Raw genomic sequence first — 288358 nt, forward strand, 5'->3', positions numbered from 1 at the left:
TGTCTGCTTAAGGGGATTTGCCGCCCTTGCAGAGGGTCCACGACTTGCAACAGCTCCGCTAAATCGGACGAAATGCCGCGTGCAGCTGTCCAGTCGACGCACTAATAAAAAGCTAAGAAAACGCCATTAAACAAGCGAATGTATACCGGGCTGCCTGCGTTATATCGGGGGTGGCTATCTTCCTTCTAGTTTGTCTCTCTCACATTCGGCTTTTATAGAGGACTAGAAGCTTCGCTCAAAGGACGCCTGTTAATCGACGCGCTCTGTCTAAGCCAATCAAGATTCTCTGGCTGCTTTTTCTTTTCCGGCGATGAAAGCGCAAACGTCCTAGCGAAGTATTTTTGCTACCACACCCTCTACGCACCCCGCACCTTATGCTTGTGATACAACCCGAATCCGCATTGTCTTCCTTTACCTTAACGGACTTACAAGCTTACTTTGATACGGTACTTCTTTCTTTCTTGCCTTTAGTTCAAAAACCTCGTCACTTCAACCCGGCCGAGAGTGTGCCAGGCGTTCAGAAATTGACGCAAAAGCTGTCTAACGCTGGGAAGAACGCAAGCTAAATAGTTAATGTTCGACGTCACCAGGGTGCACGATGTCGACGCAAATTTCAATTGACACTGAGGACAAATAGAAGATGGCCTACACTGATTAGACGTACACCGCATTCTAATCACGAAGAGACCACTCTCGCCGAAAACGGAGCCTTTAGAACCTAGAAAAGACCGAAAGTTGCAATAGTGGTGCCGCCATTACCAGCAGATTTCACAAGTAAAAAGCGTGCGTCAACACAGACTAAATACGCGGATCCCGGAGGCTACGTTACGCCTCCATTCACTTCAAAAACCCATCCTTTTAGGAAAGGACGTCACGAGATTGAATCGACCGGACGGAATACTCTTAAATCTAATTTTCCCAGCCATTAATGCGTCTTTTGCTGCTGAGCAAACGTCAGCATGCCGAGAAGGAGCCAGATGATCTTTTTTTTTTTTTGCTGAGAACAATGAATGGGATGGAGATGTCCTCAGTATCCCTTTAAGAGTTAAGAGATTCTAAGTCTCTCTGAGATTATTTGAGAAGTCAATTCAGAAAAAAAAGAGACGAAAATGTGTGCCTTTTCTGTGCTTGTACGTATCCCCTTCCGTACTAAGCAACACCACGTGGCTTATACAGAAGTTAGAATGGGATGCCTAAATTCGCGTTATTATGGTGCTCACTCTCGAGCGCACTGAGCAGTAATGTCGCCTGCTACGGAAAGGTGTCGAGGTCATCAAAACAAAGCCGACCTGAGGCAACCATATCGCCTCCTCGCACATCCCGGGAAAACAGAACCAGTCTTCGGCGAGCGATAAAGTTGGCGATAAGGCGCACTGTCTTCCCGAAGCGTCTGGAGGCACCGAGAGATAAAACTTCCCAAGATGAGAGGAACGAGGGGGTAAAGCGCCGTCCATCGCGCACTGCCGACAGTATATACTGGCCACATTTAGTTCTGCTTCGTGCATTCTGGACGGACTGCAACTCCTCTGCCTTTAGACGTCGACGATATCTAGTTCTTCCGTTATCACTGGCAGACGTATCAAATGCCACTTGGGCGTCTGTCGCCTGCGTTGGAAACGCTCAACTTCCGCATCGACACGCGAGTCCTCGACATTTGTGTACAGAGCTGGCAGGTGCTCAAAGTACTACAACATGTTTTTCAAAGTGTTGCCTTAGGTTGCTGCTCGAAATTCTTCGCAAACACAGGCCGCAAGGCTATAGAGATAATGAGCCTGGGATTGCGCCATTCGCAACACGCGGCATGAAATATTTGCAGACCAACATAACGAAACCGTCGCTCTGTGTCGCTGCACGTCTCCGTTTCCCAGGTCTGTGCGCGAGGCCACTGCGTGTTGGCGCTTTTCCTCCGACACCTGCCTCTCGACGGAAAGCAAAACTAAACGGCAGTGCCCTAGAACATGTCGGGCTATCGCAGTCGTATGGTGCGAGGACAGGAGAACCAAGGGGTGAGAAAGATATAGCACAACCGAACGCTAACTCTAAACCAAGGTTTTACTCAGAAAATTACCATTTGAATATGGCAAATAACATCGAAGCAAGGGGTAAAAAGCAAACTACTGCAGAAATAAATGGCCAGAAATAGCAGTGAAAAAGTAGCCGGAATGAGTAAATACGGATAAAAATAAGGTCTTGTGAGCGCTTTCTGCCGAGGCTAAGAAAAATCCATTTGGTTCGCTATCGTGCAAAAGAACCGTAATAGTGCTGGACTATCTCGTCGCTGACAGCGCAGGTTAAAACCATTAAAGGTTTTCTCTCGCTGACCTCTGCGCCATTCGGAAATCGTAACATGTAAACGGCGTCACCCCGGCATGAACGCTCGCTTGCCCCTATATCTTACTATACCTGCAAGTGCTTCTCAAATCTCGGAGACTGCGGCTCAGCGACTTAGTTAAACTCATTTGTTGACCAAATAGCCGGCACGAAGCGGCTGTTCTATACTGTGCCTCGCACTTTGTTGGAGGTGGAGTAGACGCTAAGCTCACGCTAGTAAATCATGGGCTCAGCTATCGAAACTTCTCGCGCGTAAGAGCGACTCGAGACTGACTCGCGTCGGCAGTCGCGATAGCTCAGAGAGCATCACCAGAAGTGCCGACCGTCCACATGCCGTTCTAACTAGCGAACAGCTTTGAAACTTCGGCCTGGTTTGCCAGCGCCAGCTGTGAGGCGCCCACTGCAGTACCAGTGAACCAATGCGAAAAAACCGTGCGCCCAAAAAAGTTACGAATCGAGGTTTGGAAGATGTGTAGAACACTTTTTTTGTCAGGCTTGAAAGAGAACGCTGACAATGAAGGCCATGATTATTGAAAGTAAAAGTGATTGAAAGCAAAAAGTAACTGCGAAAATATACGCGAACGCTTATAAAACGTACCGGATAGGTGCCTGTGTACGTATTTCGAAATGTCAATGAATCCCCTGTGGAGTGATTAAGGTTATTTCCTGTTATATTGTTAGGTTCGCCAATAGGTTACAGCTATTGCCGACTACAGTTAAATGGGGCCGCCTCAGCTTTGGAGCTGTGTTGTGCACCTAACATTAAATTTCGTTCAATCGCTCGGTCAGACCATAAGTTATACAATGCTATTTAATCACTGCATTGCGTCCATCGTGCCTCTGCAGAAAAACGCGAGTCTGTGCCTTCCCGTGAAAAGTACACTTTATTAGACTTCATTCAGGAGCAAGTCCTGGCCAAGTTAAACGTCGACAATTGTTGTCTTATTTCTTGCATTTTATTTTACGTTCTCTCAGAGGAAAGTGCCATTTTTCAAGCTTCGCCGTAGTGTCGTGCGGTGGTTGTGCGTAATGGCCTCTAAAATAGTGGCTCTACGTCGATGTCATGCATGCAGATATGTTCGTGACAACATTTAAAATGCACTATTTCGAATCATCCGTTAGCCCTTATTTTCGGCACATTGCATTTCAGGCTGAAAATTCATTTGATCGATAAAAACTTGACGGCTCAGTGGGAAGAATCTAGACGCTGAAGCTAATTCGCATATAAAGCACGTTGAAATTCACTGTTTTTTGCTCGAACACTTCATCCTACCAACCGCAACCCGGCACATGACCGCTGTGATTTATCACTGACGGTTCTTCCTTTGTATAGCCTATCTCCAAATCACATTTCCAATCTGCTGAACCCCTCTGCTTTGTAAAAAAACGGAAGCGAGCGATGATGAATCTTTTACTGTTGTATTTCTTCAGCAGATGAAAAGCCAGCTGCGTTCCTTGCAACGACATCTACGTGGCTTTGGAATGTGACACTGTAGCGGTTTTTCATCAGTCGCAAGTAACAAGTCTGAAATGTTATCATTCGATTAACTGAACGTAATGCGGTAATCTTCATTACATGTTCTTTCTCGTCATGCGTGCAAGAATTATTTCCTTTTACCTTTCAACATGGATGACTGTTTCCGGATTATGTGCATTTGACAAGTGATAAACCATTAGCCTGGGCCGCGCTCGTTCGATGATCATGACTATGGTTCACCAATCTTTTTGGTCAATGCTTCAGGTTTCTAATATTAAGCGATAAAAGATGGATGATCTTGATGCGGCAATACTGGCGGCTTTACCGATTAGGCCTCTAACCGCTTGCTCAGTATTTCAGTTCATTAAAAGCGTCTTACACCTTTATCCAGTTAGGTGTGTCCGCCGTTTGCACTACAGTTAACGTCAAGGTTTTAGGAATTTTTTGTGATGCATTTCGCAATAACACGAACTTTATGGTAGGCAAGTTTGTTCACTTTGAGCCTAAAACTAAGGTTATAAACAGTTATGGACTTAACTTGGAGTTTTATCATTTAAAGCGTCTACAGTGGAGAAATTGCGCTAAGACGTTAGCAGGTGCAGCCAGGATGGAAATTTTAGAGCATTTTCTCACACCTAGGCAGCACTTGTAAGGACAGCACACATCCTTGGACAACATTCATTTGAGACGGAGGAGAGCAAATGACGAGACACGAAAACATGAGACGTCTATCGAACAATGGCGCAAATTTTTCTCACGTACATACCCAACAATACTGGACAAAAGAATTTTTAAACGGGAAAAAGTTCATGAGCTGAATTTTTCATATAATATAAGATTTTACTATAACAATCAATATATCCGCAGATCTCCCGTGAGCAGGGATGCATTTTTTTTGCTATTCACGTTTTTGCTCTCATCCAAAGCGTTCCCAATTGCGTTTCTAAGGCAGTCTTAACTGCTCGATGCCAGCGATGGGAAAACGTTAAAAGAGAAATTTTGCCAAATCTCAAAAGAATGGCCGATTACTTCCAATATTCCCATAACAGTACCTTGCAGAATTCGAATATTCAAAATTTTTGTCCAAGAACGCTGGACGTGTTCTGCTTTCAGGAAAGATGGCGGGATGGCTTTTTGGAAGAATGCAAATCACGCAAAATTCAACTAAAAATACAAAACATCGAACGCAAATAAGAAACGCATTCGAAGCAAATATCAAAGACTAACATAGAAAACAATTAGTACAAAAACTTTATGTCCAGGAAGGGTCACATCGTAGCACAAACAGAAATAAAATGCAAAAATACAATGCATAACGAACGCCCTCATTACAGATAACATGTTGGTTTGTGGTTTGTGGGGTTTAACGCCCCAAAGCGACTGAGGCTATGACGGACGTCGTATTGCAGGGCTCCGGAAATTTCGGCCGCCTGAGGTTCTTTAACCTGCACTGACATCGCATGAGACCGCAGCGGTGGCCGAGTGGTTGAGCATCCGCCTCGTATGCGGTAGTTGCGGGGTTCGATCCCCAGTGCCGCCGGGTACCCACCGGTGATACAATAGGGACAAGCTTTCCCCTGGTCTGGTGCTCGGCTTATTTAGGGTGAAATGCTTGGGAAATGGGTCTCTGACCCCACCTTGAGAAAAAGAAAAATACCTTGTGACATGGCGCTCTTTGGCCATAGCTGCCCTTGCGCCATAAAAATCCATAATCATCATCACATCGCACGGTACACGGGCCTCTAGAATTTCGCCACCATTGAGATTCCACCACCGCGGCCCGGATCGAACCCGCGTCTTTTGGGTCAGCCGTCGAGCGCCATAACCTCTGCGCCACCGCGGTGGCCACAGATGACATTTAACATCTCAATAGTTACAATAATTTATAAAATAAAACTATAATTAAAGTTATCGGTGCCAATTATGCTAGACAGCGATTTGGGCACGTTATTCCAATCTTTCCTTGTTTGTGGAAGGAGTAGATATGAATGAATAGCTGTCTGTGATGCAGTGAAGAACGTATGCTTTTTTGCGGTGGTTAAGGCAAAATTAAACATTTAGGAGAGAGTGTGTGTGTTTTGAAGGGGGGGGGGGGTGGTTGAGCCTCAAGAGAACGTATATATCAGTTCTGATAAAATATTTAGGGAAAAATACACAGCCGAGATAATTTTCTGCTGGTGGACAACAGCCAGAGGTGTAGGAACGCTTTCATGCTATAGTAGCACTGGCAGTCCTTGGTAATTGTTTAGGATGAATCCCGATGAGCGATTTGTTATTGCTGAGGGGGACTGTATGATGGTTATATGCCCGGGTTCCCGAAGTGATTATGCCTATTCAGCTTTTGGATGATTGTAAGTTGTGTACAAAAATATTTTTTAGCGATGATGAGGTCAGGGAAAAATTCCGGCGAATGTATCCCAGTATGCGACTTGCCTTAGCGGTTATGTGATCAATGTTTGTCTTCCAAATTATATTACTGGCAATGTCAACCTCCAGGTATCGATATGATGTTACAGATTCTAATAAAATGTTATTAAGCAAATCGGTAGGACTTAACATGTTAGTGCGGGATATCCTCGTCGACTTACGCTTGATAATGCTTAATTCCATGCGCCACGTAGGACGCCACTCATTAATATTATTAAGATCCGCCTGAATACACATAATATCTTAGCGATTACTTACTTTACGGTATAATACCGCACTCATTAGCAAACAGACAAATTCCTAAAGAAACTTGAGTGAGCAAGTCATTATTATAAAGTAGGAATAATAAAGGACCCAGGACTCAGCCCTGCGGGACACCGGAGTCAACTGGAACTGCAGGAGAGTTAGCGTCATTAGTGGTTACAAACTGCAAACGTGATGTCAACAAGACATAGATCCAGTCAGTTAGGGCAGGGTCTTTGTCAAACGGTTCAGAAAAATCTAGGCATATACAAGCAGTTAAAGAACCTAAGTTTAAATTCACATGCAAATCATTAGTGAAGGAGGTGAGCTGAGAGTCACACGAGAAATGTTTACGGAATACATGTTTCATTATTGTGAAGAAATTGTTCAGGAAAATTAACTAGACGGGTGTACACTACATGTCTCATAATTCTGCATGGTACTGATGTGAAGCAAACGGGCCTGTAGTTATTTGGATGGTGTGTTGGTCCGGTTTTGAGCATGAGGATTGCTTTTCCAGTTTTCCCATCGCATGGTATGGTGCCAGAGTTATGATTGGGAAAAAATGCATTGTAATATGATCGAACAGTATTTCTCACTATTTTGCGAGAATATATTATTGAGTTCGTCTACCCCACATGATGCTTTAGGATTAGATTTCTATATCAAGGATTTGATGCCGTTTGTATCGAATACGATCTGGTGCATGATATATAGTTAGTGGGACTTATTGCAGGCGTCTGATCAGAATTCTTAGGTGATTAAAATATTTGAGGGAATGTATCATTAAGCATAGTAGCACCAAAATTACAACAATGACAAATGTGTCCCCAGCACATGTTATTACGGGTATGATATGTTATTACTGATATTACGGGTTTATTGGTATTCCCTTATATTGTGCCCTAATATCGCTTTGAGCTAATCTTTAATAATATTGGAAGCTTATATTTGAGTAATGAAGAATTGGCTGACCTTAAAGCGCTACGATATGAATTCGCAGCATTTTTAGATGCTTGCCTATGTGTGAATTTTGAAGAATGTTTGCTGTTCGCAATAAATAGTTTTTTTTTTTCAAGTTTGGTAATTTTTTGAGATATGTGTTGTACAATGATGCTTTATTTTTAGTTTACACGGTTCGAATAGAAACGTGTTTGGTGATAACTCAGCGATTTTATTTTTAAAAATTGGCCAGTTAGTCTCTGCACAGCGTTCTAGCTTAAGTGGTAAGAGTGTATCAGGAAATGAGCAGGGTTCGTTGTTGATAACTTTGTAGTTAGCTTTCTTTCCATTCTCGGAACTATTTTCACCGTCAATATATTTTTGGTCGTGTTATTGGGAACGTAAAATCTAAAATATCCTAATAATCTAATATATCTGATAATATAACCCGCCCTGTGCGTCACCGTAGACGAGTTATAGGCTGATGACGCTATAGATTGAGGTCGACGAGCCATGAGGTGTATTATGGTGCACGCTGGGAGACTAGCAATCTGTGATAAGCCGAAGTCCGAGCAGGTGGAAATAAACCGATCGGCCCATGAGAAATTAGAAAAGTGGTTGACATGTGACCAAACAATGTTTGAAAAATTAAAGTCGCCGAGTATTAATATTTCAGCTCCATGGAAGCGCGTGGTAATCTTATTTAAACAATCATATAAGCATTCGCATCATCGCATATAAGTCGCATCATATAAGTCATAAGTCCACATCATAGACCTCTTCCTGTTTACAAACAACGTGATGTCAGTGGGCGTGGCCTGATTGAGAAAAATGTCCATTTTCATAGCCTCACTTGTCTCTTTGTCGCATTTTCTCTCCCGATGAGAGCAAACTCTATGCATGCTACATCTGCGGCACTCCGCGCTTTCAGAAGTCGTATTTTTTGCCTACACACGTGCGCTGACATCCCACGTGCTCTGATAACGCCGGTCGGCAGAGGTGTCACCTTTTTTAATTTTTCAGCTTGTCGCTGGCAGTATTTTCACTTTTCTAACCATTTTGCTTTTCCTGAACAGCTTTTGACGAACCCCTCGCTATACGTAAGGTATGAAAGGCACTAAGAAACAGTAATGAAATAAAAAAAGCAAATGAGCGTCAAAATTTTTCCGCAAGAAGCCGGCACAAGTTGAAGACTCAGCGGAAGACATGCACCCTTGGAAAGTTAAGCAACAATATGCATATGCTGGTAGTACGCAACCAACATAAGCACCGCTGTGGTTCCTAAGAAATGTAGCATTTTTCTTTCGGTATGGGCACTCCGTATGTGATGGTGAAATACTTTTTCACGAAAAAATGACAAAAACTTTCATTATTCAAATTAATAAAATTAACAAACTTTATTTTGTAGGGTATTATGAATCCCGCTTTAAAGAATTCAGTGCGCGGGAACCTCTGAATGCCTGCCGTTCATATCGGACTGCACATAGGACCCTCAATGACACAGGCGAATGCACAGTTTCTGCCTCCGGCTGTGGCACTGTACTGCTTTTTTTTTCATTCTCACTGAAGTCATGAGCTTGTTCCAAAATTAACTTGTGTGTTGTGTTCCAAATGAGCTCGTGTTCCAAGATTAGCTTGGCGACTGTAGCCTGCACTGAATACCTGTTTCGTTGCGTTCCATTATTTATGCTTCGCGATCAACGCCGGGCTACTTGCCTTATTAAGTCGCAAAAGTCAAACTGGTATAACAAATCTGAACAGCTTGATACACGAGCGAGTAAGAACGTTCTACCACGTCTTCACACCAACACAGATTCTGCTGCTTCCACTCGAGCTCACCCAATGCCGAGTATGCGTCGCAACATTTAAGATATTCAAGGCTAAGATTTCCTACCGCCTTCTAGTTCAATCCCGTAGTTGTACACAGCATTCAAGCATAACACATGTGCTCGTGCTTTTTCTCTTGAATGAAACAAAATTTATTAGTTTAAAATACGGCAGGCATAACCGAGAAACTGTGCGCAGTACGGGCGACTAACCCGATACTGAAGCCTTTTGCACGCGGAAGCATCCTACCACTTTTGGGGATCTAAACCGCAATTGCACTCGTGAGGTCGAAATTTGTGCGCGATAAAAGCAACAATTTCTTTTTGGCTGTTGTGCCAGAATGTGGAAAATCCCTCAGTTTTATCGATGGTTGAACGTGGAACCGTACCAGGGCACCACCGAAAAGAGCATAAGGTGCTGTGTCCGCAGCTATTGGCTCACCGCTAAATTCTCTTTTCTACTGTTTACCTGACGTTAAAATGTTTCAACGTGTTGTTAGTTTTTGCCTAAAGTAGATATTTCGCGTTGCCAGTTTTTTTCGCGCTTCAGCAACCGAATTCCTGGTCAGAGTCGAATCGTTTACCGCAACGTTAGGCGTCGGTATCTAAAGAAACGACTAACTTCTGACGAGCAGAGATTGTAAGGACAGCCCATGGTGCTTTGTGTTTCCACGCGGTTTAATTTATGAACTATCCAGAAAGACCGGGTCATGGCACCCTTTATAAAGACTGACGTAAGCTCATTAAAGGGACACTGACGACAAAGTGAATTGGGCCTGCAGCGATAGATTACCCCGTTTTAATGAAAAATACGCCACTTACAGTGAAAACGCAGCTTTCATGAGCTAGGGAAGGTCAATAAATGAAATGCAGCTGCTTCCACCACCGAATATTTTGCAAAGAATTTCGCTGGATTCAGAGGTTTTTTATTTCGAAGCAATACTACTTTAGGTCGCACTTCAGCCCGTTCCGTGGCTAGGCGGTGGTAGGCACCATTGACCTTTAGCGTGACCTCGCTGCGTGACGTCACACCACGTGACCTAGAGTGACGTCACACCAGCTGTGTAAAAACGGGGCCCCATCTCACGCCGTCGCGAGGCGAGGCGGTAGCCACCAACGGCGGCCTAACTCCCGCTCCTCTCACCAGGGGCGCTACGGTCGGTGTGACGTCACACCAGCTGTGTAAAAACGGGGCCCCATCTCACGCCGTCGCGAGGCGAGGCGGTAGCCACCAACGGCGGCCTAACTCCCGCTTCTCTCACCAGGGGCGCTACGGTCAGAGTGACGTCACACCAGCTGTATAAAACAGCTCCGCTCCTCTCGCCAAGGCAGTCATACAGCCACATGTTACGATGGTGCCTACGAACAAGGCAGCTCGGCAGAATGCAAAGAGGAAGCATCAGCGAGCTACGGAGACGGAAGAAGAACGACTTTCTAAGCGGCGTGCCCAGTATGCAGCTCGGCGACAACGTGCAACCTCCTCTGTGGAAACAGCAGAAGCAAAGGAAGAAATTATGCCCGACAGTGAGTCTCCTTCTACTAGTTCAGAACGCGACTAAACGGCAGAGGCGTGTCCAAGAAACCCCGGAACAGCGGCTCGAGAAGGAACGTGCGTTTCGAGAAAAGGAAAACGAAAAGCGAAGAAAACAGCGTGCAGAAGAAACACCCCAGCAGAGACAAGAGCGTTCGAAGAAAAGACAGGAGAAATCTCTCACCAAGGCTGGCCCTGCTTCGCAATCACCAGGCTTAACCAAGCTAAGCCACGGCAGTTTTTTTTTATTTCTCGCGAATCACCTAGGTTAAGGTATACCGCCACGCGATTCCAAACGGTGATCAAAGAGCACTTTCAATCACGAGTCACGAGTTTGAATCAATTAAGGGGCGTAAAAAGATTTGGAATCCAATTTTGTCGGCCATAAATGCCTCTTTTGTTCCCGGAAAAACATCAACATAGCCAGAAAGAGCAGCAAAATCATTTTTTACTGAGAACAAAAGCAGTATAAAATTGTCCTTGGTGTCTCTTTAAAAGCATCTCTACAATAAAGTATATCTCTACAATAGGTGACATTATCCGTTTTATAACACTACCCCAAGAAGAAGCAGAGAGTTGGCGAGTTCGATCTCAGGGCGGCTACATTTCTACGCATGGCTAAATCTGAAATCGCCACAGTAGAAAGATTTCAGCGCACGGTAGAAATCCCGAACTGCCGAAATTAATCCGGAGCCCTCTTAGGCGGCGTACATTACGGAGCGTGATTTTGCTCTGTCACTTAAAATATTCATAAAATGCCGACACCGCTATTCATGTATTTCGATGGCTCAACTTCTGATTCGCTTGCAAGACTGAGGGCTCTAGAGGAAAAAAATGTTCGAGAACGAAGAAGGAAAAGAAAAGAAACAAGAGGTGGTGTACACCTTGTACCGAACACGCTACGGCATTGGGTGCACTGTAACTACAGGGAAATTCCGTGGGTGAATTGTTGGACGCAGCCTGAGCGTTTGAGCCATTCGAGATGACTGCCTTCGTCTCGCCCTGAATGCTAACGAGGGAAAAGAGGTTCCCACGACAACGGCAACTATAAGGCAACTTTCGCGTGCTCCCTTGAACCCGCTCAGTGTTTTCTCCGCTTTCTGAAGCCCACTTTCTTTTTATCGGTTTGCATGAAACCACCGCCCATTTCTCAGTGAAAATTACCAAGGCCCTGGGAAAGATGCTTCTCAATCGGCCCAGCTAGGCTTCCTTCCCTTCAGTGTTTCAAACTTCAAAACAAGCGGTTGTTAGCTAATCCATATTATGAAATGACCACTCCGAGCTCTTCGTAACGCATGCATTGCTATATCCTTTTCTATATTTGCACTGCAAAGTCTGTTCTATCAGTGTCGTAACGAGCACATTTTTCGCGACTGCCGCAGTCAGCACCGGTGCACGAGTCCCTGTCGGCCAACACGCACGTCACGCCGCACAGCCCCTGTAGGCGGCGCGACAATATCGTCGTCATTAGGGTGCCTTGATGTCCGCTCGCCTCCGCTTTTGTACCTTTTGTACCACTTCGCGCCGCCGTTTCCCCCTCGCAGCAGCATGTTGGGCGCCACGTGCCGGTCACGTACTGCGCGCAATTCGTGTGGCATGGTTTCTATGCGGTTACGTGGCGTGAAACAATGCGACTGAACATGGAAACAGGCAGTGCATAGTTATTTCTATCGTGGCAATATTATTCAGGCATTTTTGAGAGTGTATTGTGGACGGTGCAGCCACTCAGACTATGCGGCAATCGAAATGTTCTGGCGGACCGCTGTGTTCCCCAGTCGCTGGCTGCTCTGAAAAAGGACAGCGGTTATTTGGTCCTCCTTCGTAGTCGTAATTTAGAGTGTCAGTGTCGCCGCATTCCGTAGAATTAAGCTGCATTTGTTGTTCGAACGTAAAGACTGTTAACAAGGCACCAAGTTTCTCGGGTATGCCAGCAGCGCGGAGAATGACCTGCACAATATACCTGTTTTTGCGTAGTTAACAGCCGCTTCTCCAAGATTCTCTGGGATCCATTTGTCTTATTACTGCACCGTGTGCAGGGGATTCCACGCAGTAATAATGGCACATTTCTCTTCCAAACGGTTGGTCGCCACATGTCTCTGGGGTGGACAGCTGAGGACACGTCTGAAACGAAATGGCCATATTTCCTCAGCGGCTTCCCTTGGGTTGTTTCATAACAGTCACGCAGACAGCTGAGTTTCCATGTGACCGGTGCTGACTACGCGTAGAAAATAATAAACTGAACAAAATCCAGCGGCGAGAGGTTCACGTACTCGCTTGCCAGCGAGAGCGCCTAAATAATACGGCTGCCTCACTGGGAAACGTCCTCGCTGTCAAGTTCTTAAGAAAGCACTCAGCAAATTGTGATGTGGCCTGGCAGGTTTTAACCCTCGACTTCCCTTGGCGCGATCAGCTGCGGGACCATTACAGCTTTCCCGGCGTAAGTCGTTGGATTACGTGCTTCTCGTCTGGTGGACGAAACACCCGACTTTTGACCGCGTGGTGCTGAAGGTATACGATGTGTACCGAGGCGGCTGTAATCGGCTGTTCTCCAGAAGGACTGTCACGCCCGGCGCGCAGATAGCACATAACCAACTGTGCACAAAATATGTGGTAGATGTCTTGGAACGTCTCAATGGTTATGAATATCTTGGGCTACAAAAGGCACGCTCAGCATGCTGTTTGATACTTGTCGAGAAGACATCGTACCCAATATATCTCGCAGTTGTCTATAGAAGAATTTGCGCATCTTCAGCGACGCAAGACATCTACAAGTAGGTTTAAGCAAGTTGCTATCAAAGCATCCTGCTGCAGAAGTCTAGAGAATCTCGCAGACGACTTGGACTACATGGCTGCATGTGCAGCTGCAGTGCCATCTTTACACTTAAAAAGGAGGAAGCCAGAGCACCTCGTTGCATTGAAAACATAACAGAAAGAGTTCACTTGCCACATAGCGCTAAACAGACACGAATGCAGGGAGACAAACAGGGCCGTGTCTGTTTAGCGCTATGTGGCAAGTGAACCGTCACCACTTACCCAAGCTTCCATTCTGGCAAACAGAAAAAGGTTCAGTTCTCTTTTTACGAAGACGTACTACATACATGCACGAGAGCCTAGGAGAGTAATATTTAATTTCCTTGGACTTGGCATTTTTATTCCTGTCCCCCTGAACGACAATCCGTCTACTGCACAGCTATAAGCCATCTTTCCAAATTAGACAAGCCATCATATCGACGTCTCAACTGAACCTTGAGACAAGTATTGAATGTTTATAACAAGTCTTGACAAGGTATGCAAGACATCTTGCAGACTGATTGCAAGACATTTCTGGACATCTTCAAATATATTGTCGCCATCTTCTAGCTCAGCTAAGGCTGCCACTTTTCTGAGCTATAAGATGTTTAGCAACACTTCCAGATCTATCAAAGACAAATTCTGGATGTCTACAACTGCCTTCGACATGCATGATAATCAGACGTCCCAGCTACTCATCTTGGGCGGTCCCCGAAAGTGCTGCCTGACCGCCCACTGATCACTATGCGTTGGAGTCACAAAACTCTAAAATGATCTAAAATACCTAAACCTACGCAATACTTGCAAAATAGCAATATTTTGATCAGAACAAAGGCATATTTCGCAGAGAGCAACCACCTCGTGTGCTAGAGGACAGGAAATTGAAACCCGGTGCCGCGCAATTCTCTGCCAGATTAAAAATAAAATCGGCGTGTCGATGAAATTGCGTAACCCGGCATGAGGTGCGACCTGATCTCGGTGCGAGAACGGACATCGCACTCCCTCGCCACAACAGGATTTGGCCACCCTGGTGAAGTACCTTGTACATAACCTCCTATATGAATACAACAATTAACCCTCGTCCCGCAGTCCCCAGCGGCTGCAGAGCAACTGACCAAGCCGGTGGTCAGATCTGTGACGCAGCGGAGGGTGCTGAGAATCTATGGCTCGGGACAGGCCGCCATTGGAAACTGAACCTGGCAGCGTTTAACGCCAGAACTTTATCTGGTGAGGCTAGTTTAGCAGTGCTGTTCGAGGAACTAGAAGGTATTAAAAGGGATGTCATAGGGCTTAGTGAGGTTAAAAGGACAGATGAGGCATATGCAGTCCTAAAGGGCGGGCACGTTCTATGCTATCGTGGAACAGCGGACAGACAAGAACTAGGTGCGGGACTCCTCACCAATCGGGACATAGCTGGCAACATTGAGAAATTCCACAGTATTAACGAGAGGGTGGCCGTTATCGCAATTAAGCTGAATAAAAGGCACAAACTGAAGGAGGTACAGGCCTCCGCGCCTACATCCAGCCATGATGACCAGATCGTGGGAAGCTTCTAAGAAGATGTGGAATCGATATTACGCAAAGTAAAAAAAAAGTACACTGCACTGATGAGTGACTTCAATGCCAAGGTAGGCCAGTAGCAGCCTGGAGGCCAGGCAGTGCGCGACTATGGCTTAGGCTTTAGAAACAGCAGGGAGGGGAGTTATTAGTAGAGTTGGCAGAGAGAAATAACTTACGGTTCATGAATACTTTCTTCCACAAACGGGACAACAAGAAGTGGATGTGGAAAAAGCCCCAAAGGAGATCTGATTATATATGAGACAGATACTGCGCCATTTCCTTTCCACCAAAAACCAATTATTATTATTATTATTATTATTATTATTATTATTATTATTATTATTATTATTATTATTATTATTATTATTATTATTATTATTATTATTATTATTATTATTATTATTATTATTATTATTATTATTATTATTATTATTATCTGATTAAGGAACGCCAAAGCATGAAAGCTTCTAACCCCACAGACAGAATATAACTGGCAGAGCTATCAAAGCTAATCAATAAGCGCAAGGTAACCGACATAAGGGAGTTTAATGTGGAAGGAATCGAACATGCCTTCTACAACACGGAGGTAGCCTAAAAGCGGTGAATGGGAAACAATGCATAGGCAAAACTCAGATGTATGCGTTAAGAGACCGAGAGGGCAATGTCATTAACAATACTGATAAGATAATGTAGCCGAAGAATTCTGCACCAATTTATACAATAGCGAATGCAATCAGGAAGTTAATGAGAGAGCCAGTAGCGCACAGCAATGGGACATCCCGCCAGTAACGAGAGAAAATCTCAATAAAGCCTTAGGGGCCATGTAAAGGGGGGAAGTAGCTGATGAGGATTAGGTAACAGCAGATCTGTTGAAGGACAGTGGGGAGATGGTGCTAGAAAAACCATCCACCCTGCATACGCAATGCCTTGTGACCTCGAGCGCACCAGAAGCTTAAAATAACGCTAACAACATCTTAATCCATAAGAAAGGGGACATCAAGGACTTCAAAATTACAGACCGATCACCTTACTCTCCATTGCCTCAAAGTATTTACTAAGGTAATTGCTAATAGAGCCAGGACAACCTTCGACTTCAGTCAACCAAATGATCAGGCCGGCTTTCGGAAAGGCTACTCGACCAATAGACCAATTTTCACACTATCAATCAATAAATCAGGTGATAGAGAAATGCGAGAATGTAATCAACCTTTCTACATGTACAGTTTTCACAGATTACGAGAAAGCATTTGGTTCAGTAAAAACTACAGCAGTCATGCAGGCGTTACTGAATTAGGGTTTAGAGGAGCGTTAGGTAATACAGGAAAATATCTATAGGAGCAGCACAGCTACCGTAGTCCTCCATAAGGTCAGCAATCAAATTTCATTGCGGAAGGGTGTCAGGCAGGGAGACATCATCTCGACAGGGCTATTCGCCGCCTGTTTACAAGAGGTATGGAGAGGCTTGGATTGGGACAGTGGGAGGCAATAGTTAATGAAGAATACCTTAGTAATCTGCAATTCGCTGTTGACATTAGCTTGCTAAGTCACTCAGGGGATGACCTGCAAAGCATGATCAATGACTTAGACAGGCAGAGCAGAACGGTGGGTCTAAAAATTAGCATGCAGAAAACGAAAGTACTGGTCAACAGTCTCGGAAGGGAACAGCAGTTTCGATTGGTAGCGGCAGGCTGTTTACGCAGTTGTCCCAGAGATACACTGCCGTGATTGTGGCGCTGCCTGCATATGCGAAACAGGGAATTTCGAGAGAAATGACAAGCGACATCAGTATGACGTCTACAAAGGTATTCCCGACCCATATGCATTAGCGGATCGAGCACCACAAAAATACCGTGCCTCCCATCGAGTGGCATGCAGCTCATGTAAGTAACCAAAAAAAAAATCAAAGCGCTTGCTTACGCAATCTATACGCATTCAATCAACAGCACACGCGAGAAACCGGATATGAGGCAGGCAATCATCCATAGATATACATGCATTCCTTACGATACATCATGCCCATATGAAGCACAAGTGCTTACATTTTTGTTTCATTGTAATTTGTCAACAAGGCATCCTTAAGGGGGGCGGAACTTCGATGACTTCCTTTTGTGTTTTTTTTTCCCGCGAGTGTTTTTTTTTTGCCAGTCGCTAGAAATAAATGGATGCGCAGAGTGCACAATTGGTGCGCACACTCGACGTTCCTCAGAGGAACCCCCAAACTGGTATAATCTTTACTGCCTTATAATACTTCGAGAGAGTGCGCAGCTGTTCAGTTGGTATTGCGTCATAAAACGAGGTAAACGCGTAAAGACGGGCAGAAGAATAGGGTTGTTTTTCGGTGACGGAATCTCTTTTTGAGCTAACGATCCACGGGAGAATATGAAGGAAGAAGGAACCGGGAACAAATTCTCAACGTAGGTGTTATACGTCTCATTTTAGAGCGAAAGCTCTACTTTAAGACCAAAGCTGCAAAAGCCATTTCATCGCTGAAGCCTGGCGTAAATAAATAAACAAATAAAAAATATTGCCGTGACCAGGTTTCTAACCCGCGGCGGCGCGAACAGATAAACTTCGCTGGCCAGTGCACGAGAGCAATATGTGCAAACGCCGCAGCCGATCACGCCTCGTGTTAAACTGTTGTTAAATCTTCAAGTATTACGAGGCCATTCTCGTTAACCAGAAACATGCGTAATATGCATAATCGGACGTTGTCCACTCGTTAAGAACTGAAGCGCGACGCTGAGCTTTAAAGCTTTAAGTTGATGCCATCCCGCATAGGCCTATGAGGTAGTGGACACGCGAATTATGTTGCAACCAGTACAACCAGCTTAGCATGCCAACCGTCTATTTACAGGGCTGCATGTAAGCAAGGCAGTGCGTCCGGATCTATGCACTGCTTTGACGAACGGATAACGAATAACGGAAGGCATGCCTATCACAGTGTTTCGAGATAAGACGTGTCTAGTGCTGCATTCCTTACTACTTGTGCACGCTTCCACGCGTGATACATTCAAAGATACGCCTTGCAAAGGGCAATTCATGCGTAGCGTACGGACCTGTAGAGACGCTGAAAGCACATTCTTTATTCCCCATTTTACCACGTACTCTCAGAGCCATGCTATCACGCGCCACTTGTGCTGTGACTGACTGAATGAATACTTGATTCAGCCCATATTTGTTGTCTCTCGAGTCTCTCTCGGAGCAAGCGTGTGTGCGCGCGATCTCCGGTTATGCCCGGCATATGCATATTTGTGGAAACTGTGGCCCTTTCTACAACGTGCAAATGCGTGCGCGCTTGTGACTCTGTTCAATGCTTAGCGTGCACAAGTTCAACCCATATTTAGACCCGAGTTGCACGCTTTCACGGTGCGTTTGTGCACGTTTTCGAAAACACCAAAGTTATTTCCGAAAACAATACTCCTATGAAAGCTCACTTGGCTCAACTAACTCATGGCATCCTTCACTTTACGGACAATAACCCTCAAATCGACGCCATCTGTTTCTATTTCTCCAGGACATTCGACCGTGTTCCGCTCTCGCTCCTGCTCACAAAACTCTCTTCCCTAGGCACTCAGATAATCTAATAACCTGGATCGCTCAGTTTCTTAATGAGAGCATGTAATGCACCTCAGTCAATGGTCACTGCTCATCCCCGCTACTATTCGCCATTTACATCAACAATCTTCCAGTTAACATAAACGCCAAGCTAAGACTATTTGTGGACGACTGTGTCATCTTACCAAACGACCGCAGAGGTGGCCTAGTGGTTTGAGCATCCGCCTCGCATGCGGGAGGTGCGGGGTTCGATCCCCAGTGCCGCCGGGTACCCACCGGTCATGCGATGGGTACAAGCTTTCCCCTGCCCTGGTGCTCGGCTTCTTTAGGGTGAAATGCTTGAGAAAGTGGTCTTTGGCCACACCTTGTGCAATGACAACTATCTTGTCTCATGGCGCTCTTTGGCCACAGCTGCACTTGCGCCATAAAAATTCATCATCATCATGACTTACCAAACATTCGTACATATCAAACTTGAATTAGCATCAACCACCTGACCGCCGAACTCGACACCATCAAAAATCACGCAGCCCGATTTATCACGTAAGTATACTGAAAAGAGGTCTGCATCACAGCGCATAAACGTTCTGTCTCCCCGCCATGCTCGAGTCACGCCGCATCATATCCCGTCTTTTCCTGCTGCACAGTTTCTTTTCTACCATCCAACTTTAAGACACCCACTGCTAAAACCAGCGATCAGAACGCAAAGATCAGAACTCTTCAACGCCACCCCATAGCCAGTATCAAGGCCCGTACTCTATAGTTAGGAACAGTTCTTGTTTCCGCGATGCAATAACCCTCTTGAACGCCCTACCAAACGACATAGTTGTGTGCAACGATCGCAAACAATTTCGCGCAAAAATCGCCAGTTTTTGCAAGAACATGTAAACATTTCGTTGCATTATGCCACAAGTCATTCATTGACTTTCAACCATTTCAACTATCTCCACACATACTCATACACAGGCTGTATACAAATTTATCGCGTGTCTATTCGTTTTCTGTTTGTTTGCAGCCTAAGAACTGACTGGAACCCTGCAGCTCGATCTGGGGGGAGGCAAGGGGAAGCTGCTTTACTCGCTTTTGTTTCTATCTTGTGTGCGTGTTTCTTTTTTCAAACTGCAATGATTCGCAAACAGACTGGTAACAAGATAGGCATGAAAGCCGTCACGATCCTGTCAGTGAGGCGCCGTCGCATGGCGTTCAGGAAAGGCCGGTGGCTGTCTCCACTACACTTCTAGGTCGAGACGGCGGCTGTTGCCTCTAGTTCGTGGACGGACAACATTGAGAGGGAACATGGTCGACGTCTACGCGCGTGCTTGAAGCGCCGTCCTGCTACTCGCGTTTCGTCGCGTCGCTCCGGCGCCGAACTGAAAACCAATCCTCCAGACATAGTCAACAAGGGCAATAGGGACACCGCCGCCTTGACTCGGAAAACAAAGGTTCACCGCCACGGCGGACCGGCGGGGTTCAGCTCCGCCTGGAGGGAGAGAGAGAAGTGTTTATTGGTAGTGATATATAAATCCTCAATGGGTAGGCCCCCTTTCCAGGGCTCCACTTGAGATTGCCAGCCGCTCTGCTCTGTCCGCTAGGTAGGCCTGGGCGGCAGCGTCTTCCCTGGCTAGCATCTCCTCCCGTGTCGGTTTGGGTGCGGGGTCTGGAAATATTGTTTGTTGGTCGCACGTCCACGTTATACGTGGTAGTGTGGGTCTACCGCCGCACCATGGACATGTTGTTTGAAACTGAATGGGTGCATCTTGTCCAGTATGTGCAGGTTGGGGTACGGGTTTGTATGTTACTTATCCATGTGGTTGAAGCGGTGATGTCCAGGCTTCTGCCTGGGAGGAGGGTGGGTTCTCCTCTCCCCTCTAGTCGCCGCGGTGGCTGAGTGGTTACGGCGCTCGGCTGCTGGCCCGAAAGACGCGGGTTAGAACCCGGCCGCAGCGGTCGAATTTCGATGCAGGCGAAATTCTAGAGGCCCGTGTACTGGGCGATGTCTGTGCACGTTAAAGAACCCCAGGTGGTCGAAATTTCCGGAGCCCTTCACTGCGGTGTCCCTCATAGCCTAAGTCGCTTTGGGACGTTAAACCCCCATAAACCATAAACCATCCTCTCCCCTCTGTACTTACTTCTTTACTTGTTGTTTCAGAGTAAGTCATGTCAAGGGGGGTCAGGTCTTCCTCACGCAGGGCGTAGGCCTCCTGGAAGGAGAGTGCTCGGCTGGCCCCGTCCGCGTGCAGGTTGCCCGTGGTCCCTTCATGTACGGGTGTCAATATTATTGTCGATCGTGGGCTACTGGATGTGCGCACTGTGTAGTGCTTTCGACCGTCTTTTATGATTTCCGTCGCTTGTTGGCAGATGTCCTCGGTGAAGTAGCTTCTACATGCTGTTTAGAATTGGCATACATTTTAGTGTGGGTTTAGGTTTGTTGGCTCTGATCGTCAAGGCGATTGCGACTTCCTCTCCCTCTTGGGTCGTGCTTTTGGTGATTGTAAGTGAGTCCCTGATTTTGCCGTTTCTGTCAACCCAGCTTTGCTGTGGATGTTCTGAGTTTATCTGTGGTTGCATCTGTGAATCTTGCCAAATTGTCGAATCTAGACTTTCTCTCATAGTATTGAGCTCTGACTGGTATTCTTCCCTTGTTTATGGGGAGATCCATGCATTTAAGTATGGGAACCACGTCGTATAGGTCCCTATAGCTGTCATTTAATACTTCCTCGTCGTTGTCTTCATTTTGTGGATCGTTTTTTAAACCAGCGTGCTCAGTAATTTTCGTCTGGTTTTAGTTCACCCCAATTTTTTCTCTTGTGAGTTGAGGACTGCTGCTCTGATCTCCTGGAAGGTGCTAGTTACTCTAAGGACAATGAGACTCTTGGTTGACGTGTTCTTCGACAGTGTGAGTGCAGTTTTGTAGACAGGGCCTTAATGAGGGTGTCTATTCTCACCTGCTCTGCCTTGTTGACTTGGTGGTAGGGCAGTGCGTGTGCAATTTTGTTGATAATGAGACTCTCCACAAGTCTGAGGGTTCCTTTTTCCTTCATCTCCGCCCTTCGTTTCGTGATTCGACCAATCATCCTCTCAACTTGTTTTGCTGAGTTCTTTATGAGGCTGATGGTATGTCCGCATATTTGATTGGATTGTATCCACATTCCTAGGACTGTGACTATTGACTTTTCCAGAATTGTGTTAGGGTCAATTTTGACTGCCAGCTTTCCCGTACTTTCCCTTTACTTTCGTCTGCTAATCCTAATGATCTCCGACCTGTCTGCTGCGTATTGCATGCCACACTGCTGTTCATGCTCGTTAATAGTATCTATTGTCTTTAGTAGGTGATGTTATTTTTGGGCCAGTGATCCCCGAGTACACCGATCTCATCTGCGTACATCGCTGCTCGGATTTTTCGTCCAGCTTGCACAAGTCCCTTGTAAGACTGAGGAGGAAGGTCCAAGCGGCGAGCGCCGCAGCTTGGTTCCACCAGTAAAAAATTGTCCGCCGCGGCACTGTGGCGGTGGCATACACTCTTTTGTCCACCAGGACGACTCACAGGTCTGCATGCGGGAGGCTCCGGATGTGAGCAGGTGCGGCACTGAGTTTTACTTTAGGGTCCCCCCGTCCCGAGGACCTAGGGAACTGCTCTTATGACCCCTGTGTAAGCTCGCTGAACATTCATCCTTTACAGCAGACATCTATAATACATTCTCGTAAGTTCATGAGCTTTCTCCATGCGAGCCGAACATCTAAACAAGCACGAAGCCTTCTCACGGAAAATGTCTAACCCAAAGTTGAGGAGGGTCCAGCGCAGAACCGTTTTTTTTTTACCTGGGCTTTGTGGCATACGCCACCTACCTTAATTTAAGTACACGCACTCATACTTTATATTCAACAGGATAGATAAGCGGGCGAGTTGGTGATACATAATGCAAAAAAACAGCGCTTGTTCCTGTGTATTCTTCGTCTAGTCCCTGTTTGTTCGCGCTGTTTTTTTGCATTATACTTTATATGTCGTAAGCAAGTCGTATCCAATTCGAGCTGGTTATGACATGTCTAGGCGGGCACCGAGGCCCGCAGTTCCGGCTCCCACCGTTCCCCGTCCGAGAAGGATAAGTCTCCCACTTTTGACACGTATGTACAGGCACGAGTTAACAGGATTAGCACACGTGACGTGCCCCCTCAGTGCCAGACAACGCTCGGAGCTGCGGTTAATAACACGCCGATAGCCATAGAGTTTCTTACTATTATCTAAGGAAAGCTGGCGGCTCTGCATTGAAATCCATCAAGGAGTGGCGCAGGAATGCCGGGAAGGCGAGGTTTCTTATTTGGTTTGGCTATTGTTGGGCATGCAACGTGAACTTAGCCGTAAAAATAAGACTCTTCTCGAGGCAAACCTCGAATAAATGCTGTGAAATCTGACATACCCTCCAAACACTGGCGTGAAGTTTATTAAAGTGAAAAACGCACTATTGAAATTTCATCTGCGCGCAGAGGACAGTGTCGCGGCGCAGCTGCCGCGGTTGAATCCACGTTTGCGGCCCAACACGAGCCAAGCCAAATTATAAACCTCCTCTTCCCGGCATTCCCGCGGTGGATGACGTGCGCTTTAGGAAATTCGCATAGGTGGTGGCGCCAGCTTTCCCTCGCGGGGGTGCCTTCCAATACTCCCAGTCGTCTACTCAGATGTCTAGTCGGACAGCCGCCATCTTGGGACGCGTTCCATTTCGCATGTAGCCGTACAAGGAGACTGCTTCGTCGATGTCTACATCGATACATGCCGACTTCCGACCTAGAGATGGCGGAACTGATGCACGTGGATCGCGTGAGCCGTGCTTTTCACGGACGTCGGAGTATAGCCGTAGTACGGACAGGCCCCGTATTTAAAATGCGATGATTTTATAAGACACGTTGTTGGGCTAGTTGGCGCGCCAGCTGCCCAGCTTCACGATAGCAAGGACCGGCAAGAAATTGTCCGCAAAGTGGTTGGTCGTGCCCAGTTCCTCGTCGCTGCAAAATTTCACCAATAAAATGCTTCCTGCGCTCGCACCAACTATTTCCGACTGCCATAGATTATCAAGAGGATGTAATGAACATTCGAAATTCCCTCGGTGATCTTTAGTGTTCAGCGCCACGCGGCCCGTGGTGGCAGCCGGCAGCCGTGTGAACAGTAAAGCTTTTGTTCAGATTTCCTGCTTGTACGTGCTCGACGGCTGCTAACCGAACCCTTCAATGTCGTATCTGGTTACTTATCCGTCGCCGTGGCCGCACTGTTTCCTGCATACCTCTGAACCCTCGTGAAATGAGCATCATGGTTTTTGGAGTTTCCAATAAATTTTCTTCCGGTCCACTGCAGTCGCTTATGCGGAGGTGGCTGAGGTGCACGCTCTAAGCACGACGGCTAGCCGTAAACGCATTTAGGAAGTCACTGCGCAACAGCCGGCACAAACTGAGCGCAACCCCTCTCGCCTGCCCCCCCCCCCCCCCCCCCCGGTACCCTCCTCCTCCACTTTCCACCTTACGCTTCCGCCGTTCTCTTTTCCATCGCTACCCCCTCCTCATCTCCACCTTTGCCATGCTCTCCGCTTTGCTATGCACGGTTTTGACGATTGTAAACAAACAAGGGTGCTGATGATTATAGCAACCCCAAAGCTCTTCCGGTATAATGGCGCGGCGTTTGAAAAGGCTTGCGCCGGTGCATACGACGCGTGTCGCGTAGCAATTGAAAAAGCGCTGATATATACTTCACCTGTCGCGCTGGTTTTCATAAGGCAGCGTGGCAAGCGAATCATTCCGGGCAGTTTTTGCTAAGGCGCCGGGGAAGGGGACGTGCCAGCGTTCGGTGCTTGTCTTTCCCTGGGGTTATTGTTTGCTCGAAAAACACGCCCGTCCAAACTCTTCAAACGGGGAGTGTTCTAAGGCTAAATCGCAGTGTTGCCAAAAACGTTCGACAAAACCGTGTATAGTACTGCAGGTTCGCCGCGCTCTAAGCTTTCCTATAGCCCTGCCGGCTACGCCGATAACGACGACGACGCGGAAGCCAGGAGCGGGCGCCTAAGATTAGAGCTGCACTCTAAAACAGCGCGACTCGGCAAAGTAGCTGGCACGTAAGCGGCCGCCGACAACAGCGGCGGCATCTGCCGAGGCGACCGCAGCGGAGGCACGCCGTGACGTCACGAGGCACGAAAGCGCGCTCGCGCGCGTATACGCGCCGCGGGAGAACCCAGCTACTCCACGTGGCCTCTCCTGATCGTCGTGACGTGTCTCTCAACGACAGCTCGCCCGGTGCACGCGCACGCGACATTACACGACCGGCCACCTCTTCCCCCTTGTTCTCTACGCATCGCCCTCCTTTCTCTCGCTCGCTATCAGCTTTTGCTCTCGCGTAATGCTGTTTTCTTTTTCCGTCGTTGGCTGTGCAGCGCCCCCTCCGCGTGTACGATAGCGTGGTTGCTGCGGGTACAACCGCGCGCGACCCAACGCGCAGTCGCGAGAAGACAACGCTCCCGACGCGTCGCAGAGCTGCGCACGAGCCCTGCCAACCCTGCCACTGTGACGCTCGTCGGTAGTCCGTCGCTCTGAGCTGCAAGAGAAAAATGTGAGTACTTTTAAGACTGCATGTACTGCTAGTATACTTAATTCATCCTCGCAGGGGCCCGAAAGGCATTAACAATAAATAAAAGAAATAGTGTAATTTGTTGAGGCAGGAGATTAAGTTTAAGAAATGAGCTCGCTTACTTATGCCCACGGAGTATGTACTGCCTCTATGAAAAGAAATACAGCGGAGCCCCTAGGCGCCGCGCTGTTCGCATTTCTTTTGATTACTCGAGCTGTCGACAGAAGAGAGGGAGGGAAAAAACTAATTGTAAACTTGAATGCTAAAGCTACCTCTGTGCTGTGAATCGCGCCGTAGTGAAATACTCCGGATAATAACTGGTCGCATGGGGCCGTTTAACGTTCCTCTAATCTCAGCACACTGATGCATTGCATTTCGCCTCCGTCTAAATGCGACCGGCATCTCCTCGCGCGACTTCACGCTCAGTAGCAAAACCGCGGCAATAGTTAAATCTTACCTGTGAAATCCTTGGAAAATTTGGACAGCGAAGTATTAATAGATATTTTTGTATCTCTGTACACTGCCACGGAGCACCCAATTTGTCGTTTTTGACCTCGAATTATTATTTGTGTGCGTGCGTGCGTGCGTGTGCGTGCGTGTGCGTGCGCGCGCGTGTGTGTGTGTGTGTGTGTGTGTGTGTGTGTGTGTGTGTGTGTGTGTGTGTGTGTGTGTGTGTGTGTGTGTGTGTGTGTGTGTGTGTGTGTGTGTGTGTGTGTGTGTGTGTGTGTGTGTGTGTGTGTGTGTGTGTGTGTGTTATGATTCCCTTAACGCATCCTTGGCAGGGCCGTCACAGACAGCTTCACAACTCGTTCATTTTATTAATTAATTGGTTTTTGGGGAAAGGAAATGGCGCAGTATCTGTCTCATATATCGTTGGACACCTGAACCGCGCCGTAAGGGAAGGGATAAAGGAGGGAGTGAAAGAAGAAAGGAAGAATAGGTACCGTAGTGGAGGGCTCCGGAATAATTTCGACCACCTGGGGATCTTTAACGTGCACTGACATCGCACAGCACACGGGCGTCTTAGCGTTTTTCCTCCATCGTTCATTTCTCCCTTTTAAAAATTTCAGGATACAGCGTCGTAAACCTTCCTTTCTTTCCCTCTTGCTTCCGAATGAGCGAGGCGGCGTGGACTGTGAGTGCTCCTCAGCCCACGGGGCGCACAGCTGCGAATAAAAATTGAGCAGATTTCTCAAATCTTCGCGGATGGGGCTAAGCGGGCAGGAGGCGGTAGAGTTCACTAGACGCCATGCCTTTTTGTCCGCGGACGAGGCGTGGAGGGACGCTATGCTGCAGCATCGAATCGCCGCGCAGACGCGGCTATTGGATGTTGCTGAGTCACTTGACGCTCAGTCACGTGACAGAAACGGCGGTTCCGCCTGCCGTCTCTCTCTCTCTCATCTCTTGCGGGTTACCCTGCGCCTCTGAACGCGAAGTGCCACCATTGGGCGGGCTTCCCTCGCGCCCGAGAATGGGGGAGAGTGCATTCGTGACGCCATCTTCAGAGATGATTATGCAAGAGACGCGCATATCGACTCGTGATTGGCCGATGATGTCGGGCGTTACCCGTGCCGAGGCTGCGCTGCATCGTTCCATTGCGCCAGCAGGTGCCGAATAGAAAGGACAGGTCTTTGAGGTAAGGAAGCTGCGCCCCCACAATGGGAGCCTTGGACGGTTTGGCCCTTCAGGTGCCTTCAGTTGAATATCGATCAGCGACTATCTTCATTTAAACTACGGCTCTTCGGACATTTGTTTTAATGAAGCACCGCAGCACAGGAAAATAAGAATAGAGGCGTAAATGCTATATTACTTTATTTTACTCATGTGCGGCTATATTCTTCTCGCCCTTAACAGACCTGCTATGGCTGACACCGGAGCGGGACAAGACCAGAAGAGTGACGACAAAGCTGGGGCCCGGAAGACCACGGAAGTCGCCAAAAAAAGTGAGTATCTGCGGTATACTTTATTTTTATGCTTACGAGCACCATCGTTGCCACATGTGAATGGCTGATACTGGGATACAGACCACAACTTTGAGGGTTAGTGGGGTGACGGGCAAATTTAGTGTAACTTTCAGCGCGCACGCTTCGGGAACTCGCACTATGGCGACATAGTGCTGCCGTAAAAATGGAAATTGTCATTAGGAATTGATGTCGGTGAAGCTAATACGCGCTCGAAATTTCTGTCAGCGCGCACCAATTTTCAGCCAAAATTATTTTTTTTTCATTACTAAATGTCTCTCGTCAGGCCTTCCATTTTTTTTAGGCGAAAGTTTTCCACAATGTTACTGGTGCACTAAAATATTGAAAGTAGAGGAAAGGAAGAACCATGATCAGCACCCTGACAGTCAAGATGGTCGGAATACGTTGTTTATAATTTATAATGCGTTTTATAGCAAACGAGCACCATCGTTTTTGAGGCGTGTTTATTGTAATTCCGGAAGCACCGCTGTTAAGGCTACACACGTAGACTTAGTGAAGCATATTCGGCCTAAGTGAAGCGAGCGCGCCGTAATACGTGTGTCACTCTGAAAATGACACTAAATTTTGAAGCGGGCAGTTTGACGAGAGCATAATTCTTGATTCAGAGTGGTCATCTTCTTGAATTTCGTAGAATATTGAATCAGAGCTAGCAAACTTCTCCGACATAGCCATCTCTGTCCAATGAAAATACAGGTAGCTCTCAAAATGTTTCTCGCACATTTTCCAACGTAGCAGTGACGCGGTGTGCGACAATCTCTCTATGTATGCCGCGTCATGCACTACGCTTCAACGTTTTCTTCTTTGTGACACGCTCGAGGAACCTGCAGACTCCCTCTTCTTTTCCTTAATATTTTTTTTTATAACTGGCTCCAGTGTACCCTCACTTGAACATGACAACACGTCTTTGAGATTCGTAAACTAAGCCCTGGAGGTTCATAAATGAAGCAAGAATTCGTAATGGTTCCTGCTGTAAAAACTACGGTGGCGAAAAAAAATTAGTAAGAAATTAAATGTTGAAAGTACATATTTCCGAATAACTGTGGCTGTGTGCTGCTTGCTCATGAGGCATCATATAAACTGATATTATTTGCCGCTGCCTACTCGAAATTTGGGCAGTTAATCCGAGAGCGTTCACATTTCTGAACCGAGCGGAACCATGCCTCACAGTGCAACAGCGACGAAACGCATTTACTGCTCTCGCTGTTCCCAGACCTGTATTAATAACAGCGCTTTGGGCAGTAGAGTGGAGATTCTCCCGTATTGGTAGTCCATAAAATCAGCAGCGTAGACTTTATAAAGGCCAGAAGAACTTACTGAGTACGGGAAGCGTAGAGGAAATCTCAATAACGTCAATCAGGTCCGCGTGGCAACGCGGTGTTCCCGATTATGAGCGCGCCAGAGTTAATAATAATAATAATTGGTTTTTTGGGGAAAGGAAATGGCACAGTACCTGTCTCATATATCGTTGGACACCTGAACCGCGCCGTAAGGGAAGGGATAAGGGAGGGAGTGAAAGAGGAAAGGAAGAAGGAGGTGCCGTACTGGAGGGCTCCGGAATAATTTCGACCACCTGGGGATCTTTAACGTTCACTGACATCGCACAGCACACGGGCGCCTTAGCGTTTTTACTCCATAAAAACGCGCTCCAGAGTTGGAAATTAAGGTCCGGCGACAGTGTCCAACCATTTGATGGCGCATGAAACGTGCGCTAAGTGCCAGGCCACAATTCAGTGTCTTCCTCGAACCTCCCGACCGATTGCTGGGGCGGCAACGGGTCGTCTCTCTCTTCGTTAGGCTGCCAAAAACATTGTACTACAATTTTCTCGTCCACGGGTCTCGTTCTCGTGTGTTTCTCGTTTCCTTTTATCCGCAGCAGTTATCAAAGAGCCATCACTGGGGCAAGGCAAAGATTGGTCGCACATTGCGCAGTTGTTCGACCGGTTACCGGCACGGCCGAAATCAATCGCTCGCGTTCCTTCACTTAACGCCGTCAGGCTGGGCGGCATTGAGGTGCATGGCGCCACTAGGAGCGTGGAAGGTGAGTCGGCTCTCTCGGAGGTCGCCAAGGCGAAGGCCATTCGACTTTCGCTACCGCCCGGCGAGAGAGAAAGACGCGTGGCCGCGCTGTCCCAGGAGACCTCGCTCAACTGGAGAGACCTTATTCCTAAGCACCGCACGTGCAGTCACAATGACGCGCTGCCCGCCCGGAGGAAAAAAACGTCCGTCGGCGATTGTGTCTGCCTGACCGCAGCGCATGCTCATTTGCCGGCCCGCCGTGAAGGCACTCGTTCACGTGCGAACCTACAAGACTGCGCTGAAGTTTGGGCGATGCTCGCTTTTCTCTCTTCTCCTAATACGGTTTATTCCGGTCGGTCGGGCAGCGTGCTGAATGCCTCGAAATGGCCTGCTGGAAGTGTGACTTCCCTCGGGTCAGATTACACAGGCGATATACCGGGCGTCCCAGCTAACTTGAGCCAAGGGTTCAAAAATCGATTATTAGAGGCAGGCGAGTGAAACCAGTTGCATATTGGTGGCAGCCATCTTGCGCACCACAGGCACATTTTTGTTTCGCAGTTAACAATTTAATCAAGCTTAAATATATAAATTAATAAATATTGACTTTAGACAACGAATTGCATTAGAAGAGTTGTCGAGCACCTTCAGAAACCCCCATTCCACCATTTACCACAAGTAAATCCTCACGTGCGTCTTTTTTTCCCAGCTCCAAAGAAAGCCCGCGAAATACAGGATAAACCACGTGACTAACGCACTTGCGCGCCACGATCGTGCTGCTCTCAAGCGTGGTTTGAGCAAACGAAATCGCCTGCAGCCTTGACTCGACGGCCCCGCAGCAGCGGCAGGCCGATATGTTGGCGGTGGTTTCTTGTCTGCGTCAGCCAGTGGCACACAGGACGGTGCGAGCTGCCGCCGCCAACTTACCGGCCTGCCGCTGCTGCGGGGCCGTCGAATCAAGGCTGCAGGCGATTTCGTTTGCTCAAACCACGCTTGAGAGCAGCACGATCGTGGCGCGCAAGTGCGTCAGTCACGTGGTTAATCCTGTATTTCGCGGGCTCTCTTTGGAGCTGGGAAAAAAAGACGCACGTGAGGATTTACTTGTGGTAAATGGTGGAATGGGGGTTTCTGAAGGTGCTCGACAACTCTTCTAATGCAATTCGTTGTCTAAAGTCAATATTTATTAATTTAGGTAATTAAACTTGATTAAATTATTAACTGCGAAACAAAAATGTGCCTGTGGTGCGAAAGATGGCTGTCACCAATATGCAACTGGTTTCACTCGCCTGCCTCTAATAATCGATTTTTTAACTTTTGGCTCAAGTTAGCTGGGACACCCAGTATAAATGAGTTTGTCTTTGGACACTCTTGCCGGCCCAGTTGCGTCTGACTTCCTGTTTCATCAAAAGTGTCACATGTCTGGGCGAGCAACAGTGCTGCCGCTGACGGATGACGCAGTTGGGTCGGATAAATCGAGATTGCCAGTGCATTCGCGAAGCTGTTGCCTGAAGCTCGCAGTAAAGTCGAAACTTCTCGATAAAAGTGGATGCTCGTTAACAAATCTGGGGTAGAGAATGAAAAAAAAAAGTGTTTCCCAAGAGAAACAAAGAGAAACACAGGTGAGGAGAGCGTTGTAATGGTATGGTAGCGAGTGATAAAAATTTAGCGTAATTAGTGCGACTCTTTTTTGTCTGTCTCGCAAAATCGCTACCATGGGACTTTCATAGAAACTACCACCTTTTCATCTGTAAAAAATTGTAAGGGAGAAGGATCGCATTTTGGCACAGGCGGTCGTTGTTCGTGTTCGGGAGCCCCGTAATGAGAGCCTCTTCAAGATAATGTTCAAAGAATATAGCTACCAAAAAAAGAAGAGGAAAATGAAGCACACGACAGCTTACCGCACGCCCTTCATTTCACCCGCACAAAAACCTTCAAGACAATGGGACATGCGTTGATCATTTTGTTTAGTTTAGATCACACGAAAGGGCAAAATTTAAACTCATAAACTACGCCCGCACACAAAGATAGGCCAACGGGCTTAAATCAAGTAGAAAGGAAGACACAGCATTACAACAAAGCAAGTCAGGTAAGCGAATGCGAGGGTGATGAATACATTCCAGGAAGGATCTATGTATACAAATAGATAAAATAACAGCGGAATATCAGAATTACACAACGCAAATTCAGAAACAAATAGGGCGCTTCTCGCTAATATTCACACATAAAAGGATAACACTAATGAAAACGCAAATAAAATAATGTATAGGGAAACTCAGAAGATATCTGCAGAACTTAGTCACAAAAGAAATTCTATAACTTACGGGCAGCTAACGGTATCATTTGTTAGTGCGTTTCATTTTCTGGCTGCTTATGGCAAAAGAATAATGTCACAATGAAATTTATATTCTGTTAAATGTTTATTGTGTTTTCGTGCATGTTTCTTGTTGATGAAGGGGACAAACACTGGTTTACGTCAACATTTAGTGCTCCACTCAAAACGAGAAAAAGAAACTTCAGACGTCAAGAGATGGGCTCGGCTACTCACAGTGGGAACACAAGCTTTGTTAAGAAGATCGCTAGGAGGGTCGTGCGTTCGATTTTTATTATACAAAAAATCGGACTACCCTTCTCTGGGTGATCTCTAGTTTGTTGTTGTTTCGGGTTAGATAGCCAACAGATAATATTGTACTAATCTGTGCAAGAGACAGTTTTAGTTTCACGTACGTAGAAGCTTCACGTGCGTAAACGTAACAACACGTGTGCTACGCGCATTTCACCAGAGACGCTTTTAGTTTCACGTACACGACGCAGACTGAATTAACGTATGGAACTAACCTGGGATTGTTCCGGTACGCTTTTCTGCGCCATCTATCGCCAAATATAGGGTCACCGCTTTAGCGTGCTGTCCTCAAATGGGTTTCATTCCCTCACATCGCGAAGTCTAAATGGTCGCTTTTGGAAAAGCGAAGGCGCGGAGCAGCAGAAATCATGTTTTGCACGGGGCGGCTGCTGCCTCGATTTTGGCGCACTCTCGCTAGTTCGAGATCTCGCGAGACCATTGCTATGACGACGACGAACGCAACACCGTCATGCTTAAGATCTGAAAAATCTCCCTTCTATCTGAAAAACAAAAGCTATTTATCGCTGAAGGCGAGTACAACAGTTTATAACACGATATCGCGTCGAGGGATTAGCGGAGAAGCTGTTATCGCTGTGAAGCGGGCGGGCAGGGCGCCGCCATGTTGTCAACGCTACGTACGCAAGCAACGCAAAGACCGCAACGTAAAAATCCGAATTTCACGTACGTCCGTGAGACTCACGCAGACCCTTTGCGTTCTGCGCATGCGCACTGGTCACCCATAAGAGCTCTGCGTACGTGGAGATTTTACGTACGTGAAGCTAAAACTGTCTAATGAACCAGATATGCGTAAGCCAGTAACTTAATATCACGCGTGATGCAGAGGGATTACTCGTTTGAGGGAGAAAAGAGAGTTACTCAGAAAAGTTACGAACATGAATGTTGGCCGCGCTCACTCACTCAGTGTTATTTTCTTCCCTGCGCAGTGGCCAGGAATCAAACGTTATGTAACGCGTGGTAATCAGGCGTCTGTGCCTGTCTAATTACAACTCCCGCTTCGTGCCTGTAGCTTTCACTTCAACAGGGCGCCAAACGAGCTTTGACGATCAGAGTAATGTAGAACATCCGAGTTCTTTCCATGACGCAAGGGCGAAGTGTGAGCATGTAAAACAGGACAGGTGGGTAGGTAACAACCTTATTGGTTCATGAAGGAACCAAGTGAGGAGGGGGGGGGGGAGAGGAAGCAGGACGATGGGCACTCGGGCTGCTGGCCGGGCACTGTTGTGCTTCGGCGATTCCTCGTGCCCAGCCCACTGTCCGAAGCTGTACCTCCGGCAGCGAGCTGCTCAGAGCAGCCTCCCATCGCTCATGATGTCCTGACCCTTGTCACGGGGGCTTGGGTTTCTTTCGGCAGTTCAGAAAGATGTGATAACCTGGCTCTGATGCTAGGGCACAAGTGGCGGTGAGGAGAGGTTTCACCGATGGTTACAATGGAGAGAAGGAAAGGGGTCGTGACTGTGGACGTTTGAAGCCTGCGCCAGAAAGCCTGGTCGCTTTTTGAAAGAGATTTGTGCGGTGGAGGGTAGATTAGGCCGGAATTTCTATAAAACGGGGTGAGGCCAAGATAGTTCAGAAGCCGATCCCTGACACTGCGAGACGAAGGCAGGTCGCTCTGAGCCCGGTTGAGGAGTGCTCGGGCTTGGGTGTGAGCGGCCGTGTTGCCTGGGTGTTCGCTGTGGGCACAGACCCAGAGGAGGGTGATGAGGCGATGTGGTGGGTGGAATGATTCTAGGATTTTTGCAGCCGGGGAGTGGATTTTACGATTGGCATAGTTACTAATTGCTGTTTTGGAATCAGAAAAGATATAGTCAGCGGAGGAGTGTGCCATAACTAAGACAGTTGCTGCCTCTTCCGCTTCCGGGGAATCTTGCAAATTTGGAATGGACGCACTAAATATTGGGTTTTGGAATCCGTCTACTGCGGCTAATGCGTGAGCTGGTCTGTGCGAATATTCGGCCGCGTCTACATAGACTGCCGGAGCACGAGGAGGATAGTTCTTGTGCAAAGGCTTCACTCTAGCTTTCCGTCTCTCTCTCGATCATGCTCCGTGTGGGTATTTTTTGGAAGAGGCGGAATGTTCAGATTATTACTGACAGCAGTGGGAGGATTTTGTGTAGCCGTGGTATGGCCGGGGAGGTTCGTTCCAAGTCGGCGCAGGAGAATTTGGCCGGTTTCGGTATGTGAGAGCCTGCGGTATTGACCTATGCGGTGCTCTTCTAGCAGCTCTCCCAGGGTGTTGTGCACCCCCAGTGGAAGGAGTTTCTCAGTGGGTGTTGATTTAAGGAGAAGGAGAGCAGTTTTGTAGGCTGTGCGGATGAGTCTATTGACGTGAACCTCGTGGTCAGTTAGTAATGCCGACGTACACGCGTTTTATTATGTGTTTCGCAAGGAAAAATAAAACAGCTCCCTAAGACCCTCTGGCTGACTGACTCGATTTTGTGCTCAGGAATGCATCAATGGTGTTCCTTCATAGGTGGTCAATCACCTTTGATGAGCGAGGCGGATCCTCTAACGTTCAGCGCCAAACTTAACATACGTGACCTTTCATCCCTACCCAACATTCGCGTCAGCAGCCTCTCGGATCGTTTGGTAGGGTGCGATCAAACCGGCGAAAGATTTTTAAACAATTTTTAAACAGGGTTTTTCTTTGTTTAATCGGTCTCCTTCAAAGTTTTTCACTTCCCCCTTCCTTCCTCCTCTTCAAGAAAATAAAGGAAGACGGAATGTTCATTATTTAAGAACTGCGCTGTCTTTCAGTTTCACACCCTCGCATGAAAGCATGCACCAATCAATATCGCATTAATATTGACTGTCCGTAATCAGCGACGTTAATTAACTTCTTTTTTTAAATTTTGATGCAATGAATAGCTTTTGTGCTAGGCAGTACTTTGTTAGCCCACCCAACCGAGGCCGCAGATCATTCGGCGGTCACGTGCACAGTTGCATTTTTGAGAGGGACGATCGGAACCTTGGCGTTTCGCTTGAAACATGCCCAATGCGGACGCTGTGCTCTTAACACGGACAAGTTTCGCTGGCCGCAGTATTACGCCGTTGCGCGTCTTGGTAACTGTGGGCTGTTCGAGAACTGAGGCAGACGCTCATTAAAATTGCCGCCCCGTCCGAAGTCACTTCCGTACTTTTCAGAAACTCACGCGCTTCAACCTTTGGGCGCGCAGGCTCTTCGTGCAGTGTTTCTAGGAAAGAAAGATATGATTGTTACGAACTTTCCAAGCAGCCTGAGCGTTTTGAAAGGGCTAGAAGTTCCCGATATCTATCGCTTATAACCGGCTAAATGGAAAGGGCACAATAAAAACAAATGAGGGTGCGAAAGCAAATCGCTCCATTGCTGTAGCGTTAGCGTGAGGCAGCTTCACGTCACTTCCGCTTTCGGAACTCAAGAGCAACGCCCTCCGTCTCCGAATCGGCGCCGTTCCCGGTGAGCAGATACTGTGCACGACTTATTAGTGCGGAAGCAGTACTCCGATGGGTAAACCCCGAGCGAGATATTGCGATGTTTGTATGCTTGTGGCGTTTGTGGGTTTGTGCCAAAAGAAATAAATAAATTAAATAAATATCTGAGACTATGATTCGAACCCGTGGCGGTGCGAACAGATTAGCTTCGCTGGCCACTGCGCGAGAGCACTAGGATTTTGTCGCAGCCAAGCACGTCTCGAGTTGAGCTGCAACGCACTCTCGCGCTGTGCATTGCACGCTGCCTTCTTCGTCAACTAATACTATACTATCAAAGTAATTAATATTCGCGCTTTGAGCTATGTGGCGATAGTGACATAGAGATGTGCGCTGCATTCATTGGCGTGGACAACGTTGTGGCAGAAACACGGCACTGGAGCAATACGCGTTGGTGTTGACAACATTGCTGCGGAAAAAGCAGCCTGAATATTGGCCGCCGGCGTACAGTACATTGGGTAAATTAGCACTGACGATTAAAAGTTCAAGACGGCCATAACTGGCTTCCTGGGCAGTGGACAACTCAACTGCGCTTTCAGGTACGTACAGTCGGGAACAGAAGTCTGGAGACCACATGTTCCTCAAACGAAGCCAATAGCTCTGCTATTAGCCGCCGGCTGGAGACCACACTTGTGGAGGTGAATGTCAAAATTTTGTTATTTCATCTCCACAAGTGCGGTCTCCAGCCGCTGGCTAATAATAGAACTATCGGCTTCGTTTCAGGAACACATGGTCTCCAGACTTTTGTCCCCAACTGTACTTGGTGGTTGAGTCCACCTGCAAAAAAACTGTGCTTTCGCACAATATTTCATACTTCGCAATGCTAAACCTCCAGCCGCTTTCTTTTCGCGAGCTTAATACTTCGCGAATTAAGGTCAAATCGCAATATCAGAGTATTTCGCGAGCGCTAAATTTCGCGAAGCAGAGGTGGTAGAAACCTTAGCTCTCCTTTTGCCCAAATTATTCGCGGCGCCAATTTATCGCGAAGCCCATGTAATTCCTTAAAAACGCAAAATTTAGGAATCCGCTGAAATTAAGTTTTTTTTTACATGTATATAGGCTATCGATACACGGCCTCTGTTACCGCTGGGAACAGCAAGTTGTATGGCCTCAAACGATAAGCATGGAGATGAACAAAAATTATTATTATACTTTGCTGGCCCAGGTGAAATTGCTCTTGACTGCCAATTTCCACCTGCCCCGCCACCCCATTGCAGCTGCCATTTCGCGTGTGTGTTCGTGGTCAAATTTGTGCACCGAGTAAAGAACGACGCTGCCTCTGTCCACGGAATGCATCATGCGAGTGGCGCCGGTCGCGTCGCGCTCAAAGCGCAATATATTCGTCAGTCGCGCCCGTAGAACAACATCCGCGACAGGGAGCCCCCGAACAGCGCCGCAAGAGCGATTTCTTGTGTGTGTGTGTGTGTGTGTGTTTTTTTTTGCATAGTCGGCGCCACCGCTGAGGCCAGCAAAGGATCCTTCGATGATATTTTGCATTGTTTTTCTTGGCATAGTTGGCTGCGTATGGCTCGCTGGCTGGGCGGTACTGAAACAAGACGCCCGCCCAACTGCACAGCTTGAAGTGACTGTGCCACAAAAAGGAGCCGCGGCCAGTGACTTGCCGGAGGAGTGACTAAAACATATATGGTTCACGCAAAGAGAGGAGGTGTCGCCAGCAGCTTCGATGCATAGAGTTTAGGGTGGCTGTTCGCAAACTCAGTTCTCCCTTCTGTACATCTGGACCGTGTGAGCCATGCTATTAACCGACGCATAAGGCTTTCCTCATTTTTAGAAGGAACGATTTCATTCCTCTCGTTCATCCATCGTGCCACCGCCATTTCGGAAAAAAAGTACAGGCGGCTGAAACGCCAACTGCACAGATACGCAGCCATGGCGGAAAGGAAGGAGGAATCTTTACTGACAGCTCCCAAATATAAACCAAGTGCTATGAATTTGACTTAACACTGGGATCCCTTTTCCGTCGTTCACGCGCTCGCGAGAGTTCAGCTTTGCCGCGAAGAAAAGCAATGGGAAAGCCGACATTCTTTCTTCTTGAGCGTGTTATTTCGCTGCCTGTATCCGCCAACGGTTATCTGTATCCTGCGGCGCCCTTTGTTTGTGCTCCACGCGCTGAGAGCTAGGATTGCGTCCGTTCAGCGTCACCTTCCTTGTACGGGATCCTTTATTTTTCATGCAAGCAGTCCCGTCCTGACGCCAACTCAGCGCGGCTAAGGGCACTGGAGCTCTCTCAAATTTTGCTAGCGTCATCGCGGAATTCGGTGCGGAAGTCGCCTTTGTGGTCGTCGCACTATAGACTATACGCACTGATGAACCACTCCTCCTGAGAACAAGTACGGCGCTCGCGCTGCGTGCCACAATAGCTTGAAAGTAAGAGGGACTTCTCGCATGCTGTACCTGGCCGATTTCATTCTGGAAGATTTGCTGCGGCGCTTCTGCGTGTTGAAGAAAAATTTTTAAAGGAAAGCAAAATGTACGCAGTGCGTCTTTTCACAGCGCACGAAATGGGCTCGTCACGAATGTCAGCTATCGGGTTTGCCAGCTGTACATGCGTTGAAAGCAGTATAGGCGCCAAGTGATACTGACACAGAATTTCGAATGAAATAAAACGATATGGGCGTAAGCAGACGCCTTCCAGCACGCTGAGTGGGACGTAATTTAACATGGTTTTCAGTGTCACCCGAGGAGCCGCTCTGCATTCCCACAAACATCGAATGACGTCAGGGTGCACTTGCTCCAATTATTGTGACGTCACCGAACCCAGCGGTTGTTCGAACAAGAACAGCTAGTGCTTGCCAGTGACGCCGACGTCGTATGAAATGTGGTAGTCCAGGTTGGCCGGTTGACCGTGACGTCAATGCGCACATCAGCACTGACGCTGACCGAGACCGAAACTGGCTGTACAAAATCGTTTGTAATTAATTATTAACGCTGAGCGCTGCCGTTTTGAGCTAATTTTTTGTTATTACTATAGCTCGATACAACCCAAGATGGAAGCGGCATATGCCGCGCAAAGGAGCCCCTCCAGCTAATGGCGTCGGCCGATTCTCCCCCTTGATCGACCCCCTTGGAGCTGCTAGAGTGACGGTTCAGGGGGTGGAGATGAATGGGGAATATCGGATTAATCGCGGCGTCATGAAAATAGGTTGACGCCATTGGTTGGAGGCCCTACTTTGAGGAGCATCTGCGACCTCGCTCTTGAGTTGTATACTATAATATAGGCCCGTAGGCCTTTTTCGAAGCAAAAAAGAAAAAAAAACGGACACCCAAAAACTTTGCGTCTGTACCCCTTTAAGGCAGCGTACCGAATCGCGCTTTTTGTTTTGCTTGCAAAAGGAGGCGTACAGGCAAGTGCCAATGGTAGGCAGTGCCTAAAACGTATCTTACGTTTCTATTTTAAGACATGAGCAAGCACTTGAATCGACATTGAGAACATATCGCGAGCGGCATCAACATGACGCATGAAAGAGGTTCACTCTGCAGATACAGAGCCATCCCGACCTACGTCGCCGGCGCACGTGTACCCGGCTTGATGGGCAAAGCATTCGGCTGCCGTTAGCGTGGTGCAGCGGGAGCGTGCCGCGCGCAAGCCCCTCTGATGGTACGAGGAAATGCGGCGGGCAGTCTCGCCAGGGTATGCATGCGAAGCACGTTTTTCAATCCGCGCGACCAACTGTGCATCGCCGTGTTTCCCCAGCCGTAACGCATTACTGAGACCCTGACTCGCAGAAAGCGAAAGTGCTGTCCAGAAGTCGTGCGTCATTAAGCCACCAAAGGCGCATTGGGGAATAAACACATCGTGTTCCAGGGTTATGACAGCGTACGCGATGCTAGCGCCGAAAAAAAAAATGTGATCCGTGAATTTGACACCTCTGCTCGTTTGAACTCAAAACTTAGTTCGTAATAAGAAAATGAAGCTATGCACTTCGTTTTTAATGTGCATTGCACGTTGACTAACTTTTGTAGGGCTTTTCTAGCACTTATTTGCTGTTTCCTTGGGCCTACAGTGTGATGCTGCCTTTACGAGTAGCCGACAGTGAAAGATTGTGCGAACTGCACGTTGTTGGGCGATGCGACTGATGACAGCGGTTTTCAATAACGCCGTTTTTACCCAGCCTGAACCCTTTACGAGCACTACTTATTACTCCCTTATATTGATTTGGCCAAACGTACCCCCCCCCCCCCTCCCCCCCTAGCGTTTGCTAACTTCATTAGTGAAAGATGTATGTCAAAAAAAAATTGTGCTTGTTCCACTTCAACGCCGGTTTCGTTCGTATAGCTTGCGTTCGCAGGCGTATACAGACGATGGCCGTGGTGGGAAATGAGCGAGGTAGGATGAAAACCGCATATTTCAGCTGTTGCGGCTTTGTGTGCATGCGACTAAAACGTGTCGCAAGTCCGTTATTGTGAAAGGCATAACTGCTAATTGCGTGTCTAGTTATGAAAAGTTATTGAAGCTATTCATGGAGATCATGAGCTGCGTGTCTGCAGCCTTCAACGCAGTCACGACCAGGTGGTGAGGGCGCGCGAGCGCTGTTCTCCGGAGCAAAGAACGCGAAGTTTTAAAGGTGTTACTTGGTTCCACAGTGTGTGTTTGCGTCCTGTAGAGCGCAGACACATATACACAAAAGCGGCATGGGCACGAGCGCTGTGCCCCTTAGCAAATCAGCTGAGCTGAGATTTCCCTATAAAGGAAAACCCCGTTAACTCGGATTTCACGGGACCGGAGATAAATATCCGAATTAACCGAACGTGCAACAATCGGGGAGCGGGGAGACCGAAAAGAAACCGAACCAAAGTGTCCCATATCAACACGCATTTATTTCTTGAAAAAAAAAAAATTCTGTAATCGTTCATTGCTTCGCGCGAGAAATCTGCGTGACAACAACATTATTTCGCTGTTCAGCCAAATAGTGCAGTGCGCGCGCACTTCCTTATGAAACAATACACACATACGTCATCTATGAGACTCAGAGAACTAACCCCCCCCCCCCCCCCCCGCCCCCCGCGCGTCCCTCATAACGCACACGCACGCACCGAGGAAAAAATTCACACCTTCCGTGCACGTACGCGACGTTTTGCAAGACGATTACAGGATTCGCGATGTTGACAGGATTGTCGGCGACGCTAACGCAGCGAAAAGAAAGTGGCGTTGGGCAGCACAGAACAAAAAAGCCTCCCGTCGTACCTTCTCGACTGATGATCATAGCGATGAGGACGTCGCCTTTACATTGCGTTTGGACAACAGCATTTGGAGCAAGCGGCTTTCGGGCTCCGGTTACACATGCCGCCGACGCTGAGGTTTAGGGCACTTCACGCCCCATATAGCGATGTGTGGTTGCGTTTCTCTTGAAGCGTCTTACATTAAAGTACTCCGCGGGGGAAAGAAAAAAAAGTGTTCTTGAACACGGGTGTAAGTGACATTTTCCTTCAGTGAATTTATCTGCAACCTAACCACGCACATCCTGCCACATGAAAAAACAGAATCGACCTTGTCTCTCCTTCCCTGAAATCGATGAAGGCTAACGCTTGAGAGACAGCGAACGGCTGCCTGGCACTAAGAACTCATGAAAGCCTAGCCACTTTTGCAACCAACGTGTTATGCAACCGAATTCCGCACACTGTCTCCTTGCATGCCATAAGCCTCGTCCATTCGGCCTCCTTTCAACCACTTCAATCAGCGATTGGCCCTCAAGATGCCACCGAAGAAGTACACGCGACGGAGCGTCCAAATGAACCTTTCCTCGACGCGGTTTTCCTGGCAGTTATTTTTCGGCGGCAAAAGAAGCGAGAAAGGAAAGAAACATGAGGAATCGCTTATCAGCGCGATGCCCCGCAGAGAGTTTCGCAAACTGCGAATTCTTGCAACAGACGCCATTAAGCTTTCCCCGATATCACTGAAGCGTTACAACGAGCGCTCTTTGCGAGGAAAAAACACACACACACACACGCATGTGGCTGATTTATTTATGCCTATTGATCACAGCGCGTGTGAATAACCCTCGAGGACGCGAGGACCCAGCGTTTGCTTTTAATTTTGGCCCCTCATCTCCGACGCGCTCTCATTTCTGGTCACTTTCTGAAGCCGCATGCAAACAGGCTGGCAAAAACACATTTGACGCGTACATATATTATGTTTTCCCTGCTAAACACCTGTGTGGTCAGTAACACGTTATACTGCAGACGTTGTTTCCAATGCACAAAATGTAAGGGCGGCTACGGGCCACCAACCGGCGTTCTGCAGCGCCAGAAATATTCGTTGCCGGCCAAGTGACTCGATGCGCTTCCCTGTTTTGTGGATCTGGCGGTCCCTTTTCGCGTCTCAGCTTCACATGCAAGCAACTCAGCGTATTCTGCGATTCATACTTGGCAGCGCGAAAAAAAAAAACGAGGACAAAAGCGAACGAGGAGACACAACACAAGCGCAGTGTTGTGTCTCCTCGTTCGCTTTTGTCCTCGTTTTTTTGCGGTACCAAGTATGAATCCACACCAACTAGCCCAACTTTCTGTTCGGATTCTGCGACCCGCTGAGTCCCGTAGGACCATCTCAAGCCAGGCACTCAACATGAACGCAGAAGACTGCCTTTGAGATGAACGCCTCGGCTTTTCGGGTAAGCGCCGGCGTGGCTCCGGAAAATCTTTTTTCCGTCCTCTTGTTTTGCGTTCCTTAGCTCTTTAAAAGGCCTGAAGTAAGCTAAACTGTTTGCGTAATCACTTCTTGAAGAAATTAGTCAAAAGGAGCGTGACCGAGGCCCTAAAAGTTGTGTAAAGTCACTTTGTGGCAACGTGAGGACTATAGCTGAAATTGCATGAATGATATCATCAGGGAGGATGGAACATTTTCCTTCTGAAATTTTGATAATTTTCCTCTTACTTGAATCTTGACTTAAGGGGCTATTCCTTATTTCGCCTTTTTTTTTTACTTGGATCTGTTATTTAGAAAAATTCCTCTTTAAGCGCTGAACAAAAGTTGATTAAATTGTCCTCGAGACACGTGGCTGCTAGCACATGTAGCGCGTAAGTCAGTGTATTAACCACATGATGTAAACAGCGTGCTATAGTATACGCGCAGTCTTTCCTGCGCGATTTCTCCGCTGATCACGTCGTTGTTCAGAATCGGTGCGGCCGCGCTGCTGCGTAGCGCTCTGACCGCCCTGGAGACGCCGCTGCCGGTCGAAACAGGATTTGCGCCGCGGCAACAGAAATCGCGAGAGATTTCGCTCGTATGCGAAACAGGCTCTAGGAAAAGCCACGGACTGAGGAAGATCGAGAATAGATCTCTGTGCGGCGATAAGTTGCGATGGTCGTAGCCAACTTTCCTCAGCGAAGGTGTATATACACGTGCAGCTCTCCCGCTATACGCTCAAACACTGCTGTCTTCTGGTCTACGCCTCTCGCAATATGCTTCTACTAAAAGGAGGGTAGCTTAGCCATTCGTGCCTGCGTTGCAGATGGTGCCGGGTAAGCATTTCTGGGGTAGTGATGCGGAAGTGAACTATACCTTTAACCGTTTTCTCCTTGAAGACAATGAAAGTACTCCGCGCTTTGAGGTGATGCGCTGGTCGCATACGAATATGCGTCAACGCCCAGACGATTCGCATAAACCTGCTCCCTTGGCCGTTCGTTCCTTGGGCTGAAGTGGAGCTCTGTCAGAAGCAAACAAGGCAGTGTCACGTTGACGCCGCGGAGATAAGGTTCTGTCCTTGCTTCTCTATAAGCATTCTGCGCGCCAGACAAGCAGTTGACGAGCGCATGCACACGACCTCACTGCGTTGTAACATGAGCGAATAGTTGCGTGCACTCGGCGGGAACATCGCGACCCGGCGCACCCTTTAGCGCGTCCCGTAAGATAGCAAGCGGCTTTCCCAGGAAGGAATCCGACCACAGCCCGAGCCGAAGAATGGTCGGTGCCTGGCGCGCTTTTCAATTCTCTCGAAGCGAACCTTGAAGCCTCCTTTCGGCGCGTGCTGCGCTAATCCGCGGCGCGTCTGATTCGCCGACTCATTAACTTCCTGTTTTTCTTCCGCCTTTGACAGCACGCGCGCTTCCGCTTGGCATATTTGGGCGCGGGTTTTCGTTGCTGCCGATTTCTAGCGGTCGCCGAGAGCTTCTCCCAGCCGCAAAGCGGAGCTTTCGTGTTTTTTCCGCCTTCCAGTCTTTCTCTTTTTCTTTTCCCCTCTTCTGTTTCGCTTCCTATCTTCCTCCTCGCATCCAGTTCAAGGTCGGTTACGAGGAAAGAGAGAGAAATAAGAGCGCGCCCTTCCCACAGCCTCACCAACCTCCATGGGTGCTGGGCACCGGCAAGGTCGGCCCCCTTCGCTTGCGGTGCGCATTGTCTTAACAGCAGTCCAGTTCCGCTGGGAAATGACGGTCCTTCCCGTTGATGCTCGCTCTTTAGGCCGCCGCCGGACCTCCGACGACGGAGCGAACGCGCGGCGGAAACTTTTTTTTTTCGTTTTGCGACGAGTCTCGCTGTGCCACGAGTGCGATTGCAGGCGGCCAGCGTAGGAAAAGTGAAGGCGTAAAGTCAGCGAGAGGAGTGACGTCGGAACTAGGTTGCACGATCATTAGCATCATCATCGTGTTAGGCTTGTTTGTGCGCTAACGGAGCCGGATACTATGTCAGCGAAGGGTTTTCCTTATAGTATCCAGTGCACGAGATATTACTGCCTGAACGCAGGCGAAGACCTACACGCGCATGTCGTTAAGCTCCCTTGTATTCCTTAGCTAACTGACACTCGGGGCCTGCGTTCCGAACCGCAGGGTCTTCTATTTTCGTGCCACGAGTAACTTGGCGCGACAGCAGCATGCTTCCTTGAAGGGTATATATATATATATATATATATATATATATATATATATATATATATATATATATATATATATATATATATATATATATATATATATATATATATATATATATATATATATATATATATATATATATATATATATATATATACACGCCTTGTCGTAAATAATTCAAAGAATGACCCTTCAAGGGCTTCTCGATTTCAAATTAAAATACTTATTGTCCCCTATTCGATCTTGTTTTTACGTACTCTTGCAGTACCTTCCCGGACCTTCTTTGTGCGTAGGGGTGTGAACTCCAAGGTAGAAGAAGCGACGTGCTTCTTTGAACAACCAGTTAGCATTCTAATTTTATTAAGCACGCAGCACGACAAAGGAGGGGATACAAAGGGAGACGTCGAAACAAACGCGGCGCTTTTGCGCCTTGTTTACGTTGACGCCTGCCTTTGTGTCCCGTGTTTTCGCGCTGTCTGCTTCGCGAAATGAAATCAGCGAAACGGGAGAAAGACATTACCCCGCCTATTGAGGAAAAAAAAAAGCGCCAGTAGCTGCGGACGCCGGCCGTAGAAGAAGAACGATCGAACGAAGCGCGCACTGAGGAAAAACTGTACTTCCATAGATTGATGGTTTCGGAGCAGAGATGAGAGGTGGCTTGTTATTCTCCAGTGCACTGGCCAACAAATGCGCTAGTGGGCACAGTCACGCCCCTTGAGCCTAATATGCGGGAGCTCACGGTACTGTGCGCGAGGCGCCGCCGCAACGCAGGCGTCTCGTGAAGAAAAGTGGGCTCGTGGGCATGTCTTTTGTGCGCGAAACCTGTGGCTAGCCACCTAGTTTTAACAACTGCTTGCTCTACACCCCATGTTTAACGCAATGGCTCGTCGCACAACTAACGTGGCGCGGCTGCGCATTGTATTAGACAGTCCTGTTTGACAGGTCGGGTTTCACTTTGTACTGTTTCGTCGCTCTCAGAAATTACCGCCACGTAGCTGATGATGACTATAGTTTTTGCTTGCACCAAGCTATGAAGCACAAGAAAGTAGCGCAGTACAGTACAGTAGGGCATGCAGTTTTAGGTGCCTGGACAACAACGACAGGAGTTCGAATTTGGCGCCGGAGGCATTCATTGCAGGACATCACCAGCGGACGGTTGCATTTGCACTGAACCTCCTGCGCATGTCAAAAGCCCAGTTGTGGTTTTGTGCGGTAAAAAGTTGGAGCGCTTTAGAGAAGAAATTTTTGTTCGCTTTAAAAACTGATATGAGATCTTCTTGTCCGTGACTACGAACTCGACATTAGCCTTAATCCCTAGACTATGTTATTTAAAAGTTAACTGGCAATTTTACTTAACTGACACCTGAATAGTTTGGTTTTCGATATCACTGACGTCCACTGCGGCTGGCAATTTGTTTCTGAAGATATTTCCTTTCTCTTTCGACCGCCCCATTTTTAGGATTTTTTTAGTGTTCGCTTGAGAGACATTACCGGAACAACAATGGCGAGCTTGCTCGTTTTCTTCCTGTTTTTTTCGTCAAGAATGCCGGAATTACAAGACGTACTGGCTCCAGAACTTTCAATCTTGCGGTGCTTATAACAGATGCAGTTGATGCAAATCACCGATTTTTCTTTGAGCCGAAATAAACCATGCACAAAAAATTTGCATTTTCGCTGCCCCACGGTAAGTATATCAGGGGGAAAAAAAATGTTGCACAAACCACTACGCTGGTTGCCTATGAAGTTCGAGAGCATACGTCATGATACTCACGACGCCACTCACCCTGAATAAAACTACGCGATTTTTTTTAGTAAATTTTATTCATTCATCCTCGATGCCTGTGTAAACCGAAGTTGGAGGCTTATTTTGAAATGCTTAACTCGACCCCCTAGTGAAGACGTGGTCGTGTCCTGTCTTGTTGTTGACATCGGCCCTGGCAGTATGAACGGTTGTTCTGGCGCAAGGCGACGTCCAACACTTCTTTTCAAGCCTCGCCTCGAGGTTTCGGGGGCAGGCGCTGTTGCTTCGAGTCGTCCTGCTTCGCTGCGTTTCGGCAGCTGTACTACTTTCGAGGAGCTCCTTTTCCGTGAGTGGTGGTCGCTTGCGAGGCCCCATCCCGTTTGACACGTCGAGTACCTCAAGACCGGTACGTCCATTTAATTAATACCATTTAATTTCTCCCTACGTGCATACGTTTCGATACCTGAGCTGGCATTTTAAAGCGAAAGCTTTACTAGGCTATGTCGACAAGGTAATCGCCGAACAAATGGTTGTAATCGAAAGAACGTGATGTGAGGATGCTGCGCAAAAAAAAAATTGTCGCTAGAGTGATTAGTTAATTAATTAGAACAAGAAATGTGGGCGGAGCCATGGCAACGTGTGTGAGCAGAGCCAACGCGTGGCGCCAAATTTGAAATCTCAAAATGGGCAATTGGTGGAACTTTATTGAATAAGACAATTAATTGTGGTAATTGGGAAATCCGATGAATTTACATCAGTGCTTATGCGAGATGGAACAATTCAAGCAAAGAGAGGCGACGAGTGAAGAAAAGAGGGGCAATGACAAACGAGGAGGCGTCGATGTTTTCGCATTCCTCCAATGCGGGTCACCGCAGTGACCTGAAACGTTTTCTGAATACGGTTCCTGTGGAATGTTCCAGTAATGGAGGGTATGGAGTTCTATACATGGAGCTTCATTCTGTAATGGTGCCGGTTTTTCGCTCCAGCGCAGGAGAAGAAAGAACCCCCACCGAGGCCAGTAGCACAATGGTAGACAGTCTGCAGAGGAGGAAAAAAATAGCGCGATCGATACATGCTTGGCGGCTGTTCTTTCGTGCTGCTGAAAGTCTTTGTGTATTACTTCTGGGCTACCTAAAGCCAGCCTGGGTAAACAACTGCGCGTACTCTATCGAGCTCTTCTCTGCGGCGCCCCTAACAATCCTATTATTTAAATGGCGTAAATGCTGTACATGTTCCGCTAATTGAGGATGTGTGTGTTGCGTCGCGTACAGCATCCCCGGCTACCATTGCGTGGATGTGAGGACACTTAGTGCTGATCTCAAAACATATCCATGGTTAAGTAGAACGTGTTGTCGGGCTAGCTGGTTCAATACTTCAGACATGGTAGTTGCGCGAAACACACACACGCACACGCACGCACGCACACACACGCGCACGCGCGCGCACACACACACACACACACACACACACACACACACACACACACACACACACACACACACACACACACACACACACACACACACACACACACACACACACACACACACACACACACACACACACACACACACACACACACACACACACACACACACACACACACACACACACTGCGGGCTGCACTTGCAGGAGTTTTCTTTCGTTGTGCGTCCTCCGTTGGACGCCTCCTCGCTACGCGCCTCTTCGCGGTTCGGGCGGGGTGATTCTCACCTTCATGTCGTGTGTGCGCCTTATTCTCGTATCCTTTAAATTGCGTAACCCTCGTCGATGCCTTTTCTTTTCTCGCACTAGGCGCGGCACGTGTTCTTTACTTGCCTCGCACGTGCCTGCACTCAACCAAAGCCACAGGCGTTCCCCGTGTGCCCGGATCTCCGTGCGATAGCCGTCGCGGGGGTGGTCCCGACGGGCGCCGCAGACACGACCGAGCGATGCCGCATGGTCATGATGAGCGGTGACCGCTCACGCGAGTCATCGCGTGGGGAAAGCAGTGATGACGGGAGTTTGTCGAGGGCTGGCTGCGCGTGTTTAATGGCTTTCGAGCTGCACTTTTCTTCCTGTGTGCCGCTATCCCTGCAGTCCGTGGCTATGCTAGTCCAGCATTTACTGACGCACTGACAGTTTGCGCAAGTCTTCGTTGCTGCGTCACCGCACTGGTACGCAGTGGATCGGCTCGAAGGACCGGTGTTAAGACGGTGCGCCTAGTCCCAGAGAGTAGAAACGGGTAATTTCAATTCTTACGAAGGTGACCAGCTTGCTTGAATAACAGTGCCAACCACGTGCCCCGTTCGGAAGACGTTATCGAACGTTCGAGCCGCGGTTCTGCCACCGGGACGCGCTCATGAAACGCGGAGAACATGGCGCCAACAATCTGCATGGAGCGGCTAGCTGCTGGTCATGCATGGCAAAATTACTTTCGGAAAGTACTTTAATTACATTACTAATTACTTTCCCAGAAATCTATCAAAAGCAGCTAAAGTACTTTACAAATACTGACCTCGAAAAGTAATTTGTTACAATTACTTCCCGAAAGTGATGGAAAATACTTTTACAATACTTTTTAGTTTCGACGCATAAAAAGTTGCGCATTGTTGATAGTTCCTACAAGATTATCGGATTTCTTTGTTTCCGCCGCCACCGAGCGTCATAGTGGGCGTCAGAAATTTTGCCACTCTTTGAAGAAAGGATAGTCTTACTACATTGAACTGCCGCTTTGGTGACGTAGATGAGGTCAGCTTAATCGCAAATATTAATTGCTCGCATCAATCTGCAATCAGCTACAAGTCCATCGTTCAATGCGTAATATGATCCCACCTTTTTGATTTTGAAGAATTTGTCGTACACGCGAACAGCGGCAGTGCGTCGACTGCTTGTTGACGCTCAGCTCATTGTCCCGGCATTGAATACACAGCGTTGCACGCAGTGCTGGGAGATGCGTAGCAGTCTATACTGCATACTCTCCACCAAGGCGGTGCCGGTGCCCGCACGCACATCGCCTCTCGTCCGCGTGCGCCGCCTCGCGGTAGGGCTGGCTATTGCTGACCGCACGTTTTTCTTGTTTTGTAGGCGCCCATCCCCGCAAATGCGAGGCATGGTCGATACAAGGGGGAACACTGGCTCTTTACTCGGGGTAGCTACTCCGTCAGTAACTAATTTCACTTGACGTGAAATTACTGTTCCAAAGTAATTCATGACATTATTAAATTACCGGCCCCCGAAAAGTAATGAATTACATTGCAAATTATCGAGAAAATTAATTTAATTACTGCCATGCGTGCTGCTGGCGAATGTGCGCGTGCTAGTGAGCGACCGGCGCTATGGCGAGGCGGCGGTGACTAAGGGCGATGACGGGTGGCCTGTAGGCCAGTTCTCCTCTCCTGTCCAAAGTTCGCACTTCAGAGAAAGATTCACATGGAGGTCCCTCTCTCCACGTTGGGGCTCCCGTTATCTCTGCAAGTGTTATTATCGTTCGGTGCGAGCGCCAAAGGATTTGCATTGGACTCAATTTGTGGGATTCTCCATGGCTACATAACTGCAACTGGTAAGCTGGTTTGCCAAATCTATTAAAATTCTTCGAGCTCTTCTTTTTTCACCAAAATGCCTGTCTGTTATTTTACTTTAAATATTCTTCTGTCGTTTTTTACTGATACATTTTTCAAAGTTCACGCTTGGTGTTAAAATTTTGTAGTAATATCCTATGGAAATTTCCCTGTTTATGCAACTACACCTTGGCCCATCCCCATGTGGGTATGTGCCATGTTTTAAGAAGAAGGAGGAAGAAGAAGAAGAAGGTGGCTACGCAGAGCAGCTGCACGCGCTGTTCGCCCGTTCGGGGCATTTCTTCTTCTTTCCCGCGGTCCACGTTACCGGGCGCTGGCAACCACGCGGGGGCGTGTGCCACGCCACGAACGCGTTTGGCTCTCGGGTGAGCGGCGGTGGAACGATCGCAGACCGATCGCGAGTCGTGTGACAGCCGCAGTCGCGCCACACGTCGGAAGGGCCTCGGAAGATTCCCGCCTCGCCCAGCCGCCGCGGTCCCACCGGCAACCTGAGTCGTCGTCCTCCGCGCGGGCCGCTTCCCAGACGTCACCGACGCGCCACAGTAAGGTGATATTTCCCGCCTGGCGGTCTTTGGGCGCCCGCTGTCCTACCCCCGCACGGGCTAGGTGCGCTGTGCTGGCTTCTTTTTGCGCCGATCACGCGCTGCCGCCGGTGGGAAAGCGGCTTGGGTTCCCGGCGGACCCTGGCTTTCATCTTTCCCGCGGCGCCTACTGTTGCGGCGCCGTGGTGCCGACGGTGACGCGTGTAAACGCGAGATGTGCGTCGCAGCCGATTGGTTGAGCTTAGTCGGGCGATCGTGGCTTTCCCGACGTAGCCGGTGTGATAGGAAATGGCACGTGCCCACCCGCTTGCCTCTGCTCTCTCTCAGCGTGTCGTATTAGTGCGCCCAACAAAATTTGTAAACGATGCATCCGCTTGACCCTTCTTTGCGACGCACTGTAGAAGTGTGCGCGATAACGGCTGGTTCGGGGCCCCGCAGGCAGAGACCGTTCATTGTTCGCTCCACGTGGACTGAGGCCGCTGCGCGAGTCGTGGCTGTTCGACACGGGGCTTCTCAAAAGAGAGCGAGCTTGCGCGTGGCGCGCGTTTCATTTGATTTCATCTTTATTCAGCATGAGGTGATGTTGGGTGCACAGGCAAAAAGCCAGAAAGGAAAGGCTTCACTAGGCCAGTGCACCCATTCTTTTGCAGCAGGGGTGGAAAATATTACGTTACACAACATGCATACATCGATAAAAATACCGAGAGAGGGCAATGGAAGATTACACAGCATATATCAGCCACTCGTAGACGCCATGTTTGCATTATCAGAAAAAAGCAAAGCATAAAACGCTTACTGTCGTATCTGCAACAAAAAAAGGTACAGAACAAGCATGACTAGTCAATAAAATAAGTACAAGTGGAAAACACATACGTTATCTAAGTAAAGATATCGCGCAACTTTTTCAGGGACAGTCTCGTAACATCTGTCATTTTGTAGTAGCTGATTTATGGTAGTTGGCAAGGTGAACTTTAGCATCTGTTTGCCACAAATGGTACGGCATTTGGCAACTTTCCAGAATTCAGGATGACGTGTGGGGTATGAAGCTGTGTTTCTATTTAATTCGACTAATTCAGCCAGGGTTCGGATGTTGTTTATGACATTTGACCTGCAACATTTGCATAACCTAAAGCCATACATGGAGTCCACACGAGTAACGTTTAGTTTTTTGAATAAGTCAGCTGGGAGATATTGGTATGGCACTTATAAATTCTAATGGCACGTTTTTGCAAGACTACCAACTTGTGCGTGTTTTCTGTAGTTGTAGTGGCCCACACTAGGATGCCATAGTTAATCAAAGATATCAAGAGCGATTTAAAAAGGAGGACATTAACGGATGTGGTAAAAGTCGGCCAGTAGCGATGTATAAGGCCGATGGTGCTAGATAATTTACCGGACAAATGTTCAATGTGCCCATCCCATGACGTGTTTCCAGTGAAGTAAACTTTATAGTTTTATAACAAGGTCGGGAGAGCGGGCGGCGTCGTGTGAAAAGCGTTGCGCCAGCCGGACAACAGGTGGCGCTTGGTAACGTCGTCCGTTGCAGCACCTGACGAGATACTGAGACAAATGGCAAAACGCACTGCTTGAAGCGGGGACCACACGCACGCGTCTCCTTTTTCGTAGCCGAGTGCTGTGCGCACTGTGGGAGTAGAGTATACCTGATCATACTGCACCGGCGTTCACGTCGTCTGATTTTAATTCGCGGCGTACAGAGCGGAGCAAATTGTTTCTGCGCGCCAATGTTTTGCGGCATACACGTTCAGAACCTAAGCAGAGGCAGTGCACTCTGTGTCGTGGACGCGCTACAAACTCATTCACCCCAAGACTGGCTGGGAAATCTTGCCGAATGCACGTATTCGTTGCACTAATTCACCGCAATTCACTTCTGCTCGCTCGTCGCGCGCACAGCGGACGATAGCGCCGCTCTCCTCGTTCGCTGCGTGCGTTGCGAGCGAGGACGGTCGAAGTGCGTGGTCATGCTTGCTGCCGAATGCTCACCGCGTCGCTTCTACCATGCGCGTTGTGAAAACAGTAGCATGAGGTTAAACGCTCACGGGCGCGCTCCTGACGCCCTGCTCTCTCTCTCTCTCTCACACACACACGCACGCACGCGCACACACACACAAACAAAGTGGTTGACGTACAGTCCCGACCATATGCAGTTGAACCTCGTTATAGCGAAGTTGAAGGGGCCATTACTTCTTTGTAGCCGTACCTTCGTTATAGCCCGTGTTGACCGAGCTTCCAAGGGAAACCGTCATTCCGTCGTTATAAACCTTTTCGTTATAACGGGGTTCGACTGCAGTACTAATACGAAGCATGCTTCGGCAAGAAACCTACTCTCATAACTAGCATAGTGGATGGTACTTAGGGCAATGCCGCCGGTGCGCTCTCGCGTATATACAAGCCACCTTCATATTCCTTTACTCGTAGGGAACGATTTAAACGCCGCAGCATGCCCCGTATTCTGGTCGCCACAGTACGTGTCCTAAATGGGCGGAAAAACAACGAACTCCGGTTGAGGCGGCAAGGCCCAAATTGACGCGTGTGATTGTCACTGGGCACCGAACCCTGGCAGAGCTTTCTGATAGGTCGCAAACGCGTATTACGCTTCACCGTTACGACGAAGCAAACTGTAAACATTACAGGTTTTATCGCGGAGCCGCAGTGCAATAAAATTTCGCCGGAATGATCGCTGGCGTTTAAAGGAACATCAGCCACTCTCGATGTCACGATGAATGCGACGCTTGCAGCCTCTTGCGTGAGCGCTCAGACGCGGTCAAAGAGCTCGCCGGAGGCGCGCCCTCGGTGGGTACGTATGTAGTACATACACATGGGCCAGTGCGTGTTAACCGTGCGCTTTAACCCAGCCGCTGCCGCTCCCGCGCCATCTCCCCTCCGCCCCGTAATGCTCAACCCTGCTATTTCCGACCGGCGGCCCATGCGCGCGAGCACGCTGCTCATGCAGATAGCGGCGAGCCAACTTGGCACCGCCGCCTCTCGCGCCCCTTCCGCATCTTCTCCCGCAGACGCTTCGCGAACGGGATTGCACGAGGGCCTGCCGCACTGTTTGCGCCGGCAAGGCTTGGCAGCGACAGCGCTTCTGCGAAGGCAGCACGCTGGATCGGCGGCGGTACATTGGTATCTGGCACATGCTAACCGTGCAGGTTACACGGCATCTTACTTCCCGCCTGCCCTGCGTTGGAGCGCTCACGGCCGCCTGCACAACGAGGTTCCAGGCGGCCGTGGGGAGCTCATCGCGCCGCACCGCGAAGTCTCCCGCCAGGTGCACTAGGCTGCAGCAGCGTATAGAGTTCGCCGCGACAACGCTCACACCCGACCTCTCTCGCGCGCGCTACACGCCGCCGATGCGGTCGCCGCAGTGGCTCCCCGTCGTTCGTGTTTGCGAGACACCTTGGAAACGACACGTTCGCTCACGTTCCTCGCAAGCACGATGACACGGTCACTGTTCTTGAGGAGAAACGTGTGCAAGGGAAGAGAGGGGGGAACAAGAAAAGTGTGAGAAAACGGACTTCTTCAATGCCAAAGACATTGCTCCTTGGCTGTCGTGACTTAAGACGGCCGCTCCTCTTCCTTGCGTTTCGCCAAAGCGCGCTCGTCGTCGTTTCATCGAACTCGAATGTAGGTCATCCGGGCACCGCACTCGCCGTGCTTGAGCCGGAAACCTCGTCGGGCGAGCAAAGACTGCGCGGATCCTCGTCCAGCCACGTTGGCCAAGGACCGCGTGGCGGCGCTATCGTCGCGGCGGCGGCGGCCTGCTGGAGCGCCGAGTGGCCGAGTCTGCGCTACCTCTGCTGCAGCCCAGGCAGAGGGGCTGGCGAGCAGCCAGGTCAGGCCGAATTGAAGACATTTTGTAATTCAGGGCGGCATTTAGATCACGGCTGTGGGAGTTCATTGTGTGCGCAGTAGAGTGGTACCATTGAGTCATCGCTCGTTGCTCGCAGCCTGCGAAAGGTCGCTCCCTGAGGCGTTATATCGGACCCCACGGTTACCTGTCTCGTTCGGTCCCGGGGAGCCTGCCGACTGCGAAGAATGTTCCCGTGTATAGAGATCTCTTCTGCTGGCAGCATGCGTTGACTGTGGCTGATGAGGCAACGGTTCGAGCGCATGCTCAAACCAGTTGAGTAACACGAGCTTTTGGGCTAGTTGCTCGCTTTCTTGTTGCAGCGAAGAAACACGTTCGCAGCGAAGGAACACGTTCGCATAGAGAAAAAACACAGAACACACGGACACGCTCGTTTTTTTCGGCTCCGGTGAAGCTTTCCAAAATGTGCCCTCGTATTTCCGAAAGGGGACAAGAAGAAGGGCATGTGGAAAAAAAAAAGCACACCATGCCCTACGTGCAGTGTGCTTCAGGAGTTGTCTACGAACTACCACTTACGTGCGGAAAAGTATATGCCAATCAAACTGGCCCATGTATCAACGACCGACTGGGGGCAGCACCAAAGAAATATAGTGAACTAAGAAAATCTGCACTTGGTTGCGCATTGCGGGTCATGCAGTAAATGTGCGCCGCATTTCGACAGTTTTAGAATCCTAGGCAAGAGCAAGGATCGAACTGCACGAGAGCTCCTCGATCGAAATTCGATACCGCCGCAGCCGGTATCGAACCCGCGTCTTTCGGGTCAGCAAAGGCTCGCCATAACCATTGAGGCACCGCACTCGTTTTAGAAATCGCCGAGCTGTGTTGCTATACAGTCAGTGGACGCACGGGTTAACCATGTACTCTCGAGGCGCGTTCTGATACCATTGGTCTCGGAAAGTTTATCTTCGTTTTATCGGCGCCTAAACTGCTGTTATAACTGACGTAATTGGAAATATTAGGTCCAAGTTTTAGCTAAGCGTGTTTTGCCTCGCCTTGCTAGCCCCTTTTTCTTCCATCGTCGCAGCGCTCTAACACCATGGTGGCAGCTTTTCCGCCGAAAATCGATACTGCAGTCACCTCGTGCAGAATGCGACTTCTCGTATAGGCCACGAGATGGGTACAACTTGAAACAGGCGGAACCATAGCGTGGAGAAGCCGCCCTCCGACTCGCTGTGGCCGGTAGATCAGTCCACCACTCTATACTTTTTACCGTACTGTATTGCTCTCACGGCTTTGTAGGCGCCGTGTGTTGCAACCGGAAACACCCGTTCTTCGACCTTGGTCGCGGTAGGTGAGAATGTTGGCTATAGTTGGCTGTGCCAGTGAGAGCGCGTCGTGTTCCAAGCTCTTGAGAGACTCGCCTTTCACGGTGTTTTTACTGATCTTGGTGGGCGGAAAACTTACTGCAAGGCTATATGCCGTACGAAGCATTATGCTTGCCGACGAGCGGGCTAGTCTTTTCCTCGGGATCTGCTGCCTGCATATGGCGCAGCGCCTTGGCCGCCTGCCCCGGCGACAGCACAGCGGAAGGGAGAGGGAGAGAGATGCGGCCGCTGCCTGGCAGAGCGCGGCTCTCTGTTGGGTCATCAGTGCCGGTGTATACATTGTATAAGCAGCAGCTAGTTGCGTCAGCCCTTCGACGCAGCGCCGCGGACGCTGTCTAAAATGGCGCCGCGCCAACCCGACGCATTTCCAGTGCGCGGCTGCTGGCCGCGTGAGCACCCCCAAGCCCGGCCATCTGCTCCGGCGCGTTTAATTTCCTTGTAAGCAAAGCAGAGCGCTTGGTTTCGGTTTCGCTTCAAACCGAACGACGCTTAGGAATTCGACACAGTGGCTAGCGCATACAGAGTGCTATAGCAATGCTAAACCGCCGGCCATTTTTTTCTTCTTTGCCCTCTGTACTCGAGCACTGCACGGCGCTGTAGATTCATGTAAGCGCTGCCTGGATGGTGCCTTCCACTGGCACGTCTCTGCACACGCTGTTTTCGGCGTTCTTTTTGTGTTGAAAGATGCGCGCGGAATTATTTTTTTTAAATGTAGGGATATGAAGAGTCTGTCTGACACACACTTGCGGGCCGAATTTTTTTTCTTGGGACTCAGCCAGAGTTCGAGCCGTCTGTATACTATTGGCGAAGAGCACATAAAAAAAATCCCAGGCTTTTTGCTGTCCCCTAGGGAGAAGTGACAATGTGAGTTGTCACATCCGAGAATGCGCTTGTCATTCCCAAGCCAACCTGGACCCCATCTATCTAAATGTGACGCATTATCAATAACGGTCACCGACCAGCCTGTGTACGTCTCCCGTGACCAAGCTGAGTATAGCACTGCCTTTGGGCAGCTGGAGAATGTCCAACTTTTCAGTTACGGCACATTGGGATGGCGGCTTCGTTTAGGCCGGACCGCGTACGGCTATTCGTTGTGAATCACCTCTTTCCGCCAATCTTTTCCTGGGTTCGTATTGAGAGGTTGCCTAGGGAGCGTACGGAGTCGTACGTTCAGGATAGTAGATGACCGACTTTTCAGACTGGAAAAGCGGCCAGTCTGAAAAAACAAATTTCGTCGAAAAAATCACTTATTGCCAACATGCCGGGGAAAGAGGTCAGTAGTTTTGTGCACATTCTGGAGCTCCTGATGACTAATTCTCGCCGCGCGCCGACGACAGCTTTCATGAGCTCTGCGTGCGATGGCTGTACTGCTTTCGGCATGTCGCCGGCGAACGCACTGATTGGGACAAATTGTGGACGCGAAAGCGAACCCTCCGCTGCGGCAACTGCGCCGAGCGCGCGCATTACGAATGGCCCGGAATGAGAAGGCGAAAATGGTGAAACGACAAGAACCGACAAACGGCCGAAGTAAGCGCTCCCTCGTCGTTGGCCTTCGAAATCAGGCCTAGCTACTAGAACCGAAATCGGCATCGTAACAAATTCCAGGCTCCGTGGTGGCTTGCGTAAGCGACAGACGCCTTGCCTGTCATCAAAACGCCGTTCGTTTTACGAAACGGTTTTACGAAAGAAGAGTCAGTTTTGCGGTACGCTTTGCTGCGGCTATACGCCCATCTCGCTTTGAAATGCACCGCCATTTTCTTCCGAGCTCGCCGTCTTCGTGAAGCCGTAGACGCCTCCCGCGCGCTTCGCTGCTACCTCTTCCCGCATTCGGGGCGAAAAAGTGGGGTATGACAAATTCCGCGATCTGTGCCGACTGTTTCAAGTCTGCTCGACGGACGGCGTCTCAGAAGCCACGCGTGCGTAATGTGCCGACGGGCGGATAGTATCAGCCCCGTCATTTAAGAGGCTCCCTTTGAGCTTGAATTTTGTCTTGTTTGATCGAGTCTTCGATCTCCTTTGCAGTTTAAATTAACAAGGTTTCATTCATTGTACACATTATATGGCGCCTTGGGTATTAGCAGCGAGTGCGAACGAGGTTCGAAAAATCGAGCAGTCAGTTGAGGCGCGTCCGAAATTTCAGGCGCTCTTATACATTTGCTCCATATGGGCCGTGTCTCGGTGCCGCGAAAAAATTCGAATAATCTGGGATGTCCGAATTTTTGGTCGGCGACGTACGCGGTTACCTTGCGCACCGTTAATTCACTACTGTCGCATGACATGGGGAGCGAGCCCATTCAGGCGGCGGCTTATCGGTCCAGATACTTGCGTACCGGAGAAACGAACGCAGTATCACGTGATTTACAAACACGTGATATGACGCGTGTGTGTCGGTTGCTGTGGGCATTTGACATTCTGTAGGGAGCCAAACCATTCGAGAATGCGGTTAGTGATACGCCTTCGGCTGCCTGTCGCCGGCCGGAAACATGGCGGCCTGTCTGGCGACGTTACACCCATGGTTACACCTACCGGCGGCCGCCGCCTTTGAGGAGAGGGGACGGCATCTGTCGCCGTGATCGCGTTTCTCGTCACGCGATGGGACTCGGAAGGCTGCTGCGCTGTGGCCGCCTGTTCTCGGTGTGGCCATGGCAACAGCTACGCAGCTCTCACGTTCGCCCCTGTGCTTCGACGTAGAGGTCGAAGAAATGTGCGCGTCCGACGCGAGCCCAGTCGCGCAGACGAACCGTAGGCGGCCTCCGAAAGCGACAGGAAAAACACGCGTAGATATTTATTCCTCGATGCAGAGCCGCTTATAGCTGAACTAGACACGCAGCGTCGTTATCTTGTTCAAATATATTCTGTTTGCCTTCAGATGAAAAAAAATAAATGCTTCTCTTCTATTCGTTATCACTACTGCAGCCAGCACGAAATACGAACTATGCAACTTAGTTAATAGATGAACTAACAGAGAAAGAAACTTTGCAAACAGGTATACTTTGACTTGTGGGCAGTGAGTCAAGAGCGTTGGTTTATCGGCAGATACAGGACAAGACCAACTTATATGAAGTGAGCAATTTTCCGAAACCATGCCAGGTTCTTGGGGCGGCTGTCCGGAACTTTATTTATTCGTCCGCACCGCTCCCTCCCATTCTAACTCATTACACGCTAGCAGTGCGCTGTGGACGGCTATAAACTTTGTGTGTGAACAGAAAAGCTGAGGAGACAGTAAAAAACACGCCATTACCTTTTTTCTATGCATCAACCAATTGAGGGTCATTGAGCTCATTAGTTGACTGGCCTGTAATTTAGTTGATAATTTAAAAATCCTACCACTCTAGTCACAAACATATTACAAGAGAGAAAGCGGGGTGCTAAGTTGGTGCAACTGGAGGGAGAGGGGGTGGGGGAATGTCGCTTTCAAGCTTGCAGCACTGCGGTTATCTTGGTGTCGGGGCGAAGGGAGCAGGTGTACATGCTCTGGCTGTCTTTTCTTGGACTATTTATTTAAGACTGGGGTGCAGTACTGTTTTAGACTCCTCTATATATAGCAGGAATATCGGGAAAGCTATATAAAACACACCCTCTTCCAGCTAAAGCAAGTGGCAGTGAGTACCCGGCTCGTGCTATTGTTACTGGACGACTACCCGAACGAGCGTGTGACTGCGACCGCTAAGCAGCGACCGCCCTCCCTATTTTTTTTTTAACTGCGCACTCGTAACACAGTCCTAAGTACCATGAATGTACCTGACTAGTAGTGCGATACGCCTATAGTGACGTATACAAAGCTAAAACTAGCGGCACGGAGTTGCAATGTTAAAAGAAATGCAAAATGTGCGATTCGTAACGTTGACATTATTATATTTTCACTTTCACTTCTCCGTATGGTTGCATATGAAGCGTAGACGTGCTACGGACTACAAAACTCAGCCTGCTCTGGTGGTCATGTTTAAGAATTAAAACTTCATCCCTTTCGACATTCTTTTGTTTACGATTGAAGGCGACGTTAATGACTTTATTTGCGCTACCATGCCTGGCGGTTTCAATAGAGCAAACAACCTAATAAGGAGAGGGGCACTCAGCGCATGCATGTTAGCCTTGCACAGTTTTCGAACGCAGGGCTATAGCTTCTTGGAGCGCGCTCTGCGCGAGGGCGTGATCTGTATATTCGGGCTCACGGTTGTATACCGTCAGCGCTGTAGCTTACTTAGGAGAACGGTAGGAATTGTTTCTTGGATTCATCAGTCAGCTGAGTGTGTTATCACGGTAAGCTTTATCTATTCTTCGATGCCCCCATCATCGATTGGCATTGATTGCATAATTCGCGGCTGGGCTCACTGGCCTGTGTCTGGGGTGGATATTTCGGTTAGGCGTAACAAGGTGCGCTGCTGTCAGCACTGCCGCACAAATTCACAAATTAGAAGAGCTTGAACCTCCCATTGTTTACGCTCGGGAGTCAATAAACGTGTTCCTCTGGGCTGTTGCGAACAGATTCAGAACGCTCCAGCTACCGCTCTCGAGACCCCGTGCTTAAGCTGCGTGAACGCAGCCGGGGAGCAGGGCGACGCACAAAATGAGCGCCTCTTGGGAAGAGCTGTTCAGTTTTAATCTGGTGGTGCCTCAAGTCCGGACACCTATAGCTGCCGCCGGCATGCAGAAAAAAAAATTAGGCAGTGGCTTAGCTCTGGTTGAGCCTGGATATACAAGCGAGAAGCTTCAGTTATGCTTGGTTTGACGTCATGGTTATGCTTCGTAGCTTAGCTGGTATTGTATATTGTTTATCTATAGTTGTAGACTTGGTTACTCAATGACATATGTTTACGAGTTATACACAGAAGCGACAATATTAAACTTCTTTATTTATTATTGTTGGACACATTGTCTTGAGTTTCTCTACAGCCATAAAGACGGCCCGGTGATCCGAGTAGTAGCAATCGGCTGTCTCTATGGTTTCGCTGTTGTGCAGCCAACTCCCAAGCGAGTACTTATGGATCGGACGAATTTAGTTTCTCAGCTTTTCTGCGTAGTCTAGCAGCAGCCGCACTCTCCTTCCCTTCCATGTCGAGTGCGCACGCCTATTCTCTGGCAAGCTCATTATATAGCCTCCTTGCGCATGCACATGACGCACATGTGCAGTAGCGCGCGGCTGCGCCGAAAGGTCAGGCGACGGAGTCGGCGACGGCTGCGGCAGCGGCGAGGAGCGACCACCTGCGCGGCGCGTGACGTCACTCGTTTTCGCGCATGCGCATCACTCACCAGCCGCCGTCTGCGCTGTGCGTGACGTCACTCGTGCTCAGACATACGCCGGCTCGCGCGAAGCGCGGTGTTGACTAGCGTAGTGAAGCTTTTCGCTTCGAAACGCACCCCTTCTGCTAGCGATGCCGCCAATGCTACACCCACGAACGAATGCCACCTTCGCTTGCCGTCGGAGCTGGGTGGTCTTCGCAAATTCCCTAGAGCTTCGAAGCTAGGCTAGGAGCAGAGCATTCTCGCGCAATGAAGGGTTTCCACGCGCGGGCCCACGCCCCTCAGTTCGCGCCAGCGCAACGGAGGCTTTCCCCAAAACACTCCTTGGAAAATACGCCGCTCTCCCGGCGTGCGCGCTGCAAAGAAGTCGGCGGGAGTGAGTGAATGTTGCCATTCGGGCGAGCGGTGGAGCGGCCGCAAACAACCTCCGAGCGACGTGCGACGCGGTGTTTACTGAACCTGCAGTCGAGCCCTTGGATGTGGTCCAAGTGGGTCGCCGGCTCAACCCCCTCTACGAACTCTCCCACAAGGGGGCTTCCCTCGCGCGCGCTGCCGCTGACGTCTTGCCGCGGCGACGTAAGACTGGCTGCTGCCGCGCGCTAGGGCCAGGCCGAGATCAGGCGCCACACGCGGCGTCGTGCGGTCGACGCATTTCGCTGGCACATGACGTTCCACTCTGTAAGCCGCCTTGACGACTTCTTGTGCGCCGCTGCGGCTTACAGCATCCCGCTTGACGCAAAGCGTTGCTGGCCATTCGAGCTAATCCAGCGCGCGTCGGGCGCTGATTGGACGGCTGCGTGCTGCTACTGAGTGCAATTAATGGTGCACACGCACTGAGCGCTTGCCGGGTGCGGCGCCGAACGTGATTAGAGGGCCAGCGCCGAGCTCAGCTCCTTCTCGCAAGCTTACTTCACACGCATTGCAAATGGCTTCTAGAACAAATATGACAAAAAGCAGCGATATTTTTTTTTTATCGAGAAACTACCACTAATTTTTTTTTCAGAAGTTTAGAGTTGGGATATGACGTATGCGCTTTTTTTTTTAATTTTTCTGCCTTGCTATGACAGTGAATTTTTTTTTTCATCTATGCGCGTCGAAAGTGGGCGTATACGTGCTTTCGTCATTTGACGTGGCCCGCAGAATGTTCAGCAGGAGGAGGAACAAACTTTTGTTTGCCATCAGGCACGTGGGCCCCCTCGACTGCGCCAGGTGGCTTGCATTCCATTCTTCTTGGTGACCTCCAGGGCCCAACCCACTAGTCAGTGTCACACCTTCGGGTCAGGGCTGAGCAACGCAGTCACCCACTGACTTTGATTTGAGACTTGGAAGCTCAGAGGGGGTTGGTCCTCTCTCTGGGCACTCGAGTAGGATGTGATTGAGGTTTGTTCTAGAGTGACTGCAGATATTTCGGCGGGAATTGTATGCCGCCGGATACATCAGCGAGTGGATATAAAGCTTTGGGAATGTACCCGTTTGAAGATGTCGCCAGTCAACCTGCTCTGCTCTGGTGATTGATTTGTGCGGGGGTGGGTATTTGAGCCTATCGTTTTGATAGTGGAGGGTGACTTCATTGTAGGTCACCAGGCGCTCCCTCCTGAACCGGAAGGTACAGTCGCTGAATGTTTCGTTTCACATCTCGTCGCTTTCCTCAGAATCGATCGGTAACCGCATGGGGCGATGTTTCCTCGCTACGCGACTCTATGGCGACGGCTCTCGCCTATCGCTGCCGCTGTTATACACCCGCACGAAGCGACGAGACTTTGTGTTTCTGGGTTGCCGCCACCTCAGCGTTGTCACCTCGTGTTACCAGGGGTACAGCGCAATGGCGCCAAACTGCATTCTGTGGCGCTGAGACTTTTAAGAAGTGAGACATAGGCCACAACGCCCTTTCTTCGCTCACAAATTCGCTAGATCGGAAGTTATGTGCCAGCACAGCCTTATACTATTGGCTATAGTATCGCGAGTTGCTTCTGGGCGATGAGCGAAATTTTCTGCAAACCCAGAACCTGAGAAATGCGATCAGCGGTGGCGGTTTGGCAGCTGCCATCCCGGCGCACGGAGGCTGGTAGGTTGAACCCAAATTTGGAAATGGTTGTTCGAGTTTGGACCCGCCGCGGTGGCTCAGTGGTTAGGGCGCTCGGCTACTGATCCGGAGTTCCCGGGTTCGAACCCGACCGCGGCGGCTGCGTTTTTATGGAGGCAAAACGATAAGGCGCCCGTGTGTTGTGCGATGTCAGTGCACGTTAAACATCCCCAGGTGGTCGAAATTATTCCGGAGCCCTCCACTACGGCACCTCTTCATTTCTTGTGTTTCACTTCCTCCTTTATCCCTTCCCTTTCGGCGCGGTTCAGGTGTCCTCCGATATATGAGACAGATACTGTGTCATTTCCTTTCCCCCCAAACCAATTAATTATTATGCGAACCCGACCGCGGCGGCTGCGTTTTTATGGAGGCAAAACGCTAAGGCGCCCGTGTGTTGTGCGATCTCAGTGCACGTTAAACATCCCCATGTGGTCGAAAATATTCCGGAGCCCTCCACTACGGCACCTCTTTCTTCCTTTCTCCTTTCACTCCCTCTTTATCCCTTCCCTTACGGCGCGGTTCAGGTGTCCGCCGATATATGAGACAGATTCTGTGCCATTTCCTTTCCCCCAAAGCCAATTATTATTATTATGTTCGAGTTTGTAACGTCTAGCGCTTCAGAAAAGACATATATGACGAATCAGAACACTCGCCTGGGACCGAGATGAAGGCCGAAGCAGAACACATGTGCACATGGGGCCAAGTCGTGCGTATACCCAATAGACGAAACTATATACACTACCTGCAGCTTTGTCAACACGCAGGATATTCTACAATGTCAGGGTTGTTCGGACTGACGTTTAGAGCGATTCCCTCTTCATGCTGAAGACAAGCTTGAAGATGAAGCCGGACACAGCGTAAAACGTGCCCTAAAATGCGCAGTGCGAAAAGGACCACTAGCCGCATACTTGGAAGCTTCTTGTCTATTTTAAACGTTAGCAGTGAAGCCGCAGCAGCAGGATATGGGACGGTGACGGAGACTCGTCACGTCATTTGCACCACAAGTTCCATCACGCAAAGCACAGTCGTTGTCCATAAAAACGCAGTCGACAGCGATTCGGCAATTTATTCAATCACTGCTCGGCACTTTTAACGAAGGCTGTACAAGAACTTGTAGCGATCCGCAGTTACGAATTAGGAAGCAAATGACTATGGCGAGGTATGACATAGGCGAAACAAAATGCGTTCATATACTCAGTTACCTGTACCTAATTGCCGCTTCGCTGAGTCACGAATGTGGTTTCAATGGCAGCTGGGAGCGAAGAACTGCTGGCGCGTATGCATTAGCTATAGGACAGGCATGGACAAAGCAATAGCCAAGAGACGTAGCGTGAATTCCAATGTCAAAACTAATACACTATTTGATCAGTAACAATTAATAGAGAACTAATTTAATTAGAAATGTATCAAATAGAAAATCTGATAGCTGTTAGAACTTCTGACGCTGGGAAGTAGCATTTTCAAGCCTGTCGCCGAGAGAGATGTATCCATTTGAAGCACGCGTGCACAGCGTCCTTTGGGAACATGGAGAAATCACACGGACATGCACACTTACCGTGTATGAATAGGACGCCTTCACTGGGCTTTAATAGCCCCTCTGAACGGAGTAGCCGTACTTACTCGTGGTCACCTGTTGATCAGCAGATTCAGCACAGCTACATAAATAGATATTACTAGATATTCGTTATGTGTCGTGTAAAACTGAGCATGTTCGCCTGTGACGTTCTGGTGACTGAAAACCGCAATAACTGCTGACACCAGATAAGTTGGTGCTGTTTTTGCTTCAAACTGTACATGTTGCTCCCTCTCAGACTAACCCAAATCAGACTAATAGGGGACTTGTAAGCAAATATAGAAATGCTTTAGACCGACACATGCTGTATTTATTTATTTATAATACCTTCATGCTACAAATGTACAGTGCAGAGGGGAGGGGAAAAGCAAAAGCAAATAATACAAAATAGTCAAATTGCAAAATATAGAACTGCACAAAAGGCGTTTAAAGCAAGGTCAAAGGGAAACGCTCGGAAATTAAGGTATACACGAAGCAGTTCTCCAGGACGTGTCTTAGTTATATTAGAATTTTCGCTTGGGAATAATAAGTAGGATTGAGAGTAGCGTCACTTCACTTCTTGCCTTGCTTTTGTCTCTACTACAGCAGTTGTGCTTCGAAAAGTCGAAAGAGCCGCGTCTAATTATTCCTTCCATCCCAAATACGCGCTCGCGCCTCGCCGCAAAGAAGTCACATTTCTCATTTAAAACTTGTATCTCAGACAGAGCCGCGCTAATTTCGCGCCTTCCCCGGCGGTGCGTCTGGTCATAGTAACGACGTTCCGCAATTTAGCGCCACACGGGGCGCTGTTGAGATCGAGCACGACGCTTATCAGACATGACACGGGACAACAGGAAAGCTGATCGGCAGCGTAGAAGATACTGCGGCGGTTCATGCCAGCAATTTTATCATCTTCACGAATGGTAGCTTACAGCAGCTGTTTTGATCTGGGAAGAATCTCGACGTGAGGAATTTCCGCGCATATAGGCCGCATTGGAGGAACTCGGCCATACAAGCTCGCGAGCAGGGTACGCTCAACCACGCCGCGGCCTCGCGCGTGCTTACGCAAGCGCCGTCTGCACTCATCGCCTGATGTGCGTTAGCCAATGGGAAGCCGTATCGAGACGCCTGTCCCAAAACCTCGTGACGTCACGTTGGTCGCGCTGCCACGTTCGATGTAAGGAAAAGGTCGATAAAGGCGTTGGGAAAGCCCGGTCTAGGCGCCTCTTTTCAGCTTGCTGTCCCATCGATTTTGGAGCGCGGCATGCCGGGATTCCCTTTGGAGGCGCCGTACCCTCGTATTGCCCGGTTCCAGACTCGTGCGCAGTACGGATAGGCACTGTGGGAAAGCCGGCTTTTTGGTTTCGTCCACGAGCGATATTGGCCGGCTATTTCTGTAAATAGGTCGTCAAAGCCGCGAAGATATACACCGGACTTCTCGGGCCATCCAGAGTCGAGTCGCAGGGGAACCAACGCATGAACGATAGTGTCTGAAAGGTCTTCAGAGCTCTCTTCCCAGGTGGGCACAGTTCGATTCATTCACGGCCGGCACGGCAGCACCTGCAAATGCATAGCATAAATCTCAAAAGGATGCTGCTTAGTTGATAATATCGCTTATACTGCTCTAGACAAAAGTTCTCCCCATGTTGCACATATTCCCGCGGACTGGAGCTACAATGCCAGAAAGGTCACACCATGTCCAGTGCTTAATTACGCAGCGTACAAGCAGGTGTAATGTTTGCACATTGGCGTGATTGTGGTGCTGAAAGCAACTCTGCTATTTTACATCGAGGGAAAAAGTGTCGTGCGATAAACAGTCACGCTATACGTTTACGGCGATAACGTTATTTGGTCACGTGAGAGATCAATAACAGGGAGCAGTAATGAAGACACTATTGATATCGCGGTGCGGTGCACTGCGTCACTTCCTTGACAAGATGGTGCGCTCATGTGTGGGACCCTTTTTATTTTTATCTTCAAAAAATGGGGGATAGGAATGATACCATTTTTTAGTTGCCCAAGTACGATTTTTATCAAGCTATTTCTCCCCATAAAGTTTTGTCCCTGACCGCTCGTTTCCTCTTTTTTTTTTTTCAGTACGTAAGACGCCATACATTCACAAGCAAGCTTTAAATTTCTTTAGTTCTTGCGAATCGTTCCTACGGTATCGTTCGCATTCGCAGTATTTGTTCCCATGCCACATCTACGTGTTCCTGCACTTGTATGCTCAATGAAAAGACGCTCCCAACGTCGCATCGAACATTTGGATATTTCGAATGCCAGGTGTGGTGTTCCCTCTTAACCAGCGGACTGAATCTGGCGGAAGCCTTCCAAATATCAGGGGAAAGAAGGGACGCTGGAGAATGGCCAGTGCTTTTATCTAAATGCGTCAACGCGTCTTTATTGAAGAATGTTCAGATATTCCTTTTTATTGCTCCGTTCACTGTTTAGCCGGAGCACAAGCGCATGGAACGACGAAAGCGCTATTGCGTAGGTAGCGCTGTGGTAGGCTTCGTCTTGTAATTAAATTTGTGCCATTGTATGGCATGGAATGTCGTATGGGGTTTAACGTCCCAAAGCGACTACGGCTATGAGGGACGTCGTATTGAAGGGCTCCGGAAATTTCGACCACCTGGGGTTCTTTAACGTGCACTGGCATCGCACAGGCCTCTAGAATTTCGCCTCCATCGAAATTCGACCGCCGCGGCCGGGATCGAACCCGCGTTTTTCGTGGCCAGCAGCCGAGCGCCATAACCACTCAGCCACCGGGGCGGCTGTATGCCATTGTAACGTAATATGTATACTTTAAATGGGTGGCATAGTCGAGCCATTATTTTTTTAAGTTAAACAATATCAAAGGCAGTTCGATAGCATTACTGGAAAAGTGCGTGCTGCCGTTGGCAGCAAAAAAAAAAAAAGCTCTGTCTGCGGGAAAAAATAAGGTTTTTGAAGAAAGGAAATGGGGTATTAACTATCTCACTTATCTCGGTTCAGGAAGATTTCCATCCAAAGTGCCAAGCAGTCTGTGACGTACAGACCATGAATGATCAAAAAAAAAAATTGCGTAACCGCTGTTCCCAGTCATGTTTAATTTTTTAGCGACGCCACACGGTATCAATTTCAAACAAGCTACGCGTACAGTCACCCACAGACCTGCCTAGAGCGCTCAAACGATGCACTTTGCTGTGCGTTAACGACAACTGCCTCTGCTTTGCGGGCAGCGTTAAAAACAGTCAATGGGAATGTGCATGCGTGGTAAGACCTTGTTTCGAGCCATAGGCTACTCTTAAATGACGCAAGCATACTCCCCGGTGCGCCATCTGAGTGCTCTATACTGGACGATTGTACATGCGTGGGCACTCGACAGAAGTACAGCTGCCCCTGCGGGACTTAAACCCCGGTCGACTTACATCCTCATCGCCCGGCTCGTATGTGCTTTAGTGGAGTGTGCTCTGTCTGTTGTTGCCAGGAAGAAAGAAAAGGAAAGTTGCACAGGCCTGCCCACTGGCTCAAGCCGAGCCACAATCGCTACCACGGGCAGATAGAAGGAGAGTTGAAATATGGGATAGAAAGACAGGATAGAAAAGGCGCGCGGTATAATGACCCAGGCCGATCCCGGAGGCAGTGCAATACCGGGCCAACCGGTGGTGGAAGTGAAGCAACATTCAAGCACTCCTCCACATTTCCAAAAATAAGTCCAATTGGGACCCGTATCAGATATTCTACGGGGTCTCCAATATCCTTGGAGTGTGCTCGTAGCAGTCAGCGTTTTTATAGTGGATGCATAGATTTTCACCGGTATATTTTTTTCTCTTTTGCGGTAACTAGACACTTCCCAACACGTTCGTGCCCAGAGGTGGGCAAATGCCCCCATTTTCACTTTTCCTCCCTCACCCTCACTTTTGAATCCACGGCCCTCCCTCGCCCTCACATCATCGACCCTTCCTCACCCTCACCGTCAGTAACAGTCGTTCTATAACTCGAGTTATTTTTGTAGTCGGCAACTTCTGGCTATATTACTGATTAATAAACATATAAGACAAGCCCTAAAGGCACTATTGGACGAGAGGCTAGACGCCTATATTGTTGCGTGTGTGCGTGTACGTGTGTTGTTTGAGCTAAAATGTGTGACAAAACCGAAGTAGTTACAAGTTGAACCCCAAGGTATCACTCTGCGTTTACTTTTGGCACGCACTGAATGCAAATATCAGCCCTGCATGCACTTATAACATTTCGTTATCTAAATGCACCGCTAAAATGAGTCAAAGCATTGTTGTGTGTGTGTGTACAAAAACCAGTGTACGCCAAGAAAATTGGAAAACGATGGAATAGCGTTTACCACGACAATTACAATAAGTGCTAAACACATAATAGACTCAGAACAAAGAAATTTTGTGGGTCACTTAATTACCAGAAACCGATAACACTTGACATCACTGGGTCTTCTGAATTTGACTGCTTCTAACCTCCCGCCATTTCGTGCCGTTTGCTGCATGCTCGTGTGGCAACGCTTTCACGCGCACGGATAAAAGATCACAAAGACCACGCTTTCAAACTACACCGTGAGAGACTGGCAGTTTAACACGCGTGAACGCGGGTACGTGATGCAGACGACGACGTTATAAGCACCGCTCGAGAGCTCGTTCAGGCAGGATGATAAGATTTGATTTCTTCCAACTGATTGTTCATGAAAGTGTATGAAGCGGCCGACTTCAAACCGGAGTGGCACTCCCTGTTGATGTGCTTAGCCATACCTTGTTCTCTCTTTTATAGCGTTAAGTTCTACTTCTCGCGTTTCGGGTCTGAGCGTTGTGCGCTATAACGCAAACCGCAACCCAGTGGTTGCCATAGTAGCCGAGGTGGTTACATAACGGAATAAAATAATAACAGGCGGCAGCGTGATTCCCGAACACCACAACTAAACAAGGGTGTGCAAATAGTACTTTATCCAGACCGAATCGAATATGAGTAGTGTAGCGCTGCTACCGAATCGAATACGGATAGTTTGGCTGAAAACCGAATCTAATACGAATCGAATAATGAGGGAACCGAATCGAACACAAATATTTTGAAGAATGTGAAGAATATTCGCTACTGGTGCGAATGTTCAATGGGCAATCGTGAAGAACCGCGAAGCGCTGCCTTCGCAGTTACAGCTTTTCTTTTAAAAGAAGCAACATTGTTCTCAATGTGTGGGTTCGCAACACAAAGTACGTGTATTAACTTTGTCACTGACATGTTATGCGCATAGAAAAAGTACATTTTGCTTTTTAAACGAAAGATAATAAACTAGCGCCACATCGTAGCGCATGAGATGGGCGAGGGCTTACGTATGAGGCATGGCCTCCGAGATCAGGCATAAAGGCTGGACTTGCTGAACCTGCCTGGGCCCTGCTGCGTCGTCTAATCTCTGGGGCCACATGTATGAGGATTACGAACACCACCACGCGAACTGACCACACCGTGGAGCTGAACCCTCCATCCCGAGCATACCGATGGGGGCAGCATGGTAATGCGGCGTATATGGTCCCTGTTTTTCGTTCGAATAATCGAATGCGAGGATATTTGATTCGGTATTCGAAATTTCCGAATATTCGCACACCCCTACAACTGAAAACTATGTCGATCGGTATATATATAGCCAGTGCGTCTTTTCCTTCGTCCTCCGTGCCACGTTCGTTGCACTGTGAGCGATATGAATATGCGTCTATTCGAGCCACTTGATCTCGACATTCGTGTAAAATTTGTGGGCCAACCGTTTGCCGCAGACTGTTCCGGGTGGTGCCATACGATTCAGCGTTTTCTACAGCATAAACTGACTAGTTAAGTTAGAGCCTAGCTTGTGGCAGGGATTCGAACCGGCAACCTAGGTACCCCCCATTCCGCATATTTAGGAATCTTCATATGACCATTGCGGCTCAACCGTTTGTCGCAGAGTTTTTGGGGTGGTGGCATACGATTTGGCGTTTCGTGCAGCATTAATTTGCTAGTTAAGTTAGGGTCTACTGGCAGCAGGGATTCGAACCGAGGGCCTATGCTAGGTGTCCTAACGCACGATATTCGATCGCTGTCTCAGCATCGGCTCATTTATTTGCGATGTGTTTCGTGTACTTTCCTAAAACCTTTGTAAATAATTGATTGTAAATAGGACATATTTTCAATGTAATAAATACCATGTTTTTAAAAAAGCTGTGGCGATGGCGTTGTGGTCAGAAGCATGCAGCGGCCAGCGGAACTGATTATTTAGCGCCGCCGATGGTTCGGATCCCGCTCCCTCAGCTATTAATTTTTTTTTAATTTCTTTAGTGTCTTCACCTATTGCGACGCCGGCCTTCCGCTGCAGTGAAACTCTTATGCTGCTGCTTAAAATAAAACATTATTCAGGCCACTTGAAAATCAAACGGGTCGCTAAAATGCAGAATTTGCGCTGATTAATGGTAATCGCTAACTCTCCGAGTCTGGAGTAAACGATTCCTGTAGTTGCCAATGTAGCGCCCTAGCCCTTCAACTTCTTCGAAAAGCCGTTCTCTGTCTGTCAGAAGCCTGCTTCCACCAAGTGGGCCACCTTGGTCACGTGACGTTGTGACGTCACCACAAGCTGCCCACCGTGGCAGTTCAATTAACGATTTGTCGCGAGAGATTCCTCAGGGTCAACATGGGTCTCACAAGCCCCACCAATGGCAGCACCTGCCATCACGGGGCAGTGGCGCGTAGCACCTCTGCTCAGGAGCGGAATTAGGTCTGCCAGAGATCTGTGAATGCACAGAATGACCAATCTACCGCAGTACATGTCTAAAATGATGCAATATCACGCAAACTTACGTAATATGATATATATACAAAAGTAAGCCGGTTCACGCCAAGCAAAAGAATGTAAAGTCAAGATAAACCATGAAAAACCAGACCTGATTGTGCGAGCGCACGATAATTCGTGGTTAACCCCCAGCTAAAGGGCCCGGGATTTTTTTTTTTTTTTTGCTTGCACGTCTACGCATTACCCAAACGCTGAGTGTCAGTTCCCTACCATGCCTGCAAGAAATATGGTTCATAAAATCAGGAACGCGATTACGTGGTCGCACGTGCGTCTCACCACGGACAGAAATAAACGAAGAGGTGTTCCTTTTAGTTGGAGAGCAGTACAACTTTTTCTTTATTAGCACATCGTACAATGCAAGGCGGAGCAAAGCAATGATTCAGATCAAGGTGGTTAAGCTGCTGCTTTATTTCGATTGGAAGAATATCTATTATGGTTGACTTTGCCCACCACATTGCGGTACCGCTTTCCTATACCGCAGTTCCATCGAAAATATAAATAAGATACGACTGTACTGCCCACTGCTTGAATGAAAAAATTCCACACCCACGCCGCCAACTGCCTTTGATTTGACAGTGGAATTTCGTAGGAGAGTTTTTTTCCGCTGCGACTAATTCCTTGAAACTTGAAACCTCACTAGACTGAAATCAGACTTCGTTCCGAAAAACAAGGCTTATAACTTGGGAATTCAATAGCCTTACTAGGTATAATTTTTGCAGCATGTTTTACTCCACGCTCTAACAATCTGACAGGCTCGGGGCAGATAATGAAAATGTTTACTGCGGTACCATGGTTCCCATTGGACCGGCAGCCACCCACACGGCCTGGTCAGTGCCCCCTTGTTAGAGCATTATGAAGTGTGTTTCACAAAGTATTTACACAGTTTCTAAAAAAAAAAAAGCTTTTTGAGTTAGAAGAGCGTTTTTTTTCGGCATAGTATTCGCAGCGCTGTAGTACATCGCGGCGACGGAGGACTTGCGGCTCCCCGCCTTTCGTGTTCCCCTCGTGTACCTCTAGACTGCAAAAATTATGTCTTCGCCAGGAACCTTGACCCTAAAACATGGTGTTTTAAAACGGGCATTCATGACAAGCTGCACAAAAAAAAAAAAAATAGCCCGGAGTACGGTGCCGGCCGCCACCCTCGCCCTCAGACAATGTATTTTGCCCTCCCTCACCTTCACCTCATCATTTCTTACCTCCCTCGCCCTCCTCTCGCCATGTTTTCACTCCCTAGCCCTCACCTCACCATGTCTTCCCTCCCTCGCCCTCACCTCACCATGTTTTTCCTCCCTCACCCTCGTCCTCACGAATTTCCATGCGCCCATCCTCCCTCACCCTCACCTCACTGAGTGAAATCCTCATGAGGTGAGGGTGAGGACGCCCTCATGAGGGCTCGCCCTCGCGAGGATGGATGCCCATCTTTGTTCGTACCTCTTTTCGCCGCACAACACAAATAGTTTTATGTTTGTTTGTGCTGCTTCTGCTATCATTTTGCCACCTGGTGTCGCTCGTCGCAACGATGGAACAATGATTTCGGTTTTGCTGCCTAGGTGGCGCTAGACGTATATTCTGTCGTTCTGCGTATTTAGTGTATTGTCCTCTGCGTGTGGTGGTGGTGGTGGTTGTCGCGGGTTACGGTAGTGTTTGTCCGCGCGGTGTTAACGTCCGTCTGTAGTTAGTGTTATGTTATTTGTTCCGCGTAAGTTAACATTTCTACCGCTAATAATCTCCGAGGAAAGCAGCGGCTTATGGTAGCAACTTTTGCAACGCTGTGCTGACTTCGCCGTTCGCTGCCGGCATGGTCGTCCATTCAAACCCTCTGAAAAACCTCGGTGCGTATCACCTTTGTGCTCTCTCTCGTCGGCCGAATGCGCGCCAGCGTTTCGACGGCGTACGTCTTTGTTTGACAGCTCGGTTGTGTTGAGCGCCTTATTACATACAAAAGTGTTCATTCCGTTAATATTTCTACTGTAGTAGTTTCTTACGACTTTTTTAAAAGTTGTATGGAGTGTTCTTGTAACGTTGCGCACTTGCAGCTTGTTCAAAATCATAACTGAAAAGGAAAAATGAATCAAAGGGTTCCGTGCAGTCGGTAGCGCTTTCACGAGTTCACGAGACTTTCTGATGTTAACGGTCCCGTGTCCTTGACGGAGCGCTGCGCCGCCGAGCGCCGCTATAAGTTTAGCTGGCTATTTGAAAGTGGTATGCTTCTGAGCCTCGTTTGAGGTGTGGGCAGGTGTGTGTCGCGCAGAGCGCACAGTCGCTGCGGCAAGTTCGCCGCCGTAGAGGTCAACGACTCTGCATTGTGGCACCACCGTACCGAAACGCTCTAGCGTGCCCTTCTTGTTCTTTAACGCATCACGAGCTTTGCCTGCATTTCTAGGCTCGCTTCTCTAACGGGGCTCGTGCGCACAGCGCAGAGACCGGTCCGCGTTGTGCTCACCTGCAAGACGCATTTTCCTCAATTCAACAAGGATCGACGCCATGCGCGGCTTGTGCCTGCAAAAATGAATTCTAGTTTGCGAGAAAAAAAAATATGCAAAATGACAGAAGGGGGCGACAGGGATGTCAGGGGCGCGCAGCGCGACTGAGCTGGTCACCTCGTTGGATCTTATCGCGGGCACGGCTCTTCGCGTAAAGTCGGCTTCTTTCATCGTATGCTGCACGCCCGGTCCACTGCTGTTCCTCTTTCACGCGTGTTGTACTCTTTCTGTACGGCCTACGAAAAAAAAAAAAAACGGGGGAGGGGGATTTTCAGCTGTTAAAGCCACTGACCGGCTGCAAAGGGCCTGTGAATCGGGTCTCTATCGGTACCGAGGAGGTTGCTGAAAAGTTGGTTTAGCGCACCTATTCCGGTCCCATGCCTTTTTGGTATCTAGATTCCGTTCTTTACGTTTGGGAATTTTTTCACGCTTGTTTTGTAATGTGTAATTTTGCGTGTAGTGCACCGCTTATTTCGTGCATTGAGCATCTGGTGCCTTGAGCAGCGGTTCTGATGCGGTTTCCAGAGAATCAAGACGTGAAATACACAAGCCAGTGATTCGAACCTGCTTAATGAGGAGCGCTTCGGCAATGCGGCAAAATTAACGCGAAAAAAAAAAAAAGCTAGTGGCGTTCGTCTGGCCACGTCACCTTTTTGCGCGACAGCGGTGGAGTGATGTGGATGCGGGTCGTGAACGTGCGTCAGAATATTCGTTGAACTTTACTTGCGCGTGCTCTGTGGCTTTACAATGCAAGTAAAAAAAAATCAGAACGCGTTAATGTGAACGAATAATAGCGTCTCGCCCAGTTTACACAGTGTAGCCATTTTCGCTTGAGCTGCCAGCTGGCACATCGAACGAGCGAGTGTGCGTGTCGCATTGCTTTGTTTTTGCTTGTTCTTTGTGACCTTTCGCAGTGCGGCGCAGCAGACGCTGCGATTTGACATTTCAGCAGGCCGATCTGGCCTCAGAGACTCGTTTGCCTGCAACCCACCCCTGTTCGAAGTTGTAACGTGAGGGCGGCCCAGTTTTTGTCTACAATGTCGCTCTTTTAACTTGTAGGCGGAGATTTGCTGTGCTCGATAACTGAATTTTTTTTCTCATTACTGCGACGTGGTCGTACTAACGCCGCCCGATGGTGGCGGCATGGCTTAACCTATTTTAACACCATGGGTGGCGGTGTGTAGTTGGAGCAATACAAATTAACTTTTTTTTTTTGGCGTTTCGGTGGCCGCTGAAGAAGCATCGAGCCGTTGTCTGGTTACACAGTTTCGACGCGGCTGCGGCCTTCTCGCCGCAATCTTGTTTCCGTTTCCAGCACCTGAACAGTCCGCCAGTATTCATTCCTTAAGGTGGACTGTGGCTGTCAACGTTATCTAAAAACTTTGGCTAGTGGCTGGATTGGTAGAAGAGTGGTTTCGGTTAGTATAATCCCATATGATAATCCAATGGAAGGTACTAGCCGCCGCGGTGGCTGAGTGGTTATGGTGCTCGGCTGCTGTCCCGAAAGACGAGGGTTCGATCCCGGCCGCGGTGGTCGAATTTCGATGGAGGTGAAATTCTAGCGGCCGGTGTGCTGTGCGTTGTCAGTGCACGTTAAAAAACCCCAGGTAGTTGAAATTATTCCGGAGCCCCTCACTACGGCGTCCCTCATAGCCTGAGTTGTAAACCAAACCAATGGAAGCTACTCTAACATTCTAGTTCTCAGGTTGCGCGGCGCTGATGACGTCACGACCCTCTCGACCAGAGGTGGGCATTTGACCTCAAAAATCTGGACCTCACCTCAACCTCAAAAAGAATTTGCCGACCTCACTCAACCTCAACCTCATCAGTTGAGGTTGAGGTCTCCTTAGACGCCCTCACCTCACTTTTCCTGAGGCCACTGCTGACCTCACTCAGCCTCAAATTGTGAGGTTGAGGTCGGCTGCTCGAGCTCAGAAGGCTGCTCGACCTCAGAAAACAAACGAGAAACAAAACAAATCGATTAAGAAGTTTTTCAGTTAAATACAATTCTGAGAATCCTGTGGGACAGGAAAGCCAATATGATTTTGCTCTTATTTAATAAGGTGTGTACAGACACTGTTGATGTGCACGCAATAGGAGAAGCTTATAATCTGGGATGCACCCTCAGAGAGTATATGGTCTGTGGGCAGGGGTGCCCCGTAAGCGGTTACCACCAGTACGCCGGTGAGTAATTTATGTGTGTCAATATTTGGCAACCTGCTTCGTGTGTACTTGTTCGTATTGGAAGCCTCTCGCTCATTCACGCACGAACCGGCAATTGACAAACACAGCCCTTCTACACCATCAACCAGAAATTGGGAGGGGGGGGGGGGGGAGGTATTCACGATACCCATTTCATACTTACCGAATATATTGAAACTGGTCGTCGATGTACTTTCCAATGCGTCGGTTATGCAGACGCATATCAGTATATTTCGATTTTCTGGCTCTATCTGGCATAGCGAGAATGCTCTTTTCAGTCCTCTGTATGTTGCCTTCGAAAACATTTAACAAGCAGCGACTCTAGTACACCAACAGACACGTTATATTTATGTCTGCGTAGAAGCGAGCAGCTTCTTTTATTAATGGGAAAGCATTAGGTGGCTCACTTTCAAGGTCATATCCGCAGAAAAGTGTCCGCAAGAAACGGCGCCAAGCAACGTCACGAGTCACGCGACGAAGATGATGACGTCACATAATTAATTCTTGCTAATTTATATAACTAGGTAAAGCTAAGGCTAATTAGTATCATTATTGATGTCATATGAGTGTGACATCATTACCAGGTCACGTGACAGCGATGTAATGTGCCATCAAACCTAGTCACGTGACGACGCTGTAATATGACATCACACATATTCACGTGACAACGATGTAATTTCTCGTCATACCAGGCCTCCTTCCACCCCCATTTCAAGATCCATATGGATCCCACATTACTACACATGCGCGCATGACGCATTACAAAGAGTGCCCACAACCCGGTCCACATTAATGACATTCGGATTGTCCAGCAGGTAAACGCGCCAGTTCTCATGTATATCATGCAACTACACATGCTTTTGATTCTCGAGATTATGGCGATGATTATGATGCTAACAGTGGCTCGTCATGAGCCCGGGGAAGTTTGATATACCGCTACCAAATTAAAAGTTGCCGGAATATTGATTAAATATTGTGCATTACCCTGCAACCGAAGAAAATTATTGTGCGGGAAAATAGGAATACCTGCAGCTAATAATTAATGAAGATGATGTTGATGTTCCTGTGAGGGCAAGACCCTCCCCCGTTTCCGCCACTTCCCTCCAGGTGGCGATGGTAATCGTGTCGAAATCCTGGGAATTCTCCGATGACTCGGTGAACCCGCGGCATTTTGAAAGAAAGGGCTAGATTACGCCTTCGAACACTGTGCCAACTATTAAAATCACACGGGTCAAAATAACTGGCCTAGAGTAAGCAGTGTGAACCGCTCTCTCTGTCAAGAGCACCATGGCTGTCCGCTCGAATTTCCCCGTAGCGATATCTAAAGCAGCTGAGGCTATGAGGGACGCTGTAGTGGAGGGCTCCGGATAATTTCGACCACCTGGGGTTCTTTAACGTGCACTGACATCGCACAGCACACGGGCCTCTAGCATTTCCATTCAATCGAAATGCAAGCGCTGCGGCCGGGATCGAGATAAGCTTTCACACAGAAACGACAGCGCAGACGAAAAAAAAAAGAGGAAGAGGAAATTTTCCGGCGCCAAAAAGAGTGAAGAAGTTAAGAGAGTTAACAGCGAGTTGAAAAATGGAAATTACATTTTTTTTTATTTTGCTGTCGAAGGCAGCGACGAGAAGAGCAAGGGCTGGGGAAGGGGTTCTGACCATCCCGCTGTTCCTCAGGCCTCGCCCACCACCTCCTTTTCTGCTCCATCGATTCTTCTGTGCTCCGCCTGTGGTGCGGCTGCCGCATCGAGCCTTGCTTTTTTGTCTTCCGCACCCATTTGAAAGGTGCGGACGTCCAGCATTCTTTTCAAAGCAACTCTGCGCCCATTCTTAACCGGGTGTTCTATAGCTAGCCATGGAAAGAATTCTCTAAAATGGGGTGTTTGAAATAGAAAATCTTTTCAGAAACACACTGTCAGCCACGGCGGACCTCAGTTAAGAATAGCACCAATTAACTAATTAACGGAATGTACTGGTAAGCTTGTTGATTAAGTCTGGTAGTTAATGTCAATGGCGTGTTTGTAGCCGTGGACAAGACGATGCCATATCTCTTTTTGAAGCGAAGAAGCTGTTCTCTAAAGCCCTGCAGCGCCAAGAAATGGTGCTTTTTTTTTCGCACAAAACCGAAACTTAGCGCACGATGCATGCAGGAAGCGCAGTGCAAATGCAACTTCAGCTGCTGACGAGTTCCAGTGCCTACGGCGCGAAATTCGCACTGCCTGCCTTATTGCACCACGGCATGCACCTTCTGCTTCGGCCCTGAAGTAGAAGAGAGTGCTTGACGTGGTACCGTAACGCTGGCAGTTCGAATTTGGCGCCACGAGAGGAGACTGTGTTCCTGGAAAGTATTTCTCTCTCAAGCGCCCTATTTTTTAAAGGAATTTTTTAAAGTGCTCGCTGGAACATCCGGAATAATCAAGAAAAATGAAATTTGCTTTTGAGGAAAGGAAATGACGCAGTAACTGTCTCGCATTTCTCGGTGGACACCAGAACCGCGCCGTAAGAGGAGGGATAAAGGAGGGAGTGAAAGAAGAAATGGGTGCCGTAGTGGAGGTCTCCGGAATAACTTCGACCACCTGGGGATCTTTAACGTGCACTGACATAGCACAACGTACGGGCACCTTTTGCGTTTCGCCTCCATCGAAACGCGGCAGCCACAGTCGGGTTCGAACCCGGGTAGCCACCGAGGCGGACGGGCGACATAATCAAGGTTGTTCGATTTGGCCAATATCCGAAGCATCCTGCCTTTGTGCACTTAAATTTCCCCGAACATTGGGTTCGACTTGACATTTCTCGGGAAGCTTATGTTCGAGAGTGTTGTTTAAAGTGCAGCGGTTGTCAGTGTAACAAATCGTTTTGGAAAGCTTGCAGCAAAGACCCACGTGGCATTGCCTGCGCTGTGTTTACCCGATTTTCGTGTTCGACTTTCGTCGGAAACGGACATTGTTCGACGCCTGCAGTGATCCGGATAGATTTCAGTAATGTCTTCATTTGTCCATCCAAACTTGCGGGGCCACTTTCATCGCTGGCTTTAAGACAAGATTCATCTTTAAGCAGCGCGAAACACAGGACGTTGAGGAAGAAACACGAGACGACACGAGCGCATCTAACAACTGAACTTTTATTTTAGAAGGGTTAGTTATATAGGCACCTAAAGCAAGAACCGCAGAAACACAAAAACCCAAATCAAAAATCGCGATAGTCCGTAAAACCGTACGTGCGCGCAGCGGGAGGTTAATGGCCTCATTTTATCAAAGCACATCAGCAATCTTAACACATGACATGCACCAGCTATCACCCTGTCGCCACACATTCCCCGAGAGCGTGAATCTCTCTTTCCACAAGATTGATAGAAGGCGAACGATACTGCCCCTTTTACTGATCTTCGAAGATCAGTAAAAGGGGCAGTATCGTCGAACCTTGCTGTGCACTGCCGGAGATGTAAAGATTGTTTCCCCCATTTGGACAGGACAAATATCTTGTTTATTCACCAAGATCGGACCTGCAGGGAGTTAGTTGAAGCATTTCTGATAAAGCAGGAGTCTGAAACTTGTGTCGCTTCGCCTTCTATCAATCTCGTGGAAAAAGAGATTCACGCTCTCGGGGAATGTGTGGCGACAGGGTGATAGCTGGTGCATGTCATGTGTTAAGATTGCTGGTGTGCTTTGTTAAAATGAGGCGATTAACCTCCCGCTGCGTGCACGTACAGCTTTAAGGGCTATCGCGATTTTTTATTTGGGTTTTTGTGTGTTTTTGCGGTTCTTGCTTTTGGTGCCTATATAACTAACCCTTCTAAAATAAAAGTTAAGTTCTTAGATGCGCTCGTGTCGTCCCGTGTTTCTTCCTCTACGTCCTTTGTTTCGCGCTGCTTAAAGGTGATTCCATTCCAACTCGCCCAGTTTTCTGATCTCGTTTTCTCTTTAAGACAGGCCCTTATAAAGCTGGCTTCACGATTCGAGCCTCGTACTTCGTGAAGTCATCCGCCCCAGAAAGCCAGCCTCATTCGCAGCCAGCTGGGCGGCACTTTCCTTGCTCGTTCAGGATCCGCTGGCGCTTGGCTGCCGATCAATCGCTGGCCGGTGACGCTACAGCAAACGTACGGTTCGCACAGGGGGAACCGCCTACTGATCCGATGTTGATAGTGCATTCCAACTTCCGACAGGTGTTCAAATGAAAGGCCCCAGGACGCATGCACACATGCTGCAAAGCAGTTGGGCGTGTTCACAAGTGGTCACTTTGGAGATAAGTGAAAGTGGCAGGAAGGAGGACGCATTTTTCTGGGCCTTTCGTGAGGACTCCGCGTTATTTTTTGTTTTCTTTAAATCGATGGGGGAATGTATATTTTGCTTACGTGCCGCAAATGTAAAAAGAAAAGGCATTTTCCCTTAAGTATTAGCTTCAACTAACGCCATGCTTAGTTATGGAATGAAATGAATGCGGAAACACTTGAACTTGCTATTCCTGCTATTCTGAAGTCACCTCTGAGTCACCGAGAGGTAACTTCAGGTGCGGCAAACGAAACTCGGAATTCAAAGTCACGAACGCACCGGGTTTCAATCGTGTGGTGTGCGGGCAGTGCGATCTGCACAACAGCGCCGCGCTGCTCCTCTAGCGGTGGAATCTGCCTTTCTGCACAAGATGTGGCGCCCCCTGGAGAGTGGAAAAAATTTGTCAGGCACTGGTTGAAAAGAAACGCGCATGGGAGACGCAGGCGCGGTCTGGTTCCAGAGGCTCCAACTGTGCCTGGAAGTGAGAACTGTGTGCTTGAAAGCTGCTGCCATCTGTCGTGTGCGCCTGAGCTAACATGAACTGCGCGTGCGCAGTAGTAGCTGACGGATTGTTTACAACCAGTGTAGCTGCAGATGTAAAGGCGTGCGTGCGCAGAACGGCCGTGTGAATAGGGCGGATTCTGAGGCGTTGATCGGTCACGATGATCTGAGGAAAAGGAAATTGCTTTTAGTATAGCTTTGTTCGTAGTAGTGGCGAGAGTAACATCAATGAACTTGACAGGTCACCGTGGTCCCTCTACCCTCCAATTTCCGCCGACAGCATGTTATGTGAACACATCCACACGCAAAGTATTCTGGGCTAGATATAAATATGCAGCAAAACAGTGCAGCATTAACGCTCTTGGGTTGTGTCAGTAAGCTTTTGACTGATATCAAAGCAACACTAGGGATTAAAAATGAAGTTACAAAATACCCCCCTCCCCGATAAATTCGTGCTAGAACACGTGCTAAGAGATGGTCTATTAGATAGGAAAAGCTTACTGGCTCGGTGTCGGATTTTTGTGTAAAAGAAATAAGCGTGGCTATCAGGTTAGAGCTTTTCCGAGCCAACTGTATATAGTGCGTCGCTTGGTGTTCTACTTAGCGTGTGTGTGATACCCGAGCTTCAGGAAGTAGAAGTGCGCTTTTTCCACTGGATCGCGTGTTTTTAAGCTGTCACGCGACTTTCGCAAGTGGGGAGTCGCTGCTTGAAACTTTAGAACTCCCGCTGGGCGGTCTGTGCCTTTCCCGTTGATAGGAGGAGTACAGTGAGTTCGCGGAGTGTTTTTAGCGAACACTAGGGCGATAAGGCCGGCGCCGGGAGCAGCGTAATACTAGAAGCCCTGCAGAAAGCACTGGAGGCGATAAGGGGAGGTCAGCGGTGAGATGTAAACACAACGCCAGGGCACAGACTCTAATGACCTTTCTTGAGCTGCCGCCGCGGTGGCTGAGTGGTTACGGCGCTCGGCTGCCTGCCCGAAAGACGCGGGCTCGATCCCGGCCGCGGCGGTCGAATTTCGATGGAGGCGAAATTCTAGAGGCCTGTGTACTGCGCTATGTCAGTGCACGTTAAAGAACCCCAGGTGGTCGTAATTTCCGGATACTTCCACTACGGCGTCCCTCACAGCCTGAGTCGCTTTGGGACGTTAAACCCCCCATAAACCAAACCTTTCTTGAGCTGATCTACTGATCCGGAGTTCCCGGGTTCGAACCCGATCGCGGCGGCTGCGTTTTTATGGAGGCAAAACGCTAAGGCGGCCGTGTGTTGTGCGATGTCAGTGCACGTTAAAGATCCCCAGGTGGTCGAAATTATTCCGGAGCCCTCCACTACGGCACCTATTTCTCTTTCTTCTTTCACTCCCTCCTTCATCCCTTCCCTTACGGCGCGGTTCAGGTGTCCAACGATATATGATACAGATACTGCGCCATTTCCTTTCCCCCCCAAAACCAATTATTATTATTATTCTTGAGCTGATCTGTGGTGTATAGTTTCCACGGCGTCTATTCGTATAGTTATAACACTGAACTCGTAGGTGAATAATAATAATAATAATTGTTTTTTGGGGAGGAAAGGAAGGTGAAGTGCGTTGGCATTTTTGGGAGCCGACATTATCGGCTGTACGCGGAGCACGTGTTGATGCATTTCAATAGTCCGTTCACTGACCGCTTGTGTGTCGTGAGTCAGGCCTCCCATGCGACGAATCTGGCTGGCTCACAGTGACGCCTGTGCCATCTCGATTGCCTGTGGCAACCGTGTGTTTTCCAAAGCAGTGCTTGCTTTCAAAATTTTTCTCGACCGCTTTGTTGGCTCTTGTGTTTATGAAGGCTGTTTATTTGTGGGCCGCTGTGGATCGCAGTGTGATCGGCGGGCCTTTGAAGTACGTGCTGCCGGAGTAGTTGGTGCTGCATGATGTCAAGTCGCCAGCGCCAAAAATAGACGGGAGGACACGTGAGACACGCATTGAATGCCTCATGTGTCTTCTTCTCTGTGCCTCGTCTTGTTCTCGCGCTGACTGCTTCACACCACGCATGCAGTGGTCGTGTTATTTTCGGTGTCGGTACCCGATATTTACTGGTGGCAGAGCGATTCTCTCGTAAACAAACCCAGTGTGCTTGCGCTCACTAGGCCACATCGGTCCAGGTGAGCGTGCTCGCAAAATTACGAAATCGAACTGCGAAACCTGACTGTTCTCGGCTGCTTGCATTCTTAATGGAGGTTAGCGTGGCACCAGCGGAGAAGCCTGCTTTCCTGAAGCGTTGTCGAAGTGGAGACAATTATTCTTACACCTGTATACCCGAACCGAGGTGGCCTCCACACGCCTACCTGTTCTATCGACGTCCGATATTGGTTCCGTAGAACTATCTGTTTCCCTCGTTGTTGTTTTCTCGCTGTCGTTTGCACTCGGCACCGCAGCGGTGGCCAAGTGGTTGAGCATCCGCCTCGCATGCGGGAGGTGCGGGGTTCGATCCCCAGTGCCGCCGGGTACCCACCGGTGATACAATGGGTGCAAGCTTTCCCCTGGTCTGGTGCTCGGCTTCTTTAGGGTGAAATGCTTGGGAAATGGGTCTTCGACCCCACCTTGAGAATTTGAAAAATACGTTGTGCCATGGCGCTCTTTGGCCATAGATGCCCTTGCGCCATAAAAATCCATCATCATCATCATCATCATCATGTCGTTTGCACTCGCTCAAAGTAGTTCAGTGCCAGGGTCGCCGCGGACGACACGGATGAAACAGTATAGAGAGACGTAGAGGAGGGAAGAAATGCAGTCCGGTTAGCGCCCTTTTGAACACTTACGCGTTCAGTGATTGCAGACGGCTCTCTTCACTGTTTGCCTACTGTGTAGTGTGTACTCTAGTGGCTCTCGAGATAGCGGCTGCTTTTGATTGGGGAGCGCGTCTTCTCGATGTCGTCTCCCCGGAATACTTGGATCTAGTCCAAGACTGAATCTGAGCGTCGTCGGGCTGTTTCCCCGCTTGTAGTGCACTGCACGCGGCACCTCTATCTCGAAACTACAGATGGGTTCCGCAGTAGCATGTGCGGAAGGCAAATCTACTTTGTTTTGGCTCGTGACATGGATACTTGGGTGGGATCGCGGCGCGGTGAGAATTGTGAACGACGACTTCCACAACAAATCCGTTCACTTCGCATGTACTCCATCCAACTCGAAAGCTCGTTGCCGAGTGGCCTTCGCACGACCGTGCGCGGAGCGTCTGCACTTTCTTCGTGCTCTCGCTTTAAAGGGGCTGTGAAGGGGGCTCTAATAAAGTTGCGGCATGCCTGGATTATTGAAGCACGCCGCTTTACGAATAGTGTCCAGCAAGGATTTTTTTTTTTTAAATGCGCTTTGTGGAAGCTGAGTTATCCGTAGTTAAAATTTGAATTTCAGCGTCTTCGCGCCTTTCCCTCTCCTCTCGTCACTTTTTGCACGCTGGAAGGTAGGCGCTCCTTCGCCGACCCCCTCCCTCCTTTGGGAGCGGAGCTTCCGGACCCGCCGGAGCTAAGCGGCTTATTGGCCGCCGCCACGGTAGCTGCCTGTCGTCTGAAAGAATCTTACCAATGGCCACCTCTCACCTTGTCTACGCAGATGCGGGGGACAGAGGATGGTGCGAGCATGAAAAAGTCGCCGGGAAGGGCTCGCTAACTTTGACGCGTGATTGTGGGTCGTCTGCTGCGTGTAGAAGAGTATTATTTGGCTCTGGTTTTCATGGAAACACAGTGCAGTGATTGAGTGAGTTAATGTGCTCTCCTCGGAAGGCATTTCAGAGCCCCTTTAAGGGAACCTAAAGCTGACCAAGACGTGTCATGGGATTATTGTAGACAGAACCAGCCATGATTTGGCCGGCTGAACGAGGAGTTCTTATGCAAGTTCGGCACAGGAGGTCGCATAAAACGAGAATGGGCGACTTTCTGCGGTGAATTTGTGGTGTATATCTCACCGAGAATTGGCGTACGTAAGCTAGCTGTTGTCAAATTCAACTTTTACTTTTAAAGAATGTTTACCGTATTTTATACGCCATTATTCTTCCTCTGTACTACGTCTTCTTACGTAAAGGCTTATTGGAAAAGTGGCGTCCCGGGACTTCGCGTCGACGACCGGCGCGACGGAGCAACGGCAGAATATAGTATAGCGGCCCTCTAACATGGCGGCGCATATCAGTGTCCTCGTATCTTGCACACAGAAACACTCACTTGTACAAGCTTGTACTGTGGCGGTAGCGATAAAAAGAAATGCCGAGAGCGGATGATGGTCGATTCGCGTAGTTAGGCCAAATGTGAGTCAGGTACGGAAGCAGTTCGGTTTTCACTTCGGTTCCGGTGCTCAGATCCAGTGTTCACACATTGCAGTTCTTCGGATATGTGCGGAATTGTTCGTTCTCTCCATTCATAGATCCCTGGGAGTCTTCCTACCACTCCTGCTGGCGCAGTCAATTAAGTGATGCGCCACTGCCATTCTGTGGTAGGTGCTGTCATCAATGGGACTTGGGTTGAGATCCAGATTGCTCTTCACGAGCAGCCTCTCACGATTAACTGAGCTGGCGCCTGACGCGGTGGGCAGGTGAGCAGCCGGCCACAAAACCGGCTGCAGACAGACACACTCATACAAACTCACGACTAAATGCGGGGAATGGCCACTGTAAGTGCTAGCGCACTAAAAAGCGCCACACATCAAGACGGTGATGCGCTCACGGGCAGCTCTAGTCTCTTCCAAACGTTTTTCCGTGCAGGGTTCGCGTTTTTGGGCCCGGTGCCCCCTGCAGGTAGTTAAGTGACTGGTCTGGTTGGACTCGATATGAGCTACACCGCGCTAGAGCTTGCTTGGCCGAGCTCTGACGCGGTGTAGCTCATACTGAGCGCGATATTACGTGTTTGAAGTCATGTCGGTATTCATACGTTGGTAGGCACTCCATCCGGACAGTCTCTGTTTTGTGTCTGGCAACGTATATATGCTATAGCCTGCACTGTTACCTGGTTGCAGACTTACTTGCAAGCACGTGAATCAGGCGCTCTATATGCACGTCATGCATGTGCGCTCGTTCGAGCCTTAACTGTATGCAAGTGATGATAACGGGAGATCAATGCGGAGCCTTGCGTTTTAAGCCATGCGCTGCCATTTGCTAACCCCCCTTTTTTTTCGCTTGGCCAAGAAGCGCTCGTAACCGTTTCTGGCGTAGGTACGTATGTAAATACTCTGAAGAGTTGTACTTTATCGGCTTTGCAGTCTGATGGGCGTGCGACTCCTGCGGCTTATACTTAGCCTTATTTGAAATTCATAGCTGCGGACGCTGCGTGGCCGCTCTGGCAACGTTATTAATAAAAAGGAAAGTGCGTGTGAGGTTTTCCGGTCTTTCTCCTTACGTGCCACAAACGGTGTAGACATTTATTCCGCTTGGTGAACCGATAGCTGGCCAGGCTGTATAGTTGGCTTAACGAGTACGAAATTGAGAGCGGCTGCGCCGTTGTAATAGCAAGTTCTTGCTTTTGAGGTGCGAGGGCCTTGGATGGTTGAAGTGCTCACGTATCAAGTATATCAGTTTGGCTTCATCGGTGACCCTCAATCACTGCTATCCAGCCGTGGTCGCTCAGTGGTTACGGTGCTCGGCTGCTGACCTGAAATACGCGGGTACGATATCACGGCCGAAATGCAAGAGGCCGGTGTAGTACCGTGCGTTGTCAATATGCATTAACGAACCCCAGGTGGTTGAAATTATCCGGAGCGCTCCATTACGGCTCTCCTCATAGCCTTAGTTTCCTTGGTACGTTGAACCCTGTAGAACCAAACTAACTTCTGCACTCCGGATCGGTCCGGAATGTCGGTGTCCACCGATTGTTCTGACATCGCGGTTAAGCTTTGTTGCTGGTGACGACAGCGAAATAATTGGCACCACATCTGAGTAGATGAGAGGGGACGCGAGCTGTGTGAGCAGTGACCTCAGATATCGGGCATTGTAGCAGGGTTAAGTAAACCTGGCTGAACTCTGCTGCATCGCCCAGTCTTGGAGGCAATGCCTTATGAACACCACCACACGAACGGTCCGCACGAGTCACGGCGCTGAATCGCGCTCGCTCGGCCTTCCTGCCCGCGTAGACCGACTGCGCAGCGTGCTCTCCGCCGCCGTCGGAGTGGGCGCTGTCTTCTGAGCAGTTGTCGAAGAAATCTGCGGCCTTTCTGCGTAGCACTTCTTGGAAAACTAGTCAAATACTCGAGAAAATATTCGAATAGCTCAGAACATGCGCGATATGATTCCTTCAGCGAATCGAAAAGGATGATATTCGATTCGCTATTTGAGCAGTTCGGGTATTCGCACACCCCTAATTCAAACGTTTCTTTGTGGTTTGGGCTTGTTCGCCCAGTACCAGGTGTATAGACTTCTCACACTCCCGAAATCCATAAATGCGGACGTGGTTCACTATGTCGCCATTAGCATTATTCGCGTTCGAATCCCGCAGCTGGGACCTCAATACAACGACGGCCGTTCGATTCCCGTCATAAATCGGCCTGACCTGGTGACAGCGCGACTGTCGTGTTTTAGTTACCGGATTTACAGCTCAGCTGAATGGTGGTCATTCGTGTTGTGCGACTAGTGAATCACCAGTTTCCGAACTGAGCGCCTGCCTCGTTGAATACTCCGATTACTACAACTGAGGAGACAAATTTTCTTTTTTTTCTCCTCTGGTGCGCCGGCTAAGAACCCTTTCATTCTGCCCTTTTGTACCATTTGAAACCATCAGATTTTCATTGTAATGACTGTCAGATGTATTGACGCCTCTATGCGAGTTGTCTTTTGTTGTCATTGAAATCAGTTATACATTGGAATCAGTGTCATTGAAATCAGTTATTGAAATGGCCCGCGAAGAGGCCATTGATCATACGCAGTTTTAAAAAGTGGCCATTCAGGATAACTACTGCTAGTAGTAGCAGTTAGGGTTTAGTGGCGCCGCGGGGACTGAGGCCGTAATGCGCCAAACGCGTCGTTTCGGATAACTTTCAGGAGTACAAAGCGATTGATATTAACTAAATGCATGTTTGAAAAGTCTTATAACCTTCACAGTGTTGTGTGTGCGACACTGTGTTTAGCAGAAATAAGCCAGCATTACTCGTACAGTGTCAGTAAAAATTGATGAAATGAACTGTTAGTGACGTTTTGTTTGAGTAGTTTTTTTTGTTTTCGTTTTGGTGTGTTCATATGTCGAAGGCTGATAAGTAAGAAAAAGAAAAATAACCCCTATTCCGTCGAGCGGCCAATACAATTTCAGGGACGTGCTTTTATATAGTAGTGACGTGGTAATTTGGCGTGTTATACTATAACGCTTAGAGTACGGAGTTGCAATGTCGACACCGCGTTACCCTTTATTTTGTTATTAGCACACATTTTCGCTTCAGAGTCTGTTTAGGTAACGGCGGACGCCGACTTGACGTTTAATAATATCGTCGACTGCTGACTTTAAAATGCTCAGCTCAAATACTTCGTCGTGATTAGGTCACCAGCAACTCTAACATCCGTGCCACCGCATGTGGAGCATTGTAACCGTCGGAGCAACGAAAGGGATGTGACAGCTAGCGCTGCTAGTCGTCGGGTTTCCGGGACAAAACGCCAGCTGCTTCCTAACACAACGCGACGGCACTGCAAGGCCTTTAGCCCCCGCACGTGTTGCACTTCGCACGGCTGCTGTGAGCAGGGACTAAGCGGCGTGCTCTACACAGTGGCCTTTTGTTGCACCACAGGGTGATGTGCTTGTACATTGCCTGTAATGGGAGGTGCGCGTTGCTGTTGTTTCTTCCGCACGGAAGCGCAACATATGCGCGCGACCAGGTATTGCAGGGTATATATATATAGCACAACAGGATGTTGTATTGATTTCCCGTAGCTTTGCGTCAACATGCGACTTACCTGCTGCGTTTTGCTTTGGTTTTCGCTCATTATTCGTTTTCACGCCAATTGCTTTGCGAGTCAAGCTGTTCACCTTCGATTTACTCAACACGTGCGGAGTTGGACCGCCGGTTGCACGACCTCGCTGGCCGTGGTGAAAGCAAGCGGGTTTCTCGCGATTAGTTTTTTTTTCTTTTTATTGTTTACGCTACTGCAGATTGCGTGTACGGAGCGTATGGGCTGCTTGCTCAGAGCCGGAATGTGAGCATTCGCTGATTTGCAGCAGGCGTGCCTGCCGTAACTTGTCTTCCAGACGATTCTGCTTTCCAGTATGCGTGCCCTCGACACCGTGTATGTAGTATCTATGCTGACCTTGCGTCTAGTGTTGCTTGGTTTTTCGAGCGATGAGTGGTGGCGCAGTTTCGCTGTGTTTTCTTTCCTTATGCTGCACGTTTCGAAAGCCGCGCCGATATTTTTTTTTTTGTAGTAAACTATTAGGACCTGTGTGCCGCAAAGCCGGCGTATGGGGGAGGTCTATAGCGTCTGCGGCGATGCCTATGCGAAAGCCGGCATTATTAATCCATGTGCGACATCGGTGCACATCCGCGTTGGCCATTATTATTCAGCCCCGTTCCGGAGCGCAGTACTGTCGACGTAGTTCGGAGGAATGCGACGTGTGTACAAATCGAGGGCCTCTTCACTCGTGCTTCGAGTGCTCGTCGTCGAGCGGCTATCATTGGCGACGGTTTCATGTGTACACACCGATAAGGTCAGTCGTTCGCGCATGCAAAGAGAGAGAGAGAGAGAGCTGAGCCTCGACGTAACAGACGCGAGCTTCACATTTCCGTAAGTCGCCACCACGCGCGCGCAGGGTGGCCCGGGTGTGTTGCGTCATCACAGCCCACCCCATCGCGATTGCGGCGGCAGCGAGCTGGCGGAAGTGTGCTAGCCAGACCTGCCTCCGTCCCTCAGCTGTAGTGCGGCCCGGAGCCGTTCTCTTCGTCCTCTCGCTTTTTGGCGATTGTGGCCGGGTGCACCCGGCGTGCACCACTTGGCACTGGCGGGAGTGGGGAGAGGGGACTCCTGCCGGGCGCCTGTTGCGATTTCGACTGACGTTCATCTTCAGTCGCGTGGTGCGACGTCTTTATCTTCCGGCGGCTGCCCCGTATTCGTGTGTCCAGCCTTGCGAGTGCGCGACGGGTCCACGCTACGTGTGTTATCTCGAAGCGAGGCACCGCGGTAAGGCGAGCCGCTTGGCCGTGATTTGCAGTTCATCAGCAGCTGTTCCCCTCCTCGACCCTAGGTGGCGTGATTTCGCTGCCTGTTTTGGCCCTCGAGCAGCACTTCTCGGAGGATTCGGGTATCGCTTGTCGCGCGAGGTCAAGCGTTGGGGAATGGGAGAAGTGAGATGCAATTAACTTGTTTACGTGGGAAACGTACTTGGGCTTCCGACAGTTTGGTATTTGCAATCTGGGCTCCGCGGGAGGGGGGGGGGGTGATTTAACGGCACAGCAAGGGCACGTGACCATATGTGTGCGAGCGATGCATTATGACTGTCTTTTGGAGGAAGCTTTGTCGGAAGGATAGGCAATTTTTTCGACCCTTGCAAGTAGCGCAGTTCATTGGCGCAGAAGTAGCTCTGAGTGGACTCTATAGCGTCCCATCGATAGCGCGCTTGGTCCGCGCGAACCAAGCGCCTGTTACGGATTGGCGCGGAGACGTTGTGCGTTAAGTGGGGATAGTTTTTGGCTGAATATCGAGCGTAACCAACAGCCGCAATATTTTGCACGTCGTGTAAAAAAAAGATGGGCATTCATAATGCCGGACCTCGTCAATTTATCACCTAACAGCCACGGGGAGTCTTATAGACAACACCCGGGAACACCCTGCAGGTAATGTCCTCAGCCGCGAGCTAACTGAGCTTCCTTCCCGACGTTAATCCAGCAACTCTTCCGCCTTGCTTGCCCTAAACTCGTCTCGTCTAACCGACAGTCTCTCGCCCTCGAATCGGCGCGCGGCAGGCGCAGTAGGTGGCCCGGTCCCAAAAATAAAGGCCTCCTGGCCGGTGCAGACAAGTCTGGCTGGCCCCGTTCGCCGGCTGGCCGAGGCCAGCGGCGGCAGCTGGCCGTGCACTCCTTTGCTGCGGCAGGATGCCCCCGCGCTTGATGACGCCGGGGCTCTCGCCTGGAGGGCTGCCAGCCGCAGGTGAAGAGGCCGCTGAACACGCACCGAAAGCCGTTCGCGTGTGCGGACACGCTGTGCAATAACGGAATCATAACCTTGTTTCTGTCGGCCGCAGGCGGCGCGCGATGAAGCGCCCGCGCAAGAAGCCTGGCACGCTGCCCAACGCTCCGCGCCAGGGGTCGTCGACGCTGTGCATATTTACGGAAGGCAAACAAACCGCGCGTAACGGCTTTGTGGAGCGTGTGTAGTACGCGCTCCCCAAGCAGCGCAGGTAATCGGTCCAATATTGGAAAAAGACACTGGCCCTTCCAAGCAGCATAGGTAATCGGTCCAATATTGGAAATGTCCTACAAAGGGTCAGTGTCTTTTTGCAATATTGGACCGATTACCTGCGCTGCTTGGGTCTGCGCGTGAGTCATTTCGATGACGAAAGCGTTGCGCGCTCTCGTCTCGTTTTACTGCTTCCAGGCGTGGTTTGCTGAGCGCTCACATGTGTCAGCCTGACGTATGTCTCTGGCATGCGGTGAGAAAGGTTGTTCACTTGTCGGTCGGCCGGTGCCAATTTTCTCAGTCGAGTTTACCTCGTATTTTACCCGCGAGTAAATATAGGTCGCGTGTCGCTCCCGAGCCACGCGAGACGAGGATGACCGAACTCTGGGTGATGGGTAGCGCTGCGTAGGTAGAGGATGCATGCCAAGTAGGTCAGTGTACGCGGACGTTGCGCTGTTCTTACCGTCAAGAAATAGAGAGAAAAAAAACAGGGGGGGGGGGGGGGGGGATAGTCTTTACGGTTAGCCCGGCACGCGCGTTTAATTGATGGGGTGTGCACATAGCGGTCCGGTCACCAACATACATTGCAGGCCTGGTTACGACACGGACTGCGTCGCATTCCTTATGCGTATGTATGGTGTCACGTATAAACCAGTCTGCCAGCTGCATTTACGTAGTTCACTGCCGTGTATTCTATTTAACAGGTTGCTGACGCCAGTAATTATGCTCTGAAAAACGGCGCCGCGAGCTATCCTGCCTCTCTGTAGGGTCGGGCCATTTTTCTGTTAATATATGTTGAGTTTCGTATAACCTCTCGCCTGTGTTCTTACTTAAGTGCTAAAAAGAGTTCTCAAGTCCGCTTTGAAAAAAATTGCAAATGACGGGGCGAGGGGCAGAGTTTTAACAGCTTCCACAAAGGGTTTTCCGCACTTTACGGTGCAAGCACAGTTATCTTTTGTTAGTCAAGAGAGAAAACAATGCGCTCGATGGACTTCTTACAACACTGATGCTGCTGCTTTGCTCATGCGGTATTTCTACAAGTTCGTCTTTCTTTGGGACGAAGGCTCTCGTCCGTCGTATAATCGAGCAAATGCTGTTTGACGTGCTGTTTCATCTTTCCAGGTTGCCGTTATGCGAAGGTGCATTCAGAAAAATTGTCACGTCTCATCGAGTCTTACTTTCATACAGCCACTACGCGCTTTTTAGCTACAGGCTTTGGGGCTATCGGAAGAGTGCGCCTTCGAGGTAACTTTTCGCGGCGGTCCGAACAGCTTGGCGCTCATGGCTTCAGATCGCGGAGCTGTTTCTGTACCTTCAGATCGCGGAGCTGTTCCCGACGGTATGGGGCTCCTGGCGAAGTCGGGTCGCTTGATACTGTTTCTGTATTCTGTCCCAGACGCGCTGGTTGTTTCACATTGTTTTTGTAGTAATAATTATAGCTCGTATTCAGGATTTGTTGTGCCCCTCTTCAATTCTGCGTCACTTGGGCGCTGTTGAAAATTGAGCACATTCTCAGCGCCACGGTAGCAATAATCTTGGGAATAAATCCTCATATGTATAGACAATTTTACAGACTGCCTAAAGCACACATTACGTGGACATTAATGAATACAGATTCACCGCTTTCAGTTGTCATCAGCCGGAGCGCAAGCAAATAAATGCAGCCTGTTTACACTGCGCATTTCTGCTTCCTTCTGGGACAATCTAGTGATAATTACGTCAACAAGCGGCAACAAACGAAAAATGCGAAAGCTTGACAGGCAACAGCTGCATGTGTGTCGTGGATTTGTATCGTTCATTTCGAGGTTTAGTACGAAGTGTGGGGAGTACAGTGGAACGTATGCGGTGTCGGGCTTTACAATATACTACATGCTGCAGGCATAGGGTGGGCGCAGCTAGCAAAGGACAGGATTAATTGGAGAGACATGGGAGGGGCCTTTGCCCTGCAGTGGGTGTAGTCAGGCTGATGATGATGATGATGACATGTTGCAGGCAGTGTGGGTCATCTGTGTGTTTTCTATAACGAAGCACGACCGGTCTGTATGCCTTGGGGGTGGGTCCCCGAGAGCAGCAGAACGTGTATGTCTGCGATGGGTGCACATGCCTTGTGGACATGCGATGGGTGCACATGCCTTGCCCCCCCCCCCCCCCCCCACGCCCGCACTCCCACTCCGCGGATGCAGCGTTCCCGCTCGCTAACCGTGGATGGGGTTCGTGCTCGAGGGACAAAGGGTAGGGATGACAAAGCGTTAGCACTCATATGCTATTTATTACACTTGCAGTTAATACGCAGAGCGGGCCAGCTAGCTACAAAACATCAACGAGGCATCCCTCGGAAATTGAAGGCTACGTAAGTAAGAAGGGCTTCCAACTTGCCGGCTGGGGCAGGGGCGCGACTTCGGAAGTATCGGCGGCGAATATTTGCATGCGCCGACAATGGCGGCCGGGTTTTCCCGTGCGCGCCGCATTCTTGGGGCAAAGCCGTTCCCTAGCATTTGCTGAGGAAGGCGACCAGAGCGCGCGTTTGCTGCGCTCTCTTCGCTGCCTGGAACCAGAAGTCCAGCAGCAAGACACAACCGATCCCCGTGCGCCTTCCGCGGAAGGTGACGAGAGCGTGCGGCTGCAACCGGTCACGACGCTGGCCGGATCCCGGTTCCGCAGAATTCCGCGTAACCTACGAGGTGGCGCTCCCGTCGCCGTTCCCTTTCCCTCATGAGGGAGACTTCCCTCCTCGCCCAGCCGGGGCTGTCCTGACCAACGGTACTAGATTGGTCCTGACAGCCGACGAAGAAGATGGGCCGCGTCGAAATGGAGGTGTGAAACAGGTTTCCACAGCCTCGAGTCGTCACATCTCGAACGCTGTTTCTGGCTTTCTCTGGAGCGCACCGCTTTCTACTAGTGTACTGGAAGAAACGTTCGGTTGACAACGCTTGGACTATGTAGCACGCTGTCGGCGATTTATCGGATTGAGTCAGTGGACAGTTGTTTGGGAAACGAAACGTGGTGACTGATAGGGACCTTTTCTTTTTTCAATTAACAAAAATGAAGTGAAACAACTCTGAGCTCGAAGCTCTCATTTCCATTCGCTTTCTGACGGAGCTTAGTCGGAAGCTTTGCCATTGTTGCACGCGTTGCGAGAGCTGCAAGCTGTCCGTTTAACGCATTTTGACTTCAGGGTAGCAGAACATGCAACGCGAGGAAAATGTGCCGAGCGCCAGAAGACGACGTGCAACATGCGAAAGCAAACGGGTGTGTTTAATCCCTTGCTGTGGCGCGTTATTCCTGGGCCCATTTGTTTGCAACAGATATTGCCGTTGTTTTCCCCCAGCGCTTGGCCCCGGTGGCTGTTGCTCCGCGGACCTCTCACCGTCGCTTCTTCGCGAAAAAGGTCGTGTTTGTGTGTACAAGGGCTGACCCTGGAATCTGCCCTTTTTGTGTGTACAGACTCAGCTCTGCTTTGTGCGGCTCGCAATGTGTTCATGCTCTCAAGGAGTGCTCGAGTGAAGGGTGGCGCTTGAGTGTTTTTTCAGGCTCTGGATTTACTTCTCCAGTCTTTGAGTGCTTGCTTGTTCCCCTGCCTTTCATTCGCCGAACTTGCTGCACAGTAGCGCCGGCGCCGTATACAGGCTGCGAGTTGTTCTCTTAGCTTATTATTTGTCGCTATTTTCCTGTTTCGCCTGGCATCGTTCTCATATCTCGAGCAAGCGCGGAGCTGAATCGGCACTGCCTCGAGTCATTGTTGCCGCAGCTATTTATAAAGTTCGCGTATTTCGAAGCATCTGGGAAGGGCGCCGCGGTAGGCCCTCGACGTTTTAGGCATGTTAGCTGCGCTTTCAGCGATGCATCGATCGTATCGCGGTGATGTTCCGAAAACTAAGGAACTAAAGCGCCTATCTGAGGTTGGTGGATGGAATCGGGGATTACAGAAAGTGGCGCCAATTTTCCGCGAGAGTGACCGCTATGATCGGTAATATGGCGACCAGTTTTGCCATTTTATGGATGTAACTCGGTGAGTTCAGCGGTAGTCAGTCGGGAGTGGCAGCTGCTCATGCGGCCCGAAGTGACTCGAAGGCGATCGTTAGCCGAACCACATTAAGTTGTCCAGTAAAGCGACATTTTGGTTAAGTAAAAATTCGCTTGATCAAAATGTCACGTGCTTAGCCTTGGCGATGTATACCTTAATTATTTCGGACGAAGGTGCCTGGGCATCCGAATCTGTTGTATAGCGCAGGTGCCCGCACTGATTTCATTTTTACTCATCACTGCACGTCCTCTCAGTTCCTTGCGTGCGTCTCGCTAATAAGGAAATGTCTTGTTTGCTTCAGTGTAGCCATCAAAGCACGGTTGTCGTTTAATGGGAAGATATAGAGAGACAAGGTAATGTCACTGAGGTATCAGTACGTGTATCGTGAGTCACGCTACTCTGTCGTCCCGCGGCTTCAAGTCATCGCTTCTGTTGCACGCACGGGTCACTGTTCTCATCACTTAAGTATTCGCAGACAGCGCGATGCGTGGAGACGCTCGAACTATAACCAGATGTCTCAGCAGGCATTGCGGAGTGCACGACACACTTTACATTCACGACAACATAGAGGGCAGAGCTCGCTACATGTGGCGTGGAAAAATTAACTTCTGTTCGTTCTATAACGTGGTGTCACGTCTATTCATAAGCTGTAGCGATGAGAAGGCAGCCTAAAGTGGGCGCTATAACGTCCTTCACAGAGCTTGAGTTATGTGTGTGACGACTAAAGATATCAGTCGCGGTTGAAGGGAGCCTTGTTGTTCGGGAACAGAAGAGGCGCGTTTATTGCGCTGTGCAGTCGAGATGTGCAGTCCCGGCGGCGTTAGCAGGCCGTGCGTTGTGTCGCGGTGATACATCCTGGATCGGTTTGGAACGTTGTGTAACGAACGACGGTGCACAGCAGGGAATCCAAACCACGACCTGTGAAGGGAATAATAGCAGGCCGACAGTCCGATGCCGGTGTGGTGCCCGGTACGGGCTCATCGATTGCTGAGTGCAAGTCGGCATGCATGCGTCGTTCACGTGAACCCGCAGCAGGCGGCTCACCGGAACCAGCTTTCGGTCTGTCGGCGGGTTCTCATTTTTGCTTGATAAACTGCTGCGCGGGTCACCGTAGACCGTGCTTATCTTGGTGTTTCCCGGAGCGTGGACGGAGGAGCGGCTGAGCAAGGCGTCGCGTGATTGTTCTCTCTTTCTCCTGTCCGGCTATCGCTCTACTCTGCAATTCTTCCTGTTCGCGATAAAGCTGAAGACGCTGAATGGAGAGATCTGTATTGGACACCGGGGTCTAGTCCCCAGGAGCCTCTGAGACTGATCTTGATAAGCTGACAATCCGGACAGCGAAGCTTGAATTAGAAGGCACTGATTTCGAGGAGGCGATTTCGGGTCGTCTTGCTTCATTTTGGCGGAACGCGTGCATATACGCAAACGCCCGCACATAGATTGTGCACAGAATCGCAGTGCCGCATCGCTCAGAGATGTCTGCTGCACGCTCACCACCACTGAACGTAAGTCGTCCGGCTGCGCGAAGCTCGCGAGGGCGTATGCGTGCATGGGGCAGCTCACGCGCTGAACATCCCAACTCTAGCGGAATGTACGAGTGTGTAGTCGGGCTAGTTGGTGCACACTGCAAGGTTGGGTTTGGGCACATGTCACGATCCGGGAACTGCCGCGTCCTCTGCGCGCAGTGGACCTAATACTGGAAGGATGTTTGCAATGGCCACGGCCGACTTGCTTGCGGTATGTGCAGTAGGCGATGATTCTGAGGTCAAGAACATTGACTCCTCTGCGACCAGGCGGCCATTTCAGCTGTTTTCTACTTTTCTCTGTCCTGTAGGGTTAAGCCGAAATGTTCGCTGAGCGTTGTGCTGTTTGCAGGTTGTTGCTGGCTATTTTTGCACGAACTGTGGAAAAGGTAATTGCCTTCGGCTATGCTCCTCGTGTTTTTCGTCTCAAAACGTGTAGCTGAAACGTGTACGTGTTTAATTATATCATGAAATAGTAGTGTAACGTAGGCTGTATAGCTCGGGTTAGGGAGGAGGTTGGTTAGTGTCGTGTCCGGTAGTTGTCAATGCAGCAAAAGACACGCGGTAATTTCACACTGTTTATTTACTACTAAAGAGGGTGCGACCAGCGTCGACCGAGGCGCAAGCCGAACTGGCCGCCCGAAGGACAGAGGGGACGGCGCGGCGTCCACACGAGGGAGTGGCTTCCCAGAACAAGGGGGCGCGGGGGCCCGCCGTGGAGGACATCTCGCGACGGCGCGCGAAGAGGGGCAAGTGGCCGTTAGAAAGGAACACTGGTGAAACAGAACAGAACGAAAGAAGGGGACACCGCACAGGGGACACAACAGTTAATATGAAAAGTCGCGCCGGCAGCGTTACCGTGCTACAGCGATGCCTTCGCCACCCTAGCTATTGTCCACGCTTGTGGTCGTTTGCGTAACATCGCGAGGTACGGTTTCTGTAGGTGTCCGTTTTGAAAAGGACTCCCTCAGTGAGACATGGTATCCTACAAATGTATGCTGTCACACTCGTACAGTGCGGCGGCATGAGCTTCACTGCACTCAGCGATAGCACTGCGCGAAATACGCAGGACCTTTGTCCGGTTGCAGTAACGAAGAGTTTCATTTAGCGTGTGCCTCGCTTGTCGTAAAACATTGATTGATTGGCCCTGATCACGGTCATCAGTGCAGAAGGTTTCACATTCAGAATGTTCCTCGTGGCAGCCGTCTCTGTGCCTGTGTATTTTCGCCAGCGATGACTTAAGAGCCTCCATGCCGCGCCGGCAAAAAGTGCACCAACTTTTGCGCCCCACTGCTTCACTGCACTCGTGACGGCACTGTAACGGGCCATAGGGGTCCGACAGAAGACGACGACACGCAGCACGTCTGCCAAGCGCGAGCAGACGAGATTCTGTGGCTTCGCGACCGCATGCCGGCGGCGCACTGTCCCGCCTGGCTGAGCGGGTCCTGCCAAGCAGATTGTGGAGACCGGACAATGACTTGTGTCTGGGATTATTCTCCGCAAATTTATTGCTCGGAGTATGGCTGATGGGCTATAGTTGCTCCATAACGGTAGAACAGCGGCATATAGCGATTTGTGCTGTCTCGCCTACAGAAAAGATTACCCTACGCCAACTTCATTGTGGTGAAGATGAAGTAGCAATTAACGCGTCATATTCCGATGGGCTAGAACATCCAGCCGAGACTGGCGATGTGCTGCGTGGTCTTCAGTGTTCACGATTGAAATGGCGCTCAGACTGCCATCAGAAAAGACACACAGGCGCGTCTGACCGCGTGTGTGTCGTTGTCTGAGCGCCCTTTCAATTAAGTAGGGACATGCGCCACTTCATCCAGCAGTCTGCTTTTTTGAAGTGTCTTCAGATTTGTTTGTGTCCTGGTGCTACCGTGTTGAAAGATAAACATTTCTCCCTCTCTCTGGCCTGACTGGAAAATAATGCCTGTAGTGTTAGCGTTCTGATTCGGCAGGCTCAGAGAAATCCAGAAGTATTGCCCCGTTTTATTTCCCGAAAGATTGTGGCCATCAGTTTAGCTGTTGAAGACTATACGTATGAGCTTTTTCTTCGGCGGTGGCGAAGGCACGTGGCGTTGTTTTGACTCTGGCTTGTAGCGCCGGCCCCAGATTTCGTCACCGGTGGTCTTTTAACGTCTCGTCGGCCCCAACTGTGCCGGTAAGTTTGCGCAAGGTGCTCCTTGTTCTATCATTCAGGGGCTCACTAAGCGCAGACATTGCGATATTGCAGCGCCTACTGCGTTGTTTAAATATATTTAAACCGATATCCAGCTGCGTATAGTTTTGTCTGTTCACCGATTCGTGCGGTTGATCTCATCGAGAAGTTTCGTCATTTTGCGCGGAGACGGTTGTACGGAGCCATTCTGAACGCGGCGTCCCGTTGGCATCTCTCTCGTCAGTCGCAAAGGCTCTACAAGCGTCGATGCACGTGCCGTATACACTCACATACTACAACTCAGTAGCGCGCCTTGCCGTCGTAAGCACGTCAGTATCAAGTTTGTTGAGACCGCAGACCGGTCTTGTTGGTAATTCATCTTGACTGTAACAGCGCAGAAAAGAACACAACTTCACGGACGCTGACACAACGCTCGGGTCGTCGTCTGTCTGCGTGCCCTACAGGGTGCCTGCCTGCGTGTTGTCATCTGTCAGAAAGCAACATGGTTGATAATATTTGCGGTGCGGTTCAAACTAGTCATGCTGTCAACACCCGCCTTTGACATCTGGGGCTAACATGACGAGTTGCGTTTGCGGGCGTACGTGTCCAAGCTTCACGATTCCTCGCGCGTTCAAACTAAGGGATCGCCTTCAACCGTTGCATGGATCGGCTATTGATGTAAGCCTCCCTCGAAGCGGTATGCGTGCTATGCTAATAGTCTCCAATATAACTGAGTCTTGTGGCGGTTGTTTAGGAGCAGTCTGCAGGTTCTCTTATCTCTGCGCTTGTGCCTTCCCAAACACGCCACGGGCTGCGCGCCTGCGCAACCAACAGAAAGAGACCGGAATAATTTTCCGCAGCTTGGCCCCGGGCACAACGCTCGCTTTGTTTGGGGCCTCAGTGGGGCTTCTGTGTATACATTCTTGACTTACTATAGTTATCGCTGTGTGCCTGTTTTCAGCGAACATTAGGATTTTCTCGCTGTTTTTATCCCTTATAATGAACATACCAAGTTGCAAAAGTTTAGAGGATTTCTGCTTCGATGTCTGCTAGAGTAATGCAATGCCGGTATAATGTGTGGTATTATACGCTTCCTGTCTTAATGTAGCATTTACTGCGTCTGTCATGTGGTACAGTTAGGAGTTTCCTGTCCTTTCCTTGCTTTTCGTGTCATGGGCATGCAAGATCGCTGAGACTGAATTATTTCACTTCGCGTATGCTGCAGGCGCGCGGTTCGATCCCCCCGGTGCCGATGGTTGCCACCGGTTTAACAACGCGTACGAGCTTTTTCCTGGCCCATGGGCTCGGCTTATCTGCATGGGTGAAATGCTTGGGGCCTCGTGCGGACCGAAAGACGCTATCCGTGGGGCCGAGCATCCTTTGTGCCATTAAACTAAATCACTGTCGTCGTCATCATATTTCACTGCGTTTTTAGACACTGGAGTGATTTCACGACTTTCCTGCGGCTCCGTGTTCGCATTGTAGGGCGCATTGCTGCTAGCTCTTTGGCGTGATTCATCCGGATGTCGTTTCCTTCTATTTTGTTTGGCGTCGTGTATGGCTTCAGGTGACAGGCGGGGCGGTTTCCGTCGCGCGGCGGTTCGCAATATATCGAAAAACAGCAGTTGGTTCGATAACCGTCTCCGTATATGCGGCGCGTGCTAAGCGGACATACGCGCACAAAGTCGTCCCATCTTTCGGACACGCCCACTACCCCGTTTCCTGGAAATTTCTCTCGCGGCATAGTTTCTGTCATCCAGGATGATGTGGATCCGTGCGTTTTTGTGTATACGCGGTAGCTGCTGCGGCCTTCCCGCGTTGTGCTCGGTGCCTTCAGGGACCGCCGCTAACCGTTTCTCGCGAAGCTGCCCGTGCTATAGGGTTTCGATTGAAGCCTTCTCTCTCCCTGCGTTGGTGGTTTGCCGGAGGTTGCGATTGCATCCGCGGTGCTGCTGCAACGGCGCTTGTGCATCGCACGACAGCGCGCCGACCACGCGGTGTCTTTTCTAATTTTTTTTTTTAGTTTTAACGATGTTCATTTTCTTCTGTGTTAGGAGCCAGTCTTTAGTGGCACGTTAATTTTTCTGTTGTTTTTGGGGCGCATTTAACGGCGTAGTTTCGCACGAAGACGCCTATACTCGCGGACAACTTTCCGTGGCACTGCAGTGAGGCTTGAGTTTCAGTTCACGTCGGAACACATTGACACAAAATATTTCACCCCTATACGAGAGAGCGACCGCGCACGCCGCCCCTCGCAATTATCGGATTAGGCGGAAAGGGAGAAAGCGGCGGTCAGTGTATCCTGTGATGACCCCCATAATGCGCAGGTCCACACGGGACGGAGAGGCAAAGAGACACCGTATGGCTCAGTTTAAACAAACAGGTATATTCAATAATTACACATGATTAAGGTTATACATCAGAGGCTGGGGCGTCCGAGCTTACGTGCCGACGACTTCATGGGGGCGATGGAGTGGCTCCGGAGTTGGGCTCGAGCGGTTGCTGGCAGAAGCTGCACGCCGTCGGGCTTCGGCGCTGAAGGCCCTCTTGGTGAACGATGTCGTCCTCAGCTCTTGCAGTAGAATTTCAATAGTCGTCCATTTCTTCGAGGATGGTTCACAAACCCTTCCTCTAGTGTCGTTCGGCTTGGAAGATGAACAGGAGGCGAGCTTGTAGATGATGACAGCAGAGCATAATTTTACAACATACATATACAGAGAGTTAAACTGGAAAAAGCAGAACTGAATTTACAAAAGAACAAACTTTGCACTACTTTACTCATCGACCGGGCAGGTTAGTGCCTAAGTAGCATCACATTACATGCTAAGCATGGAGCCCCAGCTCAGACTGGACTGCATCCGTTTACATGCGCTTTTAAGCACTTGATTAACAAAGGACTAAGGGCGGTCATTTCCAGTGGCCCGCCCAAAGCATCAATTCTCCAATCCAAAATAACATGCGAGATGGGGACCACCCCTTTGGGTTGGGCTTAGCCTCGAACCCAGAGTCTGTTAACAATACAAACTAAATAAACAACAAAAACGCCACCACTCTCTCTCAAGTGAGAGTATACACAGGCTCTCTCTTCGGAGCTAATTCACTAGCGCCTGTCTTTCCACATTCTTGGCGAGTACTGCCTGTCCGCCATGACAGGTGTCCGTCGCGGCCCTTCTGGGAAGCTGTGGGTGCCTTCCCGGCGATAGCCCACGACAAAGGGGGGGGGGGGGGGGGAGGGAAAGAATGTCGTCTTCGCGGTAGCGCATAGCGTCGGCTGTGGTACGGAGCGCTCTGGCCCGCTGACAGCTCCCTTGTCCTGGAATGTAACCGGAAATTGGGGAGGATAAAGCCTGTTTCCCCGGGGCGGCGGCGGGTCCGGTTTTTCTGGTCGTCACTCAAAGAGCATGGCTGGGTAATTGATGATGCCGCTGTCACGGGTCTCCGTCTACGCCGCGCCGTCGAACGTGGATCCTCGTAGCACACACGGAATGTCACAATCCGTCGACGGTGTGGGCGACCGAAGCTTCGGTGTTCGGTAAACAAACTGCAGCGCAGCAGAAGAGGAGACACAGAAACGGAGATGAACAGCACGAGCGGTGTCAGCCATACACCAAGCCACGCTGCTTCGGCTTGTGAACTGGAGTGTTCTAGTACACTGTAGCTTCGGTGTTCGGTTTGGGTGGGAGAGGGGGGGAGGAGACAACTCTCACTCGATACCTTTAGCATATATAGCGTGCACCGCTACCGCTTACTGTGTACCGCGAGCCGCCACTGCGCATGCAAAGATCGCCCTCAGGGCGCCATATGGCACCACGTTCACGTCAACAGTATACAGCAGCGCACGTCTTGAACGTCGGGACCAACCAGCGCGGGCGTAGCAGCGGGCCGCGCTAAGCCGTAGTGGTACGCGCTATGCTGAAAGTATCTATTTACTGGCGGCACTACTTGGCGCATTGGCACGGCACTGGGGCAAATGACGTCTCCAACCCACTTCCTGCCTAGCCTCTGCTGCAGTGCCACAGAAATTTGACCGCCAGTGTAGCGCTATTAGACACCTTTGGCAGAACCAATGGGGCTTTTTGGCGGGATAGTTGGCCCATGAAGTCAAGTGAAAGGAATCAGCGCAAAAGGCAAGGACGAACACCTGTGTTGTGTCACGTCCTTGTGCTCTTTCCTTCACTTGACATTTAGCATAGCCCATACCATGCGCGTACCGCTACTATACTGCTACCTCGCGCGCCGTCAGTGCGCACGCGCTGATGGGTTCCGACGCGGCAGGTGTTCCCGCAGCTGGCGGGGACGTGGCGCCCATCTGGCGTCCTCAGGGCTGTCTGCACTGACGGCGCGGTGGCGGTACGCGCTAAGCTAATAGTTTTAGCACCGTCGTACTTGGTAAAATAAACTGCGGTAACTGCGGCCGTACGGCAAAATTGGCCTGGCAGTCGCGGCAGCGGGTAGCAGCGGCTACGCGCTACCTCATTGGCCATACGGCTGGTCCTGCTCCGGTAAAACTCTCTTCACGCGAAGGTCTTCGGCACGAAGGGGGTGCGCTGGGCGACGGCTCCCTCTCCCGCGTCCCATTCACTTTGGGCAGCCGGAGCCGAGGGGGGCATCATTGTTACCATACGACCCAGCGGTCTAAAAAAGTAAGGGGGGAGGGGTAGTGGATGCAGCCGCGAGCACCGTGGCCGCGAGCGGCCCCGTACAACACGGGCCGGGAACTTGACAGACGGAGACGGAAGAAAGCGCCGCTCAGGCAGAATCTCAAAAAATAAAAAATAAAATACCGCTGGGGAGGGGACCGTTTGTGCCGATCGAGCAAACAATACCCGCCTTCGCCGCCGGCCCACACCGGAAGCTTCGTCGCCGCGCAGGCCTCTGGAAGGCGTGACTTGGGCGCAGTCGCCCTTGCTTAGGGATTCCATTGCCCGTGTGAATGAATACTGTCTGAGGGTTGCAGGGATGGGTTTGGGGCCCTTTAAAGCGGGCCATAAAAGTTGGTGTGCTTTTTGAGCGCTAAGGGTCCAGATGTGGGCGGCATTTCTAAGCCAGCCGCACGTGTGGTTGGTGGACTTGTCTCGCACAGAAGGGCTGCTCGAGTGGCCTGCACGAATCGACGTAAAATTGCCGATCGTACAGCGTGGTTCTGACGCGTCGATCTCGCGCTTTCGGGGATGTGACGGATGCCAAGTTTCCCCATGTATGACCAACGATTCTGTTTTTCAGCTGCGGCGCACACACGCTGAGTATACCACACGGCCGTCCTCACCGCGCCCAGAGAGGCGGTCGCAGCTGCCGTGCCTCGGAATCGGCCGGGAAGTCAAGATCGGCGCGATGGATCATCGCGAACGCGCGCGTGTGCAAACCCAGCACTACCCGTCGCGACGACCGCGGCTCTTTGTTGCAGTCGTCGGAGCTGATGACGTGCGCGTTTAACGCTGGGAGCAGCTGTGTACTTCCACATCCTAGTGCCCCCCCCCCCCCCCCCCTCCTCTCCCGCACTCACTCCTTTTCGTGTGACTGCCTCGCTCAGTGATCAGCGACCGCGCACTATTCCTCCGTACGCCCTTGGTAGAGGAACCGGCGCACTCTTCCGCGCTCTGCCGGTCTCGGCCTCAAGCGTGCACTCGCACACAACGTTGTCATTTGACTGCCGAGGCAACGCCTCGTGGGGCTCTAGGAAGGTAGTTGCTTACTGCCGCACTGAGTGCAGGCACGATGGTGAGCTCGATGTAAGCGCGCTTCGTCAGGATGCGGGGACTGTTACGCTGTATGTCATTCGCGCGTGCGCCTCGAGCGTTGGCTTGCGAGGCTGAAGACCGCAATACTGTCACGTTCGCACGGCCGCCCACTGGTCGGGTCTTTCGCGTCGCCTTGTTCTACAGCGTCGAAAGCCAGTATTCTGTCGTCGAACTGTGTTCGAATCGCTTGTTTCTCGCAGCAGCCGTTGCTAGCACTCTGGCGGGCGGTGCGTTCGATCACTGAGTGAGAGTAGTGTCGTGTCCCAGCGTTGTTCGCGAGCGGACAACTTTCGCGCTGTTGCTTCCTGCGCGAACCCGGAACAGAGCAATGGCTCTGGGCGAGCCCAGATGCGTAGGGGGGGCGGGCGCAGGGCAAGCGGAGAGCGGCGCATTTTGCGTTGCAACTTGATCTTCCGTGCACAGCGACGGCGGATGCGCCTGTCCGTGCTTTTATTTTGCGCGTTATACTGCCTTCTCTCTCTCTCTCTCCCTCCCTCCCTTGCGTCGCCGTGCGCGACTGCGCATGTAAGATAGATGGGCTGTTTCGCTTTCTTATTTTTTGGATTTGTCTCTCTTCCTTTCTTGTCGCGTTCGCAAAACGCAATATTGTTGCTCAAACTTTGTAGATTTCGTGACTTTGTGCTAGCGTGTTCGGAATTTTGTCTAATGGCTGTCGTAACGGTTTCGTTCGGTTTCTAGAAGTTTGCTCGTTAGCCCAACATTCCGAGCAGTTTTCGTCTTTTACTAGCGCATAAAAAAAATGCCCGCAGTCTGTGAGAATCTTTCATAACTTCGAACGGTGGGATTGACTCCCGATTAGTATTCCGGAGCGGCCAAGCCCAACACACGCCGATAATTTCCTCGCAATGGCCAATATATAGGGAGTGCAATTTTTAAGAGAATAAAGTTGCTCGAGGTAGCCGCAAAGCGTAACACATTTGCGGCCTTTTGGCGTTTGGGTTGGTTTCGATCGGCATGGCTCCCGGCGGTACCTGCGAAAGCGACGAGCTTTTGCTGCCAGCGGGAAGGTCTGGCGGAGGGGATGTTGTAGGCCTCTCGCTCCACGTGTCCAGAAACATGCGCGCTCTTTTTTTTTTTTTTTTGGTTCCGGAACCCTCTCGATACACGGTGGCGACGTCAGTTTCGCCGCTACGTCAGCGCGTAACGTGGGTTGTTGAGAAGCGTTGCCCCCCCCCCCCCCCCCCCCCCCCCCATTTGTTTTTTTTTAATTCGTAGCGCGGCCCGTGCACGCGCGTCACGGACCGACTGTGGGAGGGAGGCACGGCGCGGCGCTTCCGCCGCGGGCGTCGCGTCTGACGCTCGGCGTGCTGGTCCGTACGCAGTGGCGCGTTTTCGCCCGGGTTTCGGTTGGCTGGGCTGGCGTCGCCTTCCCCCTGTGTCGATGATGGTGCCAAGGTGCGCAGTCATCAGAAGCCGCTCTCTTGTCGCACGTGTGTGTGATTCATCGTGTGGCCTCACTCTTGTGTCGAGTGCGCAGTTCCCTCTTCCGAAATGTATAGTGACTGCCCTCTTAACTGGCTTGTAGCTGCATTACTTTCATGAAGCGCGATGTCCTCGGAGCAAATATAAAACTGCTCTTACGCGAGTTCAAATTTGAACTTGCGCGTGCACCCTCCCCCCCCCCCCCCCCTTTTTTTTTCTTTTTTTAAACGGGCGTCTAAGATCGGTAAGATCAGTCGTGCATCCTCCCCCCTTTTTTTTTCTTTTTTTAAACAGGCGTCTAAGATCGGTAAGAACAGTAAGATCGTGACAACGAGTGCACACTGCTCAGGCGTATCATGGTGGAGGGACAGAGACAGTTGGCTAGGATGCGGAACGGGCCCCCAGGGAGCGGGGTGTTTATTTGCGTGGCACTTGCATTCCTCCATTATGAAACGGAAGCAGCTTGCTTCCTGTTAGTGTTGTCCCTGGGAGACGTTGGGGCCGTAAGCTTCAGCGCGAAGTGCACGAAATACTCACATTGCTGTTGGTTTGCGTGTGCCTCCTGAAATATCGCGCTTTCCCCCGGCGGCCTCCTTTGGCTTGAATGTCGCGATGCGCACACGTTCTGCACCGTTGGTCGGCGCAGTTTTCAGTGCTCGCCGTGTCGCTCAGCTTGCTTGCCTAAGCAAGTTCATAAAGCCAACAGCCGTATGCGGTGCAAATGCAAGTGCAGGGTAGCATGAAACGGACGTCGCGTGAAGCACCGGCTGGAGCTGGACATCACGATGCCTGCATGACTGCTGCCTGTATAGCTGCCCAACATTGCTGGCACTCAGACAGCGTTCTAATTTCTTACTTACTCAAAGACTGGCGCGTGTAAATATACTCTCAAAATCAGCCCAGGAGAGCTAGGTTGCCAGGGCGTCCACGGTGAAAGAGAGAATCCTTCCCAGTGCTCTGTCGGCGTGTCTGACCGGGTGCCGCCTGACGCCGCAGGACCATCCCTGTTCGGGATGAGCGAATACCTGTCGTACGTGGGCGGCGTGCACGGCCTGGCGGCAGCGGCGGGAGCGGCGGCGGCGCTCGGACTCACCTACATGTTCGGCCGCTCGGCGAACACCATCGAGCCCACGGTCAGCCTGGACAACCAGAGCAGGCTGCTCACGGTAAGTTCGCTTTCTTCTTTTTCCATCTCTCCGTAACGGCCTTCTAGCTTAGTTGGGTTTGACTTCTGTGCATTCCGTTCGAGCTTGGTAACTGGCTGTGAAGCGTCTTGCATTTTTGCACGCTTCAGGTGTTCTTTTGATCAAAAAGTAGCTCTGTATACATCACGCACGCGTATGTGCAGCCTTTGTAGGAGCCCAAGGGTTTGTCTTCTAGGCCCTGTAATGGGGCTCCCGTAGCATCCGCGTAAGTCCGAACATTGGAGTGGCGAGGAAGAGGAATCCTCTCAGCTTCGAGAGATCTGGAGTGCTGGCGATGCCGCACAAGCGAACTCCGTGGGCCCTATAAAGTTTTTACAAAGGCTGAACAACTCATGCTTACATCGCACACATTCAGGTGCGTTTAACTGCTCTTTGTGGCATTTTACCGGTCTCCTCCAGTAGCAACTGGAATTTCATAGCCAAGTGTATCACCGTAAACAGTCACTTAGCCGAGAGTTATTCTTTGTGATATTTAATGCATATTTGAATAATTAAGGTTCAAACACACATGCAGAGCTTGTGCTGGCACCATTATAGTGCCAGCACAAGTGGTTCTCGTTTAGTAACTCGTGCATTCCCCATATCCTTTGTCAGTGGCGATGCAGCATTCTTTTTAGTCCCATGCGTGCATGTCACTTTTTTTTGGTCTTGTTTTAGTTGAAAGAGGTTTCATTAACTTCTGTTTAGTTTGGGCTCGCTAAGATTGAACTGGTTTTGCTTAGTAAGGGTTGAATGGCTTCCTGCGTGTAGCTACTGCAAACATGGGAGGTAAGAGCCTGGACTACTTGTCTCCCCACAAGTACTCTGATAAGGGAGGAGTACTTGTGGGGGCTCTCTTATTTAGAGTGCGTGGGCTCTTGTATTATCACAAGTGCTTATCTTTTCAGGTAGCTGGAAGAATGAAGGTTGAATGTGGGCTTGGGTTCAAGTGTGTAATTTGTTACAAACATATGTCAGTGGTATTTGTTTTCTTTAGAAGTAAAAGCCCTGGCCGGTGAAGTTTCCCAGAAGCGTATTTAAACTGCATTGAATAGTGGCGAGGTAAATGAAGATCGCTTGGAATTAATTTAGCTGCAGAGAGTTTGTTGCTGAGATGGAAGGAAAGACTGAAAGGTTGACCTGAGACAGACTCCAGTAGCAGTGGATGGGGAGAAGGGGAGGAGGGGAAGGGGAGAAGCGAGGACAGAACCGGCTGAAGTTGATTGACCATTGTAGCGATTGCTTCGCTCAAAGCTTGACTGGCATGAGCCAGACAATAGAATATCGTTATTTCGAACGGGCTTAATTCGAACCTCTGGATTTTTTGGGGGGTCCAAATCACCTCTCGGTTCCGCCGCAAGCATGTGCATTTGAAGTGTATGCAAAGGTTCGAAGTAAGCGCGCAGCCCCAGCAGGCGAAAACTTGCGCCGCTCTCTTCGCTTTTGCACCCTCGTATTCTCTCACTTTCCCTCACCTGTTATTGTGTGGCCATGTGATGTGACTTGCGGTGGCTTCTACAGCGCTCGCCGTTAGGGCGAACGCGCGGTAGTACAGTACTTGTCGCTAAAAAGCGTCCGCGATCGCGTCACCATGCACTACGCGCCGCACTAACTTCGTCATCGGGTGGGTCGCAATAAGACGGCGCCAAACGCCTTGAGACGCTCGCAATCCTTCCTCCTCTTCCCGTGAACGGCTGCCTGACGCTCCCGCCATGGCAATCACTTCTGCGGTGCTGTGTATTTGCCTTCGGAACGTTGTTATTATAAATGACAAAATAAACTTCGTATTGTTGGCAGAGCCAGCTTCAGTGATATCGTGTACGAACTCTCAGAAGAAATTGTAAGCAACTTTTTTTTTTGTAACTCGTTTGAGCTGCAGCTTGCGCCTGTCCTAGAGGAGAGCACAGAAACCTCTAGGAATGCCGCCGCTTTATGCAGTTTTCTGCAAATTTTTGTCCTCGCGGCAACATCAGGCCACCGGTGACCACATTCCTTCCAACAAGCCCGGCAGTGCGGGGAAAAGGAATGCAACACTGTCTGAAACACCGCTCACGATTTCATTCTGAGATGACTGCACGGCGCGACATCCTGTGCGCCTGCGCAGCAGTTGCGACAAAGCCGCCAGCGGCGACGTGGCACGGGAGGACCATGGGTGTAGCCGAGGCGCAGGCAGCATCGTGCACTGCCCATATGCGAAAAGCAAGCGGCACATACACGTGCAGCGGGGCGAACGCAGAGGGCGTGTGCTCTGGGGACGCTGACCGCAAGCGCGGCAAGGTGCTCACGTGCGTGCCAACGCATTTCCCGCGCAACGAGGCACTCGCTGCAACCCTCCCAAAACGAAAACGCAGTCGTCACCCGCTCATAGGTGGCAGCTTCGTTCAAAGCAAATGCAGCAACTAGAAAGCTGAGTGTGGACATTCTAGCGCTGATCGTTCGCATAATTACCGCTGGTGTAATCGCCATTAATTTTCTTTTGTTTAAGATAATAATCGGAACTGCAGTGCAGATCGCACATATCCAGGAATTGTGGACAAACGCATTTCTCAACGGGAAGTTTATGAACGCAGCTTTTGAGGCGAAAGCGTTACTAACCGAATACGAGAAAAACCGGCGGCGTGTGTTTGTGTGCGCGCGCGCTCTCGCAGGCGGTACAGAAAATCCAAGCGATGGCAATAAAAATAAGGCGGCGTCATCAAGCGGTCCTAGGACGCACACAGCAAACCGAGCACCGCCAATTTAAATTAGCATAGATAGATAGATTGTTGCCAGGAAGAAAGAAAAGGAAAGTGCACAGGCCTGCTCACTGGCTCAAGACGAGCCACAATCGCTACCACGTGCAGAAAGTAGGAGAGTTGAAAGATGGGATAGAAAGACAGGATAGTAAAGACGCGCTAAAGACAAGGCCGATCCCGGAGGTAGTGCAATACCGGGCCAACCGGTGGCGGGAGGGAAGCATCCTTCACTCTCCGCCACATTTCCAAAAATAAGTCCAATTGGACCCACACGGGGTCCGGACATTCGCTGCGCACATGGCTAAACTCGCAAGCATGTTCGCTCGACTTATATACACCCCACTGGCTGACGTCAATGTGGCGCCAGTTTTCCAGACTACATTCGTACCAGAATTGTGAGCGTCCGTTTGACGTACAGCGTTCTGGGTGGTGTCATACGATTTCCCTTTGTATATGTATATGTACTAGTCAAGCTGCAGGCTAACTTGTGACAGGGATTAGAACCAACGACATATGCACTTTCAGTTGTATGCCTTGCCAGACGCTTTTGAGGTACCCACCGAGACCTGAGACAGTTACTGCGCCACTTCCTTTCTTCAAAAACAAATTTTCATATTAAAATTGTGAAGCCGGCCGCGGTGGCTCAGTGGTTATGGCCCTCGGCTGCTGACCTGAAAGGCGCGGGTTCGATCCCGGCCACGGCGGTCGAATTTCGGTGGAGGCGAAATTGTAGAGGCCCGTGGGCTGTGCGATGTCAGTGCACGTTAAAGAACCCCAGGTGGTTGAAATCTTCGGAGCGCTCACTACGACGTCCCTCATAGCCTGAGACGCTTTGGGACGTTAAGCCACCATAAAACCATATTAAATTGTGACTCAACCGTTCGTCGTACACTGTTGCAGGGGGTGTCGTACGATTTCTCGTTGCATATAGCGTACGTCTTTTAGGTACTCGAACCGAGTGTCCGAATGTTTCACTTGGGCCTTTATGGATTCAGCGTTTGTGGAATCAGCGTACGGAGGCGCGTCATCATTTTTAATTTCTCAGTGCGCAACTTGCGTCGCGATCGAACCCTCAGGAAGACACTAATGCTTTCGCCGTTACAGTATGTAAGCAGCCTGAAGTACCCTCTGAAGTTTTTTTTTCTATTTAGCGGAAGATTCCATTATAACAATTAATATATCAGCATGTTGCGCCTTGGCAGGCTTGCATTTTTTTTAATAATAATAATAATTGGTTTTGGGGGGAAAGGAAATGGCGCAGTATCTGTCTCATATATCGTTGGACACCTGAACCGCGCCGTAAGGGAAGGGATAAAGGAGGGAGTGAAAGAAGAAAGGAAGAGAGAGGTGCCGTAGTGGAGGGCTCCGGAATTATTTAGACCGCCTGGGATCTTTAACGTGCACTGACATCGCACAGCACACGGGCGCCTTAGCGTTTTTCCTCCATAAAAACGCAATCAGTGTTTTTCTGTCGCCGAAAACGTTCCCCATTGGTTTTTAAAAGAGATATCTTGCTACGCATCAGAAGAATACAATATTTCATACCCGCCGTGGTGGCCGAGTGGTTAAGGTGCTCGGCTGCTGACCTGAAAGACGCGGGCTCGATCCCGGCCGCGGCGGTAGATACCACAGTCCCGCGCTCCGTATGGTACCATTAGAAATCGGCAAGGAGGTCTGAGGAGGAAACCGGCGGGAAAGGGAGGCTCAGGCCGAGGCCAAGCGCGACAGCGCAGTGGCTCCCCCCAGGTGCCTCAGGCCCAGCAGCGAGCGGTCCCGCGCCGGTAACCATGGCTACCGATAACATGACAGTCTTTAGCGCGCGGTCATTGTGCTGCTGCTGGTGCTGTGTGCACGCGCTGACTATCATCCGTGAGCACCTGTCAGCGCACGTCAGCCATCGGCAGCTGCGTTTTCCTACCGGAAGTGCGCGGAGCAACCCGAGAAAAACGAGCGCCTGGCAACCTGCGGGCAGCCTGCAGGCAGCGACGTGCAGGTGGATAATCGAAGAGGCCCATAGTGCGGTGTGCGCCACGCTCGCCCTGGCACCTTCCCTCATGACATTCGTCGTTCCGAACTTTTCTTTTTTTTTTTTTGGCGGCCGCGGGGAAGCGGCGGTTGAGTGGCAGAGAGGTGCCCCCGCATGCTTCTGAGTTCACTGTGCTGAAAGGTTGCATACTTTCTAAAATACCTACTGCGTGCGAATCGAAAACGGTTTCTTGCGCGGTGCATTAGGTCAGCCTCGTACGGTCGGCCTCCCTTTAATTCCGACCCCGCGTGATGCATGTGCGAAGCATGCTATAAAAAGGGGGAGAGGAGTAAGAAGTGCGGGGGAGGCAGCATGGAAACAGCTGAAAAAGTGTGCTTTGTGGTGGATGTGCATCAGTGTGAACATTGCTGGGCTGTGGAAGTAGGGAAAAGGGGGCTGCCACTTGAAAAGTACATTTTAAGCCAGTTCAGCACCCTGAGAAGGGAAAGGTTAGAATGAGGTCAAATCATTTCTGGCTCTTGGTACCTTTGCCCATATTTGATGCTTTGTCAGGATGACATTTTTTTAAAGTCTGCCTGAGATGCTTATAGTTATCAAGATGATTGCAGTTTATAGAGCAGGGTCTTTTGTTTTGAGGCAGACTTTGTCATTGTGGGCTCTTTTCTTTGCAGGGGCTCGAACGCATCAGGACATCAAGGTTATGCCCTGATGGGAACCACATAGAGTACCTCTATGAAGACTGCAGGACATTATTTGATGTCATGTACAGAGGGGCCAGAGTCTCCAGTAAGCAACCTTGACATTTTGCTGTGCACTTGATTTCAGAATTCCGTCTGATGTGGCATACTTTTATTCCTTTATATCTTTGCGGTCATTGTGCAACGCAGCCATTATGTGATCTTCTAATTATCAGTAAATATGCTAAAATCAAGGATGTAGTGTGCATGCTTGCGTGAGGAATGTTTACAAGAGCTTGGGTATGTGCTTCCATTTCCCCGTGTTACAACAGGTGAGCTTATTTTTATGCGCCACAAAGTTGAACACCGCAGATTTACTCAGGGTATGCTACACTGTATAGGAGGTATTCACATGACATCATCCACAAGTGGTGCTAGCAGCAGATGCGGCATTCACCGTGTTGGTGTCTGCGCGGCCGCCACAGCATTTAACTTGCTGGTGATCTGTGAAATGTGAGTGTATTTTGCATCACGTCACAGATAATTTCTGTCTGACCCATAAAACCGTGTGACTGAATGAATAAGCTGTGAAATGCGCAAGACAGAAAAGGGCGGGAACGCTGAAAAGGTTCCATTTTGTGAAGATGTCGACCCGTAGGAACGCGGAGGCGCCGGCGTTGGTGTGCGACGTACAAGACTGCTTCTGTGTATTGAATTCACCGATACTGAGGCCCACGTTGTGCATGTTTTAAGTTTGCCAACAGGCAGAGAAATTAATGCGTACAAATCTGTGAGAGGGTGCAATTGCTTGACAAGTGGCCGAGCGCAAGAGCCGTGCTGAGGGTGCCGATGCCCAAAGTGCCGTTTTTGGAGAGGTGCAAAATTTTGAAGTGTCTGTTCACTTAGCTGTAGTTTAACTTGTCATCTCTGTGTGCTGTAAGTGACGGGTTACTACTGAGTCTAGCAGAATCTCTGCACATCACGTTGCTGCGAACCGGCCTAGATTCTGGGCCTTGTGCATTCGAAGCTGCGCTACATTGCTACAGTCAAAACGACAGAACATTCTTGCTGGGTCTGCCGTTCGTGCTGTGCGCACATACCAGTATTTGCTGAACCATTCTGTCGCGTAAATAAGGCAGGTGTGAAGCTTTGCTTTCTGCTGAAACACCTTCTGTGAAGCTTCAGCAGTTCGCAAAGTGCAGTCGCTGGAAATATGAGTTTCTGTGGAGCCAGTTTTGGAATTTGGGTGACTAATCATGCGCTGTTCATCCACAATGTGTCCAGCATTATTAGCTGACAGTTATCAACTGATATGAAAAGCTGCAAGTTGTGTACATTCTTGTGTGCAGTGCAGCCAGCCAGTTTTACTGCAGAGTTGTGGTACAGGGCGGCTGCCTAACTGCCGCAAACTTCACGCACACGAAGCATTCCAAAAAGTCGACGTTGACACATTTAAGAACATGTAAAGATGTTACGGGTCACTAACAATATAAGCTGGGTACCTCATGGCGTACTTGACACTGCGCGAGCTGGCATGAAACACCGCCAGCATGGCGCGCTAGCCACGATGACGCTTGTGCCTTCTGGTAGCATGACCTCATTGAATGCCTCCTATAAATGTTCATTAATTGTTACTTCTTTTTGTTGTCAGAATTTCTTGACTGATGAAAGACATAAGTGGTGTAACCTAGATTACCGATTAATTCAGCGCATCTTGTGCTTACCTCGATAGTGCCTCAGAAAGTTGATGCGGCATTGAAGCGTGGGCTAGTTTACACTGCATATTTTTGTAGGTAACAATGAGAAAACTGCAGACTGAAAGGAGCATGCAGTGCTTGTAATGCTGTGTATTCTGTGCTCCCCTCCATCCACATCTTTTTATTTTTCTACCGTTACCCACATGACTTGTGTGAGCGCATTGGGTGTTATATTTATGCTATTACTTCTTTCTAGATAATGGCCCTTGCATGGGGTGGAGAGTCCCAGGATCAGGCGAGTACAAGTGGATCCACTACAACCAGGTGAATACTGGAGCACATTCTTGGAAGCTTTCTCTGCTTTCTCCTTTTGTTTTAAAATCCGACTGAGGTGGGGGTAAACTGATTGTGATTTTTTTTCTGGCTTTCTTATTTGCTGGCATAGGTGTTGGAAAGAATAAAATGCATTGCCTGTGGCCTTGTGAAACTGGGGGAGAAACCTGGGCAGCAGACGTTTATAGGCCTTTACACACAGAACTGCGTTGAAGTAAGTGTTATATGACCTATTATTTTAACTGTCATTGAATTCGTTTTCTGTGTGCTGCCTGGCAGAGTCATGTGGTCCTTTGACAGTGCTTGCTATGAATTCCTTGTGACTGTTTCTTCATTCTTCTTTTATACCTGCAGTGGATTGTTACAGAACAGGCCTGCTACTACTTCTCAATGATCATTGTTCCTTTATATGATACACTTGGAGCTGCTGCCTGTGCATTCATTATTAACCAAGGTTTGTTACCATTTCAAGCAAATCCTCATTCCATTCTTTTCGGCAGAAGCATGGAAGGCTCACGTGCATGTAAATGGCAGTGAAATCAGCATAAAATGTTGAGGTTTGAATGTATGATAGTTTAAAGTGTAACAAGTGTTTGCCTTCAAATATATTAAGGCCCTACTATCTTCCTGTTGGTGCCTGGACACATTAGTTTGCTGCTGGAATGCATTTGGCCAATGACTGAGGCTTCGACTTGTGAAACTAAATAAGTTTAACGGTGGTCATTGCTGGCTTTGACATCTAATAATTGTTGTAGTGTACACTGTCATTGTGTGTCATCTGATGACTGTCATGTGATGACAACCAGGCAAGCAATTAGGAAGGAAGGCAGCCATGCAATAAGATCAAGACTTTCACGGTACTAAACTGTTTATTTACTGGACATAAAAGAAACTTGATGGTGATGTGTTACATATATGTCAAAGACTACCATGGCTTTTGACCACATGATTAAAGCGTGACATAGAGCAGATCCCAGCATTTGCGAGCATCGGGGAGCAAAGCATTGTTTTCCCAATCATATGTGAACAACCTTATTAACTCTTGTGGTGTGCCATTGTTTTCATTGGGTTTAGATAACATGTCCTGCATGACGAAACAAAAAGTATGAGAGTGCTGATGATTATCAGAAAGCAAGAAGAGGAAAGCAGCTAAGCAGAGCAGGATTTTTCAACTTTATGAATGAAGCATTTCATATCAGCAGGCCTTTCTGAATCCCATTTCTGTGTATTCCAGTGAGACGTTGAGTTTTCTGCTTTAAGTTGTGCTGTGAATTTTGTAAGAGTTGGTGCTCTGTAAAGAGCAGTTTGTTTTTCTTCTGTTTGTGCTTCTAAGGGGTCTGCACCAGCAACTATTAGTCAGCTGAGGTTGCTTATTTGTGGTCAGAACTTGCAAAACTGGCAAGCATAATTTAATGCCTCTTACACTTTAAATCGGAAACAGTAGGGACTATATTTATGAGCACCTGTCGTGTTCTTTATTGCTGACAGGCTACATTTAGCGTGTGTTTAATCTGCATGCAAGTAATCTGTCTTGCCTGTTCTTTCCTGTCCACAGATGTCAAATAAGGAAGTGCCTTTGAAGATGTCACAGTTCCTTACTCTGTGTAAAATGATGCGGTCTAGGAATTTTCTTTTTCTGAGTTTGCATAGGAATGCACAACACAAATTAGTCCAGAGTTGTGTTTCATGTTCTGTGGATTCCTGTACCCTTCACAGTTTGCTTGAATTCAGTCTGAAAAAAATATGCCCCAGTATGAAAAGGCCTCTGATTGTGCAGAACTTTTGTTTATTTGATGGAAACATTTCTTGCCATAGTCATGGATTTGTGGCGGGTGCACTTCCCTTAGTGTCGGTGTGTTTGTTCACAGCTGACATTGAGACAGTGGTGTGTGATACTCAAGAGAAAGTGGAGTGCCTGCTGAGACAGGCAGGGGAGACACCGAAGTTGAAAAGGATCATTGTCATCAAAAATGTCTCTGAGGATGTCAAAGAAAAGGCCAGGAATGCAAATATCATGCTCATGAAGTTCTCCGAGCTTGAGGTGAATGCTACTTTTTGATGTGCATTAAGAAGCATCTAGCATTTAGTAATCTTGAACTTTTGCTGACTGATAGCACTTGGCATAGGATGTTTCAGTCTCAAGAAATGCATCTAAATATGGCAAACCTGCTTTTTTTTCCGCAGTTCAGTACTCATGCAAATGCAAGAAGGAGAGACATTATTAGGATTTCGATAGTGTGCATTTCCTTAAACAGCTTGCCTTGGCTACTTTGCAGATAAAAATGTTGGTTCCATTCAGTACTAGAATTTTCTAGAAAACATTTCAAGTGGCTGCATGTGTTATTGTCATTCTTTCTAAACATGCATGTTTTACTTGCAGGTTATCTCCATGCATGCTTTTATTATGTACAGAGCTTTGATTTCAGGTGTTATATTTTTCAAAATTTCAGGGATAAAAAGTTGTTGTGTTGGGTTTTATGGCGCATAGGCAACTAAGGCCGTCATGCGCCAAGCTATTTTATGGGTTTAGAAGCTGGCAGAAATCTTTTGTTCTTAACTTTTCCACAGTCCAGGTTTAATCGGATGCTTTTTCAGTGCATGTCATTAGCGCCAATTTTGTCGCAGGAAGTGAAATACATTAATCTGTAAAAGCTGGAGTGTGCCATACAGATGATTATAAATGAGCATATGTTTTCTTTTTTTTTTAACTCCTGGTTGTGCTGTAGGCCTGCTGAGCCTTTGTATGCACACAAGTGCAATTCGATAACGTAATTGCCATTCAGAAGGTACAACTACCTTAAAAACCGGAATATGGGTCGGACCGGAATATAGGTCGACCCCCTAACGAATACTAAAAATGAAAAAAAATCTTTTCCAATGAAAAAAGCATCGAAAGACACCCTTACCTTGAAACAAATGCGACTCAACAGGTTGCACAATGGTGACAGCATTTATTTTCATTTAAATGTTGCGCTTATGTACACCTGCCCAATTTTTTAACAGTATCATGCGCCCATCGACCCACGTTTTTGTTTCTGGCACACAGAAGTATGGCGCCGTAGAGCGAAGCCCTTCCTCTTCATGAATCGCTGCACCCAGGATAGCGAGCCATTGAATTGCGCCCTCGTGAGTCTAGAGGCACGCGATCTCTACCGCATTCACCCGGATGCGTTCGGCAGTCACAGGCAGCAATCTTGCACGCAGCGCAACCTTTCCTTCCAATTCTGGATAGGCTGCAGTCTGCCCACGAAATGTTTTCTTCTGGTTGCTGCAAGTTGTAATACGCAGCTTCTGCCTCTGCCAGTACTGAATTCTCTTTTCGGATACTACAAAGCCGTGCCTTGCCGCCAGGTTGCTATGAGTTTCCGTGTACTCAATCAGGCGACGGTGCATTGCCATTGGCTTCCGCTCATTTTGGAACAAAATGTGAACAAGCAGCCTTTTAATGAAATAGCTTTGCAACGACTGAAACTCAAAAATGGCGGTGCCGCCATGCCGCGCTGCTGCTGATGGCGATGGTGATGGAAGCTGTTGACTTCAGCCGCCCATTGTTGCAAGACTTCCGTAGTTTGTCCGACGATGACTGGTATACAAGACAGGGGTCGACTTTTCGCCATGGTTTTTTGAAAAAAAGTTTGACCTATATTCCGGTTTTTACGGTACTTATGCTCAGTGCAGGCTAGTGAAGGGTAGCGCTTGTCACAGTGATACTAACATGTGCTTTGGGAGCTTAGTTTTTATGGCTGATATCCTACTTCATTTAGAAGTGAAGCCATTCCTGGAACAGCAAGGGCTAACTAAGAATTAAATTATGTGAAAGTGGTGTAACATGACCTTAGGTGATCCTGTGGTGAAACCACTGGTTTAGATATGGTACCTCAGAAGCATGGTACTATTTTTTTGTTGGGGTCGGGGGGGGGGGGGGGGGGGGGGGTAAAGATCTTTTTTGGGTACAGATGGGGTGTGTCCTGAAGTAATAAAAAATAGCGGGAAAAATGATTTTTACAAAACATGTTCAAGGGTGCAGAAATTGTGGAAAATTTGTTTTGCAAAACAAGAGGTCATATATGTATAGTGCATTGTATACTTGTGCTGAGATCAGTGTCGCTTTGTCCTATTTTGTTTTACAGGAACTTGGAGAGAAAAACTTCCGCCACCCCTTGGTAAGACACAATATAGTCTTGACATTGCCATCTGTTTCAGGGCCACTAAATGCAGTATTTAAATGCACAGTTTCTTTACTGTAAATTTTTGTAAGCTTGCTAAAGAACATTTCTTAATTGCAGGATATTGGTGGACAGTGTTATAATAAATGTGTGGCCCTGAATTTGATGGAAATCTTTGGGACTGTACTGATTATCATAATTAAATCATTGAGGCCTTATTTGCTTACTGGCAGTAGAGGGAGAGAAACTATCGGTTCTTTCAATTTGGAAGGGTGGTTCTCCCAAGTCAGGGAGTCGAAGGATGGTTGTGGCCTGTCAGGCCCTCTTCACCAGCTGAAGCTGGTCTGAGGGGCCCGAGCTGGCCAGTACCGCCTTCCGCTGCTTGCGGCATCTTGGGCTGCTTTCTAGATCAGTTACTTCCCTCACATGCCAGACTAGCAGGAAGCCTGCATGTGTCAGCATATTGTGCATTCTATTTAATGTGTAGATGGTTTACAGGTCCTGCATTGCAGCAGGGGATAAAATGCTGGAGCCGTAGTTGCCAGAAATCATCTGACCTGGCATTTTTTCAGTGCTCGCATCTTCTGAGCCAGCGCCCTTTTGCACCAGTGGCATATACAGTAGATTTGTGATAATTCAAACTCTAATATTTCGCGCTTTCGGCGAATTCAAGCAAAAACAAATTTAAAAATTTTGTGTGGCTGGTCATATTTTCAGTGCTTTTCTTAATTCATACCATTTTGGAGCCGTTCTGCTTCAACACTCCAGGCTGTGTGTGCACAAAATAAAGCACTGGCTAAACTGCGAGAAATTTACGTTTCCACACCGTTTTCACTCGGAAGCACTCGACCATTGCCTATTTTCTCACCAGTTAAATTTATTACGATATGAGGTGATCTTTAGTAGTGTCTTGAGGGGCCGTTTGGCCTTTGGATAATCAGGCATTTTTTCCAGTCCCTTGAGGCCCCAATTAGTGCAACTTTGCTGTATTGGGAAACCAATGCATTATTGATAACTCTTTTTAACCACAGAACCAGTTGGAGATTGCTGGTTGAGTAAATGCATCGGTGCCTTTCACCCATATTTGATGTTGCGTGAATGCTTATAGCTACATTTCCACCGAGGAAACTTTACAAAATACTCTTAATATCCATAGATATCCATAAAGTAATTTGCATTTAGTCATGGATCACATTACGGCACTCTAAACAAAAACTTCTGGTCCCTTGAAGTTTGCAAAGCTGTACGACTCAAACCAAGAACTATATCTTCCTTTTTTTTTTGTCTGCTGTCCTCACCCTTGCATTGATTGAAGTTTAGATGCATAACAAATGTTTCCGTGTAATGTGCATGTATGCAAGTGCCAGAGTCGATGGACCTACTGTTGAGCACGTTGTCGCATATTGGCCTTTTGAACCTTTTGAGAAAGAGGGGAACTTATTAATGGTTCTTTCAAGTTAGGAGGGTGGTCTCCTAAGTCTGGTACCATGGGTGGTTGCAGCCTGTCAGTCCCATACTTCGCTTCTTGTAGAGCTGGACTTCCATGCTCAGTCTAAATAATTGAATGCTCTAATGGGCTGACTGTCTTGTGACCTTTGTAGGCTGGGGATGCTCTGAGTTTAGAAGTTTCATGCACACTGTTTCTGGTTGATCTGATGAGCTCTTTCTTTCATCTTCTTGCTTGTTCTCTTGTATTAGCCTCCACACACAACTGACCTGGCCACAGTGTGCTACACAAGTGGCACTACGGGCAACCCCAAGGGGGTCATGCTGACTCACCTCAACATCATCTCGGACCTGTCTGCTGTCATGCGTCAACTGGTGGGTCCTTTGGTTGTTGTGTTGTCCAAACCATTTTAATTTAGCTCAATGAGTGCCTCTGTCAGACCTTGGTTGTGTATTGTGAAAATGTTCTCATTGCTGCACTCAGTGGTACTAGCAGCTTCACACATCAAAGCTGTGTGCAAAATTACTTGACTCATAAATACTTAGCACTTATAAATTGGCTCTAAAGGGTGCATGCTTTGTGGTACAATTTGAAAGGTTACATACTAATTCAACTTTTCAGCGTTTGATGCAGTGGTACCCATCATACTGTTAATTTCATATTGTACTACAGCACGGAGTATGGTTTTCTGGAGTAGCTCACCAGTGCATGGAAGTTTATAGCAGGGTGGGTAAACCATTGGCACTGAACATGGTTTTTCCTCATTTCCATATCCAGATATGGAGAGGGCATGCTCCTGTTTAAGGCAAGGCTTTGCTGCAGACAAAAACAATTTACTGTGTGTCTTATTGTCATTCTTGTGATGTAACACTTGCATGGGAAAATTTAACCACTGCTTCCTTGTGGACACAGAGCCACCGCGGTGGCTCAGTGGTTATGGCACTCGGCTGCTGACCCAAAAGGCACGGGTTTGATCCCGGCCGCGGAGGCCGAATTTTGATGGAGGCAAAATTCTAGAGGCCTGTGTATTGTGCGATGTCGGAACACCAGGTGGTCGAAATTTTTGGAGCCCTTCAATATGGCATCCCTCATAGCCTGAATCGCTTTGGGACGTTAAACCCAATCAAACCATAAAACCAATCCTCCTGGACACACCTGCCATGGTTGCCCACGGGTGTTTGGCTGCTGAGCCCAAGGTCACGTTTCGATTTCAGTACATGTTAAGGCGTGTCACACACGTACAGCCCTTAGGTTCCCGCAATTCTAGGAAAAATCGTGGATTTCAGCATTTTTCATTGAATTGTCTATTAGCAACAAAACACCTTTTTTTTTTTATGGTGTAGCGTTTGTGGACGACAGTTGTAATGATAAAATGATGGGAATCTGATTAATTTAATCGTCTGAATTCTCTTCAAACTTAGAATAAACTCCTGCTGGTGCCTTGACATGCTTTCTCCCCCATCCGCTTAAGCAAGCTATTACGTCAAGCAGTGTAGTTCTCCCAGCAACGCGCCCGCTCCCTTTTATGGGCAGCGCACCCGCTCCCTTTTACTGGCGCCTGTTGAAAGCAATGCAGTAAAGCCCGGCTGTTATGTTCCTGGGTGCTGTGTTTTCCTGGCTGCTACATTTTCGTGAGCCAGTCCCGTGCAGGGTTCAACACAATACAAATTAGTCTGTCACGTCGCAGCTGTGCCAGCATTCCCGCATTCTGGATTGCGAATGTCATTTCGCAATAGTGCTTTACTGTCATTTCGCTATAGTGCTTTACCCCATGCTGGCATTTTGATAGGCTACGTTTAGCGCATGCGGAACGCCGGCAGCATACCGGCCAAAATGGGACTCTGGACTCCATTTCTACTTGGCCGCCACCGTGTTCTGCGGCTTCCGGTGTTTTGCACCCGCAGCGACGCCGAGCACGCTTGCGGGCGGCGTGAGTCTTGTTGTGGCTGTTATGTTGGTGCAGTTCCATTGCCGCTGTGGCACTATCATGAATGCCCGAAAGTGCGGTCGAAAGCGGGCAGCGCTGTACGAGATACAGTTGCGCGGGTTGGCTCTGGAGCATGTTTCTGTCATCCGCACTTTCCTTGTCTCCTGTAGCTTTAAACCGCAATTTCTAGGTTTCAATTGACGAGGATCGTGTAGCATTAAAATGGCGTCCGAAAACTGCACAGAAGCATGCGTGCATGTCCAAACTTCCACTTTGCATGCCCTCTTACTTGCTGCTGCCTCCTTTCCACCAACAGCTGCTCAGGCATAGAGAGACCGTCGCAGGGGGCAGATGCTAGGGCTATGTGCACGCCTGGTGTTATTGCTGGTGTTCTCTGTTCGCATTGGCCTTTTCACCACTGCAGGTTTGCCGGGAATTGATGCTGATTATCGAGTTCTCTTCCTGACTTCCCTTTCTATCTCTTCTTCGTGCTCTTTACTATTCCTTTTGCCCTTCTATATCTTCTCTTCTGTATTTCATCTCTGCTAACCACTCTGTTTGAATTGTTTGGTGTGATACTCTGCCCCAGGAGAGAGGGGGGTGACAAGTCTGGGTGTGCAGAGAAGCATGCTGTGGTGTAAAAAAAAAAAGACGACGTACAATGATGTACATTTTTTCATACCTGCTCTAGGCTACTACGTTACCCGGCTGGTGCTTTTTTTTTGCGGTGCCTGGAAGCGTAACATGGTTCTACTCTACTACCATAATTGAACAAATGTCATTAGTTTTTTTTCTTGAGTCATCGGCTTCCTAGTACCTCTCGTTATTTGGAACGAAACTTCAAAGGTTTTGTTTTTGTTTTTTCACTGTTTGAGCTCACCCACTAGACTTGAGCTACGAGGAAAAACCAATTTCTCAGCGACCTTGGGCCATCAAGGCTAAAGCACATGGCCGTTGCTGCGCGGAAGACCGCATTTTATACATGTGGAAGGCTTCCCATGGAATACTGCAGACTTCGTTCTCATTTTGTGGAATTCAAAATTTTCGGCCGCAGTAAATTAGGGCCCTTACAAATACAGTACGGAGTGCAAATGTTAGTATAGATTTGTTTCTGGTCATAAAAGAATATCAAATCCTGTAAATGCTTTGAGCTCACTTACTGCAAAACTTGGATCTTCTTGGCAAAGCAGCCTGAAAGTTAAATCACAAACTGCTGCAAAAGCAGGTACTGAAATGATTTTGAATTTCGCTATTGCTTTATTGCAACAGTCTGAGGATGTGTGCTCAGTTTTATTGTGTTCAGACATTTTGAAATTAGTCTAATCTGCTAACTTTAATTTTTAATATGTGGGCTTTGGAAGTGAAAATGCACTGAAAAATGCACTCATGAAAATGCACTGTCTCTCACCATTTGGAGCAGATGGGCCTGAGAATGAGTACACTCGAAGGGATGTGGAGGTAGTGTGCATTATGGCGATCGCTACTTTAGTGATTTAAAGGCTCAGTGTTGGTTTAATCCACATCTTTACCAGGAGTATGTTGTAAATGAATATATGTGGCTTTAATGACTTTTATTTTATGCTGTTATTTTGCAGGGTGATGTCGCTCCAACAGGGGATGATGTGATGCTGTCATTTCTTCCTCTGGCCCATATGCTGGAAAGGTGTTGTGAGGTAAGCACTTACAGTTCAGTGTTAATGGTTGAGTTATTACAGGTGTGAATGCCATTGGTACAGCATTCCTGGATTATTATTGTGTGTCTTTTGACTGAACTGCGTTTTGTAGGTTTCTCTTTTTAAAAAATATTTCCTTATCTAACAGCTGCTGCTTTTTTCTGTAGAGCTGAAAAGAACAATATTTACATGCTAAGTATACTTACTGGTAAGACCAGCCTAAGAGTTCAGCTCACTAAATTAATCATTATAGGGTTAACAGTTTAATAGGTGAACTTTGTTTTGGTGATCCCATACCTGGGGTCTTTAATGTGTACTTTGAAATAAATTCAGCAAGTTGTTCTGCTACCATCTGGAGTTCACTACCATTGCAAAGGCTTTCTGATGACTGTCAAGTTGTGTGTAAAGATGAAATTGAAATGGCCCAAACGAGGTGGAGAACCCAGCTGTTTTACTACTTGAAACCATATTAGAAGATGCAGTACAGAAGGTTTCAGTATTCATCTCAGAAGTGCCTTCTTAAGATTTCTTAACTTTATCTTTTGTTGTTATCACTGAGCATTGGTACTGATGTGGAAAGCTATGCTTATAGGCCTCAGTTTGCAGTCACTTCATAATAAGCGCACCTTGAAGGGGCTGCGAAACACTGCTTGAACGGATGCCGGTTACACTTCAGGTGGATTGTTTATGTCACACAGATGCTGAATCAAAAAGAATGGCATGAATCGATGCATAGGAACGGGAGATATTCAATGAAGAAATTTCAAAATACAAGCAAACAAAATGCTACCCTCAACTCGATTTTCGCGTAGCTTTCCATTCCCATTTCACTCTCCCAATAACGACACTTAGTGCAACCAATCAAAACAGCCTATCTGAGCCCGTGGCAGAAGTTTGTACTCCATGGTTGTCTGTTCTCTGTAACTCGTTATTGCCAAGGCTGGCAGCGCCATTTGCGCGGTTACAACCATGTGAACGCCCAGCTGACCCAGCGATGCTTCGTCGTCACGGCGATGGTGCGGAAGGGAACACTAAGTGACTTTCCCTGACTTATGGATCCGAACTAGATTCTGAACTCGAGCGCGAGATACTGCGACGGTGTGATGGCCTGCACAAGATACCATACACATTTAGCATAGCGCGTACCGCTACTGCTTACTGCCTACCATTGCCCACTGCTCCTAGCCTGCTGGTTGGTCACAGCGAGCAAGGAGCGCGCACTGTTGACGGAAACGTGGCACCGTCTGGCGCCACCGCCCGGCGATCCTCCACAAGTTGACCATGCACACTGCCAAATGTGAAACGAATGGCTTTTTTATTTGCTGCCTTCCTTGGGACCGAAACAAACGTTGTGCAATGGCTCGATCAGATCGATTCCGCAAAGCCGTTCTCAGATACATAGGGAGTAGCCATAAGTGTTGTGTGCTAGGTCGTAGGATGTTTTCAGAGAAGTGCAAAGTCCTTCGATGCAAAAAATAGCCAGAACCTCTGGCGGTGTATTTTTGTTCTACTTGCTTTACAGCGCTTTTATCTAAGGCAAACAAGTTGGTTTTGTTGATGTAATATAATACACAAAAACTTGACAAAACGTATCTTTAGTTATTAACCCAATTTGAAGTATATTTACTCTTTGTCCAATCATCAAGCTCCCACTAAGTGATGTCATATCTGCTGCTAAAAACCGCCACTGTATGGTGACATCGTCAGCGCCATGAATTTGTTTTTGCAAGCAAATTAAAATATTAAAAATTGGAGTATATGCGGTACGACCGATGCTAATAGCATCACTACAACTCATTCTATGCAACCAAGAGGCAAAACAATGCACTGAAATTGTGTTTCGGGGCCCCTTTAAGCACCCTTTTGTCAGCAGCGATAAGTGCTGTGGCATCTTTAAGGAGCCTCAAGAGCAACATTTTCCTTTTAGAATCTTTCCTAAACACACAGGCAGAGCAGTGGAACTAAAGGTATGGTGTTTAGGTTTTGCAGTTCGAACTACCGTTCTCTCACTTTTATCTCAACTTGTGCTTATTTAAGCATGAGGCAGACGGAACTCGGAAGCTTAGTTTAGAGAACAGCAGTGAGCCTGTGAGAGCTTAGACTGTAGCGTAAAAAGCACTTACGTCACGAGTGGCCTCCTTATTGGTCCGAGACATGTGCACCTGCCTTTTTCAATGTGCAGTTTACATATATTCTTTTGCTTTCTGCATCATTTCAAAAACAAATTTCTGTCAAGTTGGAAACACTTAGTGGAGAGAATTGCCAAATCTGTTCATTTGGAAACTAAGATGGCTCCGCAAGATGCTCATATGAATCAGTTTTTATCTGCCAAAAAGTAGTCATATTTGATTTTTGACCTATATGTAAGTTACAAAAAATTTTAAATGTGCATACATAGATATGGGACCTGTGAAGAGAAAACATCTTAAGTTTATTTATTTTTGTTGCTGAAGGCTCCCAACTTTGCACAGTTACTGTGTGAAAATTGCTAGTGTGTATGTTTGACGATTATTGTATTAACAGCACATCACTAGCTTAATGTTTACTTGGTGGATATCTTGCATAGAAAGGTTGTGCAAGTAAATTTTGCTTGAATTTGTTTTAAGCACACTCAGTGGTTGAGGTAGTCTATTTTAAATTTCAGGAAAAAGTCTACTCTGTGATCTCAGGAAATTAACATTTATTCACCTGTTGAATTGGGATGGGACATACAGTCGACGACTGATTTTTCGGACTCTCTAGGGACAGCGAAAATGACCGAAAAATCGGGCAGTTCGGAAAATTAAATTTTACCGAAAAAATCATGAACTTATTACCAATATGCCGGAGGTAGCAGCAAGTTGTATTGCACACATTCTAAGGCTCCTCATGGCTATATTTCGCTGCGTGACATGTGCACTGACGACCGGGCGGCGACCGCTTTCATGAGCTCGGCCTGGCTGTGCTGCCCTCGGCATGACGCCGATGAACGCACTGGTTGGGACAAAGCCTAAACGGGAAAGCGAACACGCCACTGCAGAAACTGCGCTGTGCCCGTGGTGCAATAGGCCCAAAACGAGAACGCGAAGATGGTGAAACAGTAAAAACCGAGAAACGGCTGAAGCAAGCGCTCCGTCGGCGTTCGCCATTAGGCCTAGAGACTAGAGACAAAATCGGTATCATATCCGGTGATATGCACTCTGCGGTAGCTTGCGTATAATGAGGCGTCTTGCCTGTCATCGAAACGCCAGTTGTTTATGGTTTTACAATAGAAGAGTCGGGTTGTGGTGCATTTTGCCGCGGGTACGCTGACCTTGCTCTGAAATGCACCACCGTTTCCTCCCGAGTTTGCCGTCTCCGTGAGGCCGTACACTTCCCATGCGCTTCGCTGCTACCTCTTTCCGTATTCAGGACGAAAGACTCAGCACAGACGAGTTCCGTGAACTCGTACTACAGTTCAAGTTCGTGCAGCGAAAGACATTCAGGAACAGTACGAATCTGAAACCACGCGGGTGCAATGTGCGACTAGTGCAGAATTTCAGCATCTCAAGTTAAGTGGCTCCCTTTAAGCTTGAATTCTGTTTTGTGTGATCAAGTTTTCGATCGCTTCTGCAGTTTGAATTAATGAGGTTCCACTGTACACATTATATGGTGGCTTGGGTATTGGCGGCGAGTGCGAACGAGGTCCGAAAAATTGAGTGGTCAGTTGCAGTGCATCCAAAATTTCCGGCGCTCTTATACATTGGCTCTATGGGCCATGTCGTGGTGCTGCGAAAAAACTCCGAATAATCAAGCATGTCCGCCAAAAAATTAGCCGTCCGAATTTTTGGTCGTTGACCGTAGTCCTAAGCTATAACTTTTTATAGCATGTTGTGCTATGAACTAGGGCATGCCATTTTTAAGGTGCTTTCGTCTTATTTCTGTGAGCTTTTCTTTGAAAAAAAGCACGTAGCAAGAGCCTTGTGAGGTGCGCTCAGGTTGCATCCCAATTGAGTTCATACTCATCCAACATGGCTTGCACTATCTGCCCAGATGGCAATCTACATGATTGGTGGCAAGGTTGGCTTCTTCAGTGGTGATATCAAGGAGCTCGGTGAAGACATGAAAGCCCTGCGCCCGACAATTAGTCCTACAGTACCACGTCTGCTGAACAGAATTCACGACAAGGTGTGTTGTTGGCTTTCTGCGGCTTACGTTATGGTCTCAGGTTAGTGTTTGCCTGGGCTTCGCTTCACCGTTGTGTATTTATGTCTTCCATCTTGCTGCATGTTTGTAGTCATAGTAGCACTCTCGAGTCGTTTACAGCTAGTTTATGGAGAGCCTGGCTAATACAGCTGAAATCTTGTTTCTAAAGGTGATCTCTGCCAGCTGTGGCAGCTTCTTCAAACGCACGCTGCTGAACCTGGCCCTTAAAAGCAAGGAGGCTGAGCTCCAAAAGTAAGTGTTATGTATTGTGTAGCTACGTACTGCTGAACTGTTACATTTGTCACTTCCTTTTGCCTGCCGCATCACATTGGTGGATTGGTGGTTATGGTGCTCGGCTGCTGGCCAGGGCGGTTGCATTTTGATGGAGGCGAAATGCTAGAGGTCATGTATTGGGCGATGTCAATGCACGTTAAAGAACCCCAGGTTGTCTAAATTATCTGGAGTCTCCCACCCTCCTCTATGGCGTCCCTCATAGCCCAAGTGGCTTTGGGACGTTAAACCCTATAAAATCAAATCAAGCAGCTACTGCTGCCAAAAAATTGGCAACAGAAACTATATGTATCGCATATGCACACGTCATTTACTTTTATACTGGCTGTGCCCCCTAAATGTTGTACACTGCCGATGCCAATGTTGGTGACAGGAACGCTATGCCGAGAGGCATTACATTCTCATCACCCCTTTCCAGCTATGCTCACCTCAGTCATTTGACACCCATGAATGCATCATTTTACCCATAATTGTTCGCTATCATATACTTTGTGTGATAATGCCTTTAAAGGGACACTGAGGAGAAATTAAAGTTGGCTTGTATCGATAGAAAAGCAGCTCCTGATCACAAAAACGCCACTCTTACTGAAAACAAAGCTCTTGTAATGTAGAAAATAGCAAGAACCAAAATACAGGTGTCGCCGCCACAGGCCAATCTCGCAAGTACAAGCGTGATGACTTCCTAGGACAAGAGGCGCCACCTTGGAGGAATTTTCCTTACTTCATGGAAGTCACGAATCTCTGAGGCTGGCAAAGGAAGGTTGCGCACCGCACCGCTAGCCGTCGGAAATCACGGAGTCTGCGTTTACGTCACGTATCACGTCACTCCGTTCTGTGACCTCATAAGAGTTCTCCGTGTCGTCATAAGAGTTCTCGAGTTTGAATCAGAGCGGCGTGAAAAACTTTCTCAACTTCGAATCCAAATTTCTTTGAAATAAATGCATCTTTCGCGCCCGGACAAGCGGCAACAAAGCCATGAACTGCCGAACTATCAGATATTGCTAACAAAAAAAAAAAAGATAGCGTTCTCCTCAGTGTCCCTTTAAGCAACCACTTCATCTCTGTGCCTATAGCACCATGTCAGTTTTGACACCAGTTTTGCACATTGTCAGACTCACGTGCAGTCTTCAGTGCAGTATGAGCTGAAATATTGCTGTGCTTTTTTTGAAGCATTCCTTTTTGTTTTCACCAAAACAGCTTCATTGTGCGGCGAAACGGCCTGTGGGATAGGCTGGTCTTCAAGTCTGTCCACGAAAGCATGGGAGGTCGCCTTCGGCTCATGGTGGTTGGCTCTGCACCACTTGCACCTAGTGTGATCACTTTTGTCAGATGTGCCCTGGGCTGTGTGGTGAGTGCATCTAAAGCACGCTTTTGCTTGTTGCATCTGTGCTAACATTTTGTGATGATAACTTGCAGTGGGCATAATTAGGTCTGATCTGGCTTGCATCAGAATAGCTAGCTGGTGAATCGCAGTTACAGGTTGCACCACATATTCTATTTGTTACTTTCGGAAATTGCCAGCTGAGCTTTTTGAATGCTGTTTTAAAGAAAAAGTTTAGGTTTTCACATTGGTCACCTTGAAGTTTCATGTGCATGTAGTTTTGTGAATTTTAATGCACACATCATCTTGCAAGTACAGTTTTTGTCTAAACTAAGAAGTGCACAGTACATGAGATTGGAGTACCGTATGTTTGAACTTTTGCCTTCGCCAAAACAGGCTCATGGCCTTTACTTTTTTGTGGTAAACAACATGTCTGGTTCTTCAAAGCTGTAAAAATTGAGCTAGACTGTTCCCTTCAGTCATTAGGTTTTTGGGTCTGCTGGAGTGGTATGTAAGCTCAGCTGCACAATCTGATATCAGCTTCAGTCATACATGTATAAGCCATATATTGTTTACTACTATTGTACCTTCATGCACAGGTTGCATTTTACAGTCTGTTAGAGCTCGGCATAGGATGTGCAAGAGTGAATTCTGTGATAGTGTAGAAGATCTGGACATTAGGTAATATGATATGTAGTACGTTTATATCAAATAGGGTTTTTGTTTTTACATGGCATGCATTGAAGGGGCTTTGTACCGCTGAACTCTTCCCAGTAATTTTTTGAACCCCTGCCTTCCTTTATGACTTCCAGCTTGCCACTCTTAACATCACTGCAGATAAAATGCTACCATCGGCCTGTTGCCTTACACGAGCATAGAGGAGGGCACACTTACAAGTGTATTGTCAGAGAATGGGATAAAAAGGCTACCATTGGAGAATATCATTTGCTGAGCATCTAGAATAGCACATGCCTGCATCAATAGGCCTGCTCCGATGGCTTCTAGCACACACACAACAAGCAGAGAAAGACAAAAGCCTCAAGTGCCAAGACACTCCAGCGGCAGTAAGAGGTATTCCATGTGCCATTGTGGTTATTGCATTGTTTTACTACTATTTTTTTATTTTGTTGTGTGAACAGTTACTGTGTTTCGGTGTTGTGACTGGTAGGGATTTTGTGTGCAGCATTTTTGATTATATTACCGTTCCCTTTTCTTACTTCCAAATGAAGTGGTTATACTGCACCCTTTTTTAATATGAAAATGGCATGCTTTTTCAATTAGACACATTCATTCTCTCTTTATTAGATCGTGGAAGGCTATGGGCAGACTGAATGCACCGCACCGTGCACCCTGACATTTCCTGGTGACTACAATGCAGGTGAGACAAGCAGAATTACATGAACCTTGCCAACATATTGAGCGCTCTTTATTTTATGCAGTAAAGAACATGTCAGTTGAGTGCTTTTATTTCTGGTTTATTTTTCTTTCTGGAATGCAGGTCATGTGGGTCCTCCCATTGGAGCCTGCAATGTGAAACTAGTGGATGTGCCGGACATGGAGTACTATGCAAGCAACAATGAAGGAGAGGTGTGTAAATTACATTCCATTCCTTGATTAGTGCTGAAAAATGATTATCTAGTACTGTCAATATTTGAAAAATGTGCTAAAGTGTACACTGCTTTATTTTTTTTTCCTCTGTGGAGGCCTGTATTATTTCTTCTTTTGAGGACAGTTACATAGCTGTGGCTGAATTACTGGATCTGATATAGCTACATTAGTTAACTAAATCATAGAGGATCGATTCTGAAAGTAGTAACTCATTTAAAAAAAAAAATTTATTCATGAAAATAGTACAAACGGTTAGAATTTTTCAAAGTAGCACCCTTCTGCATCTACACACTGCTGCCAATGAGTTTTCCAGTTTTTGTACGCTTCCAGGAACGCGTGGTCTGGAATGCTGTTTAGCTTCCTCATCATGGCCTGTTGAACTGCCTCTACCGATCCTTGATGCTTCCCCTTGAGCGTCGATTTTATTCTCGGGAATAGAAAAAGTCTGGCGGGGCCAAGTCGGGGCTGTAGGGAGGCTGAGGCAGCGTTGCCACCTTGTGTTGGGCAAGATACTCCACTACGCGGAACGCTGTATGGCTCGGCGCGTTGTCATGGTGTAGCCACCAATTGTTGGCGATGGTGGGTGGACACGAACAATGCGTTTTCAGTCTTGAGGACTGCCACGTAAGAAACTGCATGAACTGTTTGTCCGGGTGGTACGAACTCTTTTTGGATGACTCCATGTCGATAAAAAAGCAAATGAGCATGGACTTGTGCTTGGATTTGCTCATTCGCGCTTTCTTGGGGCATGGGGAAGAAGGGGTGTGCCATTCTGAGCTCTGCCGCTTGCTCTCTGGGTCGTATTTAAACACCCACGTCTCGTCACAGGTCACTACATTGTCCAAAAAATCTGGGTCCTCATTCACATGATGAAGATCCTGACAGATCGCTTTCCGGTTAGCCTTTTGCTCCTCTGACAACACTTGCGGCACCAACTTCATGCACACTTTCCTCATGGCTAAGTTTTCTGTCACGATCTCAAGAACTTAGGTTTTAGGAATGCTCAAGTCATCAGCGATCATTCTGATACTCATCCTACAATCACTGTTCAATCAATTTTTCACTCTCGACACATTTTCTGTCTTGCTGGTCGAAGGACGTCCGGAGCGGTCGTCGCCTTTCACTCTTTTCCTACTATCTCGGAACGGCTTGTGCCACTCAAAAACACCTGATCTACCCATGGCAGCATCACCGTAGGCCTCCTTAATCATGTCGTGAGTCTCTTTGCCCGTTTTATTAAGCTTTACACAAAATTTGACCACGTATCGCTGATCCAGTAAATGCTCCGTGATTCTGCGTGATGAGGCGTTTTGACGGGGGTTCACAGTACAAGCAACCTGCTCTCTTCAACGGCCTAGAGCCGACTGCCGATTTTTCCCAGTGTTCCCAATATCCCCCTTCACCGATCCTGTGCACGCAGACTGGCTCTCATCCGCCCGTTCGCCCAAGAAAGAAACCAGTACTACTACTTTCAGAACAGACCCTGTACATGAACTGGTTGTCATATTGCAATCCAGAATATATGTCTTTTGGCCAGTCCCCATGTTACAGTTGAAATTCAGGGCTGCTGCTTACCATGTTTTTATTGGATAAAGCATAGAATTTTTGTGTAGCTAGAAATCATTATACGTACATAAAATAGACTAAAGCTTCTGATGGCCTCTACCTTGGTGTCAGTTTGTTCACTGCCATGTATATTGCAGCCAGTGTGTTTCCATGGGATGCTAACCTTCGCATTTCATTATCTAGCTTGGGGAATGAAGTCAGCAATTTGTCTTTGCATTTCACTGTAGAATTTCATTTTTAGGCTCCGAATTCCTGCGTCACAGAAGTGTGTTGCCTGGAAAGAGTATAAAAATGTATGAAAAGTAGAATTTGTGATAAGTTATGTGATGAGAACATTTTGATGAGGGAGCTACTTCTGGTGTAATGTCATTGTGTTAACATGTTGCTGTGGTGTAAAATAATATATTGACACTTTCTTTTTTCTAGATTTGTGTGAAGGGACCAACAGTCTTCCAAGGCTACCTGAAGGATCCTGAAAAGACAGCAGAAGTGCTGGATAAAGATGGCTGGCTGCACACGGGTGACATTGGCAAGTGGCTGGATGTAAGTGGGAAATCCTCGTGCTGATATTAATCAGCTCACAGCTGAAGCACAAACTGCAGCTTTTGTCTTGCTGCTACTTGACGAGTGTGTGTTGGCATTTCATGCTTGCTAAAATTTTCTTTATAGGGCCAAGAGTTTACTAGGTAGCGTCATTTTGGCGCCTCATGTTAGTCGACGATACTTGCAATTGTTCTTTTCCTGATTAGTTTATCAGGACAAAATATTGAGACTGTTGTGTTGTGCAGAGAAAATCCAAGAATAACTATCTAAACCGCTGGCTTGTTTACGCTCAATTTCTCAGAGGTGGCATTTGGCAGTAATTTTAGTGCGAAGCCACTACTTAACACGGTCCCAACCAAGAATCTTGTGTTAAGCCTCGGAGTAATTCGGGTAAGCTTGAGTTAGTTCGGAGGAGCATCGCGCTAGCTGTAGCCAATGGGAGGGTGACCTTGGCAAAACCAAGCATAGCAACACCCCGTGCAGAAAGAAAATAAATATTGCTGTGACGGGGTTTCAAACCCGCGGTGGCGCCAACAGATCAGCTTCGCTGGCCACTGCACAAGAGCACTACGCTACCGCCACAGCCAATCATGCCTCGAGTTAAACTGCAACACACCCTCGCTCCGCATTGCACATCATCGTTCTCGTCAGTTTCCATCTGCAGATCAGCTTAACCTCGATCAGAGCTTAACCTGTCTAATATCGTTCCCAGGCGTGCTGACGACCCAGCAAAGTAAAACTATGAGCCAACGAGACTAACATGCTTTTACACGTCTACTCAGTTTTAACTATGATACCGTATAAACGCGTGTCAGGGCCGCACCCCGTATTCCCAAAGGAAATATTTGAAAAAAAAAAAAAAATCCGTGTAAGGGTCGCACCCAAACTTTCCAGGAAACAAGCAAGAATAGCCTTCGAAATACATGCGCACAGGAGCTTCGAGGTGCCGCCCATGGATGGCGCCCGAGGCCGCGGGTCATCATCATCATCTTTTCTTCTGCCGCGAGCTTCTGCTACTGTACTTCCGCTATCCGTATCGGCATCGGTATCGCCAGGTCTAACTTTGTTCTGTTCTGGCTATCAAAGCATGCGTTTTTTGGTGGTTGTGTTAGCGTGGTCGCTCGGCATAGTTGTTGCTCTCGTGCGCTGTCGTTCTTCTTTTTCATGCACTGCCTCCGAGCATTGTCACTGTTGCACGATGGGCAAGCACCTCAACAGCTACACGGCGGGCTTTAAACTGAAAGTAGTGGAGTTCGCTCTCGAACATGGCAAGCGTGCCGTGGGCAGAAAATTTGACATGGACGAGAAGTGTGTCCGACGGTGGTGCGGACAAAGGGATGCGTTGAAGAATACCAGCTCCAAAAAGCGCGCTTTCCGAGTCAAGCCATGCAAATTTCCTGAGCTAGAAGAAGAGCTGCTATGCTATTCAATGGAAGTGCGGAACAACGGCTACGCGTTGACAACGGACATGCTGCGCGTGAGGGCACAAGCCTTGGCGCGTGCTAAAAGCATACCGCACGAGGACTTCAAGGCTAGTGCCGGCTGGGTACGAATATTTCTGAAGAGGAAGGGCCTATTATTTCGGCGAAGGACCACGCTGTGTCAGCGGCTGCCCCCCCGACTACACCGACAAGGTGCTCAGCTTTCAGAAGTATGTCATCGGTCTGCGTCGTGAGCACAACTATATATTTTTGCAGATAGCGAACGCCGACCAGACCCCCGTGTGGTTCGACTGTCCCGAGAGCTGCACAGTTGAACTGAAAGGAAAGAAGAGTGTTTTCGTGCGGACAACCGGCGCGGAGCGCCAACGGTGTACCGTTATGCTGTGCGTCACAGCGGACGGGCGGAAGCTGCCTCCCTATGTCATCCTGAAAAGAAAAACGATTCCTAAAGGTGTTTTCCCCAAGGGAATTGTAGTTCGCGCCCAAGAAAAGGGCTGGATGGACGATGTGCTTGTGCTCGACGGGGTAAAAGGCGTTTGGGAGAAGCGCCCAGGCTCCATGCTGGCCCGACGATCACTCCTCGTCTTGGACAGCTTCCGCGGTCACTTGACGGGTAGGGTTAAGGAACGCCTGCGCGGTATCCGCACAGACATGGCCGTGATACCGGGCGGCCTCACCGGCATGCTGCAACCCCTGGATATAAGCGTCAATCAGCCTTTTAAGGTTGAATTTCGAAGGCAGTATTCGGAATGGATGGCCAATGGCAATCACGACGAGACGCCGACAGGGCGGCTTAAGAGGGCACCGCTCGCGACTGTGCTTGGATGGTTTTGTCCGCGTGGAATTCCGTGTTGACTGACATTGTAACCCGGAGTTTCAAAGTGGCCGGAATTTCAAACAGTTTAGACGGGACCGAAGACGACTTTCTGTGGGCTGAACATTTACCTGAACACAGCACCAGCTCAGAGTCTGAAGACTCCGTGAGTGATGCCTGAATGGTAAATAAATGCCGCGCATTCCAGATTGGTTTGCTTTCACTTGAAAAAAAAAATTTTTTTTTCGAAAATCGCGTGTATGGGCCGCACCCCGAAATTTGCCCCCCAAATCTGGGAAAAAAAGTGCGGCCCTTACACGCGTTTATACGGTAAAACCCTATGACTTTCGTTTTTTAGTATGCTTGGTTGGGATATTTGCCTGATTCGGTCAGAATAGTCAGAAATCTTTGTCATATATGGTATGATGCCAGACAACAGAAAAAATCAGAGATTGCTAGCACCATCTCATGCCTGCCAGAGGAAGTATCACTCTGCCATGGAGGTTGTGCTCAAATGCTGAGTGGGGGCAAGGTTGTGCAGCTGATTTGCGGATTCCTTTTTGGCTTACTTTATCTCATTGTTTCTTTGCCGCTTTGCTGCCTTTGTTTCGCTTTGTCTGCTTTTGTCTTCCTGCTACAAACAGCAGCTGTGCTCAGTTTGCAGGCGAATATCTTGCCTTTTGTACTTTTTCCTTTGAGATACCGGAACATCAATCATAATGTGAGTGTACAGTGATTAAGAGAAGTAAGTCCATGGCTGTGACTTGGCTATGTGTGCTACATGCGGAAACAGTCCACAGTGAGGTTTCATCGCTGACTTTTGCATTGCTCCTGTATGGAGAGGTGACTTCCACCTCTAAGAACTGTGTCGAAGGCAAGGAGGTGAGGTGCTGAGAGCTCCCGTACGTGTATTTGCGATGCCATTGAAGGCATATTTCAAGCAAATGTGAGGCTCTCCTGCAGCAGGACAGCAGCCCTGAATTAATGTGTGGTGTACGTCTCACAAGTGGCCCACCAAGTTGTCTGAGGCTGTCTGAGACTGGTTGTCAGCACTTGTTTGTTTTTCTTTTGTCGCCCATGCATTTTATTGCGCTCCATATTTCCTCTTCTGGTTAAATATACTATACTATAAGCTGCTTTAAAAATTAGTTCATGCTAACTGCAATGTGTTTCATTTTGATATTTGTTTCTGCCTTGCACAGCAGAAACATATGGCCTAGATATTTGTTGTTGACGTCTGGTGAAGGCTTGTGTTATATTTTCCAGAATGGTTGCCTGAAAGTCATTGACCGCAAGAAGCACATCTTCAAGCTGTCCCAGGGCGAGTATATTGCTCCTGAGAAGTTGGAAAACATCTTCATTCGCTCCCTCTTTGTGGCCCAGATCTTTGTTCATGGGGAAAGCCTCAAGGTATGTGGTTTGGCCATGAGAAAGAGTTTACAATGTCTGCAGAAGTATCAGCATGAACACCGCAGTATGTGGGATACAGTGCTCTCCTTCCTGTGCCTCCTAATACAGTAGAATCTCGTTACAACGAACTTCACGGGACTGCCGAATTTAAATCGTTATTTTGAAATATCGTAGTACTGAAAAACCATTATTTTCATGTCAGTAATGCATCACAAGAACTAAAATTACGTACCTTTGTCGCAGATTTACGTGTTGGTAAGTAAATAATAAACGATAACGCTGGGCACAGTTTAACTACAATTTATTGCTTGAAGGAGTCTGTTATCTTCTTCTGGCGAGTAGACGACAAGCGCTGCAGGACGAACGTCTCCATATCCTCGACCTTCGTGTGCACGTCATCGGGGACATCTTTGTAGCGCCCGAGGAATGATCGGGTCTTCTCTAGAAAGACTAGGACATCCGAGCCGGAAACAATCTCTTCCTCTTCGTGCGCTGATCCAGTGTCGGCATCGTCTTCGTCGCTACTACATTCTTCTTGCTCACGCACTTGATTCACGATGTCTTCGGTGGTGAGCTCCGCGGATGTAGCCGCCGCGCTGTCGCCATCCACATAATTCGAAAGTCACTGTCCACATAAGTCGCTGTCCACGGTAGTTGCCCAGCCGTAGACGTTTTCTTGAGGGAGCCAGCTGCGACTCTCGATGTAGTTTTATGATCTTGTCCCGATCTTTGAGCATCGTTGCCATTGTTGACGGTGTAATGTCAAGCTCCCTGCACAAGTCCGCTTGCTTTTTTCCCAGCAGCTGCGACAGAATGTCCGCTTTTTCTTTAAGCGAAAGCTGGCGTCGCTTCTTTTTAACGCGGGGGCCAGGAGAACTCATTGTCAGCAAAGCTAATGCACAACACAATCCCAGCGCCGATAACTTTGCAGATCCTAACGTTCACTGTCGATGTGGTGACACTGCGCTGAATAGGCTTAAGACTACTGCGCAGTATATGACCACACGCTGGATGGACGATAATGGCCTTACCCTTTGTATCGGGCGGCAGCTTGCGCCGCCTAGCCTATATTCATTCAACGCGACACTCGCGTGATGGCGATACCGCTGGGGCTGTATCCGTTGTGACGAGTTCCCCAGCGCATAGCTGATGCTTCGGATGATGATGACAGGCGTCAGCTTCAGGGATTTGGTACGGAACTTCGACGGAACTTCGTAATAACGAAGCGTCTTGCGACGAATGCGAGATTAAATTACATACGTTATTCTGAAATATTCGGTAATTTGAAATTCGTAGTACTGAAAGTTTTTTACATTGAAAGTATAGGCATTTTGGCGGGGATTGAAAAAAAATTCGTAAATCTGAAAATTTCGTTAATCTGATGTTGGTAGTAACGAGATTTTACTGTATTGACTACCGTAGTTTGAATGACAGGTCAAAATGCCACAAAAAACATGCTCACGGCTGTTTCTGGACTTCACTCCATCCTATATATATAGCTGGGAAACTGTACTACAGTTTCAACTTCTGTTTTCTTATCATCCACAACAGGCTGGTGTCTTTCAGTTCAGTGTGGTATTATTGAATGTGGTATCATCTCAAGCTGACTCTATTGTGACAGCCGCTCTTACCACTCAATTCTGGTGTATCATCATTAATATCTTTGTTGTTCGTAATAATGATGGCTTCGTAGGTTACACCCATCGAGCAACTTCGTGATATCAATGTCTGAGGTGTTCAACCTCAGTCGATTCGTGTAAAGAATAAACACAAGCCTCAGGCCATGGAGGTGTGTTGAAACTGTAAGCTTTGCTTGAAAAATGCAACGAGGAATTCAAGACAGATAAACTAAAATCACTAGTTGGTTTAGTTGGTGCAAATTTAAAATGGAAACGAACCAGTGCACTCAAGACAAAGAACAAGGTAGAGAAATGCATGCCAATACATATGCTGAACTAAAATTCTAGTTGGGTCTACTTTGCAGAAGTTTATGACATAAAGAAACCAGCGTGCTCAAGATGGAGCTATGTCTGTAGTGGTGTTTCTCTCTTGCTTGACCTTCATCTTGAGTGTGCTGGTTTGTCATAGCTATGATGAGCATTTAAAAAAAATTTTTTTGCGATGCCTGTGAGTTGCTTCTGTGCTTTATAAAAGCCTCCTCAGACTGCTTTGAAAGTGGTATACTAGTCACACAAGGCTAGCGTCTTTTTTTTTTTTCACAGATCACAAAGTTTGGCACCTTAAGAGTTTTGCAACTTTTTCCAGTCTTTTGTTGAAGTGTAGTTTTGGAACTTTTTTATTCCAATTTGCTAGTTTAATAAATTCACTTTTATTTACCAACTTTTGTCGATCGTACTAACATTACCAATGAAAAAAAGTTTTTTCGTGATATGCAATGACATTCCTGTGTTTTTCTATGCATATCTGCAAGAAAAGTTTCTTTAGCTACATTTGTGTGCTTCAGTAAACTAAAAGATTATAATAACGGCTGAATCAAATTTTTTCAGCTGAAATATGCTTGAAGATTCTCTTAATAAGCTAGCTGAAGCAGTGGAGATGTTAGGAAATCAATAATGATTGCAGCTGCACATTTAACAGCTACATATTAAAGTTCCAGTTTACTGTCACTTAAAAATTTTTGTCTTTCTCTTCCAGTCCTGCCTCGTGGCAGTAGTCATTCCTGATCAGGAATACTTGATGCAGTGGGCAAGAGAAAACTCTATATCAGGCACCTTTCAAGAACTCTGCAGAAACAACGTAAGTTGACATTTTTTTTTTTGTATCAGCCAGTCTGTCTCTCTATGCATATGCATGCTTGTGCGTATACATGCACATGCATGAAAATTGTACAAATTTTGAGGTTTAACATCTTGAAAAACACATGGGCTTTAAGGAATGTCAGAGTGGAGAGCTCTGGATTAATTAAGGCAACCTGGTTTTTTTTTTAATGTGCGCTGGCATCATGCACCACATGGGCACCTTTTTTTTTGTGTTTCGCTTGGCCACTTTACGCTTGTGCATACATTCACGATGTTGAGTAATGTGCGAAATATAGTACGGCTTTTGTTGGAAACCGGCATTCCTCTGGGCCAGTTGGTATGAATCCATCTTTGGGCCAGCATGAACTTTGGGACGCATCAACGTCGACAGACACATGGAACACGGAACACACAGCTTTGGGACGCATCAACGTAGACAGACACATGGAACACGGAACACACAGCTATGTGTTCTGTGTTCCATGTGTCTGTCTACGTTGATGCGTCCCAAAGTTCATGCTAGCCCAAAGATGGTTTTTGTTGGGCCTGGGCTTGTGTAGCTATAGAAGCACTTAACGATTTCTCCTCAGTTGGGCATTATTGTATAACTTCTACATGCGATCTTGCACAGTGCTGCAGTGTAGTGCAGCATTGTTGCACAGTCATAGTCAGAAAAACTGAAATCTTGACCATGCGGCCATTGTCATACTTTGAGAGTTGTTCAGTGTTCAGAACACCCCCAAATTTAATGCATACCACTGAATTGATGGATGTATTAGAACAAAACTGTTGCTGGTGCATACATTGGGTGATGGATGTCATATCATCCTCACTTGCAGTTGGTTCGCACCATATATGCTTATGATCCAATGTGTGTTAACCTGTACTCAAAGAGGGATCGCTGTGTACAAATGACATGTCATTATATGTTTATCTGGGTAAGCTTGTAAGCATGCAAATAAGTCTCAATAATATGTGTGATTGATTGCCTTTGTCGTGACCTTGAGGCTGTTCCAAATCTCTGGGCTTGTTTTTGTTGTTCGGAAGTGCCCAAGGCATGAAAAGCAATACATACTAGAAGGCCATAAGTTTGTCATGAGTGGCTAGATGTGCTAGATTTGCTTATCAAAGGTCAGTTTCTCGGATAATGTGTGCATGTGTTGTGGTGACACCTCATTGTCCAAAATGCTTACCGTAACACACACATAAGCTAAATTGTGTATCTTCTAGAGGCGCGTGTATTGTGTGATGTCAGTGCACGTTAAAGAACACCAGGTGGTCGAAATTTCTGGAGCCCTCCGCTACGGCGTCCCTCACAGCCTGAGTCACTTTGCGGCATTAAACCCGATAAACCTAAACGTAAACCTAAATTGTGTAGCTTCATTTAGCAGTGCAGCCCTGCCACTTTGGCTCAGTAGTTGGGCACTCAACAGCTGAGCCCAAGGACACGCGGGTTTGGTCGTGGCCATGGCGGCCACTTTTCGCTGGAGGTGAAATGCAAGGTGCCTGTGTACTGTGCGATGTCAGTAAATGTTAGAGAACCTCAGGGGGTCAAAATTAATCTGGAGTCCTCCACCATGGCATTTCCATAGCCTGTGTCGCTTTAGGACGCTAAATGCTGTACCGTACCGTACCATACCATACTGTACCGTGCCATTCCATTTACAGTAGCTGACGGGTAATTCGGACTCCAATAATTGGGACTTGTAGGATATTTCGGACCTCGATGAAGCACCGTCAGTCACCCTATAGAAGCATATACATATTCGCGACGGATACTTCGGACTCCAAAAGTCCGAAAGTTAATTTTTCGGACAATTTCAGTCACCTGTGGGCCAAAATTGGCCATCTTACCGTCTTTTCGTCGGCGCAAAACGCGCCATCTTGGATTGAGGTGGATTTATGCTGCAGTTAGATTGGCTTGACATACTTTCGGTACCTCATTGTTGCCAGTAGAGGTCCCTGCGATATTTGACTTTTCGAGGTGGCAGTCAGATTGTCATCGCCATCAACTTGCTTTTGTCGCCGACGTTGTCGTGGGCAGTTACCACTTGTCCCATACGTTGAAGATTGGTTGTAGGGTGAAGGAAATTGTGCAGGAGCTATCTCACATCTCGGCTGGAAGGGATGAAAGAGGGACTGAGAGATGAAAGAGGTGCCGTAATGGAGGGCTCCTAAATAAATTCGACCACCTTGTGTTCTTTAGCGTGCACTGACATCACACAGCACACGGGCGCCTTTGCGTTTCGCCTCCATTGAAATGTGGCCACCGCGGTCGGATTCCAACCCAGGTACTCGGGATCAGTAGCCGAGCGCGCTAACCACTGAGCCACCGCGGTTGGTCTCATACGTTCGCCATTCGCCATTTCGTCACTTGGGTTTCTCTGACCACGTTGACTGAGTGGCACTCAGTCTTCACGAAGTTACATCCGTTCGCCGTTTTGTGACTGCGTCCGGCGGTTGCGCCGCTTCGAACGAAAAGTGCCTTATCTTTGCGTGTGTTTGATGAGCTGTGTGGTGCGCACTCGGGTTGTGGACAACATAACCCCGCCGGGTTCATCAAAGAAGCGTGGGAAGTATTCCAACTACCTGCGGTGACCTTGCTGTTTAGCGTGTACAGTAAAAGCACAACTTTGGCTCAAATACAGGTGCAAATCATCACCAGAAAAAGAAATTTGCCGCAAGGTAAAATCAGTGACATTTTTAAGCCGATTTCATTTCAATAAACTGATTTTTTTGTACTTCACAGATTTTTCGGACCGTTTGATTATTCGGACCATTTTTCGGGTCCCTTCGAGTCCGAAAAATCAGTCGGCGACTGTAGTAGTGCATTGAAATTACATTCGTGTGTTTCAATACTAAAGTGAAAACAATTTATATCTGTACCAAGCTCATTTTTCCTCATTGCCTGGAGCTATTCCAAGATTGAATACGATTTGCATCACTGGCTGCATGTTTTTTCATAATTTCATTAACTGTGGAATGACTATGGCCGTTTGTTTACCCTTTTAATATGTTTACTACTGTTTTTACATGATGATTGCTTTCTGCCATTGCTGTGTTTATGGATGCAGTGTGTGCAAGAACACTCGATGAATGCTGGAGTGTTCAAAATGTCTTCTTGAATCAAGTCGAGCAGTTTTAATATTACCAGCTTAATTTCTTGAGTAACATATGAAATGCTATCAGAAAATTGTAAATTTTCTTAAGAACTAGTTGTCAGTTGTCTGCCAGCACAGTGAGACCTTATCAACCCTATGTTTGGTGCATGATAGCCTCAGCTGCTTATGTGCCATAAAACTCCAACACACGCACGCATGTGCACGCACACAGGCACATATGCACGCACGCCATTACTGACGAAAACTAAATGTACCTCAATGAGCTGTACCTAATTACCTAATTAGAGTTATGGATAGTGTAGTGATAGTGGCCGAGTACATTTTTAGAACTTTGCGTAGTTTACTGTACCTAATTACCTAATTAGAGTTATGGATAGTGTAGTGATAGTGGCCGAGTACATTTTTAGAACTTTGTGTAGTTTACTATGGCTCCTTGTCAGTGTGTTTTTTGCTTAATAAGAAGTAAATTTTTGTGAATTTCTGAACAAGTGAGGGAAATGATCTCAAAATGTTTGTATGGTATGTTCTGTGCCACTTTTGGCCCCTTTAACAAATGCACTTACTTCGGACACTATACTGGCTATTCTGAATGCTGCTACTAATCATTGGCAGTGGGCTATCATATTTGTGTTCATACATTTTGAACTTTTTAAAGGACAAGCAGCAAAAAAGATGGATGAGACAAAAAGGGATGAAGAGGCATACACAAGCACTTCTGCATTCGCATTTCACACTGTTTTTCATTGAAAATATTCAGTCAGTAACTTTCCCAGAAACATACACCCATTGGTTGTTACATTTACTTCTATAACAGATTGTCAAGAAATCCATTCTGGATGATCTCTCTCGACTGGGAAAGCTGGCTGGACTCAAGTCTTTTGAGCTGGTATGTTTTGGTGTACTTATATAATCATATGAATGTATTGCATTTTGTGTTCTTTGTGGCTTATGTAAAATTTATTTTTCATGTTCTTGTGTTTGAAAACTCGCGTTATTTGCCTTCTTTTTTAAGCAAAAAAGGAAGAAGGGCTTCATCCTGATTCCTTGCTATGTGATATGAGTGCACATGCTCAGAAAATCACTCTACTAGTATCTAGCATGGTTGATAGTACTAGTTGCAATGGTACCCCTGTATGCGTTAGTATTTGGAGCTCTTAAAAGTATTTAGTGTTTTTCCTTTGGTTTTGCCTGGGAACTGTTTTTTTTATCTGTTCACTGTAAGGTACCTCTGTATGTAGTTGTTTTTCTGTAGTATAATGCCGGTGGCTTGCACTATGAAGGAATAGCATATTAAAGGGCAACTCTGGTATTTTTTCAACATTTTGAGTTAATAATAGCATCACATTCCTTGGTGTCCCCTGTCTTCGGCCATTTTTCAGAGTACCAAGTAGAACTATTTTAAAACGGGGGGCAGCAAACCGAAACTCTGTTCATAACCAGGGATGGTGCTCCGGTTGCCACAGCAATGACGTTAGACATTACTGGAAAAACATATGTATGCGCTTTGATTGGCTGAAATAGCAACTGGAAAGGACAACTCAGTTCATAAAATGCCTAAGATGACCTTATACAAGCCTCAAAATTTGCTCTACACGCAGGGAGCAGGCAATAACTTGTGATTAATGTTTGTGATGTGGAAAAACAGTGTTGCCACAGAAATCGCCTGGAACAGCAAACTTTAAAATCAGTTTGTACAGGAATGAATTGCTGCACAGCTTCTAAACTTGGTGGAAATGATTAAGACTGAGAGGAAAGCCTACAGGAAAAGTTTTATTAGGATGCATGAATCTTGAAAAACCCCTGGAGTTGCCCTTTATACATGTACTATATTTTACTTTTATCAAGGGCTCTGCAATGAGTATGAATATGTTTGCCTCTGCCAGTAGCACAGTACTGCTAGAGAAATAGAAATGTAAAACATATATTGCTATAGGACTGTAGTAAAGGAGTCTTGAGGTATTTAGTTTTGGGGAGCATGTGCTAGTTTTCTCTCATAGTAGCTATGAACTCCATCCTCATTTTTCTCCTGGTAGATTGTGGAGTGCAATTTTGAGTTGTGTTTGCAAGAATGAGGGAACTAAATAGTGCTCTTGTTTATCTCATGTACAGCTGAAGGACATCTATCTTCACAGTGATGTTCTCAGTGTTGACAACGGCCTCCTGACACCTACTTTGAAGACCAAGCGGCCCGAGTGCCGGAAATACTTCCTGTCCCAAATCGAAAATATGTACAGGAGTCTAGCCTAGAGTCCTTGGGGTAGTCAAGAAGACTTCCTTTCCTTTACTTTTCTTTTCAAGCAATAGAGGCATCGTAGCAGAGGGCACAGAAGCCACCTTTCTCTATACTTCCACACGTTGCCCTCCCGTGCTACTGGTACGTAGAAGAGGCAGCGTGTGAGACCGGTGCACTTGTTTTCCATGCCAGTTCTCGCTCTTTTTTTTTTCTCTCACTCCAAAGCTTGACGGCTGTGGAAAGAAGTGTCCCAAGTGTACTGCTGCTCTTTCTCAAGGACCACTCCTTCTAGATTGTGCAAAATGTTGACTTAACATTGCTGTTCTCTTTATGTCATGCTCTGCGACCAGCTGCTTTTTTTTTTTTCTCATTGTGTCCAGGACTTGCTTCTCTCTGTATAGTGTGGCATTTGCAGGCTCTGGATTTGAGCTAGAGTAACATAGTAGTGGAGCTCAGATAGAATGCAGATATACACAGGTTATCCTTCTTTTTTGTCAGTGAGGGCAGCTTTAGGTTTTGGGATGCTCTTGTCGCGTGGGAGTAGTGAAACATGAGCTTGCACATTTACAAGCAAGTGCAGTTTTAACTTTTCATCTGTTCCTTTCTGCAGCATTTCTTGAAACAATGTGGCTGCCTGAGCTGGAAATAGTCTGTGTATTCTCTCTTACTAATTGTTGTATGTGTTTCCTTGTTCAACTTTTTTAACATTCTTTTATTCCTTCAGCTTACGCCAACTGCTTCCATTCATTGGTGTCAGTGGCAGGCCGTTCCTTGTCAGTGAGAAGGAAATGTTGTGTGTCAAATATATCATCAGATTAATGTTGTTAATTCCAAGTTTGCTGCTTGCAAATCCAGGGCCTGCATGTGCAGTAGCAAAATGCAGATGTGGAATAATTGTCATTTTCATTTGTTCACAATTCAAGCATCCATGCTTGCAGCATTCTTGCTGCTTTGTGGAATTTTCTCTCTAAGAGTGCATAGAAAAGTATCATATGTATTTATTCTGAAATTAATTTTTTTTTTCTAGAAAACTCTTTCAGGTGAAGCCTTTCAAGCACTATGAAACTTTTTTGCTTTACCTCTGGTTTTGACGTCATATCATGTGATAGTGCTGAAGTCAGAAAGAGACTCTAGTCCAAACAGAATTTTCCTCTGTTTGAAGCTTGCTGTGACAGTTGTAATTTAATGTAGCAACTATGTAGAGCAAAAATTGGGATCATGTACTGAGTGGCTGACCACCTTTTTAACTGAGCATGTCCATTTGGCACAGTTCTCTTGGCTAAAATGGTGCTCTCTCTCCTTCGCTTTTATACTTAAAATTTAGGTTAACGCATCGAAGTTTGTTAGTACCATTTTTTGTGCTTGTTCTTTCTAATCATAATTTTTTACATTCCACGCTCCCATTTACTACTATAAGGTTTTAGGCCTTCCACACTTATAGCTGTCTCTTACGGTGGCATCTTGAGACTTTGGCGACGAAGTTTTTGCATTGACACATTGCTTGACTTGGCCATCTTTGGCATGCTAGCAAGTGTTTTGCAATAATCATGAGCAAAAAATAGAACATATATTAGTTACACTTTCTAGTACCGAATGACCAAAGAATTAGTAGTCCTTAAAAAGACATTGGAATGTATCTATGACACTCATAGTTAGGCTTTCGATAATAAAGAGTCTGTGATTTTCACCTGCTTTTGCTTTTTGTGCTTCATTGATATTTTATTGGCTTAGTGGCCCGATTCATAACTACTACACTGTCTATAATTGCATACTCAAACGTGTATATGGGAGGTCTAGCTTTTGATTCATAGCAACAAATACGTGTAGGTTGACTTCGATGGAGAAAAGCTGCTGCTGCTGCTGCTGCTGCTGCTGTGGTAATGTTGTTTGTTGCCAAGAAGAGTATTTTAATGGAACTGTCGGAAACATGGAATGCATACAAACTCTTGATGGTGCGAGAGCATGGGTGCTCCCATGTTTGGTCACGTGACCTTTCTGCCATCACTGGCCTTCTGGTTTCAACAACTGGCACACTGGTGCCCTGCTGCAAGGCGCCGTTTCCGCTAACTGTGAATAACAACTGGCAGATGGCACAAAAACATTCTATGAACAAAATATTTGGTTTAGCCGCCTGATTTACTTCTCCCATTCTGGTTTGCTTTGGTTTTGTGGGGGTTTAACATCCCAAAGCAACTCCGGCTATAAGGGATGCCGTAGTGAAGGGCTCCGGAAATTTCGACCACCTGGGGTTCTTCGAAATTCAGCCGCCGCGGCTGGGATCGAACTTACGTCTTTCGGGTCAGCAGCTGAGCACCATAACCATTGAGCTATCGTGGCGGCTTGTCTCATTCTGATTGCCTGCAACAGCCCGAATGTGTTGACAGAACGGTCAGCCGTCTGTGCGCTTTTTTTATTAATTCAGCTTCTGACATTCTTTATGGTCTACATAATTCATTGTCAGACTGCACAGATTACAGACAGAGTATTTTCTGAGATTGCTTTCTAGGGCTGGGTATTTTTGCCGAAAAGAACATTTGCACAGGCTTAGGAATGTTCATCACTTTTACAACATTGACAACTGACTGTGCATGCGCTTGTGATCAGACTGTTATTGCTTACATATTTTAGCTTCCACAAATGTTGGAGTTTCCAAAGGGGGTCTGCGTGTGCTGAAGTTCAGGACCCACCGATATATTCAGCTAGAATCAGCAGCAGTGTACAAAATCTTTTCACGAGAAATTTCACCTCTGTCCGACGCATTTGAAAAATTCTAAAAGCATCGAATATTCAATGTATTGGACCACGTACTGTCATTGAAAGTGAGCAAGATTGCAGGCAGGCACACGTTTTCTCCATACAATGAGATGATTATTTTTTAAAGGAGTATAGGCACCCAATTTTTCGATTTTATGTTTTCCTCTTCGTAATGATGCATACGAAGAAAAATTTAGCCGACACATTAAGCTCTGCGTTACTGTTACGACGCTATAGGATTTACAGGTCTCTCCAACGGCCTGGGGTCCTCTTTGCATGTCACTTCGCATACAGATGCAGACACTGCAGTTTTATTTTCTATTTATCTTGCCACAAGGCCTCCCTTTAACCGAGTCTTAACGATTGTTCCTCAATGGTCGAGGGGTAGCACACCCGGCTTATTGATATCCAAGGGGTAGTGGTTTGAGTTCCAGCTCTATTTTTTCCTTTGAGCGCAATTGATTATCTTTATTATCATGAGAGGGGAAAAAGCTATAATAAGAATGGGGTGGAGCACATATGGCAGGTTCTGTCTGACTGAATGGCAGTTTACCAATATCCCCCAAGAGGAAGGTATAAAACAGCTCTATCTTGCCGGTACTCACCTGTGGGGCAGAAACGTGGAGGCTAATGAAAAGGGCTCGGCTCAAGTTCAGGACAATGCAGTGAGCTATGGAAACAAAAATAATGGTTTGATTTGGTTTGGTTTATGGGGGTTTAACATCCCAAAGTGCCTCAGACTATGAGGGACGCCTTAGTGAAGGGCTGGGGTTCTTTAATGTGCACTGACACGGCACAGTACATGGGCCTCTAAAATTTCGCCTCAAGTGATAGGTGTAATGTTAAAAGATGAGAAGCGGACAGAGTGGGTGAGGGAACAAATGCGGGTTAATGATACCCTAGTCGAAATCAAGAAATGGGATTGGGCACGGCATGTAATGCAAAGGCAAGGTAGCCGCTGGTACAGTGAACTAGAATATCACTGTACCGCTGCTCCTTAAGGGTTACGGAGTGGATTCCAAGAAAAGACAAGCGTAGCAGGGGGCAGCAGAAAGTTAGGTGGGTGGATGAGATTAAGAAGTGTGTGGGACAGGGTTAATTGGAGGGACATGGGAAAGGCCTTTGCCCAGCTGCGGTGGGCGTAGTCAGGCTGATGATGATATGATTCATGGTCACTGCGTAATGGTGGTAGAATGATGTCACGACCCTGTAGACCAAAGAGGAATTTTGCATCACTGCTGGACTGTGATCGTTGTGAGGTGTTTGAATTACCCGAGCGAGGCCATGCTGTTGTGACGTCAGTTCCCTCTCGACCAGCTCCTATTTCTGGACACGGCGACGCCAACAAAGCGGTTTCTCCGCAGGACTGGACCATTAACGCTAATGAGCCTTAACGCATCGCGTTAATATGCAACTGAAATTTGTGTGCACCGGTCGCCACGTGATATTCGACTACGACCGTTAATTTCTTTCGCCTGTTTCGGTTTCATTAGCCGAGCGGTGGCTCTGAATGTATGACGAGAGCGGAGGAATGTGCACCCTGAGGGTGGCTGCCACGAGAACCACCCGGATGGTGGTTGCCGAGGAAGGAGGAGGGTATGGCGAGTGCGAGGAACGCGCATTCGTGAAATGTACCCCAGCAGCTGTCGCTGAACTTCGCTTTGAACAGTGGTAACCGCCCTGAAAGTTTTTTTTGGCCCGTAAACACGTAAACGTTATGTCCACACCGATATCTCTGCTATCCTCGCTGCTTCATTTTCGAGCACAGCATGCCAGCCCTAGCAGTCAGAGCTGTGACCCCCAACCCGCGGTGCGGCAAGTCGCAACCACGGCGGGTTCGGGCCAGAGGGGACAAACACGAGTATGCTACTCGGATGAGCGTTTATTGCTCCTGAGCAATACAATTAGCAGCAAGCAACAGAGCAACCGCCGCAACGAGGGAGTGTTCCGCTCGCGTACGGGGGTGAAATGCACAAAAAGGGTGGAGCGCACACAAAACGGTGGGGGAGAAAGGTTCCGCTCACCTCGCGTGGCTCCTCGCTCGCGGCCCGCGGCGGTCAGTTCACACACGGTGGCCGGGCGATAATGGCAGCGGTCTCCGTGGCAGATCTGCGTCCGCGCGTGTGCCCGGCTCCCGCCAGAAGACCCCCGAGCCCCAGGAGGACCGCGCCTTCTCCCGGGATGTGGAGAGGTCTGTCCATGCTAAGAGGGGAAGAGGGAAAGTCTCTGCGGCGGCGTCGCTGCGAGGGCGCGAAAGGAAGCGGGGGCGGCGTGAGTGCCCTCCCTCGCAAACCTCCCGAACAGCACGCGCATAACATCGCGTGATAATTACGCGCGGCCGTTACCATGGGACAGGGGATTCGCCTGTATCCCCACAGTAGAAACTGCCCATGATGGATGACTGTTTTGTAGTACCTGTGGGCGCACGCCTCAATTCGCAACTGTTTTGCTCTAAAAAATATACAGTGCAACTTATACAGCACGATATGGTAGCTGAGATGACAGCAGCAGGGGGCGAAGACTATGTCAATGTATGCCCCGTTATCTTTTACCAGGAGGCCGGCCACATGCGTTAAACAACTTTTCCTAGTCTTTCACCACGAACAAACCGAGATTTCCTGTACGCCGAATAAAAGTTGTTGCAAGCCAGCCCTATGGTCATCTGTTCTTCTACTTGCCTTTTTGTGCTTTGTACACTACAAAGGCATACAACAACACAAGCATGTCGGTACTAACGTCCGGGTTCAGGATGAACACAGACGGCATCCGCTTAAGCGTAGCCGTCAGCTTGCTGTTGAGCAGCTGCCCTAGCAAAAAAAAAAAAAAACTATAGGAAACAAATAGTCGATCAGATTATTGACAGCTATGGGTGTGTCAGTGTCTGGTCTTATAGGCTAGCTGGAATATTGGTCTTATTGGCCAAATAGTACATTGGTACATACCATCAGGCCCATAAGACGTGTACGCTGACACACCCATAGCTGTCAGTAATCTCATAGGCTACTGGTTTCCTGTTTTGTAGCGTTAATGGTGTATGGGTCTCATTGTGACTACTGGTTGATTTCTGGAGGGTACGGACAGCAATCTTCGTTGTCCCTCCAGAGCTCAGAAGTTCCGAGAATGGAGAGTTAGGCAGCAGTTTCATGTGTACACAATTTAATACACAATGTGAGCAGCAACTCATAATGGAACATCACCAAAACTTTGACTGCAAACAGAGGTGGATTGCAAGATTGTGAGCTCCGGCCCATTGGTGCAGTCCCTCCAAACCTGGGGCACCTGAAAAATAGAAAAGCGCATTGCAGTTTGCAAAATAAAAAAAAATTGATCTCAAGGGCAGGACACCGCATCACTTGTTCAAAAAATTTGTACTTCCCACTGTACAGCAGTGACATGCCACTGATCCATGCAGGTAAATTCCTTGGTGCATTAGAAAGAAGAAACATCTCCAATACCAGGTCAGAGCACAGCTGGTCTGTCCTGGTGATGGCACCGTATGTTTGGAAGTACTGTTCGAAAGCTCCGGCAGGCAAATGAGCCTGGAGAAAGCCCTGTCTACTCTTCAGCTCCAATGCGACTATGCGCAAGCTACGGTCGCCGGTAGCGCGCGTGGCTCGGCATGCTTGGCGTTGCACGATCTGATACGCGAATACGCGTCGACATAGTCTCTTGATACGACTTTTAAGGTTGGAAAATACCTGTGCCAGCCGATTACACCGGCAATCGACCTCCGAGGCGATGCGAGCTACCGGCGACCGCCGGCGGGAAGATAGTCGCGTTGGAATCGAAAATATAGCGTTCAGAGCATCCCCACGAACCTCGACAGCCGGTGTAATCGTCTCGCAGAAGTGTGCCCAAACCTTAAAACGCCACAGCAAGACGTTATATGGACGCGTATCCGCCAACGAGGGAACTACCGAGCTGTAGCTCGCGTGTCGCAAGAATGAAGCAAGTCTAGGTGCAAGCTTGGCATCTTGCATGCCGGCGAAACGAGCGTTACTTTGACTCTCCTATGCGAAATACAAAATGGGGTAGACAAGACGTATCTAGGAGGCACTACTGACGGAAAATTGGGACTGGAATAGGCTGCGAATGCGAACTTGACCCAACCTTCCGTGCTGCCTCGGGGCACGACTTGCCACTTGAGGGATACAAATAGCGGCACAGTAAAAGCAAAATTAAGGTTCAAAAGTTGAAATAATCATATCAAGAAACCGTGCCTACAATATTAAAGCTCTCCACCGCATTCCATCATACGGCGCGATTCAAATTCCTTTGTTCGCGTGGAAACGGCCGTTATGCAGTGCCACAGTGCAAGATGAATGACAACCGCAGCCCGCGGTTGTAACTAATGCATACGCACCTCATTAAAAGAACGAACTAGCGCTGGAATGTTGATATCCACGAGAAGCGTCTTGCAGAACTCGTAATCCACGTCGCGGCGTGCAAATCGCAACAAACTTACGCCACTGACGCGCACACAGGAAAACTAATATAAAAAAAACAGCTACCCAACGTTGCCCTCCTTCGACTACGTTTTCGCTACCGTTTAATAATAATTTTTAATAATTGGTTTTTGGGGAAAGGAAATGGCGCAGTATCTGTCTCATATATCTTTGGACACCTGAACCGCGCCGTAAGGGAAGGGATAAAGGAGGGAGTGAAAGAAGAAAGGAAGAATACGTGCCGTAGTGGAGGGCTCCGGAATAATTTCGACCACCTGGGGATCTTTAACGTGCACTGACATCGCACAGCACACGGGCGCCTTAGCGTTTTTCCTCCATAAAAACGCAGCCGCCGCGGTCGGGTTCGAACCCGGGAACTCCGGATCAGTAGTCGAGCGCCCTAACCACTGAGCCACCGCGGCGGGGCAACTACCGTTTCGCTGGATTGTGCATAACACTAGATCGATAACTGAAAAAAAAAATGTAACATAACATAAAACTCAGTGTGATCGCAGCGTCCGTTTTTGCAACTTTGCCTGCCCAAACGAAAAATAAAGAAAAAAACATTTTTGTTCACTATAATCATACGGTCCTAACTTCCTACATTGGAGAGCCGGCATGCGGGCAACCACCATAAGTGGTCATTTTTCTTTCATGCTTGAGAGATAGAGAGGAAAAAGAATCCCTTTCGTGACCTTCCCCGATGTGTGCGTCGGCCGTCCCTCTCTCCGCTGCGGCCACCGCGTTGTCCGCGGCTTGCGGCGTCAACATTCCTCCTTGGGCGTCAAACTCAACCGTAGTTTGTTCGAAAGCGTTGCGCGCCGGATCCTCTGGAACGTCAGGCGGCAGTTTTTCTGTATGCCACAGCACTTTATTCGTAATGTGGCAAATAATTTTACCTTACGGCAATGCTTCTTTAGCGCCATGGGATCGGCATGGGTTGATTTTGAGATCAGAGCCCGAGCTGGAGAAGGATCGAAGAAATGAAAAACAACTAGAACCACCAACGGACTGGTCTGGTAGGACCCATTGACTAGTGCATATCAGTCCGTCAGTCCAATGGACAAATAGGTATTGGTCTATGTGGCAAATATGTATTAGTCGATAAGGTGTACTGGATTCCGTATTGATGTAATACTTTTCATATACAGCCCATAGATATACCGATATAGCCAGTACCATAGCCTATAAGGCATATATGTATCGACCATTAAGATGTATCGGTTTCTGTATTGATCTAATACAAATGCAGATACAACCCACAGAGAAAATATAGCATTAATACTAATTTTTATAAGACCAATAAATTTCCATATGGGTTTTTTTGCAAGGGACCTGGTGACGGCGGTTCAACCAGGGACGGCTCGCCTCGGCGTCCGCCGTGATGAACCAGCGTGGCACGACCTTCACCACGAGAACCGCAGGGGCCACGTCGCGTAGCAGCTGCTGGACGGGGGCCTAGGATGCGAAACGATAATTCAAAACTCATTACGGAAGTCGGCAGAAGTTCGACGCGTTGCACCACCACGTACATACCTTGAGGTTCTCGCAAATCTCCTGCGGACTTGTGTTGGGCCTCGAGAGGTCGTTGCCTCCCACGTAGACTGCACTGAAGTCTGCGCGCAGCAGGTCGATGTACCGCACAGCGCTTGCAAGGCGCACGCGGCGTCGTAACCGCTGAATCTACATGTGCAGGTCTCGACCGACGTGCGCAAGCCATGATAGATCGTCACTGGGGATGACTGAAGTTCGCGCGCGTAGAAAACGTGGAAAAACGCACACCTCGCAGTCATAAACATTGATTGCGGATATCTAAAAGATTACAGGGAACAGACGGCGTCAGGCTTGGTTCAGCTAGGGACCGGACAGCAAAGGGCGATTTGAAATTGTGTTCAGCTCGGTATTTATTCGGATGCGCGATCGAGTGCGTCTCGAATTCGCGTCAGCCGTCTTGGAAATATTGACGCAGGGCCCCTGATTTGAAAATGTGCGGCTAAGTATGCGACCGTTCGCCACAACTTGGTTAATCATACGACACACTTTCCGCTGATTCCACGTTTTTGCGGCGGCTCAGTGGTTAGTGCGCTCGGCTACTGACCCGGAGTTCCCGGGTTCGAACCCGACCGCGGCGGCTGCGCTTCAATTTAGGCGAAACGCTAAGACACCCGTGCGCTGTGCGATGTCAGTGCACGTTAAAGATTCCCAGGTGGTAGAAATTATTCCGGAGCCCTCCACTACGGCGCCTCTTTCTTCATTTCTTCTTTCACTCCCTCCTTTATCCCTTCCCTTAAGGCGCGGTTCAGGTGCGAGTCGATATGTGAGAGAGATACTGCGCCATTTCCTTTCCCCAAAAACCAATTTTAATTTTTAAAGCGATCGCAAACCTGCGATTGCCCCGCCGCGGTGGCTCAGTGGTTAGGGCGCTCGACTACTGATCCGGAGTTCCCGGGTTCGAACCCGACCGCGGCGGCTGCGTTTTTATGGAGAAAAAACGCTAAGGCGCCCGTGTGCTGTGCGATGTCAGTGCATGTTAAAGATCCCCAGGTGGTCGAAATTATTCCGGAGCCCTCCACTACGGCACGTATTCTTCCTTTCTTCTTTCACTCCCTCCTTTATACCTTCGCTTACGGCGCGGTTCAGGTGTCCAAAGATATATGAGACAGATACTGCGCCATTTCCTTTCCCCCAAAACCAATTATTATTATTATTTCGCCGTGGCGGTACTCCATCGAGGTACGTGACGTCACTACGCGCGCCTCACCGCGGAAGGTTACTGTGCTTCACGCGCTCGCCGCGACATCTGGCATGACGTCACACCACGCCGCTCGCCGCCGCCGCCGTTTGGTAGGACGTGACGCCGCGTTCCTCGTCGTTGCGCTCGCCTCCCCTCACTTCGACAGCTGCGTCGCATGCGTGATAAGATGTCACAGGATCGAAAAGGAGAGCTGGAGTGCGCCGCAACCACAGTTGAGGCGACAATGTGGACGTCGACAATTCTGATAAGCTGCAGGAGGCCTGGAATCGACAGCGGAACGAGATGAAGAGGAAACGAATCGCCCAGGAAACAGACGAACAGCGCGCCGAACGACTGGATAAACGCCACCGTGAATATGCCGCCGCGAGACAGGTACGTTTAACGTCCGGTGCCTTGACCGCTGGCAGCAGCGACAGGAGCCGGAGGAGACACCTGAGTTTTGCTTCACTGAGGACGGCCCGTAATGAACGATGAAATGCGACCAAGAGACTTCAGCGGCGGGCTCAAGAAACCAAAAAAAACAACAACAACCTGCCGTTAGCCTAGAGAATAGGCGTAAGAGTGACGCGACCGCTTCAATCCTTGGATAGCCTCGGTGCTGAAATCAAACATGGACCTACAGGTCACACTGGACGTTTATGCCTGTGCTTCATACGTTGTGGAATATATGAACAAGGCCAACCGGGGAGTTTCACACTTGCTTTCGCTACATATATCCTTGCATAGCCGAGCTAAGCCACTGCCATTTTTTTCAATAGGCCGACAGCTTTCATTGAGTTCACTCCGGTGGTTTCGCACAATATTCCGTTATGAGCAATGCTAAACCGCCAGTAATCTTTTGTTACGTCTCGGGTTCAACCTTCCCATATAGAATGCCGGAAGTATAGATGCTGCTAGCTCTAGTCCTGCTCTAGTCCTGATCGCTGCAAACACGGAAAGATTGCAAATACTTCTGTTCATCTCGGCCGAAGTTGAATCCCACTCTCTGAGCCAGTATTTAATTTGCTGGAACAGCAGACCTACCGATTGCGCGACCTTGCCAAGTGGTTAGAAAACTCCCCTTGCCATGCTACATATGTGGTTCGCTCAACGGCGGAGACTATTTTTATGCGACATGACAGGAACACCTGAGAGAGTCTTCTCAAATGTCCGACTGTATTTTACAGCAACGCTGCCCTTGCGCATGTAATATGTGCGTATACTGGTGCGTGCACTGCGGAGGGCCGTTCATGTTCCGGCACTCATTTTAGTGCGAAGGCACTTCTAGCTGCACTCCCCGGGTTTCAGCGGCGGCTGTGTGTGTGTGAAGCCTCTGATTAGCTAGTGTAACTGGCTCACTGGGTCAGTGGACACCTCAATGACGCTGTGAACAGGCGGTGACGTCTACCTACAAACTGAGACAATTATGCGCCTTTCCTATTATAAAAACCGGCAGAAGGCCTAGACTGTGCTAATTAAGCGCCGCTAATTTATGACCGCCAAATGATTTATGATCCTGGCTAAACTGTCTTCAGCAGCATCAGCGCTTTCATTTGTCAAGACAGAAGCAACGGATGCGAGAGGGGTAACGCTAGACTCCTGGGAAGTAGCTATGAGACGGCCTAAGTGAACAGAGAGCGGTGGGGGGCTGCCAAGCATAAAATGGTCCTTATCCTGACTCCTTTTCCCTGGGGCCTTCCTCATAGTGCCAGCATTGCTCTTCCTCCAGACACACTCTCTCTTCCCCTAACATACAACAGCACATCCAAACGCACGCATATGTCGATATGTCACTGCGCAGCGCCTAAGAAGACACCGTCTAGACATTGTATGTACATGGAGGACGACCGGCCACGAGTAGGCTGCAAAAATCTATCTTGACATGACCCCTTTCGCATCTTTCATGCGGCGTTGGAAATTACCAGCACGAACTAAGGTTCCTCGCACCTGATTTGGTGAGGTGAACACGTCGTTTGCTTCGACCTCAGTTCATTCTTATAAGTCGCGACGAAGAGAAACGTCTTTGACCCAGTATATATTTATCAAGGTGACGGTCGCGTTTCCCACCGCTGAGACGCGTACTTACGGTAGGAGGTTGCCCTGGCCGAGCTTGACGCCTGCCTGCGCGGCCAGCGTGTCGGCGACGTTATGGGTCGAGTAGAGGTGGATGGGCGAGTTGTACACGTTGTGCACAATCTTAGGGCCGTCAGCGCCCGGTGTGCTGCGACCGCCGCTGCCTCCGCTGACAGCTATCGACACCGTCAGTCCGAAGCACGGCGAGTTGCTGCCGGACACCACCTGGTTCGCCGTCTCTTGCTCTTTCTGCAGGCGCGCGGAAACACACGAGTGAACCGGGTTCACATTCCGGGTATCTTCTTTAGCTGCCAACGTCAACTGCGGATACTTCGAGCCTGCTGCTGCTCTAGCAGCCCGCGACTCCGGAGTCCAAGGGCCGAAGGGGGCTTCTTCTTCAAAGCGATTAACACGCACCATTCACGTGTTTCCTCACGAACCCCGTAACTTTTGTGCACTGTGCACCGCATAAAGCGTCTTCAAGAGCGGTGCGCACAATAAAGTTTGGAGCTGCATGTTCTGATGAGCTATTTTCTCGCGCTTATTCAAAACATCACTTGTCTTCGGTTCGGACTTTCCGTTTACATGATTTCTTCTTAAGGTAAAAACAAAGAGACATCAAAGCAGACAAGACGTGAGGCACCCCTGGTGCCACTCCTCGGTGTACAGTTACCAACGAGTCATACCTACAGTAAGTTGCAGCATGGTAGCACTTGCCGCAGGTGCGCTCGGCCGTTTTAAGAGAGAGCGCTCACCACATGAAAGATCTGGGAGCTGGGGACTGGTGTTTTGATTAGTAGCCGAAACTGCTCTAACCTTGGCGATTCCATCGGGTTTGTTGAGTCTGTCGACGGGAATCTTCATGGTGGTGAAGTAGGGCTCCTTCTCGTGCGGCAGGTACGACCCGATGGTGACGTCACGCCTTGGCTTCGCGGACGGTGTGATCAGGGGTTTAGTCATCTATGTCTGCGAGAGCGCGCAGTGCGAAAAGAAAAACAAAGGAATGTATGTAACGTCCTCGACATGATGCATCAAGATAAATTTTAAAGCACTCCAGATAAAACTGGACTGTTAGACCAGCACCAGTGTCGCCAAATGGTGGTGGTGGTGGTAGTGGTTTTATTAAAAATAATAGTAAAAAGGAAGGAAAAGATTTTTGCTAGCCCCGGCATCTGCCATCGATACTGAAGCACCTGAGCTGGGGCAGCGGAAATAAAGGATAGCAGGGTGTCTGTGGCTCACGGTTCACGGTGTCTGTGGCCTCCATGGGGAGACCCCGCAACGCCGCGAAGCCTTAGGCCCAGCGTCCGAAGGAGCAGAGAGCTAAAAAACACGTCCGCTCGCTTCGAGCGCCCGCCGAAGAATCTCGCCAAATGCTCGGAAGTACGAAAAATGAAAATTGGTTTTGGGGGAAAGGGAACGGCGCAGTATCTTTCTCACGCATCAGCGGATACTGATACCTCATCGGATAACGGATACCTCATCGTTGTCGACGACCGTTCGTCCATTCATGACAGCCGCTTCGAACAAGCGGGACGCGTTCAAAGCAGATCTGTTTCCCGATGCTTTATAGCGTATTCGAATCGGCGATCCGGAGCAAGTTTTCTTGCTTTACGAAACCGAAGAGCGTGTTTCAATGGGCGATTTAAAATGAGGTAAAAAATTTTGCTTCGACCTCGATTCGTCCGGCGCCGCGAATGTTTGCCAAGGCCGCTGAAGAACGGGCGAATGCTATATGGCTCTTCAAACAGAAAAAGCACGCTACGAACACAGCGAGAGGCGTTCAACACGGCACCCTAGTACGCAATAAATTGGCAGTGGGTTAGCTCGGCTATGCCAGGATATACGTAGCGAGAGGTACGTTTCCCTGGATGAACTTGTTGTGGACACTGTATGTTTAGCAATGAGAACCATTGGGTATACACATATTTTATTCATTTTGCTTGACAGAGACGAAGACTGCCCGATGATCTGTGAAATAGCATGCAGCGGTCTCAATTTTGTCGATACAGTATTTCGATTTGGTAGGGCCTCTTTGGTATACAAGCTCTATGGTTGTTCCTCATTGTGTAGTCTGGACGTGAGTGTCCGAAGTGAAATTAAAGTCACTTTTCTTTCCTACAGTGACTAAGAGTCCTGTTTCTTGTTGGGAACACCCAAAGTCACACACAACTGTGAAACCGTGTTGAGGCTGGTATACACGCGGCAACCGCATCAATCGTCTGCCTGACAGATGTTCCCGGTGCCACGCAGACTCCTTGTATGATAATGCCGCTTTCCAGAAGCAAACACACCATTCCTTTTCCAGAAGCTTCACCATTATTCACCGCGACCGAAGGAAGATGTCTGACAGCAGTGATACCTTGTTTTACGTACAGACTCGAGCGTTCTTATTTGGTTCAAGCCAACTGCCAGGCGACAACCTCAGGATCGGAAGAATTAATCTTCTCTTGTCTTTACCGACGTATAGCAGCGGCTGGACTCTCCTTCTCTGCATGCATATCAAAAGTTGTGATACAGACGCCCACAGATATCCGCCTTTTATACGCAATCCTGCGAATGCGAGGGGGGTTCGGGTGATAGAGCGGCGAGGCGGCGACGAAGAACGCGGTGCAGCTGCGGGGTCTCTGTGCTCATCATGGTATCGGCGCATGCGCATAGCTGCTCATCCACGTGACGTCAAGCTCGGTTTAGACGGTGGAGCGGGCGCGCGGCGACGGCGAAGCGCATGCCGCATTTTGCTCCTCTTCGAATGTCGTGGTAACGGCGCATGCGCACAACTTTCCTTTCTCATGTACCACGAAATGCTCGACTGGCAGCCCAGTGTAGCTCTCGCTACAAAAGAGCAGGAATGAACGCTCCGGCATTTAAAACACCTGTTGCGACCCACGTGACCAGTTCCGGACACGTGCAGTAGAAGACAGTGGTGCCAGGAAGTGCAGCAGGTCGCGGTCGACAGAACGGAGCGGCGGAGAGCTCAACCTCAAATTTTTTTTCTCGCTTTAAACAAAATTTTCAGAAATGGAAGGCATTAAACTGTTCTACATACCTCGATATTGCATGTATACTTTTACTTCGACCACCTCAGGGTAAAATTAACGAGTGTTTATGGCTCAAAACGCACCATGTGGCAATTCAGTATTTTTTTTACTTCGATATACGCAGTTTCATCACCTGTAACATTTGTTTATATGTACTAGACACCTAGAAAAACAAAACGGCTATTTCAGAATTTCCGAGAGCAAGTTGATATTTAAAAGAAAAAAAAATGGCATAAATGGTACATATTCACACCTTTTTCGAATTAAAACAAATATTTATGCCCTATAAATCTGCATGCTCCGAATTATATCGAAAGTCATTATCTGTGCATATGTCAATGAAAGAATTGGTGAAGTGTTTTCTAAAATTTTGATTTTTTTTATTAATTATTGAGCACTGCCTGGTTTCTCGCCTTTTCTAAATGCTCAAACTGCTCTCACCTCACGAATAAATTTTTTGAACAAATTGGAGATGGTTGAGCGCAACATCTGGGACGTTTGGCTTGGAATGACCCTAATAAGAGGGAGATGCAAGGGGATACAACTTGACAGTGGGCCCATGTACTGTGCGATATCAGTGCACGTTAAACAATCCGACGTGGTCTAAATTATTCGGAAGCCTTCACTACGGCGTCCCTCATAGCCAGAGTCGCTTTGGGACATTAAACCCGATAAAATCATAAAACAAACAACTTGACAGTAGGTAAATTCTCTTGTATTAATGATGGAATGCTAATTTAGTTTTATATTTTGAAGGCCACAGAGTGTCTGTCTGCATGTCTTCTTTTTTTAGGCTTGAATTCATTTAGAAGTTTTGCCTGCCACCTTTTTTTGTTCAATGCTGTCAGCACCTTAAAAAAAATGAAGCATTGTGGGTGAATTTTTATGAGCGAAGATGAAAACCAGGGTCACTTTGGCAGATTCGGTGCTGCACCTGCAAAATATGAGAAGCAGCCTTCGTGCATGTTTAGTGCATTGTACATGCAGATGTGATGCCTCAGGAGCCTCTGCTCTAAAAATTTATTTTTAGGAGTTTTGAACCTGCCATTGCTAAAATTAGCTCGGGCTGCTAGAGTGGCGATCTCAATGGTGCATAAAACAAATACAAATAATGCATAGGAAAGTAGCTCAGCATTTCAGCGGTATGTAGGCAATTATCGCTATATGCCGCAGGGCATGTGCAGAAGCTGTTTCCTTATTTTTATTCTTTTTTACAACGGCATTTTTTCAGCAGCTATTCAGAGATGTGCTTCACATTGGCATGAATGTGTGTCCCACATTAGCTATTAACAATCTGCATATCGGCCAGCAGCAGCGATTAATTGTTGACTTCTGCTCTAAAGCTGAAGCAGAACCAGTCCATACGAGGGTATTTATTTATTTATTAGGCATGCCTACATCGCCAGTAAGGCATTGTTGTAGAGGGATTTGATTATAGAGGGGTCACACAAGGTAAAACGTTTGCGGCAAATCAGATATACATGTCAATTAATGCAACAACAAATAGCAAAGTGTGCAATCTTTTAGAGTAAAATAAAGTTGGAAATACATATTAAACAGTGCTCACCATAGTATAGGGGGGGTCACCAGTGAATCAACGTAGCCAAAAAAACAGAACAAAATAATATGTCAGTGAATTAGGCTTTCAATATAATTTTCAGACAGAAGCAGACATCACTTCATTATGTATCTGACTGTGGTGGGTAATTGTGTTAGGAAAAAATGAATGCTTAAACACATTAATATACCACTGATAAGATCTAGCTTTAGCTTTGGTAAAATTGTCTCTCCTAGCTGAAACCTAATGCGGCGCCCTAATGTACATTGTTTTTTATATACCAGTTTTATTCTTCTATATAGTGTGAAGAAATTTTAGTCCAAGTATTTTTCTGCGCGAATAGAGTTTTCCAACCCAACCCTTCACATATGCCAGATCCTTTGGCAGTAAAATTGTAATTTGCTTCAGGGCCGAAAAAAAGCACTAGGCCTGCTGTACAAGATTTTTATGTAAAAACATTGATGTAAATATGTATAAAGAAAAATTATTCCTAGCATAATCTTTACTAGCTGCTGTAACTAAAATGTTTTACTGTGCACTTAGCTATGCATCACTGCTAACGGAAATATTACTAGTCTACTTCATCATTTTTAGAGATGCTGTGACATGGTTAGTACTTTCTGCTGTCAAGATATTTCCTCTCGCTGAACTTTTTCTTATTAAAAATAGGCAAATTTATCAGTGATGAAATGCAACAAAAGTGGCGCAGATCCTACCGGAGCAAGAAGTGGTGTACCTATTTGAAACATGAAAGCATTTTTTTTTCATGCTTGGGACATAAGCAGCCAGAGCATTAGACAGGAGAGAAATACTGTGTTGAGGTCTGCAGAAATATACAAGAGCATGCACCATGGTAACCAACATTAGGCGGTGTTGGCAAGTGCTGTGTGTTCAAGCCTGTGCTCATGATGCAGATTTTGTTGCTCTTTTCCCTCCCTTTAATCACATCAGAACAGTAAATGGGTTCACTGCAGTGGCGTTTCATTTTGCGTGTAATGGCACGTTATCATTGCTCTTGCACGTCACAGAATACCCTTACTGTCTACAAATATGACTGGCCTGGCATTACATTGTTTCTGTGGCTCATTTGTTGTGATTACTGCATGGTAGTGGCAAAGCAGAAAAAAATGCTTGTTGCCAGTTTTGTGGCAGGATTACAATGCGTATGTAGCGGTGTAATGCAGTAATGGGCAAATTTAGAGGGCAGGAAAAAGCACTTCTTATATTTTGATTTGTTCTGAAGAAAGTGTTTTTGTTGCGTTATTTGTGAAAAAAAAAGCGTGACGGTTGTGTCTGCTTGATCCCTTCCCTCATTTCATACCTTCTTTCTGTCCGTTCCAAGTTCTGCTCATAAACCCGTCTCTGGCTTTGCCCACCTGTGTAGTGACAGAGGATGGATTTGCCTGAACAGTGCATTAACAGTGTGTTTTATTATCCAGCTGCTGCAGGACAAGATTGCTGACATGTACACAGCGCTCAATGCCTGACGTTCGTACCTGTAGAGTACTGCTAGGGCTGTGGTCCAGGGTCACGTCCTTTCCAAGGTGAGGTGGACAGCATTTAAATTGCAGTTTTTGAGTAAGCACCTTTATTGTTTACCTATTTGGCTGTTTTGAAGACTTGCCAATGCCAAGCTCTGGTGCCTAAAAGCAAAAAAAAAACACAAATATACTAGCACTGTGGCTTGTAAACTCTAAAATTGCATTCATTTGCCGACCTCATTGGCATTTACGCGATTCCAAGCACCCCCTTTTTTCACGATCGTGATGCCCTAACTGAGGTGGGGTGCTTAGATTCGAAAATCTCAAATTAGCCCCCCCCCCCCCCCCCCTCCTTCGTTTCACAGCTGTATCTCGATGAGACGGTTCAGATGAGATAGTTGCAGACGGTGGGACCCACCGCTCATGTCTGATGCTTAGTCACTCTCATTGCAACGCAAGGCCGTCGCACCACTTGAGCCACCGCTCTCAATATCCCACGGGAGGTGGTCTTCCATTCCCTCGAAGTGATTTAATTGAACACTTCACAAATTACTTGGCCACAACGTCAACTTGGAACCACTCCCACGCGTCCGAAATGCACCTTGCGATGATTGACAGGAATGCTTTCTGCAGCTTTCCTGTCGGTGTCTTCTTCTGATTGGGGTTCCGCACCCACTCTTCGTACTCCTTTCGAAGATTAGCTTTAAAGGGTTTGTTGACTGAAACGTCGAGGGGTTTCGGCACTGGCATCATGCCGCCTGGAATCACAACCAAGTCGCAGTTGCTGTTCTGAAGCTTGGTTTTTACCTATAGCATAAGATGACTGCGAAACGCGTCCAACAGAAGAATCGACCGCATGCCGGCGGGTCCGCCAAGCAATGCTCCCGGGAGCTGCTGCCGCACGACTCGAATTCATTCGGACATCAGCTCGGCTGTCATCCACCCTTTTTTTCTGCGCTCTTACAATGACATCTTGAGGAAAACTTCATTTTTTTGGCGTATTTTTCCTTTTGAGGATGATGTATGGCAGCAGCTTTTGGCCACCAGCTGTTATGCACAGCATCACTGTGACACGCTGTTTGTCGTACCCTGTTGTATTCACCTTCACTTTTTGGGCTCCGACTTCATTAAATGTGCATGTCCTCGGCATGTCAAAATACACTGGCGTCTCATCAGCATTGACAACCGAGCCAAGCTCGTAGCTGCGTTCCCTACGGAGCTTCATCACACCGTTGAAAAGCGATGTTTTTCTTTGAATTCGGCGGGCAGCTTCAGGCATATTGTCGTCCAGCGTGTCAAAGAAAATGCATTTCTTCTCATTATACGCTCCACCCAGCCCTGGCTTGCCCGAAACACCTTGTGGGGAATATGAATTCTTCTTGCGATGTCCATCGCTTTAATCTGGATTGCATAGGCAGTGATAGCAAAGCCCCTACATCGTTTCTTGCAGACAAACTGACAGACTTCTTTAATTTGCGGATGTCAGCGTTTTGCGGTCCCATGAACTTCTTGCGTGCAGCGGTGCCTTTGATAATCAGGTCCCGCTGCTTCCTCCACCTGATGATGCAGGTTCGGTCCACGCCCGAATTCTGCAGTGGCCCTGTGGTTGTCATTATCTTAACCTAGTGCAATTACAGTTCGGTTGAACCTGAAGCTGTAAACAGCCCTCTTAAAACTCATTCCGGCTTCTGTTCGGGCTGTCACAACTGACACCAAACAAAACCGCATGGCCCACGATGTTTTCGAAACCTGCCGAGCGCTCCTGAAACCAAGCCCACTTGACAGCACTGTGGTAAAGTTATAGGGGCTGCTTTCGGCTAGTTTTTGGTTTTTTGTGGGGCCATATGTCGTGTAGTGTCGGAACGCAGCAACACAAGAAGCCGGAGATAGTGCCGCAGACGCGCGCCACCTCGGGAATCCGACGGCTCTGGCTCGAGGACAGAGTGAGCAAGCGCGCGTGGCGGCCTTGCCTACATGCTCTTCCTGCAAAAAGGGGGTATTTAGATTCGCACGCAAGTTTTTTTTTCCAAATTAGAAAATAGGGGGAGAATGGGGAGGGTGCTTAGAATCGCCAAAATACGGTATACACCAACAAAAAACTAGTTATAATATAGGGAAAAGCTTGCTTGTCCCGGCAAATTATTAAGTAATCATTAATTAAATGTTCAGACTTCGTTCCCTATCGTATTAGAGGGTGCTGTACTTTATATGTTATTCTACAGTTCCTTTAAAGTGGAGTCAATATTGAAGTCAATATATCTGTGAAATTGGAGTCAATATGTATGACAAAATGAATAGGAAAAAAAAATTGAACTGAACTGATTGAACTGCACGTATTGACTACTTGCCCCTTCTATAGTTAGTTTGGTTTATGTTTACAAAAATGGCTTTGTGACATGGTACATTATTCCATTCTTCTCGATAAGCTTGGAAAAAATGGTGAAAATCAGCCACAGGACCTCGCAAAAACACTGCAGGTGCGATAGCACTGCCAATGCCAGTGCATTTGGTTTTCTAAGTTTGAGAATAGAAGACATTGCCTTTTCTGTGTTACAGATGTGTTAATTTGGCGTGCGATTACAAAAGTGTTACTTGTAAATGGCATTGGTGAGTAACCAGTAATGCTTTGAACATATGTGTATTTGTGTGCCAGAAGAGCCGAACGCTCACTCATTGCTTTGGTGATGACAGCTGTCATTGTAATCATGTCTCTAGAAGAAGCAGCTCCGAAGATTAACACTCACTCATGAAAAAAGATTGTTGTCTGCTGTTCATTGTGCCCCCCTCCCGCTGCCTTCCCCCCCCCCCCCCCCCCAAAAAAAAAAAGACTCCCGTAAACGCGAAAGTGCGTTGAAGCTTAGTGAGGAGGCTCGCTCGCCAAAAGGCATTAAAGTTTGTGATGACCGTGCAGTTTCAGCGTAAATAAGGGGAAAGCACATTGGTGTCAGAACAGTGAGTCTTCTTCTATAAAGAAAAGGAAATGACCAGCGACTCTCGAAAGGGGCGTGCAGCTGGGTTCGGATGGTTGGTGAGTGCATGGCTGGTACTGCCGTCACATGTAATGTGCGGTCTTGTGTGATCTTTCTTTTTTTCTTTTCACTTCTTACTCCCATCCTGAACAGAGCATTCTTTTCACTGATTGCCTTTAAATTTACTAAGCAACTTTTTTTTTTACTTTCCTTTTGCTTTTTGCATAACACTGTTACATTATGTTTTTCATATGTACATTTTGACACACAATATTCTGGATAATGTTGCTTGTTCTTGTATAACTGTTGTCGGGAGCGACTGCTGACGCGCCACCGTCGGTGCCCTCTGAGGTCAGGGCCTAGTCAGGAGGATGTGTTTTCTCCTTTTGCCCTGCCTCAAGGGTAAGAACTATGTATTACCTCAATAAACCTCAAAAAACCTCATTGGGCTGGCAGCGAAGCTCAGAAACCCAAAATACACGGCTAGGTGTCTTCTTGTCTTTGTGACAGTGAGAGGTGCCCTTCTGTCGTCATCGTCACACCTTCTGTGAAGCGCACCTCAGATGCACGCAGGTTACAGTGGATCACGCAATAGGCGGGATTTTTACATGATCACTTGCCGTGCCTGCGGCACCTTGCCTCCCCCCCCCCTTCGCGAGACCCATGTGAAATTCCGCTAGTGGGCTTTTCCACATATCGAACAGACCAAAACAAGAAGGTGGAGCTCACTATAGAAAGACTTGGGAAAACGACAGTACGATTGCGATTGGTGTGGGTGCTAAGGTTGTAACTCAGTATGAAAGGATCAGACAAAATCCACATGTGTTCGTTTTGTGGTTCTTCAGAGCATGTGGCCAGGCATCCTAACACACATGATGAGAACAAGGTGCTTCACATAGCTCACATCACGGTGGGCTATATTTGTCATCCTGTCTGTCTGCATGTTCCCAGGCGTTTTCAGTGCCACAAATGCAGAATGAACTTTTGAGGGCTTTTGCAGAAACGAGGCAATCCTACTCTCGATGCTGTGGTACGTACCACAATGACACTTGCAAGACTGAGACTATCAAGTGCGCCCACTGCTTGGGTGCACACGAAGCAACAGCTAAAGACTGTCCAAAAATGAAGGAGAGACTCATTCTGAAGGTAGCGAAAGACAATTCGACTCACCAAGGAGCAGCTGCGTCTAATCGTCACTGCGTCATTCCGGGCTCCGGCGCCCGGAGTCATACTGCAACACTAGTCTGGACAAACCAATGTCCCAGCTTGCATCATCTCAATTACCACATAAGCTTGAACCGAAAAACAGCAAGACGCCTGCTGCAGTCCCATATGTTACCGCAAAGGCTCAGTCAGATGCAGTTGTATTCTCCACTTCCTCTGATGATGAATGGCCTGCTCTACCATCAGAGGCTGTCATCATGGCACGTACCAGTTTGGTTGCTACTCCAGCTGATAAAGTTGACAAGTCCAAAATTCAGCAGGTGAAAGACAGGCTGAAGCAGATCGTGAATTCGATGCAGATGCTGCTTTCCGGCGTCACCATGCCAGCAGCAAGAATTGTTGCACCTGTTTTGAATGCACTTGAGCCGCTCTTGGCAGCACTGCAGTAATTCATTATGGTGCCGCAAAAAAAAAAAAAAAACTACTATGCACGTGCACTGCAGTGTAGTGATGCAGTGGCATTCCCGAGGCCTGCATGGTTGTCTGAGTGACTGCGACAGCATGTCCAGAAGTACCGCCTTCCTGTTATTGTTATATGTGAGCATACCGTGCCTTCTGTGTACTGCTGCGGTCTTGAGAAGTCTTGATAGTGGTCTATGGTCTTGAGTGGTCTTGACTAAAAAGCAAAATGTTGACTATAATATACGCGGGAAAGACTAACACTAGCCGCTTCGTTGAAGCATTGTGACACCGGGCCACTTTTGAATTTACTTACTGGAAGGAGTTGGTAGGCTCTCCGGGCAATGCGGGCGCTTTCGTGCTTTTCGAGCGACATGGGCCTCGACTCGCGATTGTGATGCAAACAAACGTGCGTGTATATATTTTATTGTCCCATATCATCATATCACCACCTATTACAACTCTCTCCTGCTTCCCCTTCTCCAGTGCAGAGTAGCAGGACAGATCCTTCCTGCCAACCTTTTTGCGCTTTCAATCAATATACTCATCTATGTATCCCACTTGCAGAATTTCGCGCAAGGTCCAAGCCTAGCAACATTCGAAAATACACTTGAAACGAAAGTCAGTCTACGTGATAAACAACGAAGAAAGCGATGAAGACACTTTGTACTATCCTAATGACACTTTAAACTCAATCACCAGATAATTTGTCCTGATATTGTGGTTTTGCAACTTTTGGTTTATGAAAGTTGGCGCAGTATTCAATCGCTGCCGAATAATACAAAATTATCGAATATAAATTTCTCGAACCAAAGATGAACCGAATAAAAAACGTTTTTGACTTGCATTCGACATTTCGAACATTCACACATCTCTAGTAAGGTGTTGACTTAGATTATCATAAAAGAGACTTTTTTCCTTCAGCCTCTACCCGTTGTTTCCTTATTGCTACTTTTGCAGACCCTTGAAACTGTGCTAAGTGTTGTTGCTTCAGTCGCCTTTATTTTTTTCTTCTCTTTTTTTGAACGTACTGTGCTGGTTATGTGCGGAGAAGGGAACACAACTGGCGCTAGATGCTGTTCAGTGCTTGGGTGAGTACTGTGGAAGTTCAGAATGCTGGGGCTTGTACTGAGGGGCTTGCCAAACTGTTTTGGATGCTTTTAATAAAATCAGTATGTTGTAGGTGAAAAAAAATGTTTTTTTTTTCTCAAAGGCCGCATTCTATAAACTTTTGACAGTGGGTGTATAGTCAGCCAAATCTTTAGCTATCGCGTGCGACAGCCATTTTGTCGTGGACCCAGCGAAAGAATGATAAAAAAAATCTCTCACAGTTGCAACAAATGGCAGAACCACTCTTGCGAATGTTTGAATGAAGAATTGCATGCGTAGGGGTGCTTGAACACAGAGAAGCCTCCACTCTTTTCGTAAGTTCAGCGTGCGGCGCTACCGCCGAACGACCACAGCTCTCTGAAGGCAAGGGTTGGCGCATCTGCAACCCTTGACTGAAAAACCCAGAGGAAAAACGGTAACACAAGCTTCAAGAAATATACTACAGATGACTGCACTTCCCCAAGCACGCTAGCTTTTTGTTCTGACGCGCATTTTTTTTTTCAGCGCAGAGTGGAGATTGTACCAGTGTGTAAAATACGGTGAAAGGGTTAATGACAGAGCACGCTGAAGGCAGTGCTTGGGAAGTTTTACCACTGGGTAGCATTGTGAGATTATCAGTTGTGAAGAATATGCTAAGTGACAGGGGTACTTCTATCTTGATGCTTGTGACCCGCCGCGGCGGCTCAGTGGCTAGGGCGCTCGGCTACTGAACCGGAGTTGCCGGATTCGAACCCGACCATGGTGGCCGCGTTTCGATGGAGGCGAAACACAAAAGGCACCCGTGTGCTTTAGGATGTCAGTGCACGTTAAAGATCCCCAGGTGGTAGAAATTATTCCGGGGTCCTGCACTACAGCACCTCTTTCTTCTTTCACTCCATCCTTTATCCCTTCCTTTACCGCGCGGTTCAGGTGTTCGCCGATATGTGAGACAGATACTGCGCCATTTCCTTTCCCCCAAAGCGAATTTTCATTTTTCTTTCATTTGATCCTTGTGATCAAACATGATGCTCATGCGAGTGTTTGTGGAGTAATTGTACCTCTGCATGTGTTTTTGTTCCTGTTTCAAAAAGCAGTTATCGCATAACAGCATATTATGGAGTACTCGCCACAGCGCAGTGCACGTCAGGCATTGATCGAGAAAACGTGGACCTTTATTTTCAGCAGTTTTTATACGACTGCAATAAATGGTCACACTAACAACCTGCATATCATATTTCAACAGCCTCAGAGCGCAGTTTTTAAAATAAAAGTGGTGCACCCAACAGTCCCATTTTTTGCGAAGAGAAGCTCTTTTTCTTAACAGCGGAGGCCTATGCACTTTGATTGCTGTCATAGTTAATCAATGAACTGTAAAATTTAACAATATGTCATTTGGCTTCTGGAGACCGCACTACACTGAGCATTGCTGCATGCAAATTATGTCCATTAATGTGTCCCTTTCTATTAATCCCACGGCATGGTGGCGCAGTGGCTTTTTTGTTCAGCTGCTGAGCACAGTGCCATGGGATCGAATTCCGACCACAGTAGTCGCATTTCGATGGAGGCAAAAATACAAAAACACCCTTGTGATGTCTTATGCCAATGAATGGTGAATGTCAGGTGGTCGAAATTAGTCGAGCGCTCCACTGCATCACCCCTCATAGGCTGTGTGCAGCTTCAGAACGCTAAACCACATCGGAACAAGAAACTACCACCACCACCCAAGCAATGACGAGAAGCTTAGCACGGAGAGTGAAGTGAGATATATGCAAATGCGGGCTCTATTATGTGAAGGATTTGCCTAGTAGTTGAAAACAAATCTGAACGAGGTGTATGCTTGCACATTTTGATTTTCGTAACCAAGCAGTGAAATGGCGAAAGTTAAGTCATTTTGATTCATCGGGTCTGCTGTGAGCAAGCTGACTCACAGTTTCTGTGAACAAAGGCTATATTATCAAACTCTGCCTGATGTACGACTTCTTCATTACTTGTGTGCTGCACATAAAATTTAAGTGTGACAAGGAAAGGCCTGCAGTGGTTGTAGTAGGTGTTTCCAGCCTCACAGGTAATTGTCTGCCTTTTGTGAGTTGCATATGAACAATCTATATACAGTAAAATTCCAAAAGACAAAATTAACTATTGGCACATAAGCTTATGTGCTCTGCTATAGAGTCGCCATATTTTCATAGTGCAACGTGACAAAAGCACAAGTGGAAAGCATGAAGAGAGGAAACAGACACAGTGCTACTACAGTTGAACCTCAATAGAATGAAGTTGGTAAAATCCATGCTTTACATCTTTATCTAAAAATGTCGTTACATCGAAGCTTATCTTCCAGCATGTAAAGAACCCCTAAAATGTATTGGAGCCCATTCGCAGGAAAAACCTTAATTTGCATTTAAATTGGTCCACTACTTGTCTGCATCCTTCGCTGTCAACAATGGCGTTACGCGTCGTTTGCATGCCCATGTAGATTCCCCAGAGTTTCACATGTGTTGCCGAGTTCCTGAGGCACCTCGGCATGTCTGTTGCGTCGAGTTCCCCGCGTGTGATGCACCTTTAATGAGTTGCTGTCATCATCGTCCTTCTCAGCATTTCTGACATGACAGCATGTTCCGTTGTCATCTTGTGGGCAGGGTATCAAAGGAGGGAAGACCTCCAGCGGCTAACGAGGCTGGCCCCTCTCCACCCTTTCCCATGTCAGTGAGAGTGAGAAGTGTCTTGCATTGGAAGTGCGTGTGCGCACCATATGAGTAGGAGCGAGGTGTCGGGCTTGAAGCATGCAACTGGCTTCACAGCTGACTTGTTTATTGACAGCACTAACTCTTCTAGCTTTCTTACCGAGCTTTAACAGTCAAAAAAGATAATAAAATCTGCGCGCTGCCTCTGAGCACAGGTAGCAATCTGCATTTGACACTGATTTTCGGCAAGATTAAAGATAGCGAGAGTTGCAGCTGGCCTGGCTGGCTGAGCTGACTCTTGAGCCTTGTAGTGCGTATTCGCTCGACATCACAATCGCCAGCCTCACCAATACTACCTGAGATGGCACTGCAATCAGTGCGCTTGCCGCAATATCATCATTATTGTACTTCCGTCAGCCTATGAGATCTTTATCTGTCAGCTGGGTGGCGTCCTCTTTCATGCAAGTGCCACTGTGTGCACTTTGGTGTGGACTCCGCTCAGCCACTCAAGCTCGAGGTAAATTTTTTTGTTAGCCTAATTTTGAGCAAGCAATGAAATTTCGTTGCGTTAAAAAAGCGCCAAAATTTAGCTAGTATTGAAGATACAAATAAATGGTGTTCTATGGACACAAAGTTCTAAATTCGAAAATTGTGTGTTACATTGAGGCTTTTGTTACACTGGAGGCCGTTACATCGAGGTTTAACTATAGTACGTTATTAATATGTTACTAGTGTGCCATTATTTGATAATAGTAATGTTGTGCCTGTCTCCTGCCTTCCTCTTATGCTTTTGCCTTGGTGATATGATGAAATCATACCTAGGGTCACTAGGGCACCATGTTTCCTTGAAAATTTTGCACGATTAACCTTTTTTCATAAAATCGTGTTTTAGCAGCCACCAATGGGAATGAGAGAATGATAGGAACTTGATTAATTCTATATGAATTCTCATGAAACCTACAATCTACTTACAAGCAAAGTTCTGATGGCTTGACACGCTTGCTGCCTCCATCAGTGCGAGCAAGTGAGCATATCGAGCACGGTGGCTGTGCTGATGACACATTCACACCAGCCTAAAAGAAGAGTCACTGTACTGCATGGCTCCCTTTGTAACAAAATATTAAAAGTAGTGGCAAAAATCATCTTTAAGTTCAAGTAACACCAAGCATCAGTTCTTGGAAGGAAGGAAGGAAGGAAGGAAGGAAGGAAGGAAGGAAGGAAGGAAGGAAGGAAGGAAGGAAGGACCATCCGCTTTGAAACGGGGTGGTGACAGTTTCCACTATGCTGGGATACTAAGGATAATAAGGAAGGAAGGAAGGAAGGAAGGGAGGAAGGAAGGAAGGAAGGAAGGAGGGAAGGAAGGAAGGAAGGAAGGAAGGAAGGAAGGAAGGAAGGAAGGAAGGAAAACTTTTATTGAGCTCTAGAGAGTAGGTGAGCAATTTGGCGGAGTCAGGTGTGTCGTCCGTCTTCTTAGCAATGGTCGTCTGCCCCTAGTCCAGGGCTCCGCTGGATGCCGCTGCCATCTGTGCTCGCCGGAATCAGCCCAAGTTGGACGTCCTGGCGGTCGCTGGAGAGCATTCCTTCCCATTGCTCCACACTCGGGTTTGGTATTTTTGGTGCCACCTCTATTTTCTGTCAGGCCAACGTTATGTGATAGAGCATGGGTGTTTCATGGCACCATGGGCATTTGTCGTCTTCCCTGGAGAGAGATTTATGTGGGGGGGGGGGGGGATACCGTTTCCTGCAGCCCTTGTAGTGGTTTAAGATTGCCGAGTAATCTCTAGGGACAGGTTCGGCTTCCTCGAGGTCGCTTGTGGGGGGAGCTCGGTAAAAAGTGTACCCTCGAGCAACCCTGTCGACCGCTTGGTTGCCTTCCACTCCCGCGTGTCCCGGCGTCCATACTATCGTATGCTTTATTGGTTCTTCTTCTGTGCTTTGTTTGGGTCGGTCCCCAGAGCGGAGTATGCGGAGCACTCTGTCACCTATTCTGCCTAACATGAAGTTTCGGCATGCCGTTTGAGAGTCGGTTAGTATTGTTAAGAGTCGCTTAGTCCGGTAGCCCTCCGCTGCCGCTAGAGCGACGGCCACTTCTTCAGCCTCGACTACCGTGCAGTCCCGTAGCGACGCGCTGATGATTTCCCGCATGTCCGAGTTTATCACAGCCGCTACCGCGTTGGGGTTGTTTTGTCGCGTCCTTCTGGGGTATGTGGCTGCGTCCACATACACCGTTGTTGTCTGGCGGGTTAGTGATTTTTGGATGTACTCGGCTCTCGCCTTTCTGCGTTCTTCGTGTAGGTTGGGGTCCATGTCCTTGGGTATGGGGGTCACTCTAATTGCGCCCCGTATGCCGTCCAGGATAGTCGCGGTTCGCTGGATTTCTTGTGTTTGTTCGTTGCATCCCAACTTCTGCAGAAGCTCCCTGCCAGACGGAGTCTGCTGTAGTCTCTGCAACTGGGCGACGTGTTGTGTCTCTCTCAGTTCTTCAAAGTTGTTATGAAGTCCTAGTGCTAAAAGCTTCTCTGTGGATGTGCATTGCGGTAGATGGAGTTCTGTTTTGTATGCTTTGCGTATAATCGCATCAATCTGTTGGATTTCGCTTTTGATTGGGTTGTAGTATGGAAGACTGTAGGTGACTCGGCTGATCACCAGGCTCCTGACCAGCTTTAGCGTGTCTTCTTCTCGCATGCCCGAGCGTTTATGGGAGATGCGCGTGATCATGCGGGCAACTTGTAGGGTGGAATCTTTGAGTAGAGCAAGTGGATGTGTACACCGTTGGTTTGATTGTATCCACATGCCCAAGATTCTTATGAGTGTTTTCTCTGGCATGGGTTTTCCCTCTAGGTAGACGTTGAGCCTAAGCTCGTCGCTGTTCGGGACTGTGCGGTTTTGTTTCCCTCTCCAGACTCTGAGCAGTTCTGATTTTTCGGTGGAGCATGCTAGCCCTCTCGCGTTTACGTAGTTCTCTACGCAGGTCGCAGCCTCCTGTAGTCTTTCTTCCTTTTCTTTTAGTGAGCCCGTATTTGTCCGGATGGTGATGTCGTCGGCATACATGGCATGGTGTATTCCTTCGACTTCCTTAAGTTGTTTTGCAAGGCTGATCATTGCAACGTTAAAATGCGTAGGTGAGATGACCGAGCCCTGGGGAGTTTCCTTGTTAGGGGTGTGGAACTTCTCCGAGCGGATTTCTCCAATCCCTATTGTCGCTGTTCTATCTGAGAGGAAAGCTTTGACGTAACCGAAGACCCTCCTGCCGCAGTTCAGGTCGTCCAGGCCTGTCAGGATGGCTTCGTGGCTTACGTTGTCAAAAGCTCCTTTGATATCCAGTGCCATTATTACGTTCTCTCCGTCCCTAGGGACGTTACTTAGAACTCCTTCTTTGATTTGCAGAAGTACGTCTTGGGTCGACAGCTTCGCCCTGAATCTGAACATACTGTGGGGATAGAGTTCGTGATCTTTTATGTATGGTTGTAGCCTTATTGTTACCGCTCTCTCGTACAGCTTGCCGAGGCACGATGTGAGGGAGATGAGTCTTAGGTTTTCGATTTGCAGCTTTTCGATTTGTAGCAGAATTAACCGATTTCCTCAACAAACACTGGGGCAGCGGAGACCGTTCCCGAGGATTGGAAGCATGCAGATGTGGTTATGATTCCAAAACCGGGTAAAAAGCATCAGTTCTTGGAGGTTCTTCTCGTGACAGTATCTCGTCCTCCTGGAATGAAAGTGAACAGCCGGCAGGTGCCAAACTTTGGCAGAGCTGGCTCCCGCTCGTCGGCTCAGTCACCACAGCAGGTGCAGAATTGTGTATCAGGGCCTCATCAGAGATATAATTCAGTTTTTATGGAGCATTGTGTTAAACAAGCAACATTCTTTATGTGAAGAAAATACCAAGCACTTCCTGAGTCTGCATTGCAGCAGCCACCCTTCACTTTAATGAAAGAATATTTTAAAAATAAACTTCCTTATTTATTTAACATATTTTATGTTTCCCTCGGAATTTTGTGAATTCTGTATTCTGACTTCTCGTAATTCAAAATTTTTAACTGCAAACGGTTGGGAGCCCTAACCATACCAGCTATCCCAGGTGCCAGTTATGTTATTAACACAGAATTTTTTTCCTGCTAGCAGCTTTGCTATTCAAGCATAAATCCACAATACTCTGTAGTTGTTAGAAAATATAACGATACATGTAAATAAAAACGGTAGTGGTAGCTCGGCAAAAGAGAAAATTTACTTGTCTGCAGGTGGACTGCAGTGGCATGTCTACCTTGTGTTGATCACCGCCTATTGTGAACCATTGTAGGCTTGTGTGACAGTGTGCATGTCAAATCTTTGTTGTGTTCTATTGAGGGCAATAATGTGCCCTAAGATTGCCCCATCATGGGTTAGTGGCAGGAACTGGAACGCTGCCTACAACACAAAACATTCTTCACTATTGTGCCGCTGCCTTCAAGAAATGATGCAGTGGACTCGAGCTTATGGTCCAAAGTCACATTTGTCATGTATGCCTGTTCACAGCCCTCAGCTACCTGGGTTTTGGACTGTGGGGAGGGCCTGCGGAAGCTTCTTACTTAAGCTCTCTCCGGCTCTGTGAGCGGGTGTTGGCCGATGCCTCCTACAGTCATATATTGAAAATATAGCAGTGCTCTACGTGATTTAAGAAAAGGTCTTGCTAAAGACGAAACGAGCTGTTTAGCCTATTGAATACCATCTACGTCTCCAATTTTTGACCAGGTATATGTGCGTAACAGCAGACATGGGCAAAAAGTAAGTTTGAAATGTTCAAGGGCAGCATTTTCGGATCGTGATTGTATGTACTAGATTGGCGGCACGTTGGGCCTTTTTGTGCACCATGTGGTGATGTAGCTATGCAGACCCAACCAGCGACATTTAGCAGTAACTGCTGCATTCAATTCGTGATGCCTGTCAGCAAACTTATTGCCGCCAGGCGTCCCCGGACGGCGCCTCCTCAAGAGCCACCACCGCTCAAGCCCGCAGGTTTGCTCCAACCAATTGCGCCACCTCGCACACCTTTTGACCAAGTCGGCATTGATCTTCTGGGCTCATTTCCTGCGTCGTCTTCTAGAAATAAGTGGATTATAGTTGCGACTGATTATTTGACGCGCTATGCGGAAACCAAGGTAGTGACGCGCAGTACATCCTCTGAAATCGCGCTCTTCATACACCACATTGTTTTACGACATGGCGCCGACATGGCGCCCCGTCCTCCGTCATCACCGATAGGGGCACCGCGTTTAAAGCGCAGCTCATGCACGAGGTGTTTCAGCTGAGTCACACAAACTACCGCAAGACTACTGCATACCACCCGCAGTCAAACGGGCTCACGGAGCGCCTCAACAAAACGTTAGCAGACATAATCGCAATGTACATCGACGTACAGCACAAGTCTTGGGACGAGATCCTTCCATATGTGATGTTTGCCTACAACACGGCGATTCAGGAAACGACTCGATTTACGCCGTTTCGCCTCGTCTACGGCCGTGATGTCCAATCGATGCTCGACGCCATGCTTCCGTGCCACCCTGACGACCACGCGCTCACGCCACACGCCGAGAAATTTACCCGACACGCAGAGGAAGCCCGCCAACTGGCCCGTGTGCACATCCGCCGGCAGCAGGCAACGGATGCAGGACGCTACAACCAACGACATCGCCACGTCGAGTATCACCCCGACGACAAAGTGTGGGTATGGACCCCGGTACGTCGCCCCGGCCTGTCGGAGAAGCTCCTGAGCCGCTACTTTGGACCCTACACAGTGCTGCGCCGCATCACGAATGCGTCCTATGAAGTCCTCCGCGATGGCACTCTGTCCAGTTCACGCCGTCGACCGCAGCCTGAGGTCGTGCACGTACTGCGTATGAAGCCGTACTTTACGCAGCAACGGGCACCTCGTTCGCTCCCAGTGCGCCCACATTTTTGATTCTTTTTTTTGGATGGGGGGTGGGAATAATGCCGCCAGGTGTCCCCGGGCGGCGCCTTGAGGACAAAGAAGTGAGACGCGCGTGTTCTTGGCAGCAGGGACACTGCTTTATTCCATGCGACCTGTGCCTAGCCTTTTGATTCTGCAACCCATTTGTGACAATATTTTCTCAGATATGTAGTCCTTCTAGTTTTGCCGCTTGTAGGTGTAGTGCTTGTGCAGCACATTTATTGTATCGCTCTTGATGATTGCATTTCACTTCAATTATGCAATCGCACCATGTTCTCTTCAATTGTATATTGGTCCATTACATTATCAGTGTGCTATGCATGAAGGCAAAAAACTCTGGGCATCTGATAAGTGCCTTAGTTCTTACTGCTGGTAAACATGACACTGTCATTGCGTTTTTCTTTCTAGTTTAGTGTAGTAAGTGCAACATAAATTAGGTTTCACACAGTTAATATATTAAATGAGTGGCCTGTGAGAGCACCTAATTGGCAAGCATTTTCCTTCTATTTGACAGCACTTGCTTAAAGTGGAACTGTAGAGGTTTTAGAATTCGATGAGCTTTAAGGGTTCGAAAGTTGTGCTAGCTTTTGATGTGGTGACTTAATCGCTGTACAAAGCCGAATCGACGTTCAGGCTTCTGTGCAGTGCAGTGCACCTGGCAGAGGTGGCAACGCTGACATGTTCAATGGCGCTACGTTTCCAGCCAAGAAAAGGTTGATCAAACGAAGTAAACCATAGTTACTGATAGTGATGCCTGTAACGCGTTGTTTGTTGGCGTCGGATGACGCACAGCAGCATGTGGTTGAATGCCGCAGATGTCTCAACTTATAGTAAGAGATGTAATCACCGAGCTTCTCCACACTTATTCAACGCAGTGAGGAAGCGTTCGAGATTTAAATGACGATTACATCACCATTTTAAATGCCAGCGCAAAACTACTTGGCATACTTTACCTAGAAGCTTCCTACTTTCGAACCCCTGGATTTCGTCGAATTCTCAAAAACTACTTCACCTTCCCTTTAAAGTAAGCAGCTGACTTCAGAGTTGAGACTACGAAGATACAGTCGGGTTTCACCAGCTTGTTTCAGAGGATCCCACTACATTCTGGCAGGAGTGCCTGCCCCTTTAGTTGTAGATGTGCAAAGAACTCGTTACTTACTTTTCTGTTAGAGCAGCCCATTTTCTCTTGTCTCCTCACTCGTAGAAAAAGAACCTTTAATTTATTTTATGATTTGCCCACAGGTGGCAACGGGGACATCAATGACTATCCAACCGGCCGGCTGCCCCGAAATGCTAAGCTCCATGAGATCGATGCTGGAATTAGTGAATTTCGTCGACTCATTATTGGGCTTACCATCAACCAGGAGTACAAGTGAGGTCTGTTTCCCCCAGCCCTGTTCCCTATGTCTCAGATACAGTGTAGTGTGTCAGGTTGAGGTAACTGAGAACAGTGTTATAGTCTTCTCCAGTCATTACTGACGCAAATGAACAGATAGTGGAAGTATGTGTATATATATGAGATCTATATTTTTCTTTTTTTTTGTCACATGTTGAAGTGCTTCTGTAACGCAGGTTTTTAAAGCGATTTAAGCTTGTGATGGACCACTTTTTTACAATTCATTGCTTGCCTGTTGATGTGATTTGTCTGGCATGCAGTTTTAGAGAATTATTTGTGAGCACCAGTGTGTGCATGGTGCAAACAGACATTTTCTCATTGTAGACAGAGTACGCACGTAACGAACATGTGCGGTATGTGTTTGGCCGATACTTCCAGTGTTTATTTGACATTGTGCTTTGCATATTGAGTTTTTAAGGCCATGCTTGCATGCAAAAAGCAAACACAACTTTTTAAGCACATTCGCTGTGACTGCTGCCTCAGTTTATTTTCTTTGTTTGGGTATCAGAGGTTGAGATTATATCGCGTGGAGCAGTAAGGTGTTGCATAACATCAGTTTTGCCCCGTAATAATGCCCTGCATTTTTATTTTGGAAGCTCTTCATTCAAAATTGAACAAAATTTACATTAAAGATCACTGCATTTATCACGCCGCAGCATTACCTCCACGAAATTGTTCTTATTTATTTCAGTGTGAAACCAAAGTACTATGCAGCCTGTTTTTGTACCCGACTGTCCCTGGCACATGCAGTCTTGTTCTGACTGCGTGAATCTGTCTGGTCTCATCATGAGAAACCTTACTATGGAGTACATCTATCAATGGCTTAAACAAAAACGACTGCCATTTCCATAGATTCATGATGTCTAATAATGGTGCAATTGCTAATGAGCACACAGCAGGTGTCAGTGTATTGCTACTGCAATTATTTCGAAATAAGCATGAACAGATAACATTGGACATTATGTTATGATCCATGTTTTTATTTGTTCGTGTGTTTGGGCATCCCAGTTATGCTTGCACATTAAGTTTTCAAAGGAGTTTGGTGTCTTGTAAAGCTATTGTTTATCATACTTCTAGCATTCTAGTATGTGGTTCTTTAATTTACACGTTGTTTTTAGGTCTTAAGACCTGACATGTGCATTTTTTCTGGGTATATATCAGTACAATGTTCAATTTTTTTATATGCGTGAGTTCACTTATACTTGTAAAGTATACACGACTTTGTAATTGTTTTCCACAATACATTCACCAGAGGTTTTCTCAATAATGTGCTGGTAATTGCAATCTATGAGCTTTACAAATGTGATATAGTGATTTTATTGCTCTGAATTGAAATAGATGCTGTGAAGTAGAAAGGTTTGCGAACCACATGAGCATCTGCAAAATTTTCTTGCTGCATCGCCTGGTGGCCTGGCATCCTGCTGTCAAGACTGCACTTGGCACCCATTTCCTCAACATCCAACACTTTGCACTGTCCACTGGCATTCCCCGAATTTGTCACAGAAACTCACACAGTGATAAACTATAGTGGCTTTCTACTAGCTAAATAAGAGAGAAATGTAAGGCAGGAATTTAGCATCGACTTCGTCAAAGCATGCACATGTAGTAGACAGAGGGTTGTGTAAGAGGCACAAATTTCGACTCATAATCTATTTCATAAAAATCTACAGTGATTTTTTAGCAGTTTAGTTCATGTGCTGCTACTAGATGTGTAAGAAGTCTCTTGTGTCTGGAAAAATTCGCTTCATCCGTCATGCTTACTGTTTCTATAGACTAGGTTCTGTTGTATGCCTATAATGGGAACTATGATCAACATCAGTGTCATTTTCTGCCTGCGAACCCTAGTTGGTATATTTTTTGTGGAAAATATTAACAATAGTACATGATATAGCTATTTTCCTGAGGTATTTTTTGCTCTAGATATTCACTGATTTTTCTTTATGCGAAAAGAATATTATTGCTGCTTTGGTGTAGTTTTTCGTTTATTCTTGCTGTTCCGGGTGATCGCTGCTATGAGTCAAGTATTCCATTTTATTATCTATGTCAAAAAGTCAAGGACACCATTTTACTGCTTACCATTTTACCAGGTTAGCGCTACCTGAGTTTATGTGAATATACCCCAGCAATAGTATGCTGTGGGGCTAAAATGTCCTTTAGCGCACCTTCATTTTAAACACTGTGGTTCGACTACCTGGTGATTGAATTTTTCACCCTCCTATTGTAAAACTTTTTGCCATTTGGGTTTAGATACTTGCTGTTAGCACACAGCTTCCTTTTTGATATTGTTCTTGTTTAGTGCAGAACAGATACGCATTGGGCAGCCTCTGCTTGAACTCTCTTGCACCACTTGTGACTGTTTATTTGCTTAGAAGGTTTTACTAAGTTGCTGCTGCATGCGGCAATAGTGAAATGTTTGAGTCTGCCTGTATTGTATGTTGATGCATTTATTTGTCGCGAAACATATGGTGTGATAACTGTGGTAACTTTTCAATGTGTTGCCAGCATTTAGGTCAATATGTTGTCAGAAGTTGAAGAAAGCCTGTTTTATATTGAAAAACGAAGTCTAAGAAGCTTGAAAGTTTGTCTATTATATATGAAGACTATGTTTATAGCTCTGAGGTGAAGCAGGGAGAACTGAGCATGGAGTGATGACATTGAATGTGTCTGAGCCTTCCTGAAAAACATCAGCACTCTTGGTCGTGAGTTGACTGGCAACCTTCATGTGAAGGTACTGGACTTTCTGTTGTGTGCCACACAGATGCTGAGATAGGAAGTTAATCAATGTGCCGTATTTGTAATCTTTAGTGAAATTGAATAAACTACCAGCAGAACCTTTTCAAATTCGTTTTGAGGCTTAAGGTAGAGAATTAAGACTGCCTTTATCATGGATGTGTCTGGGTGGCATGACAGATTGGGGTAAAAACTTGAAAGTGTAAACACAGTCATTGTCCTAGGCTATCTTTAATTTCAAAAGCTAAAGAAGACGTGGAATGCAACACATTCTGTGAAGCAGGTTTTCGCTAACAAGGCATTTGCTACACTGGAACAACTTCGATAATCATTAGATTTTGTTGTCTCTTTTCTCTAAAGTGAAATGTAGCTTAAAGGAAAATACTTTGAATCGCGTCATGTAGTACAGAAAATGGCAAATGTATGCACGATATCTACTCAAATCTAGGCTGGCCCTGATTCTAAGCCTACACCCTAAAGTAAAAGGTCTGAGAGAGAAAGAAAACGTTCTCGAATGTAAGCCGGCTGAAAAAAAAATTGAGGACAAGAAGGCCCATCTTTGGTCAGTGCATGCAAAAAGCTGGTCACTCTGACCATTTCAATGACAAACATTGTTTTCATTCTCGGCGAAGTGTCGTCCGGTTTGTTGAAAGACAGCACTGTAATGACACCTCCTGCTTACCTGCTTAGCATCATTATGGTGGTGCTTGGTTTGTAGAAAACTTGGACAATCGCTGAATGGGCTCACGCTCCCCAATCTCGACATCATACGAATGGTAAACTTGGTCAGAATGGCAGCCAGTCTCCTGTGCTTCCGTTGGCTTCGGCTAAGAACAGTAATGGCTACAGTGCTACCTTATGGTGGAGGATTGTGGTGGTGCTGCTTGCATGCTGATTTCTAGTTTTGATGAGTTGTTGTGGTTTGTGGTTTATTTATGAATTCTCGAATCTAAGCTTACCCAAGAGTTTCATTCCCTGTATTCTTATAAAAACTGTCCGCCTAGACTCGAATGCAGTACACAGCTGAGAGAAATTTATTTCCTCCACAATTTTCATAATAAAAAATGGGAAACAAAACTGCATCATTCCAGGAGTGTGAATGGCTGGTATATTCAAAAAGAAAAGCACTGGAACTGTGGAGTGAATTTTGATATCTGTAAATAATGAGTTACACTATTAGTCTCGTTCTTTATAGACAGACAGATATCAATCAGGAAGTTTTGCTATGTTGAAGAAGGTAATGGATAAGCCTGTAGTTGCAATGGCACTATTGACTTTTTGCAACTGCACAACAATGGGGCGTTGTAGGTTTATAGGAGATTTATTTCAATAAATTACTGTACAGAGACAAATAAACCTGCATCCAGCTGAACATTCTGTCGCTCTGTGTATTTAAGCTGCCATTGAACAGTTCCATAGCAAATACATATTTTTATATTTCATTTCAGTAAAGCAGCATGTGAATCCTCAGCAGCATTGATATCACTCTTGCTTTTTTTCAGCAATGCATTTCTCTCAACAGCAATGCTTTTTCTCTCAACAAGCAAAACAAAAGACTTAAATACATTAAAAAAATTTACATCTCCACTGATTTGCCTTACTGCAACGACACATTGCAATACAGTGCCTAAGCCTCACCAGAAGGGACAGCATTTCACTCAAAAAATGGAAAGAAGTGAAAAGGGCATCTCCTTGTAATCTACCCAGCTATCAGACAACCAGAGCAAGAGAAAAGCACTGAACCCTTCATATGGCACTTCTTTCAAAGCAGGAAAGCGCTTATACATCCGCAGTTACCAACTAGCACAACTGTTTGGGAGCGAGGTAAAAGTGATGGCTGCAATACAGCAAATAGGTGGTTATTCCCCTGTCAACCTTCAAGCCTCCATTTTTTACACAAACTGTATCTTCGGGCTCTGCTGTTATGATTCTACGTGCTGCGGGTCACATGCCGTGGGCCACAAGACGTGCTGTGCGTCCCAAAACACAGGAGTTCCATTTTTTGGCCGCACAGAGCATCACAATGCCTGCATTTGGCGTTTCAAAATTTTTTTCTCCCCAGACGGGGTTCATGGATATATGTATTAAGAAAAGCTTTATACTTGTGTGTTAAACTTGTGGCGCAAATGGCAAATCAGAAGTTCTGGCCATTGCCGCACCTTTTTGTCTGCCAATTTTTTCTTATTCTCTTGTTCAAAACAATGGTCAGTCCTGCAAAATGTTGAGGCACTTTTCATGCCACTCCTCTTGTCATGTTATGTTTTGTGCGGAATCAGGGTGTCCAGAATAATGTCGTTTATTCATTTTTATTCATTTGTGCACAGAAAAAAAATTGCCTTTCATGGCACAATATCTCGCAAAGCTGCATGTTATGAACATTTTGATGTGAAAAAGAAAAGCACTGGAACTGCGGAGTGAATTTTGATATGTGTAAATAATGAGTTACACTATTAGTCTTGTTCTTTAATAGACACACAGATATCAATCAGGAAGTTTTGCTATGTTGAAGAAGGTAATGGATAAGCCTGTAGTTGCAAAGGCACTACAGGCTTATCCATTACCTTCATGTCATTCCTTTCATGTCATGTCATGAAATGAATGACGTGTGCTACCTCTATTGGCAGATTAGACCTGCACATCATTCATGTCGACAGCCTTCCTGCTTCAGAAAGTAACGTTAGCACCAATGTGTGGCTGCAAAGGGATGGCGGATCAAAAACATGTATTCTTGAGGCCCTGCTATTTTTGGACGGTTACAGAGATATAGATACGTCATTATCAACGAAGAAATTTTATAGGCAAACTCGCGTTTGTAAACACGCGTCTCATTCAGGCGATGCGTTTTTGGACTAAACGCATTTGAAAGGCTGCGTTCTGTACCTTGCATTTCTTGCAGCCTCACAAGCACGAGTTTGCCTCGGGTGCTTACTTCTGCATTCGTGAGCAGTGTCTCTAGAGCAGCTTTGGCGTCATTACAGTGGACATGACAGTCTTGAAGCTGTCAGGCTTCTGGATGCGTCATTTCGGGGCTCCAAACGCGTTAATGGCGTTGTCGCAGTCTGGCTGCACGGCATACAGCTGGTTTTGGACGGGCCGGTGTTCCTGGAGGTCGCTTTTGCGAATGTCGCGCCACTCCTTGCTGTGGATCATCTGTTAGGTGGGCGACAAGGTGATGGCTGCGCTGGCCAGTTTGGTGCCAGGCCGGGCCATTCAAACGCCGCTACCCGCGCTGCGCGGTGAGTGCTGCTGCTGCTGAAGGCTGGCGCTCCCTGATCTGGTGGTGTTTGCCGCCCAGGAAGGACAGGTCGGTAAAAACACTTCACGACTGGTTAGTTGCTCGGGACATCCAGCGGCACGGCTGGCATGGCAGGCAGGCCCGCAGGACCCGTGTCGTGCTTACGACCGCGCGTGCTTTGTGAGCTCCGCTCCGATATCGGCAGAGGGTGCCGACAGGCCCAGACAAACGGACGATCGCGACTTTCTTGGCGCATTGGCCGTGGTGCCTGCGCTAAATGAGTCCGAAGCGTGGGTCACCATCTTGTACATCTTTATTACAGCGCCGCTTTGCGAGCACAGTTCGGTTTCACGAGTGCTCGATGCCCACACGAAGCATGAGTGGTTGTAAGCATGAAACGGGCCTGCACCACACAGCAAGCACTGCTTCTACTCATTCCTACTAAGTAGTCTTTAGGGACTGGGCTAATGATTTGATGGTCACCAGGAGTACAGAGGTGAGAAGGATTTTCCTGTCGAGATTATGCATATTTATTTATTTCAATGCCTCCAAGGCCCCTGGAAGCATTACAAAAGGGTGTGGAATTCATCAAAAATATCTGTATGTGTGTAAGTATAACACCGGAATTGCGGCATTACAGAGACAAAAATAGGAACAACAAAAATAACGCGGTAAAATGCAAATTACTGGGAGTAAGCCTATTCTTCGAGAGCATATCTGAACAAAACAGAGTCGGTAATTGTGGCGATTGAGGTGGACAGGTGGTTTAATTCATTGCTTGTCTTAGGAATAAATGAGTGGAAATATGCGTTCACGCGACAAAACGGGATGCCAACATTATGATTGTGGTCTCTACGGGGTGAAATGTATTCAGGTTCAGAGAGAAGAGCTTCTTTAAGATGGCGATTGTGATGATAAATTTTGTGAAAGAGAGATAAGCGCGACACTTTTCTTTGTAAGGAAAGAAGTGGAAGGTTTAAAGTGGCTTTCATGTTTGATGCACTGCATAAACATAAACGAGAGTAGTTGTGAAGTATGAATCTTGCACAGCGATTTTGCACAGACTCCAACGGTTGAGTGTGACATTCGAGACCAGGATCCCACACCGAGCATGCATATTCCACTTTTGGGCGTGCGAGTGATTTATAGAGTAGAAGTTTCAGAGAGGACGGTGCGATAGTAAAATTTCGCCTTAAATATCCAATCATGGGATTGGCATTCCTGCAAATGAATTTAGTATGTGTTTGCCAGGACAGATTGTTGGTTATGTAAACACCAAGGTATTTGTAAGACGTTACGTGTTCTAGGGAAAGGTCATCGATCTTGTAGTAAAAAGGTCAGTGGAAACAGCAGGCGGGTTCCAGGAAATTCGCATTGCTTTGCACTTATTCGGGTTAGGAAGCATGTTCCAGGTGTTACACCAGCCAGATAAGTTGTTAATGTCGGACTGAAGTTGGGCGAAGAGAGAGATAGAATAAATCGTTCTGTAAATTACAGTCATCGGCGAACAATCTAATAGTATAGTTAATATGGTCAGGCAAGTCATTAATGTAGATAAGGAAAAGTAATGGTCCCAGCAAAGAACCCTGGGGTGCGCCGGAGCAAACTGGAGAAGGAGTTGAATCAGAGTTATTGGAATGAACAAACTGTGTTCTTCTGACAAGAAAATTTTCGATCCATGCTAAAAGGCTGGGATCAATGTTAAGCCTGCTAAGCTTCAAACAAAGTAATTGATGGTTAACAAGGTCAAACGCTTTGGAGAAATCTAAAAATATGCAGTCGATGTAGGATCCAGAGTCTATGGCAGCAAGAAGGTCATCAATGATAGATATGAGCTTTGCCTCACATGAAAACGATTTGCGAAACCCATGCTCATGTGGCGTAAAGAATGAGTTATTTTCAGGAAAATTAACCAGGTTGGAATAGATTATATATTCGAAGATTTTGCATGGAACGCTAGTTAAGGAAATTGGCCTGTAGTTAGTGCGTGAAAGCGCGTCACCGGACTTGAATAACGGTACCACCTTGCCCACCTTCCAATCGTTTGGTAACACTGAAGAATTAAAAGATTGAGTAAACAGGTTAGAGAGGAATATGGATGAGTATACATCGGTACTCTTCAAAAACTTCGAATTATTACCATCTTCACCCGAGGACGAAGACAGTTTTAAGTCCTTAAGTTTTGCACACCGACAGAGTCAATATGTAAAGGGCCCATTGGAGGAAAATTCATGTCATCAATAACAGACAGGGAACAGACTGCAGTCGCAAAAAGATATTTGAAAATACTTCATTAAGCGCATCGCAACATTTTTCACTGGGAATAACAACACCATTTTCATTGGATAAAGTTATGGTGAATTTTGAGCCTCTAATAATGTTCCAGAATTTTTTAAGAGTCTGTAATCAGTAAAGGAGGCAAAGCCTCTTGAAAAAATTGTTGTTTAGCGCTCTTCATAGCACTCCTGTATAGAGAGTTAGCTATCTGATAGACAGCCGAGTCATCGTGCCTACTGATAAATTTTGCCTTGCGAACCAATCAATTCTCGTTATTTAGTAGCCGTTTTAAGTCAACAAGTTGCCGTGACTTGCGATTTTCACAGCCTTGGGAAATTCCTTTTTCCCGGACAAAGCTAGGACAACAAATGTTGCGCCACTCACTTCCAACTTTACTAAACACACTTCACTACAATCAAATTGACATCAACCGCACTAACATTTCCAAGGTAAAGGCTTTTCTCACGAACAATACTGCCCACTTTTAACTGATGTCATCATTCTCATTGCCTTATTGTATTAGGCTTCTGCTGCGGTGCAATAAATACTTTCATCGTTATTTTATTTCCTAACTTGCTTTGTACATATTCTATCTACAATTGTATAATTTCACTGTGTGAATTGTCTTGTCGAGCTTGTTCTGTGTAATTAATACTTCTTTTGCCTTGTTCCCCCATATTATTTTTATATGTACTTATTTCTATGAACCCTGCACTTAGAATTGCATATTGGCATTGTGTAAATTATTTTGTAAGATTTTCTGTGCATAACTAACATTTTTTTTGTTCTATTCTGCAATCTGTAAATGTATCTGTTGTTTTACTAAAATTTTGACCTCACCAAATGCCATGTAAAGGGGGCTCGAACGTAGTCAAGTGGACTTGATTCACTTTTTGTTCGAGCCCCCTCCGTTGTTTCGAACGGAAATAAACTCAATTCAATTCAATTCAATGTTGAACCAATGGGATCGCTGCCTACCCGATATGATACGTTGGGGTATGTATTTGTCTGTTAACGAAATGACTTTTCTTTTTAACAAAGACCAGTTTTCCTCGAGACTACCTGCAAAAAAATTCGGTAGGTATTCATCCAAAAGTGTTCCGCGTTCTCTATTTATCGTAGCAAAGTCTGCTTTCGTGTAATTTCTTATGAAGTTTGGTGCTGGCGCGGAGCGACTCGCGGTTCCTGCAGATGAGAAAAGAATAATACTGCGGTCGCTGAGACCCGGTTTAAAAGTGAGTGAACGAAAAACATCGGGGGAAGTAGCCAAAAACAAGTCTAGGATACTGGAACTAGTCGGCGTGGTTCGGGTTGGGTGCGTTATGATTTGCGAGAAGTTGAAATCAGCGCACACGTTTAGAAACGCTGCGGTTTCAGATGTCTGGCCTGAGACAAACGGAACGGGGGCGGACCAACTTATTTAAGGGTAATTAAAATCACCCAGCAGGAATATAGGTGAATTTGGGAATCTGATGACGATATTATTTAATACATCATGAAGATTGGTGTAAAATGGACAAGGGGCAGACGAAGGCGGTAGCATGCGCAGAAAACCACGTCATGGTGGTTAATGCGCATACATGCGCCCACTGTTTCTAAGGAGAAGACAATAGGAATATTAAAACGTATAGGAACATTAAAATATGTATAATAAAAATTAAATATTAATGATTGCAATCCCATATATATATATATATATATATATATATATATATATATATATATATATATATATATATATATATATATATATATATATGAGTGAAGCCAACAGTCACCGAAACCAAGGTGCATAGGGGATTGTTTCTATTTTTTTATATTTGTGGTGCCAATCAATTGGTTTAAAGAAAATTACTTATAAAGCAGCAGAAAAAACAACCATGCCGTCGGTGGGGTCCGAACGCACGACCTCCGAATATCGCGTCTGGTCTTTAAACCAATTGATTGACACCACAAATATAAAAAATAGAAACAATCCCTGTGCACCTTGGTTTCGGTGACTGTTGGCTTCCTTCATATGTTTGTCAAACGAGCGCCTTCTTTTCATTTGCCTTGTCTGCTATATATATATATATATATATATATATATATATATATATATATATATATATATATATATATATATATATATATATATATATATATATATTTCCCGCGAAAGGTCTGGCTAATAATGCCAGCAGCATAAAATGCCAGTTCATTGATACGGCGAAGTTTAGCAACGGACCATTTGCAGGCTGTTGGCTTCTCCACAAAGGATTTTTTTTCCGGCCAAGAGATTTCATTGTCTGATGGCACTCTGGCTTTCATTCTTCGAGGCCAAAAGGAGGAGACACCAGCTTGATCTTCGTAAACTGTGGACGGTCGCCAGCTGCTGTTCTTCCACCTCCGTTTTCCTGTAGCTTGCCCTCAGTGATCGACAGGAAAAATTCGCACGCACGTCCGCGAATGCTGGAAGAGGCTACTGAAAGAATGCAAGGACACGTGCCTCTCCGCACTCTTTGCAGTGCTAAGTACGACCGAACTCGAGTGCCAAACGTGCGCTGTTTTCGCGCTTCGCGCGACATTTACCGCTCCTTTCCTCTCCTCATGACCACCCCTCATCGCAAGGTGACGCGAGGCCCAGCTCAGTTTTACTGGTGCGTTTTGTTACCTCTTAGAAACAAAAGCTTGTGTTTGGAAAAATCTTGCGAAGAGGCCGACTTAAAAGATCCCGTTAATTGCCAATTGTCATATATTAACGGAAAATGCTGTTTGCGACCGGCTTTCGGAGTTACCTTTGATGCGAACTTGTTCTTTACACTCTGCAAAGGGGTTCGTAGGCACTGCTTTTTTTCCTTCTTAAATAACTGCTTAATTCGCTTTTGACAGTTTTGAACTGATATAGTATATATTTGCCGAATGGTCTCGGTGACCGACTTTAATTGCATACCCAGGGCTCAATGTCTTTGTCAAGAAAACAGGGGACCTCTCATGCGCGTAGTCGCTCTCTGTTTTGTCTCAGTATATGTACATATAAACATCAGAATCTTTAAATCGCACCTCACGGTAGCTTGCTGTCAACCGCCCTGCAAGTAAGACTGCTGCAAGTGGAATTTGCTTGGCCAGTTGTTTTCCCCTGGTGGTCTTGTCTCAACGTCAGAGCTAGTGGAAGAAACCTCGTCATATCGCCGAGTTCTGAATTTGGTGTTCAAGAGGCCCTGCTATGAATTTAAGCCCGCGGTATATATCGATGTTCAGGCTGGTAAGCGTGCGGCTGCACTCTGTGTCAATGAGGCAAACGACCTGTTCATTCAGCCTGTTCTAGACTTTCCCCACTAGTCTGCACTCAATTATTTGCATACTGGAAATAATTGTCTTGAAAAAGTCACTCCTCGCATTTCTTTTTTCAAGGCAGCCTTATTACTGCTTAGCTGCCGCTGACCTTGCATCGGTGACTTGTACTGTATACAGTGTCACCAAGTGCAGCGTATACATGAGATCTGCGACGCAGGAAGCGCGTAACACAGCGCGTATATATATTTCACTACAGTAGCAGCAACTAGCGGCGACACCGTCAAGCTGCACAAACATGCAAAGATGTTCAGTTAACCGTGGCTGCGAACTATAGATGTGGCTCATGCGGCAAAACATAGATTGCGCGTTGCCTGGACGTATATAGTCAGCGATGAATGTCTATGTCCGTCTTGTCGTGTCAGGACTAGAGCGCAGTTACATTCGGCAGCTTGGAGGTCTGCTTGGATTGTTGTTTCATCATTCGTAGCGGACGTGATAAGTCCGGAGCATGCGCACGAAAGCTATTTCCTTACCGTGCGACTGTGATTCTACTGTGGCATTCTAGCTGACCCATTGCGTTCAAGTCTGTGCTTTTCTTGCACAGACAGGTATCGTCTTTGCGCCAACGTCGGCGGTGAAGATTGCGTTTAGCGACGTCTTCATGCACACGCCCACACGCGTTACCACTCCCCTCCGCGTGTCTACGGTAATACGCGCGCGGCGGAACAGCTCGGCGCTCACGTTGCGAAGCGTCGCGAGTCAGTCGTGGTCGAAAGAGTCCGGCAGTACTGTTTCGAGTTAGTTGCTATCGATAGCTGCTCGCGCGTTTACTTTCTTTTTTTATGGGGCGGGGGGGGGGAGCACAAACACATCGCTCCCGAAGATTGAAGTGGGCCTTCTATAATGCCTTCATATATTACACACCTCGCAAGTGCTGAGAGTGAAAATACGGGGGACTAATGCGTCAGTGTCCGTTTACGCATCTTTGCGTCCGCAGGACATCGCGTACGCCTGGTGGCGCGAGCAGCCGCGAGCTTGACACTGGCATTTGTACTCCGAAACACAAGAGGGGGAAAAAAAGCTGCCTGTAAAGCAGTCTTCTCCTTTCGCTGCCATGTACAGCGGAAGAGCGTCACGGTTTGTGCGAACTGTGCCGTGTAGTCCCCGCCCAATAGCATCTGCACCCCGTGCCATCTTAGCATCTGCTGGCGGTGACGGGTGCAAAACGCCGTTTTCCGACATATATCAGTACCGCTGACGCCTCAGGCGCGCGGTGCGCATCTGCTCGTGTGTTGGTGGTTTAGCTGTGATAGATGTACGCGGGCTGTCGAGCTAGCAGAAATAAAGAACAACTCCGGCGAATATTACGACATTTTTAGTTCGTAATGATATGTTTCCTGGACCTTCCTCTCTGTATATACTATAGTTAAAAAGGTTTATACTCTTTTAGGGGCAACAATGCCAAAGACGGGGATGAAAAAGTAGTTTTTTTTTTTTACCGTTAACAAAGTGCCTGGAACGGGCGAAAGAAAAACTGGAACCTTCTCTTGTAGCGAGCGCAAAGTGATCATCTACGTGCGGGTATTCTGTGGCGTTACTAACGCTGGGTCGCTCAAATAAATCGCCTTAACCGAGATCACGAAAAGAAAAGCTCAACTTTACCGCTGAAATAAAACGCTGCATGGCTGCGATATTTGGCATAAAAGAAGGGGAGGCTCAAGAAAACGTGCAGTAAATGCTTTGACAAATTTGTGAATAAAAACGAGACGAAAACGCTCCAGAGTTTCTGCCGCTCCCCACCCCCCTCTGCCAGCACCTCGCTGGTTGATGGTAACTGAGCCGCTTCGAATCATACTCCGGAACTAAACACCGTAGAGTGCGGGACTTGCGTTTCAAGAGATCAGCTCCTTGCTCAGCTGCTGACCACTTTACCTCTCTAAATGGCCAGCATGGTTTAGTATTTTTTCCCCGCCAGAAGCTATAGCTTGGACGCATTGGACGCACACAGTGACGACGGCGCTGTACATAACGCATGTTAAGAACTGTCTGAGAACGCTCTAATGCAAACAGTGGGCGTGGCCCGCACAAACTCGTATCATGCCAAAATAAATGGCCTAGTAACCTGTACAAGCCTGTAAGGCGCGCGCTTGTGCCCTTCTCAGCCTGAAAAACGAGTAGAATACGAAGCGTGGAATGAAAAGCAATGCCTGACTTTCAACTGCGGTTTCACTCAACGAAGGCGCTTTTATAACAGGGTGCCCCACGTACCAGTAGCCAAGTTTAAAAGAATAAAAAAATTAAGCGTTCCAGGCATGATACTCAAGCAGTATTGTTGGCGGAAATTCATAGCAAATAGATATGCAGTATCTTTTCCGCGTACTAATTCAACTAAACATTACTTTATTGATTTCGGTACAGCGGGAGCTGTGTACTTGAAAAGTTTGAATTGGTGGATTAGTTAAGTGAAATTGTTTGCGCGGGTTTTGTGCCCGTAAGCTTTCTGGGAACCTTTTCTGGTGTGAAAATGTCTGAGTGGTATTTGCTTCGTGAGGGAACGGCGTGGAGAGCATCGTGCAAGACTTACGGTGGGGCGACTGTCATCCGACAAATCTTCGAAGCTTGAGAGAGTGTTTCATGTTTCGTTTAAGAGCAGGTAAACATGACGCGTATGGGTGTCAATGGACATGCGGAGACTTGCACAAAGGTGTACGTATTAAGTGCAAGCATGATGAATGATTGCAGGCAATACTGCGCTGGGAGCGAGTACAGACTTGACCATTGTGCTTGCAGTTAATATCGCTTCCTTCAGAATAGTGGCAAGGCTAGTTTGCCTGTTGGTTGAAAACGAACAGACCTGAGACAGTGTAACAGTGTACACTTGTGACCGACTGGCGCAAAAAAAGAAAATGACAAAATGCAAAGAAAAACTGCGCTAGCCAGTGGACACGGAAGGTCGTGCAAACTTGTTATAAATCTGAACTTCCAGCGAACCTTGTAGAGCTGGAAAGAGTGCATAAGTGCTTCCTCTGTGTTTATCTGACTGAGCCTATGCCTAGAACTTCTAGTCACAGTGCATCAGCTTTTCTACAGTTATTTCGCTGAAAGTTCAAGATGTCAAAATTCTCTTTTAGATAGCTGCAAAGATCATCGGATTGATGCACAGTAAAAATCGCTTTAAGACGACTGCGACGCATCTAGGCTGCATGTATTCATTTTCTTCGCGCGTGTTTTTCTTTCATTTCATTTTTGCAAGTGTGTGCTTCCCGTCGAAAACAACGCACCTGTCTTTGCTTTATATGAATCCCCAACTACATTCATCGGAGAGATTTAGTGAACTGTGGGTGAAAATTATATACCTAACCTGTGGCCGCTGCGTGTGTAGATATGCCTGCCCATCCGAACCTAACTTCAGTTGATCACGATCGTTTGTAGTTGCTCTAATGACTGGAGTTTCGGCTGCACTGGAAATCTCGCATTTCTCGCAACGGGTGCCCACAGTATTGGTACTGCTACGAAGTATGCCGAGCATGGCCTCGCTGCTAATGTATGAAACTTTACGTTCCATGTATAGTTTACCCCTGAATACGACTGTGCTGCTGCCCTGAATATTGTCACGGGGTAGGGAGCCTTACGCTACTGGATCTGCTCGTTGCCGTCGTCTTTTGAGAATCGAAAATGTTTGCCGTGCCATTTACAACAGTGTGCGCACGTTTGACGTCGCCGCCGCGTTCTTGCTTCACGATGAGGGAACTTGGATCTGCTCAGACGACACGCAATTCTGCTCAGACGACACGCAATATGCAGGCATAGGAACGCACAGAGAGGCACAGAAGGCAGTCGTTCTCTACCACAAACTACCCAAAGTGATTGATTTTCGGCAGGTCGCAAACGGTGCTAACTGAAACGGCCTATTTGATGGATTATGAAATAATTTTTTCCGGCCGTTTCGGCTGAGGTTTAAGTTCTAGGCGTGAAGTTTTACGCTGTTAGGTTGCTACAGGAAGTGGTCCCATCAATCAGGTGGCATTTTTCAATACCGCATGTGCGTACTCTAGATGTAAAGGCTTGATCGAAAGTTCCCGAGCCACAGGATCTGCTTCTGAACCTTGTAATAGGGCTTGTACGGTAGCCCCGAGCCTAATAATCTATAGAGGGCGAAAAAAAGAGGCCCTTAAAATTAGCACCACGGAAGGCTGCGTGAGTAAGGTTTCGGTGGCCCTTCTCAAAAAAGAACTCGCCTTTCTCCCCAATGGATAGCCTGCTTTTGTTGTTCAAATCCGATTAGTTCTGATAAGATTCTGCATATGCCTATTCTTGATGCAATTTTTACTGTATCTATGAGCGTGCTCCTTTCTTCCCACACGTGATGTTCTAAATTCTGTACGCTTGCGCCCTCTCTGCTTCTTAAGGCGGTGTATCTTTTCTGAAAATATAGTTGCAAGTTTGCGCTCGTGTGTGTGTGTGTGTGTGTGTGTGTGTGTGTGTGTGTGTGTGTGTGTGTGTGTGTGTGTGCGCTTGGGTGCGTGCGTGCGTGCGTGCGTGTGTGTGTGTGTGTGTGTGTGTGTGTGTGTGTGTGTGTGTGTGTGTGTGTGTGTGTGTTTCTCCCTCCCGTCCTGTGTTATTCTGCGCAAAGTTTTTAATTATGTCGCTACACCAACTGGCCCAACGTTCTACCCTAATATGGGAAGAGATAAAAGAGAGAGTGAGAGAAGAAAAGAAAAAAGAGGCACCGTAGCGGAGGGCTCCGGAATAATTTCGACCCCCCGGGGATTTTTAACGTGCACTGACATCGCACAGCACACGGGCGCCTTAGCATTTCACCTCCTTAGAAGCGCAGCCGCCGCGGTCAAGTTCAGTGCCACGCTTCTGTCAAAACATAGTCAACGCAAACGCAATCAGCGCACCTCTCTCTGACAGTCCGATTCAGTAACATATATATTAAATTTATCATTATATGTTTTATTGTTAATCAATAAAAGAGGGACAATTTCGTTTTTTTATGCTATTTCGAGCGTCAAGGACGCTAGCACCAGGGCCATCGTGGTCGCGACGAGCGGGCGTCGGCAGGCGCTTCGGGGAGAGCGCCGCCGCAGCTCTGCTGGTCCGCCAACCTAGTCCTCTGGATGCTGGGTTGCTGCGTTCTTCCTCGTCGTTACGCTTGAGCCTCCTGGTGTAGTCGCTCGAGGAGGCGAAGACGGGCATGGGCCATCCAGGAAGAGCGCGATTCTGGCTCTCAATGGAGTTGATCTGCGCCTCAGTCTTCAGCGTGCCCTTCTCGCCGACGCCGGTGAGCCGAGGCGCCATGGCGCCTGGCCGAACAGCAGCAGCAGCAGGAGGTGCGACCGACAGCACCACCACCCAGGATTGGAATGCCGCGTCAGCGATCCGGGCCTGCGGAGGTCAGCGGTGCGCGTGCCCATCATTTGCTTCAGCTTCGTCGTCGTCGTCGCCTCTTCCGCTGAAGGCGACGTAGGCTTAACAACGGCACTTGCACGTCGCGAAGGACGGTCCGCCACGCTGATTGGCCTTCTAATTGTTTGTTGCGAATCCCCAAAGCTGTGGAGAGCATAATTAGATCTGCGCATGCGGGTCGAGCAGGCACTACTTTTAAATTGTTTGCTTATTTTTTCTTGCACAGATGCCAGCGCCGCATACTGCCAGAAGTTATCGCAGCGCGGAGTAATACTGTCGCGATAAAAAATGAACAATGAGACGTGGTCGTGCATGATTCCTCCCAGATTCTTCGTTGCTTCTTCTTTGATTCAAATAAAGATTATTATTGCTTACACGAGCCTTTCGGCAGAAAATAGCTACGCGGAAAGTTTGCACGTAAGATTTGAAAATATCCCAAGAAAAGGAATTTCTTTGTGTTCAAGGCGGCCCTTCCCAAAACACTCGTAGAGGTGCGAAGCCTTTCATGCCCAAAACTTTACGCGGCCTCTCTGACTTCGTTCTAATAGGTTCATACATATAGTGGAACATAAAGCGTATAGGAACAGGGGACATGTCAGCAATCGCCATTCTTCAGTCTTATGTGTTACATTATGTTATCTGTGCTAAAGGTGTTCCACTGCATACAGCAGAGTGATGTGATTTCGCAATCCCCTAGTCAATGCACCAATCACGAAGGTGCGTTTGAGCCTCTGTTTCAGATGCAAGAAGTTTCGTGGAAATCGCTTCAGCGGTTGCCTAGGAAGAAGTGTTTCGCTGTTTTCAATTGTTTAGGCATGGCCGCCCGAGTTTGGCATATTGGTCTCAAAGACGGTTCGTAAACATGTACAAAGTATTGCATCGTTAAAACGACTTACGGATGCTGAGCAAGTATAATAGAAGGGAAAGAGAGGCCTTAAAACAGCAGTCAGAATGCGGACGTGCGCAACGACAGCATGATCGCCCTCGAAGACAAAGAAAGGAAAGGTAGAACAGGGCAACTTTTAATGATCAGGCTGCGCTGAAAAAATCAAAATTCGTTTTTGGAGAAAGGAAATGGCGAAGTATCTGTCTCACACATCGGTGGACACCTTAACCGCGCCGTAAGGGAAGGGATAAAGGAAGAATTGAAAGAAGAAAGGAAGAAATGAAGAAAGAGGTGCTGTAGTAGAGGGGTCCGGAATAATTCCGACCACCTGGGAATCTGTAACGTCCACTGACATCGCACAGCACACGGGCGCCTTAGCGTTTCGCCTCCATCTAAACGCAGCCACCGTGGTCGGGTTTGAAGTATCAGTGCTGGTTTCGGTAGGGCATGCGGTGCACGTTGCGAGACAAGGCCGACCATTTGGACTGCGACGGCGGTCTCGGGGACCGACCTAAAGGGCATTTTGACTCTCATCGTTGTCGACGACCGTTCGTCCCTTCATGTCGGCCGCTTCGAACAAGTGGGGCCGCGATCAAAGCAGTTCTGTTTCCCGGTGCCTTATAGCTTCTCCGAATGGGCGATCCGGAGCAAGCTTTCTTGCTTTAAGAAACCGAAGAGCGTGTTTCAATGGGCGATTTAAAATGTGGTAAAAATTTTGCTTCGACCTCGACAGTAAGGTCTTTAGACTCCCTAGACGTTTTGCACCATCTCGACGCCGATTGGATTACACAACTCGGCCATCACCGCAACCTCTCGTGCTGCTGCGTAACAGGTAGCTTCTTGCGCTATGCGTCAGAAGTGGTCGTCTTCATCATATTTCATTTATTCGTTCTGCGCCGCGAATGTTTGCCAAAGCCGGTGAAAAACGGCCGATAGCTAATGGCTCTTCAAACTGCAAAAAGAACGTTACGAACGCCGCGAGAGGCGTTTAACACGCCACCCTAGTATGTAAAAGAGTAGGAATGAACGCTCCGGCATTCAAAGCACCTGTATCGTCCCGCGTGACCAGTGCCCGTCACGTGCAGTAGAAGAGGAAGTGGTGCCAGGACGTTCAACAGGTCGGGGTCGATGGAATAGAGCAGCGGCGTCCGCGATGGTTAATGGCGCATTCTTCTTCTTCACCTCAGTAAATATGGCACATACCCTCGCGGGGGATTGGCCAAGGTGGTTGTTGTTGTTACCCTCATACAATGGCACATGTCCACATAGTGGGATTGGCCAAGAATTGGGGGGCACAAAGAGTTTTTCAGGTAAAAATTTCCTGGGCGAAAATAAAATGAATGCTAAGCAAGGAAGAAGTAAACAAAAAGTAACAACGAAATGAAACGGGAAATGCATAACGCATGCAGGAGATCGAGACTGATGTTTTAGCCGAGTGGGTAAATGATACTGATAATTGTAATAATAAAAATAATATTGAAAAAATTAAAAATATTACCAAGGTAGCCGATTTGATTCCATTAAATATTTGGACGGCGGTAAAAGACTTGTGGCTGTACTCAAGTATGGTGGCTCCAAACAACAATATGACTGAGTTGCTCAAACAAAGGCCAAGCTGTTGTAGTGGTTTCTATAAAAGCCGTCTTCTCAACATGGTGTATCGGCGACAAAAAAAAATGGTCTATGGTTTCGTACTCGCCACAGAATACCCACACGGTATAAAGCGCCGAACCAGAACTGTGCAAATAAAAATTTAACGGTGGAATACGGCAGCGGAGCCTTGATAGAGACACCTCAAGCTGCCGTGAATGGCATGATTGCCTTCTCCTCGAATGCCTCAGGCGCAGGTAATCATCAGATTTTAAAAGAGATCCAGTTGACATTCTTGACAAATCCTGTCTTCGAAACCTCGCTGCTGTAATGTACGCTGTAGCCGGAACGAAAGGCAGCACGGGGCCATTGAGGGGCGCCTTTGCCAGGCAGTCCGCAACTTCATTGGAAGTCACACCGCTATGACCTGGCACCCATATCATGTGAACAAGGCTCAAATGCGGAGGCAGTAATGATTGGAAGGTGTTTAGGATTGAAGAATCTACCGCCGAAGCAAGGGACGAACACAAAGAAAGAGAGTCTTTAATGACAGCCACTGAAGAGGAAGCTGGCTCTAGTTTGCGAAGAGCAAGCACCACCGCCAGAGACTCCGCTTGGAAAATTGGGGTGTAGTCGGGAAGCCGCAAAGAAAAAGACCAATCTAGAAGCGGCCAATATATTCCCGCCTCTGCCTTTTCATCACATTGGGAGGCGTCAGTAGCTATCGTTAAGCTTATAAGTAGGCTTTGTAAATGGTCTTCTAATAATCCATTTAAAATGCGGGGTGGTAAATGCTTAGCGTTTTTCGGAAAAATGTCATCACAGACAATTTCTACAGAGGAACCACTGTTTTTGTCGGAAGGATGTTATACAAAAGAACATTTAAAGGATCAAGCAAATTTTGTACCATAACTACCTGCGGGGTATGAAATCTAGGCCAGTGGACTCCAAGAAAGGAAGTCGGCTGGCAACAAAAAACAGACAAGGAGAGGTGTAAATCTCATTCATATATCCTTAGGTACGTCTGAACAGTTAGAAATTGAAATCTAGATGATAAAGGAGGAATACAAGAAGCTTCAAGATAAAGCACGTTATTGGCCACAAATTTGGGGAGGCCAAGGCACGACCAAAATGATTCCCGCTCCAAAAGAACGAGTGGACGAATTTTGTAAAGTTTTGTAAAATTATTCCTTAGCCCTGCTATGCTATACCTATACAAACCCTTCCACCAGCCCCTCTGCCCTTCCCCATATCCCGACCTAGAACACTGCATCTTCTATTGCCCTGTTGCTCTGTCCGCACCCCACTAGCTGAACTCTTTTCCCGTTACTTCGATCATCTCGTTGACAGACCCCAATGAGGACCTACACCCTACCATCGGCAATCTTAGACGTCTAAATTAAGACTGCCAGTAAAAGTGCTCTCTTCTATCCACAATACCCAGATACACATAGCTTGACCGAGGAAGTCATACTGCGGCTTTTGTTTTCCTCTTGACCCCTTTTCACTTTCATAAAGTACAGCAGTTTTATTCCACATGCAACTGTGATACATATAGTACTAATGAGAACGGTGGGTATCAGCTAGAAGAGGCCATTACACATTGCAGTGTATGCATTTAGCTCAGCACGTTGGATAGTACGCTTTTTCTGTTCATGGTACAGCAATGCTTCATGCCAAAGGGTGGAAGAACTGGAAGGCTGTTTCAGATGCAATTCATGACAAGATTCATAATACGAAGGGCCAAGTCTAAAGAATAGAAGTAAAGCCAGCAATGCTGGATGGAGCTAAAATGGTGCCCCTAAAGAGACCATTGTGAGAAAAATGAAAGTAGCAGAAATGACAATGCTGAAAATAATGTGCGGACTGACAAGGAAGGAGAAAGTTTGGAATGACCACGTATGAGAGAAAATCAAGATTGAAAACGTTGAAAAAAATTCAGAAGGCAAGGCTGCATGACTTCGCTCATATAATGAAAAAGGATGCCAAACACACTGGAAAGAAGACTATAAAGCTGGAAGACTATGGGATGAGAACCAGGAGACCACTGTAGAGAGCTTGGAGAGACCACGTAAGAGGGAAAATGAAAATTGCAAATGTAGAAAGAAATTTAAAAACTCAAAGGCGAAGAAGCCCAAGAAATAATAGTCATTGAAGTGGAGAGGGCTCATACTAAACAGTGACCGTGTATAAAAATTGGCAATATTGTAAAATACACGGCAAAACGAGCACATGGCTTCTTCTGCATTGCTAACAGGGGCGTCATGGTTACAAGTAGTGTTTCCAGCAATTCAACCCACCGCAAATGCACAACAGCAGCCTAGAAGCTGTTCTCTCCCAGTGTGAGCTGGTCGTGCTCTTGATATTTCAGTAAAAAAAGAGCGGATGGAACTTCTAAAAATGCATTTAAAACCATCTGAAAACCAACTGCATGTTTTTACTAGTCCAAATTGGTCATTTTTTGCATATTTCACTCTTTCAGACAGCGAACTCGGTTGAAAAGAATGAAGCCAGTATGCAGATTCTTGGATATTTGAGGCTATTTTGCTGGTTATGCTTGGCTGAGGCATAAGCACGCACTACAGATGCTAACCTGTTAATAACGAGAGCAACAAAATGTGCCTTCATTAAATCGTACTTACATGCCAACATCATGCAAATATGGGAATATGCAAGGCATTATGTGGACAGCAATTTAAATGCATGAGGAAACGGCAGAGGGCAGGGATTTCAATCTTTAAAGAAGACCACTGCGGCTCTTTGCTGCATTAAGTGGTCAACCGTACATGTATTCAGCTGATCACCATGGCAACGATACAATCATTGCTTAACATTCATGACAATTTCCCTCCCGTCTGCTTTGCTGTTACTGGTGCACACGCTACTCCAACCATGGCCGTAATAAAAACAGGCACAACTGACTCTTTCGCAAAAGCGGAAAAAATGGACGATTTGGAGTGTACTGAAAGAAAAAATTTTTTTCGCAAGAAAGATAATCCCAGCGCATAGTGCAGTGCATGAAATTGCAGCTTATTCGTTACACATAACATGAAAAATATAGAGAAAAAAACAAAAATTACCGGCTGCACTAAGCCAGAACTTAATTAGAGGAAAACTGGAATATGCAAACTGTTGCACGTGTTTATAGCTGTCATTCTTTTCAGTTTCATCTCTGAGGAAAAATTATTGCACTTTCCATGAGGGGTCAAGTCAGGGGTGATGACTGTGGGGCCACTGTGAAAAGCAATCACGTGAAGGTGTGAAGCAGAGGTAGACTTGACATGTGCTACACGTAATGCTTGATTTGTATTCTCGTTTTGTTCTCTGATAGCAGTGCTTACAGTTCGTTCTTTTTTCCATTTTTTTGGTTGGTGGCGAATGGATTCTATATGAGGATTGGGGGTGTGGACATCTTTTATCTCATAATACTCGAAGATTTGTTGAATGAGTTGCTCCCTGAAAGAGAGCTGACCAAATTTAGCGTTTTGGGCAAGCTCTGGAACATCAGGATGGTCTCTTCGGTTTGCTTAGTAGAGAATAAAACTGTTTACGCAAGCGATGTGAACACAGTGGAACAAGAGCGCTTTCCACCAATGCATGCATTTTCTCAAAACGAGACTCAAACCTTTTAAAAACAGGAGAAGAATGTGAAAACTTATTAGATACTCTTGATTTGGCCTGGCATGTTTGGGTTATGCAAATATAGTCCAAATTGTTCAGAAAACAAGCTGTACTGTTCGACTTCATGATAACAGAGTTCCGCCTGTGTCTTGACATAGCTACCCATGTTCTTAACTCGCCCATTTCTGTGCTTTTGTACCCTTATGCAGGTTCAAGTCTATATTTGAACAAGCAGTCATGCAGAACCTTGGACTGCAAATGCCGCATACGCACTGCACGTAGCAATGCTTATATCTTCCTGCTGCAGTAGCGAGCCTACCCTGCCAATATTCGCAATGCCGACGGAAGCCACGCAAACAATAACTAGTCGTCACAGCATTGCGACATTCGTTTTACATTTGGCGACATCAGCAGTAGAGCACTGCATGGGCTCGGGCCGGCCTAAAAGCATCCGTGGCACAGAAAACTGCCCGGAAAGTTGCAGGGTGCAGAGGCTTTGGCCCGCACATAAACAGCTTGTGCCTAGGTTTCGATTCAATATTGCTGAAAAAAGTACAACTGGGGCATCCTAGCAGCGATATGGATGAAACAGGGGTGCGGTGTGGGTTGAGAAAAGAAGTTACTCGAAACTTATTTACTATTTTTGGTGTCTGCGACTGCATTTTCCGCAAGCCAGAAAAATTAGAAACAATTGAGTGTTCATTTCTGGTCTGCTGCCCGGAACGCTTCTGAAATGAAAGAATTCTGGCGCTAAAATTTTTTCAGGGAGTTATTTGTTAACACAAAATGAGAGAAAGCTTTAAGTCCAAGTCATTTGCTGACATAGCGCCATTTGCAGTACAGTATGTCCAGGTAACTTCGCAGCCCTGCATCATGCACCTCGTGGCACTCCTAAAAAAGCGATGCGCTTTTCAGCACCTCTCTCGTTGGTTTGGACAAATTCTTGTTACCTACTGTTCAAATCTTTCCTTACGCAGATGACATTTGTATGTGGTGCTCCGGGCGCATTAGGTGTTCTGTGTACGCACACCTACAGAAGGCCTGTATTGAATTATTTTTAAGCAAGTGGGGTCTTGTCATGTCCCCGGAGAAGTGTACCTTCAAGGCACAATCATTTGCAGTGTGCTGCAAGTTGCTGGCACCCCAGTACCATAAGTCACATACCAGAAATTTCTAGGTGTGACCTTTGACAAGATCCTTCTGTGTTCCATGTCCAACTGCTAAAGATCAAACTCTGCTCATATGCCTCTATCTTTTGTGGTTTATGGGGTTCAACATCTTAAAGCGACTCAGTCTGTGAGGGACGCCACCATATTTTGTATGCTCTACAAATTCATTACTACAGCTGCATAAAGTGCCCCATGAAGGCCTTCTGCGCTATATATTCTCCCAGTACTTGATGGTATCTTGCAAACATCTAACTACTAAAGCCATGCAATCTAAAGGCTTGAGAGCGTGCCTCGGCCTTAACAAAAACTCCCCCACAGTGGTTCTCGAGCAGAGAGCAGACGTCTCTATCAGTGCTGCTAATATGGGAGCTGCTTCGTGTCCAGGTGCAGTTTGTGGTGCGTGAACCTAGCCATCCACTTGCAGCGTACTGCATAACCGAAGTTTCCGACATTCTTCCATCGCAGCACCAGCGCCCTGTCACGTCATTCTCACCAACCTGGAAGTTTTCTGCATGGCAGATCAAGACAACCATGCCAGGCATAAAAAGCAAACCAACAAACACATGTGAGCACTTAAATACTTTGCCCATGTGCATATTACTGGATGCTGCAATGCACACTGACACAACTACACAGATAACTCCGTCACGTCCGACTCATCAGCAGTCGGCGTTGGGTTAATCAGTGCTCGCCACAATCTCAGCGACACTCGGCCACCGTACTTCGACTGAAGCTACCGGTATTGCTGGCCGCTTTGCAAGCAGCTCTCGCTTATATTCTGCAACAACCCCTTACATCATGGGCTACCTTCACCAACTGTCACGCTGCAGTACAATCATTAAACTCATCACATATTCAGGTGGGGCTCGTTCTCGACTTTAACAGGCTACATGCCGAGGCATGTGAGTTACGCCACTGTGTAGTGCTGCATTGGTTACCCGCTCACTGAGGCCTCGCAGGCAATGACTACGCTGACGGCGCATTGCAATACATCTGTGCCGATTCCCATTCCCTTTTCTCGAAGTAGGGTGCAAGACTGACGGCTATTGAATCCTTGCGGGGGGAACGCTCCCTGTGGAGTGATCCCGAGTGTCAGCACAAACTGTAACATTGAACTCATCCCACTTGTAACTTTCACATGCCACACAAATCAGATAGTCTGGACAGTAGCTGTCTGCACCAAATTCGTTTGGAATCATCTAAGAGGGTCGCCAAGCCTGCCCTATACATTTATTCCATTGGATCTGTCCCATCATTGCTGGGTGTTGTGGTCGTGCAGGTTTTTTTGATGATAATGGCGGCTGAGGAGCCGTGACGTTGCATTCGAAGAACTTTTTACTGACCGGGTCACTTTGAGGCAATCCTTGCAGGTTCTTTTTTAACATATTGTATATTTTCTGTACTTCAGAGAGGTTGGAAATTCCTTCGGAAGCACGTTGTTACATTGTCTCTTCGATTTGGCTGCACTTTCCGGACCAGTTCAAGAAGTGAAGCATGCGCCCGCCGCACTTCAGTCTTCGGTTTGCACAAGTATCAGCCTAGTGCAGCATTAGTTCATGGCTGGCTTGCACTCTCAAGTGGAAGTGCGGCTGTAGTGCAGCAATGTGGCAGTGCCCATGTGTAGGTCAGAGAAGCGAAGAAGATATGACAGCAGTCTCTAAATGAAACAAGAACAGCTCTCGATTAAAGGAGGTGAAGAATTGCTCACGGCATCCTAACTGTAAACCTAAGCGGTCAAGTTGAGTCACATGGGCAGTTTTTTTGCGCATATTCATAAACCATGGTGTGCATGCATGCAAGATGCTTTATAGTTATTGCAATTTGCTGCTTGAAAATTTTTCGTGTGGTTTGAGATCTTGGTGCCTATTGATGATGGTGGCATGCACTTCGCAGAACATCACGGGACTAGTGCAGCGAGTGCAGCCAAATCAGAGACCTATTGATACCTTAGCGGCACAGGGACTGCCTTCCTCTACCGATGTTACACATGAAAGTAAAAACTGCTGTACAGTAATATTTTGCTTATTTTCCAATTTCATTACATTGAAATACATGTTCTATAACCATTAACCTTTGCACTGCTTTTTGATTGTTGGATATGGGGGTGCACTGTGGGGCGGGGGCTGCAGTTGAACATTGGCTAAACTTAGCTGGAAACCCTCTGAAAATCGTGATTGCGAGTGTTCTGTATGCTAGATTTACTGTAGAAGTACCAAGAGCTGCACTTGTTTTCTCCTGAGCCGCTCGCATCTCTACTGTCCAAACGCAATCACATGGCTGAAAAGCATCCCTGAATAGCGAAGAAGCCAAGTCATTTGCAACGTTTAGTGCCATTGCAGACAGTAAATTCGTACTCCTACTGTTCTGGTGCTTTGTGTCGTTTTTGTCCCAGGGCGCATATTCCCGGATCAATAATGAGATTAATTACACACAATTTCATCGCAACGCCAACTGTTGAAATTTGTGGTGCCTTCAAGTGGTTGGGCAGCCATAAACAAACTGAGCCTGAACTAGCTCTAACCACAGTAGTTTTCCACAACAGCTGCCTTGGTGGTACTGAAAACGACACATCGAACATAAAAAAAACAGCTCGAAAAGAAAGCTTCACGCATTGTCAGATGGGCAGCTGCCTAATCCACTGAAACGGCTAAACCCGTGAAACTTGCCTGATACAAAAATGCTAGGGCTGCGGGAATACTGCACTACCAGAAGGTAACCACAAGTTCATTAACCGCGCATAGCCTCCCATAAAAGTTATGCCCAGGCGCTTTGGTGGCGGAGTTTTTCTTGCACGTAGCCTCATGGTTTAAGGTGTCCGGGTTTCTTAGTGCAGTAAGTTTCGCAACATAACGAGACTAGTCCGACAACCCGGTCTCAGCCCATGGCTATGCTGTGACCATGAAAGGACGGGATCACTCGCGGATCTGCAGCCCGTCGACCAGCCTTACTGAATCTAGCGTGAGCAGTTTCCATTAATGCTGCTGTAAAGAAAATTTTTTCACGAGTACAAAAACGTCGAGGCAGAGTATACAAGTCACAGCTCTCCTTCTCGAAAGCTGCTGTTTCACTGAAAAAGGGACTGGAGTCTACGTGTCTTACTTATGTAAACTCCGTAGCTCCTGCAATGTGCGACTAAGTCCTCGCACAGCAGCAAACTCGAGAGGGTTCGCGCAAGTGCCAGGGAGGAGTACACAGAACGCAAAGAAATACCTCGAACAAGTTTTATTTTGAACATAACGACGCTTGGAAGCTTGCACGTGGAAGCCAAGGTCCGCCTGCACCGGCCACAGCACCTGCACACACGCCACCCTTAACAAGGGGCACCCACCCATCCCAAACTGCTGCTACGCGTGTAGTCGGTTTGCGTGCAATGTGTTCTACGGCCAAATCCACCGGTCATTGACACTGAGCGCGAGCCTGGAAATCGAACCGAACTAATGACTAGTGAAGCTGGCCGCTCGTGTGGCGCTAGACTGACAACCGTTATTCCGCGTGTAGTGAAGTGTATAGAGACGAGCAATGAAATTATTCGTGCTGGGAATCTTGCAGCCATGCGCTCGCTCACACACACACGCACACGCACACAAAGCACGTGCGCACACAGGCATCCATTCACATTTGCTCGCCCTGTGTCAAATTCGTGTAAAAACACCAGAAACCCCACCAATTCCCTATTTATTTCCTGTTGTACAAGGCAAATACAGGGCAATACAAGCACAACTAGTACACACAGCCGGTTAAGATTAAAACCCTAAGGCGCTAGCAGTTAACCTACACAAATTAAAAAAAAGCTTGGAACTTCAAAGGGCACTGAGTGAAACTTACCATCGAAGAGGAGTCTTCACTGATGCTTGAACCGATCGCACGATGTAAAAATTGCGCACAACGCGAAAACCGAAAGCGAGAAGACCGCAGGCTAGAAGTCATCCTCGACATGGCCAGGCACCCTCAGAAAACCAGGACGCGAATGCAGCTTCTTCAGGGCCGCTCCAGGATCCAGAAAACCGAAAGCGCATCGCCACTAAGCGCCTATGATTGAACGACACATGACACCCGACAAATGACTGGACGTCTTCTGGGAAGCCTCCGTGCCGGAAGCAGCAGGCGAAAATAACTTCACTGATGACAGAGTTACAAAATAAACGGTGGTCTCGAACACAATGAGAACAAAGCGTCTCAGGGTGAAATTACAGCCCAAAGAAAGGGCAGCTTAACCAGAGACCGTCGTTCAGTGGGCCCAATGCAATTTTAGCAGCCGCACAGCACCCGGCGTTGTAGCCAAAGCTGAACCCCGAAGCACCACGGAGGCTAGGATCACCGTGGGGCAAATGTGAAGCAGAAAAAAAAGGAGAAGGTGGGGTGGGGATAAGTGGTCAGGGTCGGGATACAGACCATCAGATGGCGTCGACTGCTGATAACTGGACGGGCCGGCGATAGCAGGAATGCCAGATGCGTCCATGACCGACACGGCGGTGGACGCGCCGTCCCCGGATATTGCGGCGGTAAGATAGGCGGTGACCACAGCTGATATCGTCTGGTCATCGTAAGGTATTAAACTAGATGCCGACGGCTTGTCTACTGCAAATGACAAGTTACGGGGCGGTGTCAGCAACAGGTCCGAGAAACTTAAGCAAAACTTTTTGTTTACCTTGACTCGTGATGTCTGAAGGCAATTAAGGATGAGCAAGAACAAGTGCAGAGTTGTCGGATGTAGACACTGTGTGATGAGACTGCTGTGACTCGTCCCCTAGTGCTTGTGGTGATGAGGCAACATACGGGAACACTGGAACCTGAGAATAAAAAAGGGCGTATCATAATAGCTAAGAAAATGTTTGGCAATCGTTACGGGCACAGACTCTTAAACGAGGAGCACAGCAGCAAGACGCCACCTACGTTCTCAGTCGTCATAGATTGTTCCGCCACGTTCAAGTGCTCCACGTCGAAGTCCGCATCGTCGCCATCCACACGGCATCCGTTACCATCCACACTGGTAACAGGTGCACCATTTTTGTTCTCGTTGGCGACCTCCGTGAAAATCTTGACCTTCAGAGTTTCGGCAGTCTTGAGGAACGCCGCGATATGGTCCTGCGACACGTTTACCTCACCGCGGTACATGAAGTCGACTACCGCTTTCAAGTCCACGTAGCGCATGTCCTGCAGTATCACAATAGGGTGCTTGCAAGGATTCTCGACAAAAATCGCTTGAAAAAAGGGGCTGCAGGCAGAGAGGACGATCTTGTGTGCCTTTAGCGATAGACCTTCGCACGCCAGCGTAACGTCCACCAGCGCTTCGTTAGACAGCAGTTGCTCAAACGCGGCCAGCATGTTCGAATGGTGGCTATTCCATTTCACGCAGAACTGTTGTGATGCCATCTTGGCCCGAAGTGGTTGCCGCGGCTGCAAAGAAAAAAAAATTGCTACACGCCCCAGTAGAAAAGTTATGCTGCACTCAAGTCTGCGACACGAAGGTGCAAGCTGTAAAACTGGCTGAAAGCGCAAAATCCTCAAATTCACGTTAAAATTGCAAAGGAAGCCGACCCAAACGCCAGTGTCGGCGTCAAAAATTACAAACCCAATCGTAAAAAAAAGTGGGCCTAATATTTTTGTCGCAAGTCCGTGCGGCCTGGGGATAATTCACAATGGCGAACGCCAGGTTGACAAGACGCCACGCCTGTCTTCTGCCATTAAGCTAGCCTCCCCGCCTCCCTCCTGCAAATCTGCACTCGAACGGCCATATTGGCTTCCGCAGCATATATTTCCACTCGGCAAGTTAACGTACATAATTTTACATAGCCGTAAAAAACGCGCCTAAAAAGCTGAAACAATGAGTTCCACCACCTCAGATATTGCCAAAAATCTTGCGACTGGTCTATCAAACGCGAAATCTGCAAGCCAGATGCGGCGAAGGGCACGGAACTGAATAAAAAGACGGAATGGTGCAAGTTAACCAGTCTAACGAGACTAGACCAAATTTCTTTGAATATTCCATAACGGTCCCTTGAGCCTAAAAAAAACTCATATCCGTAAGCAGAAATTTTGAACTGTTAAGAACAGCGCTGACAAAAATTGAAGGACACTTATGTTCCAGCCTTGACAAGGAGTACACGGAACACCAGGACAATTTAAGGAAAGGACGACTGTCTCACATATCTAGGTGGACACCCCAACCAGGCCCTAAGGAAAGGAAAATGAAATGAACAACTGATTTTAAGGAAAGGAAATGACACCTGTCTCACATTTCTTGCTGGACACCTGGATTGATCAATCAATTAATCAAACACAATAATTCAATCAATCGATCAATCAATCACTCCTTAATGCTGTCACGTTAAAATCCCTTCCCTTTAGGCGTGGTTTAGGTGTCCACCGAGATAATAATTTGGTTTATGGTTTATAGGGGTTTAACGCCCCAAAGCAACTCAGGCTGTGAGAGATGCCGTAGTGAAGGGCTCCGGAAATTTCGACCACCTGGGGTTCTTTAACGTGCACTGACATCGCACAGTACACGGGCCTCTAGAATTTCGCCTCCATCGAAATTCGACCGCCGCGGCCGGGATTGAACCCGCGTCTTTCGGTCCGGCATGATGATAATTTGTTCTTTGGGAAAAGGAAATGGCGCAGTATCTGTCTCATATACCGTTGGACAGCTGAACCACGCCGTAAGGGAAGGGATAAAGGAGGGAGTGAAAGAAGGAAGAGGTGCCGGAATCCCACCGAGATGCGCCATTTTTCGCTCACGGCCAAAGACGCCGACGACACCGGCATTTCTGCGACACGAGCTCCTTAACGCTGTCGCGTTAGTATGTGCAGAAAACGCGCATACATGCTATTAACGGCAGAAAGCTGAGGTAAATCAGGAATGCAATTTTACTTGCCTGGCACCCGGTAAAACGGAACCGCAAAGCTCCCGCCCGCGCAACTACGATCGAAATTGGCGGACGTTTCGCCCCCGAACTACCCGGACAAAGGCTTTACAGCGAGGCCTAGCTATGTGCGAGGAACAGCGTCTCGCCGCCATTAGACAGGGCCTCACCAAATACACCTCAAATATCTTAGAACGGCCCTCAAATTTGTCAGTCAGGAAAGCTGAAAACGCAGCATTCACCCCCGATTGTCGCCAGGAACGCGGAATAACAGCATTTACCCCACGGTACAGTTACGGCGAGGAGCGCCAGTCGACGGCCGACACGAACGCAGTTGTCAGGAGTGTCGTAGAACTAAACAAAATACCTCACTGATACGAGAACAGTATTCCACTACGCGGAATTTGCTGAAAATACTTCGGAACGGCAGTCTAGCTTTAAAAAAAATCCAAGACGTAAAACTATCAACGGTCTTCCCGAGAAACAAAGCGCCCGACTGAAAAAAACTCCCGGAAAATGCCACGAAAACCCGTCTCAAATGGACAAATAGTTGACTAAAGCAAGAATGATAATTATACTAAGGCAAAATTTGTGAAAATTGACTCTGAACGCGTCCCAAGAGGAATCAAACACTTAAGCCTGACATACCTATAACGGTCTTCCCGAGGAACAAAGCGCTCCCGCAAAAATGCCACAAAAACCATCTAAAATGGACAAATAGTTGAATAAAGCAAGAATGACAATTGTACTAAGGCAAAATTCGTTAAAATTAGCTATGAACGCATCCTAAGAGGAATCGAACATTTAAGCTTAACATACCTGTACAAGACGGCGTTCGCGTTGCAGCGGCTCACCGCAGATGCGGCCTCACGGCACAGCGTCTTCGAGGGTACTGACGATGCAACGGCTGTCCGCCGGCGGTGCGCAAACGCCAGTGGCGCATGTAAGCGCCTCGGCCAATCAGCGTCCTCGACGTGCTGCCCTCTAATGGCGAAAACCTCAATCAACACTAAAAAAATTTTGTGGATTAGCTCAGCTAATTGGGGACATACAAAGCGAAAGATATCGGCGTTCACTGTACTCATTGTCGTTGAACTTGACAGTGTTCTAGACGGCGATGGCTTTGAGCAAAGGAAGGGCATATAACTGGCTCCCTGGATTGAGCTTTGTTTCGTGGTGAAAGATGTACAATGAATGAATAGGCGCTGGCAGCGTTGTGGCTGACATGCGGCACTGCAGCAATACCTAGGCCGCAGCGTTCATTTAGTGATCAACCTCTCGCGATCAACCATTAACTGAAAGCGACCTCCCAGATTGGCGCGCCATCCTGTGTGCCGAATACAAAGCAGGCTTTTGACACCAACGCCATGTACATGAAAGCGACATTGAGGTCTCCACCGACCCACGGAGCCTGTTGTGAGCTTTTCCTTTCGTGAAAATGAACAACCTTTGCAAAGTTGTCAACGCAAATGAATTCTATGAACGCCGTCGGCTCGCTTATTTTGTTTGGTTTTTGAGGAAAGGAAATGGCACAGCAACCGCCTCACATATCTCGGTGGACACCCGAACCGTGTCCTAAAGGATGGGATAAAGCAGGGAGGGAAAGACGGAAGAGAAAACTGAAAGTTGCATTTTTAGGAAAGGCGCTGCGCAGTCGCGGAACGCCTGTGGCTCGGTGTGAATAGGGAGCGAGAGAGAAAAGGCGACGGAGTCGGCGGCGGCCACCTACGCTGCGCTGTGGCCAGATTACAGCCAGCAGATTCAGGCGGAGAATCGGCACTGCGAAAATTACGGATTGGGATGCGTTCAGACAGGCGTGCAAGTAAAACCTACCGAGGGAATAGACTCGATTGAGGCATGGGGGAACATGTTCAAAGACAACGCAGCTACACCAGGGAGATAGAGAGGACAGAGCAGACACCCCAGGTGGACCCCAAACTCCTTAGGCTGTGGGAAGCACGCAAAGGGCTCACCAAACGCTGGAAAAAGCAAAGATACAATAGGAAGCTAAAACTGAAAATTGCAGAAGTAAACAAGAGGGCAGAGGAGTACGCGGAACAACTAGTGAGAACGAATTGGCAGCAATTCAGCAACTCGCTATGCGGCACTCAAAGTACAGCCAGAACATGGCACATGCTCAGAGCCCTCCTCGATCCAACTAAAACCAGAAATGAAAACAAGGTGATCCACAGACTGGTCCATCAATTTCAAGGTGCAGATTCGGAATTAATAGAACAAGTTAGGCAGAAATGCTTCGGCAACAGCGACCCAGCAGCGTACACCGCACTACCGAGGACAGGAAAACCAAGAATTAGATAAACCCATAACTAGGGAAGAAGTCTACGCAGCAATTAGAAGCACAACAAGAAATACAGCCGCAGGGGCGGACAAAATTACAAACGCACTCATCCGTAACCTAAGCGACGGAATGATTGGAGCTGGCCGAATACTTTAACAAGCTATGGGAATCAGATACTGTTCCAAAAGAATGGAAGCACGCGGAAATAGTAATGATTCCCAAACCAGGTAAACCACTGCCGATAGAAAACCTCAGGCCGATATCTTTAACCTCGTGCTTGGGGAATTTATACGAAAGAATTATAACCAGGCGGGTGCAAGATTACATGAAGGAAAACGAGCTATACCCCCATAGCATGTTTGGATTTAGGGCAAAACTGTCCACGCAAGACGTCCTGTTGCAGATCAAGGATGAAATATTAACCAACGTACCCAGATGCGGCGAACGCATCATCATGGCCCTAGACATAAAGCGAGCTTTTGATAATGTTAGCCACGAAGCAATACTAACAGGTCTGGACGATTTGAACTGCGGGAAAAGAATCTACGGATACGTAAGAGCTTTCCTCACAAATAGAACGGCTACAATAGGGCTCGGGAAAATCAGGTCCAAGAGCTTTCAAACACCCAATAAGGAAACGCCGCAAGGGTCAGTGATTTCACTTATACTCTTTAACACAGCAATGGTTAAGCTGGCTAGACAGCTAGAAACCGTACAAGGCATAAGGCATGCAATGTATGCGGACGACATCAATGTGTGGGTCACGGAGGGCTCACTCAGCGAAAAGGAAGCGAAACTGAAGGCTGCCGCATCGTTCGTAGAAAATTATGTTAGAGACAGGGGCTTGGCTTGCTCGACAGAAAAATCAGAACTACTAAGGGTCTGGCGAGGTAAACTCAACAGATCCGCACCAGAAACAAAAGAACTAAAACTAAATGTTTATCTAGAAGGGCAACTCATACCGAAAAGAACAACCATCAGAACATTAGGGATGTGGATTGCGCTCAGACTAATACAAAACTTGGTGACACAGGTCGCCCGCATGATAACCAGGGTCTATAGGAAAACACACGGCATGTGGGAGAGCGACACGCTTGTTGTAAAGAGCCTAGTGGTTAGCCGAATTACATACAGCATACCGTACTACAACTGCAACAAAGCAGAAATAAAGCTAGCTGACACAATACTTAGGAGACCATACTAAACAGCACTACACCTACCGCAATCAACCTCGACGAAGAAGCTAATGGCTCTAGGTGTGCATAACACCCAACTCGTAGCTCGGCTCCAGAGGCTAAAAAAGACCAAACAGGGACAGAGCTGCTCAAACGATGCGGCTACGAGGGTGCACTGTCAGAGATAAAAAGATCAAAACGAATACCTGATGAACAGCGGCAAACAATTAGGGTAGCACCTATTCCCAAAAATAAGGATCCCAACCTGCACAGAGCGACGGGAGGCTGGGGCACAGTATGTGCAACAGAACCTAGCCAACAAAGAAAACATTACGTACACGGATGCGGCTGCATACGGAAGAACTAGACAACATAACAGAAATAGAGCGGTTGCAACGGCAATTAATCATGAGCTCAAAGAAATAGCCAGCGCAACTATCAGGGATGGCACGATTGAGGAGGCCGAAGAGGCTGCCATTTCCCTAGCGGCGGCAGAGGGCTACAATGCTCAAAGGTCCCTAACAATTCTAACAGACTCGCAAACAGCGTGCAGAAACTACATGAATATCAAAATAGGGGGGGGGGGCAGCGCTCCACATCCTAAAGACAGCCAAATTACCGCCGAAGGAAAAACAATTGCAACACATAATAATGTGGGTACCGGGACACACAGGCATCGCGGGAAATGCCGAGGCGGATAGGAGAGCTCGAGAGCTTACAAACCGAGCCACCAACCAAATCAGCCTCGAGCACCCTGACGCGGAACCAGTGCCCTTAGGATACTCAGAAACTCTGAATTACTATAAGGGGGTCAGGATTAGATATCCCCCATCTCACAAAAATCTCCACCAGCAGGAAGCGGTCTGCTGGAGACAGCTACAAACGGGAACTTTCCCGAATCTAAACATTCTGAGCAAGATCCGCCCAGGGCTATATAGCAGCAAATGCACGTGGTGTGAAAAGAGAACAAATGCGGCTGGCTGCAATAAACAGAATCCCGAGTGCGGAGCAGTGGGAGAGGATGCTTTCCAGCGAGGATCCGGGGGTCCAGGCAGGACTGGTCCGGAAAGCCTACCTGGCGGCAAGACTCACTGGGGCCCTGGACTAGGGGCTCCAACCCTGCCACAAGAGCCACAGACTACATCAAAAGATGTGAAGAGAGGCTCACACCGAGACCCACCCATATATTTCTACGAATAAAGTTATTACTACTACTACTGCGCTGTGCGTGACGTCACTCGTGCTCCGACATAAGCCGGCTCGCGCGAAGCGCGGTGTTGACTAGCGTATTTAAGCTTCTTGCTTCAAAAGGCAGCCAAACGCAACGTCAGAGAACAACAATCTTGAATGTGATACTTCGTGTAGTGTACCAATTGGAGATGGAATTCTCAAAATGAAGAATCCGAAAACATGTAATACAGCAACAAATGAAAAGTCTAACCAGTCACTATCTCGACATCTCTGAAGTGCGACCTTTTGGAAGGCATGGCATTGTTTGTAAATCGGCAAACATTGAGTGTGTATCGGATCTGCTCTGGTGTAATACCTTCACTTCTCTGCCGGTTAAAGCGTTCATTCCTGAGCAGCTTGCGTGCACCAAGGGCATTGTCCGTAAAGTGGACCCGACATCTTCAATTCTGGAAATTTTGCATTTCCAGGATGCCAGCGCGGGAATTACTTCTGTATACCACTGCTCTCGCGAGATGGCTGGAGTATGTGCTGCAACAAAGTCAGTCATAACAACTTTTGCTGGTCGCACATGCCCCTCGGAGTTGAAAATTTCACCAATTGTCTACCGCGTGGACCCGCTGCATCCTCGACCCCTGCAATGCACCAACTGTTGGAGATTTGGACATAGTGGTAGAGCCTGTAAGTCGGCGACCAGATGCCGGGTGTGTGGCGAAGGTCACTCTTCCGACACCGCTGAACAACCAAGCTGTTGTCTATGCAATAACAGTCACAGCACCGATGATGCCACTTGTGAAAGTCAGTCACAGGAGCAAAGTTTATTGGAATTAATTGAGCAAAATCGCTGCTCCCGGGCAGACGCTTATGCGCTCCTTAACCGCAGAAAACATTCATATGCCAGCCTTGTGCGTTCCTCTACTCCTGACCTCGAGGCCACATTGTCTGCCTCAATAGTGTCAACCGTCGAAAAAGCACTCTCAGTTGTGGTCGAGCGCACCTCAGCAGCTTCACGCAGGCGTTGTCTGATATAGTTGCAAATCAGGCTATTTCTCAACCCCAGCATGCAGTTCAGCAGCATCAACATCACAGCAAACCTGTGCTCAAAGTTTCGTTGCCACGTCATCACCCAAGGTGCCGTCTCTCGTGCCGCCTCTCGACAGCGTCCCTGTCTTTCTCGCAACACTGTTTGCACTAATGATGTATAAATGACTTGTCCTATGCAGAAGCGTCGTGCTTCAACCTCTCCTTCTAAGTCCTTCGTTCCCCTGCTCAAGACCAAAAAAGGGCCTTCTAGTGTATCTTCCAAGTCAGATATACTACAAGAGGCTGTTTCAGCCTCAATTCTCGACTAGGCATCATGGCGGGTGTAAAGGTTCCCCAATGGAATTGTCGCTCTATTGCATCTTCTCTTCCTGATTTAAAAATTCTTCTATCTTCTCATAACGCAGATATTGTGCTCTTGCAAGAAACTTGTCTCTCCCCTGTTAAGTCATTTTATTTAAACAGGTTTCGTGTTTTCCGTGCGGACCGCATAAATGGTAGAGGCGGCGGGTTGGTGACCCTGATTTCGTCAAAAGTGTTTCACCGGGCTTTAATAACTAAAAAAGTAATGGATTCTTTTTGTGAGCTTCTAGTTATAGATCTCACTTTGCCGCACTGCTCTACTGTCACAGTCGCAAATGTCTATTTTCCAAATGGCGTATGCAGAACAGACCACCTAGACAGCTTACTTGCAAACTCTAGCAGGGTAATCATTGCTGGGGACTTCAACTCAAATAACGTCGTCTGGGGTTCCTATACTGATTCACATGGACATATGTTATGGGCATAGATGTCTGCAAATGATGTGCTGTGTTGCAATTCTCGGGCTATAACCTTCATCCGCAGACACTCGTGCTCAGTTCTCGATTTGTCCTTGGCAGCAAGAGGAGTAGGTATAGGGACATGGTCCACAATTGACTGTGGCACATCTAGTGACCACCTGCCAAATACTTTCATCATATTTGAGAGCCCTCTCCGAGATCATGGTTCTGCCAGCCTACAAATATTATTTTCGCGCCTCCCTTACATTTGATCCTTGTCCAAGTAGGACCGAAAAGGCTTAGCGAGTGTTTTCTTCAATTTTCAAGGCTACGGAGAGCTCCCAGTTCACTGTGCGTTCTGCTATTTGCAATAAATCACCATTCCCATGGTGGAATGACGCGTGTGAGACAGCTTTCCTTTCTAGGAAAGCAGCTTGGAGGGGCCTTTCGCATAATCAGAGCCTGGCAAATTGGATCAACTACAAATTTTTCTCGGCCTCGTTTAAAAGAACCATAGCAAAGGCAAAGGATGACTACAATAAAAATTTGAACGCATATTTGTCAAGCCCAAAAAATAAGGCTTTTGTATCGTTTTATGGAATGGAATGTGAACTCCTCAGCCATGCAGTTAACCAGCTCGGTGGTACTCTCTCCACATGAGGCGAAAGATGAGTTAGAGCGAATTGCTCAGGGGCTTGCTTCACGTTTTCAGGAGCAGCGTAGAGTCCCTCTGTTCGCCCCCTACCCCTGCTCAGACTATTATGTGGTTGACATATCAGAGTTGACAACTGCAGTTTCTTTAATGCAATCCTCAGCTCAAGGTTGGGATGGTGTTACGGTCGGTATGCTGAAAGTATTAGTGCAAGATTTCACTCAGGACATCATCGACCTGGTCAATACATCATTGGAAACTCCATCGTTGCCGCACTCCTGGAAGGTGGCGAAAATAATATTGCTCTTAAGAGATTCAAAGAAAGGTTTCCATACTGATAACATTTGGCCGATAGCTCTAACATCCAATTTGGTAAAGCTCATAGAAAGAATTGTGCGCAGCCGTCTATCCACGCATGTTTCACTAGTGAACGCATTGAGCTGTGCCCAGATTGGAATTCGCCAGGGATGCTCCATTTGGTCTGCCCATCTCGATTTAGAGAGCTGAGTCCGCCTTGCTATGCGCAAGAAAGAAGCATCAGCATTAGAGACGCTTGACATTGCTAAAGCGTATGACAGTGTTGAATATTCGATCCTTCTCTATAAATTGGCATTATTACACCCACCTTACTACATTTACGCATAGATCCGCGAATTTTTAACAGGATAGCAGTTCTTTTGCTCGGACGGTTCCTTCACCTCAGACACCTATGCCCAAACCAGAGGCGTGCCACAAGGTTCTGCACATTCTATTCAATTTGCCGATGTACGACAATTAAGTGCACCCTGATACTACAGTATATGTTTATGCAGACGACATAGCCTTCTTTGCTTTAGCAGCAGACATTCATGCCCTATATCGTTCTCTCCAGGATTACCTCAATGCGCTCGATGTTTGGCTGGATACATTAAATTTGGTATTAAATGTGCACAAAAGCAGCGTGCTGGTTTTTAAAACCAACATGCATCTATATATATATCGCTACACTATTGCTCGGACAGCATACCTCAGGTAGAATCGTTGAGGTATCTAGGCGTCATTTATTATGCGAATTTGTATTGCCGGCATCAAGACTAACGTTGAGAGAGGAGAGCGTGCACTAGGTAGGCTACTACGGATGAGTAATAGAAAATTTGGTATGCGCCGGGACATGCTTGTACTTCTCTACAAAACCTATGTCAGACCCATTTTGGAATTTGGCTGCATAATTTTTTCTGGCTCCTCTAAATAAAAGCTTCATCCGTTGGTGCTGTTAGAAAGGCGCGCACTGCGTCTCTGCCTAGGTCTCCCACAATAAGTTTCCACCGCAGTTCAGTACTTGGAGGCTCGTATTCCCGACATTAATTCCCGTTTTCACCTTTTAACGGTTAAGACTTTTTTGCGGGTATTTGAGTCGGCTCCTGGTGTGGCTACACCTATTTTCGTCTCGCACCCAGCCCTTTTTCTCACTCCTCATTTGCCAAGGTTCTGCCTCCCTCAAGTTGTATTTACTCAGAAGCTCACTGAAGTTATTTATTCCTGGATGGGTGAAAGAGGTGCGCTTCATTTGGATACCAGGCCACTGCGGTATTTTACAAAATGAAGCAGCAGACGTTTTGGAAAAATCAGCTCTAAATGCACCAGTTGCCTGCAGCGTCCCTAATCTTGTTCTTTTCGGTATAACTCGATTTCAGAGTTTCCAGTTTACAACCACCGCGTGCAACGATCCCTTACTCTCTACTGTTGACTACCAACATCTCATGTACCCATGGAAGACTTGTGCGAGTAAAACCCGGCAGTGTGAAATAGCGATGACACTCATGCGGTGCAGGATTCAACGTTTAAATCTTTACTTATGTACATGCGGATTCTGCCCCACAAACCTTTGTGTGGCTTGTGGGGAAGTAGAGACATTGGAACATTTGTTACTCTCTTGCTGGAGGTTTGCACATCAGAGGAGAGCACACCAAGAAATTCCCATTACGAAGTTGGGTCTCTCTTTGTCTGTTCACCTCCTCCTTCCTCTCTTTCGGTGCGAGCGCCAGGGGTTTTGCATTGCACCAAGTTTGCAAATACCTCCACAATTATATAACAGCTCCCAGAAGATTCCCTTGGTAATTGTTTCCAAAATTTGCGCATTCAAAAGAGTGTTTGGATATTTTCATATATTTAATTATTTAATTCTAAGATATTCTCTCCTGATATTTTGTTTCTTCCTTTTCTTTTAAATTACTCTGAAATTTCACCCAAGGCACAATCATTAGCTTGACACCAGTTTACCCTATTTTATGGGGTCTCCCTACTGAACCCTGGCCAATCCCCCATCAAGGGTATGTGCCATGTGACCAAGGGAACAACAACAACAAGCTCGACCGCCGAACGCGCCATTCCTCGTGCGTGCTCTGGACTGACCGCTGTCTCTGGTCTGTGCCTGGACTGTACCGCTGGTTGTTCGCGACGCAGTGCTTTGTAAGATGTTCCTTATTACAAGTGGTGGAGGTGCCAACGATCCCCTCGCCCTGGAGCTTCGCACCCGCGCATTGCCTGAGTCCGTCACCCAAACCGCTTCACCGCTTCCGTTGGCTGTCTTCTGTGCCGGCGCCGCGCAGCAGCGTGACCCGGCCATCTTCAGCGCCACAGATGACATGGACGTGGAGAATTGGTTGGCCTCCAATGAACATGTAAGCGCATACAAAAAGTGGGACGATAGTGCCAAGCTCACCACGTTATCTTTTATTTGAGTGACGTAGCCAATCTCTGGTTTCGAAACAATGAGGCTGACATCTCATGCTGAGAAGAGCTTCAAATGGGCCTAGTTGGTTTGTAATCTTCCGACATTGTTATTGCGCAACTCATAGTTTACACAAACAAGAACGACACATACAGCACTTTAGCACACAAACTTCTCAGTTTGTTTGATGCAGAGAACTCAACTGCCCCATTATGCCTTTTGGCAACTTTCTTAAGCCTATGCGAGATGGCATGTACATAAGGCAATACAACCGGCCTCGTATTTTTGTCCCGCTCTTTTTTGTCCTTTTGTTTCCATTTTACGACTGTCTTTAGAACACTATCAGCCACTGATACAAGCATCTGTGTGGGAAAGCCTGCTACATTTAGGTGTTCAGCTTGCAAGTTGATGCTGTCACTAACTTTGTGATGACAGGACTTTTTCACTGCCTGGGTGAAGGAAGACATCAAAATTCAACGCTTTATGAGCTTCGAATGCACTGAATCAAACAGCAACAGTCCCTTTTCATTTCTACATTTGAAGTGCAAGCATAAATGTTGCCGCTCTGAGATAGAGATGTCGAGGTACTGCAGGATTCCACTCTTTGGGACTTCATGCGTAAACTCAAGTCCAGGGTGCGCTGTTTCAAATTGCTCCAGGATGGCGTGTATGAAGCTTTCCGTCACTCCTCCCTGACGAGAGCAGACTAACAAATCATCAACATACATGAAACATTTAACGACACCGAGTGGCTTCAAGGTTTAAGCAAGCACTCTCCTCTGGCCAGGCACAAGTCACAGAGCACAGGCGCTATGTAACTGGCAATACATATCCCTTTTTTCTGGGTGTACACTTCCCCGCCGAGCTCGATTAACAGAGAAGACAAGTATTTCGCTATGAGAGCCAAAAAAATCCAAGGTGCTAACACCGCTTTCATTCATAAATTTCACTTCACCATATTCAGCCATTGCTTCTTCCACCACGTCAAGTACATGTTGCTGCGGAATATTGTAGAATAAGTCCTTTACATCTATCGACAAGCAAGATACCTTTGGCTCCTCATGTAGAAAGACGATCAGCTCGTCCGAATTCTTGATTAGAAAAGGGTCTTTAACGGGCAGTTTCTTCAGGTTCTTCTGCAGGAAGCTCGCCAATATTTTTTCAAACCTACCTCTGTCTATCTTCCACTATTGTTCTGAGCGGATTTCCCTGCTTATGCGTCTTTACCGAGAAGAAGACATTTAAACACAATGTCTTGCATCCCTTTGTGCCATTTGCTAGTTTTTCTAAGCCCATGGAGTCACAAAGCTGAAATGCTTCCCTTCGAATGCCTTTCGTCTTGTTTCGTCCAAGTTCTCTTCTCTCTTGAAGTTCTTTAGTATCGCTTCTGTTGCTTTCGCTTTGTACAGTCCTGCATCAATGAGAGCAAACTGTTCTGTTTTATCCGACTTTTACGAAGAGAGACCTGGAGACAACTGCGTTTCTACCAAGACTACATCAGGGTTATCTGCGCTTCAACGCTGGATTCAAAGAATAGCAAGCAAATGGTGAAGTACTTTTTTGACTTGGCAGAAGTGCTAGGCCAGCGAGCATGGGAAGCTTCCCTTCGTAATTTACCGAGGAGGAGAAAAAAGGCCCGGAAAAAATCCGACGTGGTAAATCTAACTGGGAGCAGCATACCAACAAAACTTCTTGCGACTTTGAGCAAGGGACCGAAGTATGCTGTTCAGTTTTCTGCAATGTCACTCCAGCTCTGAGGTATGTCCCATGCAATAGCCAACAAGGAAGAAAGAGATGCATGCAAATTGGAGGCGCAAAAGTGCATAGAAAAGGAAGTCACTACTACATGCCCTTGCTTGAAAACGAGAAGAGTTGTGAAATTCCTAAGAGAAAGAGGCTTGAAGCTACTGATGTCAGATAAAACAGGACAGTTTGCTATCATTGATGCAGAACTGTACAAAGCGAAAGCAACAGAAACGATACCGAAGAACTTCAAGAGAGAAGAGAACTTGGACGAAAGAAGACAAAAAGCCATTCGAAGGGAAACATTTAAGCTTTGTGAGTCCATGGGCTTAGAAAAACTAGCAAATTGCATAAAGGAATGCAAGACATTGTGTTTGAATGTGTTTTTCTCAGAAAAGACGCATAATTAGGGCAATCCGCTTAGGACAATAGCGGACGATAGAGGTACGTGGCAAAAATTATTGGCGACCTCCCTGCTGAAGAACCTGAACAAACTGCCCGTAAAATAACCTTTTCTCATCAAGAATTTGGATGAGGTGATCATGTTTCTACAAGAGGAGTCAAAGGTATCTTGCTTGTCGATAGATATAAATTAAAGGACTTATTCTACAATATTCCATAGAAACATGTACTTTTCAGGAGGACACAGGGGCGCAACAAAAACACACGGACAAGAAGTAGACAGGGACGAGCGCTTACTATAGTAAGCGCTCGTCCCTGTCTGTAAGCGCTCGTCCCTGTCTACTTCTTGTCCGTGTGTTTTTGTTGCGCCCCTGTGTCCTCCTGAAAAGATATGAACCAACACGCCCAAATACAAGTACTTCTGAAACATGTACTTGACGTGGTGGAAGAAGCAATTGCTGAATATGGTGAAATGAAATTTACGAATGAAGGCGGCGTTAGCAACTTGGATTTTTTGGCTCTGATAGCGAAATACTTTTCTTCTCTGTTCATCGAGTTCGGCGGGGAAGTGTGCACCCAGAAAGAAGGGATAGGTACTGGCAGTTACATAGCGCCTGTGCTCTGTGACTTGTACCTGTCCAGAGCAGACTGACTGCATGCTGAAATCTTGAAGCCACTCGGTGTCGTTAAATGTTTCACATATGTTGATGATTTCTTAGTCTGCTCTCGTCAGGGAGGCGTGAGGGAAAGCTTCATACACGACATCCTGGAGCGATTTGAAACAGCGCACCTTGGACTTGAGTTTGCGCATGAAATCCCGAAGGGCAGAATCCTGCAGTACCTCGGCATCTCAGAGGGGCAACATTTATGCTTGCACTTCAAATGTAGAAGCGAAAAGGGACTGTTGCCGTTTGATTCGGTGCACTCGAAGCTCATAAAGCGCTGAATTGCGATGTCTTCCTTCACCCAGGCAGTGAAAAATTCCTGTCATCACAAAGTTAGTGACAGCATCAACTTGCAAGCTGAACACATGAAAGTAGCAGGCTAGCCCACACAGATGTTTGAATCAGTGGCTGATAGTGTTCTAAATACAGTCGTAAAAGGGAAACAAAAGGGCAAAAGAGCTGGACAAAAATAAGAGGCCGGTTGTATTGCCTTATGTACATGCTGTCTCACATAGGCTGAACAAAGTTCCCGAAAAGCATATTGTGGCAGTTGAGTTGTTTGCACCAAACAAACAGAGAAGTTTGTGTGCTAAAGTGAACAACCAACAGCCAAGGAATAGTGAGAGCACCTGTGCGGTCAAGCACGCGACCAAGTTTGTGGCATGTAACTCCGGAGTCGTGCACTAGATACCGTTATCATGTGGCAGGGCATATGTCGGCCAGACGAGACGATGCCTAAATGAACGGCTCCGGGAGCATTGAACGTTATGCGGCTTGGCTCCCGCATCGTGTAATCTGGCGGCGCATTCCTCCAAGTGCAAAAACTGTAAGCCATTGCTTGATAGCACCACTGCAATCCTTCGATCCCAAGATAAAATGCAAAGACAGCTATATGAAGCATTTTGCATGACGTCTGAGAAGGAACGCACTGGCGTAAGCGACCCTTCGGTACCACTGACGAAGCGAGAGTTTAACTTTTTAAGGAAGTGAAAAGACTACATCCTCCACGCAACGCCTGTCAGCAGAAGAAGATTAGACAACCCATCTCCATGAAGCTACTTGTTTTTGTGTCCCTTCTTTTTTCATCTTAACAGTTCATACAAAACTAATTTCCCACGCAAGAAAATCAGTTGATAGTTGGCGCCGTCGGTATGTGTCGTTCTTCTTTGTGTAAACAATGAGTAGTGCAATAAAAATGTAGATCTCAAGCTGGGCAACTCTGAAAACCAGTCTGCAGACAGAACTATTTGGCCGTCCCGCAGTGCGTAAGCCTCGCGCCGAGCAACGCTTCCGAAGCCGGGCCCAGCAAACCAGTGAAAACTTCACCAATTATATAGAAGATGTCGTCGACCTCTGCAAGCGTGTCAACCCTTCTATGAGCGAGGCCGACAAGATCAGACATTATGAAACGCATTGAGGATGATGCCTTCCAGATGCTCGTCGCCAAGGGGCCCCAGACTGTCTCCGGTGTCATCGGTTACTACCAAAGCTTTGATGAGCTGAACAAACAGCGCCTTTCTACCCGGCGTTCAGGCTTTCAGGAGGCCACACTTTCCAGCTTGGCTCACCCAGGGGGCGGTGCTCTGGACCAACAGTCGCTCCTCCAGCGCATCCAGCAGTTTGTATGTGAGGAAGTCGCACGCCAGCTATCTTTGTCTAGCTGCCCGCCTAAGCCTGCGCCGTCGCTCACTCCCAACCTACTGCGTGTCATCAAGGAGCAAGTTGCTGAAGTCTTGCCAACTCGTCCTCAGCCACTCCTGATCGCGGCTCCTCTGATGCACGCCGATGCCGTGGTGCAGTCGCGGCACTCAACTGCTCCCCCTCTCTATAGGCCACCTACCCGGCAGTTAGAACCCCAGCGATCTGCAAGCCCACCGTAACGCCCGGTTGCCCGCCCGCGATCACAGCCGCAACCACTCAACGCCAGGCACACACAAGACAACAGCCCTATTTGATATTCCTGTGGCGTCGCTGGCCACGTGGCTCGTATGTTTCGCAGTCGTGACCACCGTCCCTACGATTATAGGCGTGAGCCGACATACGACCTACCACCGTCGTCCTCGCCTGCATAACACGAGCCGCCTCCGGATTCTTCTTCTCCTAGTTACCAGCTCCGGTCCCACCGCTCGCTGTCTCCTGCCCTCCGTTCCCGTTCTCCGATGCTCCGCCGCCAACCCGCCATCCAAGCGGAAAACTAACGGCTGCAGTTCCGGAGGCAAGAACTGCGTCACCAGCGACTCACTCAAGACCTATTTCTGTGCCTGCCAAAAGTATTACCGTGTTCGTTGCGGGAGTCGCCATCGAAGCACTTGTTGACATTGGCGCAGCCGTTTCCGTTCTCAGTCACACCCTCTGTAGCAGACTCAAAGAAGTGACGATGCCCTGTCCTCCCGTTTCTCTCCGCACCGCCAGCGCTCAGGACAATCGACCGTTAGTCGCCTGCATCGCACGCCTGCTCATCGAGAACATTCCCACCAGAATCGAGTTCATCGTCCTCGCCCACTCCTCTCACGACGTTACGCTTGGTTGGTACTTCCTCTCCTCACATCACGCCGTTATTGACGGCGCCCATGCTCAGCTTGACCTGTCGCCCTACAGTGACGCCCCTTTGGACGTGCCCGGTGCTGCTGCCGCTACTGTGGTCATCTCAGAGGACACAGACATTCCGACTTTTTATTCAGTGCTGGTGCCTCTTGTGCTGATCTCTCAGATGCAACTGTCACTTGTACCCCCTCTTTAAGATGCACTGACCAGAAGTCTGTTTTGCTCCCTCATGCCGTGCTGACAACTATTCGTGGCTCCAGCGCTATTTATGTGGCTAACCTGTTATCCTGCCCTGCCACTTTACTCCGTGGCCTATCGCTTGGTAGTGTTGCCTTTCTCGATCCCGCCTCAGCATACCCCGTCGTCGATAGCACGGCCGGCCTTCCCGTCAGCGCCATTATGCCTGTTCCCATCAGCAACAAGTCTGCTGTCGATATTTTTCACCGTTCTGTCGATGCCGTAATGACGTCTACCCAACAAGACTAGCTTGTCGCAATTATGCACCATTTTAAAGCTTCATTTGACTACCAGCAACCTTCCTTGGGCAGCACCACCACCGTTACCCACTGTATTGACAGTGGCACCTATGCCCCTTTGCGCGATCGTCCGTACCGCGTGTCAGCCGCTAAGCACCGCATCATTGACGAGCAGGTGACCGACGTGCTCAAGTGCCATGTGACATAGCCGTCGCACAGCCCGTGGGCATCGCCAGTGGTCCTGGTCAAGAAAAAAGACGGTTCCATCCGGTTCTCCATCGGCTGCCGTCGTCTGAACAAGATTACAAGCAAGGACGTTTTCCCTCTCCCCTGTATTGACGATGCCCTCGACTGCCTGCAGGGCTCTGAGTTCTTTTCTTCATTGCACTTGCGCTCCGGTTACTGGCAGGTGCCGACGGCAGAGGCCGATCGCCCAAAAACTGCATTCGTCACACCCGACGGGCTCCATGAATTTAATGTCATGCCCTTTGGCCTCTGCAATGCACCCGCCACATTCGAGCGCTAGATGGACAGCATACTCCGAGGGCTCAAATCGCACACATGCCTTTGTTATCTAGACGACATTGTGATCTTTTCCCCGGACTTTTCGTCTCACCTCCACCGCCTTGAGACTGTTCTTCGCTGCCTGGACGACGTTGGCCTCCAACTCAATTTGAAAAAGTGCCGCTTCGGAGCTCAGCAGATCACTATTCTCGGACATGTCGTGTCGAAGGATGGTGTTCTCCCGAACCCGGCCAAGTTGCGAGCTGTGGCTCAATTTCCGAAGCCCACTTCTGTAAAAGACCTTCGCAGCTTCGTCGGCCTCTGCTCCTACTTCCACCGCTTTGCCCGCAATTTCGCAATTTCGCAACTATAATCAACCCCTGACCAAGCTCCTTTCCAGCCACGACCTTTAGGCCTGGTCGCCAGCCTGTGATGAAGCGTGTAGGACACTCCGTCGCCTCCTGACCGCTCCACCAATTCTGCGTCACTTCGACCCTCGTTCTCCGACGAAACTCACACCGATGCCAGTGGCGTCAGCCTCGGTGCAGTTCTCACTCAGCGCAAGCAAGGCTTTGACGAATACGTTGTCGCTTACGCTAGCCGGACACTCACAAAAGCTGAAGGCAACTATTCTGTCACCGAGAAGGAGTGTTTAGCCATCCTTTTGGCGATTGTCAAATTTCGCCCCTGCCTGCATGGGCGGCCTTTTGACGTTGTCACCAATCACCACGCCCTCTGCTGGTTGTCCTCTTTGAAAGTTCCCCCTGGTCGACTGGCGCGCTGGGCTCTGCAACTCCAAGAGTATAACATTCGTGTCATCTATCGTTCCGGCCGCAAACATGCCAATGCCGATGTCCTCTCACGCTCCCCTGTACCATCTGAGGAAGTGCCTTGTATATCAGCCCTCCCTTCTTCGACGTTTGAGTCCACTGATATGGCTTCCGAGCAACGCAAAGACCCGTGGATCACTTGACTCTTAGATCTCTTATTTTGCCAATCGTATCGACCTCCTTCCCGTGCTCTCCGTCGTCAGTACCACCATTTTGCCATCCGAGACGAGCTTCTATACCGCCGCAGCTACCTCCCGGATGGTCGCAAGTGACTTCTCGTTATTCCGACACATCTGCACTCCTTCATTTGCTCTTCCTACCACAAAGATCCCCAGTGTGCCCATGCCGGATTCTTGAAGACCTTCACCCATTTACGGCAGCAGTACTACTGGGGTGGGATGGCCCGTTATGGGTGCCAGTTCGTTCAGTCCTGCACCACATGCCAGAAACGCAAACATCCACCTCGCCGACCCGCTGCTCCTATGCAGCCGCTGCTTTGCCCAGCGCAGCCCTTTGAGCATGTTGGCATCGATCTCTACGGCCCTCTTCCCAGCAGATCAAAAGGGAGCCGCTGGATCATCGTTGCCATCGACCACATTACACGCTACGATGAAACGTCGCCTTTACCATCCGCTACAGCCCACGACATTGCATCCTTCATTCTCCATCGAATCATTATTCGCCATGGTGCGCCCAAAGAGCTGCTCAGTGATAGAGGGCCAGCCTTCCTCTCTGAAGTTGTAGAAGCTCTCTTCCAGGAAGCAAACATCGTTCACTGCACCAGCTCTGCCTACCACCCTTAGACAAATGGCATGATTGAGCGTTTTAACCGCACCCTCGGTGACATGCTGGCTATGTATGTTACTTCCGACCACTGCAACTGGGAGCGCGTTTTCCCTTTTGTCACATACGCTTAAACCTCCGCTGCTGAACCCACCACCGGATTCTCTGCACTTTCTCCTGTACAGCCGTGATCCTTCTTGCACAATGGACCCCATTCTACCTTACCGCCCTGATGCTTCCGAATTTACAACTCTTTGTCAAGCCGCAACTTATGCCGAAGAATGCCGACAGCTTGCCCGGTCCTTCACTTCTGACGCCCAGCAGCAGCAGAAAAGCAACCATGATCCCCCTGCACTTCCTTCCTGCTACCTTCCTGACTCTTTGGTCTGGCTCTGGGTACCCTCCTCAGTTCCCGGCCTTTCCTCCAAACTTGTTAGCAAGTACCAGGGACCCTACCATATTATTCAGCAGACATCCCCCGTCAATTACTTCATCGAACCCCTTACGCCATCCCCTGATCATCGTCACTGAGGCCGCGCCGTTGTCCACACGGCCCGCCTCAAGCCATACTACGACTCCGCCGTCGTCACATCGGCCTAGGCTGCCAGGATGGCGTCCTTTCGCCCGGCGGAAATTGTAAGTCTGGTCTTCGGCTTTGGAATCTTCAGAGGCTAGAGCTCAACGAAGAAGACGACGAGAAGCGTCGAACGCTCCGTTCCTCGTGCGTGCTCTGGACTGACCGCTGCTTCGTCAGTGCCTGAACTTTACTGCTGGTTGTTCGCGACGCAGTGCTTTGTAAGACGTTCCCTATTACATAACAAACATTGTACACAAACTTTTGAAAGTTATCTGCCTCGAATGCGGGAATTGTGGGTTTTTATCCCCAGTGCCACCGGGTACCCACTAGTCGTACCCACCCTCGCCTGGTGCTCGGCTTCACTGGGGGTGAGATGCTTGAAATATGGGTCTGTAACCCCACCTTGAGTACAGGAAATCAACTTGTGCCATGGCCCTCTTCGGCCAAATCTAAGCTTGTGTCCATAAAGTTCACCATCATCATCAGGAAGTTAGAAAACGTGCAAGAAAGAGCAATAAGATTTGTTTATAAATCATACAGATGAGATGTTTCTCCAACCGAGCTCTTCCATCAAGCTTGGTTTCCAGCAATAAGTACTCATGCCAATTTTATATTCCTTGTGTTGTCTCTCTCCCTTTCTGTGTATGCACCCTTGAAATGCATGAATGTTGTTGTTTATGTTTTAATTTTCACGCATTATGCAGAAACATTTTAGCATTTAAATGAATGTAGGCGTAATAATGATGCATTCAGGCGCTTTTTTTTCCCCGAGTGGTTACAGAATAAAATGTCCAACCTGATGTAGTTAAAGGAACGCTGAAATGGTTTTGATGGCCATATTCTACATTGAGCTAGAACGTTTAGTCAGTGCTGTGTTCGTCTGTTTCCTCGTCTCTTGTGCCTGTCTATGTTCACGCTGTTCGATGCAGGACACAGCATATTATAAAGCAGCAAATTTATAGAGGTGGTCTTTCTGATTATTCAAGTCGAACTGTAAAAGTTCTGCATGAACCCTATAATTTACAAATAGTTTTTAAAATTGCTGCTCACAACCGATTAGGGCAACACCTCACCACGCATTGTTAGCCATCTCTACTCCGCTGATGCAGAGTGGGGAATATGGGTGAGCCTCCTCATTGAGCATTTTCAAGTGATGTGGGTGGAACAGGGTTCAGCAGGGCATGTCAGCATGTACTGAGCAGGGAGGAGACGGATCATGCTGTTTATCACTTATGTCATTCAATATATTGGCACCATTGATTTCTTTGTTAATTGCTTCCACATGAATATCCACGATTTTATCCATTTTTATTTCTTCATCTGGCTAATTTACTGCTTTTAACTGGTGTTTAATACTTTGATTCCTTTTCTATTTTGCCTTTTATGAGCTTATTCCTTCTCTATGACATTATGTCCAAAACTGAGGCTGAATTATGGTACTGATAAATAACTAAAAAGTAATAATAAGCACTAGTATTGCAATACTGACTGTCTGTAGGTCGAAATAATGCTTGTGCATCCTTTGTGTCAGGTTATTAAGAAAATACGAATTCACCATGGCAGAACAAAGCAACGCTTGTGCCCCTTTGTACCATCCCAGAGGAAAAATAAATTAGGTTTCCAACTGGTTCCAAATGGCACACAACCGGTTGAAATTGGAATTGTGATTACCATTGCTTAGACCGATTGGACTTTCTATACAACAAATGGTTTTCCAAGTGGCTCCAAAAGGACTCAAATGGGATACAGCTAGTTACAATAGGAAATGTGGCTGCAAATTAATACTCATTGGCTCGAATTAAGTTTTTCAACAGTTTCATTCGGACCTTTCTGACGGAGCAGTGCTGCGAATGCAACACATCTGCATATTGTTGTTTTTGTAAAAAAATTGTCAGCAGCTTGACCTGCTAAACTTTCTTCTTCGCTTGCACCATCCACTGTAGTCGAGATGAATAAGTGTGCTCAACGGTCGAGTGCAAATAGCTCAAGCATTACAGTCCCATAACTGAAGTATATAAATCTAACAGAGTATATCCAGTGCATGTAGTAAGTATGCTGGTGCTGTGTGACTATACAGAGTTGCTAAACATATGTAAAGGAAGCCAACAGCCACTAAAAACCAAGCAGCACAAGGAAATGTCTATTTTTCTTTTATGTATATTTGCGGGATTAATCAATGGGATATTAATAGCATTATTATTTTATTGCTGAAAGATAACTGATTAGTAAGCAGAAGAAAAAAACAGCTATATGCCACCAGTGGGATAAAAACCCATGACTTCGAATGTCTCGTCCAGTGCTCTACGAACTGAGCTACGGTGGCGAAGGTACCACTTCTGCTTTCGTGGGTATTTATGTTTTGTGCAACCTAACCTTGAGAGTAACCTGTGGTTTGTGTGCCATGTAAAATGGTTTGTTAGACTTAATTTCCATGAGAGTTTGAATTTCTATGATTTCATTTCGCCTCACTTGAAAAATGAGAACTTCCTGCACAGCTCTCCAGTCCCAAAATCATTTCCTTCTGCTTTATGTGAATGTTACAAAAAATTTAATGTGGCACGAATATTTGCCAGCATTTAGGTCAATATGTTGTCAGAAGTTGAAGAAAGCCTGTTTTATATTGAAAAACGAAGTCTAAGAAGCTTGCAAGTTTGTCTATTATATATGAAGACTATGTTTATAGCTCTGAGGTGAAGCAGGGAGAACTGAGCATGGAGTGATGACATTAAATGTGTCTGAGCCTTCCTGAAAAACATCAGCACTCTTGGTCGTGAGTTGACTGGCAACCTTCATGTGAAGGTATTGGACTTTCTGTTGTGGGCCACACAGATGCTGAGATTGGAAGTTAACCAGTGGCACATGCTGAGATTGGAAGTTAACCAATGTGCCGTATTTTTAATTTTTAGTGAAATTGAATAAACTGCCAGCAGAACCTTTTCAAATTCGTTTTGAGGCTTAAAGTAGGGAAGACTGCCTTTATCAAGGATGTGTCTGGGTGGCATGACAGATTGGGGGAAAAACTTGAAAGTGTGAACACAGTCATTGTCCTAGGCTATCTTTAATTTCAAAAGCTAAACCAGACGTGGAATGCAACACATTCTGTGAAGCAGTTTTTCGCTAACAAGGCATTTGCTACACTGTAACAACTTCGATAATCACTAGATTTTGTTGTCTCTTCTCTAAAGTGAAATGTAGCTTAAAGGAAAATACTTTGAATCGCGTCATGTAGTACAGAAAATGGCAAATGTATGCACGATATCTACTCAAATCTAGGCTGGCCCTGATTCTAAGCCTACACCCTAAAGTAAAAGGCCTGAGAGAAAAAGAAAACGTTCTCGAGTGTAAGCCGGCTGAAAAAAAAATTTGAGGACGTGAAGGCCCTTCTTTGGTCAGTGCATGCATAAAGCTGGTCACTCTGACGCTTTCAATGACAAACATTGTTTTCATTCTCGGCGAAGTGTCGTCCGGTTTGTTGAAAGACAGCACTGTAATGACACCTCCTGCTTACCTGCTTAGCATCATTATGTTGGTGCTTGGTCAGTAGAAAACTTGGACAATTGCTGAATGGGCTCACGCTCCCCAATCTCGACATCATGCGAATGGTAAACTTGGTCAGAATGGCAGCCAGTCTCTTGTGCTTCTGTTGGCTTCGGCTAAGAATAGTAATGGCTACAGCGCTACCTTGTGGTGGAGGCTTGTGGTGGTGCTGCTTGCATGCTGATTTCCAGTTTTGATGAGTTGTTGTGGTTTGTGGTTTATTTATGCATTCTCGAATCTAAGCTTACCCAAGTGTTTCATTCCCTGTATTCTTATAAAAACTGTCCGCCTAGACTCGAGTGCAGTACACAGCTGAGAGAAATTTATTTCCTCCACAATTTTCTTAATAAAAATGGGAAACAAAACTGCATCATTTCATGAGTGTGTGGCTGGTATATTCAAAAAGAAAAGCACTGGAACTGTGGAGTGAATTTTGATATGTGTAAATAATGAGTTACACTATTAGTCTCATTCTTTAAGAGACAGACAGATATCAATCAGGAAGTTTTGCTATGTTGAAGAAGGTAATGGATAAGCCTGTAGTTGCAAAGGCACTATTGACTTTTTGCAACTGCACAACAGTGGGACGTTGTAGGTTTATAGGAGATTCATTTCAATAAATTACTGTACAGAGACAAATAAACCTGCATCCAGCTGAACATTCTGTTGCTCAGTGTATTTAAGCTGCGACTGAACAGTTCCATAGCAAATACATATTTTTATATTTCATTTCAGTAAAGCAGCATGTCAATCCTCAGCAGCATTGATATCACCCTTGCTTTTTTTCAGCAATGCATTTCTCTCAACAGCAATGCTTTTTCTCTCAACAAGCAAAACAAAAGACGTAAATACATTTAAAAAATTTACATCTCCACTGATGTGCCTTACTGCAACGACACATTGCAATACAGTGCCTAAGCCTCACCAGAAGGGACAGCATTTAACTCAAAAAATGTAAAGAAGTGAAAAGGGCATCTCCTTGTAATCTACCCAGCTATCAGACAACCAGAGAAAGAGAAAAGCACTGAACTCTTCATATGGCACTTCTTTCAAAGCAGGAAAGTTCTATTACATCCGCAGTCACCAACAACACAACTGTTTGGGAGCGAGGTAAAAGTGATGGTTGCAATACAGCAAATAGGTGGTTATTCACCTGTCAAGGTTCAAGCCTCCATTTTTTTACACAAACTGTATCTTCGGGCTCTGCTGTTATGATTCTACGTGCTGCGGGTCACACGCTGTGGGCCACAAGACGTGCTGTGCGTCCCAAAGCACAGGAGTTCCATTTTTTGGCCGCACAGAGCATCACAATGCCTGCATTTGGCGTTTCACAATTTTTTTCTCCCCAGACGGGGTTCATGGATATATGTATTAAGAAAAGCTTTATACTTGTGTGTTAAACTTGTGACGCAGATGGCAAGTCAGAAGTTCTGGCCATTGCCGCGCCTTTTTGTCTGCCAATTTTTTTCTTATTCTGATGTTCAAAAACAATGATCAGTCCTGGAAAATGTTGAGGCACTTTTCATGGCACTCCTCTTGTCATGTTATGCTTTATGCGGATTCAGGGTGTCCAGAATAATGTCGTTTATTCATTTTTATTCATTTGTGCACAGAAAAAAATTGCCTTTCATGGCACAATATCTCGCAAAGCTGCATGTTGAGAACATTTTGATGTCAAAAAGAAAAGCACTCGAACTGTGGAGTGAATTTTGATATGTGTAAATAATGAGTTGCACTATTAGTCTTGTTCTTTAATAGACAGACAGATATCAATCAGGAAGTTTGGCTATGTTGAAGAAGGTAATGGATAAGCCTGTAGTTGCAAAGGCACTAGTCTTATCCATTACCTTCATGTCATTCATTTCATGTCATGTCATGAAATGAATGACATGTGCTACCTCTATTGGCAGATTAGACCTGCACATCATTCATGTCGACAGCCTTCCTTCTTCAGGAAGTGACGTTAGCACCAATGTGTGGCTGCAAAGGGATGTCGGATCAAAAACATGTATCCTTGAGGCCCTGCCATCTTTGGACGGTTTCAGAGATATAGATGCGTCATTAGCAACGAAGAAATTCTATAGGCAAACTCGCGTTTGTAAACACGCGCCTCATTCAGGCGATGCGTTTTTGAACTAAACGCATTTAAAAGGCTGCGTTCTGCACCTTGCATTTCTTGCAGCCCCACAAGCACGAGTTTGCCTCGGGTGCTTACTTCTGCATTCGTGAGCAGTGTCTCTAGATCAGCTTTGGTGTCATTACAGTGGACATGACAGTCTTGAAGCTGTCAGGCTTCTGGATGCGTCCTTTCGGGGCTCCAAACGCGTTAATGGCGTTGTCGCAGTCTGGCTGCACGGCATACAGCTGGTTTTGGACGGGCCGGTGTTCCTGGAGGTCGCTTTTGCGAATGTCGCGCCACTCCTCGCCGTCGATCATCTGTTAGGTGGGCGACAAGGTGATGGCTGCGCTGGCCAGTTTGGTGCCAGGCCGGGCCATTCAAACGCCGCTACCCGCGCTGCCCACGCTGCGCCGTGAGTGCTGCTGCTGCTGAGGGCTGGCGCTCCCTCATCTAGTGGTGTTTGCCGCCCAGGAAGGACAGGTCGATAAAAACACTTCACGACTGGTTAGTTGCTCGGGACATCCAGTGGCACGGCTGGCATGGCAGGCAGGTACGCAGGACCCGTGTCGTGCTTACGACCGCGCGTGCTTTGTGAGCGCCGCTCCGATATCGGCAGAGGGTGCCGACAGTCGCAGACAAACGGACGATCGCGACGTTCTTGGCGCATTGGCCGTGGTGCCTGCGCTAAATGAGTCCGAAGCGTGGGTCACCATCTTGTACATCTTTATTCCAGCGCCGCTTTGCGAGCACTGAGCACAGTTCGGTTTCGAGTGTGCTCGACGCCCACACGAAGCACGGGTGGTTGTAAGCATAAAACGGGCCTGTACCACACAGCAAGCACTGCTTCTACTCATTCCTACTAAGTAGCCTTTAGGGACTGGGCTAATGATTTGATGGTCACCAAGAGTACGGAGGTGGGAAGAATTTTCCTGTCGAGATTATGCATATTTATTCATTTCAATGCCTCCAAGGCCCCTGGAAGCATTACAAAAGGGTGTGGAATTTATGAAAAATATCTGTATGTGTGTAATTATAACACCGAAATTGCGGCAATACACAGACAAAAAATTGAAACAACAAAAATAACGCGGTAAAATGCAAGTTACTGGGAGTAAGCCTATTCTTTGAGAGCATATTTGAACAAAACAGAGTCGGTAATTTTGGCGATTGAGGTGGACAGGTGGTTTACTTCATTGCTTGTTTTAGGAATAAATGAGTGGAAATACGCGTTCACGCGACAAAACGGGATGCCAACATTATGATTGTGGTCTCTACGGGGTGAAATGTATTCAGGTTCAGAGAGAAGAGCTTCTTTAAGATGGCGATTGTGATGATAAATTTTGTGAAAGAGAGATAAGCGCGACACTTTTCTTCGTAAGGAAAGAAATGGAAGGTTCAAAGTGGCTTTCATGTTTGATACACTACATAAACGAGAATAGTTGTGAAGTATGAATCTTGCACAGCTATTTTGCACAGACACGAACGGTTGAGTGTTACATTCGAGACCAGGATCCCACACCGAGCCTGCATATTCCACTTTTTGGCGTGCGAGTGATTTATAGAGTAGAAGTTTCAGAGCGGACGGTGCCATAGTAAAATTTTGCCTTAAATATCCAATCATGCGATTGGCATTGCTGCAAATGAATTTAGTATGTGTTTGCCAGGACAGATCGTTGGTTATGTAAACACCAAGGTATTTGTAAGACGTTACGTGTTCTAGGGAAAGGTCATCGTTCTGGTAGTAAAAAGGTCAGTGGAAACAGGAGGCGGGTTCCGGGAAATTCGCATTGCTTTGCGCTTATTAGGGTTAGGGAGCATGTCCCAGGTGTTACACCAGCCGGATATGCTGTTAATGTCGGACTGAAGTTGGGCGAAGACAGAGATAGAATAAATCGTTCTGTAAATTATACAGTCATCTGCGAACAATCTAATAGAATAGTTAATATGGTCAGGCAAGTCATTAATGTAGATAAGGAAAAGTAATGGTCCCAGCACAGAACCCTGGGTGCGCCGGAGTAAACTGGAGAAGGAGTTGAATCAGAGTTCTTGGCATGAACAAACTGTGTTCTGCTGACAAGAAAATTTTCGATCCATGATAAAAGGCTGGGATCAATGTCAAGCCTGCTAAGCTTCAAACAAAGTAATTGATGGTTAACAAGGTCAAACGCTTTAGAGAAATCTAGAAATATGCAGTCGATGTAGGATCCAGAGTCTATGGCAGCAAGAAGGTCATCAATGAAAGATATGAGCTTTGTCTCACATGAAAACGATTTGCGAAACACATGCTCATGTGGCGTAAAGAATGAGTTATTTTCAAGAAAATTAACCCGATTGGAATAGATTATATGTTCAAAGATTTTGCATGGAACGCCAGTTAAGGAAATTGGCCTGTAGTTAGTGCATGAAAGCGCGTCACCGGGCTTGAATAACGGTACCACCTTGCCCACCTTCCAATTGTTTGGTAACACAGAAGAATTAAAAGATTGAGTAAACAGGTTAGAGAGGATTATGGATGAGTATACATCGATACTCTTCAACAACTTCGAATTATTACCACCTTCACCCGAGGACGAAGACTGTTTTAAGTCCTTAATTAAGTTTTGCACACCGACAAAGTCAATATGTAAAGGGCCCATTGGAGGAAAATTCATGTCATCAATAACAGACAGGGAACAGACTGCAGTCGCAAAATATTAATAATAATTGGTTTTTGGTGGAAAGGAAATGGCGCAGTATCTGTCTCATATATCGTTGGACACCTGAACCGCGCCGTAAGGGAAGGGATAAAGGAGGGAGTGAAAGAAGAGAGGAACAAATAGGTCCGTAGTGGAGGGCTCCGGAATAATTTCGACCACCTGGGGATCTTTAACGTGCACTGACATCGCACAGTACACGGGCGCCTTAGCGTTTTCCGCGTCTCGTCTATCCCACGCACACTGGTCACCTGTCGCAAAAAGATATTTGAAAATACTTCATTAAGCGCATCGCAACATTTTTCACTGGGAATAACACCATTTTCATTGGATAAAGTTATCATGTTGAATTTTGAGCCTCTAATAATGTTCCAGAATTTTTAAGAGTCTGTAATCAGTAAAGGAGGCAAAGCCTCTTGAAAAAATTGTTGTTTATCGCTCTTCATAGCACTCCTGTATAGAGAGTTAGCTATCTGATAGACAGCCGAGTCATCGTGCCTACTGATAAATTTTGCCTTGCGAAACAATCTATTCTCTTTATTTAGTAGCCGTTTTAAGGAAATGTTGAACCACAGGGATCGCTGCTTACCCGATATGATACGTTGGGGTATGTATTTGTCTGTTAACGAAATGACTTTCTTTTTAACAAAGACCAGTTTTCCTCGAGACTACGTGCAAAAAAATTCGGTAGGTATTCATCCAAAAATGTTCCGAGTTCTCTATCGTAGCAAAGTCTGCTTTCTTGTAATTTCTTATGAAGTTTGGTGCTGGCGTGGGGCGACTCACGGTTCCTGCAGATGAGAAAAGAATAATACTGTGGTCGCTGAGACCCGGTATAAAAGTGAGTGAATGAACAACATCGGGGGAAGTAGCCAAAAATAAGTCTAGGATACTGGAACTAGTCGGGGTGGTTAGGGTTGGGTGCGTTATGATTTGCGAGAAGTTGAAATCAGCGCACACGTTTAGAAACGCTGTGGTTTCAGATGACTGGTCTGAGGCAAACGGAACGGGGGCGGACCAACTTATTTAAGGGTAATTAAAATCACCCAGCAGGAATATAGGTGAATTTGGGAATCTGATGACGATATTATTTAATACATCATGAAGATTGGTTTAAAATGGACAAGGGGCAGACGAAGGCGGTAGCATGCGCAGAAAACCACGTCATGGTGGTTAATGCGCATACATGCGCCCACTGTTTCTAAGGAGAAGACAATAGGAATATTAAAACGTATAGGAACATTAAAATATGTATCATAAAAATTAAATAGTAATGAAGTCTCACATCGCTAAAGACTTGTATTTTTCGAATTTAGGAGAGAAACTTGTCAGAGATACCAAAGAATTTTGGAGATATGTGAAGCGTAATGGTAAAGATGACAGCTCAGTACCTGCTCTGAAAAATGATGAGTTAATCATCTATGATGATGAGGCTAAAGTTGAAATGTTTAGCCGTTATTTTTCATCTGTGTTTTTGCCACCTAGTTCACGTTCTGTCTGTTTTGCATTACCTCTTGAAATAGATTGCATGCCGGAAGTTACTTTTTGTGTTAACGGTGTGCGTAAATTATTGAAGGATTTGAATCAGGCTAAGGCTTGTGGCCCTGATGACATTCCTGCCGCAATTTTAAGGAATTGTGCGGATACATTATGTCTGTATTTCACCCGGCTGTTCCAGAAGTCTCCTAATGAAACCGACTTGCCTGCTGATTGGAAGGTAGCGCGTGTCGTGCCCATTCATAAGAGTGGTATGCGAAACTCCATTCAGAACTACAGACCCGTTTCCTTAACCAGCATAACCTGTAAAATTATGGAGCATGTAATATATAGTTGCGTTATGGCCCATCTCACCAAACACAATCTCTTATGCACTAGTCAACATGGTTTCAGGCGTGGATTTTCCTGCAGTACGCAGCTGGTGGAGTTCGTTCATGATTTGGCATCGGCAATCGATAAGCAACAAATTGTGTACTGCGTTTTCTTGGATTTCCGCAAGGCATTTGATGTTGTCGCGCCCAGTCTTCTTCTCTCCAAATTGAAAGCATATAACCTGAATTGTAAAGTAATTGCGTGGATTGCAGAATATCTGTCGTTACGAAGGCAGGCTGTTGTTCTGAACGGTATTTCTTCACAGTATGCACCAGTTACGTCGGGAGTTCCCCAAGGCTCAGTATTGGGACCACTTTTGTTTTTGCTGTATATTATTGATATTTCAGTTGGCATACAGTCTTCATTCAGGATGTTTGCCGATGATTGTGTTGTTTACAGAGTAGTAAATTCCACTTCTGATTCACAAATCCTGCAAACTGATTTAGATACTGTGGCAGACTGGTGTGTACGTTGGGACATGTCCTTAAATATAAACAAAACTGTTCACGTCACCTTCACAAGAAAACGTGCTAATCATCCGTATAGGTATAGAATTAATGACCTTACTCTCAACATAAGCAAGGCATTTAAATATCTAGGCGTCTTTTTTACATCGGACTTACGATGGAATAAGCACATTAATTATATTGCGAATAAGGCAGCGTCACGTTTGGGTTTTCTACGGCGGAATTTTAGCCATTTACCAAGTAACTTAAAAACACAGCTGTATTTCAGTTATGTACGCTCCATACTTGAATATGGATGTGTTTGCTGGGACCCACACACATCTGAGTGTGTAGGAAAATTAGAGAAAATTCAGAATAGGGCAGTTAGATTTGTTCTTGGTAATTATAATTGGCAAGTTAGTATGACGGAAAGCAAACGAAAACTTAACTGGCAAGAGTTGAAGGACCGTAGAAGGTACATAACATTGAAATTTTTCCATGAGATTTATTATTCAAACACTGGCATAAACCGCGAACAATATATCCAGGCCCCTCATTATATATCAAAGCGACTGGACCACTGCTTGAAGGTCAGAGAATTTTCTTGCAAGGGTGACGTCTTGCGTTATTCTTTTTTTGTTAGAACTGTTCGAGACTGGAACAGTTTGCCATCGAGCATTGTATGTATTACATCTAACGAAGCATTTTTCCATGCACTGCAATAATTGCTTTATACCTATAAATGAAGTCTGTACCCCCCCTGCTGTAATGCCCTGCGGGGCGATGCAGGTAACTAATAAATAAATAAATAATATATATATAAATATAATATATATATATATATATATATATATATATATATATATATATATATATATATATATATATATATATATATATATATATATATATATATATATATATATATATATATATATATATATATATATATATATATATATCTTCCTTCATATGTTTGTCAAACGAGCGCCTTATTTTCATTTGCTTTGTCTGCTATATATGTATATATATTTCCCGCCAAAGGTCTGGCTAGTAATGCCAGCAGCATAAATCGCCAGTTCATTGATACGGCGAAGTTTAGGAACGGACCATTTGCAGGCTGTTGGCTTCTCCACAAAGGATTTTTTCCGGCCATGAGATTTCATTGCCTGATGGCACTCTGGCTTTCATTCCTCGAGACCGAAAGGACGAGACACCAGCTTGATCTTCGTAAACTGTGGACGGTCGCCAGCTGCTGTTCTTCCACCCCATTTTCCTGTAGCTTGCCCTCAGTGATCGAAAGGAAAAATTCGCACGCACGTCCGCGAATCCTGGAAGAGGCTACTGAAAGAATGCAAGGACACGTGCCTCTCCGCACTCTTTGCAGTGCTAAGTACGACCGATCTCGAGTGCCAAACGTGCGCTGTTTTCGCGCTTCGCGCGACATTTACCGCTCCTTTCCTCTCCTCATGACCACCCCTCATCGTAAGGTGACGCGAGGCCCAGCTCAGTTTTACTGGTGCGTTTTGTTACCTCTTAGAAACAAAAGCTTGTGTTTGGAAAAATCTTGCGAAGAGGCCGACTTAAAAGATCCCGTTAATTGCCAATTGTCATATATTAACGGAAAATCGAGTTTGCGACCGGCTTTCGAAGCTACCTTTGATGCGAACTTGTTCTTCACACTCTGCAAAGGGGTTTGTAAGGCACTGCTTTTTTTCCTTCTCAAATAACTGCTTAATTCGCTTTTGACAGTTTTGAACTGATATAGTATATATTTGCCGAATGGTCTCGGTGACCAACTTTAGCTGCATACCCAGGGCTCAATGTCTTTCTCAAGAAAACAGGGGACCTCTCATGCGCGTAGTCGTTCTCTGTTTTGTCTCAGTATATGTACATATAAACACCAGACGCTTTAAAGCATACCTCACGGTAGCTTGCTGGCAACCGCCCTGCAAGTAAGACTGCTGCAAGTGGAATTTGCTTGGTCAGTTGTTTTCCCCTGGTGGTCTTGTCTCAACGTCAGAGCTAGTGGAAGAAACCTCGTCACATCGCTGAGTTCTGAATTTGGTGTTCAAGGGGCCCTGCTATGAATTTGAGCCCGGAGTATATATCGATGTTCAGGCTGGTAAGCGTGCGGCTGCACTCTGTGACAATGAGGCAAACAACCTGTTCATCCAGCCTGTTCTAGACTTTTCCAACTAGTCTGCACTCAATTATTTGCATACTGGAAATAATTGTCTTGAAAAAGTCACTCCTCGCATTTCTTTTTTCAAGGCAGCCTTATTACTCCTTAGCTGCCGCTGACCTTGCATCGGTGACTTGTACTGTATACAGTGTCACCAAGTGCAGCGTATACATGAGATCTGTGACGCAGGAAGCGCGTAACACAGCGCGTATACATATTCCACTACAGTAACAGCAATAGCGGCGACACCGTCAAGCTGCACAAACATGCAAAGATGTTCAGTTAACCGCGGCTGCGAACTATAGATGTGGCTTATGCGGCAAAACATAGATTGCGCGTTGCCTGGACATATATAGTCAGCGGTGAATGTCTATGTCCGTCTTGTCGTGTCAGGACTAGAGCGCAGTTACATTCGGCAGCTTGGAGGTCTGCTTGGATTGTTGTTTCATCATTCGTACTGGACGTGATAAGTACGGAGCATGCGCACGAGCGCTATTTCCTTACCGTGCGACTGTGATTCTACTGTGGCATTCTAGCTGACCCATTACGTTCAAGTCTGTGCTTTTCTTGCACAGACAGCTATCGTCTTTGCGCCAACGTCTGCGGCGAAGATTGCGCTTAGCGACGTCTTCATGCACACGCCCACACGCGTTACCACTCCCCTCCGCGTGTCTACGGTAATACGCGCGCGGCGGAACAGCTCGGCGCTCACGTTGCGAAGCGTCGCGAGTCAGTCGTGGTCGAAAGAGTACGGCAGTACTGTTTCGAGTTAGTTGCTATCGATAGCTGCTCGCGCGTTTACTTTCTTTTTTTATGTGGGGGCACAAACACATCGCTCCCGAAGATTGAAGAGGGCCTTCTATAATGCCTTCATGTATTATACACACCTCGCAAGTGCTGAAAGTGAAAATACGGGGGACTAATGCGTCAGTGTCCGTTCACGCATCTTTCAGTCCGCAGGACATCGCGTACGGCTGGTGGCGCGAGCAGCCGCGAGCTTGGCACTGGCATTTGTACTCCGAAACACGAGAGAGGGAAAAATAGCTGCCTGTAAAGCAGTCTTCTTCTTTCGCTACCATGTACAGCGGAAGAGCGTCACGGTGTGTGCGAACTGTGCCGTGTAGTCCCCGCCCAGTAGCACGTGCACCCCGTGCCGTCTTAGCATCTGCTGGCGGTGACGGGTGCAAAACGCCGTTTTCCGACATATATCAGTACCGCAGACGCCTCAGGCGCGCGGTGCGCATCTGCTCGTGTGTTGGTGGTTTAGCTGTGATAGATGTACGCGGGCTGTCGAGCTAGCAGGAATAAAGAACAACTCCGGCGAATATTACGACATTTTTAGTTCGTAATGATATGTTTCCTGGACCTTCCTCTCTGTATATACTATAGCTAAAAAGGTGAGTTGGTTATACTCTTTTAGGGGCAACAATGCCAGAGACGGGGATGAAAAGGTAGTTTTTTTACCGTTAACGAAGTGCCTGGAACGGGCGAAATAAAAACTGGAACCTTCTCTCGTAGCGAGCGCAAAGTGATCATCTACGTGCGGGTATTGCGTGGCGCCACTAACGCTGGGTCGCTCAAATAAATCGCCTTAACCGAGATCACGAAAAGAAAAGCTCAACTTTACCGCTGAAATAAAACGCCGCATGGCTGCGATATTTGGCATAAAAGAAGAGGAGGCTCAAGAAAACGTGCAGTAAATGCTTTGACAAATTTGTGAATAAAAAACGAGACGAAAACGCTCCAGAGCTTTTGCCGCTCCCCACCCCCCTCTGCCAGCACCTCGCTGGTTGATGGTAACTGAGCCGCTTCGAATCATACTCCGGAACTAAACACCGTAGAGTGCGGGACTTGCGTTTCAAGAGATCAGCTCCTTGCTCAGCTGCTGACCACTTTACCTCTCTAAATGGTCAGCATGGTTTAGTATTTTTTTCCCCGCCAGAAGCTATAGCTTGGACGCATTGGACGCACACAGTGACGACGGCGCTGTACATAACGCATGTTGAGAACTGCCTGAGAACGCTCTAATGCAAACAGTGGGCGTGGCCCACACAAACTCGTATAATGCCAAAATAAATGGCCTAGTAACCTGTACAATCCTGTAAGGCGCGCGCTTGTGCCCTTCTCAGCCTGAAAAACGAGTAGAATACGAAGCGCGGAATGAAAAGCAATGCCTGACTTTCAACTGCGGTTTTACTCAACGAAGGCGCTTTTAGAACAGGGTGCCCCACGTATCACTAGCCAAGCTTAAAAGAATTAAAAAATTAAGTGTTCCAGGCATGATACTCAAGCAGTATTGCCGGCGGAAATTCATAGCAAATAGATAAGCAGTATCTTTTCCGCGTACTAATTCAACTTAACATTACTGTATTGATTTTGGTACAGCGGGAGCTGTGTACATGAATAGTTTGAATTGGTAGATTAGTTAAGTAAAATTGTTTGCGCGGGTTTTGTGCCCGTAAGCTTTCTGGGAACCTTTTCTGGTGTGAAAATGTCTGAGTGGTATTTGCTTCGTGAGGGAACGGCGTGAAGAGCGTCGTGCAAGACTTACGGTGGGGCGACTGTCATCCGACAAATCTTCGAAGCTTGAGAGAGTGTTTCATGTTTCCTTTAAGAGCAGGCAAACATGACGCGTATGGGTGTCAATGGACATGCGGAGACTTGCACAAAAGTGTACGTATTAAGTGCAAGCATGATGAATGATTGCAGGCGATACTGCGCTGGGAGCGAGTACAGACCTGACCATTGTGCTTGCAGTTAATATCGCTTCCTTCCTTCAGAATAGTGGCAAGGCTAGTTTGCCTGTTTGTTGGAAACGAACAGACCTGAGACAGTTTAACAGTGCACACTTGTGACCGACTGGCGCAAAAAAAGAAAATAACAAAATGCAAAGAAAAACTGCGCTAGCCGGTGGACACGGAAGGTCGTGCAAACTTGTTATAAATCTGAACTTCCAGTGAATCTTGTAGAGTTGGAAAGAGTGCATATGTGCTTCCTTTGTGTTTATCTGACTGAGCCTATACCTAGAACTTCTAGTCACAGTGCATCAACTTTTCTACAGTTATTTCGGTTAAAGTTCAAGATGCCAAAATTCTCCTTTAGCTAGCTGCAAAGATCATCGGATTGATGCACAGTAAAAATCGCTTTAAAACGACTGCGACGCATCTAGGCTGCATGTATTCATTTTCTTCGCGCGTGTTTTTCTTTCATTTCATTTTTGGAAGTGTGTGCTACCCGTCGAAAACAACGGACCTGTCTTTGCTTTATCTGAATCCCCAACTACATTCATTGGAGAGATTTAGTGAACTGTGGGTGAAAATTATATACCTAACCTGTGGCCGCTGCGTGTGTAGATATGCCTGCCCATCCGAACCTAACTTCAGTTGATCACAAACGTTTGTAGTTACTCTAATGACTGGAGTTTCGGCTGCACTGTAAATCTCGCATTTCTCGCAACGGGTGTCCACAGTATAGGTACTGCTACGAAGCATGCCGAGCATGGCCTCGCTGCTAATGTATGAAACTGTACGTTCCATGTAGAGTTTACCCCTGAATACGACTATGCTGCTGCCCTGAATATTGACACGTGGTAGGGAGCCTTACGCTACTGGATCTGCTCGTTGCCTTCGTCTTTTGCGGACCCAAAATGTTCGCCGCGCCATTTACAACAGTGTGCGCACGTTTGACGTCGGCGCAGCGTTCTTGCTACACGACGCGGGAACTTGGAGCTGCTCAGACAACACGCAATATGCAGGCATAGGAACGCACAGAGAGGGACAGAAGGCAGCCGTTCTCTACCACAAACTACCTACAGTGATTGATTTTCGGCAGGTCGCAAACGGTGCCAACTGAAACAGCCTATTTGATGGATTATGAAATAATTCTTTCCGGCCGTTTCGGCTGAGGTTTAAGTTCTAGGCGTGAAGTTTTACGCTGTTAGGTTGCTACAGGAAGTGGTCCCATCAATCAGGTGGCATTTTTCAAGACCGCATGTGCGTACTCTAGATGTACAGGCTTGATCTAAAGTTCCCAAGCCACAGGATCTGCTTCTGAACCTTGCAATAGGGCTTTTACGGTAGCCCCGAACCTAAGAATCTCATAGAGGGCGAAAAAAAGCCTCATCTGTATCCCTGCTGGCCTTGTTAGCTTTATACGCGCCACAGTTACTTGAATGTACAGCTCAAAAGCAGATCCTGTGACCTAGGAACTTTAAGCCAATCCATCGTCTTCGGTAAACGGAAAACTAAAAACGGCGCTTTCGACGGAACCTTGTCATAAATGTCTGTTCCAGACTGGCTGACCTGCGTACGTGTTCGTTGCGTATATGCTGTCGCTTTCCCCACACGGTAATTCCTCTCGCACACAAGTTTGATTGTGAGGCCGGAAGTTGCCTACCATGCTGTGTTGTCACTGTACTTTCTGCACCGGAAGTTATATTCGAGTGAAGGGTCAGCTAAACTTCTTTCGCGCAATCTTGGTTAATGTTACAGACAAAATTTCACCCCTAAAGTTGTCGCAGTCTTTCCAGTTGTTTCAAGTGTTACCTCGTATGAAGTTTGGCGAGCTTTATTTGCGTTGTTTGAATTTCTAGCGATTTATACTTTTGGAAGCTCTCACTTCGCATGGTCACGCGCGACGAAACATCGACCTGAAAATTTAGGGCTGGAAAAGGATAGACTCCAAGTTCATGGTTAGCTCTTAGTCTGTTTTATTACTAGTGGTCTTGCAACTGTACTTCTGCAGCGGCCGCGTAGCCTTCCGTTGTGTATTCAATTCTAGAATCACTTGAAGCATTTTTTAATACAACCGTTGCCTTTTTACATCTTCACTTCGTACTGAGTTAAAACAGTTTGGCTAGTTTTGTAATGGGAGCAACCGTTTCAGTTGGCTTCAGTAGCTTGCATGTTCGTCTTTATCCTACAGGGAGTGTATATCTCTCTCTCTACGCAACCGTCTAATACGCACACCCAATGCAGCACATCAAAAGCCAGGCATAATGCAGTATTTCTACAAACTGCATAAACGCATCACTCTGAATAGCAAAAGCACTGAAAAAAAGGATTACAAAAGTTCAATATATTTTATATCTCATGCAACTAATATGACGCGGAGCGTTCTGATTTCCAATCAATATCGATCTCATAATCTCCGGCTTGGAAATGAAGGCTTCCTAATGCGAGCATCTCTCTTTGATATACGTCTCCAGTAAATAACCGAGACATTACAAAGCACGTCACCTTGAAACTAAAGTTCTGTGCAGCTCTAAAATAAATATCTGTTCTCATTTTTTTCGCGTGGCCTGTCGATAAGTGCAAGGTGGAAATTAAGCGCCGCTAATTTATGAACAGCAAATGATTTATGATCCCGGCTAAACGGAGTCTTCAGCGACATCAGCGCTTTCATTGGTCAAGACAGAAGCAACGGATGCGAGAGGGGTAACGCTATAGACTCCGGGGAAGTAGCTAGGAGACTGCCTAAGTTAACAGGGAGCGGTGGGGTGCTCTCAAGCATAAAGTGGTCCTTATCCTGACTCCTTTTCCCTGGGGCCTTCCTCATAGTGCCAGCATTGCTCTTCCTCCAGATACACTCTCTCTTTCCCTAACATACAACAGCACATCCAAACGCACGCATATGTCGATATGTCACTGCGCAGCGCCTAAGAAGACACCGTCTAGACATTGTATGTACATGGAGGACGACCGGCCTCGAGTAGGCTGCAAAAATCTATCTTGACATGACCTATTTCGCATCTTTAATGCGGCGTTGGAAATGATCAGCACGAACTAAGGTTTCTCTCACCTGATTGGGTGAGGTGAACACGTCGTTTGCTTCGACCTCAGTGCATTCTTTATAAGTCGCGACGAAGAGAAACGTCTTTGACCCAGTATATATTTATCAATGTGACGGTCGCGTTTCCCACCGCTAAGACGCGCACTTACGGTAGGAGGTTGCCCTGGCCGAGCTTGACGCCTGCCTGCGCGGTCAGCGTGTCGGCGACGTTATGGGTCGAGTAGACGTGGATGGGCGAGTTGTACACGTTGTGCACAATCTTAGGGCCGTCAGCGCCCGGTGTGCTGCGACCGCCGCTGCCTCCGCTGACAGCTACCGATGCCGGCAGGTCGAAGCACGGCGAGTTGCTGCCGGACACCACCTGGTTCGCCGTCTCTTGCTCTTTCTGCAGGCGCGCGGAAACACACGAGTGAACCGGGTTCACATTCCGGGTATCTTCTTTAGCTGCCAACGTCAACTGCGGATACTTCGAGCCTGCTGCTGCTCTAGCAGCCCGCGACTCCGGATTCCAAGGGCCGAAGGGGGCTTCTTCTTCAAAGCGATTAACACGCACCATTCACGTGTTTCCTCACGAACCCCGTAACTTTTGTGCACTGTGCACCGCATAAAGCGTCTTCAAGAGCGGTGCGCACAATAAAGTTTGGAGCTGCATGTTCTGATGAGCTATTTTCTCGCGCTTATTCAAAACATCACTTGTCTTCGGTTCGGACTTTCCGTTTACATGATTTCTTCTTAAGGTAAAAACAAAGAGACATCAAAGCAGACAAGACGTGAGGCACCCCTGGTGCCACTCCTCGGTGTACAGTTACCAACGAGTCATACCTACAGTAAGTTGCAGCATGGTAGCACTTGCCGCAGGTGCGCTCGGCCGTTTTAAGAGAGAGCGCTCACCACATGAAAGATCTGGGAGCTGGGGACTGGTGTTTTGATTAGTAGCCGAAACTGCTCTAACCTTGGCGATTCCATCGGGTTTGTTGAGTCTGTCGACGGGAATCTTCATGGTGGTGAAGTAGGGCTCCTTCTCGTGCGGCAGGTACGACCCGATGGTGACGTCACGCCTTGGCTTCGCGGACGGTGTGATCAGGGGTTTAGTCATCTATGTCTGCGAGAGCGCGCAGTGCGAAAAGAAAAACAAAGGAATGTATGTAACGTCCTCGACATGATGCATCAAGATAAATTTTAAAGCACTCCAGATAAAACTAGAGTGTTATACCAGCACCAGTGTCAGTTTTTGGGGCAAGGGTAATTTAATAATAATAATAATTGGTTTTGGGGGAAAGGAAATGGCGCAGTATCTGTCTCATATATCGTTGGACACCCGAACCGCGCGCTAAGAGAAGTAATTTGGGGAATTGATTTTTGTGGAAAGGAAATGGCCCAGTATCTGTCTCTCTAATCGGCGGACAGCTCAAGCGCGCCATAAGGGAAGACATAACAACTTTGCGCAGAATAACACAGGACGGGAGGGAGAAACACGCACACACACACACGAGCGCAAACTTGCAACTGTATTTTCAGAAATGCTACACCGCCTTAGGAAGCAGAGAGGGCGCAAGCGTACAAAATTCAGAACATCCCGTGTGGGAAGAAAAGAGCACGCTCATAGATACAGTAAAAATTGCATCAAGAATAGGCACATGCAGAATCTTATCAGAACTGATCGGATTTGAACAACAAAAGCAGGTTACCTATTGCGGAGAAAGGCGAGTTCTTTTTTGAGAAGGGCCACCGAAACCTTATTCACGCAGCCTTCCGTGGTGCTAATTTTAAGGGCCTCTACAATTTCCCGGGCCATCCTATCGCAAGCTCGCCCGATAACAACAGTGGAACGGAGGAAAGGACGGCACTGCTGTTTCTTCTTCTTATTCCTGTCAGTATAGTGTTCGCATTTGTGGCAATGCAAAGACAGGTTCGAGCCGCCACTTGCGCCCAGAGAATTGGCATGCTCTTTGAGCCTGTCATTGAGACAGCGCCCTGTCTGGCCTATGCACACAGACCCACAGCTGAGCGGAATCTTATACACCACACCAACAGTACAAGGCACAAACTGAGTTTGGTGTTTGATTACACATTTGTTCTTTGCCCTTTTGCTTTGGCACATACTGGTCATGGCGCACAGGTGGGAAAATTTCAAGGGGGCTGTAAAAACTACATCAACTCCGAACCTATTAGCCACCCTCTTGACATTGTGCGATAGCTTGTGCACATAAGGAATGACTTGAAAATGTCTTTTTTCTCTTGCCAGCGTGGGGTGAGGAACATCGACGGCCCTCTCAAGCCTACTAAATTGTTTGAGCATCGACTCCGCCATAGAACCTATTACCAGTCTCGGGAATCCGGCTTGGTCCAAACGTTAAACCTGGTGGTCAAAACTGGATTCGACCCTATGCGTGCATGACTTTGAAAGGGCTGATCTAAGACAAGAAGGATGGCCCGGGAAATTGTAGAGGCCCTTAAAATTAGCACCACGGAAGGCTGCGTGAGTAAGGTTTCGGTGGGCCTTTTCAAAAAAGAACTCGCCTTTCTCCCCAATGGATAGCCTGCTTTTGTTATTCAAATCCGATTAGTTCTGATAAGATTCTGCATATGCCTATTCTTGATGCAATTTTTACTGTATCTATGAGCGTGCTCTTTTCTTCCCACACGTGATGTTCTAAATTTTGTACGCTTGCGCCCTCTCTGCTTCTTAAGGCGGTGTATCTTTTCTGAAAATACAGTTGCAAGTTTGCGCTCGTGTGTGTGTGTGTGTGTGTGTGTGTGTGTGTGTGTGTGTGTGTGTGTGTGTGTGTGTGTGTGTGTGTGTGTGTGTGTGTGCGTGCGTGCGTGCGTGCGTGCGTGCGTGTTTCTCCCTCCCGTCCTGTGTTATTCTGCGCAAAGTTTTTAATTATGTCGCTACACCAACTGGCCCAACGTTCTACCCTAATATGGGAAGAGATAAAAGAGAGAGTGAGAGAAGAAAAGAAAAAATAGGCACCGTAGTGGAGGGCTCCGGAATAATTTCGACCCCCCGGGGATTTTTAACGTGCACTGACATCGCACAGCACACGGGTGCCTTAGCATTTCACCTCCTTAGAAGCGCAGCCGCCGCGGTCGGGTTTAGTGCCACGCTTCTGTCAAAACATTGTCAACGCAAACGCAATCAGCGCACCTCTCTGACAGTCCGATTCAGTAACATATATATTAAATTTATCATTATATGTTTTATTGTTAATCAATAAAAGAGGGACAATTTCGTTTTTTACGCTATTTCGCGCATCAAATATCATTCATTGTTCGCATTCTTGCTTCTAAGTCTCGCCACTAACGACAGTCAAATGTGGGAAAGGGACCGCAATCATCTGCTTCGACCGTTTGCTTACCCGCTGTGTTTAGCGTTCCTATGCAGACCAATGCCTTTTACCGGGCCATTTTTTACTCTGAACGCAATGAATAATAATAATAATAATTGGTTTTTGGTGGAAAGGAAATGGCGCAGTATCTGTCTCATATATCGTTGGACACCTGAACCGCGCCGTAAGGGAAGGTATAAAGGAGGGAGTGAAAGAAGAGAGGAACAAATAGGTCCGTAGTGGAGGGCTCCGGAATAATTTCGACCACCTGGGGATCTTTAACGTGCACTGACATCGCACAGCACACGGGCGCCTTAGCGTTTTTCCTCCATAAAAACGCAGCCGCCGCGGTCGGGTTCGAACCCGGGAACTCCGGATCAGTTGTCGAGCGCCCTAACCACTGAGCCACTGCGGCGGGGCTGAACGCAATGCGCAGACTTTCGGATGCCTTTAGTCTGGTTGAGAGCGCTACGGATAATTTCTGTATCATGCACTTGTGCAAACATCTGAGCCCAAAGAATTCGTAGTGCAGTCCTTCATATGACAGGATTCATATAGTTCAACCCAGCACAAAACTGTGGCGTAAGTAACCTTACTCACATTCAGCCATCAAGGCACACTGTGCAGATTTGATAGCGTATTCCAGAGACTGATTCAGCCGCCGCGGTGGCTCAGTCGTAATGGCGCTCGGCTGCTGTCCCGAAAGATGCGGGCTCGATCCCAACGGCCCTCCACCACGGCGTCCTTCATAACCCGAGTCGCTTTGGGACGTTAAACCCCATAAACTTATCTAAATACTGGTTCTAATACCTTTGTTGCACCAATTTGGCACATAACAGAGCCGTCCAGTGAACGTTCCACTGAACTCAGTGGTCGGATGAAGGCCACTACGGTGGTAGATCGGGAGCGTAGACCGTACGTCCCAGTGTCAGACCAACAGCGCTCTATGAGTCAAGGTCAGAACGCGTAGCAGTCCCCATGTTTCCACGGAAGTCAGCGGAGAAGACCAGAAGCGTGTGTTTAATAGCGCCCTCTCTGACACGTTGCTGTCTGCAGTTCGTAGACGATTCCTCAGCAAGCGCTATATTGAGGCAGTATCTGAATCCTCGCATCACACTATCAGCTTTCTTAAAACGATAACTGCACGGCCTACACTGTAGGGGTTTCACGTCGTCTTGCTGCAATGACAAAAATTATTGTGGATTAGCTCAGCTAATCCAGGATATACAAAGGCAAAGATCACTGCGTTCATTGGCGTTGGCGTTGACTATGTTCTAGACGGCGGTGGCTTTGAACAAAGAAAGGGCGCATAGCTGGTTCCCTGGATATGCGGACGCCTCAATCGTGCTTTGATACATGTGGCGGTGCTGAGAGAGGGGTGTGGCCTGAATGCATTAGCGCTGACAGCTTTGTGACTGACATGTGGCACTGCAGCAATAGCTAGATCACAGCGTTCGTTTGGTGATCAATCTCTCGCGATCAACCATTAACTGCATGCCACCTCCCAGGGTGGTAGGGAGGGCGCGCTGCCTATCCAGTGTGCGGAACGCAATCAAAGCAGGCGTTTGCAGTTGGACACCAACGCCGCGTACATGAAAGCGAGATTGAGGTCTCCACTGACCCAGGGAACCGATTGAGCGCTTTTCCTATCTTGAAAATGAACGGACTTCGTAAAGTTGTCAACGCCAATAACTCTGTGAACGCTGTCGGCTCAATTGTTTTGTTTGGTTTTTCAGGAAAGGAAATGGCACAGTAACCGTCTCACATATCTCGGTGAACACCCGAACCGTGCCGTAAAGGAAGGGATAAAGGAGGGAATTAAAGAAAACTGAAACTTGAAAGTTAAATTTTGAGGAAAGGCGCGGCGCTGCACAGCGGCGGAACATTCGTGGCTCGTGCTACTGGTGGCGCATGCGCAGTAGTGACAAGGGAGCGAGAGAGAGTGAAATATCCTCGCCGAGGCGTGCGTTGTGACGTCATGTGCCTCCTCGGATCACCGCCACGGCGAAATCGCAAGTTCGCGGCAAGTAAAACTTTCGCTCTAAAATTGACTGGCGGTTTAGTATTGCTAAGCACGAAGTATTGTTTACAAACGCGTTTTTTTTCAGGTGGACACCACCGCCAGGCACTTAAAAGCGCGACTGAGGTGCCCAATGACACAGGAAGCCAGTTAAGCGCCTTCCATTTTAAAATCAGCGGCCTAAATCTTCCGCTGGGTTTAGAAGAGGAAAGGCACATAATTGCCTCAGTTTGTAGGTAGACGCCACCGCCTATTCACAGCGTCATTGAGGTGTTCACTGACCCAGTGAGCGAGTTACACTAGCTACTCAGGGGCTTCAAACACACAGACATCGCTGAAACCCGGAGAGTGCGGCTAGAAGTGCCTTCACACAAAAATGAGGGACGCAACATGAACGCTCTCCGCAGGCCACGCACCAGTATACGCACATATTAAATGCCCAGGGGCAGCGTCGCTGCAAAATACAGTCGGACAGTTGAGAAGACTGCCTCAGGTGTTCCTGTCGTGTCGCATAAAAATAGACTACTGTTGAGCGAACCACATAAGTAGCGTGGTGCTGCATGGCAAGGGGCGTTTTTTAACCACTTGGCAAGGCCGCGCAATCGGTAGGTGCTGCTGTTTCAGCAAATTAAATAATGGTTCAGACGATCGGATTGAACTTTGGCTGAGATGAACAGAAGTCTGAAATCTTTTCTTGTTTTCGGCGGTCAGCACTAGAGCTAGCTGCATCTATATTTCCGATATTCTATGCCGAGTGAAGGGAAGGTTGAACCCGAGACGTTACAAAAGATTACTGGCGGCTTAGGGTTGCTAATAACCGAATATTGCGCGAAACCAGTTTTTTCAGGTGGACACCACAGTCACGTACCTTAAACTGCGATTGAGGTGTCCACTGACCCTTGGAGCCAGTTATGCAGCTTTTCTTTCCTCAAATTCGCGTGAGTGAACTAAATGAACGCCGGCGGCCTATTAAAGAAATGAAAATTTGTTTTGGGGGAAAGGACATGACGCAGTATCTGTCACAGCGAAAACCTGAACCGCGCCGTAAGAAAAGGGATGAAGGAGGGACTGAAAGAAGAAAGGAAGGAAGAGGAGCCGCAGTGGAGGGCTCCGGAATAATTTCTGCACTGACATTGTACAGCACTCGGGCGCCTTACCGTATCGCCTCCATCAGAACGAAGCCACCGCGGTCGGTTTCGAAGTATCGATTGCTGGAATCGGTAGGGCATGCGGTGCGCGTCGCGAGACAAGGGCGACCGTGTGGACTGCAAAAATGGTCTCGGAGACCGACCTAAAGGGAATTTCGACTCTCATCGTTGTCGACGACTGTTCGTCCTTCATGTCAGCCACTTCGAACCAGCGGGGGTGCAATCAAAGTAGCTCTGTTTCTCGATGCCTTACAGCGTATCCGAATTGGCGATCCGGAGCAGATTTGCTCGCTTTAAGAAACTGGAGAGCGCGTTTCAATGGGCGATTTAAAATGTGGTAAAAAGTTTTGCTTCCACATGAACAGTAAGGTCTTTAGATTCCCTAGACATCCTGCTCAATCGGGTCGCCGATTGGAATACGCCACTCGGCATCACCGCAACCTCTCGTGCTGCTGCGTGCTCTAACTGGCAGCGTCTTCCGCTATGCGTCGGATGTGGTCGTCGTCATATTCCATCCATTCGTTCTGCGCCGCGAATATTTGCCAAGGCCGCTGAAGAACGGGCGAATGTTATATGGGACTTCAAACAATGAAAAGGACGTTACGAATGCAGCGAGAGGCGTTCAACACGCTACCCTAGTACTAAAAAGAGCAGGAATGAACGCTCCGGCATTTAAAGCGCCTTTAGCGACCCGCGTCACCAGTGCCGGCAACGTGCAGCAGAAGAGGAAGTGGTGTCCGGATGAGCAACAGGTCGTGGTAGACGAAACAGAGCGGCGGCGTCAGCGAAGGTTAATGGCGCATTCCAGCGTTCTGAGTAGAGCCTTCGTCTTAAACCTCTGCCTCTTAAAACATGGCGCCTGCTAGTGCCACCTCTTCGATACGTTCCCGGTGCTGGTCACAGGGTCGCTACATATCGAAAGTGGCCAACCAAGTGGAGAGCGTTGTGCAGCTAAAAAAAGTGGGAAGGGGGACAAATCACGGAGGCTCCTCAGTACTCGAGGGCGTCTACCAGCATGTATGCGCAGTCTTTATAATGCGCTTCGCATTTTTCTCATTCGAATTCAAAACGGCGGCGATGTTGACGTGGAACCAACGTGGTTTTACACGGCTACATGCCAAGGCAAGAAAGTGGGAAACGCGTCGCTAAAGCCAAAGAAAACCGGGTCGTCACAAACATTTACATAGTCTGACACACACAGATCAATAGAGCACTGCTAGTAGCGCCTATTACACGTCCGAGAAATGTATCACGCCCTGTAAAAAAATTCATACTCGCATCTGGTGTATTACGAGATACACTGCATTTTTTTACCTTTATTGACAGCACACTGAAGTTACAAAAAAGCACACACAAAAGCGTTACTGTTCACTCAAGAAATGAAGGTGTGCTGCTAGACGCGAAAAAATAGAAAGGCAAAAATATCGAAAGGAAAAGAAAAAAAGAGAAAGGTTAATGCGCCGTGCAGAGCCTTGCCGCATTGTAATTTTTCCGGGGCTCGGTCCCGACAGCCGCAATGTTGACACCTCTCTTCTCGACACCTTCTTCGACACCTCAGTTTCTCTCTCTCTTGCCATGTGTGTCTCTGCACATCCCTGACCGCAGTTCCACACGATCACGCAATCCTGGCACTCAGTAGTGTCCAAGGTCATAGAAAAAGAAAAAAGTGCTCTCTCCCTTTGCCAGGCGCACTAGGTGCTGTCCTCGCTCCACACGCGCTCTCGAAGAAGTTCCACTGTCCTAGAATGAAAACTCACTGTCGCATTCCGTCTATGATGATGATAAGAGGTCCGTTCTGGTTCTGGAAGGTTCGCTGAGATCGCTCTACTCTGCATTCCGTCGCTGATGACACTCTCGTTCCGGTAGCCTCGCTCAAGCCGCTCTCCGTGGCATCAGACCTATGCGTGGAGTGCACAGGCGCCGCACCTTTACTGGCAGCTGCGGCCTCTGCAGCCGCCCCCCCCCTCCCCGCCACCGCGAATCACCTTGGGGCACCCGATCCGTGTCTGCCTGCTTCACTTGTGGTAACTCGGCCCACGGTAAATGACCTTTGGGCACCCAGTCCGTGGCTTCCTGCTTCGCTTCTGGTAACTCGGGCCACCGTGAATCCCCTTTGGCCACCCGGTCCGTGGCTGCCTGCTTCGCTTCTGGTAACTCCTGCATTGCCGCCGCAGAGAACGCGTCGCTGGCAGCTAGGCTGACGAAGAAGTCGCCTCTGCCTTATCCTCCCGCACACCCGTCTACTCACGCCCGAGGACGCTAGCACCAGGGCCATCGTGGTCGCGACGAGCGGGCGTCGGCAGGCGCTTCGGGGAGAGCGCCGCCGCAGCTCTGCTGGTCCGCCAACCTAGTCCTCTGGATGCTGGGTTGCTGCGTTCTTCCTCGTCGTTACGCTTGAGCCTCCTGGTGTAGTCGCTCGAGGAGGCGAAGACGGGCATGGGCCATCCAGGAAGAGCGCGATTCTGGCTCTCAATGGAGTTGATCTGCGCCTCAGTCTTCAGCGTGCCCTTCTCGCCGACGCCGGTGAGCCGAGGCGCCATGGCGCCTGGCCGAACAGCAGCAGCAGCAGGAGGTGCGACCGACAGCACCACCACCCAGGATTGGAATGCCGCGTCAGCGATCCGGGCCTGCGGAGGTCAGCGGTGCGCGTGCCCATCATTTGCTTCAGCTTCGTCGTCGTCGTCGCCTCTTCCGCTGAAGGCGACGTAGGCTTAACAACGGCACTTGCACGTCGCGAAGGACGGTCCGCCACGCTGATTGGCCTTCTAATTGTTTGTTGCGAATCCCCAAAGCTGTGGAGAGCATAATTAGATCTGCGCATGCGGGTCGAGCAGGCACTACTTTTAAATTGTTTGCTTATTTTTTCTTGCACAGATGCCAGCGCCGCATACTGCCAGAAGTTATCGCAGCGCGGAGTAATACTGTCGCGATAAAAAATGAACAATGAGACGTGGTCGTGCATGATTCCTCCCAGATTCTTCGTTGCTTCTTCTTTGATTCAAATAAAGATTATTATTGCTTACACGAGCCTTTCGGCAGAAAATAGCTACGCGGAAAGTTTGCACGTAAGATTTGAAAATATCCCAAGAAAAGGAATTTCTTTGTGTTCAAGGCGGCCCTTCCCAAAACACTCGTAGAGGTGCGAAGCCTTTCATGCCCAAAACTTTACGCGGCCTCTCTGACTTCGTTCTAATAGGTTCATACATATAGTGGAACATAAAGCGTATAGGAACAGGGGACATGTCAGCAATCGCCATTCTTCAGTCTTATGTGTTACATTATGTTATCTGTGCTAAAGGTGTTCCACTGCATACAGCAGAGTGATGTGATTTCGCAATCCCCTCGTCAATGCACCAATCACGAAGGTGCGTTTGAGCCTCTGTTTCAGATACAAGAAGTTTCGTGGAAATCGCTTCAGCGGTTGCCTAGGAAGAAGTTTTTCGCTGTTTTCAATTGTTTAGGCATGGCCGCCCGAGTTTGGCATATTGGTCTCAAAGACGGTTCGTAAACATGTACAAAGTATTGCATCGTTAAAACGACTTACGGATGCTGAGCAAGTATAATAGAAGGGAAAGAGAGGCCTTAAAACAGCAGTCAGAATGCGGACGTGCGCAACGACAGCATGATCGCCCTCGAAGACAAAGAAAGGAAAGGTAGAACAGGGCAACTTTTAATGATCAGGCTGCGCTGAAAAAATCAAAATTCGTTTTTGGAGAAAGGAAATGGCGAAGTATCTGTCTCACACATCGGTGGACACCTTAACCGCGCCGTAAGGGAAGGGATAAAGGAAGAATTGAAAGAAGAAAGGAAGAAATGAAGAAAGAGGTGCTGTAGTAGAGGGGTCCGGAATAATTCCGACCACCTGGGAATCTGTAACGTCCACTGACATCGCACAGCACACGGGCGCCTTAGCGTTTCGCCTCCATCTAAACGCAGCCACCGTGGTCGGGTTTGAAGTATCAGTGCTGGTTTCGGTAGGGCATGCGGTGCACGTTGCGAGACAAGGCCGACCATTTGGACTGCGACGGCGGTCTCGGGGACCGACCTAAAGGGCATTTTGACTCTCATCGTTGTCGACGACCGTTCGTCCCTTCATGTCGGCCGCTTCGAACCAGTGGGGCCGCGATCAAAGCAGTTCTGTTTCCCGGTGCCTTATAGCTTCTCCGAATGGGCGATCCGGAGCAAGCTTTCTTGCTTTAAGAAACCGAAGAGCGTGTTTCAATGGGCGATTTAAAATGTGGTAAAAATTTTGCTTCGACCTCGACAGTAAGGTGTTTAGACTCCCTAGACGTTTTGCACCATCTCGACGCCGATTGGATTACACAACTCGGCCATCACCGCAACCTCTCGTGCTGCTGCGTAACAGGTAGCTTCTTGCGCTATGCGTCAGAAGTGGTCGTCTTCATCGTATTTCATTTATTCGTTCTGCGCCGCGAATGTTTGCCAAAGCCGGTGAAAAACGGCCGATAGCTAATGGCTCTTCAAACTGCAAAAAGAACGTTACGAACGCCGCGAGAGGCGTTTAACACGCCACCCTAGTATGTAAAAGAGTAGGAATGAACGCTCCGGCATTCAAAGCACCTGTATCGTCCCGCGTGACCAGTGCCCGTCACGTGCAGTAGAAGAGGAAGTGGTGCCAGGACGTTCAACAGGTCGGGGTCGATGGAATAGAGCAGCGGCGTCCGCGATGGTTAATGGCGCATTCTTCTTCTTCACCTCAGTAAATATGGCACATACCCTCACGGGGGATTGGCCAAGGTGGTTGTTGTTGTTACCCTCATACAATGGCACATGTCCACATAGTGGGATTGGCCAAGAATTGGGGGGCACAAAGAGTTTTTCAGGTAAAAATTTCCTGGGCGAAAATAAAATGAATGCTAAGCAAGGAAGAAGTAAACAAAAAGTAACAACGAAATGAAACGGGAAATGCATAACGCATGCAGGAGATCGAGACTGATGTTTTAGCCGAGTGGGTAAATGATACTGATAATTGTAATAATAAAAATAATATTGAAAAAATTAAAAATATTACCAAGGTAGCCGATTTGATTCCATTAAATATTTGGACGGTAAAAGACTTGTGGCTGTACTCAAGTATGGTGGCTCCAAACAACAATATGACTGAGTTGCTCAAACAAAGGCCAAGCTGTTGTAGTGGTTTCTATAAAAGCCGTCTTCTCAACATGGTGTATCGGCGACAAAAAAAAATGGTCTATGGTTTCGTACTCGCCACAGAATACCCACACGGTATAAAGCGCCGAACCAGACCTGTGCAAATAAAAATTTAACGGTGGAATACGGCAGCGGAGCCTTGATAGAGACACCTCTAGCTGCCGTGAATGGCATGATTGCCTTCTCCTCGAATGCCTCAGGCGCAGGTAATCATCAGATTTTAAAAGAGATCCAGTTGACATTCTTGACAAATTCTGTCTTCGAAACCTCGCTGCTGTAATGTACGCTGTAGCCGGAACGAAAGGCAGCACGGGGCCATTGAGGGGCGCCTTTGCCAGGCAGTCCGCAACTTCATTGGAAGTCACACCGCTATGACCTGGCACCCATATCATGTGAACAAGGCTCAAATGCGGAGGCAGTAATGATTGGAAGGTGTTTAGGATTGAAGAATCTACCGCCGAAGCAAGGGACGAACACAAAGAAAGAGAGTCTTTAATGACAGCCACTGAAGAGGAAGCTGGCTCTAGTTTGCGAAGAGCAAGCACCACCGCCAGAGACTCCGCTTGGAAAATTGGGGTGTAGTCGGGAAGCCACAAAGAAAAAGACCAATCTAGAAGCGGCCAATATATTCCCGCCTCTGCCTTTTCATCACATTGGGAGGCGTCAGTAGCTATCGTTAAGCTTATAAGTAGGCTTTGTAAATGGTCTTCTAATAATCCATTTAAAATGCGGGGTGGTAAATGCTTAGCGTTTTTCGGAAAAATGTCATCACAGACAATTTCTACAGAGGAACCACTGTTTTTGTCGGAAGGATGTTATACAAAAGAACATTTAAAGGATCAAGCAAATTTTGTACCATAACTACCTGCGGGGTATGAAATCTAGGCCAGTGGACTCCAAGAAAGGAAGTCGGCTGGCAACAAAAAACAGACAAGGAGAGGTGTAAATCTCATTCATATATCCTTAGGTACGTCTGAACAGTTAGAAATTGAAATCTAGATGATAAAGGAGGAATACAAGAAGCTTCAAGATAAAGCACGTTATTGGCCACAAATTTGGGGAGGCCAAGGCACGACCAAAATGATTCCCGCTCCAAAAGAACGAGTGGACGAATTTTGTAAAATTTTGTAAAATTATTCCTTAGCCCTGCTATGCTATACCTATACAAACCCTTCCACCAGCCCCTCTGCCCTTCCCCATATCCCGACCTAGAACACTGCATCTTCTATTGCCCTGTTGCTCTGTCCGCACCCCACTAGCTGAACTCTTTTCCCGTTACTTCGATCATCTCGTTGACAGACCCCAATGAGAACCTACACCCTGCCATCGGCAATCTTAGACGTCTAAATTAAGACTGCCAGTAAAAGTGCTCTCTTCTATCCACAATACCCAGATACACATAGCTTGACCGAGGAAGTCATACTGCGGCTTTTGTTTTCCTCTTGACCCCTTTTCACTTTCATAAAGTACAGCAGTTTTATTCCACATGCAACTGTGATACATATAGTACTAATGAGAACGGTGGGTATCAGCTAGAAGAGGCCATTACACATTGCAGTGTATGCATTTAGCTCAGCACGTTGGATAGTACGCTTTTTCTGTTCATGGTACAGCAATGCTTCATGCCAAAGGGTGGAAGAACTGGAAGGCTGTTTCAGATGCAATTCATGACAAGATTCATAATACGAAGGGCCAAGTCTAAAGAATAGAAGTAAAGCCAGCAATGCTGGATGGAGCTAAAATGGTGCCCCTAAAGAGACCATTGTGAGAAAAATGAAAGTAGCAGAAATGACAATGCTGAAAATAATGTGCGGACTGACAAGGAAGGAGAAAGTTTGGAATGACCACGTATGAGAGAAAATCAAGATTGAAAACGTTGAAAAAAATTCAGAAGGCAAGGCTGCATGACTTCGCTCATATAATGAAAAAGGATGCCAAACACACTGGAAAGAAGACTATAAAGCTGGAAGACTATGGGATGAGAACCAGGAGACCACTGTAGAGAGCTTGGAGAGACCACGTAAGAGGGAAAATGAAAATTGCAAATGTAGAAAGAAATTTAAAAACTCAAAGGCGAAGAAGCCCAAGAAATAATAGTCATTGAAGTGGAGAGGGCTCATACTAAACAGTGACCGTGTATAAAAATTGGCAATATTGTAAAATACACGGCAAAACGAGCACATGGCTTCTTCTGCATTGCTAACAGGGGCGTCATGGTTACAAGTAGTGTTTCCAGCAATTCAACCCACCGCAAATGCACAACAGCAGCCTAGAAGCTGTTCTCTCCCAGTGTGAGCTGGTCGTGCTCTTGATATTTCAGTAAAAAAGAGCGGATGGAACTTCTAAAAATGCATTTAAAACCATCTGAAAACCAACTGCATGTTTTTACTAGTCCAAATTGGTCATTTTTTGCATATTTCACTCTTTCAGACAGCGAACTCGGTTGAAAAGAATGAAGCCAGTATGCAGATTCTTGGATATTTGAGGCTATTTTGCTGGTTATGCTTGGCTGAGGCATAAGCACGCACTACAGATGCAAACCTGTTAATAACGAGAGCAACAAAATGTGCCTTCATTAAATCGTACTTACATGCCAACATCATGCAAATATGGGAATATGCAAGGCATTATGTGGACAGCAATTCAAATGCAGGAGGAAACGGCAGAGGGCAGGGATTTCAATCTTTAAAGAAGACCACTGCGGCTCTTTGCTGCATTAAGTGGTCAACCGTACATGTATTCAGCTGATCACCATGGCAACGATACAATCATTGCTTAACATTCATGACAATTTCCCTCCCGTCTGCTTTGCTGTTACTGGTGCACACGCTACTCCAACCATGGCCGTAATAAAAACAGGCACAACTGACTCTTTCGCAAAAGCGGAAAAAATGAACGATTTGGAGTGTACTGAAAGAAAAAAATTTTTTCGCAAGAAAGATAATCCCAGCGCATAGTGCAGTGCATGAAATTGCAGCTTATTCGTTACACATAACATGAAAAATATAGAGAAAAAAACAAAAATTACCGGCTGCACTAAGCCAGAACTTAATTAGAGGAAAACTGGAATATGCAAACTGTTGCACGTGTTTATAGCTGTCATTCTTTTCAGTTTCATCTCTGAGGAAAAATTATTGCACTTTCCATGAGCGGTCAAGTCAGGGGTGATGACTGTGGGGCCACTGTGAAAAGCAATCACGTGAAGGTGTGAAGCAGAGGTAGACTTGACATGTGCTACACGTAATGCTTGATTTGTATTCTCGTTTTGTTCTCTGATAGCAGTGCTTACAGTTCGATCTTTTTTCCATTTTTTTGGTTGGTGGCGAATGGATTCTATATGAGGATTGGGGGTGTGGACATCTTTTATCTCATAATACTCGAAGATTTGTTGAATGAGTTGCTCCCTGAAAGAGAGCTGACCAAATTTAGCGTTTTGGGCAAGCTCTGGAACATCAGGATGGTCTCTTCGGTTTGCTTAGTAGAGAATAAAACTGTTTACGCAAGCGATGTGAACACAGTGGAACAAGAGCGCTTCCCACCAATGCATGCATTTTCTCAAAACGAGACTCAAACCTTTTAAAAACAGGAGAAGAATGTGAAAACTTATTAGATACTCTTGATTTGGCCTGGCATGTTTGGGTTATGCAAATATAGTCCAAATTGTTCAGAAAACAAGCTGTACTGTTCGACTTCATGATAACAGAGTTCCGCCTGTGTCTTGACATAGCTACCCATGTTCTTAACTCGCCCATTTCTGTGCTTTTGTACCCTTATGCAGGTTCAAGTCTATATTTGAACAAGCAGTCATGCAGACCCTTGGACTGCAAATGCCGCATACGCACTGCACGTAGCAATGCTTATATCTTCCTGCTGCAGTAGCGAGCCTACCCTGCCAATATTCGCAATGCCGACGGAAGCCACGCAAACAATAACTAGTCGTCACAGCATTGCGACATTCGTTTTACATTTGGCGACATCAGCAGTAGAGCACTGCATGGGCTCGGGCCGGCCTAAAAGCATCCGTGGCACAGAAAACTGCCCGGAAAGTTGCAGGGTGCAGAGGCTTTGGCCCGCACATAAACAGCTTGTGCCTAGGTTTCGATTCAATATTGCTGAAAAAAGTACAACTGGGGCATCCTAGCAGCGATATGGATGAAACAGGGGTGCGGTGTGGGTTGAGAAAAGAAGTTACTCGAAACTTATTTACTATTTTTGGTGTCTGCGACTGCATTTTCCGCAAGCCAGAAAAATTAGAAACAATTGAGTGTTCATTTCTGGTCTGCTGCCCGGAACGCTTCTGAAATGAAAGAATTCTGGCGCTAAAATTTTTTCAGGGAGTTATTTGTTGACACAAAATGAGAGAAAGCTTTAAGTCCAAATCATTTGCTGACATAGCGCCATTTGCAGTACAGTATGTCCAGGTAACTTCGCAGCCCTGCATCATGCACCTCGTGGCACTCCTAAAAAAGCGATGCGCTTTTCAGCACCTCTCTCGTTGGTTTGGACAAATGCTTGTTACCTACTGTTCAAATCTTTCCTTACGCAGATGACATTTGTATGTGGTGCTCCGGGCGCATTAGGTGTTCTGTGTACGCACACCTACAGAAGGCCTGTATTGAATTATTTTTAAGCAAGTGGGTCTTGTCATGTCCCCGGAGAAGTGTACCTTCAAGGCACAATCATTTGCAGTGTGCTGCAAGTTGCTGGCACCCCAGTACCATAAGTCACATACCAGAAATTTCTAGGTGTGACCTTTGACAAGATCCTTCTGTGTTCCATGTCCAACTGCTAAAGATCAAACTCTGCTCATATGCCTCTATCTTTTGTGGTTTATGGGGTTCAACATCTTAAAGCGACTCAGGCTGTGAGGGACGCCACCATATTTTGTATGCTCTACAAATTCATTACTACAGCTGCATAAAGTGCCCCATGAAGGCCTTCTGCGCTATATATTCTCCCAGTACTTGATGGTATCTTGCAAACATCTAACTACTAAAGCCATGCAATCTAAAGGCTTGAGAGCATGCCTCGGCCTTAACAAAAACTCCCCCACAGTGGTTCTCGAGCAGAGAGCAGACGTCTCTATCAGTGCTGCTAATATGGGAGCTGCTTCGTGTCCAGGTGCAGTTTGTGGTGCGTGAACCTAGCCATCCACTTGCAGCGTACTGCATAACCGAAGTTTCCGACATTCTTCCATCGCAGCACCAGCGCCCTGTCACGTCATTCTCACCAACCTGGAAGTTTTCTGCATGGCAGATCAAGACAACCATGCCAGGCATAAAAAGCAAACCAACAAACACATGTGAGCACTTAAATACTTTGCCCATGTGCATATTACTGGATGCTGCAATGCACACTGACACAACTACACAGATAACTCCGTCACGTCCGACTCATCAGCAGTCGGCGTTGGGTTAATCAGTGCTCACCACAATCTCAGCGACACTCGGCCACCGTACTTCGACTGAAGCTACCGGTATTGCTGGCCGCTTTGCAAGCAGCTCTCGCTTATATTCTGCAACAACCCCTTACATCATGGGCTACCTTCACCAATTGTCACGCTGCAGTACAATCATTAAACTCATCACATATTCAGGTGGGGCTCGTTCTCGACTTTAACAGGCTACATGCCGAGGCATGTGAGTTACGCCACTGTGTAGTGCTGCATTGGTTACCCGCTCACTGAGGCCTCGCAGGCAATGACTACGCTGACGGCGCATTGCAATACATCTGTGCCGATTCCCATTCCCTTTTCTCGAAGTAGGGTGCAAGACTGACGGCTATTGAATCCTTGCGGGGGGAACGCTCCCTGTGGAGTGATCCCGAGTGTCAGCACAAACTGCAACATTGAACTCATCCCACTTGTAACTTTCACATGCCACACAAATCAGATAGTCTGGACAGTAGCTGTCTGCACCAAATTCGTTTGGAATCATCTAAGAGGGTCGCCAAGCCTGCCCTATACATTTATTCTATTGGATCTGTCCCATCATTGCTGGGTGTTATGGTCGTGCAGGTTTTTTTGATGATAATGGCGGCTGAGGAGCCGTGACGTTGCATTCGAAGAACTTTTTACTGACCGGGTCACTTTGAGGCAATCCTTGCAGGTTCTTTTTTAACATATTGTATATTTTCTGTACTTCAGAGAGGTTGGAAATTCCTTCGGAAGCACGTTGTTACATTGTCTCTTCGATTTGGCTGCACTTTCCGGACCAGTTCAAGAAGTGAAGCATGCGCCCGCCGCACTTCAGTCTTCGGTTTGCACAAGTATCAGCCTAGTGCAGCATTAGTTCATGGTTGGCTTGCACTCTCAAGTGGAAGTGCGGCTGTAGTGCAGCGATGTGGCAGTGCCCATGTGTAGGTCAGAGAAGCGAAGAAGATATGACAGCAGTCTCTAAATGAAACAAGAACAGCTCTCGATTAAAGGAGGTGAAGAATTGCTCACGGCATCCTAACTGTAAACCTAAGCGGTCAAGTTGAGTCACATGGGCAGTTTTTTTGCGCATATTCATAAACCATGGTGTGCATGCATGCAAGATGCTTTATAGTTATTGCAATTTGCTGCTTGAAAATTTTTCGTGTGGTTTGAGATCTTGGTGCCTATTGATGATGGTGGCATGCACTTCGCAGAACATCACGGGACTAGTGCAGCGAGTGCAGCCAAATCAGAGACCTATTGATACCTTAGCGGCACAGGGACTGCCTTCCTCTACCGATGGTACACATGAAAGTAAAAACTGGTGTACAGTAATATTTTGCTTATTTTCCAATTTCATTACATTGAAATACATGTTCTATAACCATTAACCTTTGCACTGCTTTTTGATTGTTGGATATGGGGGTGCACTGTGGGGCGGGGGCTGCAGTTGAACATTGGCTAAACTTAGCTGGAAACCCTCTGAAAATCCTGATTGCGAGTGTTCTGTATGCTAGATTTACTGTAGAAGTACCAAGAGCTGCACTTGTTTTCTCCTGAGCCGCTCGCATCTCTACTGTCCAAACGCAATCACATGGCTGAAAAGCATCCCTGAATAGCGAAGAAGCCAAGTCATTTGCAACGTTTAGTGCCATTGCAGGCAGTAAATTCGTACTCCTACTGTTCTGGTGCTTTGTGTCGTTTTTGTCCCAGGGCGCATATTCCCGGATCAATAATGAGATTAATTACACACAATTTCATCGCAACGCCAACTGTTGAAATTTGTGGTGCCTTCAAGTGGTTGGGCAGCCATAAACAAACTTAGCCTGAACTAGCTCTAACCACAGTAGTTTTCCACAACAGCTGCCTTGGTGGTACTGGAAACGACTCATCGAACATAAAAAAACAGCTCGAAAAGAAAGCTTCACGCATTGTCAGATGGGCAGCTGCCTAATCCACTGAAACGGCTAAACCCGTGAAACTTGCCTGATACAAAAATGCTAGGGCTGCGGGAATACTGCACTACCAGAAGGTAACCACAAGTTCATTAACCGCGCATAGCCTCCCATAAAAGTTATGCCCAGGCGCTTTGGTGGCGGAGTTTTTCTTGCACGTAGCCTCATGGTTTAAGGTGTCCGGGTTTCTTAGTGCAGTAAGTATCGCAACATAACGAGACTAGTCCGACAACCCGGTCTCAGCCCATGGCTATGCTGTGACCATGAAAGGACGGGATCACTCGCGGATCTGCAGCCCGTCGACCAGCCTTACTGAATCTAGCGTGAGCAGTTTCCATTAATGCTGCTGTAAAGAAAATTTTTTCACGAGTACAAAAACGTCGAGGCAGAGTATACAAGTCACAGCTCTCCTTCTCGAAAGCTGCTGTTTCACTGAAAAAGGGACTGGAGTCTACGTGTCTTACTTATGTAAACTCCGTAGCTCCTGCAATGTGCGACTAAGTCCTCGCACAGCAGCAAACTCGAGAGGGTTCGCGCAAGTGCCAGGGAGGAGTACACAGAACGCAAAGAAATACCTCGAACAAGTTTTATTTTGAACATAACGACGCTTGGAAGCTTGCACGTGGAAGCCAAGGTCCGCCTGCACCGGCCACAGCACCTGCACACACGCCACCCTTAACAAGGGGCACCCACCCATCCCAAACTGCTGCTACGCGTGTAGTCGGTTTGCGTGCAATGTGTTCTACGGCCAAATCCACCGGTCATTGACACTGAGCGCGAGCCTGGAAATCGAACCGAACTAATGACTAGTGAAGCTGGCCGCTCGTGTGGCGCTAGACTGACAACCGTTATTCCGCGTGTAGTGAAGTGTATAGAGACGAGCAATGAAATTATTCGTGCTGGGAATCTTGCAGCCATGCGCTCGCTCACACACACACGCACACGCACACAAAGCACGTGCGCACACAGGCATCCATTCACATTTGCTCGCCCTGTGTCAAATTCGTGTAAAAACACCAGAAACCCCACCAATTCCCTATTTATTTCCTGTTGTACAAGGCAAATACAGGGCAATACAAGCACAACTAGTACACACAGCCGGTTAAGATTAAAACCCTAAGGCGCTAGCAGTTAACCTACACAAATTAAAAAAAAGCTTGGAACTTCAAAGGGCACTGAGTGAAACTTACCATCGAAGAGGAGTCTTCACTGATGCTTGAACCGATCGCACGATGTAAAAATTGCGCACAACGCGAAAACCGAAAGCGAGAACACCGCAGGCTAGAAGTCATCCTCGACATGGCCAGGCACCCTCAGAAAACCAGGACGCGAATGCAGCTTCTTCAGGGCCGCTCCAGGATCCAGAAAACCGAAAGCGCATCGCCACTAAGCGCCTATGATTGAACGACACATGACACCCGACAAATGACTGGACGTCTTCTGGGAAGCCTCCGTGCCGGAAGCAGCAGGCGAAAATAACTTCACTGATGACAGAGTTACAAAATAAACGGTGGTCTCGAACACAATGAGAACAAAGCGTCTCAGGGTGAAATTACAGCCCAAAGAAAGGGCAGCTTAACCAGAGACCGTCGTTCAGTGGGCCCAATGCAATTTTAGCAGCCGCACAGCACCCGGCGTTGTAGCCAAAGCTGAACCCCGAAGCACCACGGAGGCTAGGATCACCGTGGGGCAAATGTGAAGCAGAAAAAAAAGGAGAAGGTGGGGTGGGGATAAGTGGTCAGGGTCGGGATACAGACCATCAGATGGCGTCGACTGCTGATAACTGGACGGGCCGGCGATAGCAGGAATGCCAGATGCGTCCATGACCGACACGGCGGTGGACGCGCCGTCCCCGGATATTGCGGCGGTAAGATAGGCGGTGACCACAGCTGATATCGTCTGGTCATCGTAAGGTATTAAACTAGATGCCGACGGCTTGTCTACTGCAAATGACAAGTTACGGGGCGGTGTCAGCAACAGGTCCGAGAAACTTAAGCAAAACTTTTTGTTTACCTTGACTCGTGATGTCTGAAGGCAATGAAGGATGAGCAAGAACAAGTGCAGAGTTGTCGGATGTAGACACTGTGTGATGAGACTGCTGTGACTCGTCCCCTAGTGCTTGTGGGGATGAGGCAACATACGGGAACACTGGAACCTGAGAATAAAAAAGGCCGTATCATAATAGCTAAGAAAATGTTTGGCAATCGTTACGGGCACAGACTCTTAAACGAGGAGCACAGCAGCAAGACGCCACCTACGTTCTCAGTCGTCATAGATTGTTCCGTCACGTTCAAGTGCTCCACGTCGATGTCCGCATCGTCGCCATCCACACGGCATCCGTTACCATCCACACTGGTAACAGGTGCACCATTTTTGTTCTCGTTGGCGACCTCCGTGAAAATCTTGACCTTCAGAGTTTCGGCAGTCTTGAGGAACGCCGCGATATGGTCCTGCGACACGTTTACCTCACCGCGGTACATGAAGTCGACTACCGCTTTCAAGTCCACGTAGCGCATGTCCTGCAGTATCACAATAGGGTGCTTGCAAGGATTCTCGACAAAAATCGCTTGAAAAAAGGGGCTGCAGGCAGAGAGGACGATCTTGTGTGCCTTTAGCGATAGACCTTCGCACGCCAGCGTAACGTCCACCAGCGCTTCGTTAGACAGCAGTTGCTCAAACGCGGCCAGCATGTTCGAATGGTGGCTATTCCATTTCACGCAGAACTGTTGTGATGCCATCTTGGCCCGAAGTGGTTGCCGCGGCTGCAAAGAAAAAAAAATTGCTACACGCCCCAGTAGAAAAGTTATGCTGCACTCAAGTCTGCGACACGAAGGTGCAAGCTGTAAAACTGGCTGAAAGCGCAAAATCCTCAAATTCACGTTAAAATTGCAAAGGAAGCCGACCCAAACGCCAGTGTCGGCGTCAAAAATTACAAACCCAATCGTAAAAAAAAGTGGGCCTAATATTTTTGTCGCAAGTCCGTGCGGCCTGGGGATAATTCACAATGGCGAACGCCAGGTTGACAAGACGCCACGCCTGTCTTCTGCCATTAAGCTAGCCTCCCCGCCTCCCTCCTGCAAATCTGCACTCGAACGGCCATATTGGCTTCCGCAGCATATATTTCCACTCGGCAAGTTAACGTACATAATTTTACATAGCCGTAAAAAACGCGCCTAAAAAGCTGAAACAATGAGTTCCACCACCTCAGATATTGCCAAAAATCTTGCGACTGGTCTATCAAACGCGAAATCTGCAAGCCAGATGCGGCGAAGGGCACGGAACTGAATAAAAAGACGGAATGGTGCAAGTTAACCAGTCTAACGAGACTAGACCAAATTTCTTTGAATATTCCATAACGGTCCCTTGAGCCTAAAAAAAACTCATATCCGTAAGCAGAAATTTTGAACTGTTAAGAACAGCGCTGACAAAAATTGAAGGACGCTTATGTTCCAGCCTTGACAAGGAGTACACGGAACACCAGGACAATTTAAGGAAAGGACGACTGTCTCACATATCTAGGTGGACACCCCAACCAGGCCCTAAGGAAAGAAAAATGAAATGAACAACTGATTTTAAGGAAAGGAAATGACACCTGTCTCACATTTCTTGCTGGACACCTGGATTGATCAATCAATTAATCAAACACAATAATTCAATCAATGGATCAATCAATCACTCCTTAATGCTGTCACGTTAAAATCCCTTCCCTTTAGGCGTGGTTTAGGTGTCCACCGAGATAATAATTTGTTTATGGTTTATAGCTGTTTAACGCCCCAAAGCAACTCAGGCTGTGAGAGATGCCGTAGTGAAGGGCTCCGGAAATTTCGACCACCTGGGGCTCTTTAACGTGCACTGACATCGCACAGTACACGGGCCTCTAGAATTTCGCCTCCATCGAAATTCGACCGCCGCGGCCGGGATTGAACCCGCGTCTTTCGGTCCGGCATGATGATAATTTGTTCTTTGGGAAAAGGAAATGGCGCAGTATCTGTCTCATATACCGTTGGACAGCTGAACCACGCCGTAAGGGAAGGGATAAAGGAGGGAGTGAAAGAAGGAAGAGGTGCCGGAATCCCACCGAGATGCGCCATTTTTCGCTCACGGCCAAAGACGCCGACGACACCGGCATTTCTGCGACACGAGCTCCTTAACGCTGTCGCGTTAGTATGTGCAGAAAACGCGCATACATGTTATTAACGGCAGAAAGCTGAGGTAAATCAGGAATGCAATTTTACTTGCCTGGCACCCGGTAAAACGGAACCGCAAAGCTCCCGCCCGCGCAAATACGATCGAAATTGGCGGACGTTTCGCCCCCGAACTACCCGAACAAAGGCTTTACAGCGAGGCCTAGCTATGTGCGAGGAACGGCGTCTCGCCGCCATTAGACAGGGCCTCACCAAATACACCTCAAATATCTTAGAACGGCCCTCAAATTTGTCAGTTAGGAAAGCCGAAAACGCAGCATTCACCCCCGATTGTCGCCAGGAACGCGGAATAACAGCATTTACCCCACGGTACAGTTACGGCGAGGAGCGTCAGTCGACGGCCGACACGAACGCAGTTGTCAGGAGTGTCGTAGAACTAAACAAAATACCTCACTGATACGAGAACAGTATTCCACTACGCGGAATTTGCTGAAAATACTTCGGAACGGCAGTCTAGCTTTAAAAAAAATCCAAGACGTAAAACTATCAACGCTCTTCCCGAGAAACAAAGCGCCCGACTGAAAAAAACTCCCGGAAAATGCCACGAAAACCTGTCTCAAATGGACAAATAGTTGACTAAAGCAAGAATGATAATTATACTAAGGCAAAATTTGTGAAAATTGACTCTGAACGCGTCCCAAGAGGAATCAAACACTTAAGCCTGACATACCTATAACGGTCTTCCCGAGGAACAAAGCGCTCCCGCAAAAATGCCACAAAAACCATCTAAAATGGACAAATAGTTGAATAAAGCAAGAATGACAATTGTACTAAGGCAAAATTCGTTAAAATTAGCTATGAACGCATCCTAAGAGGAATCGAACATTTAAGCTTAACATACCTGTACAAGACGGCGTTCGCGTTGCAGCGGCTCACCGCAGATGCGGCCTCACGGCACAGCGTCTTCGAGGGTACTGACGATGCAACGGCTGTCCGCCGGCGGTGCGCAAGCGCCAGTGGCGCATGTAAGCGCCTCGGCCAATCAGCGTCCTCGACGTGCTGCCCTCTAATGGCGAAAACCTCAATCAACACTAAAAAAATTTTGTGGATTAGCTCAGCTAATTGGGGACATACAAAGCGAAAGATATCGGCGTTCACTGTACTCATTGTCGTTGAACTTGACAGTGTTCTAGACGGCGATGGCTTTGAGCAAAGGAAGGGCATATAACTGGCTCCCTGGATTGAGCTTTGTTTCGTGGTGAAAGATGTACAATGAATGAATAGGCGCTGGCAGCGTTGTGGCTGACATGCGGCACTGCAGCAATACCTAGGCCGCAGCGTTCATTTAGTGATCAACCTCTCGCGATCAACCATTAACTGAAAGCGACCTCCCAGATTGGCGCGCCATCCTGTGTGCCGAATACAAAGCAGGCTTTTGACACCAACGCCATGTACATGAAAGCGACATTGAGGTCTCCACCGACCCCCCACGGAGCCTGTTGTGAGCTTTTCCTTTCGTGAAAATGAACAGCCTTTGCAAAGTTGTCAACGCAAATGAATTCTATGAACGCCGTCGGCTCACTTATTTTGTTTGGTTTTTGAGGAAAAGAAATGGCACAGCAACCGCCTCACATATCTCGGTGGACACCCGAACCGTGTCCTAAAGGATGGGATAAAGCAGGGAGGGAAAGACGAAAGAGAAAACTGAAAGTTGCATTTTTAGGAAAGGCGCTGCGCAGTCGCGGAACGCCTGTGGCTCGGTGTGAATAGGGAGCGAGAGAGAAAAGGCGACGGAGTCGGCGGCGGCCACCTACGCTGCGCTGTGGCCAGATTACAGCCAGCAGATTCAGGCGGAGAATCGGCACTGCGAAAATTACGGATTGGGATGCGTTCAGACAGGCGTGCAAGTAAAACCTACCGAGGGAATAGACTCGATTGAGGCATGGGGGAACATGTTCAAAGACAACGCAGCTACACCAGGGAGATAGAGAGGACAGAGCAGACACCCCAGGTGGACCCCAAACTCCTTAGGCTGTGGGAAGCACGCAAAGGGCTCACCAAACGCTGGAAAAAGCAAAGATACAATAGGAAGCTAAAACTGAAAATTGCAGAAGTAAACAAGAGGGCAGAGGAGTATGCGGAACAACTAGTGAGAACGAATTGGCAGCAATTCAGCAACTCGCTATGCGGCACTCAAAGTACAGCCAGAACATGGCACATGCTCAGAGCCCTCCTCGATCCAACTAAAACCAGAAATGAAAACAAGGTGATCCACAGACTGGTCCATCAATTTCAAGGTGCAGATTCGGAATTAATAGAAAAAGTTAGGCAGAAATGCTTCGGCAACAGCGACCCAGCAGCGTACACCGCACTACCGAGGACAGGAAAACCAAGAATTAGATAAACCCATAACTAGGGAAGAAGTCTACGCAGCAATTAGAAGCACAACAAGAAATACAGCCGCAGGGGCGGACAAAATTACAAACGCACTCATCCGTAACCTAAGCGACGGAATGATTGGAGCTGGCCGAATACTTTAACAAGCTATGGGAATCATATACTGTTCCAAAAGAATGGAAGCACGCGGAAATAGTAATGATTCCCAAACCAGGTAAACCACTGCCGATAGAAAACCTCAGGCCGATATCTTTAACCTCGTGCCTGGGGAATTTATACGAAAGAATTATAACCAGGCGGGTGCAAGATTACATGAAGGAAAACGAGCTATACCCCCATAGCATGTTTGGATTTAGGGCAAAACTGTCCACGCAAGACGTCCTGTTGCAGATCAAGGATGAAATATTAACCAACGTACCCAGATGCGGCGAACGCATCATCATGGCCCTAGACATAAAGGGAGCTTTTGATAATGTTAGCCACGAAGCAATACTAACAGGTCTGGACAATTTGAACTGCGGGAAAAGAATCTACGGATACGTAAGAGCTTTCCTCACAAATAGAACGGCTACAATAGGGCTCGGGAAAATCAGGTCCAAGAGCTTTCAAACACCCAATAAGGAAACGCCGCAAGGGTCAGTGATTTCACTTATACTCTTTAACACAGCAATGGTTAAGCTGGCTAGACAGCTAGAAACCGTACAAGGCATAAGGCATGCAATGTATGCGGACGACATCAATGTGTGGGTCACGGAGGGCTCACTCAGCGAAAAGGAAGCGAAACTGAAGGCTGCCGCATCGTTCGTAGAAAATTATGTTAGAGACAGGGGCTTGGCTTGCTCGGCAGAAAAATCAGAACTACTAAGGGTCTGGCGAGGTAAACTCAACCGATCCGCACCAGAAACAAAAGAACTAAAACTAAATGTTTATCTAGAAGGGCAACTCATACCGAAAAGAACAACCATCAGAACATTAGGGATGTGGATTGCGCTCAGACTAATACAAAACTTGGTGACACAGGTCGCCCGCATGATAACCAGGGTCTATAGGAAAACACACCGCATGCGGGAGAGCGACACGCTTGTTGTAAAGAGCCTAGTGGTTAGCCGAATTCCATACAGCATACCGTACTACAACTGCAACAAAGCAGAAATAAAGCTAGCTGACACAATACTTTGGAGACCATACTAAACAGCACTACACCTACCGCAATCAACCTCGACGAAGAAGCTAATGGCTCTAGGTCTGCATGACACCCAACTCGTAGCTCAGCTCCAGAGGCTAAAAAAGACCAAACAGGGACAGAGCTGCTCAAACGATGCGGCTACGAGGGTGCACTGTCAGAGATAAAAAGATCAAAACGAATACCTGATGAACAGCGGCAAACAATTAGGGTAGCACCTATTCCCAAAAATAAGGATCCCAACCTGCACAGAGCGACGGGAGGCTGGGGCACAGTATGTGCAACAGAACCTAGCCAACAAAGAAAACATTACGTACACAGATGCGGCTGCATACGGAAGAACTAGACAACATAACAGAAATAGAGCGGTTGCAACGGCAATTAATCATGAGCTTAAAGAAATAGCCAGCGCAACTATCAGGGATGGCACGATTGAGGAGGCCGAAGAGGCTGCCATTTCCCTAGCGGCGGCAGAGGGCTACAATGCTCAAAGGTCCCTAACAATTCTAACAGACTCGCAAACAGCGTGCAGAAACTACATGAATATCAAAATAGCGGGGGGGGGGGCAGCGCTCCACATCCTAAAGACAGCCAAATTACCGCCGAAGGAAAAACAATTGCAACACATAATAATGTGGGTACCGGGACACACAGGCATCGCGGGAAATGCCGAGGCGGATAGGAGAGCTCGAGAGCTTACAAACCGAGCCACCAACCAAATCAGCCTCGAGCACCCTGACGCGGAACCAGTGCCCTTAGGATACTCAAACTCTGAATTACTATAAGGGGGTCAGGATTAGATATCCCCCATCTCACAAAAATCTCCACCAGCAGGAAGCGGTCTGCTGGAGACAGCTACAAACGGGAACTTTCCCGAATCTAAACATTCTGAGCAAGATCCGCCCAGGGCTATATAGCAGCAAATGCACGTGGTGTGAAAAGAGAACAAATGCGGCTGGCTGCAATAAACAGAATCCCGAGTGCGGAGCAGTGGGAGAGGATGCTTTCCAGCGAGGATCCGGGGGTCCAGGCAGGACTGGTCCGGAAAGCCTACCTGGCGGCAAGACTCACTGGGGCCCTGGACTAGGGGCTCCAACCCTGCCACAAGAGCCACAGACTACATCAAAAGATGTGAAGAGAGGCTCTACACCGAGACCCACCCATATATTTCTACGAATAAAGTTATTACTACTACTACTGCGCTGTGCGTGACGTCACTCGTGCTCCGACATAAGCCGGCTCGCGCGAAGCGCGGTGTTGACTAGCGTATTTAAGCTTCTCGCTTCAAAAGGCAGCCAAACGCAACGTCAGAGAACAACAATCTTGAATGTGATACTTCGTGTAGTGTACCAATTGGAGATGGAATTCTCAAAATGAAGAATAAGAAAACATGTAATACAGCAACAAATGAAAAGTCTAACCAGTCACTATCTCGACATCTCTGAAGTGCGACCTTTTGGAAGGCATGGCATTGTTTGTAAATCGGCAAACATTGAGTGTGTATCGGATCTGCTCTGGTGTAATACCTTCACTTCTCTGCCGGTTAAAGCGTTCATTCCTGAGCAGCTTGCGTGCACCAAGGGCATTGTCCGTAAAGTGGACCCGACATCTTCAATTCTGGAAATTTTGCATTTCCAGGATGCCAGCGCGGGAATTACTTCTGTATACCACTGCTCTCGCGAGATGGCTGGAGTATGTGCTGCAACAAAGTCAGTCATAACAACTTTTGCTGGTCGCACATGCCCCTCGGAGTTGAAAATTTCACCAATTGTCTACCGCGTGGACCCGCTGCATACTCGACCCCTGCAATGCACCAACTGTTGGAGGTTTGGACATAGTGGTAGAGCCTGTAAGTCGGCGACCAGATGCCGGGTGTGTGGCGAAGGTCACTCTTCCGACACCGCTGAACAACCAAGCTGTTGTCTATACAATAACAGTCACAGCACCGATGATGCCACTTGTGAAAGTCAGTCACAGGAGCAAAGTTTATTGGAATTAATTGAGCAAAATCGCTGCTCCCGGGCAGACGCTTATGCGCTCCTTAACCGCAGAAAACATTCATATGCCAGCCACGTGCGTTCCTCTACTCCTGACCTCGAGGCCACATTGTCTGCCTCAATAGTGTCAACCGTCGAAAAAGCACTCTCAGTTGTGGTCGAGCGCACCTCAGCAGCTTCACGCAGGCGTTGTCTGATATAGTTGCAAATCAGGCTATTTCTCAACCTCAGCATGCAGTTCAGCAGCATCAACATCACAGCAAACCTGTGCTCAAAGTTTCGTTGCCACGTCATCACCCAAGGTGCCGTCTCTCGTGCCGCCTCTCGACAGCGTCCCTGTCTTTCTCGCAACACTGTTTGCACTAATGATGTATAAATGACTTGTCCTATGCAGAAGCGTCGTGCTTCAACCTCTCCTTCTAAGTCCTTCGTTCCCCTGCTCAAGACCAAAAAAGGGCCTTCTAGTGTATCTTCCAAGTCAGATATACTACAAGAGGCTGTTTCAGCCTCAATTCTCGACTAGGCATCATGGCGGGTGTAAAGGTTCCCCAATGGAATTGTCGCTCTATTGCATCTTCTCTTCCTGATTTAAAAATTCTTCTATCTTCTCATAACGCAGATATTGTGCTCTTGCAAGAAACTTGTCTCTCCCCTGTTAAGTCATTTTATTTAAACAGGTTTCGTGTTTTCCGTGCGGACCGCATAAATGGTAGAGGCGGCGGGTTGGTGACCCTGATTTCGTCAAAAGTGTTTCACCGGGCTTTAATAACTAAAAAAGTAATGGATTCTTTTTGTGAGCTTCTAGTTATAGATCTCACTTTGCCGTACTGCTCTACTGTCACAGTCGCAAATGTCTATTTTCCAAATGGCGTATGCAAAACAGACCACCTAGACAGCTTACTTGCAAACTCTAGCAGGGTAATCATTGCTGGGGACTTCAACTCAAATAACGTCGTCTGGGGTTCCTATACTGATTCACATGGACATATGTTATGGGCATAGATGTCTGCAAATTATGTGCTGTGTTGCAATTCTCGGGCTATAACCTTCATCCGCAGACACTCGTGCTCAGTTCTCGATTTGTCCTTGGCAGCAAGAGGAGTAGGTATAGGGACATGGTCCACAATTGACTGTGGCACATCTAGTGACCACCTGCCAAATACTTTCATCATATTTGAGAGCCCTCTCCGAGATCATGGTTCTGCCAGCCTACAAATATTATTTGCGCGCCTCCCTTACATTTGATCCTTGTCCAAGTAGGACCGAAAAGGCTTAGCGAGTGTTTTCTTCAATTTTCAAGGCTACGGAGAGCTCCCAGTTCACTGTGCGTTCTGCTATTTGCAATAAATCACCATTCCCATGGTGGAATGACGCGTGTGGGACAGCTTTCCTTTCTAGGAAAGCAGCTTGGAGGGGCCTTTCGCATAATCAGAGCCTGGCAAATTGGATCAACTACAAATTTTTCTCGGCCTCGTTTAAAAGAACCATAGCAAAGGCAAAGGATGACTACAATCAAAATTTGAACGCATATTTGTCAAGCCCAAAAAATAAGGCTTTTGTATCGTTTTATGGAATGGAATGTGAACTCCTCAGCCATGCAGTTAACCAGCTCGGTGGTACTCTCTCCACATGAGGCGAAAGATGAGTTAGAGCGAATTGCTCAGGGGCTTGCTTCACGTTTTCAGGAGCAGCGTAGAGTCCCTCTGTTCGCCCCCTACCCCTGCTCAGACTATTATGTGGTTGACATATCAGAGTTGACAACTGCAGTTTCTTTAATGCAATCCTCAGCTCAAGGTTGGGATGGTGTTACGGTCGGTATGCTGAAAGTATTAGTGCAAGATTTCACTCAGGACATCATCGACCTGGTCAATACATCATTGGAAACTCCATCGTTGCCGCACTCCTGGAAGGTGGCGAAAATAATATTGCTCTTAAGAGATTCAAAGAAAGGTTTCCATACTGATAACATTTGGCCGATAGCTCTAACATCCAATTTGGTAAAGCTCATAGAAAGAATTGTGCGCAGCCGTCTATCCACGCATGTTTCACTAGTGAACGCATTGAGCTGTGCCCAGATTGGAATTCGCCAGGGATGCTCCATTTGGTCTGCCCATCTCGATTTAGAGAGCTGAGTCCGCCTTGCTATGCGCAAGAAAGAAGCATCAGCATTAGAGACGCTTGACATTGCTAAAGCGTATGACAGTGTTGAATATTCGATCCTTCTCTATAAATTGGCATTATTACACCCACCTTACTACATTTACGCATAGATCCGCGAATTTTTAACAGGATAGCAGTTCTTTTGCTCGGACGGTTCCTTCACCTCAGACACCTATGCCCAAACCAGAGGCGTGCCACAAGGTTCTGCACATTCTATTCAATTTGCCGATGTACGACAATTAAGTGCACCCTGATACTACAGTATATGTTTATGCAGACGACATAGCCTTCTTTGCTTTAGCAGCAGACATTCATGCCCTATATCGTTCTCTCCAGGATTACCTCAATGCGCTCGATGTTTGGCTGGATACATTAAATTTGGTATTAAATGTGCACAAAAGCAGCGTGCTGGTTTTTAAAACCAACATGCATCTATATATATCGCTACACTATTGCTCGGACAGCATACCTCAGGTAGAATCGTTGAGGTATCTAGGCGTCATTTATTATGCGAATTTGTATTGCCGGCATCAAGACTAGCGTTGAGAGAGGAGAGCGTGCACTAGGTAGGCTACTACGGATGAGTAATAGAAAATTTGGTATGCGCCGGGACATGCTTGTACTTCTCTACAAAACCTATGTCAGACCCATTTTGGAATTTGGCTGCATAATTTTTTCTGGCTCCTCTAAATAAAAGCTTCATCCGTTGGTGCTGTTAGAAAGGCGCGCACTGCGTCTCTGCCTAGGTCTCCCACAATAAGTTTCCACCGCAGTTCAGTACTTGGAGGCTCGTATTCCCGACATTAATTCCCGTTTTCACCTTTTAACGGTTAAGACTTTTTTGCGGGTATTTGAGTCGGCTCCTGGTGTGGCTACACCTATTTTCGTCTCGCACCCAGCCCTTTTTCTCACTCCTCATTTGCCAAGGTTCTGCCTCCCTCAAGTTGTATTTACTCAGAACCTTTTATCCAACATTGGTGTGGATCTCAATTTTGTACGCAGAGTTGATTGGGCTGCGTGCCCTGTGGATATTACTTTTGATTATATTTTCCCACCTTATGCGAAGCCTCTGCCTGCAAGGACATTAACTGGAATCCTCTTTGATCACCTTGCCCAGTACCCGCAACATACTGTAATTGCTACAGATGCATCTGGGGCCGACCAGAAGGCAAAAGTTGGTATTTTTTCAGTCTCTCTCTCGTGGAGCTTTTCGGTAAGAGTCCCGGATTACACAACCATATTTCTAACAGAGTTTATGGCTCTTGGGCTGGCTGCTTTGAAAATTCCCACAAGTATTTCACAGGTGATATTCCTCTCCGATTGTCTTTCTGTTTTGTTGGCGCTGGAGTCCACACGAAACACTTTTTTGAGAAGCTCACTGAAGTTATTTATTCCTGGATGGGTGAAAGAGGTGCGCTTCATTTGGATACCAGGCCACTGCGGTATTTTACAAAATGAAGCAGCAGACGTTTTGGAAAAATCAGCTCTAAATGCACCAGTTGCCTGCAGCGTCCCTAATCTTGTTCTTTTCGGTATGACTCGATTTCAGAGTTTCCAGTTTACAACCACCGCGTGCAACGATCCCTTACTCTCTACTGTTGACTACCAACATCTCTTGTACCCATGGAAGACTTGTTCGAGTAAAACCCGGCAGTGTGAATTAGCGATGACACTCATGCGGTGCAGGATTCAACGTTTAAATCTTTACTTATGTACATGCGGATTCAGCCCCACAAACCTTTGTGTGCCTTGTGGGGAAGTAGAGACATTGGAACATTTGTTACTCTCTTGCTGGAGGTTTGCACATCAGAGGAGAGCACACCAAGAAATTCCCATTACGAAGTTGGGTCTCTCTTTGTCTGTTCACCTCCTCCTTCCTCTCTTTCGGTGCGAGCGCCAGGGGTTTTGCATTGCACCAAGTTTGCAAATACCTCCACAATTATATAACAGCTCCCAGAAGATTCCCTTGGTAATTGTTTCCAAAATTTGCGCATTCAAAAGAGTGTTTGAATATTTTCATATCTTTAATTATTTAATTCTAAGATATTCTCTCCTGATATTTTGTTTCTTCCTTTTCTTTTAAATTACTCTGAAATTTCACCCAAGGCACAATCATTAGCTTGACACCAGTTTACCCTATTTTATGGGGTCTCCCTACTGAACCCTGGCCAATCCCCCATCAAGGGTATGTGCCATGTGACCAAGGGAACAACAACAACAAGCTCGACCGCCGAACGCGCCATTCCTCGTGCGTGCTCTGGACTGACCGCTGTCTCTGGTCTGTGCCTGGACTGTACCGCTGGTTGTTCGCGACGCAGTGCTTTGTAAGATGTTCCTTATTACAAGTGGTGGAGGTGCCAACGATCCCCTCGCCCTGGAGCTTCGCACCCGCGCATTGCCTACCGCCTCTGCAATGCCTGAGTCCGTCACCCAAACCGCTTCACCACTTCCGTTGGCTGTCTTCTGTGCCGGCGCCGCGCAGCAGCGTGACCCGGCCATCTTCAGCGCCACAGATGACATGGACGTGGAGAATTGGTTGGCCTCCAATGAACATGTAAGCGCATACAAAAAGTGGGACGATAGTGCCAAGCTCACCACGTTATCTTTTATTTGAGTGACGTAGCCAATCTCTGGTTTCGAAACAATGAGGCTGACATCTCATGCTGAGAAGAGCTTCAAATGGGCCTAGTTGGTTTGTAATCTTCTGACATTGTTATTGCGCAACTCATAGTTTACACAAACAAGAACGACACATACAGCACTTTAGCACACAAACTTCTCAGTTTGTTTGATGCAGAGAACTCAACTGCCCCATTATGCCTTTTGGCAACTTTCTTAAGCCTATGCGAGATGGCATGTACATAAGGCAATACAACCGGCCTCGTATTTTTGTCCCGCTCTTTTTTGTCCTTTTGTTTCCATTTTACGACTGTCTTTAGAACACTATCAGCCACTGAAACAAGCATCTGTGTGGGAAAGCCTGCTACATTTAGGTGTTCAGCTTGCAAGTTGATGCTGTCACTAACTTTGTGATGACAGGACTTTTTCACTGCCTGGGTGAAGGAAGACATCAAAATTCAACGCTTTATGAGCTTCGAATGCACTGAATCAAACAGCAACAGTCCCTTTTCATTTCTACATTTGAAGTGCAAGCATAAATGTTGCCGCTCTGAGATAGAGATGTCGAGGTACTGCAGGATTCCACTCTTTGGGACTTCATGCGTAAACTCAAGTTCAGGGTGCGCTGTTTCAAATTGCTCCAGGATGTCGTGTATGAAGCTTTCCGTCACTCCTCCCTGACGAGAGCAGACTAACAAATCATCAACATACATGAAACATTTAACGACACCGAGTGGCTTCAAGGTTTAAGCAAGCACTCTCCTCTGGCCAGGCACAAGTCACAGAGCACAGGCGCTATGTAACTGGCAATACATATCCCTTTTTTCTGGGTATACACTTCCCCGCCGAGCTCGATTAACAGAGAAGACAAGTATTTCGCTATGAGAGCCAAAAAAATCCAAGGTGCTAACACCGCTTTCATTCATAAATTTCACTTCGCCATATTCAGCCATTGCTTCTTCCACCACGTCAAGTACATGTTGCTGTGGAATATTGTAGAATAAGTCCTTTACATCTATCGACAAGCAAGATACCTTTGGCTCCTCATGTAGAAAGACGATCAGCTCGTCCGAATTCTTGATTAGAAAAGGGTCTTTAACGGGCAGTTTCTTCAGGTTCTTCTGCAGGAAGCTCGCCAATATTTTTTCAAACCTACCTCTGTCTATCTTCCACTATTGTTCTGAGCGGATTTCCCTGCTTATGCGTCTTTACCGAGAAGAAGACATTTAAACACAATGTCTTGCATCCCTTTGTGCCATTTGCTAGTTTTTCTAAGCCCATGGAGTCACAAAGCTGAAATGCTTCCCTTCGAATGCCTTTCGTCTTGTTTCGTCCAAGTTCTCTTCTCTCTTGAAGTTCTTTAGTATCGCTTCTGTTGCTTTCGCTTTGTACAGTCCTGCATCAATGAGAGCAAACTGTTCTGTTTTATCCGACTTTTACGAAGAGAGACCTGGAGACAACTGCGTTTCTACCAAGACTACATCAGGGTTATCTGCGCTTCAACGCTGGATTCAAAGAATAGCAAGCAAATGGTGAAGTACTTTTTTGACTTGGCAGAAGTGCTAGGCCAGCGAGCATGGGAAGCTTCCCTTCGTAATTTACCGAGGAGGAGAAAAAAGGCCCGGAAAAAATCCGACGTGGTAAATCTAACTGGGAGCAGCATACCAACAAAACTTCTTGCGACTTTGAGCAAGGGACCGAAGTATGCTGTTCAGTTTTCTGCAATGTCACTCCAGCTCTGAGGTATGTCCCATGCAATAGCCAACAAGGAAGAAAGAGATGCATGCAAATTGGAGGCGCAAAAGTGCATAGAAAAGGAAGTCACTACTACATGCCCTTGCTTGAACACGAGAAGAGTTGTGAAATTCCTAAGAGAAAGAGGCTTGAAGCTACTGATGTCAGATAAAACAGGACAGTTTGCTATCATTGATGCAGAACTGTACAAAGCGAAAGCAACAGAAACGATACCGAAGAACTTCAAGAGAGAAGAGAACTTGGACGAAAGAAGACAAAAAGCCATTCGAAGGGAAACATTTAAGCTTTGTGAGTCCATGGGCTTAGAAAAACTAGCAAATTGCATAAAGGAATGCAAGACATTGTGTTTGAATGTGTTTTTCTCAGAAAAGACGCATAATTAGGGCAATCCGCTTAGGACAATAGCGGACGATAGAGGTACGTGGCAAAAATTATTGGCGAGCTCCCTGCAGAAGAACCTGAACAAACTGCCCATAAAATAACCTTTTCTCATCAAGAATTTGGATGAGGTGATCATGTTTCTACAAGAGGAGTCAAAGGTATCTTGCTTGTCAATAGATATAAATTAAAGGACTTATTCTACAATATTCCATAGAAACATGTACTTTTCAGGAGGACACAGGGGCGCAACAAAAACACACGGACAAGAAGTAGACAGGGACGAGCGCTTACTATAGTAAGCGCTCGTCCCTGTCTGTAAGCGCTCGTCCCTGTCTACTTCTTGTCCGTGTGTTTTTGTTGCGCCCCTGTGTCCTCCTGAAAAGATATGAACCAACACGCCCAAATACAAGTACTTCGGAAACATGTACTTGACGTGGTGGAAGAAGCAATTGCTGAATATGGTGAAATGAAATTTATGAATGAAAGCGGTGTTAGCACCTTGGATTTTTTGGCTCTGATAGCGAAATACTTGTCTTCTCTGTTCATCGAGTTCGGCGGGGAAGTGTGCACCCAGAAAGAAGGGATAGGTACTGGCAGTTACATAGCGCCTGTGCTCTGTGACTTGTACCTGTCCAGAGCAGACTGACTGCATGCTGAAATCTTGAAGCCACTCGGTGTCGTTAAATGTTTCACGTATGTTGATGATTTCTTAGTCTGCTCTCGTCAGGGAGGCGTGAGGGAAAGCTTCATACACGACATCCTGGAGCGATTTGAAACAGCGCACCTTGGACTTGAGTTTGCGCATGAAATCCCGAAGGGCAGAATCCTGCAGTACCTCGGCATCTCAGAGGGGCAACATTTATGCTTGCACTTCAAATGTAGAAGCGAAAAGGGACTGTTGCCGTTTCATTCGGTGCACTCGAAGCTCATAAAGCGCTGAATTGCGATGTCTTCCTTCACCCAGGCAGTGAAAAATTCCTGTCATCACAAAGTTAGTGACAGCATCAACTTGCAAGCTGAACACATGAAAGTAGCAGGCTAGCCCACACAGATGTTTGAATCAGTGGCTGATAGTGTTCTAAATACAGTCGTAAAGGGGAAACAAAAGGGCAAAAGAGCTGGACAAAAATAAGAGGCCGGTTGTATTGCCTTATGTACATGCTGTCTCACATAGGCTGAACAAAGTTGCCGAAAAGCATAATGTGGCAGTTGAGTTGTTTGCACCAAACAAACAGAGAAGTTTGTGTGCTAAAGTGAACAACCAACAGCCAAGGAATAGTGAGAGCACGTGTGCGGTCAAGCACGCGACCAAGTTTGTGGCATGTAACTCCGCAGTCGTGCACTAGATACCGTTATCATGTGGCAGGGCATATGTCGGCCAGACGAGACGATGCCTAAATGAACGGCTCCGGGAGCATTGAACGTTATGCGGCTTGGCTCCCGCATCGTGTAATCTGGCGGCGCATTCCTCCAAGTGCAAAAACTGTAAGCCATTGCTTGATAGCACCACTGCAATCCTTCGATCCCAAGATAAAATGCAAAGACAGCTATATGAAGCATTTTGCATGACGTCTGAGAAGGAACGCACTGGCGTAAGCGACCCTTCGGTACCACTGACGAAGCGAGAGTTTAACTTTTTAAGGAAGTGAAAAGACTACATCCTCCACGCATGCCTGTCAGCAGAAGAAGATTAGACAACCCATCTCCATGAAGCTACTTGTTTTTGTGTCCCTTCTTTTTTCATCTTAACAGTTCATACAAAACTAATTTCCCACGCAAGAAAATCAGTTGATAGTTTGCGCCGTCGGTATGTGTCGTTCTTCTTTGTGTAAACAATGAGTAGTGCAATAAAAATGTAGATCTCAAGCTGGGCAACTCTGAAAACCAGTCTGCAGACAGAACTATTTGGCCGTCCCGCAGTGCGTAAGCCTCGCGCCGAGCAACGCTTCCGAAGCCGGGCCCAGCAAACCAGTGAAAACTTCACCAATTATATAGAAGATGTCGTCGACCTCTGCAAGCGTGTCAACCCTTCTATGAGCGAGGCCGACAAGATCAGACAGTATGAAACGCATTGAGGATGATGCCTTCCAGATGCTCGTCGCCAAGGGGCCCCAGACTGTCTCCGGTGTCATCGGTTACTACCAAAGCTTTGATGAGCTGAACAAACAGCGCCTTTCTACCCGGCGTTCAGGCTTTCAGGAGGCCACACTTTCCAGCTTGGCTCGCCCAGGGGGCGGTGCTCTGGACCAACAGTCGCTCCTCCAGCGCATCCAGCAGTTTGTATGTGAGGAAGTCGCACGCCAGCTATCTTTGTCTAGCTGTCCGCCTAAGCCTGCGCCGTCGCTCACTCCCAACCTACAGCGTGTCATCAAGGAGCAAGTTGCTGAAGTCTTGCCACCTCGTCCTCAGCCACTCCTGATCGCGGCTCCTCTGATGCACGCCGATGCCGTGGTGCAGTCGCGGCACTCAACTGCTCCCCCTCTCTATAGGCCACCTACCCGGCAGTTAGAACCCCAGCGATCTGCAACCCCACCGTAACGCCCGGTTGCCCGCCCGCGATCACAGCCGCAACCACTCAACGCCAGGCACACACAAGACAACAGCCCTATTTGATATTCCTGTGGCGTCACTGGCCACGTGGCTCGTATGTTTCGCAGTCGTGACCACCGTCCCTACGATTATAGGCGTGAGCCGACATACGACCTACCACCGTCGTCCTCGCCTGCATAACACGAGCCGCCTCCGGATTCTTCTTCTCCTAGTTACCAGCTCCGGTCCCACCGCTCGCTGTCTCCTGCCCTCCGTTCCCGTTCTCCGATGCTCCGCCGCCAACCCGCCATCCAAGCGGAAAACTAACGGCTGCAGTTCCGGAGGCAAGAACTGCGTCACCAGCGACTCACTCAAGACCTATTTCTGTGCCTGCCAAAAGTATTACCGTGTTCGTTGCGGGAGTCGCCATCGAAGCACTTTTTGACATTGGCGCAGCCGTTTCCGTTCTCAGTCACACCCTCTGTAGCAGACTCAAAGAAGTGACGATGCCCTGTCCTCCCGTTTCTCTCCGCACCGCCAGCGCTCAGGACAATCGACCGTTAGTCGCCTGCATCGCACGCCTGCTCATCGAGAACATTCCCACCAGAATCGAGTTCATCGTCCTCGCCCACTCCTCTCACGACGTTACGCTTGGTTGGGACTTCCTCTCCTCACATCACGCCGTTATTGACGGCGCCCATGCTCAGCATGACTTGTCGCCCTACAGTGACGCCCCTTTGGACGTGCCCGGTGCTGCTGCCGCTACTGTGGTCATCTCTGAGGACACAGACATTCCGACTTTTTATTCAGTGCTGGTGCCTCTTGTGCTGATCTCTCAGATGCAACTGTCACTTGTACCCCCTCTTTAAGATGCACTGACCAGAAGTCTGTTTTGCTCCCTCATGCCGTGCTGACAACTATTCGTGGCTCCAGCGCTATTTATGTGGCTAACCTGTTATCCTGCCCTGCCACTTTACTCCGTGGCCTATCGCTTGGTAGTGTTGCCTTTCTCGATCCCGCCTCAGCATACCCCGTCGTCGATAGCACGGCCGGCCTTCCCGTCAGCGCCATTATGCCTGTTCCCATCAGCAACAAGTCTGCTGTCGATATTTTCCACCGTTCTGTCGATGCCGTAATGACGTCTACCCAACAAGACTAGCTTGTCGCAATTATGCACCATTTTAAAGCTTCATTTGACTACCAGCAACCTTCCTTGGGCAGCACCACCACCGTTACCCACTGTATTGACAGTGGCACCTATGCCCCTTTGCGCGAACGTCCGTACCGCGTGTCAGCCGCTAAGCACCGCATCATTGACGAGCAGGTGACCGACGTGCTCAAGTGCCATGTGACATAGCCGTCGCACAGCCCGTGGGCATCGCCAGTGGTCCTGGTCAAGAAAAAAGACGGTTCCATCCGGTTCTCCATCGGCTACCGTCGTCTGAACAAGATTACAAGCAAGGACGTTTTCCCTCTCCCCTGTATTGACGATGCCCTCGACTGCCTGCAGGGCTCTGAGTTCTTTTCTTCATTGCACTTGCGCTCCGGTTACTGGCAGGTGCCGACGGCAGAGGCCGATCGCCCAAAAACTGCATTCGTCACACCCGACGGGCTCCATGAATTTAATGTCATGCCCTTTGGCCTCTGCAATGCACCAGCCACATTCGAGCGCTAGATGGACAGCATACTCCGAGGGCTCAAATCGCACACATGCCTTTGTTATCTAGACGACATTGTGATCTTTTCCCCGGACTTTTCGTCTCACCTCCACCGCCTTGAGACTGTTCTTCGCTGCCTGGACGACGTTGGCCTCGAACTCAATTTGAAAAAGTGCCGCTTCGGAGCTCAGCAGATCACTATTCTCGGACATGTCGTGTCGAAGGATGGTGTTCTCCCGAACCCGGCCAAGTTGCGAGCTGTGGCTCAATTTCCGAAGCCCACTTCTGTAAAAGACCTTCGCAGCTTCGTCGGCCTCTGCTCCTACTTCCACCGCTTTGCCCGCAATTTCGCAATTTCGCAACTATAATCAACCCCTGACCAAGCTCCTTTCCAGCCACGACCTTTAGGCCTGGTCGCCAGCCTGTGATGAAGCGTGTAGGACACTCCGTCGCCTCCTGACCGCTCCACCAATTCTGCGTCACTTCGACCCTCGTTCTCCGACGAAACTCACACCGATGCCAGTGGCGTCAGCCTCGGTGCAGTTCTCACTCAGCGCAAGCAAGGCTTTGACGAATACGTTGTCGCTTACGCTAGCCGGACACTCACAAAAGCTGAAGGCAACTATTCTGTCACCGAGAAGGAGTGTTTAGCCATCCTTTTGGCGATTGTCAAATTTCGCCCCTGCCTGCATGGGCGGCCTTTTGACGTTGTCACCGATCACCACGCCCTCTGCTGGTTGTCCTCTTTGAAAGTTCCCCCTGGTCGACTGGCGCGCTGGGCTCTGCAACTCCAAGAGTATAACATTCGTGTCATCTATCGTTCCGGCCGCAAACATGCCAATGCCGATGTCCTCTCACGCTCCCCTGTACCATCTGAGGAAGTGCCTTGTATATCAGCCCTCCCTTCTTCGACGTTTGAGTCCACTGATATGGCTTCCGAGCAACGCAAAGACCCGTGGATCACTTGACTCTTAGATCTCTTATTTTGCCAATCGTATCGACCTCCTTCCCGTGCTCTCCGTCGTCAGTACCACCATTTTGCCATCCGAGACGAGCTTCTATACCGCCGCAGCTACCTCCCGGATGGTCGCAAGTGGCTTCTCGTTATTCCGACACATCTGCACTCCTTCATTTGCTCTTCCTACCACAAAGATCCCCAGTGTGCCCATGCCGGATTCTTGAAGACCTTCACCCATTTACGGCAGCAGTACTACTGGGGTGGGATGGCCCGTTATGGGTGCCAGTTCGTTCAGTCCTGCACCACATGCCAGAAACGCAAACATCCACCTCGCCGACCCGCTGCTCCTATGCAGCCGCTGCTTTGCCCAGCGCAGCCCTTTGAGCATGTTGGCATCGATCTCTACGGCCCTCTTCCCAGCAGATCAAAAGGGAGCCGCTGGATCATCGTTGCCATCGACCACATTACACGCTACGATGAAACGTCGCCTTTACCATCCGCTACAGCCCACGACATTGCATCCTTCATTCTCCATCGAATCATTATTCGCCATGGTGCGCCCAAAGAGCTGCTCAGTGATAGAGGGCCAGCCTTCCTCTCTGAAGTTGTAGAAGCTCTCTTCCAGGAAGCAAACATCGTTCACTGCACCAGCTCTGCCTACCACCCTTAGACAAATGGTATGATTGAGCGTTTTAACCGCACCCTCGGTGACATGCTGGCTATGTATGTTACTTCCGACCACTGCAACTGGGAGCGCGTTCTCCCTTTTGTCACATACGCTTAAACCTCCGCTGCTGAACCCACCACCGGATTCTCTGCACTTTCTCCTGTACAGCCGTGATCCTTCTTGCACAATGGACCCCATTCTACCTTACCGCCCTGATGCTTCCGAATTTACAACTCTTTGTCAAGCCGCAACTTATGCCGAAGAATGCCGACAGCTTGCCCGGTCCTTCACTTCTG

At 47.5% G+C, this 288358-nt stretch overlaps 3 protein-coding genes and 2 pseudogenes across 7 annotated transcripts; 1 reads left to right on the forward strand and 4 right to left on the reverse strand.

The window, feature by feature from the left end:
• Positions 1 to 24899: 24899 nt before the first annotated feature.
• Positions 24900 to 146425, forward strand: LOC144115194 (long-chain-fatty-acid--CoA ligase 1). 5 transcript variants are annotated; one of them, XM_077649459.1, is made up of 21 exons: positions 24900 to 25268; positions 27141 to 27229; positions 106632 to 106801; positions 112213 to 112327; positions 114172 to 114239; positions 114361 to 114462; positions 114603 to 114702; positions 116117 to 116289; positions 118379 to 118411; positions 120113 to 120235; positions 123384 to 123461; positions 127473 to 127607; positions 127795 to 127877; positions 129114 to 129264; positions 130543 to 130615; positions 130736 to 130824; positions 132838 to 132954; positions 136477 to 136620; positions 139276 to 139377; positions 143316 to 143387; positions 144611 to 146425. In XM_077649459.1, exons 2-21 carry the CDS (start codon positions 27148 to 27150, stop codon positions 144746 to 144748), a joined length of 2148 nt encoding a protein of 715 aa, XP_077505585.1. In that variant the 5' UTR covers positions 24900 to 25268; positions 27141 to 27147; the 3' UTR covers positions 144749 to 146425. The 5 variants fall into 5 exon arrangements, with proteins under 5 accessions (XP_077505585.1, XP_077505588.1, XP_077505587.1 ...); XM_077649462.1 differs by lacking the exons at positions 24900 to 25268; positions 27141 to 27229 and adding an exon at positions 49909 to 50056; XM_077649461.1 differs by lacking the exons at positions 24900 to 25268; positions 27141 to 27229 and adding an exon at positions 65439 to 65665.
• Positions 33063 to 34271, reverse strand: LOC144116441 (uncharacterized; annotated as a pseudogene).
• Positions 146426 to 207388: 60963 nt separating the features above from the next.
• On the reverse strand, positions 207389 to 210467 carry LOC144097445 (longitudinals lacking protein-like). Its single transcript, XM_077630168.1, has 3 exons — positions 210404 to 210467; positions 207615 to 208118; positions 207389 to 207511 (listed from the first exon to the last, which is right to left on the reverse strand). Exons 2-3 carry the CDS (start codon positions 208092 to 208094, stop codon positions 207395 to 207397), a joined length of 597 nt encoding a protein of 198 aa, XP_077486294.1. The 5' UTR covers positions 208095 to 208118; positions 210404 to 210467; the 3' UTR covers positions 207389 to 207394.
• A 23242-nt stretch (positions 210468 to 233709) lies between these two features.
• LOC144118387 (uncharacterized) lies at positions 233710 to 247669 on the reverse strand (annotated as a pseudogene).
• A 6689-nt stretch (positions 247670 to 254358) lies between these two features.
• LOC144097454 (uncharacterized) lies at positions 254359 to 255713 on the reverse strand. The gene is made up of 2 exons (XM_077630180.1): positions 255319 to 255713; positions 254359 to 255227 (listed from the first exon to the last, which is right to left on the reverse strand). The coding sequence occupies exons 1-2, from the start codon at positions 255608 to 255610 to the stop codon at positions 255052 to 255054; spliced, it is 468 nt and encodes a 155-aa protein (XP_077486306.1). The 5' UTR covers positions 255611 to 255713; the 3' UTR covers positions 254359 to 255051.
• Between the last annotated feature and the right edge of the window lie 32645 nt (positions 255714 to 288358).

Source organism: Amblyomma americanum, chromosome 1, assembly GCF_052857255.1.
Source record: "Amblyomma americanum isolate KBUSLIRL-KWMA chromosome 1, ASM5285725v1, whole genome shotgun sequence".
In the NCBI taxonomy this organism is placed as follows: Eukaryota; Metazoa; Arthropoda; class Arachnida; order Ixodida; family Ixodidae; genus Amblyomma; species Amblyomma americanum.

Bases quoted from the DNA above. Each gene is read 5' to 3' on its own strand.
- LOC144115194 (XM_077649459.1), top strand. From the start codon at position 27,148: ATGGCTGACACCGGAGCGGGACAAGACCAGAAGAGTGACGACAAAGCT. The intron at 129,265-130,542 runs GTGAGTGCATCT...TCTCTTTATTAG, and splicing joins GATGTGCCCTGGGCTGTGTG to ATCGTGGAAGGCTATGGGCA. The intron at 130,616-130,735 runs GTGAGACAAGCA...TCTGGAATGCAG, and splicing joins TCCTGGTGACTACAATGCAG to GTCATGTGGGTCCTCCCATT.
- LOC144097445 (XM_077630168.1), bottom strand. From the start codon at position 208,094: ATGGCATCACAACAGTTCTGCGTGAAATGGAATAGCCACCATTCGAAC. The intron at 207,512-207,614 runs GTAGGTGGCGTC...TTTTATTCTCAG, and splicing joins AATCTATGACGACTGAGAAC to GTTCCAGTGTTCCCGTATGT.
- LOC144097454 (XM_077630180.1), bottom strand. From the start codon at position 255,610: ATGGCGCCTCGGCTCACCGGCGTCGGCGAGAAGGGCACGCTGAAGACT. The intron at 255,228-255,318 runs GTGAGTAGACGG...GCGGCAATGCAG, and splicing joins TGGTGCTAGCGTCCTCGGGC to GAGTTACCAGAAGCGAAGCA.